Genomic DNA, 266,959 nt, shown 5'->3' on the forward strand with positions numbered 1-266,959 from the left:
GGCTGGGTCAAATGGTATTTCTAGTTCTGGATCCTTGAGGAATTGCCACACCATCTTCCACAATGGTTGAACTAGTTTACAGTCCCACCAACAGTGTAAAAGTGTTCCTATTTTTCCACATCCTCTCCAGCACCTGTTGTTTCCTGACTTTTTAATTAGAATATTCTTGAATACATAGCCTGAAAGGGCAGACTCTGTAAAATCCTCCTTTGGAAACAAGAATTTAGATTTCCAATAATTTACAGTAATTGAATAAAATTTATCTTGAAAATATACCTTTACTCTCCCAAAGATTCAATATACAATGAATATCAAATAAGTATGTATTTGTTGAGTGCCTTCTATATGCTAAGAACTGCTCTAGGCCTTAGGGAAATAATGGTGAAGAAACAAGCAAAGGTTTTATTTGTTTGTTTTTTATTACAGAAAAATTTAAACATATACAAAAGAAGACAGTCTAATGGACTATTACCCATCATCCCACTTAAACAATATAAACCCAGCCTTTTTTCACTGGTAACCTATCCTTCCCTCTATTCGTTCTCCTATATTATTTGAAACAAATCCAAGATATCAGATTATTTCATCCATAAATATATTGGCATATATCTCTAAAAGATAAAACTTTTTAACAATAACTGTAATATCATTACCCCCAAGAAAAAACAACTAACAACATCAATAATTCAGAGCTTACATTTTAATAGGAAAGACAAGCAAGGAACAAACAAACAAACAAATTATGTTAAGTAGTGGCAGATATTATAAAAGGCAAGGTACAGGTGATGGGATGGAGGTGGACTTTCTTTTTTTTTTTTTTTTGAGACAGGGTCTCGCTTTGTCACCCAGGGTGCAGTGCGATCTCAGCTCACTCCAACCTCCACCTCCCGGGTTCAGGCGAGTCTCCTGCCTCCGCCTCCCAAGTAGCTGGGACTACAAGTGTGTGCCGCCACCACGCCTGGTTAATTTTTGTGTTTTTAGTAGAGATGGAGTTTTGCCATGTTGACCAGGCTGATCTTGAACTCCTGACCTCAGGCGATCCACCCACCTCAGCCTCCCAAAGTGCTGGGATTACAGGAGTGAACCACTGCGCGCAGCCTGAGATGGACTTTCTATTGGGTGGTCAGAGAAGTCCCCCGTGAGGAGGTGATATTTGCAGAGGGATGTGCATGATGTGAGAAAGCGAGGACGCCCCCAAGACGGTCTGCAGGAAGACTGACCCTGACGGAGGCTTCAGCTACCACCAGGCCCTGAGGCAGAGCTTAGTGTTCACGGACTAGGAAGGAGGTCTATGAGACTGGAGGACCACATGAAAGGAAGAGAAGGATATGAAGTCCAAGTGGCCACCAGGACCTGCAGGTTTGATTCTAATTAGCTGTGACAGGCAGCGTTGGAGGGTTTTGAACAGGGAAGGGACGTGACCTGATCTGTAATTACGAAGGATCATTCTGGCTGCCATGTAGAGAATAAAGTGTAGGAGAACATTTGTAGGAGAAACATGTGGAAATAGGGAGACCAATTAGAAGGCTATTGAAACAGCGTGGGTGAGAGCTGATGGTGAAGTGGTGATGAACCAGGGTGGTAGCAGTGGAGATGGTAAGAAGTGATCAGTCTCTCGATATTTGCGAGATTTGATTTGAAGCTACAGCTAACAGGGATTGGCTGACAAACCAAATGTAGGATATATGAGAAAAAGATAAGTCAAGGTTGACTCCAAGATATTTTGGCCTGACCAACTAGCGCCATTTACTAAAGTGGGGAATACTGGGCAAAAATCAGGTTTGGAGCGGAAAGCACGCACTCTCTTTTGGGCATATTAGGCTAGAGGTGCCTATTAAACATCCAAAACAGAGACATCAACTAGGTGGCTAGATAGCTGATTCTAGAGTTTATGCAAGAGAGTAGAACTGGATCTATAAATTTGGAAAATATCAGTGTACAGTTGCTACTGAAAGCCATGGGACTGGATGAGATCACACAGCTAGAGAGGGAGGATAGAGAAGAGAAGAGATTGGGGAAAGGAAAGGGTCCAGCCAGCAGCCTAAAAAGAGACAAATGAGGTTGGGGGAACCCAGGAGAGTGGGTGCTCCAGAGCCGTTAGCTGGCCACATGCTGCTGTAAGATCAACAAGATAAGGACTGAGAAATGATTGCTAGATTAGACCACCAGTGGTACAATTGATAGAGTAGATGTTGGTGACCTTGACAACAATGGATTCCACAAGGTGATGGGGACAAAAGCTTTGATGTAGTAATTCCAAGCACCAATGGAGATGAGGAAGTAGAGATGGGAGCAGAGAAGTTGGGTGGTAGCTGAAAGGAATGTAGCATCAAGGGAAGTTCTGTTCATTTTGTCACATATTTTCAGATACGAACTCACTCTGTTGTACAGGCTGGAGTGCAGTGGCACGAACATGGCTCACTGCAGCCCCAACCCCGTGGCTCAAGCAATCCTCCCACGTCAGCCTCCTGAGTTCCTGGTACTACAGGCATGCACCACCACACCCGGCTAATTTTCTTTTTAATTTTTAGTAGAAACGAGGTTTTGCTATATTACCCAGGCTGGTCTCAAATTCCTGGACTCAAGTGATCCTCCTGCCTTGGCCTCCCAAAGTGATGGGATTATAGACATGAGCCACCCAGTCCGGCCTGTTTGTTTTTCAATGGGAGTTATTACAGCACATCGTATACTGATAAGAATAATCCAGGAGACAGTGAAAAACTGATGATGTAGGAGAGAACAGAATAATTTCAAGAGCAAAGTCCCTGACCGGGGAGATAGGACAGGGAAGCTAGTGCACAAATAGGGGAGATACATAGGATCACAGCGAGCACATTCATTTCAATGGGAGGGAAGGTGGAGGATGTGGGGAAAGCTACAGGTAGATTGACAGATTTAGTAAATGGAGGATGGGGAAGTTCTCTTCTGCCTATTCCCATTTTCTCCATGAAACAATAGCCAAAGATGTCAACTAGAAGTGAAGATTTGGGGTGTGGTATTGGTTTGAAGAGAGGAGCAGGTAAGTGGAAAGGTCAGTTAACTACAAGATTGTGGTAGGATTGCTGGCAGTGTTAAGGGCCTGCTTGAGATCTGTGCTCTGTATAAAATAATCTTCAAAGTCAAAACCTTGATTGTCTTTTTCTTCTCTTTCTGTGGTCCAGCCTCTGTAAAGGCACCAAGGTCTACGTCTTGCTACAGTTAGTTGGTATATCAAGGAGTCATTTGGTAATTATTTTGTTTATTATGCATTAATGTACATCAACACTTATTTATACATTAATTCATTCAATCGATCATATTTATTGAGTGCCAGGCACCATTTTAGGTACTGGGGTTATAGCAGTGAGCAAAGCAGGTCTTTGCCCTCAGGGAACTTGTCATCTACATCTTTAAAAACCTGAGGCCCAGCACAGTGGCTCACACAGTGGCTCCCAGCACTTTGGGAAGCTGAGGCTGGAGGAACTCTTCAGGCTAGGACTTTGAGATCAGCCTAGGCAACATAGTAAGACCTCATCTTTACTAAAAATTTTTTAAAAATTTGCCAGGCATGGTGGTGTGCACCTGTAGTCCCAACTACTTGAGAGGCTGAGGCAGGAGGATCACTTGAACTCAGAAGTTCGAGGTTGCAGTGAGCTGTGATGATACCACTGCACCCCAACCTGAGTGACAGAGTGAGAGTGAGACCCTATCTCTAAAAAAAAAAAAAAAAAAAAAAAAAAAAAACCCTCATCTTTGTTAAACATAATGAAAACCAATTAGGAAGGGGAAGTTTCCATATTTAAGTATTCAAAACTGGAGTCACTTAAATCCTTAGAAAGAAGACTGTTAAGGCCGCATGACAGATTGGGCCCAGCAAAAGAATCAAGAAAATGCGGAGATCTGGCCTGCCACAGGCAGTGCCTCTTTATTTCTTTCCCACTAGTGCTGGGCTGGCTCAATGGAATTCCCACCAAGTGCAGCAGACAGAGGAGTAATCTGCTGGAATTTTTGTCTCTGGTGTCAGAGCAAGGATTCATCATTATCTCCAGAAGAGCTGAATTAATTAACCATCATAACAAAGCAGGGTCTGCTGCATCCAAATTCTCAGGACTGCATAAACCCTAGAAGACACAACTTCCTTTGAACTTATGAATACGCCCAAAAGGCAAACAGAGCATACACTAAAAAGAGCTTAATCACTGACCGAGTATCCTCATTTCATCTTCCTTTCTTTCTGACCTATTTTGGCCTTTTCTTTTTTTATTTTTTTCTTCTTTTCTCATTAATTTTCATCTGCTTTTCATTTTCTATTGAAGTAAAGTCTTCTAAAACTACTGGCTCAGGAAGCCCCCATCAAATCGACCATAGGCAGTGATCCCTGGGACTCTGGGAAGAAAGTTGGCTTTAATTTAAAGCAGTGTTTCCTTCTGCTTTAAACTAAAGCACATAGATATGGGGCACATAGATATGAGAAGAAGGATGGAGTGAGGGCATGGACTGTGAGTTGACTCCAGGGAGAGATTTGGGTCCTTTGTTGGTAACCTCAGACTTCCCAGCTCTGTTACAAAAAGCAAGAATAAAGTGCTGTTTATTGGATCTAGAAAAAAAATCAGGAATGGAGTGGATGAGCTTTGTGCTCTATTCTTTTGCATTAGCAGACACGTCTAACTTGTTTCAGAAAGGGAATATTAACCCGGGTGTGGTGGCGCACATCTGTAGTCCCAGCTACTCAGGAGGCTGAGGCGGGAGGATCACTTGAGCCCAGGAGTTTGAGGCTGCTGTGAGCTGTGATTGCGCCACTACACTCCAGCCTGGGTGACAGCGTGAGACCCTGTCTCTAAAAAAAGGGGAAGTAGGGGAATATTAGAACATGACTGCGTTGGGTTTGTGTGTGTGTTTGTGTTTTAACTATCACAAGCAGCATGACCCCAAGCCATAACCTTTCTGTCCAGTAGGTGTCAGCCACGCACAGCCTTTCTCTTTCTAAATCCATCGTAAGAAAACAGCCTTTCTTTTTTTTTTTTTTTTTTTTTTTTTTTTATTTTTTATTATACTTTAGGGTTTTAGGGTACATGTGCACAATGTGCAGGTTTGTTACATATGTATCCATGTGCCATGTTGATTTCCTGTACCCATTAACTCGTCATTTAGCATTAGGTGTATCTCCTAATGCTGTCCCTCCCCCCTCCCCCCACCCCACAACAGTCCCCGGAGTGTGATGTTCCCCTTCCTGTGTCCATGAGTTCTCATTGTTCAATTCCCACCTATGAGTGAGAACATGCGGTGTTTGGTTTTTTGTCCTTGCGATAGTTTACTGAGAATGATGTTTTCCAGTTTCATCCATGTCCCTACAAAGGACACGAACTCATCATTTTTTATGGCTGCATAGTATTCCATGGTGTATATGTGCCACATTTTCTTAATCCAGTCTATCGTTGTTGGACATTTGGGTTGGTTCCAACTCTTTGCTATTGTGAATAGTGCCGCAATAAACATACGTGTGCATGTGTCTTTATAGCAGCATGATTTATAGTCCTTTGGGTATATACCCAGTAATGGGATGGCTGGGTCAAATGGTATTTCTAGTTCGAGATCCCTGAGGAATCGCCACACTGACTTCCACAATGGTTGAACTAGTTTACAGTCCCACCAACAGTGTAAAAGTGTTCCTATTTCTCCACATCCTCTCCAGCACCTGTTGTTTCCTGATTTTTTAATGATGGCCATTCTAACTGGTGTGAGATGGTATCTCACTGTGGTTTTGATTTGCATTTCTCTGATGGCCAGTGATGATGAGCATTTCTTCATGTGTTTTTTGGCTGCATAAATGTCTTCTTTTGAGAAGTGTCTGTTCGTGTCCTCTGCCCACTTTTTGATGGGGTTGTTTGTTTTTTTCTTGTAAATTTGTTTGAGTTCATTGTAGATTCTGGATATTAGCCCTTTGTCAGATGAGTAGGTTGCAAAAATTTTCTCCCATTGTGTAGGTTGCCTGTTCACTCTGATGATAGTTTCTTTTGCTGTGCAGAAGCTCTTTAGTTTAATGAGATCCCATTTGTCGATTTTGGCTTTTGTTGCCATTGCTTTTGGTGTTTTAGACATGAAGTCCTTGCCCACGCCTATGTCCTGAATGGTATTGCCTAGGTTTTCTTGTAGGATTTTAATGGTTTTAGGTCTAACATATAAGTCTTTAATCCATCTTGAATTAATTTTTGTATAAGGTGAAAACAGCCTTTCATCCATAATTTTCCCTAGTTAAAAGGATCAATTTCTTCTGATCTGAAGCATGCAAAACTGAAACAGTGGCTCCGATATTGGAAACAGAATTGTACTACGTACTTGGGATATGGCCACATTGAGGACTGTGCAAAGGGGGTGACAAATGTTGGGGGGGCCCAGGTGAAGTCCTGTGGATCTCACTCAGCAGGTGAGTGTTAGGATCAAGGTGAGTTTCTAAAAGGCACAATTAAGACACCAAAGCAAAAACACAGAGTTTCCCTCAGGTGAAAGAAGTCGAGGCTTCGACCAGTAGCTATAGCGTCCTGAAAAAGTGCTCAGTGTAAACTATCAATCTCCCATTTGCCCTTGAATAGACTGTCTTGTTTTTTACCTCAGATAAAATATGTCTTTAAGCCTCAGGTTTCTAATTTTTAAAATCTTTAAAATAACTGCGTCGTCTGCCCAAGATACTACATGACGAGGAAAAAAATTGAGATGTTGTTCAGAAAACCATTTGTAGGCTATAAAGCACTACTTAAACATAGAGAATAGAATAAAAATATAAAGGCAAATGCAGAATAGAGTAATCCCAGCAATTTGGGAGGCCGAGGCTGGTGGATCACGAGGTTAGGAGTTCAAGATGAGCCTAACCAACAGGGTGAAACCCCGTCTCTACTAAAAACACAAAAATTAGCCAGGCATGGTGGCAGGTGCCTGTAATCCCAGCTACTTAGGAGGCTGAGGCAGGAGAATCGCTTGAACCTAGGAGCCAGAGGTTGCAGTGAGCCGAAAGCTGAGATCGCACCACTGCACTCCAGCCAGAGCAACAGAGCGAGACTCAGTCTCAAAAAAAAAAAAAAAAAGCTCAAAATTTAATAAACATTAGTTTGTAATTGTTTTTTTTTAACATTTCTTTTTTTTTCATTTTTTGAGATGGAGTCTCGCTCTGTTGCCCAGGCTGGAGTGCGGTGGCTCGATCTTGGCTCACTGCAAGCTCCGCCTCCCGGGTTCATGTCATTCTCCTGCCTCAGCCTCCTGAGTAGCTGGGACTACAGGCGCCCACTACCACGCCCGGCTAATTTTTTGTAGAGCCGGGGTTTCACCGGGTTAGCCAGGATGGTCTCGATCTTCTGACCTCGTGATCCGCCCGCCTCAGCCTCCCAAAGTGCTGGGATTACAGGCTTGAGCCACCATGCCCGGCCTTTAGTTTGTAATTTTTTACAGATTTTTGTCAACATATGACACCAAGGCTTTTCTTTCTCTCTTGTGTTCAATGTTAGTCACATGGAATTTTGACACACTTAAGAGTTTATGTTACAAAAACATTCCAATCTAAAGAGAGGCACTTGATATAATGATCCCTTTGAAAGTGGGGAGATTCCTTTCCTAGCTTTGTTTGTTTGTTTGTTTGTTTTGGTTTGGTTTTTTTAAAGACAGGTTCTCACTTTGCCACCCAGGCTGGAGTGCAGTGGTGCGATCTTGGCTCATTGCAGCCTCAACCTCCCGGGCTCACACGATCCTCCCACCTCAGCCTCCTGAGTAGCTGGGACTACAGGCATGAGCCACCACACCCAGCTAATTTTTGTAGAGATGGGGTTTCACCACATTGCCCAGTCTGGTCTTGAACCCCTGAGCTCAAGCACTCCACCTGCTTCGGCCTCCCAAAGTGCTGGAATTACAGGCATGAGCCACCATGCCCAGCGCCTTTCCTGGATATTACATCGCACCAGTAATCGATGGTAATAAGCCACTTATAAATTCCAAGTGCTAAAGAAATAGAAATACTAATCTTTAGCAACTCTTCCTTTCCAACGTGTGCACCTAGTACCACTGTATTCCAAGAATGTATTTGATCCCATAACCCCCTTAGCTTCTTAGTTCATAATTTGAGAGGGCTAAAGCTTACCATATAGTTATCAGTTTGCACTGGTTTTAGCAAGAGACCTCAAATTTATCACATTCATGTTTTATCCCACATTAAGTCTGCATCATATAAATTAGAACTACCAAATATTACTGAAAGAACTCACATTTGAGAAGCAGAAACATTATTTGTTTTATACGGTGATGTTGAAATCGGAGCAGAAGTCTTCAAATCTGAATGTTTACAAATGAATCTATCAAATTTTCCCTCAGTGTTTTCTAAGATTGTTAGGAAAGGCTAGAGGCAAATTCAACATTTTTTCATTTCCCATGACTCATTCCCTCCCATGGAGTTTTGTGCTATATATTCCCTGCCTTGTCTGGTTTTTTTTTGTATGTTTGTTGTTTTTTTTTTTGCTGAGTCTTTCAATTTGCTGTATCTTGAACCAGCAAAAGGAGGAGAGGAAGTTCCTCCCAACCTTTGAAACCTCTTAATACTTGCTGAGTGATCAAGGGGAGCAGATGACTGCTGATTGGACTTTACCCCATTTGAAAAAGCTTTCGCTACGATAGCTCAACCAACCTCATTTTAAGGAATTAAGTATTTATTTTCCTTAAAACCCAAAATCTTTTGGAACATTTTCCAGAAAGTGAGGCCAAATTTCTGTAGTTAGGGGTCAGTTTGGGGGAACTTTATTTTTTAGGCCCACTTTAAAATTAAATAATTTTGCATAATATATTTAATAAGGCTAAAAATAACTATTTTAGACTTATAGTGTTGTCCACTATATTGCTTCATGCTGTTTTTTCAAAATACTTTACAATTATAAATAGACATTGTTGCTCTCACCTTAAGGCAGCAGTTTCTGAGTGAAATTCTTCAAAAAAGTAGAGGCATCATTTCAATATGGTAATAAGCTAGTTATTCTAACATCAACAAGTCTGTTTCATGATCAGCGATGTACTGATAATTCCCCATGTGTGCTTTTCAAATAGTTTATAAGTGCAAAAATATTGGAAGTTGCAGGACCAGGGTTTGAGTCATTTTTTTCATGTTTCAGCCAGCCCTAAATAAGAGCTGTGAACAACAAGGCTACCTGGTAATTTTGTTTTTTATCTTTTTGTATGTGCATGTGGTTTTTCTGGCTTTTTGTTTCATTTTGTTTTTGAGACAGGGTCTTGCTCTACCTCCCAGGCTGGAGTGCAGTGGCGTCATCATAGCTCACTGCAGCCTTCACCTCCTGGGCTCAAGCAATCCTCCAGCCTCAGCCTCCTGAGTAGCTAAGACTACAGGCCTGCACCACTGCACCCGGCTAATTTTAAATTTTTTAGTAGACGGGGTCTCGCTCTGTTGCACAGGCTGGTCTCAAACTCCTGGGCTCACGTGATCCTCCCCTCTCAGCCTCCTAAAGTGCTGGGATTACAGGCGTAAGCCACCGCGCCTGGCGATTTTGTTTCCTCTGTACTCTTCGTAGCTCACAATTACGCTGAAAGAACCTTTTTCCCATTGTTTTCATTGGAAAACATGTTTCATTGTTTCATTCCCATTTTTCCCTTCCATTTCCCTCCCCCACCCGTCGATTCCCCCTATTTTTAGGAAACTCGAAGATGATGTCCCTTCAACATTCTCTCCTGTACTCTCAAATGATCCAGTCCTAAATATTTTTTAACACATTGGCTAGTTTATTTCTGATGGCATTAAAAGTATCTGCACAACTGTTCCCTTATTTATAAAGCTCACAGATGCTGTATGACCTGTAACATTATACTAGCTAATGAGCTCTCCCGGAACAGTTGACGTGGAAGGAGTTTACTTCCACTTGGTTGCAAGGAGAAAGATGGAGAAAGCGAGAGACGATTGCAAAAAGAAATAACTTAGTCCATTTTCTCAGTGCTGTTTGGGGGCTCTGTGCTAATACTTAAATTGCAGAGGAGGGAGGAGACGGGACTGAGGATGGAGGGGAGCAGAGGAGGCAGGGGCGGAGCCTCGGCGGGCGAATAAAACCCCTCGCTAAAGAGAAGCACGCTAGTGTGTGGAGAAGCCACTCTCCCGAAAGCCAGGGGGATGGGGCCGGCTGTGCAGTAGAACGGGGATCGAAAAGAGGACAACAAGGGCACGAAGACCAGCGAGAAAGAAGGGGACATCTGGGAAAGGCGGAAGCAGAAGACGGGGAAAGGAAAAGAAACCCATAGCAGGTGGAAACCAGATCTAGAGCAACACGGTCAGGTCCCCAGTTTTTTTTTCTAGAAGAGAAGAAAGTACCTGAGGATTGCTCTTTTTTCCTACCGTTAATGAAAACTACTTTTGTCTTCATCATAAAAGAAAAAACTAAGGGGAGGTAAAGGCAATCTCCTGTTTTATTAGGGGGAGAGGTGAAGGGAAATCCAGGCTCTCTTTCTGAATAAGCCACTGCCTGGTGCACAGAGCAGAACCATCCTGGTTTCTGAACACACATCCCTTTCAGCAGAATTCCAGCCGGAGTCGCTGGCACAGTTCTATTTTTATATTTAAATGTATGTCTCCCCTGGCCTTTTTTTTTTTTTTTTTTTTTTTTTTTTTTTAGCAACACTTTTCTTGTTTGTCAACACGAGTGATCAGAAAGTGTGAATACGGAGTAGGAATATTTTTCGTTTTCTCTTTTATCTGCTTGCCTTTTTTCAGAGGGTAGGAGTGGTTCCTATTTCGGAAAAGGGCGTTCTAATTCAAAGCTCTCTCCCAATATATTTACACGAATACGCATTTAGAAAGGGAGGCAGCTTTTGAGGTTGCAATCCTACCGAGAAGGATGGAAGAAGGAGCCAGGCACCGAAACAACACCGAAAAGAAACACTCAGGTGGGGGCGAGTCGGACGCCAGCCCCGAGGCTGGTTCCGGAGGGGGCGGAGTAGCCCTGAAGAAAGAGATCGGATTGGTCAGTGCCTGTGGTATCATCGTAGGTGAGTTCCATTCCTCCCCGCCGACCCTTCCTCTCCCCTCTAGTGGTCCTCCTGTGAGGTCTTAACCCTTCGAAAGCATTATTGTTCTTCCTATTCCTTAGAAAAGGTTGTCAGTCACCTGAGCTGTAACCCACCTCCACTGGTCAAGTTTGAGAGGCATAGGAAATACATCATATATCTTTTCCTCCAAACCGGGCAAAGATTCTGCCCAGTGTTCGTAGAATGGAGCAAATCGTGGTCAGAAACCCGGCTGATGATTAGCATTGCCTGGGAACTCCTTAAAAATACAGGTCCTGGTCTCTATACTTGGAGGTTCTAGTTCAATAGGTTTAAGGAGGGACTGAGGGACCTGAACAAGTTTTTATGCAGCTATTATTCCCAGGCTGAGGATGGGCTTTTAAGGTATATTTGGTAGCTATTTTGCTGTTTTATGTTAAATGAAACTATGGGATAGGTATTAAAAATAGCAACAGCAATGCCCTGCCTTTTTATTTTAGCGTTTTCCACCTTATGCAGCACTTTTACTGTGTGAAGTAGCTGTGACAGGGCTGTTATTCCCATTTCACAGATGGGGAAGTTATGGAAGAAAAGAGGGGACAGATTGTACCTCTCGGTAAGTGGAGAGTTTGCAGTTTCTCCAGTTGCCTGGTGGGGTCCACCTGTTTCTTAACAGCCACGGAGGACCCGGTGAGGCTCTCAGAGGGAATCAGGAGTAACTAGAATGTGGAGTTGAGGAGGAACTGATGGGTAAAATATGTGTCCTAGCTGGGAGGTGCTGAAGGTGGGGAACCTGGGTGGCCCCAGGAGTGCCAGTGCAGGCCACTCAGACCCCCTGAATGTACTTTGCAGGGCAGGAGTCCCAAATACAGCTTCCTCTCTAGACAGCACATCCTCTTTCCAGAGAAGCCTTGGAGATGGATGGCAGGCAATAGCCCACTATTCCTGCCCTCACTTCAGAGTGAGAGATTGTTCTGCTATCTTTGGTAGAGGGCTTTACTTTCTTCCCAGAAAAAGGAGTGCAGGACGGTCAGGCATAGATATGCTTCTTTGTCATCTCTCCAGAGTTCCTTTATGAAAGCTCGTTGTGTCCGGGTGCCCCTGAACCAGTTTCTCTGGCTGACGCCATGTTCTATGTAATAGCTCAGAGATATTTTGGCATCTGAGCAATAGTGACACTGGAGAGCACTCTGGAAATCAGATAAAATCAGTACAGTATTCAGATAATCCTCTTCACCTCTACACCAGGAACTTCAGTGACCAAGCTCTCTTCAGTCTCTTTCTAAAATGAAATCCCATCCCCCCACCCCCCCAACTCCTCCCACCCCCTGGAATCCTATTTTATGTGATTCTCTGACTCTGGGAAGTTTTCCAGGCCACCTACAGTTATAAGAAAGATAATGTTATAAGAAAAATTATAGTCATGATCTGAATCTCTCTTTACTTTTTCTCATGACATTTTTATTTGCCTCTCCTTTACTTTATCTCAATTGCTCAAAAGAAATGAGAACAGCCAAGTATTCAGTATGTATAGCACATGCCAGTTTAAGGTCTATAAATAATCCAGAGGCCGATACCTCGTTCACCAATTTGACTGACAGAATTAAGCATTTTCCCCCTCTAGGAAGGTTCTGACTTATACACAGATGCGCACGCCCACAGGCATACAAGCACAATTAAACATCCTTCTTCCAGCCTCAGCCTGGCTCGCCCTTCCCAACATAGGTTCAGGTATTCTTTTTTTTTTTTTTGAGACGGAGTCTCACTCTGTCGCCCAGGCTGGAGTGCAGTGGCGCGATCTCGGCTCACTGCAAGTTCCACCCCCCGGGTTCGCCATTCTCCTGCTTCAGCCTCCCGAGTAGCTGGGACTGCAGGCGCCCGCCACCACGCCCGGCTAATTTTTTTTGTATTTTTAGTAGAGACGGGGTTTCACCGTGTTAGCCAGGATGGTCTCGATCTCCAGGTTCAGGTATTCAAGGGTAGAGAGTATTTTCCTATATACTGATGTTTTTGTCTCTTCCTTTAGCATCTTTTTCTAAGACTATGAAGAAATGGGAGTGTTCAGGTATAATAAGTACAATTTCTGTGGGTATATGTTACTACGGATTTGTCCACAACCTTATGGATGGTACTTCAATGGGAGAATAATCTCAAAGCTCCCCATGGTGGCATTACAGTAACAAGAATGGCAGCTCTGGTGTTCTGTGATGAAAAGAGATTCCAAATATGTGATTTCAGAGAAATTGGGATATTTTTGCAAAGCATGAGAATCCTTGTAGAGTTAATAGACACTATTCTACCCCAATTTAAGCTAGACACAAATTTCCCCTTTAAGATGATACAGGGGACAAAATCCATTCTGCTTCCCCTCCTGAGTTGCTGTTGAGTCACAGATGTGCTGAGGAACTGCCCTTTCCTCTTCTGGAGAAGTTTCTCAGTGGATGATCGTGATTCAAGTGTTTTCAAGACCAAATGCAAAAATAGAAATGGCATTTTCTGTGTAGATTTCAGGGATCTGGTGTTCAATGTCAACACTGCAGAAAAAAAGAGAACTAAACGGCAAAAAGAGGGCCGGGTGCGGTGGCTCATGCGTGTAATCCCAGCACTTTGGGAGGCCAAGGCGGGCGGATCACGAGGTCAGGAGATCAAGACCATCCTGGCTGACACGGTGAAACCTCGTCTCTACTAAAAATACAAAAAATTAGCCGGGCGTCGTGGCACACACCTGTAGTCCCAGCTACTTGTAAGGCTGAGGCAGGAGAATTGCTTGAACCCAGGAGGCAGAGGTTGCAGTGAGCCAAGGTTGCGCCACTCTACTCCAGCCTGGGTGACAGAGCGAGACTCCATCTCAAAAAAAAAAAAAAAAAAAAAAGAAGTCAAAAAGAGAAAGGAAATTTTCTAAGTGAATCAGGAGACATGGTATGGAAAAGTAGAATTTGTCCCAAATCTTTCTTTCTTTTTTTTTTTTTTTTTTTTTTTTTTTTGAGACAGGGTCTCGCTGTGTTGCCTAGGCTGGAGTGCTGTGGCGTGCTCACTGCATCGCTGCAGCCTCAAACTCCTGGGCTCAAGCGATCCTTCCAGCTCAGCTTCCTCAGTAGCTGTGACCACAGGCATCCACCACGACACCTAGCTAATTTTAAATTTTGTCTTGTAGAAACAGGGTCTCACTATATTGCCCAGGCTGGTCTCCAACTTCTAGGCTCAAGAAATCCTCCCACCTCGGCCTATCAGTGCTGGGATTACAGGCATGAGCCATCGTGCCCGGCCCCCAAATCTTTTTTTTTTTTTCAGGGACTGTGGCAAAGTTACATTTGCCCTAAATCTATCTCTCTCATACCTAACTGACTAAGAGGGATAATTTAAACTACATGTTTTGTAAAATTTCATTCACAATCATCATGGATGATTGAAAGCAGGGATAACAGAATGGTAGGTGTTATGGAAATATACAATGAATTAATAGAAGATTTATGCCAGAGAGTTCCTTATATCCCGATTGGGAAGATGAGATGCAGATGTACTAAACAGAGAACATTCAAAATTAATGACATGGTTTAGTTGTGTAAGAGCTGAAGTAGGGCAAAGTTATGTGAATGGTGGGAGGCAAGGAGAGAGAGGTTCTTACTAAGAACTGGATTAAGAAGCATCTTGAAGGGTTTGAGAAGATGAAGTAGAAAAGCTGATTCTGGGAGTTTTCGTAGGTAAAAGCATAATGACTAAACTGCTATTTCCTAGATCAAAGATTGTGTCCTTAAAAAAAAATTGAACTATGAGAAAAATTGAGCCAGGTGTGGTGGTGGATACCTGTAGTCCCATCTACTTGATCATTTTAGCCCAGGAGTTTCAGGCCAGCCTAGGCAACAGAGCAAGACCTCATTTTCATTTTTTTTTTGGAGACAAGATCTCACTCTGTTAACCAGGCTGGAGTACAGTGGTGCAATCATAGCTCACTGCAGCCTCGAAAGCAATTCTCCCACCTCAGCCTCCCAAGTAGCTTAATAATTTTTTAAATTATTTTTAATTTTTTTTAGAGACAGGGTCTCCCTATGCTGCCCAGGCTATCTTGAACTCCTGGGCTCAAGCAATCCTCCTGCCTCAGCCTCCCAAAGTGTTGGGGTTACAGGTGTGGGCCACCGTGCCCAACAAAACCTTGCCTCTTAAAAAAAAAAAGCAAGTGTCTTATATATTTCTGAATCTTTAGTGTTTAACAGAATGCCTGCTAAGGAATACTTACTCAAATGATTGTTGAATTTAACGGACTCCAGGACAAAAATATGAAGAGGAAACATTTATCTGCAGGGCTGCTGGGAACCTGGCTTGAAAATCTTTAAGCTAGGAGTAGTTTTATCAACCTGGACAATTAGGTTGGCCCATTTTAATCTTTTAACATCACCCTTGTCCCAACCTAACCAGGCTTTTGCTCTCCATGTACTTGGCTAGGGAAACCTGTTGGCAGCATATTAATTTAGATTTCACTATGAATGTGGAGTTCCCCCCAAAGTTGAAAGAGGGTGTGGAGGACAGCAAAGTTCATTTATTAATGATACCAAAGCTACTGTTAATAGCTGTGTTTATTAAACTCTTAGTATATGCCAGGTACCCATCCAATTACCTAACGTACCTGAACTTATTTGTCATTCACAATAACTCATTTGGTAGACAATTTATTATCTCTTTCTCTAGATAGGAAATAGAGGTTCAAAGGGGTAAGCCACTTTGCTGAAAGTCACACAACTAAAAAATATTAGAGCTAGGATTCAAACCCAGAGCTTGTCTGAATCCTGAATCAAGCTCGTAAGCATTATTCTTTACTATTTCTATTTTTATCTCCTAAAGGAGTATTTACTTTTAGAATCTGGAGAGAGGTCCTTATTCATTTTTATAGATGAATGAATACTTATTGTATAGCAATTAATTTTGTGTTCCCAGTGAGGAAGGTTCCCAGTATAGGGGGGAGCTGGGCTGTCAGCTGGGAGTGGAAGAAAGTAATATTCCCAGTGCAGTTGCAGGAAGACTTGGGTGAGCCTGAGGGGCTTCTGGCCAGCACAGACCATGCTCGCATTCATTCCTGCACATGCACACCTTTCCTTTATGGACAAGTGTTCTTCCCAGCCATGTTAGAGGTGCCCACAGAGTTCCTGGCCATTTAGGTGCTTTATACCAGTCACATATCTACGTATGTAACCAGAATCTATGTCTTGAAGGCATTAAAAGGAAAACCTTAAACAAATTGAATTTAACAGTGTTTAATTGAGCAAAGAACTATTTGTGTATCAGGCAGCCTCTTGAACCAGAACTGGTTCAGAGTTTCTGGGGCAGCCTCATGGTTGAAGAAGATTTATGGGCAGAAAAAGGCAAGTGACATACAGGAAATGGAAGTAAGGTACAGAAACAGCTGGATTGGTTACAGCTCTACATTTGCCTTATTTGCACAAGGGTTGGACAGTTGGCTGCCTTTGATTGGCTGAAACTCAGTGAATGGTACAAAAGTAGGTTACAGTCTATTTACACATCCAGTTAGGTTACGTTTCACTACATATGGAGAAACCTTTAAATGGAATTTAAAATATGTAAGGAGGCAGCTTTAAGCTAAACTTAACAAAGGTGAAGAAGCTGGCTGGAGAGCTGTAATAATAAAATTAAAAAGTATATAATGTCAGACCATTTTGTTTTCAGCACAATTTATGTTTATGGGGGATCTTAGTATATTTGCTACAAAACAATACTGGATGCTGATCTAGCTACTAGACCACTATCTCCCAATTAACATGATTTTTTAAAATAGTATTTATTGAGCTCTTACTAAATGCCAATTCTTTTTCTTTTTTTTTTTTTTTTTTTTTTTGAGACAGAGTCTCGCTCAGTCTCCCAGGCTGGAGTGCAGTGGCGCAATCTCGGCTCACTGCAACTTCTCCCTCCCAGATTCAAGTGATTCTTCTGACTCAGCCTCCTGAGTAGCTGGGATTACAGGCACGAGCTACCACGCTCAGCTAATTTTTGTATTTTTAGTAAAGACAGGGTTTCACCATGTTGGCCAGGCTAGTCTCAAACTCCTGACCTCAAGTGATCTGCCCACCTCGGCCTCCCAAAGTGCTGGGATTATAGGCGTGAGTCACCGCGCCCGGCCTAAATGCCAATTCCTGATCTATAAGCTCTTTACGTATATTATTTTATTCAATCTTCACAACAATCCTAAGAAAGTACTTATTATAATTACCTGTATGTTAAAAATGGGGAAATTGAGTCACAGAGCTGGTAGCTAATTTTCCTAGGGTCACACCACTGATAACTGAGATGACTCCATAGCCAAAACACTTAGCCATTTCTCATTTCTAATTGGTAACCAAGACTGGAGGAGTCTGATATATATTGCATGGTGGGGCAGTTGGCCATGGAGGAAGACAACCCTGAGACTGGAGTCCAGAAAGACCATGGATGTCTGATACTGAAAAAATTGGGGGAAAAAAATTTAAAGGGTTTCTGTCAACAGGGAAGTGTGGCTATGGGTATATCTGTACTGAAATGGCTCTGGGCTGACTTAGAAAAATTTCAAGTATAAAAGATCTCACACCCATGTGGTCTATACCACTTTAGAAGATTTTGTATTTTAGTCTCTAATATGATGTATTAGCTTCTAATCCCAAAAATGTCTACTGGATGTTGACCAGAGGGACGGAGTGTGAAAACTGCTTCTTGAGTTTGTACTTCAATTAAAAAATACAAATACCCTCACACAAAACATAGAAGGATTACGATTTGGTTCATTCGGGATGAAAATGTGATTAAAACCCTCATTGTTCTCAAATAAAATTCTGGGACAAAAGCCAGCTAGGAGGTATTTCAAAACAAACACATCTTGTTGAGTAGGGAAAAGCTATATATCCAGCAATGTAATAATAATAAGTAGCTACCATTTACTGAGCATACATTGCTAGGTGATGGTAGAGCCTAGATCCCCACCCAGGTCACTAAAATCTGAAGCAACTGGGCTTAACTAAAATGCTCCTCACTCTGGAGTGCAAAGTGGCTGGGACCAGGGATCCTGTTGGACGCTTCCTGACTCCAGGAACCAGAGAGCTCAAGGAGTAACTTGGTTGAATCTGCTACTGTCAGGGTGATAATACATTCCCTCAAAGAGCAGAGTTACACAGAATGATGGACTAGCAGGAGATGCTTAGAGTCGAGGAAAGAAAGTAGGAACCCGGCAGCTAAGAAACTATGTCCAAGAGACACACCAGACAGCCATTTTAAACAATCACAGTTAAAAACACCCTGTACCGGCCGGGTGCGGTGGCTCACGCCTGTAATCCCAGCGCTTTGGAAGGCGGAGGCGGGTGGATCACTTGAGGTCAGGAGATCGGGACCAGCCTGGCCAACATGGTGAAACCCCATCTCTAATAAAAATACAAAAATTAGCCAGGTGTGGTGGCAGGCGCCTGTAGTCCCAGCTCCTTGGAAGGCTGAGGCACGAGAATCGCTTGAACCCGGGAGATGGAGGTTGCAGTGAGCCAAGTTGCACTACTGCTTACTCCAGGACTCTGTCTCAAAACAACAACAAACAAACCCACAAACACAAAACACCACTGTACCCAAACCAAATCACCTTCTCAGAGTGGCCAGCACCATATACACACTTTTCTGAGTTTAATCAGCTTATTGAAGTGGCGTAGAGGTGTGGGGCATCTTGGCTGGGGCTTCTCAAGTTGCCAGGCTACCGAAGTTTTCTGTCTTTTCTGATGGGTAATCCAGCAGCACAGCTGCCTTCAAAGAAATGCCTCAGGAATGTCTGTTGTTGTTTTGTTGTTATTGTAGGAGAGGGAGATGGATCTAGAAAAGCAGGCACACGCAAATGATCCCGGGAGTATATCCCAAACTACAGAAAACAAGAGCCATTCAGGAACCCAGGGGGCTAGAAACTGTTCCTTTCCAATGTTTAACTCCCTGCTGAGCACACAGAGCATGGAGAACCATGCCTTCTTTCCCCTTCCAGAACACGTCTACAGAGCAGGCCCCCAGATCCCTTCTCCCTGGAGATCTGGAAATGGCAAGCTGCAGGCTCCTGTCTGCGGCAGGAGTGGGAGCAGCTAGACATAGGATTCAGAATTATTCCACATTTTAACAAACACTCACCGAGCACATTATATTCTAGGCCTTGTCCTGAGCACTGGTGAATTTTATTTCTAGGAGGCAAAATAATCCCTCAAGTCTATTTTAAGCTGTTTTATTTATAGAATGAGTGAAGTTTGAGCTGAAAAGCTTTATTGATCACATCTCATCCCTCATCTTTGTCACAGTCACATGTCTTCCCATTGGTTTGCTCCCTGCTTTAAATATCCTCAGCATTAGCAGTGACATCACTTCTGGGGAGAAGGTTTCACAATGTCTGAAGATGGACCAGGCAACCTCACACTGAACTGCACATTGCAAAAGCAGACTACTCAGAAAGAGTACTACTGCTGCAGAATTATTACTTTTCTCATCCGTTTCCATGTTTTAAAAGTGCTTGTTTGTACATTTAGGAAATGCACAAATACTTCAGTGCTTTTTAAGAGTACAGTTCTGCAAAGAGTGTTTAGTAAGCAGCTGATAAAGACAGGTCAGGTTGACTTAAGGTGGTATTTGGACCCTGATACTGAAAGCAGAAAGTTTAGTGTGAATTTTTCCATGATTTGCATCAGCATGCCATAGACTGGGAGGAACCACTGATTAGGAAAAGATGGGCTTTAGAGATAGTCTTAAGTTTGTTTACAATCTTCATAATCTTGAGCAAGCGAATTATCAGTTTACTTAGCTGTGCAATGGAAGTTTCTTGTGGAGTATTTAAACAAAGCTGGCCAGGTGGGGTGGCACATACCTGTAATTCCAGCACTTTGGGAGGCTGAGGTGGGAGGATCACTTGGATCCAGGAGTTCAAGACCAGCCTGGGCAACACAGTGGGACCCTGCCTCTAGAAAATATTTAAAAATTAGTCGAGTGGGGTGGCACACGCCTGTGGTCCCAGCACTAGGGAGGCTGAGGTGGGAGGATTGCTTGAGCTCGGGAGGCAGAGGTTGCAGTGAGCTGTGATCATGCTGCTGCACTCCAGCCTGGGTGACAGAGTGAGACCTTGTCTCAAAAGAAAAAGAAAGTAAAAATTTAAAAAATAAAACAAAGCCCTTGCACTCCTTTAACTCAAGGAGAGAAAGAAATTAATATTTATTGGAAGATACCATAGTGCATCAGTATGTTGTAGAATGGGGGGAACCATTGATGATTAGTGGTTCCCACCCCCAACTCACACACTCAATAATTTTGGTTCTGAAATTTCAACTGGACTGATCCAGTAAGAAGACTGACCTTTTCAGCCCAAGTCTGATCTGCTTAGCAACCAGCTGGTTGCTTTTCCTTTTCTCTTTGCTGAGCTGACTCTACTCACTCATCAGCATCAGTCTGACACTTCCCTCTCCCAGGAAGACTTTTCTGAACAGCCCAAGCCAGTGATTTTTTTTCCACCCATTAAAATCTTGTCATATATTGCAATAGCCCTCATGCAGCTTCTGCTCTGCATGGTGGTATCAGTTCTGTATCTGTGCACATATGTCTTCCCTTTCCACACAGTTCCTTGAAACCAGGCACTGTGTCTCACTTTCACATCCTATAACCTAGTACATGGTGAGTATTGAATAATAGCAGTCAGTCAAAAACAAATCATCATTCAAGATTGCCTCACAATGATGTGAATATACTTAACACTGCTAAACTATAGACTTAAAAATGGTTAAGATGGTAAATTTTGTTACATGTCTTTACCACAATGAAAATTTTGTTCTGTTTAAAAATGAGTTATTCCCGTGAATAATACATTTTTGTGCTTAGCTTTAAAAAAAAAAAAAATCATCCAGGCTCAAATTTGAAAGAGATTAGAGCTTAACCAAAAGGTAACAGTGCTGAGGTTGAGAAGCCCTGTTCTACCTTCAAACTTCAATGAAGCCCAGATACTTCGTTGTGGGAGGCTGTCCTGTCTATGGTAGGATGTTTAGCAGCATTACCGGCCTCTACACACCAGGTGCTGGTAGCTCTCCCACTCATTGTGACAACCAAAAGTGTCTCCAGATACGGCCAGCTGTCTTCTGGAGGTGGTAGACAAGTTGCTCTCAGTTGAAAACCACCGAGGAAGACAAAGCCTCTCACTGTGGATGCCTGGCTCCCCAGTTGGGCTGGGAATGCTGGAGGCAAGATGTGGGTCCTTCATGGGCTTATCTGAGGGCTCAACACTCAGCCGCCCACCACCCCCAGGCTACGATGCCTGTCTTTCAGTAGCTGGTAGTTGGCTCCATCCGTTTCATTAAAAGTCCATGTGTGAACAAGTGCTTCCCAATTACCTTCCAAAACAAGCATTACAGAGTGGGCGCTCAATAAATACCTTTTGAGATGCAATTACCTGCTGCCCGCCCACCTGCGGCATCTAAAAATTACACCTAGACCAGCAGACAAATGACTCAGAGAATGTTTCATAGTCCTGGCTGTACAGTGCTGTTTTGGAGCCAAGCCTCCAAAGCAAGTCCATTGAATTCTTCTAGGGCTGGTCTCTGTCCCTACTGCTACAAATTCTAGCCATTCCTTGCATTTGTTGGCATTTCACAAATTATAAAGTGCCTCACATATAGGCTCTCCCTTGATTCCCCACAACAACCCTGTTGCGGTAGGCAGGGCAGGAACAATTACTCTCATTCTGCAGATGAAGAGAGTGATTTTCAGAAAAATTCAGGTCACACAGCAAAGCACAGACAAATTTTCTGCTCCAGCTCTAAGTCTAGTGCCCTTTTCATGTTTTCAATAAGGAATCCAGAACAGCAGAGTTCTGCAGTGCCTTCCACATCTCAGTCTGCAGAAGATGTTGACTCCTCAGGGCATGTGTCAAAGTCTTGACCTGCTACTACCCCTGAGGAGCTGTTTGTACAGTCCCGATGGGAAAGTGTAAACAGGGTGAGAGGCATGGTGAGCTTCCAGGCCTGGCGTGAAGATCAAAGCCTGGGCCCCGCATGCCAGACCTGCTTTCACACTGTTCCCTTAGTCCTGAAAAGCTCTGAGATCCTCTCAGCCACTTTGTGGAAGAAACACAAAGCAGGTTCACCTAGCTTTCTCTGGACATCATGGAAATGGCAAAAAACCTCCAAGCCCCAGGAGGAGGCTGTGGCTAGATTTTAAGGCTGGCATAAGTAAGGAAGGCCAAAGCCTTTTGGATCTGAGGGTCTGTTGGGCGTCAGAAATCTGTAATTCTATGCCTTAGGAAATTCTTTGATGGCTGTAACATTCTAGTGTGGACAAGCCTAGATGTGAGTAATGCTTTAATGGGAGTCACATGGGTATTGGTCTACAGATGGGGGAGTTAGTGATTATTAACGCAAATGTAGGTTTTCTCAATTCCGGCAATTTTTCTAGTGAAGACTTGCCCATTGAGACAACGTGGCTCCTTTTTAATGAAATGATTTGCTTGGTTTTTCTTTGACAGAACAAGCCAAACTGGGTTTCATTGTCCAGGCATCCTAGAATTCATTCTTCACTAAAGAAGATCTGTGTGATAAGATGATTACTTTGTTAGTTGGGGAGGATAGAAGCAGGATTAAAACTCTAACCTTGAATACCTCAGCAATACCAGATGGATCTGCGTCTCATTCTAAGTGGCTTTACGGACGATGAGTCTAAGCTAAAACATTGGAGGAAAAAACCCATAGTAATCAACTTTCTTCCTATATCTCATCAAGAAACGTGTGTCAGCCGGGCGGGATGGCTCATGCCTGTAATCTCAGCACTTTAGGAAGCCAAGGCAGGAGGATCACTTGAGGCCAGGCATTCAAGACCAGCCTGGGCAACATAGTAAGACCCCCTCCCCCCATCTAAAAAAATAAAAATTAGCTGGGTGTAGTGGCACACACCCATAGTCCTAGCTACTCGGGAGGCTGAAACAGGAGGATCACTTGAGCCCGGGGGTTTGAGGCTGCAGTAAGCTATGATCAAACCACTACACTCCAGCTTGGGTGAAAAAGTGGTGAGACCCACGGCCAAACGTGTAATCCCAGCACTTTGGGAGGCCGAGGCAGGCGGATCGCCTGAGGTCAGGAGTTCAAGACCAGCCTGGCCAACATGGTGAAACCCCATCTCTACTAATAATATAAAAATTAGCCTGACATGGTGGCACACGCCTGTAATCCCAGCTACTCGGGAGGCTGAGGCAGGAGAATCACTTGAACCCATGAGGCGGAGGTTGCAGTGAGCTGAGATCGCGCCACTGCACTTCATCCTTGGCGACAGAGTGAGACTCTGTCTCAAAACAAAAAAAAGAAAGAACGAAAGAAAGAGAGAGAGGAAGGAAGGAAGGAAGGAAGGAAGGAAGGAAGGAAGGAAGGAAGGAAGGAGGGAAGGAAGGAAGGTTGGTTCATAGCCAAAGTAGAAAAGCCTTTTCCCAGTTCGTCTTTTTCAAAGCCACTCCAGGAAAGTCTCACTTAGACAGTGTCCAAGTTGAAAAGCCCAACTATTAAAGTGTCTGTTGTGCAGTTTCCAGAGGGGAGGCAGCATGGAATCATGGAGGAAAGTCTGGACCAGGAGTCCAGCGACTTAGCTTCTCATCCAGGCCTTGCTACTTATGCAGTGCATGACTTTGATAAAGTCCCTTCACCTCTCTGAGCCTCAGTTTTTGCAATGGTAAAATAGGAATGATACGACCTGCCCTGTGCAGCTAAGAAAGTACTTAGGAGATCAAGTAAGGTAATGGATATCAATGTTTTATAAATCCCCACTGAAGGTGGTACTGCAATAGAAGGAAGGAATCAGATCTGTGTTCCAACTCTTTAATAAGTGCCTCCTGTGAACCATTCCCATTGCCTATAAAGTACAGCATGGAAGACTGACCCCAGTATATTAGGAAGACCTTTTATTATCAGGGAAAAGCTGGAGGCTGTGACAGAAGATTTAGCTTCCAGTCCAGCTACAACAAACTTACCCTATGATTTAGGCAAATAACTGCCTTTCTAGGTCTCAGTTTCTTCATCCATAAAATAGGGATAATAATACCGTCCTCATTTTCCCCACTTGAAAAATAGGAATAATGATTGTCCTACTTTCTTCCCCTATAAATTGGAGATGGTAGGCCAGGCACAGTGGCTCACGCCTGTAATCCTAGCACTTTGGGAGGTCGAGGCGGGTGGATCACTTGAGGTCAGGAGTTTGAGACCAGCCTGGCCAACATGGTGAAACCCCATCTCTACTAAAAATACAAAAATTAGCCAGGTGTGGTGGCATATGCCTGTAATCCCAGCTACTCGGGAGGCTGAGCACGAGAATCACTTGAACCTGGGAGGCAGAGGTTGCAGTGAGCCAAGATCGTGCCACTGCACTCCAGCCTGGGCAACAGGCTGTTCCCTAGCACTTAGTTTATACTAGTGTAGCTCAATATTTTTTTAGCTTTTATCTTTGTAATTTTATTTATTTATTTATTTATTTGAGACAGCGTCTTGCTCTGTCACTAGAGTGCAGTGGTGCACTCACAGCTCACTGCAGTCTTGCCCTCCCAGGCTCAAGCAGTCCTCCCACCTCAGCCTCTCTAGTATCTGGGACTATAGGCGCATGCCACCATGTCTGGCTAATTTAAAAAAAAAAAAAAATTTTTTTTAGAGATAGGATCTCCCTATATCGCCCAGGCTGTTCTCAAACTCCTGGGCTGAAGTGATCCTTCTGCCTCAGCCTCCCAAAGTGCTGGGATTACAGGCATGAGCCACCAATACCTGGCCTATCTTTGTAATTTTAATTTGGTCAAAAATAAGGTTTTGGGGGCAGAAACCCAATTTTCATGAAGTGAGGACTCTTATTCCAATGCCAATCTACTGTGACCCTCGCAATCACTCTGGCAGCTCTCTGCCAGAGTTCTTAAAGGTTGGGGCCTCCAAGAAGAAGTGAAGGCAAGAAGTGGGCAGTTAGTGTTGCACGTCCCATCTTCCAGTGGCTCCTGTGGCCTAGAATAAGGGAACATACTAGAAATGTCAGAGTGAAAACAGAAGAGAAGCACTTACTGATCCCTGCTGCGGTGTTTGTTTTCTACGAACCCTTGGTGGAACATTGGCACTCTTCATTCCTGAGAATATTGGATCTATTAAATAACACCCATCCTCATTTTCCCTCTTGCAACAGCTATTCTTGGCTCTCAGAAGCACCTAGCTATACATTCCTCCCTTTGCAGTACCTTAAAGACCAAAGTCAAACCTTGTTTTTCTGCTGCTATTGATTGTTTTTCTAACCCCCTGAGCTGGTTTTATAACCCTAGTTTTATTGCTCTAGTCTTGGCTGGCTTTGAAATTCCCTATAGATCACTCTTTTGATAACTTCCTGCTAGGCAAGGAATTTACTATCATCTTTCAGCACTATTAGCAAAGCTGTCTCTAGATCTCTCATTTCCCAGCACTTGATATCGTACTTGATATCGTCCAGAGAACAGCAGTTTGGCAGGGGAAGAATCATTTGACAGGGGGAACGTGTCCTAAGTCCTGGAATACTACAAGCAGGTCTTTTAGTCTCTACTAACCCAGTACTTCTGAATAGAGCATATGGGGACTGTCTGAGAGAGGAGGGCTGAAAGGTGTCCTGTTGTCCTATCATAGAACTTTACATAAACTTACAAGAAGAGGAAAAGTCTGTAAGGATTGGTGGCACTCAGAATCTCCTTTTTCTATCTTCTCTTTGCCTGATAATTATTATCACTAATTTGATGATGAGGAATTATTTCTCTTAGTTTCATTTCTATAAGCAGCCCTATTCTGTTGGGAAAGACTGCTAGCAGCAAAATTAGGAAGACATATTTGAGACAAATATGTGCTTCCTTTTCATCTGCATCTAACTTCAGCCTGTGCCCTCTAATTCTATATTTCAGTCTCAGGGCTAGATTGAGGTTGAGTTATGGTTGAGATCTGAACGTCAGTTTTTAAAAGCTGAGCATAGGACCTTACAATCTCCATCTCACTGGTTCCAGACCACTACAGAGAGATCATGGAGGCTTGAGACGTCCTTAGAACACAGTCAAATCCAGCTGACCTCAGGATACTCTAGCTCTGCCTTTCCACCTGGATCCGTTTGGTCTCTGCTCCTTTCCTCAGGCATTTAGTGGTGCAGCTGGGCAGAGCATGAAGCAGCACTTTCAAAGCACCCACCCAATGGAACCTGATGACCTATCTTACCACAAGAAGTGGACAGAGGAGCTTTTGGGAGGAAGCATGTCAGGAACGGCCTCCACACTCATACTCCTCCTCTGCGTAACACACACAGCCCAGCAGCCAGCCATTCAGTACTGGCTGCGGGCCTCACCTCTCAGGAGAAAACCAGCCCCTGCACACAAGCAGAAGTGGATTAGTGGAAACTGCGCCGGATTAAGTATCAGGAGACTGACTTCTAGATCCAATTTTACCCATCAGTAGCTGTGGAATTTGGAGAAAGCCACTTAACCCCTCTATGTCTTAATCTCTTAGTTTGTAAAATAGAGAGGGAAGTACCTGCCCCTCTCCTCTCCCTGAATTCCATAGGTTGTTTTGAGGGTCACATGAAACATTGGTGGGTAATGACCTTTGAAAGAATATAGTACTGAGGCTTTGTACGTATTGCATTCCTACACACCACTTCTAAACTACTAGGACTGTTTTATTAGAGTTATTTTATGTTCTTCACCAAGGGTGGGGCCGTCATGTCTAGGGTAGAAGCCAGCCTCCAGGAGTCTTTTCCACACTTGTAAGTCTTGAAAGCCCCCAATCTTGGGGTATGACCACAATCTGTCCAAAAAATATTGCCCTTTGGCTCATTTTTGAAGCCTTCCAGCGGGCAGGTGGTCTCTGCAAACAGCCCACTTTTCCAGCCCTGCCATTTTCAGAGAGTCTTGAGGCCCTTGTCACTTTGGGTGGACCACGTGTTGCTCAGCTGGAGGGTCCTGAGATTCAATACTTCACCATCACTTACTGCGATGTGGACCTAGGCAACTCACTTGGTATCTCTGAGACTCAGTTTCCTCCTCTGTAAAATGTGAGAAATGATATCTGATTCCATAGTGTCATCCTGAGGATTAAATGAGATGTGGAAAGTACCTGACCAAGTTCCTAGTCAATATGTGTCAGTTCTCTGCTCCTCTTTCCCCTACTTCAGGGAGAATTATTGCTAGGCACTCCTTTCTGCAGATCATTTACGTATCTCCAAGGCATTTCAGAATCAGATCAGAGATGAGACCACCCTCCAAATGCCAATCCTGCCAACCATCCTGTCTCTACTGTCTCCCCTCCTTACCCTTGGTGCCCCATGCAGGGAACATCATCGGCTCTGGAATCTTTGTGTCGCCAAAGGGAGTGCTGGAGAATGCTGGTTCTGTGGGCCTTGCTCTCATCGTCTGGATCGTGACAGGCTTCATTACAGTTGTGGGAGCCCTCTGCTATGCTGAACTCGGGGTCACCATCCCCAAATCTGGAGGTGACTACTCCTATGTCAAGGACATCTTCGGAGGACTGGCTGGGTAAGAGGATCTGTGGAGACCTGAATGGTCTAGGGGGAAAGGAGGAAGACATTCAGAAGGAGGTCAGATCGTAAAAAGCCAAGGCCAGGGGTTTCCAGTCTCCAGTGTGCCACGGAGTGCTAGAGAATGGAATGTCTTTTCTGCTTTCCTGCCATGGTTGCTAGTGTAGCCTTGTGTCCTCTCGAGGCTCCTGAGAATGACGGAGGGACCAGGTTTGTAGTTTTAACCTCTATGTTGATCTTATTGGGAAGGATTCTATGAGTGAGAGCAAACAGAACTGTAAAACAACACTGACCACAGATTCCCAGAGAAAGCAAATCACAAAAACAAAGCCCTTCTATCTTGACAAGTGAGAGTGGCCACCTAAGGTAGGGTGTACCCGCTTCTCACACTACCAAGGATAACGGCCTCCCTCTAGAGCTGGGCCCTAATCTTAAATTTCCTCAATTTCTGCATCCCTGCCATTGGTAAACACTCACCAATGGGCCAAAGGGTGTAGAAGGCACTTTCCCCGCAAACCTCCACTTGATACCTCTCCTGATTGTTGTTTACATAACCACACCCTTAGTATGTCCTGTCTATCAACATTCTGGGGTTGCAAATTTTGTTTTTCCACCATTGGATGCTGGTGGCCACAGTGATGGAGAAGAGATCATGAAAGGAGAGGAGAGAAAGAAAGAATGCCGAGACTTGTGTTAGTGCTTGTGGAAATTTAGCTCTTCATCATTAAACCATTTTATTTTCATTGCAGAGGGCTGGGTGTCTCATTTGTGGGCGAGGGCAGAGGCTGGGCTCTTCAGCATCCCTGAAAATAAAAAAGAGATGCATGACTTGCCCGGGCTCTCCCCTGATGGCTCTGCATCCCTGCCATGCCTGTTGGCGGGGATGTCCCATTCCTCCTTCAGGTTCCTGAGGCTGTGGATTGCTGTGCTGGTGATCTACCCCACCAACCAGGCTGTCATCGCCCTCACCTTCTCCAACTACGTGCTGCAGCCACTCTTCCCCACCTGCTTCCCCCCAGAGTCTGGCCTTCGGCTCCTGGCTGCCATCTGCTTATGTAAGTGTCATCTGGGTCTTGGTAGCAAGACAGCCTCTTTTATTATATTTATTATTATTATTTTTAGAAACAGAGTCTTCACTCTGTCACTCAGGCTGGAGTGCAGCCACATGATCATAGCTCACTGCAGCCTTGAACTCCTGGGCTCAAGTGATCCTCCTGCCTCAGCCTCCCAAAGTGTTGTAGTTACAGGTGTGAGCCACTGCACCCGGTCTGAGGGACAGCCTGTTTTAGCCTCCCTGGTGGTCTACATGTCTCTGACTCTCCTAACTTCTCTCCATTTTTTTTTTTTTTTTTGAGGCAGGGTCTAACTCTGTCGCCCAGGCTGGAGTGCAGTGGCATGATCTCCACTCACTGCAACCTCCGTCTCCAAGGTTCAAGCAATTCTCCCACCTCAGACTCCCGAGTTGCTGGGATTACAGGCATAAGCCACCATGCCTGGCTAATTTTTGTATTTTTTGTAGAGATGGGGTTTCACCCTGTTGGCCAGGCTGGTTTCGAACTCCTGACCTCAAGTGATCCGCCCACCTTGGCCTCCCAAAGTGCTGGGATTACAGGCCTGAGCCACCTCACCCTGCCTCCTTTTCTTTTCCCCATTACTTTTCTTTCAATTTCCTACAAGTGTGTTTTGTATGAATGGATTCTGCATACAATTGGCTGGTGTTAAAAAAAAAAAAGAAAAAAAAAAGAAAGTAACTTAAGTAGCTCCTTGGGCACTGTACTTTTCACGGGCAGGGTTCTTGACATTACGCAAAGCACTTTCACCTATATTATCTGATTTGGGCCTAATGACAAGTCCATGAGGTAAGCTGGGCCAGTGTTAACATTTTCCCAGAACAGATAAGGAAACAGAGAGCCAGGCAAGTGACTTGCCCAGGGAGGCAGGCCGCATGGAGTGCAAGGGCTCCTGATTTCTTGTCTGTCCAGTGCACTGCACTGTGCTGGCTACTCCCAGCTGCTCCTAGGAAGATTACTCTGGCTTTATGGCAATAGGTCCACATCTACTTCTACCTCAACTTGTCAAGTCACACACACTCTTTTAACTCTCTTGGAGAAGGGTTTGTCCATGGTCCCTGCCCTTGATGAGTTTTCTAACTAGGAGAAAAGTCATATAGACAGATACCGTGGTTAGGATTCAATTGCAGTAAAAATTCAGAGAAGGGAGCTAGGCATGGTGGTGTACACCTGTAGTTCCAGGTACCTGGGAGGCTGAGGTAGGAGGGTCTCTTGACCCTGGGAGTTCTGGGCTGCAATGAGCTGTGATCACACCTATGAATAATAGCCACTGCACTCCAGCCTGGGCAACATAGTGAGATCCTGTCTCTAAAAAAAAAAAAATTAAAAACAACAGTAACAATAAAATTCAGAGAAGGGGAAAAGATCTCTGTGGGCTGGAATAGGTTAGAGAGGCTTTCTAGAGAAGTTCTGCGGAGCCGTATTTCTAGGAAGTCTCAAAGCTTTATCTCTGATATTAGTCATCTCAATGGATTGGGGTATTTTACATCTTTAATCAAAAACTAATTTCTAAAGTAAATACTTAGATAGGTTTCAGGAGCTCCACCTCTAGAGTTCACTCGGTCCCTGCCTTCCCATACCTTCTAACACACATACACTTAGCTGAGGGTAGTGATCATCCTGGCCATATGCTTTCCCAGGTCCTGACACTTTTCCTTCTGTCCTGCTACGGGATGGGGGAGGAAGAGATCACTCACCCACCTCAGTAGCCTCTTACAGGGCAGGCAGCTGGAACCCAAGAGGTGGTCTCCTTGGCAAGTGAGCCCTCTTTGGCAGTGCTGGTCAACCCTGGGACAGAGCCCCACCACCCAGGCCATTTGCAATATGGGGCCAAGACATTTGTTTGAGGGTGTATTCCTCGTGTTTGGTCAGGCCTGCTCACAGATCTGGAGGCAGAGGAATGCAGACTCCAAAACCAGGCTGCCTGCACCTGCATCTCCAGTCCACCATTTCTAACTGCAGGGGTGAGTGCTGGGCAAAATCACTCGCCCACCCTACTGTGAGATGGGGAGTGTAATCCTAGCTGCCTCAAGAGGTCGTGGTCACAAGGACTGCAAGAGAGAAGGAAGGGGACACCCTCAGCACAGTGTTAGACACCCAGCACCCCAGTTATATCAGTCACTGGGGGTTGGCAAGATGCTGGGGCCACTTTATCCTTGCATCCTAGCTGGATCCAGAGTTGAGATGGGGAGCGGGGAAGAGCGAGGGCGTGGGAATGCAGGAAGAGTGCTGTTTCTGCCCTCAGATCGGCTAATGGGAGGGTGGGAAGGAAGGCCACAGAAGTGCTGGCCACTGCTGTTTTGGTGTTTCTTTGCACACAGACAGCTTCCTTTTTCCTGCTGATGCTGCTAAAGTGTCTCAGACAACAGGCCACCCTTACCCTCCTACTAGAAATCAAGAACCCCCGAGGCTGTTCAGTTTGCACTCTCGGAGAGGAGCCAGGCCACAGGTTGAAGAAGTTCCCGGGCAGCCAGACCCCAATGGCTTCCTTTGCATTCCCCAAATCTGCCAAGGGTTTGACCTCTTGCACAAAGACCCTCCAAAGTAGTGTAGCCTTTTGGGTGTCCCCTCGGACCAGAAAGGTCCAAACTCTCCTAGGAGATAAGAACGGCACCTGACGGTAGCCCTGCTCCAGAATGACAGGTTGCACAGTCCTCTCCACAGCCTTCCCCTCACCTAGACACTGCTAGCACCAAGCCAAGGAGAAATTTAGAAACCAGCTGATGACAAAAATGACAAGACCCCCCTCCTCTATTCCTGTAGTCAAAGATTCAGTAAAGCTTATCTAAGTTTGTCCTCTGCCTTCTCAGCAGAACTGCAAGGAAATTGTCTCCAACTTAACAGTAGCCAATCTTGTCCTCCAAAGATAAGAATTTTCAATGTCCTTGAAATATGTGTTCAAATATTTGTCTACCTTCATAAGCAGAAAAATCTTAAATCCTTCTTATTCCCAAGCGTATTCCTCCTTATTTCCTTTAGGGGAAATGGAAACCAGCTCCACACCTGTCCTGCTGCAGTGTCCCTTTCCTCCTAGCTGTGAAGGCCATGTGGAGCTGCCATCCCTCTGCCCGGCAGGGTGCACACGTACATGCATTAGCTGTACACAAACTTCCTCTCTCCCTTTCCTTATGCCTGACACTCCCAGATGCTTTGAGTCTGTGTACAGAGGTTCTCTTTTCCGGTTTGTTGAATACTTTTTTTTAAAAATCCACTTCTATAGGCCCCTCAAATCCTCTTTTTTTTTTTTTTAATTTTATGGCAGGCCATACCAGATAAGCATCCAATCCTCTCATAAGGTATTCAATAAAACAAGAACCAAGCTGTCAGGAAGGCTTGGTAGATGCTTTTTTTTTTTTTTTTTTTTGAGATGGAGTCTCACTCTGTCACCCAGGCTGGAGTGCAGTGGCACCATCTTGGCTCACTGCAACCTCCGCCTCCCGGGTTCAAGCAATTCTTCTGCCTCAGCCTTCCAGGTTGCTGGGATTACAGGCATGAGCCACCACGCCCAGCTAATTTTGTATTTTTAGTAGAGATGGGGTTTCCCCAAGTTGGTCAGACTGGTCTCGACCTCCTGACCTCAAGTGATCCACCCGCCTCAGCCTCCCAAAGTGAGGCCACTGCGCCCAACTGGTAGATGCTATATTTCATTAAATCCTGGCACTTTTTATTCCAGCACCCCTCCCACCCACCCACCTACCCCCACCATCATCCAGCCCTCCTCATCCTCTTAGCAGGTGCCAGGCAAGCCAGCTGCATAAAATAAGCCCAGCCTGTGTCTCTTTCGAGAGACGCAGTAGAGAGTTCGGGTGTGGCGTGAACATATGCACATGGGGAACTCTGCTTCCTGCTGTCCTGTGGTGACATACTGATGACTGTGAAGCGAGAGGTTTTGAGGAAAGGCCACCCTCTGTGGAGAGGTCATTGGTGTATAATGGAGGGCACTGGAGGACAAGGCACAGGGCCCAGCAGGGAGAGCCCGTGTGGTAAAGCCCGTGGCGAGGGTTTGCTGGGGGAGGGAGGAGATGAGGCCAAGTCTGGTTCCATGGTGGGGCTATTTTGCAGGAGAACTGATGAGAAATGAAGTTGGGACGAGCCAGGTGGTGGGGGTGGAGAGGTGGAAAGAACCTGCTGAAACTGGCTTGCCTGCCGGATCCTGGAGCGGGTAGGGGAGAGGAGAGGGAGAGGGAAGGAACTGCAGACTTGGATCACACTTATGCAACTGCAGCTGCCACTTCTAGTTATTCTATTATTTAGGTCAAAGCTGATTACTCACTGCTGAGTCAGCAGAATATCCCCAGCCACCCGGCAGTAAAAAAGAAAAGAAAAAAAAAGAGAGAGAGAGAAAGTATTTTACATTTTAATTAAATAAAAAGCCTTTCTCTCTTCTCCAGAACAAGTATATTAGTGGGAGTGGAGGGAGTTAGGAGGGGACTGGGAAGTGTTAGAACTTGGTTTTGATACCTTTTGTGATTTGCTTGTGTGTTTTTCTCCTTTTGTATTATTTCATGAGTAAATGACTATATTCCCCATATAAAAGATCCAAGTAAGATATAAAAAGAGTCAGCAGCGATAGCCACCCTTATCATCAGCCCCTGGCCAGTAGCTGCAGTCATAGCGGATAGTTCTAAATAAAGTGCATCTATTACTGTACAAATCTGGCTGCATAGACCTATATATTGACAGGTTATTCCTACAGCATGCCCTTTTTTTTTGAGACGGAGTCTCCCTCCATCATCCGGGCTGCAGTGCAGTGGCGCGATCTCGGCTCTGCCTCCCGAGTTCACGCCATTCTCCTGCCTCAGCCTCCCGAGTAGCTGGGACTATAGGCGCCCGCCACCACGCCCAGCTAATTTTTTGTATTTTTAATACAGACGGGGTTTCACCTTGTTAGCCAGAATGGTCTCGATCTCCTGACCTCGTGATCCACCCGTCTTGGTCTCCCAAAGTGCTGGGATTACAGGCGTGAGCCACCGCGCCCGGCCTACAGCTTGCCCTTTTATCCTGTAGCCACATCTTTTGGCTGTTACCTGGGTCTCTAGTTGTAACCAAAGTGTCCACAATGATCCAGAGGAAGCACTGGGTCCAGGGGACACCCTTTCTCAGGCTTCCATCTGTGCATCTGTGCAACTCTGCATTTTCCTTTGGGATCTGTTTGCCCCCCGTTCTCTTGGAGCCTGGATCACCTTTCATTCAGTCAGCTCCTGGCCTCCTTCCTCTCATTTGGGGTTGGAGTCATGTCCAGCACCTGAAGTGGAATCAATTCTTTTTATTCAAGTTCCCCACTTCTCCCTGAATGTCTTGACCTAAAGAAGCTCCTTCTCCCTCCTCACCCTCAAGAGAAAGAAATATCCTGTATGCATTTCTCAAGGAAAAAATGCTTCTAATCTTGTTTTCTATCTTTCTACTGAGATTCCTAAGAGGCTAGCTTTTTCCAGGGCTTCAAATATCTCTTTTTCCTTGAGCTATTTCAAAAGGAAAGGACTTCACGTGTTGCTTCAAACTCCTGAGTTGCTTTGCAATTCCTCTGCAGAAAGCCTCCAACTGCCTGGTGCAGAATGCTGTCACAGAGAAACTCGTGAGTTGTTTTGCAAGTCTCTTGCAAATTTAATCAATCCCTTGACATCAGAGCGTTCAATAGTCTTTCCTATCATCTAAATCCCTTAACCTCAGTTTATTTTCCCTTGAGCCCTCACATTCTCTACTCCCAAACTTCTCCTCCCCAGACACTAAACATTTTCCTTCAGATACCTGGGCAGCACTGCCTTCTTGCCCTTCCCTAGTCCCCAGAGAGTTCTTCAGGTATCTGATCAGCCTTGTTTATATGAATTCAGACAAATACGGACTGGCCTACATTTGATTCCCATACATCCAAGACTCTATTTTTCTCTGTACACCTTCTAACTAGCCAGCATTTAAAATCTAAATGCATTGAAAATCTCTTGATTTTTACTCAATGGCCAGTTTGACTAACATCTCATTTTTCATTTTTATGATGCATTAAAATGAAAATTATTCTGTAAGCAGATTTTTTTTGGAAAAGAGAAACTAAAAACATCCATCAGCTAATTACCATACTGAACTCCTACACTAAGAGGAGATAAGGTATGATTTATAGAGTCTTAGAAAAGATTAGTCTAGTGAAGAGAATCGTATGCAAAAACACATAATTACAATACAATGTGATGGGGAAAAATGTGGGCAACACAGAGAAAGGGGCTTCAAAGTTGGGAAGAGAGTGCTTAGAAAGGCTCCCAGCTTGAGCTAAATGTTGAAAGGTAAGTAGATTTTATCCAAGGAACAGGGAATCACTGAAAGATTTTGAGCAGAGGAGTAACATGATTAGGTTCACATTGGGGAAAGAAAAGACTGCAACTTGAAGCAGAGAGACAAGCAGGCTAGGCATTTGTCCTGGCCAGAGAGATGGTAGCCTGAACTAAGAATGAAGTAACAAGGATGGAGAGGTGACAAAAACAAGAACGATTTAGGAGTAGAATCAGCTGGATGTATTGATTAATTGACTACTAAGGGAAGGAATCAAATTTGTCTCCAAATCAAAATGAAATGTTTCAACTTAAATGTTCCCAGCATTGATGACAAGCAGAATGTGTTCTATGTCGGCCGGGCGTGGTGGCTCACGCCTGTAATCCCAGCACTTTGGGAGGCTGAGGCGGGTGGATCACGAGGTCAGGAGTTCGAGACCAGCCTGGCCTATATGGTGAAACCCCGTCTCTACTAAAAATACAAAAATTAGCTGGGCGTGGTGGTGGGGACCTGTAGTCCCAGCTGCTCAGGAGGCTGAGGTAGGAGAATCACTTGAACCCAGGAGGCGGAGGTTGCAGTGAGCCGAGATTGTGCCACTGCACTCCAGCCTGGGCGACAGAGCTAGACTCCATCTCAAAAAAAAAACAAACAAAGAATGTATTCTATGTCTGCCTTCCATGTCCTCCCTAGAGCCCTGAGGGGTGCTGAGCAGGTCTCTGGTTAGAATCTTCCCCAGGGTGGTGCTCCCAGGATCCTGCTCTAGAGCAGTATAACTTAGAAAGGGATTGGGACTCTTGGGAAATATTATATAAATGCAACACTTTATTCACTCAACAAACATTTATCAAGTGCCCATGATGGGCTAGTTACTGTTCTTGGCACAGGGGAGACAACAATAAACCAAAAGACTCTCATTCTCATGTGAAGCAGCAGCAGCAGATTTAGCCTTCTTTCTTAACACGTATTCTACTACACCCATCTGTGTGTCCTCTATTGCTGCCACAGGTAATACACAATCAGTAATACGTTATTAAACATTTGAGTGTCTGTTCTGCTCCAGGTACTGTAGCAGGCATGGGGATACTTACTTTTTGTACCAAAGAAGTCATCACAGTCCAGTGGATGTCCCTGACAAGTATACAGGGAATTTCAGTTCAAACTGGAGTTCCAGTTCCTCAAGAGGACAGCATCCAGGCAGCTCTTGCAAGAAAAGTGAGGATGGGACTGGGGTTGAAGAAGCTCTTGGAGAAAGTGACATGTAAATTGAGGCTGAAAGACCAGTTGGACGTAGGCAATGTTCAGCATGGAGGGAGGGTGGAGTAGAATGGGGTGGGGAGAATGTTCTAGCAGAAGGAATTAACATGTGTCAAGGTCTGAGGACAGGAAAAATCACAGCTAGTTTGTGGGAACTAACGGTTGTTCAGTATAGCCACACCACAGACTAGGAGGCAAGAAATATATAATAGAAGCAAGGACTCCATCATGAAAGGCCTCATGGGCCATAAAGAGATTGAGTTTTCCGCTAGGAGGAATGAGGTTTGAAGGGTTTCAGACAGAAGACCGACATGATCACATTTGTATTTTAAGAGAGTCATGCTGCAAAGCTAAACGATGGATTGGTGAAGGGAATAAGATCAGAGGCAAGAAAAGATGATTACAGTTCAGTTGTAGGGATTCAGATTAGAGATGACCGTCATGTGCATCTTGGGGCAGTGGGAGTAGAGAAAAGTAGATGCATTTGGCATTTACGAGGTAGAATTGGTAGGCCTTGGTGATTAAGGTTGAAGGAGTCAAGGACTGCATGGTCTTGTTGGGGATACAGGTGAAGTAAATCAAGGACAACACTGGTTTGTATTGTCTGTACGTATTGTATCGTCTGAATTGGTGTGGTTCAGACTGGTCAAGTTGACCCTTCTGTCCTTGTCACCCTTTCTACTCACTCTTCAACACTTAAGACTTGCTGGAACTTGAGGAAGCATCCCCTGTGCTTTTGGACTCTGTCTATAATGGCAGACTAAGTAAGTTACCTGAGAAGTCAGTCTTCTTCGTTTCAATGTGCTTCAACCGCTGGCCCAGATCACCTCCTCTTTCCTGATTCCCATAGTGTCTCTTCTGCTCTTCAGCTTTTACTCTCAGACTGAAGTTCTGCTGTTCAGAGAGTGTGCGTGCCTACACAGCCCACACCCTGGAAATCGAGGAATGAGGGGCTTGTTTCTAGGAATATGTCTACTTCTGATTGGGAGAATAGTGAATGGGATTGAGGTTTCCTGAAACAGGAGACTCTTTTGGAGTTCGGCTTCCACCAGGCATGGTAGAGATTTGCCTACTTTCTTGTACCAGGCTAGAAACTTAAATTCTCCTCTGGCCTTTTGTTGCTCACTGTCAAGGATCACTTTGTTTTTCTCAGAGGAGGCAGGGCCCATGGTTTAAATAAAGTCACCCATTAATTGTGTCTGGCAAACTTTTAAGGGTTAATGTGACACACCAAATTTATATCGCATACCTAAGAGCATAAAATCAGAAGGCTCATGGGAGTGAGGCCCAGTGGTACTTGGAGCTTTAGGGGAAGGAAAAAGGGCATCTCTATTATAAGAGTTCAGCAAGTTGTGCTCACTTTAGCAGCACATATACTAAAATTGGAGCAGTACAGAGAAGATTAGCATGGCACCATGTACGGATGACATGCAAATTCACGAAGCGTTCCATATTAAAAAAAGAAAAATGTCCGGGCGCAGTGGCTCGCGCCTGTAATCCCAGCACTTTGGGAGGCTGAGGCGGGCGGATCACCTGAGGTCGGGAGTTCGAGACCAGCCTGGCCAGCGTGCAGAAACCCTGTCTCTACTAAAAATACAAAATTAGCCAGATGTGGTGGCACATGCCTGTAATCCCAGCTACTTGGGAGGCTGAGGCAGGAGAATCGCTTGAACCCAGGAGGCAGAGGTTGCGGTGAGCCGAGATCGCGCCATTGCACTCCAGCCTGGGCAACAAGAGCAAAACTCCACCTCAAAATAAAGAAAAGAAAAGAAAAAAGAGTTTAGCAAGTTTGAGTACAAGCTACCCTTGGAATTGGGTTATAACTGAACCATTTTGGGGGCATTTTGCAGCCTGGGTCCAGGTTTATAGAATTTAGTGAACACCAACAGAGCCTATAAGCCTTCTGGTCCAAGAACCAACTAAACCTCACAGGATCCACACCCTGTCTTCCAAGACTGAAATACGATGGAGGGTCAGGCTAGCCCTCCTGGGCTCAGTGCAGACTCAACAGAACCCGTTCTCATCCACCTTGCTCCATGTCTGAGGGACATCAGCCCTGAGAATTGGGGTGTGAGATAGCAATTTTTCAGGCCCAGGCTGAAAAAGTAATGAGTAGGATTAAAATAGGGTTCCCCAGGGTGGCATGGCAGGCCACCCCTGGATTTCTTGGTGTCTTCAGTTTTTCGCTTCTCCCCTATCCAGGCCAGCTGAGGAGCCATGTTTAGCTCATGCTGAAGAGAACTACTTAGCTCTTGGAAAATGCTGAGCTGGATATTCCTGCCTCTTGGCTGAGCTAAGTGCTGGGTGGTGATTCAGCAGAAACCCCAGCTCCAGCAGCTGGCACAGTAGCTAACAGGATAAGAAGGAAGGGGAAGAGAGAGCCAGGAAGGGAGGAGGGGAGGGGATGGGGCAGTATGGGCAGGAGCTTAGCTGGAAGTGTTTGGTAAAAGCTGTGTGCCTCCAGGAGCACTCACAGCCCTCACAGCTTCTCTGCACCCTCCTCCTCTGCCGGTGTGTCCTTGGAAGAGAGAGCCCCTTCCGGAAGGCTCAGAGCACCTCCTCTCCTTTGGAGGGGGTTCCGAGATTTCTAAAACGTTGTAAGTGCTTCGAGATGAAAAGGGCTGGAGAAGGGGAAATGTTACTATAGTGCGATAGGCAAGATCTGTTTCAAAACCACACTCCCCACTGTGCGCTTTATAGAAGCTGGGATCAAAGCGCAGTTTATGGGGAAGGGCTGCTTTGATTTTTTTTTGGTTGCTGTTGTGTGGCTTTTTGTGGGTTTTTTTTTAATGTTTTTGTCTTTCACCAGTCAAGTTATATGTATAACTTCATTAGACAAGTTATGTTACATGTACAATAATCAAGGTGCGGAAAGACTTTATAATGTGGCTCCTCACCCGCTATGAAAAATGTCTTGGCCTTGAGGTGGGGGTTAGCGGGGAATAGAGAAGGATTCTAGGAGGGTTCTGTGAAACTGGATCCGTGTCTCCCCACTCCCCCACACCTCCAGGCCTCTCTGGGTCTTTGACGAGGAAAGACTGTTCCGTGTGGCCTGCGTGGGCAGAACTGGAACCTATCAGAGTCTTGGGTTGTGTGCGTTAGAGGTCAAACAGGCCTCCGTGTTTTCTTTGCCTATCAGCGCCTTTTGGCAGAAGCATTGCTTACCTCCTAGATCTGGAAACGCCTGCGGTTGGACAGGCCAAGCCAAAGCGGCATTTCCACAATTAGAAACACGTGCTCAGTTCCTTCCACAAGCGGGGGAGGCGGCCCCCAAGGAGCTCGGTACAGCCAATCACAGAGCCAAGCGTAGCCACACCCACGCCCCCGCAGGCCCGGCTTCCCCTGCCCCGCGGCTCCAACCTCCAGCCTGGGCATCCAGACCCAGAGGGCTGCTGGGAGGGACATGCCTCACCCCTTTTGCTCCAGCTGGAGGGGAGGGAGTCTGTGGGAGCTGGCCAGAGCGTGGCAGAAGGCAGAGAAGTGCACGCCCCAGCAAAAGGTGAGGCTGAGAAGCCAACCCTTCTGGCAGGCCATGACCCAGGTGAAATTTATGGCGTTTCAGAGGGCTCCGGAGCTCCATCCGGAAAGGTGCCTGTTTTGCAGGTTTGGAGAGGAACAGGGCGTTCTGATTTCTACAAAGTGGCGTCACTGCTTCCTTTTTCAGCAGCTGTCTGCTTAGTACATTCCATCTTGCTGTTTTCAGTCCTGGCCTCTCTCTGTTCTGCTCCTCTCAAGCCCTTTTTCTCTCCCACTCATGTGCATTGTCCTCCCCTTGCTCCCTCCCGCCCTGTGGTTTCTTGTGCTCTTTCCTTCTCTTCTTCACCATCTGTCTTTATGGACTTTGGCAAGTCTGGACATTTTTCCCCCTTTCTACTGCCTGTTTTCACTTATCTGAACAGACGAGGAGGAGTGGCCTGGTTCTAGAAATGTTAAAGGAAAACCAAGCCTTTCCAAGCCAGTCCAGTCCACTCCTGAGAAAGGTGCAAGCCAGCGAGACCGAGAAATCCAAATGGAGTTCTGGGAGTTTGGAGAGAACATGTGACTGTGACACTGATTAAGGGGGCTGGTGGGAGGGGCCCAAGGTGGAGATCCCTGTGGGAAATGACTTTCTAAAGCCCTGGGAGCAATGGATGCACCTTTCTTGGTTTCTGAGGCATAACTGTCAAAGTCTTCCCCTTTTGCCATATTGGCATCTTCCTTCCTGCTGCCCAGAAAGCAGTCCAGGCTGGGGCTAACCAGTGTCTTGGTGACAGACCCAGAGTCACAAGTGGCACTGGCAGTAGTGACTATGGGTACCACTGACCCAAGCAGGAGGAGAGATGACGTGGGAGCAGCCAAGGGAAAGCAGAGTGATGTGTGTATAATGAAGGAAGGTGGGGCAGAGGCAGAACAAGCAACTGGGAATTGGCCTGTCCCAGTCTGGTCTTTGCTGCTAATTAGCTGGGGTCTAAGTTCACTCACATATAAAATGAGGTTCTGGGGCTGCCATGGTGGCTCACAACTGTAATCCTAGCACTTTGGGAAGCCAAGTCAGGCAGATCGCTTGAGCCCAGGACTTGGAAGCTGCAATGAGCTATGATCACACCACTGCACTTCAGCCTGGGTGACAGAATGAGACCCCCATCTGTAAAAGAAAAATAAAATAAAATGAGGTTCTGGATCTCTAAGGTCATTCCTGCCTTCTGATCACCCATGAGGCTGGACACAAGCCTTGGGTGGTAGAGCGCAGGCTTCAAATATTTACCTCTAGGGCCAAGAGTTGGCTACAAGGAGAGTCCCAAATGGTTCATTCTTCTTAGCACTGTCCTTATAACAACCAATCCAGCCCCATATCCAGGTGGCCCTATCCCAACCTTTACCCTATCAGACCAGAATAGCGTGGCTCATTGAGTGGCAGCTGGCTTAGTAGAAGAAATGAGATTGGTTCAGGGATCCATGTGGGAATGTTCATTGGCTCCCTGAGGAAGGCCCAAAATGACCCCCTGCTGGCCCAGCTCAATGAGAAGCCAGAGTCCTGTATCCAAAGCAAGGGAGCACCTGAAAACAGTCATCACCGGGTGTGGCGACTCACGCCTGTAATCCCAGCACTTTGGGAGGCCAAGGCAGGTGGCTCACTTGAGCCCAGGAGTTCTAGACCAGCCTGGGCAACCTGGCGAAACCCATCTCTACAAAAAATACAAAAATTAGCTGGGCCTGGTGGCACACGCCCGTAGTCTCAGCTACTCAGGAGGCTGAGGTGGGAGGATCACCTGAGTCTGGGGAGGTTGAGACTGCAGTGAGCCATCATCATGCCACTGCACTCCAGCCTGGGTGACAGTAAGACCCTGTCTCAAAAAAAGGAAAACATTGGTGGCTCATGCCTGTAATCCCAGCACTTTGAGAGGCCAAAGTGGGCAGATTGCTAGAGCTCAGGAGTTCAAGACCAGCCTGGGCAACATGGCGAAACCCCATCTCTGCCAAAAATACAAAAAATTAGCTGGGCATGGTGGCACGTGCCTGTGGTCCCAGCTACTCAGGAGGCTGAGGTGGGAGGATTGCTTGAGCCCAGGAGGCAGAGATTGTAGTTTGCCAACATCAGGCCACTGCATTCCAGCCTGGGTGACGGAATGAGGCCCCATCTCAAAAAAAGAAAACAGTTATCAAGTAGTCTGTCTCTGGGAATAACGTGTACTCTTAGTGAGCTTTTTTTTTCTTTGGTTTTGTTCTGTTCTGTTCTGTTCTGTTCTGTTGTGTTTGAGGTGGAATCTCTGTCACCCAGGCTGGTGCGCAGAGGCACGATCTTGGCTCACTGCAACCTCTGCCTCCCAGGTTCAAGCGATTCTCAGCCTCCCGAGTAGCTGGCATTACAGGCGTGCTAATTTTTATGTTTTTAATAGAGACAGGGTTTTGCTATATTGGCCAGGCTGGTCTTAAACTCCTGACCTCAAGTGATCTATCCGCCTCAGCTTCCCAAAGCACTGGGATTACAGGTGTGAGCCACTGTGCCCAGCAAGCTTTTTGCTTTTTTTTTTAAGAGACAAGATTACCCAGGCCAGCATGCAATGGCACAATCACAGCTTACTGCAGCCTTGAATTCCTGGGCTCAAGTGATCCTTCCACCCCAGCCTCCCTTGTAGCTGGGACTACAGGTACGTGTCACCACATCTGGCTAATTTTCTGTTATTTTTTAAGAGATAGGATCTTGCTGTATTGCCCAGGCTGGTCTCGAACTTCTGGCCTCAATTGATCCTCCCACCTCAGCCTCTACTGTCACTGGGATTACAGGTGTGAGTGACTGTGCCTGGCTGTACTTTGTGAGCTTTCCTAGAGGAAGGAGAGACAGCCACAATATGTACCCTCTCCCCACAACTCTGTCTGGCATCCGGGGCACTTGCTGGCCTTGCTTCATGGGCCATCCTATGACATATTAAACTGGGTATTTACTCCCTAGAGAATCACAGTGGCTTCTATGTGCAGCCTCCCTGAATTTTCTGTGTAGATGTATCTATCTGTCATTTCCATTCAGTAAGCTTTAGCACCTACTGTGTGCCAGACAGGACCTCAGGGCCACACCGGCCACCAGGGGATTGTTTATGGCTGCGTGTGCACCACTGGCTGTGGACAGTCTCCGCGGGGCCTGAGGAGTGGGGCAGCACAGGCAGCAACCGCTCAGCTCTTCAGCTTTCTGCAGGGTGTTCCTCCCTAGCAGACAGAGGCACGTGACTTAGAAGACCCGGTGGTATTTTCTTCACTAGTGGAAACTGAGGCACAGGAATGTTTGACCATCTGGGCTCCTGGTCCATTGCCTTAGCCTGTGCTCCCCAGCCCCACAGCCTGTGCCTGTGACCCACTCCCAGCTTCCAGACAGCTGGGTTGAAGGACCCCAGAGCAGGTCATTTGTGAAGGAGCATCCTCCAGAGAAAAAGATGAAACAGATTAGAAATTGAGAAGGGTCAGGGGCACAATGTGCAATGTGGTCTGATGCATGATATGGTCTCTAAAATCCTTCAAACCATTCCCATTCCCCGCCACTCTGCTTTGCCTCTGAGTGTCAGCATGAGCCTGAGCAAATCATGTGCTCTTTTTAACTTTCTTAGTCTACAGCCTTTTAAGATGAACAATAAAAATAACCATTTAACATTTTATGCAATAATACACAGGATACAGAGTATCGTCACATGATTCAAATGGACCATAGGTTTTACATGGAGAAAAGGGAGGCTCAAAGAGGTTAACTGAGAGTACGTGACTAAGCTGGGAAGGGCACCATGGCCGCTGAGTTCTTCAAGTTCAAAAGTTCTGTGATTCTCAGATTCAGACCTGCCAGGTCCCTCTGAGAGAGCCGACTCTGGCTGCTTCCCTTCATGCTGCTGGTGATCCTCCTCCCCATTCTTACCACTTCACACCTTACACAAGCTCCTCTGAGCTCTGCTCACTTGTTCTACACCCAAAAAAGACTGCAGAAACCCACATCATCCTTCACTTACCAGGTGCTACTAGGTAGGGTTGAGGGGAAGAGTGATAAGATCACAGCCTCAGCTCCGGACGATTGCAGGGACTTAAAACCAGCTCCACAACTCCCCAACCCATCCTTAAAACCTTCTAAACGAAGATTTATTTGTTTATGCTAATGATTCATTGGTGTTCTATTTCAAAATGCACTAAAGAAATTAATTTTAAATTGTCTCTTTTAGCTATAATCTATAATACTGTCATGCATTGCTTAATGATGGGGATACATTCTGAGAAATGTATCTTTAGATGATTTAGTCATTATTCAAACATCATAGAGTATACTGACATGAAACTAGATGGCATAGTCTACTACACACCTAGGCTACATGGTGTAACCTGTTGCTCCTAGTCTACAAACCTGTACAGCATGTTACTGTACTGAGCACTGTAGGCAGTTGTATTTGTGCATTAAACATATCTAAACAGAGAAAAGATACAGTAAAAATATGGTCTTATAATCTTATGGGACCACCAAGGTATAAATAGTCTGTTGTTGCCCAAAATGTCATTATGTAGCACATGACTGTATATTGATTTAGGGTTAAAAATGGGTTGACTCAGCCTAGAAGGATACAGGGCAAGCTCTTCCAAGGTGTGTTTTGGTGTTGTCTACCACAGGGCAGTACATGGTGGGGCCACTCTGTCCCCTCCAACGTGAAGAGTGTACTCAGACTCGGGACTCTTGGGATAATAATCTCATGGCTTTCTATCTTGACTTCTTTTATGGCCTTTGATTGTGGCTTCTGGCCAGTAAAATAAGGAGACCAACAAAATCATGGGGGCAGAAAATAAAGGATTCATGTCTGTGAACATCCTGGCACTCCACTCGCCTTGCACGAAGTTTGTGATTCTTGGGCCAGTGTTGTGTATCTGGGTTGTGTGGGTGGGCCTGAAGTTGTAAGGAATATAGGGGAGACTGGAGGAGAACCTGGATTAGATGAAGGAGGGATATTGTGTCTTTTGCCCTGGATTTCTCTAAAAGGAAAGAGGAAAAACACTGCTAGAGTTACAACGCAAGGCTGTTTGCTACTGTATTGAATTACCAAATGGAGGAAGAGGAAATAGGAACACTCTAGCTGTGGGATCCCAACTAGGGTTGGGAAGTTGGAAGAAGTGGGAAGCGGCTATGTGGTGTGGAACTTTGCTAACCAGGTGAACACACTGGTGACCTCACCTTCACTACCCACTTCTGGAGAGCGCCATCCCTTCCCTCCATCTGGTGTCCCGCAAGGCCTGTGGACAGACACTCCTTTGGGCTCCTGGTGTGTGTTGCCTGGCTGTTGTTTAAAAGCTTTTCTCTTTAAGGGTATGTCCCTGCTGTCTGGTCTTTCTGCATAATGTCTGTCTGGTATCCATTTCCTATTGCTACTGTTACAAGTAACCACAAACTTACTGGTTTAAAACTATACAAATGTACTATCTTAGTCCTGAAAGTCAGAAGTCCTAAACTCTGGCATCAGCAGGCCTGAATTTCTTCCGGAGGCTCTGGGGAGTATTCCTTGCCTTTTCTAGCTTCTAGGGACCTCCTGCATTCTTTGGCTCATGGCCCCATCTTTCATCTTCAAAGCCAGCAGCGTAGCATCTTCAAGTCTCTCTTTCTCTCTGTCTGATGTTTCCATGATCACGTCTTTTTGTAACTCTGACCTTCTTGCTTCCCTCTTGTAAGGACTCCTGTGACAACACTGGTCCCTCTGGATAATCCAGGATAATCTCCCCATCTCAAGATCCTTAACTTGGCTGGGTGTGGTGACTCAGGCCTGTAATCCCAGCACTTTGGGAGGCCGAGGCGGGTGGATCACCTGAGCTCAGGAGTTCGAGACCAGCCTGGCCAACATGGTGAAACCCATCTCTACTAAAAATACAAAAATTAGCCAGGTGTGGTGGCGGGCACCTGTAATCCCAGGTACTTGGGAGGCTGAGGCAGGAGAATCGTTTTAACATGGGAGGCAGAGGTTGCAGTGAGCCGAGACCGCGCCATTGCCCTCTGCCTGGGCAACAAGAGTGAAACTCTGTCTCCAAAAAAAAATCCTTAACCTAATCACATTTGCAAAGTTCTTTCTGTCATTTAAAATAACATAGTCACAAATCTCAGGGATTAGAACATTGATATCTTGGATGGCCATAATTCTGCCTTCAACCGCCCCCATCCCAAAGAGATCTGCTATCATTGCCAAGGGGAGGAAGTGAAGGAGAGACTTCTGTAATTCCTGGAGATCAAAGTCTGGGGTCAGAGCTGGGATGGGGCTGAGGGTACCTTCTCTGCAGGGAGCCCAGCCCTCCACAGTGGGCAAGCCAGTTCCAGGTCTGCAGCAAGGACTCTGAATCCCTCTGCCAGTCCCGCAGAAAGCATTGAGCCCATCTCTCCTGCTTGGCAGCTGGGAGGCCCTGGACTCTGGGCAGTGTTCCAGATTGCTAGAAGCTGAGTTTTCCTCCTCCTGCCTGACTCATTATTTGTAACTCTTCTGTCACCTTGATGTTGAGTTCTTCAAACTGGGTGGATTAAGTAACCAGCCCCTGACTTCAGCATCTTCTTGAACTCTTGTCTTCTTAATAGTCTTTCATCTTATTTTTTACCCAGGAAGCAAGAAAGAAAGAGGGGAGGAAATTCCCAAAAAATACATACAAGCCTGGAATTCCATGAGGGCCTCCAAAGAAGCAGTAACCACTCCCACAACTAGGTTACAATGGACAAGAACCAGTCTTATGACTTGTTATTTTGTCCAGTTGGACCAGGATTATAAATTTCTCCATATTGCCAGGGTCTTCTCCTCCTATAGAAGGCATCTCTGATTCCCCTGGGCTGAGTTAGGGGTTCCTCATTGATGCCCACTAGCTTCCGTGAATAGCTTTGCCATCACCTCGTTGTTTTGTGGGCCTCTCTTACTTCACCCGTCGTCCCTGTTACACTGCCAACTTCCTAAAGGCAGGGACTTGTGTCTTATCAATGACCTCCCCACCAGCTAGAAGGCCAAGTACATGTAGGCCCTGCATGAATGACAGATGAGTAAATGAGTGGATGGATGGACAGATGGATAGATGGATAGATGACGGATGGTTGGATGGGTGGGTGGATGGATGGATGATGGATGGATAGATGGGTGGGTGGATGGATGCATGGATGATGGATGGCTAGATGGGTGGATGGGTGAATGGATCTATGATAGATGGATGGTTGGATGGATGAAAAGCCCCTCACATTTCAAAGCTGCTATGGCCAATGATCCTCATCTACATGTGGCTTCCCTGAGGTCACTGTATCTCAGGAATGCGGAATTCAGGGTCTAGCCAAGAAGAGAGGGTTCTAGAATATCATAGTCAGCAACAGACAAGTGCCAGGCAGTAGCTAGCCAGCAGCAGGGCTCCTGACCAGGGCAGGAGCTTGGCAAGCACCCACTGACCTTTCCTCTCTGGATGGAGGCTCAGGTTTCAGCCTGCTGTGAGGGAAGCTGTCTTGTGGTACCAGGAGACTGATACCCTCTTTCCCCTCAGTCACATGGTATGATCAGCCAACTGCAGGGTGAAGGGCCAGATCTGGGGCCTGCAGCCATTGTTCCAAGGAGATTAGGTGTCACAGGCAGCCTGCCTATCCCCACCTCATTCTCAGAATTTCTTTTTGTTTCTGAAAGATTACTGTGAAGGTGAAAGGTTAAATATTAGTCAAGGGCTGAGTTCTTGGGAAGTGATGGAGATAAGGTTAGGCAAGACAGAAGATAGCCACAGATAGGTTATTTTACAAAGCATCCCTATCTCTGTCACCCCAGGAACACCACTGAGCTGATAGTTTGAAGGTGTCTTTCTGTGACTCAGTAAAGTCCATCTTGTAAAGAAATGATTTCATGTTTTCTTTCCTAGCACACAGGGAGGTGGTCTGCTTGGGGGAGGAGGAATTTCTTTGAGTTGTCCTGTTCTGCCCTTATTTTCCTCAAGCACCTTCTGTCATTTCCTCGCCCTGCCCTCTCCTCCCCTTGGAGAAGGATTTTCTTCCCTGAGATCAAGATCCGGTTCCTTATTGTGTAATCCTTACCTATCCCTGAGGCTCATGGGGTTTGTTTCCTAATCTTCCTTCCTTCCTTTTATCAATCTCCTTTATCCTTGAGTTACTGCTGTGTCTGCCTGAATTCCTGGGTGAAGGGGCCCAGCCTTGTACCTTGCATGCCTTGGGGCCTAGGGAAGAAGCTGAGATCACAGACCCAGTTGTTTAGAGTGACTTAGGTTGGCTTGTCACCAGGCACATGATCCTGAAATCCTTATTGAATTGAGTAAGACAAACCAAATGTGTGTTTATCAGGATGTCAGTCCATCTGGAACATTCGAGTATTTACAAAGTGTTCTCCCTGCTCGGGCACTTAAAATCCTTCCTCTGACAACATGTTTTGCTTCTCCTTGTATGTCATCATCTTGGATAATAGCTCTTCCATGAGGAGTCAGGAGCTTCTACTCTTGAAGTCAAGTTCCTGTTGCCCTTTGGCAACGTGAAGCCAACTAGAGATTGTGTCTCCTTTTGATGAGGTTCCTGGGGAGCAGAAGAGGTTGATGTGCGTTGTGGAATGTGTAGACTGAGATGATATTGGAAGGCTAATGAATTGTGATATTTTAAAATTCATTTATTAAATACTTGCTGAGCATCTACTATTTGCAGGCACCAATGGTAAGTCCTGAGATTTAAAAACATGAAAACATTTACTTGCCCTTTAAAAACATGAAAACATTTACTTGCCCTTTAAAAACATGAAAACGTTTACTTGCCCTTGGTGTCTTAAAAAAAAAAATTTTTTTTTTTGAGGTGTAGTCTAGCTCTGTCGCCCACGCTGGAGTGTAGTGGCACAATCTCGGCTCACTGCAACCTCCGCCTCCCGGGTACAAGTGATTTTCCTGCCTCAGCCTCCCGAGTAGCTGGGATTACAGGCGCCCACCACCACACCCAGCTAATTTTTGTATTTTTAGTAGAGACGGGTTTCTCTGTGTTAGCCAAGCTGGTCTCGAACTCCTGACCTCATGATCCGCCCACCTTGACCTCCCAAAGTGCTGGGATTACAAGCGTGAGCCACCATGCCCGGCCAGAAGCAGGTCATTTTAATACAAAGAAATACATCCCGGCCGGGCGCCGTGGCTCCTGCCTGTAATCCCAGCACTTTGGGAGGCTGAGGATCACGAGGTCAGGAGATCGAGACCATTCTGGCTAACAGGGTGAAACCCCGTCTTTACTAAAAATACAAAAAATTAGCTGGGTGTGGTGGCGGGCGCCTGTAGTCCCAGCTAAGGCAGGAGAATGGCATGAACCTGGGAGGCAGAGCTTGCAGTGAGCCGAGATCTCACCACTGTACTCCAGCCTGGGCAATAGAGTGAGATTCTGTCTCAAAAAAAAAAAGAAAAAGAAAAAAGAAATACATCCCAACATTAGATATAAACAAAGTGGTCTGGGATTGTTCTAGAGAGAAGGAACAAACTTTGTTCCTCGTCTACAAAACACAGCTGATATATCTTCCTTTGCAGGCATATTGTTAGGAATAAATAACATGCTGAATTAGTTTTCTTTTTTTTTTTTTTGAAACAGAGTCTCGCTGTCGCCCAGGCTGGAGTGCAGTGGCGCGATCTCGGCTCACTGCAAGCTCCGCCCCCCAGGGTTTACGCCATTCTCCTGCCTCAGCCTCCTGCGTAGCTGGGACTATAGGCGCCCGCCACCTCGCCCGGCTAATTTTTTTTTTTGTATTTTTAGTAGAGACGGGGTTTCACCGTGTCAGCCAGGATGGTCTCGATCTCCTGACCTCGTGATCCGCCCGCCTCGGCCTCCCAAAGTGCTGGGATTACAGGCGTGAGCCACCGCGCCCGGCCAATAACATGCTGAATTATAAAGATTCACAGAACAGGTGACATTTAAGCTGAATCTTGAAAGAGGAGAAGGGGTTTGCCAGGTGGAGACAGTGCACGAAGCAAGGTTACAGATGGTTAATGTCAGGACAATCCTACCCTAACCAAATGTTCTCAGCATCAAGTAAGGTTGGGAAATACTTGGAAAGTAGAAGTACCATTTAAGAATATGGTATTGATAAAACTTGATCAGCCATTCAAGTGAAGTCAGAGCCACCACACCACCCAGCTTATTTTTTAAATTTTTTGTAGAGAATTACAACTCCCCATGCCACCAAAGAAGATTTGTAAATGGATGGTAAATAAGCACATGAAAAGTTGCTCAACATCATTAGCCATTAGGGAAATGCAAATCAAAACCATAATGAAATACAACTACATGCCTATTAGCAAAAAAAAAAAAAAAAAATTTTTGTTTAAACTGACAATACCAAATGCTGGGAAAGATGCAGAGCAACAGGAACTCTGACATGAGAGTAGGAATGCAAAATGAGACAGCCACTGTGGAAGACAATTTGGCAGTTTCTTATAAAGTTAAACACATTTACTCTATGGCCCAGAATCTCATTCCTGGGGATTTACTCAAGAGCAATGAAAACCCCACTCAAAGATCTCTACAATCCACAAAAAGAAAAAAGACATCTCCACAAGTATTTATCACAACTCTATTCATAATAGTCCCACACTGTGAGCAACCCAAATGTCTGTGGAAAAACAAACGGATACCTTTATATCACAGAATGCTATTTGGCATTCTATGAAAGGAACAAATTGTAATATATGCCACAACATGAGTAGATCTCGAAAGCATTATGTGAAGCGAAAGAAGCCACATATTATATGATTCCATTTATGTGACATTTTGAAAAAGACAAAGCTGTAGGGACAGAAGTCAAAGTAATGGTTGTAGAGGTAGGGGAAGAAGATTTGCCTAACTGACTACAAAGGGGCATGATGCAAAAGGAAACTTTTTAGAGTGTTGGGAATGTTCTATATATGAAGTGTTGAAGCGATTAAGCCATTAAATGCATTTGTCGGCCGGGCGCGGTGGCTCAAGCCTGTAGTCCCAGCAGTTTGGGAGGCCAAGGCAGGAGGATCACGAGGTCAGGAGATCGAGACCATCCTGGCTAACATGGTGAAACCCCGTCTCTACTAAAAATACAAAAATTAGCCGGGCATAGTGGTGGGCGCCTGTAGTCCCAGCTACTCGGGAGGCTGAGGCAGGAGAATGGCGTGAACCTGGGAGGCAGAGCTTGCAGTGAGCCGAGATTGCACCACTGCACTCCAGCCTGGGCAACAGAGTGAGACTCCGTCTCAAAAAAAAAAAAAATGCATTTGTCAAATCTCATCAAACTGTACACTTTAAAAAGGTGAGTTTTAGTAAGATATAGATTATATCTCAATAAACCTAAGTAACATAAGAGTCCCCTAAGCCTCTGTTACCCCAAAATCAGATTCAGGAAGGTGGCTTCCTGAATCCCACCAGCTGCTCACAGCTTCTCTTGCACAAATAATAACTTGAAGACAAAGCCCATACTTGTGCCCTGATCAGATGCGATCTTACCCCCAAAGCCAGTGTCTACACTTCCATGCCTACTCCTGGCTTCTAGCCCTCAGCAGGGCATGCTGTGCCCACGCTCTAATTTGGGACATATAATCCCCATTTGTAACCCATTAACCTAGCCAAAGTCTCTGGTCCCTGGGGTTGAGCTTGCTGGATGTCTGGCTCACCTACTACAATCTCATCGTCAGGACGAGGGAGCACTTCTGCTTGTGTACCTTGGGCATCATGCAGCCAGATACAGCCCCTGAAGGTCTGTTTGGGGGTCTTTCATTTCAGTGCTCCTCACATGGGTCAACTGTTCCAGTGTGCGGTGGGCCACCCGGGTTCAAGACATCTTCACAGCTGGGAAGCTCCTGGCCTTGGCCCTGATTATCATCATGGGGATTGTACAGATATGCAAAGGTGAGTATCACAGGAACAACAGGTGCTGCCCAGCTTTCCTCCCCTTGCATGTACACACCCTCTCAGCCCAGCTTTGGAAGTATGCACACCCTGAGATTTCCCCAATTCTAGCCTTGAGTGACTTCTCTTCTTCCCTTGCTTGACAAAAGGGAAGGAGAAACCATTTTCCCCAAGGTGGCTGGGAGTAGGGAATGTTCTCTTTAGGCTGCAAAGGTCACCTCTCCCATGCTTACCTCAAGGCTCTAGCACAGCTAGGTAAAGACCCCACATATCAGCCGAGTGTGGTAGCTCACGCCTGTAATCCCAGCACTTAGGAAGGATGAGGCAGGAGGACCACTTGAGCCCAGGAGTTTGAGACTAGCCTGAACAGCATAGTGAGATCCCATCTCTACAAAAAAATTTAAAAATTAGTGGGGCACGGTGGTGCATGGCTGTGGTCTCACTTACTCTGGAGGCTAAGGTGGGAGGATCACTTGAGCCCAGGAGTTTGAGGCTGCAGTGAGCTATGATTGTGCCACTGCACTCCAGCCTGGTGACTGAGCAAGACCTTGTCTCAAAAACAAATAAACAAACAAAAACCCCAGATCTCTAGATTCCTATTGTCTTTTTGCCCCAACCCCAGGGAAGCTCCCTGCATCTTCTATTGAATCTTGTCCACATCTTAAAGTGGAGGACAGAGAAAGGTATTTTATGTTTCAAAATTACTTATAATTTCTGAGAGAGAGAGCTCTGCATTCCCGGGGCCCCTGCCAACATTCCCCACTGGATTTGGCCCTTTCCAAGCCTAAGGCTATATTTGGTTTCCATGGGACCCATGGCACCATGAGGCTCTGCCCAGCGTCACTGCCTCATGGAGAAAGTCAGGTGACAAACAGGGAAATTTCCCACAAGCCCTGAAGGCAGTGTGGGCAGCCCGGACTTCTACTCCAGGAAACATAATTAAGTTTCTGCTATATAATATGCCTGATTATTTTAAACAGTTGGATTAAGTTCTTTAACGGGTTATATATTGCTTTCAGGCATTTAGACTTAAGGAAATCACTGCGCTATCTTGTCAAAAATAGTGAGTCCCTCCTAAGCTGGCCTCAATTCTTTCTCCTGGTCACCCTAATCTCCTTATTTCCTGTCCCAATGTTAAACTACAGATGAATAAGTAACATATGATCAGTTACTCTCTATCTCATTGAAAGTTTAGCCAGTCAGCAGACGATTCCAAGGGCCCACAGACTGCAGCACACCGTGCTAGGGGCTAGGAAGGCAGTTTAAACAGCTCTTTGCTTAAAAATTCCTGTCCTTGGGGAATTTTGAAAAGAGAGATGGCCAGGCATGGTGGCTCATGCCTGTAATCACAGCACTTTGGGAGGCCAAGGCAGGCAGATCACTTGAGGTCAGGAGTTCGAGACCAACCTGGCCAACATGATGAAACCCTGTATCTACTAAAAAATACAAAAAAATTTAGCCAGGCATGGTGGCACATGCCTGTAACTCCAGCTACTCAGGAGGCCGAAGCAGGAGAATCGCTTGAACCTGGGAGGCGGAGGTTGCAGTGAGCTGAGATCGTGCCACTGCACTCCAGCCTGGGCGACAGAGTGAGACTCCATCTCAAAAAACAGAAAAGAGAGACCAAACACACATGTTAGAAAGAGATAGGAGGATATCAACAAAGCAAGCAGCAAAACAAGCTTGAACTAATATAGCATTATGGAAACTTACGTTTGAGTGTTTGTTGTTCTGGATGCTTGATTTTTTGTTTGTTTGTTTGTTTCTTTTTTCTTTTTTGGAGACAGGGTCTTGCTCTGTCATCCACAGTGGAGTGCAATGGCACAATCATAGCTCACTGCAGCCTCAAACTCGTGGGCTCAAGTGATCCTCCCACCTTAGCCTCTCAAATAGGTGAGCCTATAGGCATGCACCACCACACCCAGCTAACTTTTTAAATTAGTGGTGGAGATGGGGGTCTTGCTATGTTGCCCAGGCTTGTCTCAAACTCCTGGCCTCAAGCATTCCTTCTGCCTTGACCTCCCAAATTGTTGCGATTACAGGCCTGAGCCACTGTGCCCAACCCTAGATGCTTTCTTCATGAAAATGTAGAAACTTAGAGAAAGTGGTCAGGAGATTACCAATGACTCCAATCCTGTATTTCCAAAGCCCAATTTACCGTGTCCTTTCCTTTTAAATAACTTTGCCTTTTACAAAAGGAGCATTCAGAACTGCACTTAAACCCTCATTTGAACTCATAGTTTCTGGGGTCTCGGAAGCCCTGGGCCTGAATATCCCTGCTCCCTTTATCCCAATTTATCCAATATGTTGGGTTCACTGGAGACAAGACAGAGTTGGTGTCATTGCCACAGGGAGGGGTGAGAGGTGGGCCAGGGCAGGACAGGGGCTGCTGGGCCCCTGACTTGTCTCACTGAGCAGCCTCCTGTTGCTTGTGTCCACAGGAGAATACTTCTGGCTGGAGCCAAAGAATGCATTTGAGAATTTCCAGGAACCTGACATCGGCCTCGTTGCACTGGCTTTCCTTCAGGGCTCCTTTGCCTATGGAGGCTGGAACTTTCTGAATTACGTGACTGAGGAACTTGTTGATCCCTACAAGTGAGTTGAAAGAACCCAGCTATTCCCTCTCCCTTGAAGGGCCACAGCACCTGCTGCTGGAAAGAGGGAGCAGGTGTCCATTGCCCACCTCGCCTTCCTCAGCCCCATTCTGACTGTGATTTGATCTATCCTGAAGTCGTAGTTCATTTCCCAGGCACTTAAACCATTTGCCGTTCACCCCACCAGGAGGAGAAAAGGATCCAGTGACTTTCCCAGAGCAGTTTAGAAGCTGAAAACTGTCCTGCAGTAACACCACTGCCTTAGAGAACGAATTGTGCCCTGAGAGCCTCCTGGGAATCTTGCTTGTTTCAGGACAGGCCAGTCTTGGTGTCTTGAGGCAGGGGGAAAAGGTGCACTGTGGAGATTCAGGTCAAGATCAACAGGTGTGGAGCGTATTTCCAACCTGAGTTGTTATAGTGCCTTCATTTTTTTAACTTATTTTTTCTTTTGTTTTGTTTTGTTTTTAGACAGGGTCTCACCCTGTCACCCAGGCTGGAGTCCAGCGGTGCAGTCATAGCTCACTGCAGCCTCAATCTCCTGGGCTCAAGAAATCCTCCCACCTCAGCCTCCTAAGTAGCTGGGACTACAGGCACATGCCACCGTGCCCAGTTAATTTTTTAATTTGTAAAGAAGAGGCCTTGCCTTGTTGCCAGGGCTGGCCTCGAACTCCTGGGCTCAAACGATCCTCCCTCCTTGGCCTCATAAAGGGCTGGGATAATAGGTGTGAACCACCATGCTCAGCCTCATTTCCTTTCAATTATCCTGCCCATATTGAGACAAAGCCCACCTCCCAGGGAAAGGAAGCCTCACAGAAGGCTGTAAGGCTACACGCATGCAGAAAGACAGACGACACCCCCTGGACTCCATGGCAAGGCGGGCGTCCTGGGTGCCAGCCCTTCCCCTCACCTCCTCTCCCTCTGCAGGAACCTTCCCAGAGCCATCTTCATCTCCATCCCACTGGTCACATTTGTGTATGTCTTTGCCAATGTCGCTTATGTCACTGCAATGTCCCCCCAGGAGCTGCTGGCATCCAACGCCGTCGCTGTGGTAAGAAATGAAAGTCCCAGTCTCTCATACCAGGAATGCGGACATAGACTTGCCTGCTGTAGCCCCACTCGCTTTTCCCTGATCCATGGCCTTGTGGAAGTGGAAATCACCCCCAAGTTCTCAGGGCAGAAACCACATATGTCATGGGCTGCGGTATCTTTAAGTGCCCAGGAGCAAACAGGTGGCTGGGTTGTACATAGAACAGCTACAATGGCAGAACCGAGTCATTGCCACAGAGACCGCGTGGCCTGAGAAGCTATAAGACATTTACTATCTGGCCCTTTACAGAAAAAGTTTGCCAACTCCTAATCTCGGGCACTTAAAGCTCTAAATGTGAGAGTGGTATGAAGCAGACAAGCCCCTCCTCAGAAAGACATAATCTTGCACAAGACATGCCGTTTCTCTCTGCCTTCACCTCCAGAAACAGAAGTCAGGTGTGCTCTTTGGGGAAAGAGACCATGCTGGTGCAAGGGGTTGGGATCCTTGATATCTAAGAAGGACCTGGGAGGCACCTTGCTCCCTCACCTGGCATCAGGCTGGGCCACCACCCACCCTGCCAGTCTCTTCACTGGCCTTATCTCAAAAGACTATAAAGAAAGAGGTCCTCCCGTCTCCTGCGGCAGCCTGTTCTTATGACCAACAGCCTTCTATTCTGAACAATCTCTCCTCAGTAATGTGCTGTAAACCTGGCTCGGGGAATATAGAAAAGGCTGGTCCCCTGCATTGTAATAGTCCTTAAATACATGAAGATTCATCTATAGCTTCACAGCCTCTTCTTTCTCAGACTGAGGGGCTCATTCTTATTATTTTACCCCCAACTCATCTGTTTTGATGAATTGAGAAATTCTCACCCTGTGATTCTGGATTAATCCCTATTTTGCAGTTGGGAAATGGAGGCTCAAAAATCATAAACTTTGCTCAAGGTCTCACAGCTCCTAGCTAGAGGGCAAGGATTTGAGCCTGGATCTGCCTGACAGATCTGCCTGACAAGCCTGTGCCCTTCCCTGTGCTGGAGAAATCATATAATGTATGTAAGGCCTGGATCACACCACCTGGCTTCCAATGCCGGCCCCTCCACTCGCTGGGTGTGTAATCTTAGGCAAGCTACTTAATCACTATGTGACTCAGTTCCTCATCCACAAAACAAGATTAGTAAGTGTTAGTTCATTATTATTATTACCAGTGTGTACTACCTCCTTCAGTTAATTAGCCTAAAACATGTATTAACCCCCCTGTGTAGGGGTCCACCCTTGAGAGGGTGGGGGCTCTTAAGAAACTTGGCGAGAGAGAATTAGCAAGGGTGGAGATGGGAGAAATGGTTTCCCAGAGTGAAGTGGGAGCTAAGGGGTCGGGGAGTGGTAACCTCTCCTTTGCTTATCTCCTTGTTTCCTCCCCCAGACTTTTGGAGAGAAGCTCCTAGGAGTCATGGCCTGGATCATGCCCATTTCTGTTGCCCTGTCCACATTTGGAGGAGTTAATGGGTCTCTCTTCACCTCTTCTCGGTGAGTGCTGCCTGGGCCCTTCCCCGGCCAGGGGCCACTCTGCTGTGCACTTTGCTGTTTGTATATGGTGGGCTTGTCTCTGTCAGCAGGGGTCTGTGTGGGCATCTGGATGTTGGGCTTGCAGGGGGTGATTGCTCACATGAGGGCGTGTGTGTCAGTGTGGATGCCGAGGAGTGTGTGCTGCTCACGTGGTCACCTGCGATGTGTGTGGCATATGGGTCCTAGGTGCTTCACATGTAGTGGCTTGTCTCATTTCAAAAGGAGCAGAAGACAGAGGAGGCTGCCGGCCTGCCTGATGCAGCCCCCAGTCAGGGGCTGTGGTTGGCAGCAAGACAGTATCTTGGCTGCAGTCCCAGAGCCCCCATTTCCACTTACCTGGAAACAGGCTGCTGCTGGCTGGAAAAGGACCCCACTTGGAAAGGGACCAAGAGGGAGACTTGTGCCTGGGGCCTCTGGGTCTGGCCTCCCATGAATGTTCTGGAACTAGCCTACAGGTGGGATGGCTTCACCCTGATTGCCCCAAGAATGCAGAGCTCCTCCCTGCTCAGCAGAGAGGTGGCTGTACAGGCCTTTTCGAGGCCACCCATGAGACTCAGGTGGAGAATGTGAAGTGAGAGGGTGGGGAAAAGTGGAAAGCAAACATTTGTCCAAAGAAAGAGGCTTTTACCCATGACCCCCACCCCAGAGCTCTCTCAGAAGCCAGAAGTGCGAGCGGGTCCATGAGTCCCAGGTCCTACCTCCACGCATCCAAGGACCCGGCCCTTTCTTTTGCTGTCTTCAGAAGGGGCTGTCGAGGCTAGCAGATGTTGAATGATGTCCATTTGTGTGGTTCAAGAGGTCCTCCCAGGTTCTTAGAAAGCACCCCCTGCCCTCAGGGTACAGTCCTGCTCCAAAGATGAGTCCCTGAGTTCAGCTCCTTCCAAAGCCGTCACATCAGGAAGAGTTCCTGTGAAATAACAAGGTAGTGCAATGTTTTTAGGACCCAGGGCTGGAAAGAGGTGGTGTGGGTGTCCCCTGTACCCCGGGACCCTATGACGCTCACCCACAGCAACCTCGTGTGCATGTTACACAGGAGCAGTGGCCACACGGAGGCCCCCGCCGAGGCCAAGCGGTGGAAGAACAGTGACCCATGAGGCTCCCTGAGATCTATTGGAGGAGAGTGACTGGCTACAGTCACTTTAGAGTGGGGTTTGTCCCTCAGGCAGGCCTAGCAGCGGTCTGCGTGCATGTGGTCTAGTTGTGTGTGCATGCAGGAAACGGTGGCGCGTGGTGTGCTCCACCTCCGATTCAGAGGCAAGACCTCACCCACCCAGGCCTCTTCTGCTCATCTTTCGAGTTCCTTCTTCCTTCCTTCTCCTTCCCTCCTTCTTTATCTCTCTGTCACTCCTTTGTGTTGTCGGGTAGGGAGAGGATGGTCCTTCCTGAAGAGTCCGAGTGTGTGGATGTGTGTTATGCTTAATGTCATCGTCTCCTCCGTTATCGGCTAGCTGGGCAAGAACTGTCTCTTGTGAACTTGACACTTGCAAATGCTGTTGGATCTGGACAATTACACTTGGTCCTGTCTGCATGTGTAGGAGGGACGTGAATGCAGGACCCTGGCTATGTGCACGATAAGCCCCACAGAGCACCTGGTGCATGAGACTGCCCTGTAGAGGTGCAGTAGCATGGGAGAGGGGATGGGGATGCGTATGGCTGCATGAAAGTAGTGACACTGGCCTAGGGAGTTCATGATGGTTACCGCTTATGGGTACTTGGGGATACAGTCAACTCCCACACTTCTGATAAGTTGCTGCTGTTAGCTTCAGTCTACTCCATACACAAATTACAAAGTAAATGACAATTCTCCTCTGAACTCCCAGTGTGCTGAATATGTGCGTTTTTGTTCCTATCAAGCTGTACACTGCCTGTCATCCCTTAGGTGAGCCTTTCCCCAGAAAAAAGAAAAAAGTGGTCCAGTTTGCACTGACATGTAAATTACTGTTGACAGCTTCTAATATTCACTTTTCTCTTAGGAGAGTAAAAGGGAAGGAGGGCTGATTTTTATGTTCAAGTTTCATATTCATATGTATATAATAGATGTACATATTTTCAAGCTACCAATGATGTTTCAATACATTGATATAATGTGTAAAAATCAAATCAGAGTAATTGAGATATCCCATCTCCTTCAATATTGTCTTTTCTTTATGCTAGGAACATTCAAATTATTCTCTTAAAATTTTTCTTTTTTTTTTTTTTTTTTAAGGCAGAGTCTCGCTCTGTCACCCAGGCTGGAGTGCAGTGGCGCAATCTTGGCTCACTGCACATGCTGTCTCCCGGGTTCACGCCATTCTCCTGCCTCAGCCTCCCAAGTAGCTGGGACTACAGGCGCCTGCCACCATGCCTGGCTAATTTTTGTATTTTCAGTAGAGACAGGGTTTCACCGTGTTAGCCAGGATGGTCTCGATCTCCTGACCTCGTGATCTGCCCGCCTCAGCCTCCCAAAGTGCTGGGATTACAGCACAGGCGTGATTACAGGCGTGAGCCACCGCGCCTGGCCTAAAACTTTTCTTTTTAAAAATAACTTTTATATCTGGGCGCGGTGGCTCACACCTATAATCCCAGCGCTTTGGGAGGCTGAGGCGGGTGGATCACAAGGTCAGGAGTTTGAGACCAGCCTAGCCAATATAATGAAACCCCACCTCTACTAAAAAAAAAAATACAAAAACGAGCCGAGTGTGGTGGCAGGTGCCTGTACTCCCAGCTACCCAGGAGGCTGAGGCAGAAGAATCACTTGAACCCAGGAGGCGGAGGTTGCAGTGAGCCGAGATCGTGCCACTGCACTCCAGCCTGGGCAACAGAGAAAGAGTCCGTCTCAAAAAAAATTTTTTAAATGATAACTTTTGGGGCTAGGCATGGTGGCTCACGCCTGTAATCCCAGTACTTTGTGAGGGCAAGGTGGAAGCATTGCTTGAGCCCAGTAGTTCGAGACCAGCCTGGGCAACAAGGCAAGACCTTGCCACTACAAAAAATTAGCAAAGAAAAATAAGTAAAAAATAAAATTGATTTAAACGTCAATATCCTAGTTGTGATATTATAATATAATTGTGTAGCATGTTACCAATGGAGGAAACTGGGCAAAAGATACATAGGATCTCTCTTTATTATTTCTTACAACTGTACTTGGTTATAAGATTCACTGAATGCGAATCTACAATTATCTCAAAATAAAAAGTTTCATTTTTTAAGTTAACTGAGCATGGTGGTACGTACAGGTAGTCCCAGCTACTCAGGAGGCTGAGACTAGAGGATCACTGGAGCCCAGGAATTGGAGGCTGCAGTGAGCTATAATCATGCCACTCTACTCCAGCCTGGGTGACAGAGCAAGACCCCATCTCTAAAAATTGGAAAAATAAAAAGTTTAATTTTTTTAAGTTAAAAAATCTTTATTCTGATCATAAATATTCCATCTGTTTTAGAATTTTATTCATCTTTTCCTTTTCTTTCTTTCTTTTTTTTTTTTTTTTTGGAGACGGGGTCTCACTTTGTCACCCAGGCTGGAGTGCAGTGGTGCAAATACAGCTCACTGCAGCCTCAACCTCCCAGGCTCAAGTCATCCTCCCACTTCAGCCCCTTCAGTAGCTGGAATTACAGGCACGCTCTACCACGCCTGGCTAATTTTTGTATTTTTTGTAGAGACGGGGTTTCACCATGTTGCCCAGGCTGCATTTTACAATTTTTAAAATTTTTTCTGTAATGTATAAGGAAGAAAATTAAAATTAACCATAATTTCACCACCCAGAGATAATCAGTTAGCATTTTAACAAATAGGCCCATAAATAATCTTAAAATTAATTGGCATTTGGGCATGATGGTGCACACCTGTAGTCCCAGCTACTTGGAAGACTGAGACAGGAGGATCATTTGAGTTTGGGAGGTCAAGGCTACAGTGAGCTGCCATTGTGCCACTGCACTCCAGCCTGGGCAACAGAGGGAGACCGTGTCTCAAAAAAAAAAAAAAAAATTATTTGCACTATAGTTTTCAGTCCTGTTTTTTCATTTGATGTTATATTTTGAGCATATTCTCATGTAATCAGTTTTTTTCAAAAACATTATGACTATATAATGTTCCTTTTTTTTTTTCTTTGAGACAGAGTTTCACTCTGTCATCCAAGTTGGAGTGCAATGGCGTGATCTCTGCTCACAGCAACCTCCACCTCCCGGGTTCAGGCAATTCTGCCTTAACCTTCCGAGTAGCTGGGATTACAGGCACGTGCCACCACATCTGGCTAATTTTTGTATTTTTAGTAGAGACAGGGTTTCACCATGTTGGCCAGGCTGGTCTCAAACTCCTGACCTCAGGTGATCCACCCACCTCGGCCTTCCAAAGAGCTGGGATTGCAGCCATGAGCCACCGTGCCTAGCCCATAACATTTCATCTTATACCAGATTTATTTTATCGACCTCCTACTTTTAGGCACGTACAATATTTCCAATTTTTTCTTTCTTTTTTTTTTTTTTTTTTTGAGACAGGTTCTTGCTCTGTTGCCTAGGGTGGAGTGCAATCGCACAATCACAGCTCACTGCAGCCTCAGCCTCCCAGGCTCATGTGATCCTGTCACCTCAGCCTCCTGAGTAACTGGAACAACAGGCACATGCCACCATGCCTGGCTAATTTTTTTATTTTTATTTTTTGTAGAGACAAGGGTCCACTATTTTGCCCAGACTGGTCTCAAACTTCCGGGCTCAAATGATTCTCCTGCCTCAGCCTGCCAAAGTGCTGGGATTGCAGGTGTTAGCCACCGTGCCCAGACAGGATATAATTTTTTTAACTCAATCCCACAAGACAGGACATAAATTTTTAAGTACAATTAACATACAATAAAATATGTAGGCTGGGCGTGGTGGCTCATGCCTGTCATCCCAACCCTTTGGGAGCCCGAGGCGGGAGGATCATTAGAGCCCAGAAGTTTGAGACCAGCCTGGGCAACATGGCAAGACCCTGCCTCAATTTTTTTTAAAAAAAAGCAGATCATAGGCTGGGCATGGTGGCTCATGCCTGTAATCCCAGCACTTTGGGAGGCCAAGGCGGGCAGATCACCTGAGGTCGGGAGTTCAAGACCAGCCTGACCAACATGGAGAAACCCCAAAAATGCAAAAATTAGCTGGGTGTGGTGGCGCATGCCTGTAATCCCAGCTACTCGGGAGGCTGAGGCAGGAGAATCGCTTGAACCTGAGAGGCGGAGGTTGCGGTGAGCCAAGATCGCGCTATTGCACTCCAGCCTGGGCAACAAGAGTGAAACTCCATCTCAAAAAAAAAAAGCAGATCATGAATGTTCATTTTGATGAGTTTTGTGGGGGTATTTTTGTTTGTATTTGTTCGTTTTTGTTTTTTATTGTAGTTTTTTAGAGGTAGAGTCTCACTATGTTGCCCAGGCTGGCTTTGAACTTCTGGGCTCAAGCAGTCTTCCTACTTCAGCCTCCCAAGTAGCTAGAAATATAGGTGTGTGCCACTGTGCCTGGCTTCCATTTGATGAATTTTGACAGTTGTCAAAATTCAACCACTACCCAAAACAAGATATAGAACATTTCCACCACCAATTCCCCACTCCCACAAAGACAACTAACTACTCTCTGACTAGGATAAGAGTGTTCTTAGGCCAGGCGTAGTGGCTCACGCCTATAGTCCCAGCACTTTGGGAAGCTGAGGCAAGTGGATCACGAGGTCAGCAGTTCAAGACCAGCCTGGCCAAGATGGTGAAACCCTGTCTCTACTAAAAATACAAAAATTAGCCGGGCGTGGTGGCACACACCTGTAATCCCAGCTTCTCGGGAGGCTGAGGCAAAAAATTGCTTAAACCTGGGAGGCAGAGGTTGCAGTGAGCCGAGACTGCAGCACTGCACTCCAGCCTGGGCGACAGAGTGAGACTCTATCTCAAAAAAAAAAAAAAAAAAAGTGTTTTTAAAGCTTTCCATATGCAGTTCAGTCCCAGTGTATCAGGGAATCTGCATCCTTTGAGGATGTGAGGAATGCTTTTAAAGAGATGAAGACTTTAGGCAACAGACAGAGGCTGCTCCTGCAGCCTTCCAGGCATTGGGAGCACCCCACTGAGTGGCAGTACAATTATCAGTAACCCTGAGCCACCCATACCACATTCAGCGTCTAACATACCCAGGGTTCATCCACTTTTCCACTGGCTGCCTCTGGTTTGCTTGCACCTGCATTTGTGAACACAGGTTCTGTGACTGGTGGGGTGGAAAGTATGCATGTGAAGGTGGGTGCCTGGTTGGAGGGGGGATGCCCCTGTGTGGGCAGAAGGTAGGCATGGATGAAGGAGCTGGGGCTTGGTGGTCCCTGGGTTAACCCAGGCTGACCTGCTTTTCTCCCTGACAGGCTGTTCTTCGCTGGAGCCCGAGAGGGCCACCTTCCCAGTGTGTTGGCCATGATCCACGTGAAGCGCTGCACCCCAATCCCAGCCCTGCTCTTCACAGTAAGGGCTCTTCCTGCTGTAACTCTCCACACACCTCCCTCTCTTTGTGCCTAGTCTAAGCTGGGAGTTCATGCTTTTCACACACAGCCCTGTTACCCTTGCAGTCTGCTGCCAGGTCTCACTGGATCTTAGATGATCTGGCAAATGATACTCATCAGCTTTGTTAATATCAAGAAGTATAGCAAGGAAAGATCCTGAGTCTTGAAATACCTAAGGCTCTCAGGCTGACTTATTTCCATTCTCCCATCCTTTTGGGTCAGACTGAACTGACTGCCTCAGGATTCTACAGCCTCAAAAAAATACGTCTCCCTTGGCTCTCCTCGCACCTGTTACCACAGGGTTGCAGCACTAGCCTCTGCTCCTGGCTGGTTGGTCCCTGCAAACACCCACTCCCCCAATCAAGCTTCAGGGCAGCCTGCCAGTCTCTTGGGAAACATCACTGAAATGAAGTTAGTGTTAACAGTACACCAAATAAGAAAAAGAATAGAGGAAGACTGATAAACTGGAAACTGTGAAAAGGAAACTTGGGACAGGAAAGAGTTGGGAGTAAAATATCCCCACAGTAGAATCATTTAGAGAGAGCTATAAGAAGGAACAAAGACTTGTCCCCATTGAGTCTTTTGAGTCATTTTTATTTTCCTTCTGGATCCTGAATAAAACACTAAAAATGACTTTGGTCCACTGGCGAAGCAGTTAGAAATCAGAGTAACAGAGCTCTTGGGAGCCAAGAGCATTTTACAGCATTGCTGTACAATTTCAGAATGTTCAGATGCAGGATGAAGGTCATCTTGACTGGTTGGTTGTCGAAGGTGGCTGGAGAAGACAGTACTCCCAGTGGGCCACACACATTTTTTTGTTTCGTTTTTTCCAGTTAGAGCTATTGGTGCAGTAGTGTGACTAAAAGGCAGATGCAGCAAGAACCACTAAAATCGTCTCGATTATTTTAACCATCGGTTCTCACAAGAGAACAGAACCTTTTGTTGACCTTCATAAGTTATCAGAGGGGAGGAGCATGGTTCCGAGAGAGCCACAGAGATGATTTTGAAGTTGGAAAGTAGACTCTGTCAAGAAAACCTCATAGGGATGTTATGAGGGTTAAGTGAGTTAATCTTTGTCAAATGCTAAAAATAGAGACCTGGCACACAGTAAGTGCTATGTAACCAGTTTTGAAATTAATAAAGAAAAGGAAGGAAGAAAAATAGATGACTCAGCCAGGAGAAAAGGATGAGGGCAGGAATAAAGCCTTAATCTGTTGTTAACAATCTTCCCTAAGGGATTAAAAAAAATGAAGTTAGCTATAACCAACAGAGACATACAAATGAGACTGGGGCTGACACAGAGCCAGGTAATACCAGTGTGGCCAGTCTAGCTGCTTATGCCCAGTATCCATTCTAATTGGCTAGTGCCCGTGCCATACCAGTGGTTAAATATTTTGATCATCACCCCTGTAATAAGAAAGGACTTCTTAGCAATAAAGATGTTGTAACATTCTGGGTTACTAGGGGAGGTTCTAAAGTCTGCATTTCGAGACATCCATTATACAATGGCATCATCTGCCTGGAGGCTGGGGGACAGCCCTTAATCTATAATACCAGTCTCTGAATATCTTTCGGATTACTGATGAGCTCCTCCCACTTTCCCAGTGCATCTCCACCCTGCTGATGCTGGTCACCAGCGACATGTACACACTCATCAACTACGTGGGCTTCATCAACTACCTCTTCTATGGGGTCACGGTTGCTGGACAGATAGTCCTTCGCTGGAAGAAGCCTGATATCCCTCGCCCCATCAAGGTGAGAGAACCTCCCTTTGGGGTCCCCTCCCCTTCCTCTATGGTTCTAGCTGCAGTTCAGATTTTTAAATCACCTCTGTTCTTAGCTGCTGACCACACATCATCATCTCTGATGGTAGCAGACCCTTTTGGAAAGCAAGGGCCATTTGTGAATGGGACCACCATTTCCATTCTCCACTGGGGATGAGATCAGAGCAGACTGCAGCTGGGGAATAAGTCAGATCAAATGTGACTTTCATCCATTGTTTCCTACCAGTCTAAGCCTGAAACTCCAGCTGACTTTTCAAGGTTCTCTTATCTCCCCAACACTTCCTCCTTGTCCCTCCAGATAGCTGGGTTCACTATGTGCTATGTCTCCATCCCAGAATGACTTTCCTCCTCCCATCTGCCCATCCACATTTTAACCATTTTCCAAATGCGCCTCAAGTACCTCCTCTTTCTTGAAGTTTTCCAGTCTACTGCAAGCTTCCATGATCCTCCCTTTTTAAACTCCCACAGCCCTACACATATAGGGCGCTCAGTGAGCCTAATATTGCTACAAGATATAACTCTGTGATAGGAATTAAAGGGATTGCTCAGAACAGGACATGCTAGAGCATTGTGAGTTCTCCGACAAATTAGAAGAATAGAGTGTACTCCAGAGCTATTTGAACAATCCTATTCTAGAAACAGTGACTAGATGCTTCTAGAAGATCCTTCCAGCTGACAAATCAAAGGCTCTCCAAATCTCTCAGTTCCTCACTGGCATTTCTACTGCCATTTTCTACTCTCACACTTAGAAAATCTGCTAGAGGGAAGAGGAGGTAGAATAACCCCATGTCCCCACCACACACATCCCTTCTCAGCGAGGAAGACAAGGAAGAGAAAGGCAGCCGAATCAGGACTGCGCCTGGAGCCCTGAAGAGGATACTCTCAGGAACTCCCCACATGTGGCCCATAAGGAGCTGACACTTGCCATATTGTGCCCACATAAGGGCCCTGCATAGAAGTGGGCGAGGACCAGGGAGCCTGAGTGACTCGAATCGTTTCCTGCCTGCACCTTGTGCATTGCCACACCTCCCCTCCACCCTAGGACCTCAGCAGACACACCTGTATGCCAGCAAGCTTCTCCATCCCTATGGGCTTCTCTGGCTGCCACGGGCACATGGCATGCATGATGAGGCCTTGTCTAATCACACCCAAGAGCGAGGACATGGGCAAGGAGGATCGCCTCCTCCCTAGCTCCTACCCATCCTCTTCCTGTCTGACCGACCATGTTCATCAACGTTTGTTTATATAGCGCCTGCCCTACCAGGGGTGAGTGTGGGACCACAGAGTTGAGGGAAGCCCAGCCTTTGCCCTTGAGGATGTTTCTCTGTGGGTGAAGAAGAGAGAATACCCCAGTCCCTAGTCCTGGGGGCCACAGGGCCTACACAATTCACATGCCTCATGCCTCTGCTCCACAGATCAACCTGCTGTTCCCCATCATCTACTTGCTGTTCTGGGCCTTCCTGCTGGTCTTCAGCCTGTGGTCAGAGCCAGTGGTGTGTGGCATTGGCCTGGCCATCATGCTGACAGGAGTGCCTGTCTATTTCCTGGGTGTTTACTGGCAACACAAGCCCAAGTGTTTCAGTGACTTCATTGGTGAGTGTTGGAGGCTCTGGCTGGCTTCAGGGCCTCCTGGGCTGGAATGCAGTGGTCAGTGATGGGGTGGGGAGCCACCAGGCCAGGAGACCTAGGCTCGCCTTCTCCTCAGTCCACAGAGCCCTGGAAGAGTCCAGAGTAGGGGAAGCAGATACCTTTTCCCAGAGACCTCTGAGGGAGGAGAACAGCTGGCATTTCCACACAGACCTTAGACCCGCAAGAATAGGCAACCTGGGCTGGGCACAGTGGCTCATGCCTGTAATCCCAGCACTTTGGGAGGCTGAGACAGAGGATCACTTGAGCCCAGGAGTTTGAGACCAGCCCGGTCAACATAGCAAGACCCCATTTCTATTATTAAAAATTTTAAAATAAAATAGGCAACCTGTCAGCCATCCTGTGAGAGCTGCCCCAGGCTGGGTGGACACCAGCGGAGACCCTGGACTTAGGGGTTAGAGGGCACAGGGAAGGTGGAAGGCTGGGGCCTTCATAGGCAAACAGTAGCCAGCGGGAGATGCAGGAGGCAGACCAGGTGGCGAGGATTCTCTTCAAGGCACTGACTGCTCTGAAGAGGCAGAACCTGGAGCAGGAGAGCCGGGAAGGGCTGGAGCCACTTGGCCAGGTTGGTGGGATACTCAGCATTGGCCTGGTTTCTGTGTGATCTCTTCCCACAGAGCTGCTAACCCTGGCGAGCCAGAAGATGTGTGTTGTCGTGTACCCCGAGGTGGAGCGGGGCTTAGGGACAGAGGAGACTAATGAAGACATGGAGGAGCAGCAGCAGCCCATGTACCAACCCACTCCCACCAAGGACAAGGACGTAGCGGGGCAGCCCCAGCCCTGAGGATCACCATTCCCTGGCTACTCCCTCCTTCCTCCCCCTTTTATCCTACCTCCCTGCCTTGGTCCCCCCAACACATGCGAGTACACACACACCCTCTCTGCTTTTGTCGGGCAGTGGTAGGACTTTGGTGTGGGTGGTGAGAAATTGTAAACAAAAACTGACATTCATACCCAAAGAACCAGCCTCTCACCCCAGGGTCCATGTCCCAGGCCCCACTCCAGTGCTGCCCACACTCCCAGCTGCTGGAGGAGAGGGGAGATGCCAAGGTGCCCCGCAGGACCTCCCTCCGGGCCACACCCTCAGCTGCCTCTTCAGGAACCGGAGCTCATTACTGCCTTCCCTCCCAGGGAGGCCCCTTCAGAGAGGAGAGGCCACAGGGGCTGCATTGTGGGGGGACAGGCTTAAGCAATTCTGTCCCCATCAAGGGGTCAGCTGGAGAGACCCAAGACCCTATCTGTTCACCAGGGACCCAAAATCCAAGGGGATGCTTCCCTCTGCCCTCTTTCCTGCCCTTCCCCGTCATACCTGCACCCACCCCAGCCAGGGCTCCCTGTCCAGAATTCGGTTCTCCTCAGGACGCCAACTCCCAGAGCTAAGGACCAAGGAGAAGAACAGCCTCTCCACCTCCAAGCCAGGCGGTTGAGGAACATATTGAGAAAGGCTCAGATTGCAGAAACCCAGCCCTGCTCCTACCTCCTGCATCCTGCCCCCAACATGGTGCCAAAGCTTCCAGAAGCCAAAAAGCTTCTGATTTTTAAGGTAGTGGGCATCTCTCTCCTAATGACAAAGCCGCTCAGCAACTCCACCTCCCTACCACAGGAAGGAGCAGTCCCCTGCTATCCCTGCAGCCACTCCCACCACACCCCCACACAGCCAGCACCACCGCCCCCACCATGCACTTCTCCTCTCTGGGCCTTGGCTTGGGACGAGGTATGAAGGATCCCCAAGCCCTTCAGGCCTGAGATCAGAGCCAGATCAGCCTTAAGTCACCTCCCATCCAAGAACTTGGCCTAAAAATAATCCCCTATTTCTAACCCTCAGGACGGATCTGATATTAGATGCCTTCCCTGGGAGGAAGGGCGCTTTCCCCCTCCCTAGAGGTGCCCATTCCACGCCCTAGGAGACTGAGGAGAGCACTGGCTGAAGCCCAGTTCCTTTCCCATCTGTCCCCAACTCCAATAGCCCCTCACTCCTCTCAGGTCTCAGTGTCATGCTGTCTTGGGGCAGGGTGAGAGGGCAGTGGCAGCAGGGCGCCCACTCTGGAGATCCTCAAAAAAGGCCCTTCTCTGTGGCTGGCGGCCTCTGACCTTTCCCTGGGCTTCAAAGGAAGGCCATGGAGTGTGCTGTGGGCCCTGCAACCTTCCCAGCCACTCCTGCTGCACTAAGGACTTAGGATCCTTTTATCACAAATCGGGATTCTCTCCCCCACCCCGAATTCTGTCTGCTTAAACTGGAATATACAGGAGCCCTTCCTGGCCTGGATGATGTCTCCCAGCTTCCCCGCCCAGCTTGCCCGCCCCATAGTTGGTGAGATGCCAAGTTTGGTCTGAGTTGTGACCCCTTCAGAGTAGATGCCCGGCAGGCTGGGGTTGGCCCCTGGAGGGTCAGGAGACCATCTTCTTGTTCCCTCTTTTCTCATTCCTCCTACTTCCTCCCCTCCTTCAATTATTTTTTTGTAAAGTTGATGCCTTACTTTTTGGATAAATATTTTTGAAGCTGGTATTTCTATTTCTTTTGGATTTTTTTAATGCAAGGTTGTTTTAGGGGGTGGAGTTAGAACCTTGATGATAATTTCTTTCATTTGGTGTAGGTTTTAGAGATTTGTTTTGTGGAGAGGTTTTTTTCTTTTGATGTAATAAAATTTAAAACGGAAATGAAGTTGGTGGTCGATAATTAAGTAACCTTTTGAGACAGAGTCACCAGGCATTTCCTCTTAGGAGATCTTGCCAGGTTCCTTCCAGAATGACATTCCTAAAACCTCTCGCTCTCTATAACTTCTAGCTATCCTAGGGACTCAGTGCCAGTGCATTCAAACCACTGACTCTCATTCGGAACCAAAAACATCATCAAAAGACAAAAGTACAACGAATTTACAGATCTCAATTGTTTACTGTAATTCTAGAATCAGGCAACGCTTCATTCCATAAAATAGAATACATGTTCCAATGAGTTGAGCAGAAGAGGTTTGGCTTTACAGACAGGGAAGGGCTGAAGAAAGCTGGTTAGTCACTTTTCAAAGTTGCTTTTCTTGGCTGGGCACAGTGGCTCACTCCTGTAATCCCAGCACTTTGGGAGGCCGAGGAGGGAGGATCTCTTTTTTTTTTTTTTTTTTTTTTGAGATGGAGTCTCGCTCTCTCACCCAGGCTGGAGTGCAGGAGGGAGGATCTCTTGAGCCCAGGAGTTTGAGACCAGCCTGGGCAACATAGCAAGACCTCGTCTCTACAAAAGATAAAATTAGCTGGGCATGGTGGTATGTGCCTGTAGTCCCAGCTACTTGGGAGGCTGAGGCCGAAAGGAGGATGGGTTGAGCCTGGGAGGTCGATGCTGCAGTGAACTATGCTCGCACTACTGCCCTCCAGCCTGGGTGGAAGAGCAAGCCCCTGTCTCAAAAACAAAACAAATTTACTTTTCTTGTAAGGTGGGGACAGGGAGACAGAACAATAGAAAAATAACTGATTAGTTCATATCAGGATCCTTCAGGCTACCTTGTTTTGTGTAAAGATTAAAGCAGAGGGAACTTCATTATCATGTCCATTGAATATTGAAACTGGCCTGTTTTAATTGGCTGTTACATCTCTCTTCTGATTTCTAGGAAGGTCAGATAACAACTTAGTTTAGATTTGGTGATGTGGAACTTTAGCATGGGTGATTCTATTTTTTTTTTTTTTTTTTTTGAGACAGAGTCTCGCTGTCGCCCAGGCTGGAGTGCAGTGGCGCGATCTCGGCTCACTGCGGGTTCCGCCCCCCAGGGTTCACGCCATTCTCCTGCCTCAGCCTCCCGAGTAGCTGGGACTACAGGCACCCGCCACCTCGCCCGGCTAATTTTTTGTATTTTTAGTAGAGATGGGGTTTCACTGTGTTAGCCAGGATGGGAGTGATTCTATTTTGATTTTTAATCTGGTCTGTGGGGCCTAGGGCAGGAGCTTAATCCAAAACCATGGCCTTCTGCAATTTTTTATTTAACAGCACTCTCTCATTCCTTCTTGGAGTCATGAAGTGTTACTACGTTCCTGCTCTGTGCACCGTACTGAAAGCCTGCAGACTAACTGGGAAGAACTCAACATTGCCCAGGGTGGGAACACGGGCAAGGGAGAGACGGCACCCAGCCAAGTTGAGGGAGGCAAAGGCGATGTCCTCCCAAAGCCTGATCAGCAAAGGCTTCTCTCATCAGCACAGCCTGAGCCGAGTCTGTGGAGACAGTCAGGGTCTGAGGAGCTTGATGGGAGGGCCTGGGAAGTAAGGCTAGGTTCACTCAGCTGGACAGAGCCACCTGAGAAGAAGAGTTAGCTCTAGGAGGAAGAGTAGGAGGACCACTGGACTAGGACAGGGGAAAAAGGAAAAAGTCGTTAAGGTATGTATAAATACTTCCTGGTGTTTTGGGCTAACTGCTAGAGGAAGTTGATGGGATTAGCCCCAGTCCTTGCTTTGTGTCCCTGTCTTTATGGGCTGCCCTCCTGGCTGTGTGTCCTGGGACAGTACCATTCCAGAGCCAGCACTGCTGGCAGATGTAGGGCAAGGGCGGGGGGAAGGGGGTGGTGGAGGGGCAGTGGTGTTAAGACATCACCCTTCACCATCTGGCACACTGTGAGGACACAGGCAGGCAAGATGCCGCCACTCCCAGTCCTGGCCTGACACCAACACTCCTGCTTTGTGGCTGTCATTCTTCCAGACAGGCTGGAAGCTCACCATTCAACAGGGATGCTGAGCTGGGAGGCCGGCCACTAAACAGCTGTGTGTCCTTGGGCAAGTCACCTCACCTGCTTAGCATTTTGAGAAAGAGAGAGAGTTGGACTTAATCTCAAACAGTTCCTCAATCTTCCAACTTTAGGTTGTCCCAAAAGGCAGAGGCAGCCAGTCTCACATCTGCCCTTGGAGCCCCTCTTCCCCAGCACACACACCTTTCTTTTCCCTGGACTGCCCCAGGCTCCTCCCTATTGCCCCATTTGAGCATGTCCTGTCCCTCATCCCTTCTCACTCCATGGAGGCACTTGTCCTTCAGGAGCACCCTCTCTTTCTGTGACACCTGCTGATCTTTTCAACCTGGTCAAATGGGCAAATGTGGGTCTCCTCCTGGGCAATGAACATTTACTTTTAACCTGGCCATTTCCCGTCTTAACCCTGCCAGTCACTTTAATGCTAGGAGTTTCACATGCTCTGACTTCAGGGAATTTGGGAACATTTTGAAAGTCACTGAAATTGTAGCTGCTTATGCATTCATTTATTAATGTAGTCACACAACAAATCTTTTTGTGACCATTCTGTCAAAGATTTTGCTATATGCTGTGGAAATAGCAAATTTTTTTCCTGATTTTTCTAAGTCAGCACAGACTTCAAATATTTTCTTCCATTGTCTCCATAAGGATATCCACATGTGTCAACCTGCCTGTCTTTCTTTATTTTATTTTATTTTTTTTTGAGACGGAGTCTAGCTTTGTTGCCAGGCCGGAGTGCAGTGACGCGAACTTGGCTCACTGCAACCTCCGCCTCCCGGGTTCAAGAGATTCTCCTGCCTCAGCCTCCCAAGTAGCTGGGACTGCAGGCACGTGTCGCCACGCCCAGCTAATTTTTGTATTTTTTTTTTTTTTTTTTTTTTTAGTAGAGACAGGGTTTCACCATGTTAGCCAGGATGGTCTCGATCTCCTGACCTCGTGATTTACCCGCCTCGGCCTCCCAAAGTGCTGGGATTACAGGCGTGAGCCACCGCACCTGGCCCTGTCCTTCATTTTAATTCAGGAAATATGGTCACCATAGTTGAAGAGGTCCAAAAGATGTAACTGACCCTACCCTCAAAGAGCAAATAGTTTGCTGGGGGAGTGAAGCCAAGGATACGCATGGCACACATATGTGTGCACTTCCTGGCTCTACAGACCACCCATGCCTTGTTGGAACCACTGCCTGTGGGCCTTCCTGCTGGGCAGTGAGCCCTACTGGCGAGGGCTAAACCCAACACATCCCCAGACCCCATGCAGTGCCTGGTACCTATGTGCTCAAAAATGTTCGTCAAACTGACGCACCACACCAAGCAGCAGGTAGTGTCTGTTTAGGAGACGCAGATAAAACTGCAATGAGAGGTCAGAGGAAGAGAAGAAGGAGACTTCACATTTACAAGACCAGTTGCATGACATACATTATGTTATTCACAGTTTAAATTAAACAACCCTATGAAGGAGGTATTACTACTGCCACCTTGCAAGGAAGATTAAGTAACTTGCCCAGAGTCATGGAGCTGGTCAGTGACGGAGGCCAGATTTGAGCCCAGTTCTCTCTTAACACTTCACAGCCATGCTTAGTTACCTTCCTACTGGGAAAGTCTTGATTCACCAAGGAGGTGGCACTGGAAGGAGGCCTGTTACAAAGTCACTAAGGTAACAAACATGCATCATTTCAGTTAATCCAAACAGGTAGTAACTGCAGTGGCCAAGGAAAAATGATCCTGCTGACCCGGGAGGGCTTCTTTCCTCTCCTGAGCAAGAATCCCCCAGCCGCTGACTGGCACTGCCCTCCCCACCTCCCCTTCCTGTCCAGAGCTCCCCCTACCCTACCCTGACATCCAGAGCCCTGCCTACCCCAGCCAAACCCCTGTTACTGGGAAACACTGAGGTCAGCGTGCCAACAACGTCAGCACTAGCCGGGGAGGCCGGGGCAGAGATTTATCTCACCATGGCTAAAGCTGCTGACTTTCTCATTTCCTGAGGCTCTGTTTGCATACCTCCCACGCCCTCTTGTGCCCAGTTCACTAAAGCTACAGATGCAGACTTCCCCCTCCCCATGGTGGCCAAATGAGGGCCAGGAAGGTTCTCCGAGTCACATAGCAACCCCTTCGCATCCCTTCAGCCAGAGATGAACCAGGCATCCTCCTTGGATGACCTTGAACAGCTCAGCCTCTCAGCCTTGTTTTCCTTGTTTATAAAGTAGGAATAAAAATACTGTCTGCCTTGCCTACCTTCCTGCATAACCCACAGGGAAAGAGCATGAAAAAAGTGTAGGTTTCAAGGATTGAAAAAGCATTAATTTATCAGAAAGCACAAGGCCTATTCATTATCACTATTTCAAAGTAAGGGAGGGGACAGAATGTCTCCTCATGGAGACAAGGCCCTGGACCCAGTACTGGCAGGCTGCTCGTTCTCCCTGGAACTGCACTGCAAGACCCCATCCCAGCCAGGTTTCCTCTTCCTCCTTCCAGATGCCCTGCAGGAGCTTGCGGAGAGCCAGCGCTATGAGAGGCTGCCCTCTGCTGTCCACCTGAGTCCGGACCACAGCAGCCCTCCAAGTCCGGAATATTGGGGCCAATATTGCCACCTGGTGGTCAACAGAAGCACTGCCACCAAACTGAGAGCTCAGCTTTGAAATGGAGAAATCTCCCTAATTCCTGACATCTTTCTCTGGGATGCACGCAGATCTCCCCACACCAGGTCACTGTGCTTTCAGATAAAGTATATCTGGCCATGTCTCAAGTCATGCAGAGAGAGCATCTGGGGTAGGTGTTGGGGTAGGGAGGATGGAAGGAATATGCTAACCAGAATATGCATTTTTAAAATTTTAATGTTCAGGCTGGGCGCGGTGGCTCACGCTTGTAATCCCAGCACTTTGGGAGGCCGAGGTGGGCAGATCACAAGGTCAGAAGTTCGAGACCAGCCTGACCAACATGGTGAAACCCCGTCTCTACTAAAAATGTAAAAATTAGCCGGGCGTGGAGGCGCACGTCTGTAATCCCAGCTACTTGGGAGGCTGGGGCAGGAGAATCGCTTGAACCCGGGAGGAGTAGGTTGCAGTGAGCCAAGATCGCGCCACTGCACTCCAGCCTGGGCGACAGGGCGAGACTCCCTCTCAAAAAAAAATAAATAAATAAAATAAAATAAAATAAAATTTGAATGTTCAATGCAACAACACATCCTCTCTGCATTTGTCCCACTGTGGCCCACTCACAGTGAACCAGCCTTTGTTTGGCCCAACTTACCAAAAACTTCTGGTCCCTCTGGGGCACCCATAGCACTTGCTGGTCATAAATGAGCCAGTAACATTTCTATGTGTCCTTTTTTTTCCCCCCCACTGGACCTACAATCCCTTTTGGAGATGAAATTCAACAGGTAAAAACAGGACCAGAGCAGGTGTCTCTGAAAGGAGGTAGTGGGGAGTTCCCAAAGGAAAGAGAAAAGGGAAGAGTAGAACTAGCACAGAACCAAGAATTGCAGAGAGGGAGCCATGGGCTTCTCCTGGAGACCCTAAAACAGAGCCCCAGGAAGAGGTGATGACATAAGAGGCTTCTCAAACCTCACAAGAGGAAGTAGACCCAAGAGACACACATTGGAGATCAGAGAGCGGCCATGCAAAAGGAAAGACAGCAAACGAGCTGCAGCAAGCTCCTAAGCCGTGCAGCCCAGGGCACAGGAAACCAGAGGCAGAGCCTCAAGCCCAGGGTGAGGGGCAAAGCACCAGCCTGAGCCTCTTGCAGCACAGAGCAGCTGGAAGACAGAAGTGCTGGAGCCACTGGAGGATTATGGCTGTCTCTTCCAAGGGCAGCAGCCTGCCTAGGCCTGTGGTGCAAGGCCCAAGTCCTGACCAGGTGCTTCAGCCAAGCCCAGGGAGTTAGGAACTGTACCAGGCTGCTAGAGGTAGCTAGGGCTGGAAACGCACTAATATTTGGGCTATTGCACAGCCCCTGTGCAAAAACCTAGCAAATGAGCATACTCTGGAGCACCACACAGGCTCCCATGTATAGCTTGTTCCTAGGACCTATCACTACTCCCTAGACCCCTCAAAAAACAAACCCTGGCCTACACTCAGAGAATGCTCTGGGAGGTGGGGCTACAAAAGAAACTTTATCTTGGGGGTAGGTGGAGCCCAGCAGCGGGGGAGTGCCAGAGGAAGGTGTGTCAAGGGAGGAGGTGAGACCCAACTGAGGGTCGGCACTGGAAGAGGGCTTTCTCTCTTCACTCTAACTTGGAACCTCATTCTGCATAGAACTTTTTCAAAGTTGGAGGGAGGAGGTTGCCCAGAGTGGGGTGTTGCCCTCTGCGAGGATTTGGAGTCCCCTGGGCTCCCAGCAGGGAATGGAGAGGCATTCCCAGAAGCATCAGCTTCGGGCATCTCCAGAACCCTGGCTTGGTCCCTGACCAAGGAGTGTCCCCAACTGCTGAATAGGCCAGGAGTCGCCTTTCTCTAAGGCTTACATCTCTCCCTCTGGGGTGTGTCCTGCCCCTCCCTGAGTCACCCCAAGGGGAGAGAGGGGAAAAAAGGGAAGAGAAGAGAGGCATTAACTACAGAGGAAGGAAAAGGAAGCAGAGCAGAGGGGGGAGAGAGGCCACACAGGAGTGGGTGACAGAGGAGACTGCAGAGGGCAGGTCTAGGGCAGGAGATCGAGAGAGGGCAGGCCCAGGTCAGGAGGAGGTAGAGAGAGGGCAGCCGGAGCACCCCAAGGGGTGCCTCAAGAGCAGGTGGGGGCGGGGAGCCGAGGGGGCGGGCCGGCCATGTCCCACGGGACCTACTACGAGTGTGAGCCCCGGGGTGGCCAGCAGCCACTTGAGTTCTCAGGGGGCCGAGCTGGGCCCGGGGAGCTAGGGGACATGTGTGAGCATGAGGCCTCCATTGACCTCTCCGCCTACATCGAGTCTGGGGAAGAGCAGCTTCTCTCCGATCTCTTTGCCGTGAAGCCAGCGCCTGAGGCCAGAGGCCTCAAGGGCCCCGGAACCCCTGCCTTCCCCCACTACTTGCCGCCTGACCCTCGGCCCTTTGCCTACCCTCCACATACCTTCGGCCCAGACAGGAAGGCGCTGGGGCCTGGCATCTACAGCAGCCCAGGGAGCTACGACCCCAGGGCTGTGGCGGTGAAGGAGGAGCCCCGGGGGCCAGAGGGCAGCCGAGCTGCCAGCCGAGGCAGCTACAATCCCCTGCAGTACCAAGTGGCACACTGTGGGCAGACAGCCATGCACCTGCCCCCAACTCTGGCAGCATCCGGCCAGCCTCTGCGCGTTCTCAAGGTAAGAGCAGGCCAGCCCTCCTCCCTCCTGCCCGGGGCTGGAGAGGCTGGTGTGGACAGGACCCTGTGCCCCTGCTCATGCTGCTGAGTCTGCTTGGTGTTGCTCTGTGAAATGGACCCAACCCACAGTTCTCTGTGTTCACACCGCACCATGACCTCCCTTTCCTTCTCTGTGAATTCATTCCCACCCTGAATCCCCACCCAAAGCCCCTGTGGCAAGCTGACCTACTTGATCTCAGGCCCCCGCCAGCCTCCCTGCTGCTCACCATGCCCCCTGCTGCTCACCATGCCCCCTCCTCTTGTTTCTCTGCCGCCTGCTTCTGTAAGAAGTGTCTACTGGTCATAGAACGGGAGACTCAAGACAGATTGAGGGAAAGTGTACTCAGAAAGTGTGAGAACATTGGCTGGGTGTCGTGGCTCATGCCTGTAATCCCAGCGCTTTGGGAGGCCGAAGCAGGAGGGTCACTTAAGGCCAGGGGTTGGAGACCAGCCTGGGCAACACAGCAAGGCTCCATCTTTACAAAAAAAGAAAGAAAGAAAGTGTGAGAACATGAAAGGGAGTTTTGGTCTCAAGCAGAGGACCCTGTGCATCTGGGTCACCATCTCCCAGAAGCAGAGCGATGATAGTTTTGACCTGAGAGACAGGAGCTTGCTCTGAGTCCTGTATTCCTTTGACGCAGTAAGTGTGCCCTGGCTGCCGAGATTCCTGCCCCGCCTCTGCTCTGCCTCCTAGCCAGCCCTCACCTCTCCGTCTCTCCGTGCCTTCCCCTCCAGGCCCCTTTGGCCACTGCCGCACCCCCCTGCAGTCCCCTCCTGAAGGCGCCCTCCCCGGCTGGCCCCTTACACAAGGGCAAGAAGGCAGTGAACAAAGACAGCCTTGAGTACCGGCTGAGGCGGGAGCGCAACAACATTGCCGTGCGCAAGAGCCGGGACAAGGCCAAGAGGCGCATTCTGGAGACGCAGCAGAAGGTGCTGGAGTACATGGCAGAGAATGAGCGCCTCCGCAGCCGCGTGGAGCAGCTCACCCAGGAGCTAGACACCCTCCGCAACCTCTTCCGCCAGATTCCTGAGGCGGCCAACCTCATCAAGGGCGTGGGGGGTTGCAGCTGAGCCTGGCTGGTGGACTGGAGGCACCAGGCTCCCTGGCACGGCCTAACTCTGCGGACCCCCATCCTGCTGGGGGCCTAGAACCCTGAGACATAGACCATGGATAAATGGCAACCGGGGTGGCAAAGAAGGGCAGGACCCAGCATAACGATTATATGGCTGAATAAAGTTGCACTGTGACTGGGTGTTGGGACTGTTGGCTGTGTGTGTGTGTGTGTGTGTGTGTGTGTGTGTGTGTGTGTGTGTCATGGAGGACCCTGGGGACAGAGGATGCATGTGGCTAGGTCTGCACCTCTTGTTTCCATGACCAAGTGGACATGTGGAAACACAGACATGCTGTCCACAGCCCACCCCCAATATACCACACAGCCAGGCCATGTATCTGTCACTCTGCTCTTCTCTCCCTGACATCCCCATCACCCCCTTCGGTGAGCTGAAGGCACATCCCCGCCCCCCACAGGACCTGGAGCACCTTTGTATGCTCTGCTAACAAAGATCTTCAGCTTGTAGGGAGATCCCGGCACCACACAGTCCTTCATGCCCAGGCCTACTGATCCCAGGCCCACTCTCTCTCACCTTGAGGTATAGGTCTGGGAGCTCCTGCCCCAGGTGGCCATGGGAAAATTCCTGATGGCTCTGCCATATTTATGGTCCCTTGATCCAACCCACCATCTCTTCTCTCCAGTTCCAAAGCCTCAGTCTACCAGATGGACACCCTCCCCACGCTGCTCCCACCTATCCATTTCCATCCTTCGTCCCTCATCCCTGAGGCTCCAGTTCCCTAAAGCTTGAGAATTGAGTGCATGGGACAGGAATCAGTTGGGAAAGACCTGGAGACCGGATTTGTGTATGAGAACACTGGTAATGAGAAGGAGGATGACAATCTGCCTGTGCCAGGGAAACCCATCATTCGAAGCAGCATTTTCTTTTGCACTGGACTACAGCCTAAGAGACAGAATGGTACGGTAATTAAGAGCCTCAGTTTGAATCTTACTCTGCTACTTACTAGCTGTGAGCCTTGAGCCATTACTTCTCTCTGTGCCTCAGTTTCCTCATCTGCAAAATGGTTGCAATATTTGTACCCACTCTGTAGTGTTGTTATATTCATAGAAAAAGAAAACTCTGCATGTAATAAGCATATTTGATTCCTCCATTTTGCTGGAACTGAAAGGACCTCAGAGATCTCATCTAAACTCATTTTGCAGGTAAGAAAACAGGCCGCAAAGAGGGGAAGGGACTTACCTGGAGTCACACAATTGTTTAGAGGCAGAACCAAAATTAGCTCCATAAAATCACAGATCTCAAGATGTGCTGGGAGAGACCTCAAGAGATCATCTGGTGGTCTCTGCCCTCAGACCAGCAAGATAGGGTGAGCCACATTTTATAGATAAAGCAGTTGAGGGCCAGAGGGGATAAGAGGCTTCTCCTGACACTCACTGAGTCCCTTTGCTGCCTCAATATGTGGTACCTGTCTCTCTACTCCATGCTCACAGATCCTCCGTACGAGTGTCACATGAATCACATTCAATAAAGAACAGTGCCCAACAGTGTCAGGGACCCAGGGACAGATTAAGGGCTTGTTAAAGTCTCTCCTAGGCCAGTGCTGTGAAAGCCTGAGTCAGACATCAAGGAATAATTTTCTGAGAGGGCGAGAGACTGGTTGGTGTCTGGATCATCCCAGATCTCTCTCCCTTCTTCAACTCTCCAGCAGTAGAGCCCTCCCACACCACGGGCATCCGTGTGTGGCATGTCTACCTTGCCCAGGACTCAGTCCTTTTCCTGCCTTTGCCTCTGTGTCTCTCGGGCACCTCTGTGTTCTGGAGGCCCATGCCCCAGGTCTGGTTTGGAGGGACAGATCTGAACCTTCAGTGGAGGGACTGATGGGAGCTTCCTGAGTTCGGAAGGTGGGGAGGTACCAGTCTCTGTGGGCACCTGGGAGAATCCTCACACCTTCCTTTCAGCCCAGGGGGATAGGTTGCATAAGGGGGGTTTGTACAGAACATGGTAAATGACTCAACCTCCGGATTTCCTCCTTTCAGCTCAAGACCACTGTCCCTTGACTTACTTTCAAGGTTCTGGGTGATGGGACCTGGGTTGCTTCAGCATCAAGCCCAGGCTTCGTTCCCACAGCTCTGAATTGCTTCCCCTCTCAGGCCCCTGCTCACCCCGTCAGGTCCTCAGGGCCGATGCCTAGTGGAGCCTTCCTGACTGGCACCCCGTCTGGGGGAGTCACATCCCTGTCTCCCCACTGTGATCCCAGCATGACGTGCAGCAGCTGAACACATCCCAATCCTTTGTGTCAGATCATATTCCAGGGGGATGAGTCAGAGCCAGAGGGCACGCTTCCTGAAGGAGGCTTTCAATCTGACCTCAACTGGTTTTGGCCAAAGTAACTTATTCAACAAGTATTTGTTGAGTATCTTTTCTGGGAATGAGACAAGTTCTCAGCAGAAGGAGTGGGAAGAAAAAGTCAATCAACAAGTGTGCTGAATGTCTTCCTTTGCCCCTCCAGAACCCTCTCCACCCTTCATCACCCTACATAGTCCCCAGGTGGATGCCTCCCTACATCAACCAGCTTCCCAGGGGGTGGGAGTGAGACTGGCAGGAGGAGAGTGATGGGAGCCCCCTGCTGACTGGCGCTCTCCACAGTCCCTCCCAAAGGATTCCTGGCCCTCAGGCCCCCTGTGCTGTGCTAGCCCAGGGGACTTCACCACTCCAGGAGCTTTCCCCAGATACTGTTGGTTCACATCTTCATAAAGCACTTTAATTAACTTCTCCTGCTTACTCCATTTGAATAGCCCATTGGGAAAACCAAATAAACCAACAGGTAGGGAGGCTATTTTAGCTGGGGTGGCCAAGAAAGGTCTCTCTGAGGAAGTGACATTTTAGTTGAAACTTGAAAATTTTTGAGAAGGAGGCAGGTATGTCTTTGAGTGTAAGGGTGAACAGAGGGAAGGGTAAATGCAAAAGCCCTAAGGTGACCAAGAAAAAGGAAGCCAAGAGTGGATGCTGAATGAAAGAAGGAAGGAGAGGATAAGTAAGAAAAAGATGCACCTTCCCTCCAGAATGGGGCTGCAGGGGTTACAAATGACTATTTTCATTCCCTCTGTCAAGGAGGTGCCTAAGAAGCCGGGGGAGGTGGAGAGCAGGGTTCTCTCTGCCCCTGGATTCAGCTTCCCTGCCCCTTGGTCCTCCTGTCACCTTCACCATAGTAAGGTTGTCCCCACTGGGGAAGGAGATGACAGAAAGGAGCCCAGGGAAGGGCAGTTAGACAAACGCTGCCTGGGGAAAGGCACCAGGACCGGGGACTTGATAACGTTTGAAAACCAGCAAATCAAGGTCCAAACAGCACACACATGCAGTCCTATGGCTTCAGCGTCCACAGCTCAGGCCCACTTTTCTTTCTGGAGCAGAACTGGGGAGCAGAATGAGACTCCTGAGCTGAGAGACAGGATCTTAAGCCACAGGGAAGCTGCAGAGGAGAAGGCAGATTGTGGGAGACACTGCAGAGGGAGGAAGCTGCCCAAGGTGAGTCTGCCAAGGTCAGTCAGTGGCGGCAGTGGCTTGTGAAAGCTGTCCCCACCCCCCCTGCTTGGTGCACACCTCCCCACCCCTCTACACAGATTGCCACATGCCTGGGCCCCCAGGGCCCCCATCCCAGTGTTGCAAGATCCCGGTTGGGGTTGTGGGTGGAAAGGGGCCTCTTCACCTCCACCCCCTACCCTGCTCCAAGCCAGTGAGGGGACTATGGGATGAAGGGGGCTGTTCAGGAGACGCTGAGGCAACAATAGGCAGGGCTGGCTGAGGGCCTGTGCGCCTCCTCTCGGACAGGCCAGTCACTTCCCATCACCCTTACCAGCCCCCCCGCAGGCAGACCCCTCCTCTCGACTCAGCATGGGCCGCTCCAAAATGGGAGTGGCCCAAGCTGGACAGAACCCCTGGCTGGCCTCTGTTAGCTGCTTCCATAAGCAGGCCTGGCCTAGCCTCAGAAAACCTCAGTGGCACATGAGAAATTCTCCCCAAGGGGAGAGGGTGGGGGTTTTCAGAGGAAAATGGCTACAATTTAACTTTATCAAAATGGCCATCAATTCTGACTTCAGAGAGCAGTGGAAAGGTCCCAGGGCCTGGGAAGGGGCAGGCTTCTTGATAGGGAAAGACCCACCACAGAGCTGTAGCCTCTTGCTTCTCTTCTATTATTTATTTATTTATTTATTTATTTATTTATTTATTTATTTATTTTAGGTCCAGGGACAGACTATATTTTTCCCTTAGATTTGCTTCCCTTTTAGAAGAAACAGGGCTCTGGGGGTAGGTAGAGGCAAGCCACACATAGAATGGGTCTATCCCCTACACCCCATGAGCTAAACGTCACCCTGGAGTCCTAAACTGTCCAAACCCCTATTGCCCCCCCACCCTCTGCCGCCCACACACACCTAGCACTGTCACCCCTGGCCAGGCTATCCAACCTTGCTGCAATCGGGACGGTTTGCAAAACGCCTTCTAGCTCCCGCTTTGTCACCATCTGAGGTTAGGACTGTACTCAGGAGATAAGCTCAGGCCCCACCCGCTCGTCCCCAGCGAGACTGCTGGCCTGCTGCAATCGGGACGGTTTGCAAAACCCCTGCTGGCTGCAGCTCTGTCACCATCTGAGGTTAGGACTGCACCCTGAGATAAAGCCTAGCTCCTCCCTCCAGCCCTGCCTTCAAGCCTCACAGGCAGCATGGTCCCAAGAAATAGAGTTCCTGGGAGCCCACTCAGGGTCTGGAAGCATTACACAGGTCCAGTGCAAAGACCCCTTCTCCTTGGTCCTCCCCTCACCCCTTCTCCCCTCCATCCCCAGCCTCACCTTTGCATACTGTCCTCATTACCATCCTCTCCTCACTCTCCATCTACTCACCTTCTATCTTCTATCCTCACGCTTCCATCCCTCACCTCCCTCCTGCCTTCTCACCACATTCATTTACTCAAGAAATACATACTGAACACCTACTTGAAGCCAAGCACTTTGTTATAGAAGCTACGGGACACATAAGGAGAACAGTCCCTATCCTTTGGGGGTTTATGGATTAGTGAGAGTGACAAACATAAGACCACAAACAAATCGTGGGCAGCGTCATCTAGCAAAAGTAAAAGAGTGACTGATGGCCAATATTAACATGAGTGCCTGATTCAAATGTGAGGGTCAGGAAAGGCTTCTTTGAAGGGGTAACATGTTGGCAGATATCTAAATGGGAGTAGGAATTCATCTGGCAAAAAGTGGGGGTCCCAACAGAAAGAAAAGTATACGCAAAGGTTCCCAAGCAGGTCCTTCTCATTCACTGACTGAAGGCTGGGGGTGCAGGGCAACATGCTGGGAGGAAGCAGAGAGGCTTGAAGAAGCTGAGGCCAGAAGCTCCCTTAGATGGGATTCAGAGCATCAGAGGGAGAACCGGCCTTCCAAGGGAAGAAGACATCTCCTCTTTTTTAACAAGAAACAGAGGAGATGGCAACAGAATCAAATACAAATAGGTTTGTAGCAGGCTGGGGCTGTTCCTATCTTATGGCTTTTATTTTCACCATGAAAGAAGAGATAACCAAAAGTCACTGAGCAGGAGGGGAGGCTGGAGGTTTGAAAGTATAAAATCCGGCCGGGCGCGGTGGCTCACGCCTGTAATCCCGGCACTTTGGGAGGCCAAGGCGGACAGATCACAAGGTCAGGGATCGAGACCATCCTGGCTAACACGGTGAAACCCCGTCTGTACTAGAAATACAGAAAATTAGCTGGGCGTGGTGGCGGGCACCTGTAGTCCCAGCTACTCAGGAGGCTGAGGCAGGAGAATGGTGTGAACCCAGGAGGCAGAGCTTGCAGTGAGCCGAGATTGAGCCACTGCACTCCAGCATGGGCGATAGAGTGAGACTCCGTCTCAAAAAAAAAAAAGAAAAAGAAGGAAGAAAGTATAAAATCCTAGTTGGTGAGGGTAGAAGAGGGAGCTCATTGCTGAGATTTCTGACTTGAGAGCGCCCAACTGAAGTTGATGATGACCACTTTAGAGTGACATGTCCTCTGGGATGATTCTGTCCAGTGGTCCTTAGATGCTTGAGAGCAAGTGTGGAGAAGACAAATGTCAGGTCCATCTAGAGTTGAGACTTAACCAGGGAGATGAGATGGAAAGGACAGACAGGGGAGAGGAGCTGAAGGCATTAACAAAAGGGGATTGCAGTGGTGAGCCTGGAACCTAAGGCAGAGAAGGTGAGATGTGAAGATGGGAAGGGCTGTGGTTCCTCATGAGCTTAATAGAACAGCTGCTGGGAGCCAGCTTGAGCAAACCACCATAAGGAAAGCAGATTCTATCAGCGTGGGATGTTTGATTCCGTTATTTCATAGGTGCTGCAGTTTCTGGTGGTGATAAGGCTCTGGGTATGGCCCTGGGAGAGGCTCACTAGGAGGAATGGAGGAGACTGTTAGAGACAGAGGGTGAGGGAGCCGAGAGGCCAGCCTGCCAGGGGGAGCATCCATATGAATGATGACCCCACCTGGATGACAGCTCTCCTCCTACCAGCCTCTCTCCACAGTCCACATTTCTCTCATCTCCACCCAGTTCCTCATCAACATCCTCTCTCCTTATCCCTAATTTCCTACTACCACACCCTTTTTCTCTTCTTCATCCCATCCTAACTTCTGTTCTCTTGTCTAACCTCATCCTCTCTTATCTTTCCATCCTCTCTCCTTATCCCCATTCTCTCCTCATCACCTTTTCTCCTCACCCTCTTCCTCTCATCACTACACACTGGAGAAGCAGGATTACACAGTGGGTTCAAGCGCGTGCTCAGGTGCCTAACTATGTCGGTTCAACTCCTATACCGCCACTTACCACCTATGTACATTGCCTAATTTTGCTGTGCCTTGACTGGAAAATTGGGATAATAATAATGTCTACCTCATGAGCTGGCTGAAAGAACTATATGAGTATAAAGCGCTTGGGCTGGGCATGGTGGCTCACGCCTGTAATCCCAACACTTTGGAGGGACAAGGCAGGTGGATCACTTTGAGCTCAGGAGTTTGAGCCCGAGCAATATGGCAAAATCCCATCTCTACTAAAAATACTAAAATTAGCCAGGTGTGGTGGCATATGCCTGTAATCCCAGCTACTTGGGGGGCTGAGGCTGGAGAATCACTTGAATTCAGAAGGCAGAGGTTGCAGTGAGCCGGGATCATGCCACTGCACTCCAGCCTGGGTGACAGAGCAAGACTCTGTCTCAATCAATCAATCATTCAATCAATAAAATAAAGTGCTTAGAACAACATGTAGGCACAAAGCTGTGCCCCATAAAATGATTATTATTCTCACTCTTTCCCTACCTCCTTGCTCCTTCCTCCTTCTTCATCTTCATCTTCTTACCTCCATTACTGCCCTGCAACTACTTCATACCTCTTTACAGAGGCAGAGACAAATAAGACTCAGCCCCTGCCCACCATCTAGCAGGGAAAAAAATACAAAAATAAATGTCAGGATAACATAATGAGAGAGCTCCTTCAAAGACGTGAAAGGGATGCTGTTGGAGTACAGAAGATTTGAGAACTATCTCCACCTGGGGGAGCAAAGAAGTCTCAGCCAGCAGATAACCTCTGGGTTGGATCTTGAAAGATGAAGAAGAATTTGCAGTGTAAAGAGAAGAAAGACTAAAAATTAGCTGGGCATAGTGGCATGTACCTGTGGTCCTAGTTACTTGGGAGACTGAGGCAGGAGAATCGCTTGAGCCCAGGTTGAGGCTGCAGTGAGCCATGATCACACCACTGCACAGCAGCATGGGTGACAAAGTGAGACCCTGTCTCAAAAAATTAAAAATCTAAATTTTAAAAAGACAGGAAGGATTTATTAAAATGCATGAAGTTTGAAGTTAAGATCAGCCCATACCGTGGCCAGAGCACACCCTGTCTCAGTATGGCCACAGGGGAGCAGCAGAGCATTAGGAGCTGCAGACTTAGGCCAGAAAAACCTAAGAAATCTGGGGGAAAAAAGACTTCAGACACTTAGAGAAAAAGACTAGATTTGCCTTAGGGAAAAAACAACAGTCTTCTAAAGATTTGTACACATGATCGCGCCACTGCACTCCAGCCTGGGCGACACAGCGAGACTCTGTCTCAAAAAAAAAAGAAGATTTGTACACATGGTGATAATAAAAAAACAGGCCAGCTGTGGTGGCTCATATCTGTAATCCCAGTGCTTTGGGGGATCACTTCAGGCCAAGAGTTTGAGACCAGCGTGGGAAACACAGCAAGACCCTGTCTCTACAAAAAATTTAAAAATTAGCCAGGCATGGCGGCACACACCTGCAGGAGGCTGAGGTAGGAGGAGGGCTTGAGCCAGGAGTTCGAGACTACAGTGAGCTATGATCATGCCACTGAATTCCAGCCAGGGTCACAGAGCAAGACCCTATATCAAAAATAAATGAAAATAAAAATAAATTTTTAAAATATGCCAGGCATGGTGGCTCACGCCTGTGATCGCAACACTTTGGGAGGCTAAGGTGGGCAGATCACTTGAGCTCAGGAGTTCAAGACCAGCCTGGGCAACATGGTGAAACCCTGTCTCTACAAAAAATACAAAAATTAGCTGGTCACTATGGTGCGCACCTACAGTCCCAGCTACTCGGGAGGCTGGGGTGGGAGGACTGCTTGAGCCCAGGAGGTTGTGGCTGCAGTGAACTGTGATTGCGCTACTGCACTCCAGCTTGGGGACAGAGCAAGACCATGTCTCAAAAAAAAAAATAGTATAATAATAAATCTAAGTAAATAATAAAAGAACAGTTCTCCTCTGCATTGACAGTGTGTATAATATGTATTCTTTTTTCTTTTTTCTTTTTTTTTAAGAGATGGGGGTCTCCCTATGTTGCCCAGGATGGCCTCAAACTCCTGGACTCAAGTGATCATCCCACCTCAGCCTCCCAAAGTGCTGGGATTGCAAGCATGAGCCACTGTGTATAATACGTATTTTTTTATTTAGTATTTACCATAAACCACACACTGTTCTCAGTGCTTTATAAATATTCACTTACTTCTCAACAACTCCAAAAGTACAGTCACCCCTATTTTACAGATGGGAAAACTGGGGCACTTGGTCAAAGTTACATATACATTTCTATAGATAAAAAGTGGCAGAGTGTGTTTGCCTCCAGAGTTTGGGTGTGTGAAAGCCAAGACCCTGGGCCCCTGGAGGGTCACTGAAAAATCAGACATGAGGCAGATTGAGTAATAGGAGAAAAGGCATACACATTTATTTATTTATTTATTTAGAGACGGAGTTTTGCTCTTGTTGCCCAGGCTGGAGTGCAATGGCGCCATCTTGGCTCACTGCAACCTCCGCCTCCCGGGTTCAAGCGATTCTCCAGAGGCATACACATTTATTTAACATGTACATATGAGAACCTTCAGAATGAAGACCTAACCCCACTCCCATAAAGTACAGCTTATATATCATCTTGAGGTTACAGGAAGAATGGTGCCTTGGATCCTAGCAAAACAGGTTATAGGAGGGGTGAAAAACAGGAATTCTGTTGAGGGGCAATAAATGATTACTAAGGAGAATGAATGGATCTGGGAACAGAGATTAACTTGTAAACAGTTCTAACAGTGAAAAGGCCTGTTCAGGTGTGGTTACATTCTTGGTCTTAGGGGAAGAAGAAAAAAACTGCTTTACTTGTTGAGTCTGGATCTTAGGCAGATAGGGCCTGTGCTTTGGGAGAGATGAGGGGTGTTGGTGTGTGTGTATGGGGGTAAGGCAAGATGGTCAGAGACCTTGAGGCTTCTTCTTCAGTTCAGCATGTCAATGCTGTATTTTGGGTTACGGTTTCTGAGCCCCAACAGGTGTCTCCCTTGTAATCAGTAGTTTCAACCACAGTTCTGGCATGTGAAAGTATAAAATCCTTGGGAAGTCAGCAGCCCTACTCTAAACTCTAGTCCATGTCGGTCACCAATTAGCTATTAAAATATACTACCTAAAACAGCTGTTTCTTCAAAAGTTAAATAATGGGGTTAGGTTCTATGTCTTTATCCACACACTGAAGACCAGGCCCGAAGGGCTGTGCTGAGTGGTGTGGACACAAAGACCAACAGGAAGCAGGCTTACCTTCAAGGACTTCAGGATGTGGAGGGAGAGCCGCTAAGCCCACAATTATAACAGAGGATGACAGTGTTCTGTTAGGAGCTGGGAGGAGAGGCCCCTCCTGTGAGGTGGTTCCCCACCCACTGTGCCAGGTGTGGAATTTGGGCTGGGGGTATTAAGAAAGGCTTCCAAGGGTAATTACCAGAAAGGTAGGAATTAGCCAGGCAGGCAGGGGAGGGGTGGTATCCAAGCAAGGGAAACAGGATGTGGAAGCACAGCATGAGCAAAGAAAACAGAGTTCCTTAAGAATATCTTTGAACATTAATGTCCATTTTAAGAGTTTCTTGACCGGGCGCGGTGGCTCACACCTACAATCCCAGCACTTTGGGAGCCCGAGGCAGGTGGATCACCTGAGGTCAGGAGTTTGAGACCAGCCTGGCCAACATAGTGAAACCCCATCTCTACTAAAAATACAAAATAAAATTAGCTGGATGTGGTGGTGGGCGCCTGTAATCCCAGCTACTTCGGAGGCTGAGGCAGGAGAATCGCTTGAACCCAGGAGGCAGAGTTTGCGGTGAGCCAAGATTGCACCATTGCACTCCAGCCTGGATGAGAAGAGTGAAACTCAAAAAGACAAAAAAAAAAAAAAAGTTTCTTTTCCCTCCTCTGCATGCCTATAAGCAGCTTCTGTGAAACCTAACAGACCTAACACAACAGCCTCTTAGAGGAGGTGTCAGTCAACTAACATGTATTTGTTGAGCACCCACTAAGAGCCCTACATAGATGTAGGAGGTGCTAGAAGTCTTGTAGTTTAGTTAGAGGCCACCCAGTTCTGAAACTGGGGCTAGTGAAGTGCAGAAGCCTTGTTTGCCCATGTCCAGTGAGGCCAGCAGGCAACTATAAAGCAAAGAATACCTCTGTCCCCCACTTCCCCTATTATGGTGACACCAATTTTCTAGTTTTTCCGTGAAGGTTCCAAGGTTTTCTGCTCAGAAAGGCACAAGAAATACGATGAAGGATGGAAAGGATTAGGAAAGAGTTCCCAGCCAGGCACAGTGGCACACACCTGTAATCTCAGCACTTTGGGAGGCTGAAGCAGGAGGATCACTTGAGGCCAGGAGTTTGAGACCAGCCTGGACAACATAGAGAGGCTCCATCTCTACAAAACAAACAAACAAAAAACAAGGAAAGAGTTTCATCATGCATAAGGCAGGCTCCTCTTTGGAAAGGTCAGCTGAGGCCTCAGAATAACACTTCTCCTCCCCCAGCACTCCACCTCTGGCACCTCTGGAAAAGGGTGGTTCATATCCAACCTCCTGGCAGGGAACTGTAGACTGAGTCAACAACATTCAAATCTTGAAAAAATAAGCAAGAGTAGTGGGGGGCATAGGTGAAAAATAGTAAAGAGAGGAAAGCCAGAAACAGTGAGCCAGGGAACAAGGGGATGGAAGACAGGATCCAGGCTGTATCTACGGAGAGACAGAGAAGGGAGATGCTGCTGCTGCTGCTGCTGCTGCTGCTGCCACCACTAGTCCTCAGGGTTGCTGCAAGCCGATGTCTACATGATGAGACACAGAAGTCTGTGAGCCTTCTCAGGCCCCCTTTCTCCCAACTCCCCCCAAAATCTCGCTCTTCCTCCCTCACCCTCCCTAGCTCCCGTGATCCTCAACCCCTACGAATCCAAACCTGCTATCTAGGAGATCGTATATCAGATGGAGCTTGGGATCCTGAGGGAGAAGGGACGAGAGGGGGATCCCGAGCCCTGGCCGCAGTGAGAGAGGCCACTCAGCGAATCCAGGCTGTTCTAGCAGGTGAGTGAGGGAACAGAGGTGTCAGGGAGGGTTGAGGAGCAGAGAGGTCCAGGGGAGGAAGATCAACCCAGAAAAAGAATTCCAAGATATGGGGGAAACTGACCTCTTGTCAAGTCCCTCCAGTGCAAGGACCCCTGCTTCTAAGTCGAGACCCTGCACAGTATTGCCACGCTGTCTGGGGAGACCCAGATATCCCAAACTACCACAGGTGAGTTCATGTCATTGACAATGTATGTAATTCTTCAGGGATACCTAGAAATGTCCTCAGCTCACCTACAGATATTCATTCTTATAGGTGCAGCCTCTTGAACCCAGGGTACAAAGGAGAGAGTTGCCTGGGGGCAAAGGTGAGATTGAGTCAACGACACTGAAATCTTGAAAAAATAAGGGTGGTGGGGGGATATGCAGAGAGATAGTAAAGAGAGGAAAACCAGAAATAAGTACACCAGGGAAGAAGGGGACGGAAGACAGGATCCTGACCAGGTGCACCTCTTAGTCTCAGGGATCCAGAGATCTGCAGCCTGCCATGACCATTCCAAGACCACCACCATCAGAGTTGCTTAGTGTGCTTCTTAACGATGTAGATTCCTGAGCTCCTCTCCCTGCTAAAGTTTAGAAAATCAGAGAGTGGGGGTGAAGGCGCAGAACTCTGTATTCTAGCCAGCTGCCTAGATAACACTAAGACAGACCAAAGAGATTCATTCTTCCCTACTCCTCATACCCAGTTTCCTACTGTTCCAGCCCATCTGCTAATGCAACATTTCACTCCCTGCCAGATTCCTGATGCCCATCTTCGCAGTTATGCCTTGTGGCCAGAGCAGGGTCCCCCACAACTGGTCCAGCCAGATGGGCCTGGGGTCCAAAACACTGATTTTCTCCTGTATGTGCGGGTTGCTCACACTTCCAAGTGCCACCAAGAGGTGAAGTTCAAATCAAATCTCCTTTCCCTGCTGTCTCTCTCAATCTTAAATCTTATGAGGAGGGTTAGGGAGCATAAAAGCAGTTTTTGTTTTGTTTTGTTTTTGTTTTGAAACAGAGTCTCACTCTGTTGCCCAGGCTGGAGTACAGCGGCCCGATCACAGCTCACTGCAGCCTTGACCTCCTGGGCTCAGGTGATCCTCCCATCTCAGCTTCCTGAGTAGCTAGGATTACAGGCATGCACCACCATGTCCGGCTAATTTTTTGTATTTTTTTTGTAGAGACAGGGTTTTGTCATGTTGCCCAGGCTGTGTCTCAAACTCTTGGGCTCAAGCAATCTGCCCGCCTTGGCTTCCCAAATGTCAGGATTACAGGCGTGAGCCACCACACCCAGCCAAAAGCAGTTTTTATTAAGTTGTGCTTATTTGGGATAACTTAGGGAATGCTAGTAACGTTTGGGTAAAGGCTACCCCCACCCACAGCCATCCCTCAATACCACTCCTGCAGAGTTCTGCAGAGTCCCCTCGTCCTCCATTTTCAGAGGACTTCTTCTACTTATGCTACCCTATTTTTCTCCTTTCCGGCCCTACCCTGTCCTGGCCCATCCACAGCCCTCTGTCATAGCCTATGCTGCCTGCTGCCAGCTGGACTCAGAAGACAGGCCCCTCGCTGGCACCATTGTCTACTGTGCCCAACATCTCACCAGCCCCAGCCTCAGCCACAGTGACATTGTCATGGTGACTGCTGCATGATGAATAGGGAGAAGCAAACAGGTTGCAGGGTAGGGGGCCAGGTTACTCATTTTCCCATTAAGTCAAAGAACCCACAGAGGATGGAATAGAAGGTGCCTCAAACTCTAGGAAAAGCTGATTGGGCAGAGGGGTTATAGAGTGTTTGGTCAATCCTGCTGCAAATTCGGCCCCCTTACTGGGCTGTCATTTGTCTTTAGGCCACACTACATGAATTGCTCCATGCCTTGGGTTTCTCTGGACAGCTCTTCAAGAAATGGCGAGACTGCCCCTCAGGATTCAGTGGTAAATGAGAGGAATGAGGTTAAGGACTTCCCACAATCAACCAGAGGAAATTCACTATCTCATAACCTCCTTCCAATTTTACTTCACCCTTCCTAAGTTTTTCTCTCCTCGTATTGCCTTCTTCCCTTTCTGCAGTTAGAGAGAACTGTTCTACAAGGCAACAAGTGACAAGGCAAGATGAGTGGGGACAACTGCTTCTCACCACCCCAGCTGTTAGCCTTAGCCTGGCCAAACACTTGGGAGTGCTGGGGGCTTCACTCGGTGTTCCCTTGGAAGAAGAGGTGAGAATGAGAACACCTTGGGGTGATGGAAGAAAGGAGTAGCCAGGTAACAACCAGCCATCTGCCACCTCCTCCAGGAGGGCCTTTTGTCCTCGCACTGGGAGGCCAGACTACTCCAGGGTTCTTTAATGACTGCTACCTTTGATGGAGCCCAGCGCACTCGACTTGACCCAATCACCCTCGCTGCCTTCAAAGACTCAGGCTGGTACCAGGTCAACGACAGCGCTGCAGAGGAGCTGTTGTGGGGCCGGGGTGAGAAGTAAGGGAGACCTGCAGAGAGGCACTCATGACCCAAGTCAGCTCTGGGGGAAGTGGGAGGCTGGAGGGTTGTCTGTTGCTGATGTATAATTGAAGCTGTGAGGATAGCTGGTGCTGGGGGATGTTTGGGCTTCATTTGTTGAGGGCTCTCTTTCCTTCTTTTCTCATCTGTCAAGCAGCATCTGGCCCAGAATTTGGCTTGGTAACCACATGTGGGACTGGCTCTTCAGACTTCTTCTGTACTGGCAGGTGTGTGTGCTGAGTGGATAGGGGACTGTATGGCTGTCAGTGATTCTAGTGTCACTCTACCATCCATTCCACACAGTGGGCTGGGCTGCCACTACCTGCACCTGGACAAGGGAAGCTGCTCCTCAGACCCCATGCTGGAAGGCTGCCGCATGTACAAGCCCTTAGCCAATGGGGTGAGTAGATAAGAGAGCAGACAATGAAACTGAGTGGGTCTGGAAGGCAGTCAACTTCAAAGGCATCAGAACAAACACTATTCTACCTTCTGACCTGCCCTTCAGAGTGAATGCTGGAAGAAGGAAAATGGATTCCCTGCTGGGGTGGAGAATCCCCATGGGGAGATCTACCATCCCCAGAGCCGCTGCTTCTTTGCCAACCTCACTTCACAGCTGCTCCCTGGGGATAAGCCCAGGCATCCTTCTCTTACCCCACACCTCAAGGAAGCAGAGCTCATAGGCCGCTGCTACTTACATCAATGTACAGGGAGGGGAGCTTACAAGGTGCAGGTGGAGGGCTCGCCTTGGGTCCCATGCCTTCCTGGAAAGGTTATACAGGTGGGTACCATAATAGGAATAGTTGCAGCATACTGGCAAAAAGAAGTCGGGAAATACTTGTATGGTGGTACTGTCCAACCTGTTTTGATGTGCATACAGTTTTCCTAAGTACCCACTGAGTCCATGACTCTGATCTAGAATATACATTTTCCTTAGAAGGAAGACTTGAACAGATAAGGCAAAATCATATCCTGCTACATATTTCCTTGCAGATACCTGGGTACTATGGTCTTCTCTTCTGTCCCCGGGGTCGGCTGTGTCAGACTAATGAAGATATCAATGCTGTTACTTCCCCACCTGTGAGTCTTTCAACCCCAGATCCACTATTCCAGCTCTCTTTAGGATTAGCTGGGCCTCCAGGCCACTCTCTGGGGAAGGAACAGCAAGAAGGGCTAGCTGAAGCAGTACTGCAGGCTTTGGCGAGCAGAGGCGGCACTGGCAGGTAAAAGCTTGAGTATTTATACAATGGGCCAAGGAGAATCCTTAAGTCCTTTACTTTATGACTCTCCTCTGAAGACTTCTTGTTCATCCCACTCTTAAGCCTGCACCTGTTTCCATGAGATATACTCTGCCAGGAACTATACCTCTATTAAAAGATTCAAATATCCGTTTAGGTGCTATTTCCACAGCCCATCAATTACCACTAGCTTGGTGTTTACTGTGCATATGTGGAAGTCCCCTGGCTGCCAAGGGCCTTCAGTTGCTACGCTGCACAAGGCCCTGACTCTGACTCTCCAGAAAAAACCCCTGGAAGTGTATCACGGAGGAGCCAACTTTACCACACAACCCAGCAAGTAAGATAATATTCCAAGTACTTTTCTTTCAAATCCATGGAGTCCAGATGTTTGAAATTAAATTTATTAAGCACTCACTCATGTGTATATTGTCCTAGGCAGGGTTGCGTTTCAGAGAACAAAGATCCCTAACTAATACGATCATCCAGTCCCGTCACTACCTGGCTCCCTCCTCCCATACAATAACACATTCCTCCATCTCTAGGACATAGGGATCTTAGTTCCCCCCCTTTTTCTTTTTTGAGACAAGGTCTCGCTCTGTCACCCAGGCTGGAATGCAGTGGGGTGATCTCAGCTGTGGCTTCAACCTCCCTAGGCTCAAGTGATTCCCCCACCTCAGCCTCCCAAATAGCTGGGACTACAGGTGCACGCCACCATGCCAGCTAATTTTTGTATTTTTGGTAGAGACAGTTTCACCATGTCGCCCAGGCTTGTCTCCAACTCCTGAGCTAAAGCAACCCACCGGCCTCTGCCTCCCAAAATGCTGGGAGCCACCACTCCCAGCCCCCTTCCTTTCTTAAGCACTGTTAGGGATTGTGTCTAGCTACCTAAAGAACATAGACTGACTCTTCCCTTAAGCCACTTCCCTCGCTGCCAAGTTAGGTCTTCTTCTAGTAATTTAAGATGCTAGAAGACTTAGATCTTGATCTTATTTCTACTTTCAGGTTCGATAGTCCCTCTTTAACAATTTCTTGTTTAGCTTAATGCTTGGATGAGGCGGGGCTTCATGAGCTCTATCTTTAAGGGTAAAGCCCCTTAGCCAGACGTGGTGGCGCGGCATGCGCCTATAGTCCCAGCTACTCGGAAGGTTGAGGCAGGAGAATTGCTTGAGCCTAGGAGGCGGAGGTTACGGTGAACCAAGATCATACCACTGCACTCCAGCCTGGGCAACAGACCAAGACCTTGTCTCCAAAAAAAAAAAAAAAAAAAAGGTAATGCCCCTTTATCTACTAAGCCTAGGCATTATTCCATGCCAAATATTACCTTCTATGTTCCTAGGCTGCCGGTTACTTCAGACCATAATCCCTCCATGACCCACCTAAGGCTGTCCATGGGACTCTGCCTAATGCTGCTAATCCTGGTGGGTGTACTGGGAACCACAGCCTACCAGAAAAGAGCCACTCTTCCTGTGAGACCATCTGCCTCTTACCATTCACCAGAGCTCCACAGCACAAGGGTCCCAGTTAGAGGAATAAGGGAGGTGTGATGTTGCCCAGAACATGACAGGGGGTAAGGAAGAGAATAATTTCTTGTGAGACAACTGGATGGAAAATCTATTGTGTATACTTAAGTTCTCCTTTCTTTGGAATGCCTCTTTCCCCAGATATCAATTTTATATAGGCTGACAATGAAAAAAGGGTGAAGTTTTACGGTTCTAAAGACCCATTCTTTATTTTGGTACAAAAATAAACTGTTCAACCTGTAAATTGTCACTTATTTTCATATTGTTGTAAAGCAAACTTACAGAATAGGAACACCTGCTACCAGTTCCAAGAATATCACTTACATATGCCTTAGAAAAGGGCCAGGTATGATGGTTCATGCCTGTAATCCCAGCACTTTGGGAGGCCAAGGTGAGAATGGATTGCTTGAGGCCAGCAGTTCAAGACCAGACTAGAAAACGTAGCAAGACCCCCATATCTACAAAATAATTTAAAAATTAGCCAGATATTGTGGTGTGGGCCTGTAGTCCTAGATACTCAGAAGACTGAGGCAGAAAGATTACTTGAGCCTAGAATTTGAGGTTACAGTGATCTCACGTTCACTGATGATCATGCCACTGCACTCCAAACTTGAGTGACAACCCATGTCTTTAAAAAAAAAAAAAAGTCACTGCAATTTGGATTCAAACAGTGTGAAGGAGGAAGCAACTAATTATCTCCCTCTCCTGATTTTTCATAATTTTATTAAATCATCACTGGGAAAACTAATGGTTTGGGTATCACACAATTACACTGGAATCTGATAGGAGTTTGGTAAAACCAGCCAATGGAATCCAGGTAAAGTATAAAAACACCACCTTTTATTGTCCTGTCTTATTTCTCGGGAAGGAGGGTTCTACTTTACACATTTCATGAGCCAGCAGTGGACTTGAGTTATAATGTGTAGGTTCCTTGTGGTTATAGCTGCAGAAGAAGCCATCAAATTCTTGAGGATTTGACATCTCTGGAAAGAAGCAAACTAGTAGACTGATGAGCTGGACTGCTTAGATTGATAACATTTACAAATAGGAGTCCAGTTGACATGCTATTAATGTTGAAATAACCATGCCGGTACTGGTCAGTGAGTTCAGTCAGCTGGTCGGAATACCAGTTCCAGAGCTTTAGGCGACACATTTGAATTGAGTTATCATTGTAGAGAGTCATGGCTCCATCAGCTATGGTTATCTTCTTTGGTCTGAATGCCTATCAGTCCTTACCAGCTGTAGCAGCCACTGCTTGGTAAAACTTTGCCACGAAGTCTGGCTCACTGAACTCCAGCTGTCTGACAAATTCATTGCGCTCCTGCTCAGCCCAGCCTCGAAACCACTGATCCCAAAGATGTAGCTGGCACTCAAAGATAGAAGGTGGTCGGTCTGCCCCAGACACACTAAGCTGCTCCAGACTATTCAGCAGTGGCTGTAATTTTTCTGGCACTGCCTTAGCTACCAGGTCCTCTAGGAAACGTTCACGCTGGGGACCTGACCAATTGGCAAACCAGTGAAGAATACACTTCATCTCCTGGGAGGTGATGTAAGACATCAGAGGAGGGGAAGGGTTAGTATTGTGTGGTACTGAGGGTAAGAGGGATGGGAAGGACAGTGGCATTGAAGAGGATGACTCCAGTGGCATCCTGAAACATAAAAGCACTGTTATATGCTCTCCAGGTAGAGCAACGAAAATACAACTTTTAAGCAACAAGACATCTTACCACACTCAATTAGCATCTACAGAGAAAATTACTTTTTATGAATTCAAAGACCCCAAATAATAGTCCTTTATTTAGATTATTATCCAACTACCTTAGAGAAATCACCAAAAATAACTTCGTTTCCTATTTGCCTACCTTTTTCAAATCCATTCTTCCCTACACACTGTCTCCCTCCATCTTTCTTATAAAGAACCTAAAAATAACCAATATATTTCTTGTTCATTCTCTTCCTCTTACTTCTATGTGCCAGGTTGGGTAAAGAAAAAAACAATGATTAATGTTGGTCCATCACATCTTCTCCAAAATGAAAAAAGACACATTTTAAAATCTAGTTCGTGCAGCTGGTCAAGGCTGACGCTAATTGTTTTGCAGCTATCGACAGTGGGGGAAGAAAGAAAAAACATTATTTATGATGAAAGAGCCTTCAATGTGCACATAAGCCTCTGAAATATGCCAAGAACTCCATAACATCCGTTACCTCCTTACATTTCCTGTAAAGCACCAGGAAAAGTTAAAGAGCAGAGTAAGGACCTTGCTCAAAATAAGGTAACGCATGAAAGAACCAGAAGCCCGGGTGTTTGAGACTTTTTTGAAAAAGAGTCCAGTTGGTTTGTTGGCTTAGAGATCTAACAAGTGTTACACTATTTTATGACAATCCATGTCTTTAAACAATTGTCCTTAATATTTAGTATGGGCCAGACGCGGTGGTTCTTGCACTTCCAAAGTAATCTCAGCACTTTGGGAGGCCGAGGCAAGAGGATCGCTTGAACCCAGGTGTTCGAGACCAGCCTGGGCAACATGACAAAACCTCATCTCTACAAGAAATAAAAAAATGAGTTGGGCGTAGAGGTGCCTACCTGTAGTCCTAGCTACTTAGGAGACTGAGGTAGGAGGATCACCTGAGCCCGGGAGGTTGAGACTGCAGTGAGCCCTGATCGCGTCACTGCACTCCAGCCTGGGTCAGAGTGGAGTGACAAAAAAAAAAAAAACTTTTTTTTTTGGTATGGTATCTATTGGTGCCTTGCCGTTAATTTCTTTTTTTTTTTTTTTGAGACGGAGTCTTGCTCTGTCACCCAGGCTGGAGTGCAATGGTGTGATCTCAACTTCTGCTTCCTGGGTTCAAGCGATTCTCCTGCCTCAAGTAGCTAGGACTATAGGCGTAAGCCACCACGCCCGGCTAATTTGTTTGTATTTTTAGTAGAGAGGGGTTTCACCATGTTGGCCAGACTGGTCTCTAACTCCTGACCTCAAGTGATCCGCCCGCCTCGGCCTCCCAAAGTGCTGGGATTATAGGCGCAAGCCACCGCGCCCGGCGCCTTACCATTAATTTTGCATCATGAATGCAACGGAAAGATCAGCCAATTTGACTTTAATAGTTTTCAGTCTCTTAAATCTCTAACGTATCTCTTAAATCTCTAAACTATTTGTCTGTGACCTATTTTACTGTTTGTGTTTCTTCTGCATCAAGTTGGAGGATTGGTAGTGACAAAGAAAGAAGCCCCTAAACAATTAATATTAGTTCAAGTACCAAAAAAGTTCAGGGCGCTTGCATTTTTCAGTTCTTGCCCTACAGGAAGCAGTTCCTCCAAGGGAACTTACTCTCTTCTGCGGAGCAAGGACGAACTTTCCCAGAATCTTGCCACATGGCTTCCAAGGCAAACTCAAACTCAAGTTCAGCGTCATAGATTAGTTCAAAGTCTGGGTCCGAAGACACGGCGATGCCTCTTACCCACTTTGGAGGCCACAGAGCTTGTTATTCCGATTCCGCACCAGCCCCCCGCCCCTCCCCAAAAAAAGCCTAAGATGGGAATGGCTAGGATTCAGAGGACAGAGGGCAGAAGCTCTTTGCGTTAAGGAGTAGGAGGCTTGCCCTATTAGGGTAATCCACAAACACCGAGTCTGACCCGGCCCATAGAGGTACCTCTACCCCGCTTACCTCCCCTTTTCTCTCGGAGGGCACCCGAAGATTGTCACGAGTCCTTAGACTCCAACTACCGCAGCAGCTTCCAAATTTCCTGAAAACCCTAAGCTGGGCCAGCCCGGGAGCCCACGCACTTCCGGCCTCGGACCCGCCCCAAACACCCAAGCGCCCCAGCGCCTCATCTCTAGGTCCGGAGATAAACGAACATCTCCGATTATGGTTATACCAGAGTCGAGGGCTTCCGAATATATTCGATTCAAAGCTTCGGCAATACGAAGAAAACCGAGCCTGAAAGCAGGACGAGAAAAGGGGCGCTGCAGGGCGGATGGAAAGAATTGATTGGTGCCGATGTGGAGACGGAAACATCCGAGGACATCCGGAGGAACCCGGGGAGTTCTGAGTGGTAATCGAGGGGTAGAGTATGGCAGTGGGCGGGGTCATCTCGGTACGTTCGAAGGGCGTTGGCGGAAATTACCGAAGATGCCCGAAGCCGTCGGGACGGACCCGAGTACCTCACGCAAGATGGCGGAGCTGGAGGAGGTGACTCTGGACGGGAAGCCTCTTCAGGCGCTGCGGGTGACCGACCTGAAGGCCGCACTGGAGCAGCGAGGCCTAGCCAAGAGCGGGCAGAAGAGTGCCCTGGTCAAGCGGCTCAAAGGGGTGAGGAGTCGGCGTTGCTGGGGTGTCGGAGGAGAGCGGACCCGGTAGAGACGAGCCTCTGCCGCGGCGCAGGCGCAGTATCCGGGCTCGGCGCGAGCTCGCTCAGGCCGCCAGCGCGAGCCTCTGGATCCGCGCGCACGGTGGTTGATGAGATTCGCGCTGGAATGGAGATCGCGCCGGTTCCCGCCTTAACGGCAGCAGCGCGAGCCCAAATGGGAGGGTGTGCACTACTCTCCAGGAGTGTCTTAAGCTCCTTCCTCCTTCCCCCACCCCCTCCTTGTTTGTATCTGTGGTTTCGGCGCATGCGCTGCAGAAGGAGTTAAATCCCACTACCTACGGCGTTGCTGGCCTGAGGGGGGCCAGTTGGGCTGGGTCGGAGTTAGGGGTATAGTTGCGCGGAGGGGTGGATGGGATTGGTATCGCTATCCGCAGGAATAGGATTGGGGTAGTGTAAAATGTCTGCACGATTAGATGAGGAGGTGAGATGAAGAGAGACCTTTATTTGAAGGGACTTGATGAGAGAGAGGTCTCTAATTTATAGGGCATCTAGTGGCAATTTGGGTGGTTCAGAATTTGGTGAATATTGGTGAGAGAGGCGAGGCAGGTTGATAGATATTGGGGATTTTGAATCGGTTTGAGTAGATTAAGGTGGGATTGTCATGAGGTAGGTGTAGCTCAATTCGAGTGTATAGGTTTGGTTTAAAGAAGGGAAAATGAGGATGTCTTGGTTTTCATTACAGTTCAATAGAATACGTGGCAGGTATTGCAGATTAGGTCTGGGTTGGCTCGAGGGTTGAGTTGGCAGACCGTTGCTTATACAGAAGCTGATGGTTTTGTGTGTGTGTGTGTTTGTGTGTGTGTGTGTGGATGGACTAGGTTAGACCACAGTTTACAGGGTCTGTGGTCATTTTTTTCTGTAGCTTCCTCTTTGAAAGTTTTATAAATTTGATAGATCTAGGTGCCACAGTACTGGAAATTATACAAATTGACTCTAGTCCTGGGTGACCCTTTGACCAAGTAATTCCGTCAGGCAAAAACCAGGAGCCCCACGGTTGGTTTGAGTATTTTAAGTAATTTTACTTGCATGATCAGATTTAGAAGGGGCACTTGGCAAAAGTGCAGAAGATAATAGGGATTTTAGTACTGGTTCTATTACTGATATTATGACATAGCCAGGTCACTGATTCTGTGTGCCTGCATTTTATATCTGTACATTTAGTAACAGTAACCATGGCTACCTTTAAAGGGTCTTCTGAAGATGAATGAGAACAGTGTTAGTAAAGGGCTTTCAGGTCCCTGGAAAAGGAATACAGTTTAATTGTGTGTATTTAAATCATTGCATTTAATTAAGAGGTTGTGGTAGAGGCTGGGGTTTTTCTTTTTTTTTCCTCATCATTTCTGACTTTTACCCTTCTCTATACCAGGCTCTAATGCTAGAAAATTTACAGAAACACTCAACACCCCATGCTGCATTCCAGCCAAATTCCCAGGTGAGAAAGAAGGTGTATTCAATGGAGTGTGCTTTTTGGATATACAGACACATGGAAGGACGTGGTGTTGTATATTTGATGCTTAATTCCTCATGACTATTTTCCTAAATTCTCTTGGTCAGAAATGTTCTCAAACCAGGACAGTTGAATTCTAATCAACCCAGTTGTATACAAGGGCCTGAAGTAAAGAACAGAATCAGAGGCGCTATTAGTTTATAATAATTGAAATGGCATGTGCAGAAAGGTGCGGCTTCCATTAATTACGTGTAGTACAGAGATCTGAAGTCATTTATCTGCCATGAATTTAGGAAAGGTAGTTGATGTCTTTGAGTATAGATATGAAGTAGACCACCAATATGGCAGTGTAGGGAAATAGTTGCTGATTAAGAACTCTTGTTGATGTAGCTTTTCCAAGGGTTCAGTCCTGTGTAAGTCACCCACCACTACTAGTGTTAACTACTAACTCAATGCACTTACTCGTAAACATTGCTAATACCTCCTTTACTTAGGATAAGAAACAACCTTTGGAGACCTTGGTTTCCTCCATTTCCTTATCTGTAATATGAGAAACAGACTAAACCCATGGGTTTATAACTGCTCTCTTGGGGTTTTGTGGAGCTGCTTTGGAGAGCTTCCCAGGGGAAATACCTTTTTCCCAAGTAAGCAAGGCTCATACTCCTCTCTTAAACTAGATTAGATCTACTTTTATCTGCTTTAACTGTTGAGTTTCTGCATAAGATTTTTAAATTATTCCACAGTTAAAATCCAAAAATCATTAGGCTGCACAGTCTCTTAAAGTTTCTTTCAGCTTTTAAAAATCCCCTCATTATAATGTGTCATATACTTAAAGGAAAAATCCAAGTCTTTGTTAAAGCAACGGTGTGCAGCCTCAGTACTAGATGAAGTCTCAGGATACTGTGGAAAACAAGAGAGCCCTCCTACTCCCTTGTTATCACCTCATTAAGCTGTAAGTATCATAATCTAGCCAGCTTTCAGAGGTTCAGTTAAGTACTTTAACAAGCATAAGAAACTGCATAGTTAATCAGCTTAATTGTATTCCTTTTACCCATTGCATTTTAGTCTTTGAAGCTTTGCTTTTATTAACACAGGGGTTGTGCAGCAAACATGCCTATTCTGTAATACACATGCAACCCACCCTTCAGCAATGTCCATTGAGTGCCAAGAGACTCATTTCTACTTCAGGTGAAAATAAACATTTACTATGTTTAGGAAACATGACTGATAACGTAGAAAGTATTCAGGTTTTTTGCTTTTTCAGTTCTAAATAGGACTTGCTAAGCAAGAAGGTTCTAGGGAGGAGAACTTGTGAAGAGAAAGCTGGAGGTCAGAAGAGCAACTTGGGAATCTGTATTACAGAAAAAAAAAATAGGAAAAGGCATAAGCTCCTGTTACCAAGGATTTCCTTTCACCCAGACAAAATGGAGTTATAACTTTGTCTAAGTGCTGAATGGATATCCCTTTTCTTAGTCTCTTGATTTCATACTTTTAAATACCATACTTGAATTTTGGAGATGTTTGATAACATGTTTCCTGGATATGAGGCCGGGCATTGTGGCTCACGCCTGTAATGCTAGCACTTTGGGAGGCCAAGGTGGGTGGATCACCTGAGGTCAGAAGTTTGAGACCAGCCTGGCCAACATGGCAAAACCCTATCTATACTAAAAATGCAGAAATGAGCTGGGTGTAGGGGCACATGTCTGTAATCCCAGCTACTCAGGAGACTGAGGCAGGAGAATGTCTTGAACCCAGGAGGCGGAGGTTGCAGCAAGCCGAGATCACGCCATTGCTCTCCAGCCTGGGTGACAAAGTGATACTCCATCTCAAAAAAAAAAAAAAAAAAAGTTTCCTGGATAGGTAACGATTGATCTTTTGGAGGAACTGGCTTTTTTTTTTTTTTTCTTGAGATAGAGTCTTGCTCTTTAACCCAGGCTGGAGTGCAGTGGCACAATCTCGGCTTACTGCATCCACCACCTCCTGAGTAGCCAGGATGACAAACTCACACCACAATATGCCCAGCTTTTTGTATTTTTAGTAGAGACGGATTTCGCCATGTTGCTGAGACTGGTCTTGAACTCCTGAGCTCAAGCCGTCTTCCCACTTCAGCCTCCCAAAGTACTGGGATTACAGATGTGAGCCACCATGTTTCAGTCTTGATACTACCAAAAGGAAATTTTAGATTACCCTTTAGATAATGTTCCACGTAATCTAGGAATTTAGCCTAAGAGGTATAATTACAGGAATTTTAATTTAAGGTTATTTGTGGCTGGGCACGGTGGCTCACGCATGTAATGCCAGCACTTCGGGAGGCTGAGGCAGGTGGATCACTTGAGGTCAGGAGTTTTGAGACCGGTCTGATCAACATAGTGACACCCCATCTCTACTAAAAATAAAAATTAGCCAAGTGTGGTGGTGCACACCTGTAATCCTAGCTACTCAGGAGGCTGAGGCAGGAGAATCATTTGAAGCCAGAAGGCAGAGGTTGCAGTGAGCCAAGGTCACGCCACTGCACTCCAACCTGGGCAACAGAGTGAAACTCTGTCTCAAAAAATAAAAATAAAAGTAATTTGTATACCAGTATCACTCTTTGGGAACTGAATATTTAAAACAAAAAATTTAAAACAAAAAAATTATCTTCTTTTTGCCCTTTTTTTTTGTGACTCAAGGCTATTCTGTTCTTCAATATAGAACTGACTTAAAAAAAAGCCTTCCAACATTTTAGTTATCTTTCGTGGGTCCAACTATAAGGAGTGGACCTTTGCTCCATGGAATGTTGTTCTTTGCATTCTCCTGGTTTGTTTTCCTAGACCCTCTTTTTTCATTTCCTCTACACAGATTGGTGAGGAAATGAGCCAGAACAGTTTCATAAAACAGTATCTGGAAAAGCAGCAGGAGCTACTTAGGCAGCGTCTGGAACGGGAAGCTCGAGAAGCTGCAGAACTTGAAGGTAAGCCCAGACTGTCACTTTTAACAAGGAGTTCATCATTCTTATCCCTGTCACCAAGTAGATAGGCCTGTGTGACTAGACAATTTCAGAAATAAGTGAGGCTGAGACTGCCACTTACTTGCTTTCATAGCCCATGAAGCCAAGTGATTTACTATTTACTTTTGTCAGGGAAGAGGACACTTAATTTGACTGTCTTGTTAGAAGAGGATTCCTGCCAACAGGAAGAGTTATAAGTAAATTAAGCTACCATTTAGATGAAGTAGAGCTGAATCCCAGGGAGTTTTTTTCTTTGTATACGGTGCTCTTTTTGGTATGTAACTCTGTATCTGTGACTTTGCCTGACCTCCTTCACTCCTCTACATATTCCTACATGCTGAGTCCTTCACTCCCTCCCTGCCCCGACCCGATCTGTACTTTGCAGAAGCTTCAGCTGAGTCGGAGGACGAGATGATCCATCCTGAGGGAGTGGCTTCCCTGCTGCCTCCTGACTTTCAGAGCAGCCTGGAGAGACCAGAGCTGGAGCTCAGCAGACATTCGCCCAGTACGTATCTCCCTCCCCACTGCGCTGTTTTGTCAATCCTGCGTAGTTGGTGGGGGGAGGTAGTTACACCTCCTTTCATGCTAAGCCTCCATGAAAGTCCCAGGGAAATTCTGTGACATTAATATTTGACATCTGTTTCTCATGGAAAGTATACCCTTTTTGAAGTCTGCTTTCACCCATATATTGTGTTACCTTCTCAGTGTTTTACAAAACAGTGTGATTTTTCTTCTCATCTGTACCTCTTCAACTCTTCTACCTCTGAATTTGGCAACAGTCAACTCTTTTTCATCTCTTCACCAATTGTGTATATTACGTGTTAACACATTCAGTCACCCTCTCGAATTGGGTATCTGCTGTGGTTTAATCAACAGATTTTCATTGCGTACTTGCTGTATACCAGGCACATGGTAGGCACTAGGAATATCGTAAAGAAAGAAACAAGTCTCAGCCCCAAGAAACTTAGTCTAGTGAGGAGCTGGACATTAGTTACAGTGGTATTGGCTACTGTGCAAGGCAACGCAGAGTATTATGTGAGCATATTATAATAGGGAGCTCTAACCTAGTATGTGGGATTGGTTCAGGCAAGATTAATTAATTTCTTCACATTATAGAAAATATTAAGCACCCATGCTGTGTGCGATCGCTCACGCCTCTGATCCCAGCACTTTGTGAGGCTGAGGCAGACGGATCACCTGAGGTCAGGAGTGCCAGACCAGCCTGGAAAAACCGTGAAAAAGCCATGGCAAAACCCTGTCCCTACTAAAAATATAAAAATTAGCCGGGTATGGTGGCAGGCACCGGTAATCCCAGTGACTCGGGAGGCTAAGGCAGGAGAATCGCTTGAACCCGGGAGGCAGAGGTTGCAGTGAGCCAAGATTACACCATTGCACTTCAGCCTGGACAATAGAGTGAGACTGTGTCTTAAAAAATATATATAATCATAATAAGCACCCAGTTTTGCATAATATCTCAAGCAAAAGTCTATAAATATAGCCTTTGTCTTTTGGGAACTACCTGTCTAAGTCAGTATACTTTGAGGAGAGCATGTACAGGTTGAGCATGCCTAATCCAAAGACCCAAAACTTTCTGAGCATTCACATGACACTCAAAGGAAATGCTCATCAGAGCATTTCAGATTTTGGGTTTTCAGATTAGGGATGCTGAATCAGAAAGTATAATGCAAATATTCAAAAATCCAAAATCTAAAACACTTGTGATCCCAAGCATTTTGGAAAAGGGATACTTAATATGTGTATAAGACATGTGGATTGTTAGTAGATACATTAAACCAATGTGTAACTTAACAAGTATTTTGAATAATTAGTAATGTTGAGGGGGGTGTGGAATCCACCGTAATCAGTGTTTTTAGGATGTATGGAAGTTTCCAGCTCTTCTGATTAATATAGAATTCCTTCATGGACTACGCTTGATTTTAGTTAAAAGGCTGAGCAGCGATAGACTCTTCATGGAAATAGATTTTTTAGGAGATATTTAATGGTAGGAAAGAAATTTTCCAAAAGGCTAGAGAAAATAGCCTTTGAGTCTAGTTTTAAGGTCCTGTTTTACTCAGTCCCTGTTTTTCTTGGTCCTAGTCTTAGACCCAGAAAGACATTTTTAGAAATCTTTTAGTAAGAAAATACTGGCCAATACTTTGGAATTATTGAGTTCCTTAGGGACCTCTTTTCTCCTGAAATATGAGAATAGTAGACCCTCAGCTGATCCACTTTGCTCCCTGCGCCCTTTCCCCCCTGATTTTAAAGCCAAGAGGAAAGAGAAATCTCTTCTAAAATTGTCAGTATTTCTTCTCACATAAAACTAAAAATATATATTTATTGAATTCCTACTGCATACATATCTCTGTGTGAGAGTATGTTGGGAGTTAGCACAGCATAAAGTCTGTTAGGAAGAGAGAACAATTACACATAAATCGAACAACAGAAGATAGTATGTGACAATGATACAGACAAAAGAGTGGAAGAGCTCTGAGGACTACAGTGATTAGAGAAAGCCTCATACGGAGATACAGGATTTGAGCTGAGCCTTAGAAATGGTTTGGCAGAGAGGATACAAGAAGATGTTTTTAGGAAGGAACAAAGGCAGAGAGGTAGGAATGAATATGGTATTTTTAAAGGAGAGGTAGTAGACTAATCTAGCCAGAGTAGAGTATTTCACATTCAAGAATAGTCAGCAAAACAATTTAAAAGGTAGAAGAGGGTGATATACAGAGGGCTTTAAATGCCAGGCCAATAAGTATGAGGGTTTTTTTTTTAGTTCTATAGGTAATGGGGGAACCATTGAAAATTCTTAATAGGACCATGATTTGATAAGGACCTCTCTTTAAAAAGAGAGGCTGTCAGTTCTTAATATAATTTGAAATGAAAAAGAGAAATGATTTCTGAAATAGATTTCAAAAGCAAAGATTTAGAGTAAGGGTAGCCAGTCTTTTCAGTGCTTTATGTCATCAGTAAGACCCTTCCCATGGCTAGTAATTGATGGAGAAAAAAAAAAACCCAGAGGTTAAAAAAATAAAAAGGTGAAAAATAAATTGGAAAGTATGAATGTAGTAAATTGTAGAGTACTGCTCATAATTGCCGTAAATGCTCTTCAGTGTCCTTTATGCCATAAATTTTCCTACCTCTGATCTTGGCTTAGATAAGAATCCCATTAATAGATGTGGTACAAAATTTAGTTAAGGTCCTGAACGGAGTGGCCGTTTGGAGTTCTATCAGTGCTTAGTTGAATCAGCATTAACCCTAGTGTTTGCCCAGAAATCAGATTCTTCCAGGTGTAGAATCTCAGTCTGCCATATGCCAGTATGCCATTGCAATGGCAGCTTATTTGTTGGCTTTGAATGTTTTGGGGTTCTCTCTTGAATAACAAATTTTGATTAAGTTTCCTACTAACATTTTTCTAAACGCTACTGGCACCTGCGGGAGATTTTTTATTTGTTTTAATATTACTATGTTTAAGAATATGGATTCCTGGCCCCTACCCAAAGAATCTCAAGGAATGGGAGTCCTGGGACTCTACATTTTTTAAAAAGTCCCTGAGTGGTTCTGTTGACCAATTCATTTTATGAATGACTAACTGAAGGAAGAGTTTTTCAGTGTTATAATTTATCAAGATCTTTGGTTTATATTCCAGCATCCTCCTGTTTATATGCTATTGGCAAAATCCCAAATAGGAAGGAAGAATTGGTTTGTCCAGGTGTGGTGTCTCACACCTGTAATCCTAGCACTTTGGGAGGCTGAGGTGGGAGGATCTCCCAGGAGATTGGCCTCAGCAACATAGTGAGTCCTATCTGTACAAAAAAATAGAAAACATTAGCTGACTGTGATGGCACATGCCTATGGTCCCAGCTACTCGGGAGGCTGAGGTGGGAAGATTGCTTGGGCCCTAGTGGTCAAGGTGGCAGACAACAGAGTGAAACCCTGTCTCAAAGAAATAATTGATTTATAAAATCCTATCTGACTTCCCTCTTACGTCTCCATCACTTTCTTCAGATATTTCTAAGGTGTTGGGACTCATTATCCACCTACCATAGTCATAAATTGTCTGAATTTCCTTCTATATCATGACTGTGTGTACAGAAATTCTTACTGTCCTTAATTTTTTCAAAAAGAGCTCAAACTAAGAAAATACATTTTAAAATGGATAATCAGAATATTGATTCTTTAACAAAGGTGATTTTAGCCAGCCTTTGGCTTATAGAGTATGCCCCTCATTCCTTTTTCTCCATATTAAAACCTGGATGCTGAAATTCTAGAGAAATGCTAGGTAACTTACTTACAGGTCTAACATGAGTCAGATTTAGGTTTGGCATTGTTTCCAGGTCTGTATTCTCTTCATTCCTGCTTCTTATTCACACCTAAGGTTACCTTTTAGCCACAGGCTTTTCTTCGATCTCTGGCTACCTTACTTTGGTCCCACAAATCCTGCCCAGGAATTTGTTTTCTAGGATGAAGAACTATTTCCTCTATAACCCTTAAACATTCTGCACTTTAATATATCCTGCATTGTCTAGCAACTGCCTTTTCCTTTCTGTGAAGACTTCTGGCTTTGGACTCTTGGAAATCTAATATTTACCCTAACTTGTTTTTTGAATCCTGAAATGTATTTATTAGCCTGTTATCAGTATCAGCTCCACCCTTAGCTAAAGCGCTCACTGTCTACACGTGTTACTAACATCTGGCCTAAGACATTCAGTGTGGCCATGTTCTTATAATAGAAGGTATCACCTTTTTCAGAAGTTTGTCTGCATCACATTAGCTCTTTCCAAGGAATTAGAGATTCCTCATCTCTTTATATTTTGCATTGCTGACTAATTTCTTGTTTCATGTCTGAGGCCCCTCCAGTTTCTGCTTTTATTGCAAAACAGTGATGACCAGAACTTTCTGAACCGCCCTGCTCATTTCTCCAGATCTCTTTGATGACTTACTATGAGTTCTTCCAGAGGAGTAATCATCCAGAAATCCTATCACTGCAGTTTTACAGTATCAAAAATAACATTGTAATTCAATAAATAGCATATAATTCACAGTAGGTAGGTAAAGAAGCTGTTTTGCTTGTACATACTAATTTTAAAATTGCAACTCAGTTATTTGACTTTCTTGTTTTTTTGTTGTTGTTGTTGTTTTTGAGATGGAGTCTTGCTCTGTCGCCCAGGCTGGAGTGCAGTGGTGCGATCTCTGCTCACTGCAAGCTCTGCCTTCCGGGTTCACACCATTCTTCTGCCTCAGCCTCCCGAATAGCTGGGACTGCAGGCGCCTGCCACCATGCCCGGCTAATTTTTTTTGTGTGTGTGTATTTTTAGTAGGGACGGGGTTTCACCATGGTCTCGATCTCCTGACCTCGTGATCTGCCCGCCTCGGCCTCCCAAAGTGCTGGGATTACTGGCGTGAGCCACTGCACCCAGCCTTGACTTTAACACATTTATCTCTGACCAACCTTGCACATGCCTTTTTTTTTTTTTTTTTTTTTTGGTGTGTGTGAGATAAATCAGCTTCTTTCACTGATACTTGGGAAGGAACTTTGCCTAACATTTATGAAAACTTTTTATTTTGGTTTTACTTATTTTATAACTTAGCCTATTTCAGATCACTGAATTATGAAATGATTATTTCATTTCACTGCACTACTGTCTTACAGATATATTCAAATGTTTGCTAAAGAGTCTGGCCTATTCCTGTATATTCTAACCATATATCCTGTATGAACAACCATAACACAAATCTTTCTTCACTTACTCAGATATGAAATGGTATATACTCAGAGGTCCTTTTAATCAAATGATCATGAAGTAAAGTTTTACAAAATATGTGTAGTCTTCTAATTGATTTCATTAGTTTCATTTTGGGTTTTTTTTTCTTCTTTTTTTTTGAGATGGAGTCTCGCTCTGTCACCCAGGCTGGAGTGCAATAGCGCCATCTCGGCTCACTACACCCTCTGCCTCCGAGGTTCAAGCGATTCTTCTGCCTCAGCCCCCTGAGTAGCTGGGACTACAGGCGTGCGCCACCATGCCCAGCTAAAATTTTTTTTTGTATTTTTAGTGGAGATGAGGTTTTACCTTATTGGGCAGGCTAGTCTCGAACTCCTGATCTCGTGATCTGCCCGCCTCAGCCTCTCAAAGTGCTGGGATTACAGGTGTGAGCCACCGCGCCCAGCCTCATTTTGATTTTTTAATTATTATTACAGAAGCATTCGCCTAGTTCATTTTAGATTGTAAGGATATAGAAATAAGAGAGAAGGCCGGGCACTGTGGCTTACACCCGGGAGGCAGAGGTTGCAGTGAGCCTAGATCATGCCATTGCACTCCATCCTGGGCAACAAGAGCAAAACTCTTAAACCTGTAATCCCAGCACTTTGGGAGGCCAAGCAGGGGGAGGGGGCGGGGATCACGAGGTCAGGAGTTCGAGACCAGCCTGGCCAACATGGCAAAACCCCATCTGTACTAAAAATACAAAAGTTAGCCAGGCATGGTGGCGGGCGCCTGTAATCCCAGTTACCCAGGAGGCTGAGGCAGGAGAATTGCTTGAACCCAGGAGGTGGAGGTTGCAGTGAACCGAAATCGTGCCATTGCACTCCAGCCTGGGTGACGAGCAAGACTCCGTCTCAGAAAAAAAGAAAAAAGAAATAAGAGAGAAGATCTTGGGTTAGAGCTGCATACCATCTGCTTTATTTGCACTATTACTATACAACATGGTTTTGTAGATCATTTAAACCTTTTGTACTGTATTAACATTGAGTCCCATCTAGCTGATTAAGTATCTGGAATATAATTATCTTCCTGCTATTTTCTAAACTGGTTCTCATTGATATTAGTATTGCTACTCTACATAGTTGATCTTTTTTTTTTTTTTTTTGAGACGGAGTCTCGCTCTGTCGCCCAGGCTGGAGTGCAGTGGTGCAATTTTGACTCACTGCAAGCTCCACCTCCCAGGTTCACGCTATTCTCCTGCCTCAGCTGGGACTACAGGTGCCTGCCGCCACGCCTGGCTAATTTTTTGTATTTTTAGTAGAGACGGGGTTTCACCGTGTTAGCCAGGATGGTCTTGATCTCCTGACCTCGTGATCCCCCTGCCTCGACCTCTCAAAGTGCTGGGATTACAGGCGTGAGCCACCGTGCCTGGCCGCCTAGTTGATCTTAATTCTGGTAGGAGATTTAGAAATCATCTAATACAGCCCCTCCTTTTTCTCAATTGTGACATTTGAGACTCGGGCACAGTGGTTTAGACCTTAATCTCAGCACTTTGGGAAGACCGGGGTGGGAGGATTACTTGAGCCCTGGAGGCTGAGGCTGCAGTGAGCCATGATCATGCCACTGCACTCCAGCCTGGGTGACAGAGTAAAACGCTGTATAAAAAGAAAGATATTGAGACCCAAATTACTTAAGTGATTTACCCACTTACCTTCCTTCATGGAATTTGAGCGAAACTTTCTTCCAGTTTTACATAGATTTATTATTCAGGATAACCTAGATTGGTGGTTTCCAAGCTTTCTTTTAATAGAACTTTTTTTTTCTTAAAAACAAAAAAAAACAACCTTACCTAGTCCAGGTGCGGTGGCTCACGCCTGTAATTCCAGAACTTTGGGAGGCCAACACGGGTGGATTGCTTGAGCCCAGGAGTTCGAACCAGCCTAGGCAACATGATGAAACCCCGTCTCTGTAAAAAATACCAAAATTAGCAAGGTATGGTGGCGTGCGCCTGCAGTCCCAGCTGTCCAGTAGGCGGAAGCAGGACAATCGCTTGAACCTGGGAGGTGGAGGTTGTCTTGAGCCTAGATCATGCCATTGCACTCCATCCTGGGCAACAAGAGCAAAACTCTGTCTCAAAAAAAAAAAGAAAAAAGAAAAACGTGAGCTCATGCCTGTAATCCCAGCACTTTGGGAGGCCAAGGCGGGCAGATACTTGAGGTCAGGAGTTTGAGAGCAGCCTGTCCAACAGGGTGAAACCCCATATCTACTAAAAATACAAAAATTAGCCAAGCATGGTGGTGGGCACCTGTAATCCCAGCTACTTAGGAGGCTGAGGCATGAGACTGGTTTGAAGCCAGGGGGCAGAGGTCGCAGTAAGGCAAGATTGCACCACTGCATCCAGCCTGGGTGACAGAGTGAGACTCCATCTCAGAAAAAAAAAAAAAATCTCGAGTTCTAATACATAAAACCTAATAGACAGGACCTGATTCTGAAACCCCATCCAGTTGGCTTGAAGTAATTTCAGGAACTTTAGGGCGCTGAAAAACATTCCTCTAAGTATTTATTTCTTGAGTCTGTTATTGTGCAAATTCATATATTTAATCATAATATTTTGGTTGAAATTAGAAAGTAGTAATAGGCAATCCAAAAAAATGGATACAGAACATAATGAAGGCTTAAACTTTATTCAGAGTAAGAACACTTTGTAGAAATAAGTACACTTTGTATTTGTACATCCTGCTAGACAGTTTGAAGCCCCTGGAAATTATTTTACATTTATTTGAGTTATTTATAATATGTGAATTGGCTTTGAGGCGTTGAAAATATTCTAGACGTGCACACCAAGAATTACCAATAAGACCCTGACCTTAGGGCTTTTTGTAGTCTTTTCTTTAGTGTAGAAGTCAAAGAAACCGATACAGATATGTCTTGATAGGCTCATATGCTATAATTGGTTGGATATTAGAAAGCCTGATTTTTAAAAAGCCATGAATGAGTCTTCACTTCATGAATCTGACTTGATTCTTTTTCATTCAATAGGAAAAAGCTCCTCAGTTTCTGAAGAGAAAGGTGACTCTGATGATGAGAAACCAAGGAAAGGAGAAAGACGATCATCTAGGGTCAGACAGGTAACTCAGATACCTCCTAAAGATCACCTCTTTAGTAATGCTTTGGATATCTTCTCTTCTTCAGACTTTTTTCGAGTTCGTATGTCTCTACATTTAGGGGTTTTGTTTTTCTTTTTTGGGACAGAGTCTGGCTGTCTCGCCTAGGCTGCAGTGCAGTGGCGCAATCACAGCTCACTACAGCCTCGACCTCCTAGGCTTACGCAGTCCTTCCACCTCAGCCTCCCAAAGGGTTGGGATTACAGGCGTGAGCCACTGCCTGGCCTCTAGATTTCTTTGCAGTTATCTTCCTTCTCCTCTTTGTCATGTTTTTGTTGTTCGTTTTGTCTTTTTATTTAGATCTGCTCTGCCTTTCAGATTTCTAAGTGAATATTTTTTAAAAGTTTAAATTTGAAAATTAGCAGGCTGCTCTATATTCTTAAAGCACATTGTTAGACAAGATATGACATAATTAACCATTCAGTTAAAGCCTTAAGGTTATATGATATAACACTAAGTGGGCAGAATACAAAAGTGTTATGTGTAGTGTAATTATGACTGTACAAAGGAAATGATTAGAGGAAAGAACAAAAAGAAATATACCAAAATGACAAAAAGATAATCGTATTAATTGATAGTAGGTTAGTTCTCCTCAGCCCTCTATCCACCCTTTTACTTTCTAGATGCTTTGCTAATATTTTACTGAAAAAAAAAAAGGGTGCTTGAAGCTAAAATTTAAACTACAAGGCCGGTCGCAGTGGCTCACGCTTGTAGTCCCAGCACTTTGGGAGGCCGAGGTGGGCAGGTCACGAGGTCAGGAGATCGAGACCACAGTGAAACCCCGTCTCTACTAAAAATACAAAAAATTGGCTGGGCGTGGTGGCGGGCGCCTGTAGTCCCAGCTACTCGGAGGCTGAGGCAGGAGAATGACGTGAACCTGGGAGGCGGAGCTTGCAGTGAGCCGAGATTGCGCCACTGCACTCCAGCCTGGGCGACAGAGCGAGACTCCGTCTCAAAAAAATAAATAAATAAACTACATAGAAGTAGCTTCATTGTATTTCTTTTGGTCACTCTATTTTGATTCCCGTAAGGGCCATGTTAGTCGTGATTGTCTCCTGTCTCTCCTGTTTCTGTTGCTGAAAGTATATATCATTGAATTTCTCCTTCCTGGGGGTGTCTTCGTTAGATACTTTCTCTCCTCTGTTGATTGTGAGCAAATACATTTGGAGCCATTGTGTATCTGTTCTTTCAGGCAAGAGCAGCTAAACTCTCTGAGGGCAGCCAGCCTGCTGAGGAGGAAGAGGATCAAGAAACACCTTCCAGAAACCTAAGGGTCAGAGCAGATCGAAATTTGAAAACAGAGGAGGAAGAAGAGGAGGAGGAGGAGGAGGAAGAAGATGATGAAGAAGAGGAAGATGATGATGAGGGACAAAAATCTAGGGAGGCACCAATCCTGAAAGAGTTTAAGGAAGAAGGGGAAGAGATGCCTAGAGTAAAACCAGAGGAGATGATGGATGAGAGACCCAAAACAAGATCCCAGGAACAGGAGGTGTTAGAGAGAGGAGGCAGAGTTACAAGATCCCAGGAAGAGGCTAGAAAAAGTCATCTGGCCAGACAGCAGCAGGAGAAGGAAATGAAAACAACATCTCCCCTTGAGGAGGAAGAAAGAGAAATAAAATCTTCACAAAGCTTAAAGGAAAAATCGAAGTCTCCTTCCCCTCCTCGACTGACTGAAGATCTAAAGAAGGCCTCACTTGTAGTGCAGCCAGAGCAAACTGCCAACGAGGAGGAGACTCCTCCACCTTTACTTACGAAGGAAGCATCTTCTCCACCACCTCATACACAACTCCATAGTGAAGAAGAAATAGAGCCCATGGAAGGCCCAGCCCCCCCTGTCCTCATTCAGTTATCTCCTCCTAATACAGTTGCTGAGACCAGGGAGCTATTAGTATCTCAGCATACTGTCCAGTTGGTAGGAGGCCTGTCTCCTTTGTCAAGTCCTTCAGACACCAAAGCAGAATCTCCAGCAGAGAAAGTGCCAGAGGAAAGTATACTGCCTCTGGTTCAGAAAAGCACACTGGCTGACTACTCAGCCCAGAAGGATCTTGAACCTGAGTCAGACAAATCTGCTCAGCCCCTCCCTCTAAAAATTGAGGAATTAGCACTGGCCAAAGGAATCACTGAAGAATGTCTGAAACAGCCATCTTTGGAACAGAAGGAAGGCAGAAGAGCTTCTCATACCCTTCTTCCAAGCCACAGATTGAAACAGTCAGCTGATTCATCCTCTAGCCGGTCCTCCTCATCTTCCTCCTCCAGTTCTAGATCAAGATCTCGCTCTCCTGACAGTTCAGGTTCTCGGTCTCATTCACCGCTCAGATCCAAGCAGAGAGATGTAGCCCAGGCACGTACTCATGCCAACCCTCGTGGTAGACCCCAGATGGGCTCCAGATCAACATCAGAGTCCAGATCAAGGTCACGTTCACGTTCACGTTCTCGTTCAGCATCAAGCAACAGCAGAAAAGTGAGTATGAGAGAATCCCGGGTGTATTAATGTTCTGTCATATTCCAGTGGTTTTCATTTCAGCCCCTGGAGAACCTGTCATGATTTCTGAAAGGAATAGGAAAAGCCTCCTTTAGTCTCCTTCACTGATTACTTTCTCCTCATTTCAGAATCAAATTTTCAATTAATTGATTCCCGAAATGGGGTTCTTTTTCATTTTGAGTCCCTTGATAGAATGTTGAATTTACGTACTCCTCTCCTCCACTAGATGGAAACTTCTTGAGGGTATGGGCATGCCCTTTTACGTGTGTGTCCCAGGATCTAGCATCTAGTTAAAACTTAATAATTTGTTAAATAAGTGGTCAAGGAGACCACTAAATGGGAATAAACGCAGACAAAATGGGAGTAAACACAGACAAAAAGGTCCAGAGTATAAAATTTGGTCCATGGAAACTGGAAACCTCAGCAATCTACCGAATATATACCATATACAATAATTTTTCTTGTTATGTGTTTCGTTTTGTTTTAGTCTCTGAGCCCTGGAGTCTCCAGGGACAGCAGCACCAGCTATACTGAAACCAAAGATCCCTCTTCTGGTCAGGAGGTTGCAACTCCACCAGTGCCACAACTGCAGGTCTGTGAGCCAAAGGAGAGGACTTCCACCTCCTCATGCTCTGTCCCAGCAAGGCGTCTGAGTCAGCCTGGACCAGCTGAAAAGCATGTGACCCAGAGGTTCCAGCCTGAGCGGGTAGGCTATTGTGTCCCCTCCCTACACAGAGATGGAGGATTAAGCAAGATCTTCCCTCTTGTCTTTGCTATAAAACTAAAAAGTTAAGTCTGGACAAGGTTCAGTAGAAATGTAGTGGATGCCTGTTAATCCTGCTTCACTCATTTCCAGCTCCCTGGTTCGTAGAAGTTCTCTGCATGAGGCTGAGCAGCAGGGTTATCTCCAGGGCCCCCAGGGTCAATTCTTCCTCATAATTCCTCCTTTTATCTGCCAAAAGGAAGTCAGCCTTTTCTCAGTTCTCTCAAAAAAGAATTCTGTCAGAACAAGGATCACTGAGGAAAAGGAAAAAAGTTAAAAATTCTGATAAAATGATTACTGGCATAAATATTCTTGAAGTACCTATTTTTAAGCCATGTTCCATTCCTTATTCTAAAATGAAATAAAGATACAGAGGGCTGTGTGTGGAGCTGGTACTGTGTATGTCCTGCCTTGCCTTTTTCAGGCTCCAGGTAGAAGAAAAGGAACCAAGCAGATTTAAGTATTTTGCTCTGTTTGTTTTTGCTGTCTCCTGACAGGGGAGCCCAAAGAAGTGTGAAGCTGAAGAGGCAGAGCCACCAGCTGCCACACAGCCCCAAACCTCAGAGACTCAGACCTCTCATCTGCCAGAATCAGAAAGAATTCATCACACTGTGTAAGTGATATATCTCGACTGGGGTGTAACAAGGAACTATGAGTGTGCGATAGTTCTTCGCTCCCTAGGGTTCTTTGACTAAGCAGTCCTAATTTCCTTTTAAAACATAAAGGCAGAGTTTTAATCTGGACAAAGGCTAAACTTCAGTTACTATGTTGGGAGCTGCCACCTTTAAGGTAACCTGAAAAGTGGTCATCAGGGCACAAGGAAAACTCACCTGGGATCATCCAGCCAAAATAGTCAACTCCTTTAAGATTTAGGCAATAGAAGCTTCTGCTTCCACACTCAAAACCATGTAAGGGAATTGACTCAGGGCATCTTAATCTTTAACTCACGTTTACCTAGGAACCCAGTTTAATAAAGGATATTGAGGGTCTTAATAAAGGAAGGCATAGCTGGGTGCTATTTTTTAGTTTGTGCATTTTCCCTAGTTACTACCTGTCATTAAGCTATCCTAGTTCTGCTAGGATATCCTAGTTCTTACAGCATGCAGTACAGCAAATTATGAAGTTCCTTTCAAGTCAGAAGTTTGTTCCTGGGCCCTTAAGACCATTTGATTGAACTTAAAATTTATACAATTAATGTGAGTTTTTAAAATCTTTATATTAAGTCCTAGAGAAATACTCATATCAGGTTAAATTTGTAATTAAATAGGTATGTCATTCATTCTTCTGAGATAGGTATTATAAATTAAGAAGCCAATGAGCCAGAATTCCTGGCTTCAAAGTCTCATGGGAAATGAAAAAATGAAGCCTTATGGGAATAAGATTGTGTAGCTTTTAGACATTAGGAACCCTGAACTGCTTTGTAGAATGTCCTGTGTAGACTGTTAGCCTAAAGTTATTCTGTACTTGTTTTTATGCCATATTAACACTAATGCTACCAGTATGATTTTCCCCTATATGTAACTGTCTAATAATTTACACTCTTCTGAGAGCTTCAAACTGTACTTTAACTCTGACTTTTGGAGGGTAGTGGGCAGGTGACATGATTTATCTCATTTGCCTGTGACTTTAATGATAGTTTATAGACCTTACTATATAGCTTTTACCTGGGGGTATACCCTTACTGGGGGTATATAGTCTTACCTCTGCTGCCATCTTGTGGCTGTTAACATTTTTTGTTTGGCAGCCAAAAGTTCACTCTACTTCCTTTGAAATTTTTTTGTTTTTCCCTTCTGGAATGGGTACATTATCCTTTGGAAAAGGGCTTTTCTTCTAGGACCATAAAGTGAAAACTCAGCGGATTCTGGAAGGTATTCAGGATTCCCCAGCCACATCATCGATGAGGAAATGGGGTGACATTTTCTCTTCCATATCCCTCAACCAGACATAATACCTGCCCCTCTCCTCCCAATTCCATGGAGGTACATTTTACATTCCATTTTACAAAAGCATGTCCTTTGTGAAATGGCAGTTTTGAAGTGGGTATTGACAGCCTGCTACTAATCGGGCCTGAGGAACTGCTTCCGATGCACCTTGGGAAGAAAGTGATTTTCTGAAAAGCTCTTTGCTAGCCTTAAAATTCTGTGGGTTTATGAGATCCTAGCAACAGAAAGGCATTTTATTTTGTTTTGAAGCAGCTTTTTTTCTGGACATTCCCATGCAATTCCAGGGCACATGAAGCTTGGAGTCATAGAGTTTCCTGTCCCCCCACTCCAGGTAAAGGTGGTTTTGATCTTCATTTTATGACTGAGATAATTTAGTCACATTGATTCTAATAAGATGATAGGCAAGTGGCATCTTGGGCAAATACTTAGATTGTCCATTGTTGCCTAGGCCCGCTTCAGTGGAGTAGTGTATAGAAGGAAACTGCAGTCTTCACTGAGGAGCTGTTCACACACATCACTCGTACCTGCTTTCCTTCTACCTGCCTACCACATGGTTTGTTCAACATCCTAACAAAATGGCATGCCTAGAGGCCTAAACCCATAGGCATTAGATCTGGTAAATAAATCTTTGAGAAGGTTGCATACATTTCTGGAGGCCCTACCACAACTGATTAACAACACCCTTCCTGGTCTCTCACCCCTCCAGAGTGTTAAGTGTGCAGCCTGGCAGCCCTCTAGAGCCCTGGCCAATTTTGAAAGCGGAATCAACAATGCTAAATGGAAAAGACCATTTATGGCATGGCCAGGCGTGGTGACTCATGCCTGTAATCGCAACACTTTGGGAGGCCAAGGCAGGTGGATCACCTGAGGTCAGGAATTCGAGACCAGCCTGACCAACATGGTGAAACCCCGTCTCTACTAAAAATACAAAATTAGCTGGGCGTGGTGTGCATGCCTGTAATCCCAGCTGCTCAGGAGGCTGAGACAGGAGAATCGCCTGAACCCGGGAGGCAGAAGTTGCGGTGAGCTGAGATCACGCCATTGCACTCCAGCCTGGGCAACAAGAGCGAAACTCCGTCTCAAAAAAAAAAAAAAAAAAAAAGGAAAAGACCATTTATGGCTTAACCTTGGTTTTTCTGTCTGTCTCAACAAGAAGTCATATGACTTTAAAAAACAGAGCAGTAAAGTGTTAAAAAAAAAAAAAAAAAAAAAAAAACAATTAGACTTCAAGGACCTGTCACCACTTGGAAGAGATTGACTGACTTTTTTGCTGTGTTTGGTTAAATCCATTCTGATTCTGATTGTGCCTGAGGAATTCTTAATTTATGAGGTAAGGTGTCTTTTTAATTGCTTGGAGCAGGAATTTGTGGGTCCTCAGTCCTATTTCAGTTGAGCCCTGTTCAAAACTCTGGTCTTCTGTCTTCTATGGGTATAACAAAAATGTCCCCATATAGCAGAAAATAATGGTATTCTCTTTTTACTTAAAAAAAAAAGTGGGGGGAAGAAAGGAAAGGGGATTTGTTTGTGTGGGCATCTGTATCATTCAGCTGTAGTTAATTCAGACCTGGATTTCTGTAGATACAACCTTCCTGTATGCACAGACCTAGCAGGCAATAGCAGTTTTAGGCTCTTGGTACAATGCATGTTTGTCTTTCTGCCTGTGTAGGAGGAAGGTAATGCTTCTTTAAGCCAATATGACGGTGTAATTGATATTCCCCGGGGGACGTACAATGCCAATATCCCAAATGATGCATGAAAAAGCAGAATTTGTTGTCATCAATAGAGTTTGCTCCACTGAGAAATTATCTAAGGACATATACCCCAAAATCATGCTGTTCTTGGTTATCTTGGGACCAGTATGCTTCTGAGGGTATCTAGTCCCACTGTTTCTTATTAAATTTTCGCGTCAGTTTTTCAGCTCCTCATGAATTCTCTATAATAACTAAAATTTCAACATATATGCCTATAGGAATTTCCTTTTCCATTAGCTTCTCTGAATCTCATATTCACATATGAATTGTAATGTGATATTATTAGCCTCCAAGTAGTCGTATCCTTTTCTTCTGGGCTTCTTTGTGTACTGTTTAATTATGGGTAGATATCCCCACTGCTTATTCTTGCAATTCCACAGACTGTTAAGCTATGTTGGGCTCTGACACATGGTTAACAAGGCTTTGGTACTAGTCCTGCAAGTAGATAGAGTCCATTTTGGGGACAGTTTCAAGGATTCTTCTTTATGTTGTTTTTTTTTTTTTTGGAGACAGAGTCTCACTCTGTCACCCAGGCTGGAGTGCAGTGGCCCGATCTCTGCTCACTGCAACCTCCACCTCCTGGGTTCAAGCAATTATCATGCCTCAGCCTCCTGAGTAGCTGGGACTATAGACGCGGCTGCCACACCCTGCTAATTTTTGTATTTTTAATAGAGATGGGGTTTCACCATGTTGGCCAGGCTGGTCTCAAACTCCTGGCCTCAGGCAGTCCTCCTGCCTCAGTCTCCCAAAGTGTTGGTATTAACAGGCGTGAGCCACCACGCCCGGCCCTCATTATTGTCTAAAAATAAAATGTTCGGAATTGTTGGGTCCCACAGAATTGATCATGGGAAAATAGAAAACACACGCCTCTTGTGTCTTAAGAGGGTAAAGGAGAACATGGTAAGATTCTTATTCTTAAAAACAGAAATTTTCAGCCGGGCATGGTGGCTCACGCCTGTAATCCCAGCACTTTGGGAGGCGGAGGCGGGCGGATCACGAGGTCAGGAGATCGAGACCATCCTGGCTGACACAGTGAAACCCCGTCTCTACTAAAAATACAAAAAATTAGCCAGGTGTAGTGGCGCGTGCCTGTAGTCCCAGCTACTCAGGAGGCTGAGGCAGGAGAATGGCGTGAACCCGGGAGGCAGAGCTTGCAGTGAGCTGAGATTGTGCCACTGCACTCCAGCCTGGGCGACAGAGTGAGACTCCGTCTCAAAAAAAAAAAAAAAAAAGGAATTTTCGATAACAAAATCTCTCAAAATAAGCCACTTCTGGAGAGGCATATTAGCAGCTGAGAGTATTTTAGGACAGTGGATAAATGGAGCATTTTATTTGAGGATGGCTGAAGGTAACATTTTCTGTGGTGTAACATTCTTTATGGGGATTCTATTAAAAAAAGTTTTTCTTTTTTTTGAGATGGAATTTTGCTCTTGTTGCCCAGGCTGGAGTGCAATGGCACGATCTCGGCTCACCACAACCCCTGCATCCTGGGTTCAAGCGATTCTCCTGCCTCAGCCTCCCGAGTAGCTGGGATTACAGGCATGCGCCGCCACGCCCAGCCAATTTTGTGTTTTTAGTAGAGACAGGGTTTCTCCATGTTGGTCAGGCTGGTGATCCGCCCACCTCAGCCTCCCAAAGTGCTGGGATTACAGGCGTGAGCCACCATGCCCAGCCAAAAAAATTTTTTTTCAATAAGAAAACTTTTAGGTTAGCAAGCATTTAGTAAGTGTCCACTTGGTACCCACAATGACACCCTAATTCAGAAATAGGGAACATTACTTTGTGTTAGACCCAGGGCTAGGGGCCTAGAGATACAATCCCTACCCTTGAGGAATTATGCAGGGTAGAGACGGGGGGCAGGTAAAGTAGCAGTTATTATACAGAGTGATAAGGGCATTGCTGAAAACCTGTCATGCCAATCACTGAATGGCTTTGCCTCAGAGAACAAGCAGTCTACTCTTTTGAGGAAACTCAAACCCCCAGAGGTGGCATCAGCTGAGATAATGGCCTATTAAGTGTGCATGTATTTTACATGTGTCTGTACCTTCACTTGGGGCATCCTCCAAGCCAGACTCTTAAGAGCTAACACTTACTACACTGTTCTATGAAATAGGTATTGTCACTACGCCCACTTTGCAGATTACAAAACAGATATACAGAACCAGGAACTTGCCTGCTATCACACAACTTTTAACAGAGTGGGGCTAGCCGGTCTGACTCCAAAGTCTTCACTCTTACCCCGAGCAAACAGGGACCACTATGTGAAAGGAAACATTTAAAGTAATGTATAAATATGGCCACTTTAGCATGCAGTTGGCATTGTAAGTGTAAGATTTTAAGCAGCGGGGAGAAAATTTCATTCCTAGCTAAAAGCTCAAATGTTACACGAGACACTGAGCTTTGGTTCTCAGAAGTCTATCTTAGTGTAAACTTCTGCTGCCACTAGGATACAAAAGGAACATCTCTGCAGTCAACAAATAAGCATTTTGAGTATCTACTGAGCACTTTTTGAATTATTAGCATCTGTTTCCCACTTTGGTCTAGTGAGGATTCTCATGATTAATATTTTCTGCTTAGTTCCCAGCTTTCTGCCCAGCTGATCTCCCCCGCCCCATATAGCAGCACTCTCACTTCACTGTCTTATCTACTTCAGATCCTCACCTTGGAGCCCTTGCTTCAAGAAGTGGCCTTCAAGCTTCAGCCACCCAAGGTCCCCTTGCCCTGTTTATCCTTTTCTTTTTCTCGCCCCAGTGGACCCTGGGGCAGGGTGACCTTATTAAAGACTCTATAAAACAAAGTTGTCTGTCATCTCTTCAGAGACACCAACCCTGCCCCCCTTCTACTGGTAATTGAAAAAAGAACTCTCCCTGCTATCCACTTCCCTCTACCATCCCTGGGAAAAGGACATGCTGGAGTAGTAACACGTGGTCATTGCCGGGGTGAGCCGCCAGTTACTGTAGTGATTGGATAGTGACAATTCCCATCCCACCTCCCTACCTGCAGCATCTGACTGGTTGGTCTAGTTTCAGTGTTCCATGCCTAGATTACTGGATAGAGTATGGTAGGCACATAAAATATTGCTCATGCCCCACCCGCTATCCAGCTTTCATTACCATCCTTCTTTAATCACTTTTCAACTTTGGCTTTATCATTCTTATTTAATCCTTTTTCACTCCCACCTCTACTGTTTGCCTGCCTTCTATTCTCTAGAATCTTCCAATCAAGCAGCTGTAACTTTACATGTCCTCCACCCAGCCCCCTCCCCTGCCCCCTGGGAAGACCAGGAGGGAGCACTCCAGCCCTGGGGGGTTAAGCCTCTGTAGCTGCTGTAACCTGAGAAAAGAAGGCCAGGCCTCTGGAGCCAGCAGTCAGCTCCCTGTGGCCTGCCAAAGGATAAGAACCTTGCTCACTCAGCTCCCTCCCTCTTTTCTTTCCCCTCCCCTGCTGCAGCAAGGCCCTCCCCCATCCGCACACACAGGCTGCTGGGTAAGTGGCAAGATGGCTCCCCTGCATGTCTCCGGCTGATCGCTGCCGCTCCGCCAATACAATAGAGCCAGCCACTACCAGCAGCCTGGCCCTCTTCCTCCTTCTCCAGAGAGACCAATCCAGCCGAACTCGGGGTTTGCCGTGAGGACTTAACGCTTATCTCTTAAAAGCCAGATCTGTTTTAGCCTCCCCGCACCACCACCACCTCCCCTTCCATTTACCATTTTTTGGATCCCCGGTTGCTACATCTCAATTTTCTCTCTCTGGATCGGGTGGCTGGGGAGGAGGTGGTGGGATCTTGGGACAAGGAAGGTGTGTTTTTTTTTTCTTTATTTTTTTTAGGATTTTTTTTGTTTGGTTTTTGTTATTTCTTCCATTCCAGAAAGGGATAAACAGCACTTCCAGGGGGAGAAAAAAAATCATGTTATCAGAAAGCAAAGAAGGGTGAGAGCTTCACATTTCCATGTATGCCTTTTCCCTACCGCTCTAGCTCCCTTCATCTTCCTTCTCTTCCTCATGGCTTTCACTCCGCCTTTCGTTTTGGTTTTCAGTCATTCTGCTTTCCCCCTTTGTCCTTCCTGCCCAGTTTCTAATTGGCCCCACTTGCCCTTTCTGTATGGGAAATAGATATTTTTTTTGTATAAGCCTTTTCTCGATGTAAGCAGCTCAATCTCGTGTTTCTGTGGGGGCCTGTTAGCTGGGGGCACAGTTCCGATTTTCCCCTCCCCCTAACCCCCTAGTGCATCCCTCCTTGACTGCTCTAGGGAGGTTCTTCTGACCTCTGAGTGTCAGTTAGCCTGTTGGGAATTCTGACTTTTCTGGTGGTGGTTATCGGCCTGGGAGGCTTGGTTTCCCCTCTCCTGAGCCGTAGGCCTCTGATCATCTTGATTTGATTTTTTTTGCTTGGTGTTTGGGTGGTAGAGGGGGTGAGATTTGAGATAGAAGTTGGGGATGAAAACAGAAAACAAAGGTGGAAAGATAGTTTATCTGAAGTGAATCTCTGGGATTCTTTGCCTGAAATGGGAGCTAACTTGTGAGATTAAGAGTGGGAGAGTGGGTTTGGTGTTCGTGGGGGAAGCTGCCTGTGTGGGGGAGGGTGTGTCCTGACTAGGAGGCCTGCTGTCTTTATCTCTTGGAAGTTGGAATGAGGGAGTGGGAGAAACTGGGTGAAAGCCGAATGTAGGAACAGTTTCTACACCTCTGAGCAGGTAAAAGTGGCCCTAATCTTCTCTGAGCTCTCATATTCAATTCACCAGTTTTAATTTTTCCTTTTGAATGAGAGAGGGTCCTTGAAGCTTGAACCTTCACTAGGCCTGCTTCTTCCCTGCAGCTCCCACCCCCACCCCCACCCCCACCATTTTCTCCATGCTGGCGTCTCCAGATCCTGAGGATCAGCAGGCCTTTACTTATTAAGCAGTTGATTAAACACAGGTCAGGCTTTTTTGCCAAAGCTGTGGCCATTCTTTCTTGTCTTTTTAAGGGAATCAGGCTTCCCTTCGTTTCTCATGCAATTTTGCCATATAAAGGTGCCTTTGGCCAGGGAGACGGAGGCCACAGGGTTGTGGGCAAATGACAGTCACTTTTGTGGGACTATTTTCAGAGGAGGGTTTTTCTCCTTTCATCTAAGAGTACTCTGGTGAGTTATTACCTGAGAATAGTTGGAGTCCTAACCCCACAAATGACAACTTTAACTCATCTGGGCAATGGGTGGATGTGGTTCCTGTGATCCATGCTCTTTCCCCAAGGAAAATCTATTTCCCACTTTTCCCACTGGGACAAGGTCTCTAACCTTGATCAAAAAAGCAGCCCTCCTAATCCCACCCAAGTGATGAGGCAGGAGGGTTTCCTGACCCAGTAACTAACATCTTGCTCTCTCTTCCCCTTGGTTCTTTTCTGCCCCCCCCCCCACCACTCCCCCCTCCTGTCAGTGAGGAGAAGGAGGAAGTGACCATGGACACAAGTGAAAACAGACCTGAAAATGATGTTCCAGAACCTCCTATGCCTATTGCAGACCAAGTCAGCAATGATGACCGCCCGGAGGGCAGTGTTGAAGATGAGGAGAAGAAAGAGGTAAACATCCAAGCCACCTGTTGGGGCGGATGGGCAGGAATGGACCTAGGGGAAAGAGTAGACCACTCTAGTGATCCCTCTTACACAGTGGGTTAACTTTAAGGAGGGATGAGGCAGGGACTTGGATCAGAATAGGGCCAAGGGAGAATTCGCTGGTTTAGCAAGGGAGACCCCTTGTGATGGGGACAGGGCTCATTCATTTTCCTTTCCTTGTTGGGGAAGTAGTGCCCAGACTCTAGACGTTTGTAACTAACTGGAAAGTCTGATAATGGCCCTTTACCTAAGATTTATGTTCAGCTTTTCCTGCTGTCTTCCCAAGCTTCTCCTGGTGGTAACTCCTTTAGCTTTCCCTCCTTTTTAAAAGCCTGATGGAGCCCAACGCCATCTAGTGGACATTGGTGGTTCTCACCAGACCAGCCATGCTGAGAAATTTTTGTTCCTCCTCTGCCCCCCAGTGGTCTCACTGCAGAGATGTAGCTACTTAGAAGCCAGCACTTGTGATCCAGAAGGCCCCTCCTCAGTTACCTGTGACCCCTCTACCTCCTTTTTTGGCATATGTTATCTTGTGTCCTGCACCCAATTCAGGGGGCTTCCCCCATCAGAGCCAGCGAAGTCTTCTTGGCTCTTAAAGTAATTGAGAAAGAATGAGCTGGGTTTAGGAGAGGGGTAACAAGGTGGGAGGGACTGTTGTGTGTGTAGCCTTTTTCTGGTGTGTGTTGCGGGGGTGGGGGCCGGTGAAAGTGATTTGATGTGCAGAATATTATTTATTACAAGGTCCTTCTTCCCCGTAAAACTTTGTCCAAGTACCTCATGTACGGTAATCCGCCCGTAAAATATAACCCTGCCCAACTGGCCAATCGCTGATGCCGCCTCTTCCTCTGGACCCACCCGCTGCTACTGAGCTGCCCAATCAGAGCCAAGTCTGCTATCCAGGTGTCTTGGCCAGAGGGGGGCATGTATATGGGCTCCTGTGATGGGCCCCCTTTTGCCTCCCTGTCTTGCTTACATCAGGGGGCCAAGAAGAACACTGTTCTGGAGAGACTTGTATTGAGCAAGCAAAAAACATTTGGAAAGGGGTGGACTTGCATCATCTCCCTATTTGGGACACCCCAAGAAGAGCTTGTGCCAGTGCTGGGGCGCCTGCCCACATGCCCTTGCCCTTTTGAGGACTGTGGGTTGCCTTGTTTGCTACAGACTGTTGGGATCCCCATCTAGGGCACCAAGACCTCCTAAAGTTTGTGATCGCAGTGCCATGCTGTAAAACACTGAGTGGGACCCTCTACTTAAGCTGTGACGACTAGGAACCATGCAGAGGAGTCTAGGGTCTGAGCCCCCGGGGATTTAATGCTGATGACAGCCCAGCCCATGTGTCACCACTTGCTCATCAGATGGACTTTCCTTTGGTCCCTGTTGTCCATGGTGAAGGGCAGCATGTTGGTTGCTCCAACTTCTCCTCCATCCCTGGAGGCAGGGACTGATTTCATCCACCTGACTGGAACCACTGTCTCAGCTGGAGTCCCTGAGGAGATGCCAGCCACAACTCTCCGAAGAGAAGTATTCTGACCTTGCTGCTGAATGTGTGCCAGGTCCTGGGGATATTCACCTACTACCCCCAGGCTACCTTCATCAGAGGCTCCATGATCCCACTCGGTGAGAGGACCCCCTCCCCAGTTACAGGGAGAGGAGAAAGGGACTCTGGAGTCATCACCTGGATTCCAAGTATTGGGTGGTGTTATTGCTGCAGCTTGCCACTGGTGGACATAGGGTCCTGCCTGCCTCTCACGATAAAAGGCAAGGATCATTCCTGCTACTTACAGGCCATCTCATCAGGGACTGCAAGATGATGTCCCTACAGGGCCAGGACTGATGTCTCTGCCCCTTCCCCCCTCTATCCCTCGCTGAGCCTGGCCACCGCCAGTGAACTGTCTTGACATCATGGAAACTGGGCAGCGTCCCCCCACACGTTTCCCTCCCGCCCCCCCTGCGCCCCTGGGAGGACTCTGGCAGTGCCGTGCTGACTACCACGCCGTGCGCCCACCTTTTTTGCCAACCCAACCCCCCACCAATTGCACAGCGCCTAGCAGGGAGGGCTCATTCTGATTGGACCGGCGGTTGACTAGATACAGTACACAGTGAGGTGCGATTGGCTGAACTGAAGATCCCAGGTGTGAGATGGTACCTGGAACATTTGTCATATTCCTAGTTTATTTTCTTCTTTATTTTCTTCTTCTTTTTTTTAATATTTTATTTTATTTTTTTCTATATCTTTATTTTTTCTGATTTCTTTTATTTATTTATTTGGTTCATGTTTTTCCTGTTTTAATTAAGACCTTTTTTTTTGTTTTGTTTTCCTCACTAACTTACCCATCGAGAGCGGCCCAGCTAGGGGTCAGGCTGGCCCTTAACAGAGACCAAGGAGACTTGGTTAGACGACACAAACGGGGCTGCGGGCGGGGGTGGATGGGAAAGGGATTTCTTCACGAGGTTTCTGCCCTACCCTTTAGAAGAGTGGTAGAGTGGTCTTAGTTTTTCCAGAAATAAGCACCTACATTTAAAAATACTCTATTCCCTTTTTCTCTCTTGCTTTTTTTCTCCCCCGCTCTCTCCATAGTCTTTCGTCGTTCACCCACTGAGTGTTTGGGGTAGAAACTTGTCCCAAAGATATCTTCTGGTCTTTGGCAGAGCCCCTAAGGCTGGAGCCTTGGTTGGAGAGGAAACAGACTCTGCTGGCGCTCCCTGCAGTGGCTGGAAAGTCTAAGGATCTCCTTGGGGACGATCTGCCCTTCATAAAAACCTTCCTTTACCAAAGACACCTCTGAGTTCTTTTTGCTAGCACTTGGCTCAAGAGCCTCATCTCCAGTGGGTCTGTGCTGCCCTTTTCCACAGCGTGGTGGGGGTCTGGGCAGTCTTGACATGACAGTCCGCTGTCCAGGCATCTCAAAGCCGTTGTCAGTGGGCATCAGTCTGGCCATTGAAGAAAGGAGGGTTACCTTGTTGAAGTTGCCATCCAAAGTTGGTTTTCCTTGTTTCCTCGAGTTAGCAAGGAAGGACCCGGGAGAACTAGATGACCCAGTTTGGGGCACAGTTTGTTTGGCTTGGTGTCCTCTCGACTCAGACAGTGAAAGAGAGGGCATGACCAACATCTTTAAGGGGCTGAGAGGCTACGGAACTCCTCTTCCAGCTTATTTCTGGTTAAGCTAATACACAGGTGTGATACGGAGTAGATGACTTTCCCTGCTCTGATGTTTAGTTTTATTTTTTTCTCTAACTTGCATTGATTCTGCTTCGTTTTTGCCGTTTGCCGCTTCTGTTTTGGTCTCTGTCTGTCTCTGTGTCTCTCTCTGTCTCTCTCTCACTCTCTCTGTGTCTTTGGAGGCTAAGCTAAGACTGCCCCATCTAACCTCCTTCCCCCCTCTCTGTGGGGTGTCTCTCTTTCTCTTTTTTTTTTCCCTTTTTCTTCTTTATACAGAGCTCGCTGCCCAAATCATTCAAGAGGAAGATCTCCGTTGTCTGTAAGTCTAGCCCCAAATCCCTGATAAAAGTCAGGAATACCATAAAAACCAGCATTCATTGAGAACCAGAATTTCATTCTCAATGGCATTCTTGGGTTGCTCCCTCCTGCCCCACCCCTTGTGCCTAGCAAATCTGAATCCTTTCCTAATGTAGGGTTTCATTTTGAAATTCAAAACTTGAGACAATCCCCAACATATTTCTCCAGTCACATTTTAATGAGATACAGTGTGACGGGTCTGAGACCATGTCCCATTTAGCCTTAGAGGCATTTATTGTTTCAGATACCTGAATACTCAGTAAGGAATGAGTTTCAGGGACTCCTATGTGATGCTTAGCAGTTTATGAATTATTCTGGGTATTTTTTTGTTGTTTTTTTGAGATGGAGTCTCCCTCTGTAGTACCCTATGCTGGAGTGCAGTGGTGCGATCTTGGCTCACTGCAGCCTCAGCCTCCTGAGTAGCTGGGATTAGAGGCATGCGCCACCATGCCCAGCTAATTTTTGTATTTTTAGTAGAGATGGGGTTTCACCATGTTGGCCAGGCTGGTCTTGAACTCCTGACCTTGTGATCCACCTGCCTTGGCCTCCCAAAGTGTTGGGATTACAGGCATGAGCCATCGTGCCTGACCTTGTTTCTGCGTTATTCTAAGAGCACCCAAGGAAATGAAAGTGCCCCACACCTCAAACAGTAACAATTTTAACATTTTCCCCAATGAGGAACTCTAGATTACAAAAGTATAATAGATGTTTATAACTTAAATATCAATCTGTAGTGTGAAAATTAAAGGAAGACCAGATCCCATCATGATCTTAGTTCTGCTTAGATGTTAGTATCACATAGTGTTCTTGTTTCTTCTGCATTTACATGTCCTTCTCAGTTTTTCTTCCACACTACTGAAGATATTACTGTCTACGATTAAAAGTTTAAACGGCTCATCAAACTAGCTACCCCTCCCTTACTGCTTTTATATCAGTAGTTTCTATCAGGAAGGGACCTCAGCCCTTTTAGTGTTCAGTCTGAAGCCATGGTTTCCCCAGTTCCCAAATATGATTTTCTTTTCTTTTTCTTTTTCTTTTTTTTTTTTTTTTTTTGAGACCGAGTCTCGCTCTGTCGCCAGGCTGGAGTGCAGTCAGTGGCACGATCTCAGCTCACTGCAGCCTCCGCCTCCCAGGTTCCAGCAATTCTCCTGCCTCAGCACCCTGAGTAGGTGGGATTACAGGCGTGCACCACAACGCCTGGCTAATTTTTGTACTTTTAGTAGAGATGGGGTTTCACCATGTTGGTCAGGCTGGTGTCAAACTCCTGACCTCGTGATCCACCCGCCTCGGCCTCCCAAAGTGTTGGGATTACAGGCGTGAGCCACCACACCCAGCCTCCAAATATGATTTAAGTTAACCTTTTACCAAAACTCCAGCCAGAGGTAACCTGTAGGTATTATGGTTTGAACTAGCAGAGGTCCTGAGCCCATCTAACTGTTGGGTCTATTTCTTGGGGACAGCAGCTACCAAGGGGGTGCCAGCTGGAAACAGTGACACAGAGGGGGGCCAGCCTGGTCGGAAACGACGCTGGGGAGCCAGCACAGCCACCACACAGAAGAAACCTTCCATCAGTATCACCACTGAATCACTAAAGGTGAGGTGGGAGGAGCCAGGGAAGGGAGGATGAGACCTGTTAAGGTGGGAGTAGACATGGGCCCAGTGTAACGGGGTGGGGGGTATCTGTGTCCCAGAGCCTCATCCCCGACATCAAACCCCTGGCGGGGCAGGAGGCTGTTGTGGATCTTCATGCTGATGACTCTCGCATCTCTGAGGATGAGACAGAGCGTAATGGCGATGATGGGACCCATGACAAGGGGCTGAAAATATGCCGGACAGTCACTCAGGTAAGGCTTCTGCACCCCCATGTCAGGGGAAAGGTGGGAGCAGTAGATGCAGAGCAGCTAGCTGAGGAACTGAGATAAAGTATTTGGAGGGAACTTCCCTGTCTGTGCAGAGGGTTGGGTTGATTGACACTTTCAGGGGTCAGACTACCAAATCCAGCTGGCTACCTGTTACAAATAAAGTTTTATTGGAACACAACCTCACGAGTTCATTCACATTTGTCTGTGGCTGTTTATTCAATACAACATCACCGGAGTTGAGTAGTTGCAACAAACTATGTGGCCTGCAAAACCTGAAGTACTGCTTTGCTCTACAGAAAAAAATTACCAACTCCTGCCTTAGTTTTCCTCAAGGCAGAGTTGAGGCACTAACAATCCCAGGATCTGGTAGAGGTGAGCTGATAACAAAATACCCCTAGCGGAAGGAACATGCTAGGTTGACTGCTACTCTCACCAGGGAACCAGAGGCTGAAAAGAATATGCCAGTTTGGTGTTTAACAGACCTGCTGTGTTCTCTGACACCTTGATAGGTAGTACCTGCAGAGGGTCAGGAGAATGGGCAGAGGGAAGAAGAGGAAGAAGAGAAGGAACCTGAAGCAGAACCTCCTGTACCTCCCCAGGTGTCAGTAGAGGTGGCCTTGCCCCCACCTGCAGAGCATGAAGTAAAGAAAGGTGAGTGACATATTGTGAGAGAAATGTAATGCGACTCCCTGAATTCTCAGTACCTCATTCGGATCGCTGAAAGCTTTTAGTTTCCTGCCTTTCATTACATTTTTTTCGTATATCATATCTTTCTCCTGCATATTAAGTAAGCTACTTGAGGGCGAGATTTGACTGTTTTTAATCTTTGAATCTCCATGATGAGGTTAGCCTAGCACAGTACTTTGCAGATTATAGGTGCTCTGCACGTTTAGATTAAGGAGTGGCTGCTTGATATGATAGAAAGGGAACCGTGAGAGTTACATTGAAGGTGAAAAGAGCCAGTATTGCTTTCTACCAAAAGCTGTTCTTGTGGTCTTCTTGATAGTGACTTTAGGAGATACCTTAACTCGACGTTCCATTAGCCAGCAGAAGTCCGGAGTTTCCATTACAATTGATGACCCAGTCCGAACTGCCCAGGTGCCCTCCCCACCCCGGGGCAAGATTAGCAACATTGTCCATATCTCCAATTTGGTAAGTCATTGTTTCTCACCATCCCAGCTTGCTTAGTGGTTAAGTTTGAGCTTTAGGCTTATGCTTCGTAGTTTCCACTCATAGTTGAACTGGTCTACCAATAGATTAAGTTACTCACTGATCTTGAGTGAGTTACTTAACCTATTTACCTATCTAAAAATGTGGGGGAAAAGCTGTCGCCCTGCAGGGTTGTTTTGAGGACTTGCAGAAGGCCTCACATACAACGTCTCAATTAGTGCTGGGAAGCACCACCACTCCTCTCACATTCTTACTGCAAGGTTCCTAAACTCTGCCCTCACCCAAACCTTGAAACTATACTCCTGTGACAGCAGCTCGGGAAATCTAAAGATTGGGTGGTGGTTTTGCTTTCTTCAAGACCCTGAAAGTCTATTTTCATTGGCAGGTCCGTCCTTTCACTTTAGGCCAGCTAAAGGAGTTGTTGGGGCGCACAGGAACCTTGGTGGAAGAGGCCTTCTGGATTGACAAGATCAAATCTCATTGCTTTGTAACGGTGAGGGGAAGAAGCTGATTCTATAGGTCATGGCATGTATTTCCTTTTGTGACCAGTGTGGGCAGGTTTAAGGGTGTTGCAGCCAAGTGGGAAAGGTTGCAGACACATTGTGACCCTCCATCTTCTCCCTTCCTCCACCAGTACTCAACAGTAGAGGAAGCTGTTGCCACCCGCACAGCTCTGCATGGGGTCAAATGGCCCCAGTCCAATCCCAAATTCCTTTGTGCTGACTATGCCGAGCAAGATGAGGTAAGAAACCTAGGAAGAGGAGGGGCAGGGGAAGCCATTCTGCTAGATTTCAGCTGAGATCCTTGCCAGACCTGCAGTCTGAGATTCTTTTCTCTTCTTCCCTGGCTTTGGTTCCTTTAATTGTACCATGGGGCTTCAGAGTGGTACCTGGGCTCCTTTTTTTTTTTTTTTTTTTTTTTTTTTTTTTTTATTTGAGACGGAATCTCGCTCTGTCACCCAGGCTGGAGTGCAGTGGTGCGATCTCAGCTCGCTGTAAGCTCCGCCGCCAGGGTTCACGCCATTCTCCTGCCTCAGCCTCCCAAATAGCTGGGACTACAGGCGTCTGCCACCACGCCTGGCTAATTTTTTTGTATTTTCAGTAGAGACGAGGTTTCACCGTGTCAGCCAGGATGGTCTCCATCTCTTGACCTCGTGATCCGCCCGCCTCGGCCTCCCAAAGTGCTGGGGTTACAGGCATGAGCCACCGTGCCCGGCCATCCTGGGCTCCTTGAGTGGGAGTGATATGGCCTCTATCCTAACTGTCCTTGTCCCTCTTCTCCCCACAGCTGGATTATCACCGAGGCCTCTTGGTGGACCGTCCCTCTGAAACTAAGACAGAGGAGCAGGGGATACCACGGCCCCTGCACCCCCCACCCCCACCCCCAGTCCAGCCACCACAGCACCCCAGGGCAGAGCAGCGGGAGCAGGAACGAGCAGTGCGGGAACAGTGGGCAGAACGGGAACGGGAAATGGAGCGGCGGGAGCGGACTCGATCAGAGCGTGAATGGGATCGGGACAAAGTTCGAGAAGGGCCCCGTTCCCGATCAAGGTCCCGTGACCGCCGCCGCAAGGAACGTGCGAAGTCTAAAGAAAAGAAGAGTGAGAAGAAAGGTAGGTACTTAGCTATGGGTTACGCATACCCACTAGTAGGTGGGAAAGGGACCCAGATGGGATGGGAGAGAGGGTCAGATGCATCAAATCTGGTTCACTTTTTTCCACCTCAGAGAAAGCCCAGGAGGAACCACCTGCCAAGCTGTTGGATGACCTTTTCCGAAAGACCAAGGCAGCTCCCTGCATCTATTGGCTCCCACTGACTGACAGCCAGGTGAGTGCTCTTCTTCGTGCCCTGCTCCCTAGTGGCACCGAGGCTTGAGGTCTGGGTGAGGGGAGATTACCCTGCGAGAGTGAGTCGGCCCAAGTACTTCCTAGCTTTAGGCTAAAGGGGAAAAAACAGCATCACAAAAAGGCAGTTTTCAGTTAATTGGTATAACATGAAGAAACCAGACCCAGGAGGGTAAAGATGGACACACAGACAGCAGCTGAAGTTTGTGGATGTCTGGGAAGCTGGCTGTGCCGACCAAACTTAGAACTTGATTTTAGGCTGTGCGTGGTGGCTCACACCTGTAATGCCAGCACTTTGGGAGGCCGAGTCGGGTGGATCACCTCAGGTCAGGAGTTGCAGACCAGTCTGGCCAACATGGAAACCCTGTCTGTACTAAAAATAACAAAAATTAGCCGGGTGCAGTGGCAGGCGCCTGTAATCCCAGCTACTTGGGAGGCTGAGGAGGAGAATTTCTTGAACCCAGGAGGCAGAGGTTGCAGTGAGCAGAGACTGTGCCATTGCATTCCAGCCTGGGCAACAAGAACAAAACTCAGACAATTGTCTCAGACAATTAAAAAAAAAAAAACACTTGATTTTATTTAGCTGAGAAATCGTGTTTTATAAATTAATTTCCCTGCTTTTTAAGAGTTTTTGCATTTTTAATTTAGTTTCTTAGTAATGGGCCTTTTGGGAATTTTAGGCTTACGCTACTCAAAAAAGAGATTTGTTCATATCTATGCTGACGGTAGGGAGCTAGAGAAATACCAAGGGCCAGGCATGGATGGTGCCAGTACCTGTCAATGTGTGTAAAAGTTGAAACTTGGTGGCCAGGCATGGTGGCTCATGCCTGTAATCCTAGCACTTTGGGAGGCTGAGGTGGGCGGATCATCTAAGGTCAGGAGTTTGATACCAGCCTGGCCAACATGGTGAAACTCCGTCTCTACTAAAAATACAAAACTTAGTGGGGCATGGTGGCAGACACCTGTAATCTCAGCTACTAGGGAGGCTGAGGCAGAAGAATCACTTGAATCTGGGAGTCGAAGGCCGCAGGAGCCAAGATAGCACTACTGCACTCCAGCCTGGGTGACAGAGTGAGACTCTGTCTCAAAAAAAAAAAAAAAAAAACAAAACAAAAGGCTGGCTGGGCGCGGTGGCTCACGCCTGTAATCCCAGCACTTTGGGAGCCCTTGGCGGGCGGATCACGAGGTCAGGAGATCGAGACCATCCTGGCTAACACGGTGAAACCCCGTCTCTACTAAAAATACAAAAAAATCAGCTGGGTGTGGTGGTGGGCCCCTGTGGTCCCAGCTGCTGGGGAGGCTGAGGCAGGAGAATGGTGTGAACCCAGGAGGCGGAGCTAGCAGCGAGCCGAGATCACGCCACTGCACTCCAGCCTGGGCGACAGAGCAAGACTCCGTCTGGAAAAAAAAAAAAAAAGCTGAAACTTGGAGGGAGAGAGGTGCTCTAAGAAAGACAGGATGCAGTTGCTGAGCCCCCAACCCCTTCCTGCTTAACTGAAAAGCTGACCCTGAGCTAGGAGGCAGGGTCCAGGCACAAATGGAGGCTGTGACCAGGACTGAGCTGCTTACCCTCTGCCTTTCCTACCTGGCTACAGATCGTTCAGAAGGAGGCGGAGCGGGCCGAACGGGCCAAGGAGCGGGAGAAGCGGCGAAAGGAGCAAGAAGAAGAAGAGCAAAAGGAGCGGGAGAAGGAAGCCGAGCGGGAACGGAACCGACAGCTGGAGCGAGAGAAACGTCGGGAGCACAGTCGGGAGAGGGACAGGGAGAGAGAGAGAGAAAGGGAGCGGGACAGGGGGGACCGAGATCGGGATAGGGAAAGGGACCGAGAACGGGGCAGGGAAAGGGATCGCAGGGACACCAAGCGCCACAGCAGAAGCCGGAGTCGGAGCACACCTGTGCGGGACCGGGGTGGGCGCCGCTAGCTGGGAAAACACTAGAGCTGCAGGTACCAGCCACTCGGCCCCAGGGGGTTATGGCCACAGAGGGATAGGCACAGTCTCCACCACCCTGGAGCCAAAGGTCTTTCACATCACCTATCCCTACATACATACCAAATGGAAAAGTGGCCATCCTTTTCCCCCCAAACACACCCCCTTAACCTATCTCTTGGGACTTAGCCCAACCCTCACTCTCATTTCCCATTAAGTCTGAGAGGCAGAGCTAGGTTAGGCAAGGAGGTGGTTGGCCAGAGATGGGGAACAGCCAGGTGCCCTAGTCCTCTGATTTTTCCTCCATCCTGCTTACCACCTCCCTGGGTACTTACAGCCTTCTCTTGGGAACAGCTGGGGCCAGGACTGGGTCACCTATGAGCTGAATCAGCATCTCCTCCTGAGTCCCAGGGCCCCTGCAGTTCCCAGTCTCTTCTGTCCTGCAGCCCTTGCTTCTTTCCCACAGGTTCCACTTTATATCCACCTTTTCCTTTTGTTCAATTTTTATTTTTATTTTTTTTATTATTAAATGATGTGGTCTATGGAAAAAAAAAATAAAAATCTGACTTAGTTTTAAACTGTGTGAGTGGCTTTCGTTGGGCAGGTTAAGAAGCCACACTGTGGCTATCTGAGCGCGGATATCTGAGGATATCTGTAGCCTGAAGTAGGAGTTGCTCGCATTCCATGTGTTCCTTTAGGCTGACTGCTTCCTGCTTACTGAAACGAACTTCCCACCGTCTTTCATACCCTGCCTTGGCCCTGACCAACCCAAAGCTGTGGACCTTCCTCATTCGGGAAGGCCCCACTGGGAAATGCAGCAACCTGTGTCCGTGGCGGCACCCCAGCAGGGCTAGGAGGGTGGGTCTTCTGGTTCCCGGTCCTGTCACGGTTAAATTGGGGATTTGATCACCTGCCTGCCACCTTGGTACTTCCCACAACTACCACCAGGGGGCGGCAGCTCCTCGCTCTGTTGGCCCCTGTAACCGAGCTTCCCAAGAAGGGCTCCACTGCCCGCCTCCGCCCTCCCGCCGATGTCGTGCCTCTGTCCCCGACCCGCTCCCTGGGCCCGGGCCTCGGACTCTTTGGACCCTTCTGCCATCCTTAAGTGTCCCCCAGCTGACCTGCTACCGTGCTCTGCACGGGCTCTCAAAACGCCGCCACCTTGCAGCTGGGATTCCATCCACACCAGTCCCAAAAGCCAGCCGGGAACCGGGAGCCCGGAGCTCGGAGCCGGGTTTCTCTGCAGTGGGCTCCGAATTCCCTACCTCACCGCGCGCTCGCCCGTTTTCCGCTGCAGGCCGGGGGCTGGCAGCTTCGCGCTCCCGGGTGCACCCGCCCCGCCAGCTCTTCGGAAATGGCCTGGCGCCGTGGCCTGGACGTCCTCCCGCCCGAGTGCCCTGCCGGGCGCTGCGGGCCGGGTCCGGGAGGGGCGCCGCATCTGTATGCGCCCCGCAGTCCGGGAGCGCCAAGGGGGCGGACGCGCGGCACCGCCTCCAACCCCGCCCCCGCCCCCGCCGCGCGGGCCCGGCTGGCCGGGGAGGGTCGGAGGCTGGGCTCTCCTCTCCCGCGCCGCGCGGAGCTACCTCGCTCCTCCGCAGGCGGAGCCTCCTTCCCCCGCCCCCTCCGTCTCGCTCCCTTGTTCTCGCCGGGGCCGCTCAGACCTGCAGCGGAGCCGCGGCGCCCGCTCCAATCGGCTCGGGGCTGCGCCCCCGGGACCCGGCGACGGGGGCGGGCGGGGGCGCTCCCCGCCGGCCTGGGCCCCTCGGCAGTGCCAGGTAAGGGCGCCTGCTCCGGAGCAGGGGTCGGGAATCCGCGAGGGGCAGCAGGGGGCCCGCAGCCTGCGGGGGTCTTCGGAGGGGTGCGCTCCGTGGCTGGGAGCCTGCTGCCGGCTCCCTTCTCCCGCGCTCTGCCTCTTTCCATTCTCCCCTCGCACCTCTCCCTCTTTCTTCTCTCGATTTCTCTTCACCCTTCCTTCTCTGCCTGTTTGCCTTCCTTATCCCTTCCCTCTATCTCCCCAACCCTTCCCTCTCCCTCTTGTCCTTTTTCCATCTCCTCTCCCTCTTTGCCTTTTTCTTTCTCTACCTTTCTCCCCTTTCCTGTCTTTCTCTTTTCTCTTTCTTGCTCTCCTTTCCCTCCCTCTCCTCTCCCCTTCCCGCTATCCTGTTTCCCACTCCTCTATCCCCTTCCTTCTCGCCTCCTCATCCCGCCTTCTCTCTGGTCCCCAGCTTTCCTCCGGCTTCCCCCTTCCCTCGGGAGCAAAGGGACTGTCAGGTGTGTGTCTGCTCTGAGGGAGGAGGGGCAGAAGCCACAGCTACCTGAGGGGTCCTCCCCCCCGCCCCTAGGAGAAAGGAGAGCAGTGGGAAGGGTCTCCTCTCTAGCTCCCTTCCCGCGGCCCCTCCCTGCCTCCACCCCTCCTGTCTGCTCCTTCTCCCAGAATTAAGTTCCCGAGGCCTGGCTTGACACCCCCGAAGCTGAGGGCTGCCCCTGCCTGCCCGGAACTGCCCCGGGTGACCCGTTTCCAAGCCTGGCCCCTAAGACTCCTCTCTGCCTTCAGACACCCAGGCTGCTGCCCTGGTCTCATTCTGTCTCTTGCCACTGTTCTGTTTCTGTCTCTCATCCAGTCATTTCTCTGCCGGACAGTCCCTGAGTCAGTCCAGCTGTCAGTCATTATCTGTCTCTAGCCTCTGGGTGGGCCCCTCTCCCCGGTCACCTCCCCCTGTCCCCCACCCTGTATCCTCTTCCTTCAGCTCTGGCTCCCAACTCCTGTCTCATGAGCCCAGTCCCCCTTCAAGGACTGCACTGGCAGCGTGGGCTGGAGACAGGGCCTGGAGAGGTGGGGCTCCCCCTTGTGGGGAGGGACTTTCACAGACTCTCAGCCCTGCCTGAGGCTGCACTCCTTGTCATCTCATGCTGACCCTAGACACCTTAAGGCCACACCTCCATGAATCCCAACTCCGTAATTTTAAGCCCTTTCTCTGGTAGCCCCGCCTCCTCCAATACCTGGCTACATGCCCAACCTGGGAGGACAGAGACCAGATTTGGGATTCCAAGCCCTCCCAGCATCCCCTCTCCTGTGTTCCTCCCCAGTTCTCTACTCAGAGTTGACTGACCAGAGATTTATCAGCTTGGAGGGCTGGAGGGGAATACATGCAGAGCCTGGGTGGAGGAAGGATCAGCCTCTCTGCTCTCTGTCTTAGTCTGAGTTCTGGGCAGTGGAGTGTCTGGTTCCTTGGAGGTCTCGTCTTCAGCATCTAATTTTGCGGGCAGGAGGGTTAGGGGTTTCCTTGAGCCTGAGCAGCTGCTTGTCCTGCAGGTGTGGATCCATGGGGTAGCCTCAACGCATCTGCCCCTCCACCCCAGCCAGCTCATGGGCCACGTGGCCTGGCCCAGCCTCAGCACCCAGGGCCAGTGAACAGAGCCCTGGCTGGAGTCCAAACATGTGGGGCCTGGTGAGGCTCCTGCTGGCGTGGCTGGGTGGCTGGGGCTGCATGGGGCGTCTGGCAGCCCCAGCCCGGGCCTGGGCAGGGTCCCGGGGACACCCAGGGCCTGCTCTGCTGCGGACTCGAAGGAGCTGGGTCTGGAACCAGTTCTTTGTCATTGAGGAATATGCTGGTCCAGAGCCTGTCCTCATTGGCAAGGTAAGGATGACCCCTCCCATGTCTACTCTGACACCAGGCCCTTAGGCCCTGCCCTGCAACTTCATCACTTCTGCAATGACCTTGGTCCCTCAGGACTCCCAACGCTCTACCCAAACCTAGACTCTTTAACCCTGTCTCTGTACTTGGAGCCCTCTGCCATCTTTTCCTGACCCCTGCAGCTGCACTCGGATGTTGACCGGGGAGAGGGCCGCACCAAGTACCTGTTGACCGGGGAGGGGGCAGGCACCGTATTTGTGATTGATGAGGCCACAGGCAATATTCATGTTACCAAGAGCCTTGACCGGGAGGAAAAGGCACAATATGTGCTACTGGCCCAAGCCGTGGACCGAGCCTCCAACCGGCCCCTGGAGCCCCCATCAGAGTTCATCATCAAAGTGCAAGACATCAACGACAATCCACCCGTTTTTCCCCTTGGGCCCTACCATGCCACCGTGCCCGAGATGTCCAACGTCGGTGAGCACCCCAGCTCTGAATGCCCCAGTTCCCATCTTCTGGAGCTCTCTCACCTCTCCTTCCCTTCTTGTTGTCTGCCCCAGAACCTGCCCCCTTCAATTCAGCCTCCCTCATATCTGCATCCCCCCCATCGGCTGTTCTTCCCCATCCTGCCCTGCTGCTGCTGAATGGGGTGCTGGCATCCCCCACAGGGACATCAGTGATCCAGGTGACTGCTCATGATGCTGATGACCCCAGCTATGGGAACAGTGCCAAGCTGGTGTACACTGTTCTGGATGGACTGCCTTTCTTCTCTGTGGACCCCCAGACTGGTGAGGATGGAGCTTGGGAGCCCGGTGGGGCAGCCAAGGGGACAGACACCCTCTGACCAGCATCTCTCCCTAGGAGTGGTGCGTACAGCCATCCCCAACATGGACCGGGAGACACAGGAGGAGTTCTTGGTGGTGATCCAGGCCAAGGACATGGGCGGCCACATGGGGGGGCTGTCAGGCAGCACTACGGTGACTGTCACGCTCAGCGATGTCAACGACAACCCCCCCAAGTTCCCACAGAGTAAGGGGCCATTGCTGCCACCTGAGCCATCCTTTGATCACCCCACCCCTACAGTGTCTGGAGAAACCTTCCCTCCTCGTCTCCTCCCCAGCCAGACCCTGGGAGAAGAAAGTGCTGTGGGGAGGGAGGAGGGCTGGGGACCTCTCTAAAAAGGTGTCTCCCCTCTGTCACCCCAAGGCCTATACCAGTTCTCCGTGGTGGAGACAGCTGGACCTGGCACGCTGGTGGGCCGGCTCCGGGCCCAGGACCCAGACCTGGGGGACAACGCCCTGATGGCATACAGCATCCTGGATGGGGAAGGGTCTGAGGCCTTCAGCATCAGCACAGACCCCCAGGGTCGAGACGGGCTTCTCACTGTCCGCAAGGTTAGCCTCCTGCCTGTTAATGCTTTCTCTTAGACCTGCCTCCTGCCGACCCACAGGGCACATATTTAACTGTTCTTCTAGAACAGACTCAGGATCTCTCTGTTGGAGCTTAGAGATCATGGTCACCTCCTCATCTTTCAGATGAGGCCCTGGGGCTTAGAAAGAAGAAGTGATAACAAGTCTATGATGCAGCTAGGGGCAGACCTAGAGTTACTAAGTAATCTGCTGTGCATCCTGACCACCAAGGCCACTGTCCCTCCAGTGCCACCTCTCCTTACATGAGGACTGAGCACTGCATGCATGTGAGGAGGGGACTTGTCACCTTCCAAGAGCCTGGGACCTGCCCTGGTTTCCACGTGCCTCGCTTTTCCTCTCTCTCCCCTCACCATAGCCCCTAGACTTCGAGAGCCGGCGCTCCTACTCCTTCCGTGTCGAGGCCACCAACACACTCATTGACCCGGCCTATCTGCGGCGAGGGCCCTTCAAGGATGTGGCCTCTGTGCATGTGGCGGTGCAAGATGCCCCAGAGCCACCTGCCTTCACCCAGGCTGCCTACCACCTGACAGTGCCTGAGAACAAGGCCCCGGGGACCCTGGTAGGCCAGATCTCAGCAGCTGACCTGGACTCCCCTGCCAGCCCAATCAGGTAGGTGAGCTGGGGTGTGGGCTGGGGAGCCAGATGGCAGGCTGTTCCCACCCAGAGAATGAGTAAATGTGCCCCCTACCTTATGGCAAATCACTCATATCCCAGCAAAAGCCTCCCTCCCTGCAGCTGAGCTTGCTGGTCTACAGGCCTGGGTGCCAGGGCAGAGCCGGAAGGCCTGGCGGACCACTCCTTAACCGTCTGTCCACCCCTCTGGGTAGATGATGGTGGCCCCTCCCAGTGGCAGTGCAAGCAGATGTAGTCTCATTTGATAAGTGGATCTCTATTGATCATTCCCAAAGTGCTTCACAGTTTACCCCCTTGCTGACATTAAATTCTCACAGCAGCCCTATGAAATGGGTGTTCTCATCACCACTTGTTTTAGAAACCAGCCATAAGTGGTCACACAGTTGGTAAGTGGCAGAACAGCCACTCTTTCCCCCTCCCCGGCCAGCATCCCTGTCACAGCTCTGTGAAGGAGGTACTGGTGTCATTCCCATTTTTCAGTTGAGTAAACAGAGGTTAAATGATTTGCCATAAGTCACATAGCCAGTCCAAGGCAGAGCAGGGCTGAAACACAGGTCCCTGTGTTCTCAGAACAGGGCCCAGAAGTCTGACAGTCAAGGTCTGTTTATCCCGCTTCTACTCCGTTCTGTATCTTCCCCGCGCCCCCCCCCCATGAAACCCAATGGCCCTGAGTCTTAACAGGTATTTAATGGTGATCCCCCAGGGATATATGCCTTTTAAGCGGACTCCAACCTGAATTATGGCTCTGCCCAGAGGAGTCATGAGGTCTGACAAGGTGAACAGAGGGAAGAAAGAAGAGAGGGGGTGGAACAAGCTGTGGTCCCGCCCCAGATCAGCCCCAGCGTGTCTCTCCCTTCCCCAGATACTCCATCCTCCCCCACTCAGATCCGGAGCGTTGCTTCTCTATCCAGCCCGAAGCAGGCACCATCCATACAGCAGCACCCCTGGACCGCGAGGCTCGTGTCTGGCACAACCTCACTGTGCTGGCTACAGAGCTCGGTGAGGAGTCCAGGGCCCACAAGGCGGCAGCAGCCTCCTGGCCAAGGGGCTGTCCCTGGGTGTGGGGGTGGAGAAGGGTGCTAACTGCCATCATACCCTCACCAGCGTGCGGCCACTGAGTCCTAGCCTGGATCCGAGTCCTAGCCTGGATCCGAGTCCTAGCCTGGATCCGGGTCCTAGCCTGGATCCGAGTCCTAGCCTGGATCCGGGTCCTAGCCTGGATCCGAATCCTAGCCTGGATCCGAGTCCTAGCCTGGATCCGGGTCCTAGCCTGGATCCGAGTCCTAGCCTGGATCCGGGTCCTAGCCTGGATCCGGGTCCTAGCCTGGATCCTTGCTGCCAGGCAGGGCAGGCCTCCTGGTCTCCTAGTCCCCTAGGCTGGGCTGGGTGGGCACAGTGGGTGTGCCTGAGCATTCTTGTGACCCTCAGTTCATTCCCTTACCTGACTCGCCCCAACCCAGAAATAAACTAGACCTTACATAGCCCCCAACCTGTGTACTGACAGACCCCATCCTGCCCACTCTCTGCTTCAGGCTGGAGCTGGGGGCCAGAAAGGGGCTGGGTACCTCCTCTGATTGCTAAGTGGAGTGCACCAGCAGCCCCACCCCAGAGAAGCCCTGTTGGAAGCCCTGTGGGAATCCCCCAAGGTAGGGGAGTGGACACCCATAAGGAAGGGGAGGAGTGCCAGCTCCCTATGCGGTCTCCCCCGTCAGTCAGGCCAGCAGCGGGTTCAGCTGCCTCTGGGCAGCCCTAGCCCATACAGACAGGGAGACCTCCCTCCCCTTCTTCTGTGAATAGTCCCTTATACCCCTGCTTATGCCTCAGGGACTCCTCCACCCTTTTGTCTTCATACTGCATATGAAAACTGCCCTTGTATATGTGGATATCTGAATGTGTCAGTGAAGGGCTATATGAATGTGTACATGCGGGTATGTTCCCAGCCATGTGTATAATTCCAAATGTGGGGAAAGTATGTAGATATACACACATATATATTTGTGGGTATATCTCTGTAATGGATATATATGTGTTTACAGTTGAGTGTACAGAATTATATTTATATTAATTATGCATATGTGTGATTGATATATATAGTGGTATGCACATGTAGCTGTTTGTATGTGTTTTGTGTATGTGGGTATTTGTGGACAGATAATTTATTACTTATTGTGTATCGGGCACTATCCATCTTCAAAATGGATTCATTCATTTAATCATCACCACAACTTTATGAGGGAAGTATGATTATTTCCCCATTTTTAAACAAGGAAACTCAGGCAAAGAGAAGTTAAGTAACTTCCCAAGGTCACATAAAGATTAAGTGGTGGAGCCGTGAGACCCAGTCAGTGTGCAGAGTCTGAGCTATTGTCCCCACCGTACTGCCTCTCAAATGTGTTTAATGCTATGTGTCTAGGTTTATGTCTCTATACATGCAACTGTGTGCATAGTAGATATGCACAGATACTACCTGGCAGTGCACATGTTATCTGTTAGTGCATGGATGTCTGTGTGGATGGCTGTGTGTGTGTGTCCGTGTACACACTATGTTTTTGGCTGCTTGTATATACATAGCTTTGTGTGTGTGTGTGTGTTTCTTGTCACTGTCTTCTCATTCTCCTGCCAAATCCTGCTCCTACCCCCACCCAGACATCAACTAGCAGCGCTGGGCCCTTACTGCAGGGAAGAAGTAGACCCCCTCCCCATCCTGTCCCTGGGGTATCCCAATCCTTTTAGCCAGGCGATCCACTCAGCCTCCCCTGCCCATGCTGCATCCTCAGCCCCTTTCATCAGGCCTAGTCAGTTATCTCTCTGTCTAGGGGAAAGACTAAAGGAATTGGGAGACCCAGCCTAAGAGAGGTGACAGGGAGACACACTTTGCATTCTCTCTTGGAGGCACTGGCAGTGAGAAGCAAGGTAGGGTAGTGGTAGGGAGTCACCTGATGAAGGGATGGGTAAAGATGGGGCCTGTGTCTGGCTGTGGTACCCAGGCTGGCCTGGGCTTTGCACCCTGTAGATCATACAGCTCCTTCCTACCCAAGGTCAACTCTAAGTGATGCTTATTGCTGTACTACAGCCTCCCAGACCTCTGATGGGATGTGTGTGTGTGTGTGTGTGTGTGTGTGTGTGTGTGTGTGTGTGTGGTGTGTATATCTGTCTGTCCACCCCACTGGTGCTGTGCATGGCCTGTATGCATGAAAATGCATTCTATGGGCACTGGGTGTTGTCGGGGGATGTGGCACTACATTCACTATGCATATCAAACATCTGCTTCATGTACATTGCATTTGTTTTAAATGTTGAGTGTACATTGGATATATGGTATGAATGTGATTTGTATATTCATGGCTGTTGTCTGCATGCAACTTGTATGCACCTTCTATCTATCTTTCATTTATGCTGCATGTGCCCTGCATGTGGGTTATTGTATATGTGTATCATGGGTGCGGCATTCCTGTTGAATGTCTATTGTGTATTGCACATATCTTGGGTACTACATGAATATTGTATGCACTTGGTATTGTTCCATTCGTTCTACAACATTGTTTTCTACTTGTACGTTACATGCATATTTCATGTGTTTCCTGTGCATGCTATATGCCGCATGTGGCATCCATGCCCATGCACCACATATGTTACGTGTAAACTGTGTGGTGTGTGTGTGGCGTGTATGTTTTGGTGTTCTGCCTTCAGACAGTTCTGCACAGGCCTCGCGCGTGCAAGTGGCCATCCAGACCCTGGATGAGAATGACAATGCTCCCCAGCTGGCTGAGCCCTACGATACTTTTGTGTGTGACTCTGCAGCTCCTGGCCAGGTGAGCAACTGAGGCAGAGGGGTTGGGACATCCAGGCCTCCAGCAGCCCACTCCATACAAGGCCTCTCTCTTCTTCCTCCCAGCTGATTCAGGTCATCCGGGCCCTGGACAGAGATGAAGTTGGCAACAGTAGCTATGTCTCCTTTCAAGGTCCTCTGGGCCCTGATGCCAACTTTACTGTCCGGGACAACCGAGGTGGGTGGCCTCCTACAGCCATGTCCATACCTGCCTCTGTCCCCCTCTCCTCCTCCTCCACCCCTAGCCCAGCCTGCCTGACCTCTGCCCCACCTGCCTGGGCCTTCTACCCAACAGAAGATGGGTGTGGACTTATACTCATTCATTGGCTCTTTGTAAACCATCCCTATGGGAAGCTGGCTCTATGGGCTGGACCAACCCTACCTGGAAGGTGTCCCAGAAGATACCTCAACACCTTCCCTCTCCCACAGATGGCTCCGCCAGCCTGCTGCTGCCCTCCCGCCCTGCTCCACCCCGCCATGCCCCCTACTTGGTTCCCATAGAACTGTGGGACTGGGGGCAGCCAGCGCTGAGCAGCACTGCCACAGTGACTGTTAGTGTGTGCCGCTGCCAGCCTGACGGCTCTGTGGCATCCTGCTGGCCTGAGGCTCACCTCTCAGCTGCTGGGCTCGGCACCGGCGCCCTGCTTGCCATCATCACCTGTGTGGGTGCCCTGCTTGGTGAGTCAGGCCACAGTGGGACATAGCTGTGCGATCTGGGCCTGCAGGGGTGTGGAGAAGAACCAGGCCTCTGGACATAGGGAAATCCACCTTGGGGCTTGAACGACCCTCATACCTGGATTTTCCCACCACCTGATGCATCCAAGAGAAAAGCTCTGGCCTCTATCCGTGACCTGCCAATCCATAATGACAATGACAAGCCATAACAATGGTTTATTGAGCCCCCTACTCTGTGCCAAGTATAGTGCTGGGCACATCACTTGTGATATTTCATTTTATTATGTCAACAACCCTTAGAAGTAAATATATTTTCCCTATTCTCCACATAAGTAATCTAAGGGGCAAATTGAGGCTTCAGAGAAGTCTAGCAACTTCCCGTGGTCACATAGCGAGTAAGGGCTGAAGTCAGGATTCAATGCAAGGTTTGCTAGATGTCAGCCCCTAGGCACAGGGCTTCTGTCACCTGATGGGTCAGCCTTTCACATGGAGACAGGCCGCCCGCTCCCGGCCCTGCTGGCTCAGGGCCTGTGTGCGCGTCTCTCGCGCAGCCCTGGTGGTGCTCTTCGTGGCCCTGCGGCGGCAGAAGCAAGAAGCATTGATGGTACTGGAGGAGGAGGACGTCCGAGAGAACATCATCACCTACGACGACGAGGGCGGCGGCGAGGAGGACACCGAGGCCTTCGACATCACGGCCCTGCAGAACCCGGACGGGGCGGCCCCCCCGGCGCCCGGCCCTCCCGCGCGCCGAGACGTGCTGCCCCGAGCCCGGGTGTCGCGCCAGCCCAGACCCCCCGGCCCCGCCGACGTGGCGCAGCTCCTGGCGCTGCGGCTCCGCGAGGCGGACGAGGACCCCAGCGTACCCCCGTACGACTCGGTGCAGGTGTACGGCTACGAGGGCCGGGGCTCCTCTTGCGGCTCCCTCAGCTCCCTGGGCTCCGGCAGCGAAGCCGGCGGCGCCCCCGGCCCCGCGGAGCCGCTGGACGACTGGGGTCCGCTCTTCCGCACCCTGGCCGAGCTGTATGGGGCCAAGGAGCCCCCGGCCCCCTGAGCGCCCGGGCTGGCCCGGCCCACCGCTGGGGGCAGCGGGCACAGGCTCTCTGAGTGAGCCCCACGGGGTCCAGGCGGGCGGCAGCAGCCCAGGGGCCCCAGGCCTCCTCCCCGTCCCTGTGTCCCTCCTTGCTTCCCCGGGGCACCCTCGCTCTCACCGCCCTCCTCCTGAGTCGGTCTGTGTGTCTCTCTCCAGGAATCTTTGTCTCTATCTGTGACACGCTCCTCTGTCCCGGCCTGGGTTTTCTGCCCTGGCCCTGACCCTGCGATCTCTCACTGTGATTCCTCTCCTTCCTCCGTGGCGTTTTGTCTCTGCAGTTCTGAAGCTCACACATAGTCTCCCTGCGTCTCCCTTGCCCATACACATGCTCTGTGTCTGTCTCCTGCCCACATCTCCCTTCCTTCTCTCTGGGTCCCTGTGACTGGCTTTTTGTTTTTTTTCTGTTGTCCATCCCAAAATCAAGAGAAACTTCCAGCCACTGCTGCCCACCCTCCTGCAGGGGATGTTGTGCCCCAGGTCAGTGCCTCTAGACTGTGGGGCAAGGCGGTGGATGAAGGCTCCCACTCCCCACTGCCTCTAACCTGGCTCCCCTGTCCTTACAGACCTGCCTGCATGGTTCCATCCATCACTCATGGCCTCAGCCTCATCCTGGCTCCACTGGCCTCCAGCTGAGAGAGGGAACCAGCCTGCCTCCCAGGGCAAGAGCTCCAGCCTCCCGTGTGGCCGCCTCCCTGGAGCTCTGCCCAGCTGTCAGCTTTCCCTGGGCATCCCAGCCCTGGGCATTGTCTTGTGTACTTCCTGAGGGAGTAGGGAAAGGAAAGGGGGAGGCGGCTGGGGAAGGGGAAAGAGGGAGGAAGGGGAGGGGCCTCCATCTCTAATTTCATAATAAACAAACACTTTATTTTGTAAAGCTGGAGCTCTGCTTCTGTTTTTGCACTCAGGTTTCTATACAAAGCTTCATCGTCCCAAAGGATGGGAGGAGAGGCCTAGCCTATTGCCTCCCAGTTCATTCTCCTTTCTCCTTGGAGGAAAATACACTTCACCTCCTTCTAGATAGGGGAGGACTTGGGTTAATTCCATGAGGGAGTAAGGAGATGATGACTCTGCCCCATTCTCACCACCAACTTCCTGGATTCTCTGTTGGTCTCAAGCTGTCCAAGAAAATTAAGATACAAGGATTCAGCCAGGCGCAGTGGCTCACGCCTGTAAATCCAGCAGTTTGGGAGGCTGAGGCAGGTGGATCACTTGAGGTCAGGAGTTCGAGACCAGCCTGGCCAATGGTAGAAACCCCATCTCTACTAAAAATACAAAAAATTAGCGGGGCATGGTGGCGCATGTCTGTAATCCCAGCTACTCAGGAGGCCGAGGCAGGAGAATCACTTGAATCTGGGAGGTAGAGGTTGCGGTGAGCCAAGATCGCGCCACTGCACTCCAGCCTGGGCGATAGAGCGAGACTGTCTCAAAAAAAAAAAAGATATGGGGATTGGTCAGAGGGCAAGGTGGGCAGGAGAAGTAGAGGGTGAAGTGTGAGAGCTGCTGAGAAGAGGGCAGGAGGGATAAAAGACTAAGAAAGGAAGGGGGATTCTGGACTAGGAAAATAATGGGGGTGGCAGGCAGCAGCGGGGGCAAACCAGCCTTTCCTGGGGCTCGTAGTGCCAAGTGGGGAAAGGGTGGAACAGAGTGAGACAGTCACATTGAATCTGGGCCCGCTGCTCCCACCTTTAAGTCTCCCCTAGGCCATGGTCTTAGTCTTTGCAGAACACAAAGGAGGAGGGAGAGGACCAGGGAGGCAGGCTGTTGACAGACAAGCAGTCAACTAGGTGGGAGCTGAGCCAGAACTGCAATTATCTCCCAATGTCCAGAGAAGGGGTCCACCCAGGAACCAGCATGAGAGCCCAGGCCTCTCAACTCCAGGGATCCAGAGGCACACACAGGTAGGCGAGGCAGGATAGGTCCTTGTGACTCCCCCTTCGTGTGGGGTACTGGCAGCTGGGGAAAGCTGCTTCAATGTGAACATACCTTCCCTCACACCTTCCCCACCTGCTTGATAAGGATAAGCAGGAGGTGGGAGAACAAGGCCCCTCCCTCCGGTGCTGGAGTTCAGGTCATTTACTCTGCTGAAGGCTGGAAGCCTGGACCTCTGACAGTCCAACGGCTTGTGCAAGAGCGGGCTATCCCCCCGACCTCTCCAGAGACTGTGAGGAGGTAGGCACCCCAAGCAGCGCATCAGAGGGACAAGGTCTTCTGGTTCGGGGCAGGAAGGGCAAGATCTCTGCCCCTTTGGTCTCACCATGATGTCTGTATCGAGCCTTCAGGAATTAGTAGAGAAATGGGGGAAATGACTCATGGTCTGCTCTTAGACAGTGTGGGGTGCATTGGAATGGGATGTTGGCCTTTGTCTGCCCAGCCATCCCTAAGACTCTCCTAAGGTCCTCCCCCAAACTCATTAAAAACATAGAGGAAAATAATAGGGCAGAGAGAACCAGACTTGTCAGCAAGACCCATGGGCTCATCTCTAGCCTCAACTACCTCATCCTCTGGAGGGACAGGACCTGTCAAAGGGAGTGAAGATGGGACTACGGAAGAAAAAGACAGGAGGGTCCCCCCACCCCCAGTTCTGCCCTCTTGGTCTGAGTTCAATTCTCCTGCTCCAGTTTGGGAATGGGGGTGAGGCTCCAAGCATCTCAGGGGGAGACAGCTGCATGCAATTCACAGCCCACCTTTGGCTGCACTCAGGTGGCAATCCCAGGCCCCAGGCCACCCCTCCCTGCTTGTCTTTTCTCACTTCCTGAGAGGCTCAGGATAGGGCTGGGAGGATGAGGAAGTAGAGAACTGCTGGCATGAGCCTGTCCCCCACCTCCTCTCTACTCTGGAGCACTCCCCAAAAGAAGTGACAAGGCCTGGCAGTCTTCCCGCTGAGAAGCTGATCTCCTTATTCAGGTGTTGCTCTTTCTCTTTCAGTCTGTTTCTTGTCTCTGCACACAGGAACTGCACACGCATCGCCTGCCACACTCATGTGTGAAACCCATCCTGTATCACTCACCTACACCTGGACACAGAACTACATACACCTGTGGACATGAATATGCACCCTCTTATGCCGAGTCAAACACCTGAACGCCCTGCAAAAGCTGCCCCTCCTCACGTGCTTCCTCCAGGACTAGGCCTCTGGGATCCCTGCCTCCCAGTTAGCAGTCCCAGAGTCCCACATCTCCTCCCCTGAGGCTGGGGAGTGAGCAAGGGGTGAAGAAGGGTGACTGCAGAGGCCACTGGCCAGATTCCTTGAGCCTGGCTTGAAGGCCAGTCCCCCCATACCTGACACCTTTCTGTGGTGTCCACCACAATTCCTCCCCACTGTGTCCTTTCTGGGGTTTTCCCTTCTGGAGCCCCCTGACCTTTCCTCCCCCATCCCCAGTCACCTGCTCTGCACCAGAGTCTGGAGGTCTGTCTGCCCAGCTCCTGCCTGGAGGAATGCTTAATCTGGGGTGTAAGATTAAGGCTCAGGCCTAGACTGGAGCCAGGGATGAGGGATGTCCAGGAGGGAAGGCAGGCGGCTGTTATTCTTGGGACTGGAAGCTTTAGGATTGGATGTGAGGAAAGCAACTTCAGCACCCTTCCTTCAGGCCCTGTCTCGTAGGTTAACAGTGCTTTCTGTCTCATTTGGCCGGGGGACAGCAGGGCAGTGGCCCTCCTGGAGGTGTTAGTCTGGATCTTCAAGTCTGGGCTTCTGGGGGAGTGGGAGCGGGGACAGGAGGGGCAGGAGAGGATGTGCTAGCCAGACAGTTCCCACTGGCACAGCCACCTCCCTCATGTCTTCATTCTCCAGAGGGAGCATCAGGAAGGAGGGGCTGGAAAGAAGGCAAAGGGAAGAAAGGAGGAGGGGAAGTCTGGCAGCAGCACCACTAGGCCCAGAAAGCTGGAGAGCAAGGGTGGGCTGTGGGGGATGGCTCCAGGCCTGGAAGATAAAGCCACATGAGCCTGTGCAGGCGGCAGCTGCTCTGAGCTCACAACCTCCAGGCTCTCAGGGTTCATTCAACCCTGGCCAGCAGGCAAGGGCTTGGCCTAGCTACTTTCTCCCTCCGCATCCCTCTCCGGAAGCCTGCAGGGAAGAGAGGAAAGGCAGGGCAGAGGGCCTGGGAGGGAGAGCTGTGCTGAAAGAGCATGGACCCTGGAGGAGAAGGCCTGGATCTAAGTCTCATCCCTGCCACTTACTGTGTGACCCTGGCAAGTCACATAACCCTTTGAACCTGATTCCTCTTGTGTAAAGTGAGACTCATTTTTACCTCAAAGGGTTGTCATGAGAACTGCATTCAGTAAAGGAATAATCATTCTAGTCATTACAGTCAAGTCAGAGAAGGAGAGCAGATAAGACAAGCCCATCACCATCCAAAGAGTGTCTATCACTACACCTTGTTCTGAGAGAGGCTGCTGCCTTCCTGAGTGCCCCATCTTACCACTCTGACAAAAGTGATCAGGAGAAAGAGACAAAGACGCTGAAGCTGAGACACATAGAGGAACGAAACTAAGAGAAACTGGGGATGAAATGATGGAAAAAAGCAGAGAAGATGGCAAGAAAAGAGGGTCTAGCACCTAGCATGCATCTGGCATGCAGTAGGCACACTGCAAGTGTTGACTGAAAGACAGACTTGGTGCCAAGAAGGAGGCTGGACCAATCCATTGGGAGTCAATAGGAACTTGTTGGGCAGAGCCATAATAGCTCTGGGAGTCATGAAAGGACGGAGACTTGCAATAAATGAAGCCAGCAACCCATACAGGCTAGAGTCAGATGCTGTGAGGCTGCTGCCAGGGAGACCCTCCCCCTGCTGCCCATCCTCCCACCCGCCCCCCAGGCCTACACCACCCCCAACCAAGTCCTGCTTCTCACACTGTCTCAGTCCCTGCTGGCATCCCGGAGTCTCCTGGTATCATCTCCCCTGGCCCCACAGAGAGCTCTCTATCTTCTGCAGCTCTGTAGGCAGTGGCAGGCTCAGGATGGGCATGGCTGGCATCCTCCTCTGGCTCTGGCTCCAGGAGCTTCTGTAACTCCATGTACAGCACACAGGCATCACTGCGTGACACCTGCTCCCATCCACTCTCCCGCACGTGGAAAAGGTCTACAGAGCCCCCTGAATAGGCATCACGGTGGGTGGCGTGGGCCACGGCGCAGCGAGCCAGGGCGTAGGCTTCCTGGGTGCTCATGTCGTAGCGATAGCCACGGTCTAGCACACCGTAGGCATAGGGAGATCCAGAGCCCACAGAGAAGATGTCCCCCTGCAGGCGGGTGCCATCGCTATAGACGTAGAAGAGCTCAGGGCCAGAGCAGTCCCAGCCGCACAGGGCAGTGGCCACACAGAGATCCAGTCCCCGGTATCGAGACATCATGGCTGACAAGAGCTTGGCAGCACTGGCCACACTGGGCAGCTGACCCTCCCTCAGTTCCCGAAGCCGCAGCTCCCGCTGTAATACCCGATACCAGGTAGCACAGTCGGCGGAGGTGCCAGAGGTGGTACCCAGGAGGTGCTGGTGCACAGGGATGACCTTGCATGAGGCTGGACACGCCACATAGCTGCCACAGGAGGAACGGGTGTCAGCTGCAGCAATGACTCCATGACGGAAGCGGAAGGCCAGGGTGGTAGTGCCATGGGCCAGTCTGGGGCCATGGATCTGCAGGAAGGTTTGAGGGTCACAGCCCCGGGGCACAGCCCAGCCGCCAGGCCGAGGCAGGTGAGGTGATGGTCCCTGAGTGTCAGGGGACTGCCACTTGCACACATCCTGCAGAGCCATCCCTGGGGCTTAATGAAGTTTGGAAGAAGCAAGCCAGGAATTTGTGGCTGGGGTCTGGTGGGGTAGGAGGGACGCTATAGAGAAGCTGGGCCACAGCCAGAACTGGCCAGGAAGGCGTGTGAGCTGACGCTTCATTTCTCCTCAACCCCCAATTCAGGCTCTGGGATTGGCTGATGGAGCAGCCCCCTTCATCTCAGAGGACAGCTGAAAGGAGACAGGATGAGGGCTGTAGAGTCTCCAGCACCAGGAAGACGCTGCCTTCACAGTCAGACCTTCACCTTCTGCTGCCCATGACGCATCTGAGAGTCACCCAAGGAGTCTCCTGTCTGTCATCCTCCAACTATCTGGAGTTGGGTGGGGGGCTGGGGTAATGCAAAGAAAAGTGGGCACAAATGGACGGAGCAGGGCTGGGCTCTTTGTTTCTCCCATGAGGGGCACTGGGCATGTAGAGACAAATAAGGCCCTGTCCCTGGCCTGAGAGGGCTCCCAGCCTAGGACAAGGTAAAGACAATTCAGTGGACTGATGTGGTCAGAATAGAGTGCTGTAACCCCACTGAGGCAGGAGACCTTGGTGCTGGGGACTCCCTTCAGAGATATGGGAGCAAGGAACTCAGCTCATACTTCAAACTCAAGGGAAAGATGGGGAAAGAAAAATGGACTGAGGCTGGGCGCGGTGGATCACACCAGTAATCTCAGCACTTTCAGAGACCAAGGCAGGTGGATGGCTTAAGCCCAAGAGTTCGAGACCACCCTGGGTAACATATCAAGACCCCCATCTCTACAAAATATATAAAAATTAGCCTGGGACGGGCACAGAGGCCCACGCCTCCCAGCACTTTGGGAGGCCAAGGTGGGTGGATCATGAGGTCAGGAGTTCGAGACCAGCCTGGCCAATATGGTGAAACCCCATCTCTACTAAAAATACAAATAAACAAAAATTAGCTGGGTGTGGTGATGTGTGCTTGTAGTCCCAGCTGGTCGGGAGGCTGAGGCAGGAGAATCGCTTGAACCCAGAAGGCGGAGGTTGCAGTGAGCCGAGATGGCGCCACTGCACTCCAGCCTGGGTGACAGAGCGAGACTCCATCTCAAAAAAAAAAAAAAAAATTAGCCAAGCATGGTGGCACATGCCTGTAGTCCCAGCTACTCAGGAAGCTGAGGTGAGAGGATCACCTGAGCCCAAGAGGTCAAGGCTGCAGTGAGCTGTGATTGTGCCACTGCACTCCTGCCTGGGCAACACGGTGACACTCTGTCTCAATAAAAAATAAAGAAAGGAAAATTTAAAAAAATATATAAATAAAAAAGGTCGTGCATGGTGGCTCATGCCTGTAATCCCAGCACTTTGGGAAGCAGAGGAGGGTGGATCACCTGAGGTCAGGAGTTCGAGAACAGCCTGGCCACCATGGTGAAACGCCTGTCTCTACTGAAAATACAGAAAACATCAGCCGGGTGTGGTGGTGGATGTCTGTAATCCCAGCTACTTGGGAGGCTGAGGCAGGAAAATCGCTTGAACGCAGGAGGTAGAAGTTGCAGTGAGCCACCATTGCACTCCAGCCTGGGCAACAAGAGCGAAACTCCATCTCAAAAATAAATAAATTAATTAATTAATTAAAAGTGGACTAAAGCAAAGACAAGAGAAAAAGAGCAAGAGAACTTTGTAACAGCGCAGAGGAGAAAGAGGCTGAAATATCTTCCACAAAGGCAGACTGCTGAGGAATGAAGGAAACTAGAACCTGAAGGTCTCTTTCTTCCTTGCTTTAGAGATAAATATGTCCTTGTATCTGTATACAGAGATGGCATTCCTGACAGTTCTCTGGCAGTATGTCTTTGACTTGTGTTGAAGTCCAAAGGATCTGGTGGCCTTCTAGCTCCTGCTTCCCCTTCTGCCTAATAGTTCACAATGGCAACAGAGTGGCTTGTAATTCCAGGGTAGGAGAAGCAACTGATCTTAACACCATAATGTTGAGTCTGTAAGTCTTAGACCAACCAGGGGTGTTAGAGGGGTGGGGTTGGTGGACCCTGACAGCTGACCCTTCAGAAAGTAGAAGTCAAGGCCAGGTGTGTTGGCTCACGCCTGTAATCTCAGCACGTTGGGAGGCCAAGGTGGGTAAATTACTTGAGCCTAGGAATTCGAGATCAGCCTGGGCAACATGGCGAAACCTCACCTCTACAAAAAATACAAAAAATTAGCCTGGTGTGGTGGTGTGTACCTGTAGTCCCAGCTACTTGGAAGGCTGAAGTGGGAGGATCACTTGAGCACTCACTGAGTGAGGCTGCAGTGAGCTAAGATCGTGCCACTGCACTCCATGCACTCTAGCCTGGGCAACAAAGTAAGACCCTGTCTCAGAAAAAAAAAAAAAAAAAAAAAAAAGCCAGTTAACTGGGGCAGAGTGACAAGCTACAACTACTCCAGCAATACATGCCGTACATATATTTTACTAAACATTGCAGCTCAAGGTGGTGCTATGGAAATGGATTTATTTGAAGAAACAAACCCACACACAAAGGAAAGAGTCTGGACCCTCCAGACATCATGATGGTGGGGCTGTGGCATCATAGCTTTCTGGGGTCTCGGTACTAAGGAAAAGTGTAAACATGGTCATGGGAGAGTTGGAGAAACCCAAAGAGCATGCTGAGGTCCAACCAGTCCTTCTATTCTCATTGGTGTAGGACCACCAGGAAATCTTGCTGAAAGGTAAGAATATATCTTCTTTCTTTCTTTCTTTTTGAGACAGAGTTTCGCTCCTGTCACCCAGACCGGAGTGCAATGGTGTGATCTTGGCTCACTGCAACCTCTGCCTCCCGGGCTCAAGCGATCCTCCTGCCCAGCCTCCCAAGTAGCTGGGATTACAGGCACCCCCACCACACCCAGGTAATTTTTGTACTTTTAGTAGAGACAGGGTTTCGCCATGTTGGCCAGGCTGGTCTTGAACTCCTGACCTGAGGTGATCCACCCACCTTGGCCTCCCAAAGTATTAGGATTACAGGCGTCAGCCACTGCGCCTAGCCTAGAGTATATCTTCTTTCTAAAGGCTAAGTCTTAGACTCTTTTTTTTTTTTTTTTTTTTGAGACGGAGTCTCGCTCTGTCACCCAGGCTGGAGTGCAGTGGCGCGATCTCGGCTCACTGCAAGCTCCGCCTCCCAGGTTCACGCCATTCTCCTGCCTCAGCCTCTCCGAGTAGCTGGGACTACAGGCGCCCGCCACCACGCCCGGCTAATTTTTTGTATTTTTAGTAGAGACGGAGTTTCACCGTGGTCTCGATCTCCTGACCTCGTGATCCGCCCGCCTTGGCCTCCCAAAGTGCTGGGATTACAAGCGTGAGCCACCGCGCCCGGCCAGTCTTAGACTCTTTATAGATGGATTGCCACCTCCCTAGGTCAAGCCATTGTCAAATCAGGTCTGGACAGTTGAATGACCTCCTAATTAAGCACTCACCAGTCTTCCATTGTAATCTTACCCTCTACATGGACATGTTTTCCTAAAGTATCACTCAAATCCTGTGTTTTCTCTGCTAGGAAAACTTGGAGGGTTATAAGATAAAATCAAAACTACCTATTCTATCCCAAGCTGGCATGTAAGACCCACTATGGTCCAATCTAAATCTATCACACACTCTTTTCTCTCTATTCCTAACACATCTCCCACCTTCCTTTCACCTGTTTGAATCCTATTCCACAGTCTGGCTTAAGTACCACCTATTGTGAAATTCCTTCCCAGGTATGGGTTGAGAAAGGAGAGGCTGTGAGTGGACCAAGTCAGATTTAGAAAAATGAATCCAGACCTTGACAAAGCCATCCTGGACCCACAGCCTCTTTCCAATCTATATTGACTCCCTCGCCCACCTCTGAACCACAGCACTTATCATTTTTACTTCTCCTTAATGAGGTCCCCAGGAATAGGGACCCTGGAGCAGAGAACGCATGTGAGGTAAGTTGGGAACAGATTATGGAAGGCCTTGAATGCTATGCTGAAGAGCTTGAATTCACAGAACTTTTTTTTTTTTTTGAGACAGAGTCTCACTCTGTCGCCCAGACTGGAGTGCAGTGGCGTGATCTCTGCTCGCTGTAATCTCCGCCTCCTGGGTTCAAGCGATTCTCCTGCCTCAGCCTCCAGAGTAGCTAGGACTATAGGCGCGTGCCACTATGCCTGGCTAATTTTTTGTATTTTTAGTAGAGACAGGGTTTCACCGTGTTAGTCAGGATGATCTCGATCTCCTGACCTCGTGATCTGCCCAACTTGGCCTCCCAAAGTGCTGGGATTACAGGCATGAGCCACCGCGCCTGGCCCACAGAACATTTTTAAGCAGGTGAGTGTTAAGATCAAGATGGTGTTTTAGGACGGGTGCGGCGGCTCACGCCTGTAATCCCAACACTTTGGGAGGCCATGGCGGGCGGATCACCTGAGGTCAGGAGTTTAAGACCAGCCTGCCCAACATGGCAAAATCCTGTCTCTACTAAAAATACAAAAAAAAAAAAAAAAAAAAAAAAAAATTAACTGGGCACGGTGGCATGCGCCTGTAATCCCAGCTACTTGGGAGGCTGAGGCAGGAGAATCGCTTGAACCTGGAAGGCAGAGGTTGCAGTGAGCCGAGATTGCGCCACTGGGCGACAATAGCAAAACTCTATTTAAAAAAAAAAAAAAAATGGTGTTTTAGGAAAACAAATCTGATGCTGTGCAGAATGAATTAGAGAGTGACAATTTAGACCCATAAATCAGTTAGGAGAAGGCCAGGCACGGTGGCTCACACCTGTAATCCCAGCACTTTGGAAGACTGAAGCAGGCAGATCATCTGAGGTCGGGAGTTCAAGACCAGCCTGGCCAATATGGCAAAATCCCATCTCTACTTAAAATACAAAAAAAAAAATTATCCAGGTGATTCATCCTGGCTAACACGGTGAAACCCCGTCTCTACTAAAAATACAAAAAAAAAAATTAGCCGGGCGTAGTGGCGGGCGCCTGTAGTCCCAGATACTCGGGAGGCTGAGGCAGGAGAATGGCGTGAACCGGGAGGCAGAGCTTGCAGTGAGCCGAGATCATGCCACTGCACTCCAGCCTTGGTGACAGAGCGAGACTCTGTCTCAAAAAAAAAAATTATCCAGGCGTGGTGGCACACGTCTGTAGTTCCAGCTACTTGGGAGGCTACGGCAGGAGAATCACTTGAATCCAGGAGGTAGAGGTTGCATTGAGCCAACACTGCGCCACTGCACTCCAGCCTGGGTGACAGAGCGAGACTCCATCTCAAAAAAAAAAAAAAAAAAAATCAGGAGAATATTTCAGCAATTCCAGAATGAGGACATAAGAAGCCAAAGGTGGTATCACTTGTAATGAAAAAGAATGTGAGAAACACTGAAGTGGAAATAATCAACAGGACCATGCAACTAACTGGATGTGAAGGAAAGAAAAAAGTTGTAAAAGATGAGCAAGGACTTCAAGCCTTTGTGACTAGAAGATCACTGCTGTCATTCTTTCAGGTGCTCATTTGGCAAATATGTATTAAGCATACAGTGGGTACAGAAATGAATAGTAAATACTTGTATTTAAAAGCTCACAATCCGGTAGGAGATAAATGTAATTTCTAACCAGGTAAAATGTAAAAGGGCCTTAAGAGAGGTACACATGCTATCAGTGGCAGAGTGAAAAAGCATGGAAGAAGGCAGAAGGACTAGTTGCACTGCAGGGGTGACTGCAAAATAATATATGCTCAGTAAACAGAGGCACTCTGCATTTTCCACGCCATCCAAGTGTGAAACACAAAGATCTCCTGTTTAATTCCATTCTGATGATTGGGCTTGGAAAGAGTTGCCAATTTCAGCATTAAAAATACAGCATAGGCCAGGCGCAGTGGCTCACATCTATAATCCCAGCACTTTGGGAGGCCAAGGTGAGCAGATCACCTGATGTCAAGAGTTTGAGACCAGCATGGCCAACATGGTGAAACCCCATCTCTACTAAAAATACAAAAATTAGCCAGGCATGAGGCCGGGCGCGGTGGCTCACGCCTGTAATCCCAGCACTTTGGGAGGCCGAGGTGGGCGGATCACAAGGTCAGGAGATCGAGACCATCCTGGCTAACACGGTGAAACCCCGTCTCTACTTAAAAAAAAAAAAAAAAAAAAAAAAAAAATTAGCTGGTCGTGGTGGTGGGTGCCTGTAGTCCCAGCTACTCCGGAGGCTGAGGCAGGAGAACGGCGTGAACCCGGGAGGTGGAGCTTGCAGTGAGCCGAGATGGCCCACTGCACTCCAGCCTGGGCGACAGAGAAAGACTCCGTCTAAAAAAAAAAAAAAAAATTAGCCTGTAGTGGTGGCAGGCGCCTGTAATCCCAGCTACTCGGGAGGCTGAGGCAGGACAATCGCTTGAACCTGGGAAGCAGAGGTTGCAGTGAGCAGAGATCGTGCTACTGTGTTCCAGCCTGGGGGACAGAGCAAGACTCCGTCTCAAAAAGCAAACAAACAAACAAAAACAATACAGCATATGCAGAGTCTGCTAGGGGAAAGATGGGGCTGAACTGGGCATCAGAGGAAAGTGGAATTTCGATGTTGATAGATGTTGCTGCTAGAATCCAACAAGGAAGGCCAGACACTGACTTCATAGAACCATAAAGCAGGAGGCAACATTTCATACATATGCACACTTCCTGGTTTGTTATAGTTCCCAAAAGATTTGAAAAATGAAGGTGGGTGGAGGGAGGAAGAGGCAATGAAATATAGTACGTTCCTGAATAAAGGGCATCATCTTAGCAAGCTGAAGTTAGAGAATCTCTTGGTACATATTTATGCAGTCTCAACCGTCCTCCCATCTCTGAGATGGTAAATTACTACTGACCCTTATTCAGGTCTGAACTGAGAATCTAGTTTGCGGATTAACTGGACCCTTTGCTTTTTCTTCTTCCATCTGCCTTTTAGGCAATTCATTACTTATTTGAATTTCCAGCAGACGGTAGGAGTCAAGAGAACGAATATTGGATATTAATAACCGGTTACTGTTAAATAAGGGTTGCTGTATGGCGACTGACAACAAGAGGTATAGCACTTTTATTTTGTTGCGTTTTTTCCCATTAATTACTGTGGTTTAACTAATATAGGGAAATGGCCTCAGAATGGATCATTATTTTGCCCAATTTTAGAAGGTGCCCTTAAACAAGATGGCAACCTTAGGCGCGTTAACAAGGTACTGAAGCAGCAGCGATGTAACCTGTTGCTTGGACACCAGGCTGGAGTGGGATGACTCACCGCTAAGGGTTCAGAACCGATTTTCAACCAGTCACGCCCTCCTCAAAGATGGCCGACCTCACTTTCCTCACGCAACATGGACGTTTTCAGTCACTTCCTGTGAATTTGAGGTTACTCTGATCCAGGACTACTTGCATGACCAAAGCCAAGATGGCAGGTACGTCCTTTTAGAATTTAAGGTTAGTGAAGCCATCTATTTCCCCGACCCCCTTCAGTGAAAATGGTCTTTCGCATCTGGCTCTTCTTTTTGGAGGCGTGGTTGCCAGCAGTCAAAATGGCTCCTTTCCGGAATAGATTTAATAGGAAGTGAAGCTGTGACGACGAGGCGTTGCCCGGCCTATCTTTGCTAGGCGTTCTCAGAATTAGTTCTTTCTGCCCACACTAGACATGGCGCTTGCCAGCGTGTTGGAGAGACCGCTACCGGTGAACCAGCGCGGGTTTTTCGGACTCGGGGGTCGTGCAGATCTGCTGGATCTAGGCCCAGGGAGTCTCAGTGATGGTCTGAGCCTGGCCACGCCCGGCTGGGGTGTCCCAGAAGAGCCAGGAATCGAAATGCTTCATGGAACAACCACCCTGGCCTTCAAGGTGTGGAGCCAGCCCCCTTGCCAGGCTGAGTACTGAACGCCCGCGACTTGCCTGGCCTCCCAGCCTGACCGGAGTTTGCGGTGGCCTTGGCCACCAACCCAGGCGGAGGCTCGGTCCTCTCGTTCGGACCGCAGCAGTTTTGCTGTCTCATTGGCCCAGGAGGCCCCTGTCTTTGCTCTGGTTGGAAAGGGTGGCGGTGGGGCCGGGGGTAAGTCGAGGGAGGAAGCTGAGGCCTCTTGGGTTGATTCCTAGGCGACCGCAGGTTGCCGCTGTTCAGGATCTTCTAGCTGGGAAAGGCCTCAACAACAATGAATCTTGGCCGAGGGAAGGCTATTGTAACCGTTTACCAAAGTTTTGGAAACTGGGCGGCCCCTCAAGGCAAGGGTAACTGAAACTGGCATGAAGGGGAAGCGTGGTGAGGGTAAGCATTGTTCTAAGAATCAGACATTTGGGATTCCTTGCCCAGCTCTGCAATAACTAGCTCTAGATTGAGAAGTCATTCGATCTCATTGAACCTGTTTCCTCATCTATAAAATGATTTTTTTTTATTTTTTGAGACAGGGCTTTTCCCTGTCGCTCAGGCTGGAGTGCAGTGGCTCCAGCGCCTCAGCCTCCAGAGTAGCTGAGACTATAGGCACACACCACCACGACAGGCTAAGTTTTTTACTTTTTGTAGAGATGGATCTCCCTGTGCAGGCCCAGGGTGGCCAGCACCTGGCCTCAAGCGGTCCTCCCGCCTTGGTCTCCCAAAATGCTGGGATTACAGGAGTGAGCCACCACGCCCATCCTATAAAATGAATTTAATATGGGTTATATCCATGTCAAGGGATTGATGTGAAGCTCGGGTGACATTAATATATGGGGAAGTATAGAAGTATACTGTGAAGTATAAAAGGACGGAGAAAGAGATGTGCTCGGTTTGGATTGATGCAAAAAGAAGTATGTAGGAGTGTTTTTGTGGTCTTATGTGGCCTGTTTTGTGTTTTCCTCTGATCTTCACAGTTCCGCCATGGAGTCATAGTTGCAGCTGACTCCAGGGCTACAGCGGGTGCTTACATTGCCTCCCAGACGGTGAAGAAGGTGATAGAGATCAACCCATACCTGCTAGGCACCATGGCTGGGGGCGCAGCGGATTGCAGCTTCTGGGAACGGCTGTTGGCTCGGCAATGTCGAATCTATGAACTTCGAAATAAGGAACGCATCTCTGTAGCAGCTGCCTCCAAACTGCTTGCCAACATGGTGTATCAGTACAAAGGCATGGGGCTGTCCATGGGCACCATGATCTGTGGCTGGGATAAGAGAGGCCCTGGTGAGTTAAGCTGCAACCACATGATCCTTGGGCTGACACTACAGTGAGGAGGGGTTGGATGGACAGATGAATTAAAGGGCTTGGTGTCAATGCTGAAGTGTAATTAGGTCCTTAGCCCTTCCTTCTCTTTTTTTTTTTTTTCTGTTTTTTTTAGACTGTGTCTCATTCTGTCGCTCAGGCTGGAGTGCAGTAGCATGATCTCAGCTCACTGCAGCCTCCGCCTCCAGGTTCAGGAATTCAAGACCAGCCTGGCCAACATGGCGAAACCCCGTCTCTACTAAAAATACAAAAATTAGCCCGGTGTGGTGGCGGGCGCCTGTAATACCAGCTACTCAGGAGGCTGAGGCACGAGAATTGCTTGAACCCAGGAGGTGGATGTTGCAGTGAGCGGAGATCCCACCACTGCACTCCAGCCTGGGCGATAGAGACTCTGTCTCAAAAAAAAAAAAAAAAGAATTTAAGAATTCGTTTAAGGCCGGGCACGGTGGCTCACTCCTGTAATCCCAGCACTTTGGGAGGCTGAGCGGGCGGATCACGAGGTCAGGAGATCGAGACCATCCTGGCTAACACGGTGAAACCCCGTCTATACTAAAAAATACAAAAAATTAGCCGGGCGTGGTGGGGGGTGCCTGTGGTCCCAGCTACTCAGGAGGCTGAGGCAGGAGAATGGTGTGAACCCAGGAGGTGGAGTTTGCAGTGAGCCGAGATCACGCCACTGCACTCCAGCCTGGGCGACAGAGTGAGACTCCGTCTCAAAAAAAAAAAAAAAACAAAAAAAAGAATTCATTGAATCCCACATGTGGCAGTAGTGCTATTTCAGGTGTTCATTGGCCATGTGTGGCTTGTGGCTACTGTATTGGACTCTAATATATGGTTGTCCCTCAAAAGTTCGTCATTTCTCTTCTGTTTTTTTCTTTTCTTTTTTTTTTTTTTTTTTTTTGAGATGCAAAGTTTCGCTCCCATCGCCCAATCTGGAGTGTAATGGCATTGTCTCAGCTCACTGCAACCTCTGCCTCCTGGGTTCAAGTGATTCTCCTGCCGCAGTCTCCCAAGTACCTGGTATTACAAGCGCCCACCAGCATGCCCAGCTAATTTTGTATTTGTAGTAGAGATGGGGTTTCACTATGTTGGCCAGGCTGGTCTCGAAATCCTGACCTCAGGTGATTCGCCCGCCTCAGCCTTCCAAAGCACTAGGATTAAAGGCGTGAGCTGCTGCACCTGGCCTCTTCTCTTTTTTTCTTTAGAGAGTCTTTGGCCTAGAAGGGGCCCTTTTGGGCTCCTCTCTTTTTTGGGGGGGTGGGGATGGAGTCTCGCTGTGTCGCCCTGGCTGGAGTGCAGCGGCGGAATCTCAGCTCACTGCAATCTCCACCTCCCAGGTTCAAGTGATTGTCCTGCTTCAACCTTCCATGTAGCTGAGACTACAGGCATGCGCCACCATGCCCGTCTAATTTTTGTATTTTTAGTAGAGACAGGGTTTCACCATGTTGGCCAGGCTGGTTTTGAACTACTGACCTCAGGTGATCTGCCCACCTCAGCCTGCCAAAGTGTTGAGATTACAGGAGTGAGCCATTGCGCCCAGTCCTGGGCTCATTTATTTTATTTCTTTACTGGTTATAATCAACCTTACAGTCATGCTAGGTTCTGTTCTATCATCTCTGAAAATAAGTTCCTTAGCCTGTTTTTCCTTTCCAGCATTTAAGAAACTTGCCAGACAGTTCAACTTTGTATTTGATGTCATTTCCTCATCAGCCAGTTTTGAATTGCCCCTTTAGTAAAGTTGGAGTATAGCTAGTCACCTTCTAATTTTCCCTTCCATATGCTTAAAAATAATTATTCTTTCCTCCTTTTGATTTTGCTTCATTCATTTACCTGCTTACTAAATACCTAGTTATCTTATAGAACATTTATAGGATACCTACCACTTTTTCACTTGCTTTCAAACGAGAATAGAAAAGGCTGTAAGGAGTATCTGCTTACTACCCAATGGAGGATGAAAGGAAATTAAAAACCGGATGTGAGAGAGGAGCTCAGTTTGTTACTTTGGAAATTGAGATGCTTTTCGCTGAAAGGTGGGAAAAGACAGTTCCATACATTTTACGTGATCCAGGGAAGCATTTTGAAAATGTTGCTTTGAAACTTTAGCTGGTGGATTTGTTCTAGGTGATGGAAACAATGTAAAAGAGTACAGGGACCGGGTAACAAGGAAAATCCAGGGAGATTGAGCATCATTTAAATAGTACCTTCTTCAAGAGGCCTTCTGACGACCCTGTCCCATTCATTGTGAGTCAGCCCGTTGCCTCATATTACAGTTGGCCCTTGAGCAACATGGGTTTGAATTACTCAGGTCCACTTATACACAGATATTTTTCTTTTTTTTTTTTTGAGATGGAGTCTTGCTCTGTCGCCCAGGCTGGAGTGCAGTGGCGCAGTCTCGGCTCACTGCAAGCTCCGCCTCCTGGGTTCATGCCATTCTCCTGCCTCAGCCTCTCCGAGTAGCTGGGACTACAGGCGCCCGCCACCACGCCCGGCTAATTTTTTGTTTTTTTAGTAGAGACGGGGTTTCACCGTGGTCTCAATCTCCTGACCTCGTGATCCGCCCGCCTCGGCCTCCCAAAATGCTGGGATTACAAGCGTGAGCCACCGTGCCCGGCATACACAGATATTTTTCAACCTAATTCTGATTGAAAATACGCATTCCCAGAATTTGAAACCCAAATATATAGAGGGCCAATTTATTTATTTATTTATTTTTGAGATGGAGTTTTGCTCTTGTCACCCATGCTGAAGTGCAATGGCGTGATCTCGGTTCAGTGCACCCTCCGCCTCCTGAGTTCAAGTGATTCTCCTGCCTCAGCCTTCTGAGTAGTGGGATTACAGGCACCCGCCACCCTGCCAGCTAACTTTTGTATTTTTAGTAGAGACAGGGTTTCACCATGTTGGCCAGGTGGGTCTTAAACTCCTAACCTCAGGTGATCCACCTGCCTCAGCCTCCCGAAGTGCTGGGATTACAGGTGTGAGCCACCACATCAGGCCAACTTTTCCTATATGCAGGTTCTGCAGGGCCAACTTTGGGACTTGAGTGTGCATAGATTTTGGTATATGCAGGGGTCTTGGGACGAATCCCCTTCATATACCAAAGGACGACTGTACTTAACCCAAGGCTGAATAAGATAAATACCTTTTTTTTTTTTTTTTTTTTTAACTGGGACGGAGTCTCACTCTGTCGCCCAGGCTGGAGTGCAGTGACACTATCTCTGCTCACTGCAAGCTCTGCCTTCTGGGTTCACGCCATTCTCCTGCCTCAGCCTCCTGAGTAGCTGGGACTACAGGCGCCTGCCACCACACCCGGCTAAGTTTTTGTATTTTTTTTTTTTTTTTTTTTGAGACGGAGTCTCGCTCTGTCGCCCAGGCTGGAGTGCAGTGGCGCAATCTCGGCTCACTGCAAGCTCCGCCTCCCGGGTTCACACCATTCTCCTGCCTCGGCCTCTCCGAGTAGCTGGGACTACAGGCGCCCACCACTACGCCCGGCTAATTTTTTTGTATTTTTAGTAGAGATGGGGTTTCACCGTGGTCTCGATCTCCTGACCTCGTGATCCGCCTGCCTCAGCCTCCCAAAGTGCTGGGATTACAAGCGTGAGCCACCGCGCCCGGCCTAGTTTTTTTATTTTTAGTAGAGACGGAGTTTCACCGTTTTAGCCAGGATGGTCTCAATCTCCTGACCTCATGATCCACCCGCCTCGGCCTCCCAAAGTGCTGGGATTGCAGGCGTGAGCCACCGCACCCGGCCTGATAAACACCATTTTTAAAAGAACCAGTTGGCTGGGCCCAGTGGCTCACGCCTGTAATCTCAGCACTTTGGGAGGCTGAGACGGGTGGATCACCTGAGGTCAGGAGTTCAAGACCAGCCTGACCAACATGGTGGAACCTCGTCCCTACTAAAAATACAAAATTACTGGGAGGCCGAGGTGGGCGGATCACGAGGTCAGGAGATCGAGACCATCCTGGCTAACATGGTGAAACCCCATCTGTACTAAAAATACAAAAAATTAGCTGGGCATGGTGGTGGGTGCCTATAGTCCCAGCTACTTGGGAGGCTGAGGCAGGAGAATGGCATGAACCCAGGAGGTGGAGCTTGCAGTGAGCCGAGATCGCGCCACTGCACTCCAGCTGGGCGACAGAGCGGGACTCCGTCTCAAAAAAAAAAAAAAAAAAAAAAATACAAAATTAGCCGGCTGTGGTGGTGCATGCCTGTAATCCCAGCTACTCAGGGAGATGAGGCAGGAGAATCTCTTGAACCCTGGAGGTGCATGCCTGTAGTCCCAGCTACTCAGGAGGCTGAGGCAGGAGAATCACTTGAACCTGGGAGGCAGAGGTTGCAGTAAGCTGAGATTGTGCCATTGCACCTCCAGCTTGGGAAACAAGAACGACACTTTGTCTCAAAAGTGAGTCAGTCAATCAGTCAATAAAAAGAACCAGTCAAATGCGGAAGGAGTTTTGAGGAGGAAGAGATTACTTATGATGGGAGGAATTGGGGAAGACTTCATGGATTGGTAGTAGTTGTCCTGGATGTGAAAAAGGGAAAGGGAACATAACAAAGAAAGGGAGGAAAGAAGCATGAGCTTTTGAGGAGTAACTGAAAGTCCAGTTTAATTGGAACTAAGTGGGTGAGGGGGAATAGTGAGCCATAAAGCCAGAAGGGTACTTTGGAACCAGATGATGACCCCACCTAGGCAAGAGCATGGCACTGGGGCTGAGAAGGGGCCAGAGAAAGGAGTAAGGTAGACATCAGGCCGGGCGCAGTGGCTCATGCCTGTAATCCCAGCACTTTGGGAGGCCGAGATGGGTGGATCACGAGGTCAGGCGATTGAGACCATCCTGGCTAACACAGTGAAACCCCGTCTCTACTAAAAATACAAAAAAATTAGCCAGACGTGCTGGCGGGCGCCTGTAGTCCCAGCTACTGGAGAGGCTGAGACAGGAGAATGGCGTGAACCCGGGAGGCGGAGCTTGCAGTGAGCCGAGATCGCGCCACTGCACTCCAGCCTGGGCGAGAGAGCGGGACTCCGTCTCAAAAAAAAAAAAAAAAAAGGTAGACATCAGAATCACCTGAATCTGAAAACCAATAAGGGCAGTGGTGCTCAAGCTGGCTTGCATTAAAATCACCTGGGGACTTAAAAAACAAGTACCATACCTGTTTCCCACCCCACACCAGTTATAAAAATACCTAGGGTAAGTCCTGTGCATTTTTGAAAAAAATCTTTGTTAGATGACTAGCGCATGGTGAGAAGTGAGAACCACTGAAACAGGAAAAAGAGTAGTGATGCCATTGGCAGAATTTCAGAAGACAGGAGGAAGCGTGGGTTGGTGGCGCACAAGAGAGATGAGTGTGGTAGGTAATGGAGAACCACTGGTATCTAAGTTTAGGAAGTTTGAATCTGTACATGATGACAGAGACATTCAGCTGGAGGGATCCAGTAGGCAGTTGGGATTGAACACTTTGTCTAAATTTTCATCTGTACCAAAAGTCAGCTAGTTTTTTCGTGAAGGGCCAAGTAGTAAATATTTTATGCCTGCAGGCCTAAATCTTTGTCTCAAATACTTAACTCTGCCGGTGTTGCACAAAACTACCATAGACAGCATGGAAACAGTGGCTGTGTTCCAATAACATTTTAATTACAAAAATAAAGGCAGTTGGCCTGGCCAAACCCTGGTCTATACCAGCAATAGAAATATCATGTGAGCCATATATATAATTTTACATTTTATACTAGCTACACTTTTAAAATTAAAAAAATAATAATTTCAATATATTTCGTTTAACCTAATCCAAAATATTATGTTAGCAGGTAGTAGTAGGTCATTTCAAATGCTCAACTAGTCCCATGTGGCTAGTGGCTACCATATGGACAGTGCAGGTCTTTACAATATGATTACAAACTCTAGGCTTTATTATCCTCCTGTGTAAAGTATGTCTTGTTCTCCAGGTAGTCTAAACTCTTTGAGTTCTGGGATTATGGAGTTTGTTTTTCTGTCACACAGGCTGGAGTGCAGTGGCATAATCACAGCTCCCTGTAGCCTCAACCTCCTGGGCTCAAGTGACTGGGATTATGGGGTCTTTTGGTGGGGGAGTGGGGATTATGTTTTGTTTGTTTGTTTGTTTGTTTTTTGAGACAGAGTTTCACTCTTGTTGCCCAGTCTGGAGTGCAGTGGTGTGATCTCGGCTCACTGTAACCTCTGCCTCCCAGGTTCAAGTGATTCTCCTGCCTCAGCCTCCTGAGTAGCTGGGATTACAGGCATGTGCCACCACACCCGGCTAATTTTGTATTTTTAGTAGAGACAGAGTTTCTCCATGTTGGTCAGGCTTGTCTTGAACTCCTGACCTCAGGTGACCCACCTGCCTGGGCCTCCCAAAGTGCTGGGATTACAGGCTTGAGCCACTGCGCCTGGCCGGGGATTATGTTTTAAATGTTATCTTTCACGGCGTCTGAAGTTCTGTGCTTGAAACCTAAGTCATTTGGAATATACTTGCTTTGTGGGTTTGCTGAGAGGATTGGCAACATGGCAAGGTAGTTACTATAATGTAAGGTGAGATGAGGTGCTATGTTGTAGAATCCTGGAGTCTTAATATTAAATTTTATTCCTTCAGTTTTTTGTTTTTTTTTTCTGAAGACAGCATCTCAGTCTGTTGCCCAAGCTGGAGTGTGGTGGTGTGATTATAGCTCACTGCAGCCTGCAAGTCCTGAGCTCAGACAACCCTCCTGTTTTAACCTCCCACAGACATGCACCACCACACTCAGCTAGCTTTTAAAAAATAATAATAATAATTTTATAGAAGTCCTATCTTGTATTTTTGTTGGCTTCCCTGGGTTTCTCATATATATAAATATAATTTTATTTATTTATTTATTTTTATTATTATTATTATTTCTTTTTTTTTTTTTTTTTGAGACGGAGTCTCGCTCTGTTGCCCAGGCTGGAGTGCAGTGGCACGATCTCCCCTCACCGCAAGCTCTGCCTCCCAGGTTTACGCCATTCTGCCTCAGCCTCCCGAGTAGCTGGGACTACAGGCGACCGCAACCACGCCCGGCTAATTTTTTGTTTTTTAGTAGAGACAGGGTTTCACCGTGTTAGCCAGGATGGTCTTGATCTCCTGACCTCGTGATCCACCCACCTCGGCCTCCCACAGTGCTGGGATTACAGGCGTTAGCCACCGCGCCCAGCCTATTTATTATATTATTTTGAGACGGAGTTTCGCTCTTATTGCCCAGGCTGGAGTGCAGTGGCGCGATCTTGGCTCACCGCAACCTCTGCCTCCCGGGTTCAAGTGATTCTCCTGCCTCAGCCTCCTGAGTAGCTGGGATTATAGGCATGTGCCACCACGCCCAGCAAATTTTGTATTTTTAGTAGAGATGGGGTTTCTTCATGTTGGTCAGGCTGGTCTCGAACTCCTGACCTCAGGTGATCTGCCTACCTCAGCCTCCCAAAGTGCTGGGATTACAGGCATGAGCCACCGCGCCCGGCCTATTTTTTTATTTTTTTAAATTTTATTCTAGGTTTTAAGAGAACTACTGCTGACCGGGCAAGGTGGCTCAAGCCTGTAATCCCAGCACTTTGGGAGTCCGAGAAGGGCAGATCCCCAGAGGTCAGGAGTTAAAGACCAGCCTGACCAACATGGTGAAACCCCGTCTCTACTAAAAATACAAAAATTAGCTGGGCGTGGTTACGAGCGCCTGTAATCCTAGCTACCTAGGAAGCTGAGGCAGGAGAATCACTTTAACCCAGGAAGCGGAGGTTGTCGTGAGCCAAGATTGCGCTCTAGCCTGGGCAACAAGAGCGAAACTCCATCTCAAAAAAAAAGAACTACTGCCTTGGCATATGAATTAGATATCAAAAGGGGTGATCTTTTTTTTTCCTGCTAACCTCATCTCCCTTTCCAGGCCTCTACTACGTGGACAGTGAAGGGAACCGGATTTCAGGGGCTACCTTCTCTGTAGGTTCTGGCTCTGTGTATGCGTATGGGGTCATGGATCGGGGCTATTCCTATGACCTGGAAGTGGAGCAGGCCTATGATCTGGCCCGTCGAGCCATCTACCAAGCCACCTACAGAGATGCCTACTCAGGAGGTGCAGTCAACCTCTACCACGTACGGGAGGATGGCTGGATCCGAGTCTCCAGTGACAATGTAGCTGATCTACATGAGAAGTATAGTGGCTCTACGCCCTGAAAGAGGGTGGATGCAGCTGCTTGTGTTTCTTGGGGTGACTTCCATTGGTAATACGGATACAGTGACCCATCCTCCATCCTATTTATAGTGGAAGGGCCTTCAATTGTGTCAATACTTTTTTTTAAGCTCTGGCCCATTGACCTCTATGTGTTACCAGTCGTTAATGAGCTGCTGCAGAGGTGACTATTTGTTTTACTTTCTTGGATGTTAACATTACACTACTCACTACTCAACCTCAGCCTGTGTTGCGTCTTTTGTCCACACTGTCCTCCTTCAAGCACTTTTCAGTCAAATAAGCCAGGACAGTGGGAGGGAAGTGACTGTAATTACAGGAAACAGTGGTGTAAAGACATTGTCTAGTGAATACATTAACGTCCCCACTCATGAAGCTAATAACGGAGAAGGAGAGAGAGGCAGGGAGGAGGGAGGCACTTCTCGATTCGGTTTACAAAGAGATGAAAAGTTGATGAGGTGGAAAGATGCACAAGGCTGTACCAGGCAGGGCTCCAGGGGAAAAGGCTGCCACCCTGTGGTGGGGGAGGGGAGGCTGAGGCTACATGCAGAGCGGAAGGGTGAGGAGGGTAAATCTTGACTCTTAAACCAACTGGGAAGGGAAGGCTTGGACCCTGGGAAGGGGAGGACAAAGAAGTGGCTGTGAAAGCAGTAGTAACCACAAGCTTGGTGATCCTTGTCCTTTTGGTCCTCCAGTGCATATGTGTGGAAGGGAGAGGGTAGTGATGGTGAGTTTATAGCCTCCTGGTCAGGAAGCAGCACTAAATTGTCACTGGAATGTGTGGGTAGGGAAGAGGCCCTGCTGAGAGCAGAGAGATGGCTGATTTATCACACCCAGCACTAGTGGGGCTGGGGAGAGTTCCCAAGCTATGGTGGCAGCAGATGGCAAGGCCTTCTGTTAAAGAGAAGACAGGAGATAGAGGAGGTTGATGGGAGAAACCTTTAAAAAATGGGAGCGGAGGACAAACAATACCACCTTGTGTTTAGTCAGAAGGCAGAAAGTGGTTGGTGAAGGTCACAGCCCAGTGTCATGTTTTGAGACTGAGAGGTTTGGAGGGGTCATTCACAGAAGAAGAAGGGGTAAACCCACCTCTCCTGTACTGCAGCTACCTTCCCTTCCCCCTCAACCTTGTGCAGTCTTTGTATTGATTGATGAGGGCTGTCGGCCAGGAACTGATCGAGGCTTGTTAATTGCATTTGTCAAATGCAGGGAAATTGGGAATTAGTGAAATCAGAGAAGGGTTTGGAAAACAAATGACTCGTGCCTAAGGAAATTTTTTGCAGGAAAGTATCTCAGGAGCCCCTGGAGTCAGGGAGCTGCTGGTGTGGACTCAGACTACACGGTTGAAATAGGCAGGAGCTGGGCCGGGCACAGTGGCTCAGGCTTGTAATCCCAGCACCAGCACTTTGGGAGACTGAGGCGGGCAGATCACTTGAGGCCAGGAGTTTGAGACCAGCCTGGCCAACATGGTGAAACCTGTCTCTACTAAAAATACAAAAAATTATCTGGGTGTGGTGGCAGGCACCTGTAATCCCGGCTACTTGTGAGGCTAAGGCAGGAAAATCCCTTGAACACGGAGGCAGAGGTTGCAGTGAGCTGAGATTGTGCCATTGCACTCCAGCCTGGGCAACAGAAGCACAGCTCCATCTAAAAAAATAAAAAATAGGCAGGACCCAAGCTACATCTTCCTTCTCGTAGACTGTTGGGAAATGGTTAGCTGCGTGAGAAGCACAGGTAGGTCATCTTCCTGCCACTTAGGACATTGGTTTGCAGATCTTTAAAAAAAAAAAAAAAAAAAAAGCACTCTTAGGAGAAATCCCAATGCCTGAAAAAAAGTCAGAGGTTGAAGTTGAGCTGAGAGGTCCAGAGCCTCAACCATTGAGCTTCCCCATCCAGTCACTCCCCACAGCACCCTTTGTTAGCCCCATACACATACATAGTCCCTGGCACTTCTTGGAACCTCAAGGAACACAATTTGAACACCTCTTCCCTGGGAAATAGCCTTAAGGATAGAGAATTGAAGATTGGAATTTCCTTACATGACCCCAGAGAGTGTAAGACCCCAGCTTTGGTCCATGAACAGAAAATTCATTCTGGAGAGAAGAGATGATCTTGAAACAATGCAACCCTTTGCCCTGTTTCTGTCTCACACTTTGCTTTGGCAGTGGTTTAGCTGTTTAACAGAAACACCTATTCTGCACTGGCAGAATCCTTATGTTAGAAGAGAAAATGCATGTTCTGTTCTGGCATATCCCTGTTGATCTACCTTCCTGGGTCTTGAGTAAAAGACTCATTTAATGGAAGAGCTCGATTTGTGGTAGGTTTTTCTGGGAAGAAAGTAGAGCAGAGGTAGGGAAAAACTGCAAGTCTGTAGGCTAGTTGTATCCACCCTGTGCATTTGTGATTTCTTGCTGATGGTTACTGGGGGGAAGTTGGCTTTGCAGCGATGTTGTGTGTCTCCGCTTGTATGGGAATGATGGATGCCGCATAGGATTGGAGAGATGCTTTTGAGTGGAGTGTACCAGTTCGGGGACTCCCATCAGATTCATTTCCCAGTACAGTCCTCTTGACAAAGGATGATGGAAAAGAAATCGCCTTAAATAGCTGGAAGATTAATTTCTCTCGGCAGTTCCCAGGCGTCCAAGGGACTGGGCTCTTTAAGTGATGTCTGACAATTTCTCTTCCCTCAACAGATAACTCAGTAACACCAAAATCTGGCTCCTCGGGGTAGGTGATGGGACTAATCTGATTAAATAGGGAGCAAATACTCCTGGAGGCCCCTTGCTTTCTCTTGCTAGCCTTCCAGCATGTACACACCAGGCAAGGGAGGGCTGTGGGGAGTAGCAGTGCACTGCAGGGTGAGTAGAATGTTCATGAAGGAAGGTGAAAAGGTAGGTGAGGATGTGGGGGAGGAGGGAGGAAGGGCACAGTTAACGCAAATCAAAGACTGAAGCATAATAGTTACTGAGTGTTCCTCTTTAGGCAAAACCAGAAGGTCAATGTCTCTTGATATCCTCAGCTAGCAAATGAGAAAACTGTCAGAGCCATTTGGGGAGTGGAAGGTCACATCCTCTGAGGGGAAATAAAACAACTGATTTATTCTGGCCCACGGATTCTATGTGGCCTGTTAGAGGGAGGAAGAAAGAGGTGGGATGAAAAGAGAATAAAGTAGAAAAAAAAAGGTGGATGGAAATTTTGAGGGGAGCGTTTCCCTTGTGTCAGGAGTAACAAGGATAGGATGATTGGGTTAGGAGAGAATCTACATGACTGTATCTAATTTTCGTGGATACATTTAGGTTTTTAATTTTCTTTTATTTTTGTTTCTTTTGTTAGATCTTCCCCTGACCTGCTCCCAGGGCTATAACAGATATGGACTTTGAAACTGTACAGAGTATAGAGCAGTGCTCTATAATTTAAAATATACATATATTGCAACCAAGCACCTCTGCTGTTTTGCGTTTGTTTCTTGTTTGTTTTTATAAATTCTAGTTTCCCTTCAGGAAGCCAGAATCATACGGGGAATGCTTTAATTATAGTGGGCAAGAGGGAGCGCAAACACAGCAATCAGAACTGCCCTGATCAGCAGCTGCTGCCACCTTCTGCCTGACCTGGGCCACCCCTCATTTGCCCCCCAAGTCAGCCTCCCATGCTCCCCAGGCCTGGCTTCAGAGCCAAGTTCTGGTTTCCAGGAGCTCTGCCCCCACTGAAGCATTTCAATAAAAAACACTTCTAAAATGTCCCCTTTGCAGTTGTTAGTGGGTCAAGCAGAAGAAATTCTACCCACGTCAGCTTCTTGGGCTTATTTGACCCAACTCATTTCTCCCAGAAGCTTTTGCCTCTGAGTTAGGTGCCTAGCTTAAGTTGGTATTTAACTCTCTATGGTCCAGATTAAGCTGTCATCAGCCATAAAGATATGACCCAGTTTATTTGAAAGGAAATAAGACACCATGGGTTCAACGCCTTCCGATGCTTCCCGTTACCTATCCCCGGCCCCATCTTAGGCTGTTCCTCCCTTTGCCTCGTTCCATGTTTTCTCTCTGCTCTCTCACTTTATAAAAATTCTCTTTCCTCTGCAGAGTTTAAATAAAAACCAATCAATAAATAAACCAAGGGCTGCTTATAGGCTTTACTGTAACAAGAAAAGGTTATCATTAGCTGCAGGGTACCCAAGAAGCTGGTATTATAGAGGAAAACATGGAATGGCAGAAAGTGAACTAGAGAGAACAAGAGACAAACCAGAGACAAACAGAAAAGCGACTCCCAGGCAGCAAGCGCGAGATTGAGCAAAGTGCAAGAGGGAGATGTGAACGTGGCAGAGAAAGATGGATGGAGACATTGACAGGCAGAGCTGGACTGTGAATGGGGGGAGACAGAGAGTGGGAAAGGAGACTGAGAAGGACAGTGACAGAAAGAGTGGGCAGAAAAACAGGGAGGAAGGAAGCGGCTCGAAGCTAATGCACAGTGAAACATGTCCCCCTGGAGACAGATAATTTCTCCAGCCATACGTAATGAACACGTGCCTCTGTGTTGCCCCTGTACTGTCACAGTCACTTAAATTCTGCAAGAATCTCTCCATGTCTACACCACTTATGCGAGGTTGGAAAGAAGGTTTGGGCTCTCACAACCTCCATCTCAATCCAGCCAGGCCAAAGACAGAAAATTAGAAACCTCTGTCGTAAAAGTAACAGGGTGAGTGAGGCAGGATCACAGATTCAGTACCTTTGAAATTTTGTTTTTAGGTTCACTAAGAAGCCTTCTCTCCCCACACCTCCATACTCCTTGGCCACATCATACACACATAACTCATCCTCTTTTCTCCATACATGCCTGCAGATCAGGGCCTAGGGTGCCTAAGTCAGGAGAGGGAAGCCACTACCTCCCAGGAAGACTGAGGAATAGCACATGTCAGGTAAGAAGGGAAATAAGTAGGTCCAAATAGAAGTATGTGTAGACTACAAGGCACCAAGGTAGAGGGGATGTTTTTGCACTACTGCAGCTCTTCTCATTCTAGCCTCAACACCATCACTATCCCAGAGACATCTATGCACTCTAAGCCTCCCCATGCATACAGTTTCACACAATACACAGGCTTTTTTTCACAGCAGCTTATCTCCAGCGGTATTGTCTGATTAGAGGGAATCCTCTGAGCACCATGGTTATGTGGGAGGGCTCATAATCACCATGTCTCCCTTGAGTCTTGAGTTTGCGCTCATAGCTTAGTCTTTAGAAAAGAAAGCAATGGAGCATTTTAAACCAATACAACATATTCAGCATAGTCCTGCATTTCCAAGCACCTCCTAAAGAGGAAAAATATGCATAAAGGTGGGTCAATCCAAGTGTGGTCCTTGGCTAGGGGTCAGCACTGTTCTACATCTCATTTAAACAGCCTTAGGGCCAGGTGCCATGGTTCACACCTATAATCCCAACACTTTGGGAGGCCAAGGTGGGAGGATCACTTGAGCTCAGGAGTTCAAGACCATCCTGGGCAAAATAATGAGACCCCCATCTCTACAAAATATATTAAAATTTAGCCAGGTGTGGTGGTACATACCTCTAGTACCAGCTACTCGGGAGGCTGAAGCAAAAGGATCACTTGAACCTGGGACATGAGGCTGCAAGGAGCCGTGATCGTACCACTGCACTCCAGCCTGGGTGACAGAGTTAGACCCTGTCTCAAACAAAACAAAACAAATCAAAAAACAGCCTTAGGCATGTGCCACATCACAGAGCATCTATGTAGTGTCTCTCTGGTTGTTTCCTGGCATGTCTGCCTGCTTTTTCAGTTAAGCACTATACTGTAGTTTTTATTTGTTCCCCCCCAGTGTCTAGCATGCTGTTGGCTACTCAGGAAATATATATAATAAATGTACTTTTAATAAATGAATTAATGAGGCTAGGTGCATTAGCTCACGCCTGTAATCCTAACACTTTGGGAGGCCAAGGTGGGTGGATCACTTGAGGTCAGGAGTTTGAGGTCAGCCTGGCCAACGTGGTGAAACTGTCTCTACTAAAATACAAAAATTAGCTGGGTGTGGTGGCATGCACCTGTAATCCCAGCTACTCGGGAGGCTGAGGCAAGAGAATCACTTGAACTGCAGCGCAGGCTGCAGTGAGCAGAGATCCCACCAGCCACTGTACTCCAGCCTGGGCAACAGAGCGAGACTCCACTAAAAAAAAAAAAAAAAAAAAAAAAAATACAGAATTAATGAATGATTGCCAGGCGCAATGGCTCACGCCTGTAATCCCAGCACTTTGGGAGGCCGAGGAAGGTGGATCACCTGAGGTCAGGAGTTCAAGACCAGCCTGGCTAACACGGTGAAACCCCATCTCTACTAAAAATACAAAAAAAATTAGCCGGGTGTGGTGGCAGGCGCCTGTAGTCCCAGCTACTCGGGAGGCTGAGGCAGGAGAATGGCGTGAACCCGGGAGGCGGAGGTTGCGGTGAGCAGAGATAGTGCCACTGCAGTCTGGCCTGGGCGAAAGAGCAAGACTCCGTCTCAAAAAAAAAAAAGACCAGCCTGGCCAACACGGTGAAACCTTGTCTCTACTAAAAATACAAAAATTAGCCAGGCGTGGGGGCAGGTGCCTGTAATCCCGGCTAGTCGGGAGGCTGAGGCAGGAGAATCGCTTGAACCTGGGATGTGGAGGTTGCAGTGAGCTGAGAATTGCGCCATTGCACTCCAGCCTGGGGGACAAGAGTGAGACTTCATCTCAAAAAAAAAAAAAAAAAAATTAATGAATGATTTCACTATGGTGTCATTTTGCCAGTGGTTCCTACCCTTCTTAGCACTGTGACTCCCGTATTGTTTAATTTTAAGATGCTGTTTGCTGCTCTTAAACACTATGGGCCGGGCACGGTGGCTCATGCCTATAATCCTAGTGCTTTGGGAGGCCAAGGCAGGTGGATCACCTAAATTCAGGAGTTTAAGACCAGCCTGGCCAATACGGTGATGAAACTCCGTCTCTACTAAAAATGCAAAAATCAGCCAGGTGTGGTGGCACGCACCTGTAATCCCAGCTACTCAGAGGCTGAAGCAGGAGAATCACTTAAACCTAGGGGGCAGAGGTTGCAGTGAACCAAGATTGTACCACTTCGTTCCAGCCTGGGTGAAAGAGTGAAACTCTGTCTCAAAAAAAAAAAACAAAAAAAAAACTATGAAACGTATATTAAGTTTTAAAATTAAGACAAATTAAAATTACTTGTTTTGTGAATTTTTTTTTTTTTTTTTTGAGACGGAGTCTCGCTCTGTCGCCCAGGCGACATTGGCGCAATCTCGGCTCACTGCAAGCTCCGCCTCCCAGGTTCACGCCATTCTCCCGCCTCAGCCTTCCGAGTAGCTGGGGCTACAGGAACCCGCCACCATGCCCTCTAATTTTTGTGTTTTTTTGTATTTTCTAGTAGAGACGGGGTTTCACCGTGTTAGCCAGGATGGTCTCGATCTCCTGACCTCGTAATCCGCCCACCTCGGCCTCCCAAAGTGCTGGGATTACAGGTGTGAGCCACCGCTCCTGGCCTGTTTTGTGAATTTTTTTTTTTTTTTTTTTTGAGACGGAGTCTCGCTCTATCGCCCAGGCTGGAGTGCAGTGGCGTGATCTCGGCTCACTGCAAGCTCCGACTTCCGGGTTCACTCCATTCTCCTGCCTCAGCCTCCCGAGTAGCTGGGACTACAGGCGCCCGCCACCACGCCCGGCTAATTTTTTATATTTTTAGTAGAGACGGGGTTTCACCGTGTTAGCCAGGATGGTCTTGATCTCCTGACCTCGTGATCCACCCGCCTCGGCCTCCCAAAGTGCTGGGATTACAGGCTTGAGCCACCGCGCTGGGCCTGTTTTGTGAATTTTTAAAGTGTTATGCCACCCCCTAGTTATAAAGGAAGGCAACCAGGTGTCATAAAAACCAGTTCAGAAGCAGCCCTGCCCATTTCTGCCTTTTCCAGATTCTGCAGCCCTCCTGTCTTTTTATTCAAAAGGCGGGATAAGTCTCACACAAAATATGGTCAGCCCCCGAAGAACTGGGCTCCAGGTGTAGTTCTGTAAGTTATTTACCTTAGCATATTTTGTTTTGTTTGTTTATTTTAGACCCATGGACAGAGGCTTAGCTGAAATTCTGGTCCCTGGATTTGTGGGTGGTCCCTGGATGTGTGGGTGGTCCCTGGATGTCTGAGTGCTTGAGTGCACTGCTCTCCATAAGGGCAGGACTGATCCCTGATGGTGAAAGAGAATAATTTGTATCAACAAGCCCCATGCCCTAAAAAGGTAGACAAGCCATGTTTCTTTATGTTTGGTTTTCTTTTTTTCTTTTTTTTTTTTTTTTTGAGACGGAGTCTTGCTCTGTCACCCAGGCTGGAGTGCAGTGGCGCAATCTCGGCTCACTGCAAGCTCCGCCTCCCGGGTTTATGCCATTCTCCTGCCTCAGCCTCTCCGAGTAGCTGGGACTACAGGCGCCCGCCACCATGCCCGGCTAATTTTTTGTATTTTTAGTAGAGACAGGGTTTCACCATGGTCTCGATCTCCTGACCTCGTGATCCGCCCGCCTCGGCCTCCCAAAGTGCTGGGATTACAAGCGTGAGCCACCGTGCCCAACCCTGGTTTTCTTTACAATCTAGAATTGTCACCATTTCTTTTTCTTCTACTTATTTAAAAAAAAATGCTTTGACAGCCTAGGTGGTCATCTATGTGCACTTTGGAATTTTCTGAAGCATTACAATGTAGCCCTAAAATAAATCAGACAACACTAGAGCCCATGATATCGTTTCCTTGCCTCTAGAAAGGGCTGAGAATCTCAATATCTCAAGCAAATATCTGTTTTTAATTTTTTAAAATTTCAAAATGTTTCAAAACTTCAGAAATGTTGAAAGAATAGTACAACAAATACTCATATAAATATCATATAGATTCACTGTTATTGTTTAACGACAATTGCCTTATCTCTATATGTGTACGTCCATTTATTTATTAGTATATATTTACATTCCCAAACCATTTGAAAGTAAGTAATGGAGATCATGATACGTTACCACTAAATGTGTCTCCTAAGAAGTAAGATATTCTCGGCCGGGCGCGGTGACTCATGCCTGTAATCCTAGCACTTTGGAAGGCCGAGGCGGTGGATCGCCTGAGGTCAGGAGTTCAGGACTAGCCTGGCCAGCATGGTGAAACCCTATCTCTACTAAAAATACAAAAATTATCCAGGTGTGGTGGCGCACGCCTGTAGTCCCAGCTACTCAGGAGGCTGAGATAAGAGAATCACTTGAACCCGGGAGGTGGAGGTTGCAGTGAACTGAGATCATCCCATTGCACTCCAGCCTGGGTGACAGAGCAAGACTCCATCTCGGGGGAGAAAAAAAAGAAAGAAAAGGGATAATTAAGAAGAAATGGTGTCTTAGGGCCAGGCATGGTGGCTCATGCCTGTAATGCCCGCACTTTGGGAGGCCAAGGCCGGTGGATTACTTGAGATCAGGAGTTGGAGACCAGCCTGGCCCAACATGGCAAAACCCTATCTCTACTAAAAATACAAAAATTAGCCAGGTGGACGTGGTGGTGCACGCCTGTAATCCCAGCTACTCTGGAGGCTGAGGCAAGAGAATGGCTTGAACCTAGGAGGCGGAAGTTGTAGTGAACCATGATCATACCACTGCACTCCAGCCTGGACGACAGAGTAAGACTCTGTCTCAAAAAAAAAAAAAAAAAGAAAGAAAGAAAGAAAGGAAGAATTGGTGTCTTGCTATGTTGCCCAGGCTGGTCTCAAACTCCTGGCCTCAAGGAATCCTCCCGCTTCAGCCTCCCAAAGTGCTGGGATTACAGGTGTGAGCCACTGTGTCTGGCCTCTTTATTATTATTTTTAAATCTGTGAAGCTGGGCACGTGGCTCACTCCTGTAACCCCAGCACTTTGGGAGGTCCATATGGGTGGATCACCTGAGGCCAGGAGTTGGAGGCCAGCCTGGCCAATATGGTGAAACCCCGTCTCTACTAAAAATACAAAAATTAGCCAGGCTTGGTGGTGTGCGCCTGTAATCCCAGCTACTTGGGAGGCTGAGGCAAGAGAATCACTTGAACCTGGGAGGCAGAGGTTGCAGTGAGCCAAGATGGTGCCATTGCACTCCAGCCTGGGCGACAAGAGCCAAACTGTCTAAACAAACAAACATAAAACTGTGAATGATATTTTATTTAGTCATTTTTGTTTACAATTGAAACTTTGGGAATTCAAAAGTAACATTCTTGCCTTTGAGCTTCTTTCAACCTACAAGAAAAACAATCATCAAAAAACTTTCAAATACACACACTCATCTTAAAACCTAATGATTTTGTGAAATTGTGCCCTTTATGTTTTCTATTTGTTTGTTTGTTTTGAGATAGAGTCTCTTGCCCAGCCTGGAGTGCAGTGGCATGATCTTGGCTCTGCAACCTCTCCCTCCTGGGTTCAAGCAATTCTCCTGCCTCAGCCTCCTGAGTAGCTGGGATTACAGGCACCCGTCACCATGCCCAACTAATTTTTTTTTTTTTAGACTGAATCTCACTCTGTCACACAGGCTGGAGTGCAGTGGCACTATCTCGGCTTACTGCAACCTCTGTCTCCTGAGTTCAAGCGAGTCTCCTGCCTCAGCCTCCCGAGTAGCTGGGATTACAGGCATGCACCACCAGTCCTGGCTAATTTTTGCATTTTTAGTAGAGACGGGATCTCACCATGTTGGCCAGGCTGGTCTCGAACTCCTGGCCTCAGATGATCCACCCACCTCAGCCTCCCAAAGTGCTGGGATTATAGGTGCCTTTATGGTTTTTCTCCTTGGCAACCAGTTACTGTGAAAATCAAGTACTGTGAAGATACGGGGCACATCCACAAGTGTCCCAAGACTGAGAACAAGCTCATTTGCAATGTCGTGGGACAGGATTCTGCAGCACTGCACCTAAGTGCTGTGCTCCTTTGCCATGTGGGTGTGTGTGAATCTTTCGTGGTGTTTCTACTGGAAGAGTCAGGACATTATTTGCAATCTGATTTATCTGTTTTCTTGTGATTAGGTTCAGATTAAGTTTTTTTTTTTTTTTCTTTTTAGAGACAGGGTCTTGCTGTGTCATCCAGGCTGGAGTGCAGTGATGTAATCACAGTTCACTGCAGCCTTGACATCCAAAGCTCACGCCATCCTCCTGCCTCAGCCTCCTGAGTAGCTTGGGACTACAAGCGCATGCCACCATGCCCTGCTAATTTTAAAAGATTATTACTTGGTAGAGACAAGATCCCCCTATGTTGCCCTGGCTGGTCTCAAACTCCTGGGCTCAGGGGATCCTCCTGCCTTGGCCTCCCAAAATGCTGGAATTATAGGCATGAGCCACCACATCAGGGCCAAGGTTAAACATTTTTAGCGAGAATATTACTTAGGTAATTTTGTATACTTCTTATTGTATCACATCAAGAGGCATATAGTGTCAGTTTGTTCTATTATTGGTGACTGCAAGTTTATTCATGTCTGCTAGATGTCTCTATTGTAGAAGTATATTTGCCATTCGTAATTAATTAGTAAACTAATAATAAATAGAGTGATTGTTATGGGCTGAAATGTGTTCCCCTAAAACTTATATACTGAAGCCCTAACCTCCAGTACCTCAGGATTCGACTGTATTTGGAGATTGAGTCTTTAAAGAAGTGATTAAGTTAAATGAGGCACTTAGGGTAGAGCCAGTCTGACTGGTGTCCTTGTAAGAAGAGGGAATTTGGGCACAAAGAGATACCTGTGGTGCACAGAAGAAAGACCATGTGAGGATACAGTGGGAAGGCAGCTCTCTGCAAGCCAAGGACTGAGGCTTCAGAAGAAATCAACACTGCTGATACTTTGATCTTGGACCTATAGCCTCCAGAACTGGGAGAAAGTAATTTCTGTTGTTTAAGCCACTCAGACTATGGTGTTTTGTTATAGCAGCCTTAGCAAACTAATACAGTGATTATCTTAGATAATGTGAATATCCTGTTCTCCCACAACCTTGCACCTTCCTGTTTTTGCTTTGGGGTTTGCCAAATGGTGATTTTTCAAATTCTGTTATTTCTTCTACATATAATAGCTGGCATCTATCTACTCATTTTTTCTCCTCTTTCCCTTCTTCATTATCTTCTTTACATTTATGTTATTTCTTTTTTTTGAGATGCAGTGTCGCTCTGTCGCCCAGGCTAGAGTGCAGTGGTGCCATCTCAGCTCACTGCAACCTCCGCCTCCTGGGTTCAAGTAATTCTCCTGCCTCAGCCTCCCTAGTAGCTGGGACTACAGGTGCCCACCACCACACCTGGCTAATTTTTGTATTTTTAGTAGAGACGGGGTTTCACCATGTTGGCCAAGCTGGTCTCCAACTCCTGACCTCAGGTGATTCGCCCACTTTGGCCTCCCAGACTGCTGGGATTACAGACATGAGTAAGCCACTGTGCCTGGCCCGTTATGGCATTTTAATTTATTTTGTTTTGGTTTTTGACACTTTTTTTTTTTTTACTGATCTTAAGATGTTCCAGTTGCTTCTACAATTTTTATCAAATTTTTGCATCTAACAATCAAATTCAGAATTTTTTTCTTTAAAATCGAATCTACTTTCACTCCTGCTACAATACAAACCCCTTCTTCTCTCTTCCTTGAGGGCTGTTCTCTGCTGCCTGCCGTCTTCCTTTTCTGTTGTTTCCTTTGCATTACCTTCCACCTTTCTGTACCCTTTCTCAACTCTGAATCTCAGCTTTCTCATACTTTCCTCTCAGTGTCTCTTAGGACATATTCTCAGCTGGCTGTAGGATTTACCTTCCGCTCCTGTTCTAAGATGCTCTCCCACGTGTTAACGAATGACTGTCGGAAACAGCTTCCCGGCCTCACTCTAGGGGAAGTTACATTTCACTGTAGGGGAGGCCCCTTTGGGATCTCATTGAACAGAAACAGCTTAAAATAAAAGATCTGCTTGATTCAAAGCCAAATTAGCAATTTTCCTCAATTGACAAGTCATCTGTAAAGTCTAACATTTGAAATTTCAGATATTTTTGAGTTGAAAATTATAATTTTTAGGTGAAAATGGTACATTTTCTCCCTATTCTCATTACCTAACAGCACACAAGTTCATTACTCAAACCTTCTACTCAAAGATTCTCCTATGACCATGAGGAAAATAGAAATTCAGGCCAAGCACTGTGGCTCACGCTTGTAATTGTTTGGGAGGCCAAGGTGGGAGAATCACTTGAGCCCAGGAGTTCGAGAACAGCCTGGGCAACGTAGTTAGACTCCATCTCTACAAAATATTTTAAAAATTAGCTGGGCATATTGGCACACACTTGTAGTCTGAGCTACTCGGGAGGTAGAGGCTACAGTGAGCCATGATTGCACCACTGCACTCCAGCCTGGGTGACAAAGCAAGTGATCCTGTCTCAAAAAGAAAAAGAAAAAAAAAAAAAGGCCAGGCGTGGTGGTTCAGGCCTGTAATCCCAGGACTTTGGGAAGCCAAGGCGGGCAGATCACCTGAGGTTGGTCGGAGTTGAGACCAGCCTAACCAACATGGAGAAACCCTGTCTCTACTAAAAATACAAAGTTAGCCAGATGTGGTGGTGCATGCCTGTAACCCCAGCTACTTGGGAGGCTGAGGCAGGAGAATTGCTTGAACCCGGGAGGCAGAGGTTGCAGTGAGCCGAGATTGTGCCATTGCACTCCAGCCTGGGCAACAAGAGTGAAACTCTGTCTCAAAAAAAAAAAAAAAAAAAGACATGGCTTTTCCAACTTAACTTTGACCTTTGTAGTAATGGACTCATAATTAAAAATATATCCCAGGAGACTATGGCAGTTATGAACATTCCGTTGATCATCAAAGTGAAGACAGCTTGTCTTTCATGGACAGAACAAGAGCAAAAGAGGGTAACAGCAAGGCAGAGTGGGTTTCAATTTAGACAGAGACTAATGAATAGTCAAGAGCACAGGTTCTCTAGTGAGCACACCTGGGTTCAAACTATGATTCCACTAGTGACCACCATTGAGTTAATCAGCTCAACGACCTCTAGGTAACTTACCAATCCCCCTCTAAGTCTCAGTTTTCTCCTCAGTAAAAGAGGGAGTATAATAGTACTTATCTCACAGAATTGATTAAATGAGATACAGAGTGCCTGGCACCAAGTAAACTCTCAATAACTGTTGATTTTAATAATTATTAACATTTCTGTTTTCCCTTTATCCTAACATTTTTGAAAATATATCACCTGTGGCTGGGCACAGTGGCTCATGCCTGTAATCCTAGCACTTTGGGAGGCCCAGGCAGGTAGATCATCTGAGGTCAGGAGTTCAAGACCAGCCTGGCCAACATGGTGAAACCTGTTTCTACTAAAAATACAAAAAGTTAACCGGGTGTGGTGGCAGGCTCCTGTAGTCCCAGCTACTCTGGTGGCTGAGGCAGGAAAATTGCTTGAACCCAGGAGGCGAGGGTTTCAGTGAGCCGAGATTGTGCCACTGCACTCCAGCCTGGACAACAAGAGTGAAACTCCATATCAAAAAAAAAAAAAAAAAGAAATATATCACCTGTACATTTGAGAATATGAGATGTCCTAGTACATTCTCATCAAGAGTTAATATTTAATATTTTCCTGGTGATATCATGGCTTTATTTATTTATTTATTTTTTGAGACAGAATCTCACTTCGTCGCCCGGACTGGAGGGCAATGGTGCGATCTCGGCTCACTGCAACCTCTGCCTCCCAGGTTCAAGCGATTCTCCTGCCTCACCCTCCTGAGTAGCTGGGATTACAGGTGCACACCACCACACCCGGCTAAATTTTGTATTTTAGTAGAGACGGGTTTCACTATGTTGATCAAGCTGGTCTCGAACTCCTGACCTCAACTGATCCACCTGTCTCGGCCTTCCAAAGTGCTCGGATTAAAGGCATGAGCCACCACGCTCAGTTAGGCTTGTATTATTTTTTAGAAGTTTAAATGAAAAACATGTAAAAAGAAACACATGTCAGGCACAGTAGCATGCACCAGCTATTGGGGAGGCTGAGGCAAGAGGATCCCTTGAGTCCAAGAGTTTGAGACCGGCCGAGGCAACATAGTGAGGTCCTGTCTCTAAAAAGAGAAAAAAAGAAACACAGAAAGTCTATAACCCTTGAGAAAGTAAACACTAGCACCTCATTTTCAGGAAAAAGGCAAAGCTATTGCCTAAGCTAGGGTGCTGCTAGGGTGAAAACAACACTGAAGGCACTGGGCCTTTCTGCTGAGAACTAGATCCTACCAACAATGCCCTGGACGTTGAGAACCAACAATTTTATGGACGAGGCCTGACTGATGGCCAGTGTCAAAATGTGTGTGTGAGTGTGTGTGTGTGTGTGTGTGTGTGTGTGTGTGTGTGTATGTTAAACAGCTTGATAAGGCAGCTGGCTTGGGGGTTCAGGTCTGTCGTCTGTCGCCTATTAGCTATGTAAATTTGTAGTAAGTACTCTCTGAACCTCAGTTTCTTGTAAAATGGTGATGCCACTAATCTAACTTTGCTACAATCAAATTATCTAATATCCAGGCCATATTTAATTTTCCCAAGTATCCTGGTAGTGTCCAGGATAGCATTTTTTCTTCTGACCCAGACCATACTTTGCATGTAGTTGTCATGTCCCTAGATTATTATTATTATTTGAGACGAAGTCTTGCTCTGTCACCCAGGCTGGAGTGCAGTGGCACCATCTCGGCTCACTGCAGTCTCCGCCTTCTGGGTTGAAGTGATTAACGTGCCTCAGCCTCCCGAGTAGCTGGGACTACAGGCATGCACCACTACACCCAGCTAATTTTTGTATTTTTAGGAGAGACACGGGTTTCACTATGTTGCCCAAGCTGGTTTCCAGCTCCTGAGCTCAAGGGATCCGCCGCGCTGCTTTGGTCTCCCAAAGTACTGGGATTAGAGACGTGAGCCACTGTGCCCGGCCAAAAAAAATTTATTTTTAAGTGGTGCAATCTCAGCTCACTGCAACTTCTGCCTCCCAGGTTAAAGGGATTCTCCTGCCTCAACCTCCCGAGTAGCTGGGATTACAGGCGTGCGCCACCAAGCCCAGCCAATTTTTGTATTTTTAGTAGAGATGGGGTTTCACCATGTTGGCCAGGCTGGTCTTGAACTCCTGACCTCAGGTGATCCGCCCGCTTCATCCACCCAAAGTGCTGGGATTACAGGCGTGAGCAATCACGCCCGGCCTTATTATTTTATTATTATTATTTTTTGAGATGGAGTCTCGCTCTGTCCTCCAGCCTGGAGTGCAGTGGTGCAATCTCGGCTCACTGCAACCTCTGCCTCCTGGGTTCAAGCAATTCTCCTACCTCAGCCTCCTGAGTAGCTGGGACTACAGGTGTGCACCACGACGCCCGGCTAACTTTTTGTATTTTTAGTAGAGACGGGGTTTCACCATGTTGGTCAGTCTGGTCTTGAACTCCTGACCTCCTGATCCACCTGCCTGGACGACAGAGAAAGACTCTGTCTTGAAAAAAAAAAAATAATAATAATAATAATAATACCTAAATTAATACACATAAAGTGTTCAGAACAGTTCCTGCACAGTAAGTGTTCACAAATTGCTACTTACTATAGAAGGGAAATTCTTGTGGGATGTGAGTTTCAGAATCTGTGTTTTAACTAGAAAACAAATTCACTTACTTAATCATAAATGATTTTTGGCCGGGCACAGTGGCTCACGCCTGTAATCCCAGCACTTTGGGAGGCTGAGGCTGGTGGATCACAAGGTCAGGAGATCGAGACCATCCTGACTAACACGGTGAAACCCTGTCTCTACTAAAAATACAAAAAATTCGCCGGGCGTGGTGGTGGGCACCTGTAGTCCCAGCTACTCGGGAGGCTGGGGCAGGAGAATGGCGTGAACCTGGGAGGCGGAGCTTGCAGTGAGCCAAGATCGGGCCACTGCACTCCAGCCTGGGCGACAGAGGAGCAAGACTCCAACTCAAAATACATATAAATAAATAAATGATTTTTTTGGTCGGGGTTTACTAAATATCTACAATTATGCCAGCTACTGCAGTAAGAATCAAACAGTTCCTGGATGGAAAAACAATTTTAAGATATGATCGCTGACCTCAAACAGTTTACTGGAGTGAAATTACTAAAATATGTGAATCAAGGTAGAGTTACATGCCGCTAACTGGAGTATGCATGAAGTTCATGCTGATGGGAGCGGAGAGAAGGAAGTAAGCGGTCTGTGCTGAAAGAGAATGGATAAAAATTGATCAGTCAGGGAAGGGGAGACGCATCATTCAGGCTAAAAAAAAAAAAAGCCACTTGAGTAAAGGAATAATACAAGATTGATAAGATGAGCGTAGAGGGAACTAAGAACAAATTTGTGCCCAGGCGCAGTGGCTCATGCCTGTAATCCCAGCACTTTGGGAGGCCGAGGCGGGCGGATAACTTGAGGTCAAGAGTTCAAAACCAGCCTGGCCAACATGGTGAAAACCCGTCACTACTTAAAAAAAAAAAATTAGCTGGGCGTGTTGGCACATGTCCGTAATCCCAGCTACTCGGGAGGCTGAGGCAGGAGAATTGCTTGAGCCTGGGAGTTGGGGGTTGCAGTGAACCGAGATCACATCACTGAAAAAAAAAAAGGCAGGGTGGGCACATCACCTGAAGTCAGGAGTTCGGGACCAGCCTGGCCAACATGGCGAAACCCTGTCTCTACAGAAAATAAAAAAAATTAGCTGGGTGCGTTGGTGCACGCCTGTAGTCCCCGCTTCTTGGGAGGCTGAGGCAGGAGAATCGCGCGGGCGGGGTGGGGGCGGGGGCGGAGGGGCGGAGTTTACAGTGAGTGGAGATCATACCACTGCACTCCAGCCTGGGTGACAGAGCGAGACTCTGTCTAAATAAATAAATAAATAACAAATAGGTGGGTGGGACCAGATTATGGGTGGCTTAAAATCCAGGTATACCAGCTGTCTTCCTGGAAATAAAGAGGAGCCATTTTAGTTTTGAGAATGTGGTCTGAGCCAGGTAGAGAAACTGGGAGCTCGGGCTGAAGTGTAAGACTACTTTGCCTTTCTCCAGAAAGATGTTCCATACGTGAATGTTCATTTAAACGTGGGGGTGTTAGGCAACACACGTGACCCAGAGACATTCCACCTGGAAACCCGGAGTAGCGCCCACGCACCAAGTCCCTGATGTTTAATCGCAGTCTAGAATGTTACTGACTAGTTCACTCAATTTAACAAAGTGTCCAGAGGTCGCTCACTGGATTGTTATGCTGGTGACTGGGCCTTGTTTCACCGAGAAAAAAAGATGGGAAAGGGTGACAGGACGCTGAGAAAGTGAAAGGGAGAGAGGTGGGAAAGGGTCTGCCAAGGTCCAGGCAAGGTTGGGGGTCAGGGGTCCAGCGGCCCTCAGGGGGCCCCCAACTCCGGGGTTGGCGCCTCGGGCGCGGCGCGTGTGCTTGCGGGCGGGGCGCCCCGCGGCCGCGGATGGCCAATCCGGGAGGGCGTCCGGGGAGGGGCGGGGCTTGCCGGCTCGGGCTCCGCGAGTCCTCCTTTTTGCACACACACGAATACAAAGAGCCATACGACCTTCGGGTATCCTTTTTCCATTTTTTTTCTTCCTTAATCTTGTGTGTGTTTTCAAATTTTTAAAAAATAGAGATCTGTAGCAGTGTTGGGGTGAGGAAACTGTTGCTAAGGGGAATTTGCTCTTTCCCCCGTTTCTTTTTCTGTCTCTCTTCCTCTTTCTTTTTCCTGGTCAAGGTTTTAAATATACCAAGAAGTTGAGAAGCAGGATGGCCGTGTACAACCGTTTCCAGCCAAATTTATAGTTTTTTTTTCTTTTTTTTAAATCACATTTTAAGAACTGGTAGATTTTTGTGGTTGAGGGACTTTAAAAATTTAGCCGCTTGGGAAGTACAGATTTTTTTTAAGCGGGCTGAAGGGATAATGTAAATTTCTGCCACAGGCAACATCGAATGAAGCAGAGAGAGATTTGAGGCTCCCTCATAAAGCCGTTTGCGTGCTTTTTACACACCCACCCCCCAGAACCAAAACCAAGTGGCTGGGATGTGGCACTTGTCCAAGGCCAATAGGTTAATATTGGGATATTATAATGGAGACATTCATTTCCCTAGGGAAGGGGGAAAGACCTTCTTACAGTGTGTCTTTCACACACATTTTCATTAGAACATTTGTGTGTGTATGTGTGTGTGTGTGTTTCTTGAAACAGATTTGTAAAGTTATAACTTGGGGTTATTTGTGTATATGTACAATATGTGTGTATATGTACCATATCAGATTTTATTTTCAAAAGTGATAAATATATCTGGTTTTATGTGTGCAAAGTATCCCCTAGGATGTGAATTTTTTTTCTGTTGTTTTCCCAAATGTGATCAAAATATTTTGTGTGCAAAGCAGAGCTTAGAAGAAATCCTATGCTTAGCATACTTAGGCACTTTCTATGTGCATTTACTATATTTTTCTGCTCCTAAAGGATCAGAATAATGAATAATTAAATAATTGCCAAGGAGTATATAGTCCATGTGGCAAATGAGAGTAGGCAATTTATTGAATCTGTGGTTCAAAGCCTTCAGTGACTGTTTTGCCTAAGTGGTTTTGCTTTTTATTGTCTCACGTTCTTAAATGTACAGCTGTGTATATTTTGGCCTTTACGTGTGGTTTGGTTGGTGTGTTCAGAAGGGAAGTTCTTTCTTGGCTTTTTGACAAAATGGTCGTTTATTGGTTGGAATCTATTCGAAAAGCTCCACAGCTGGCAAAGTATCAGGAAAAAAAATCCAGTCAAGTCTAATTCTCAAAAACTGTTCATGGTGATGGTGATAGGGAGCCAAGAGGATGCAAAAGCAAATAATAGAAGGGATAAGAAATGCCTTTTGGTTATCATGTTGCATTTTTAGAATGGAACGCTTCTCATTTCTAAGAGTCACGAAAAAAGTATATGAATTAGAGAAAAACAGGCTCACAGAGCAGAACCTCCTGTTATAGGAGCCCTATTTTCACTTCATTCTGTTACAGAAACACTATGTCCTCATTAGAAGTCGTATGGAAAATATCTGTATCCAAATTTGTATTCGCAGATTGGAGTGAAAGCATAGGAGGTATATGAGGTGCTGAGGGAGAAACTGGAATGTCACAAATGCAGTGACAACCAGGAGACAAAAAAAAAAAGGATCTACTGTAGAATTTAAATTTCATTACAACAAAACCTCTGTATAATAATGCATTTCTGTTACACAGCTAGCATCCTACTCTATTTCAAGCAGTATTTGACTCCTAAATACCGACTGCAATAAAGTTACTTGTACAAATTTATAACAAAAGTGGCCCTGTTTGGGCTTTCTGGGTTTCTTACTTGTTGTACTGAGTATATTTTTATTCTCTAACAATTCAAGTCAGACCAGTGCTTAATAAATACTGGCTCAATTGTGGATTATTCCACAAGTTCAGACCTGCATGTCTTTGAAATCTAGTCACATTCTAGTGATCTTTGTGATCACAACAGTGATGGGAGTTTTTTTTTTTTTTTTTTTTTTTTTTGTGAAACAGAGTTTCACTCTTGTTGCCCAGGCTGGTGTGCAATGGCGCGATCTTGGCTCACTGCAACCTTCGCCTCCTGGGTTCAAGCGATTCTCCTGCCTCGGCCTCCCGAGTAGCTGGGATTACAGGCATGTGCCACCATGCCGGGCTGATTTTTGTATTTTTAGTAGAGACGGGGTTTCACCATGTTGGTCAGGCTGGTCTCCAACTCCTGACCTTAGGTGATCCGCCCGCCTCTGCCTCAGCTGGGATTACAGGCGTGAGCCACCGTGCCCGGCCAGTTACGGGAATTTTTAATGGAGTTTTACCCTTTTTAGCTCTTTTCCATATCACTACAGGTCATCACATATACTTTTTACCTTACTTTTTAGCTTCTCAAAAAATAGGGAGAGCTCTCCCTGAACAGTGCAGAGCCCGTGTCCGATTTCCTAGGCTATTTGATTTCTACATCCAGGAACGTAGGGTCATATCCACTGTTCTTGCTTTTTCTTCCTAAGAAAGGGGAGAATTCCTCGCACATGTATATCGTTGGCTTGGCCTTCCAAAGCAAAGCAAAACTAAACTCTGTTGATTTTGCCTGGGAATCCTCGGGGCCCCATATTGGAAACTTCATTGAATTATGAGGAGCTGCTAATTTGCAGGTGACATGTGAAAGAAATGTAACCGAGGCCAGCAGTAACTAAAAGTCGGCCACCACCAAACGTGTGACGCCGATTTGTGGCCACTGTGCTTATAATCGTGTACACACAGGTTTGTGAGCAGCAGAGAACAAAAGCAAGTAAACAAAAACAAGCTAAAGATGGCGTCTGACAGCCTTGAAAAAGCTTCACAGTCTTGTCCCTCCCGAGGAGGCCCCTCCCCTACCTGGCTTTTTGAGTGACTGTTGTTTGCAGCCAATAGTGTCCGTGACCCTGCTCCCCAACCATCGTCTAACCACCAATCACCGGGAGCCAGAACGCAAGCGAGGCGGTGTCTCCCCGCGTGCGCGCGCTGGCCGGGTACACGGGCAGGCGCCGCGGATTCTTCTGTCTCCCGCGCGCCCGCCTCCGCCTCCGCCTCCGCCTAGCTGAGTCAGCCCGTGCGGTAGCGCCGGGCACACGCGGTAGAACATCCGTAGGGCTGCTAAGCTGCACTTCCGCGTCAGTTCTCACGGCGAGCGCCGCCTTCAGCTCAAGTTCTCAAAGCTCTCGGGGCTACGTAGTCTACCCTCCCCGGTGACCCGGCGAGATCCCTAGCTCCTCTGGCCGCTCTGCTCTCCGCATCCCTCGCGGGAATGACCCCCTTTACCCGGGACTCCCAAAGCGCACTGTATGGTTGGGCACAGTGGCGAGTCACCCTGTCCCCTGAGGTCTCTTGAGCAGTCGCCGATCTCTGCCTCCCGCGTCGCTGCGATCGCCCTTCCGGTAGCTGAATCACGCTGACCCATCGGAAACGGTTCTGCCGTCCCTGGGGTCCACCTTGTCATCCTTGACTAATATTTAATCAACTAACATTTACCAAGTTCTCGCTGGCACGAGTTCTAGGAGCTACTTTTTCATTTTTCAGTTTCTCCATAAATGCAGTGGGTCCTTTACATTAGGCAAACCTGAAATCGGAAATATTAATCTTACCAATGTAATCTTAGCAAATGTAAATAAAAACGACTGTGCTATACTGGGTTAAAAATTCTCATCCTGCTATAGAAGTATACGTGGAATTTTCAGATTACATGGAATCCTTTAAAGACCGCATTCGGCCTTCTGGGTCTACAGCTCTCTTTTTTACCCCTAAAAATAAGGTCTTGGATTTTTTGCAGACCATTAGTCGAGTCACTCTTTTAAAATGTGGGAAAATAGTATTTTGTGGTATTTACTTAGCTGCTCTTGCGTGATAAGGAGCTCATTTCTGATAAAAATAGGTTTTGAGAGAACTTTTTGACAGGTGAGCCATTTTGCACCTTGAAGTGGAGGAGTAGGACTGACCAACACAGCAGGAGCTTTAAGTGGCCGTTTTCCTTATTTATTTCTTAAAATGAAGACTATGATACGAATTGCCATGCTTTCAGTAATCACATTTAAGGAAGTCTATTGCTAGCATGACCCTGAATGAGTCAAGCACCCATTATAAAAACATATATCATCTGAGTGATACCATATCATACACATCTATTAAATAGTGAGAAAACTTTTATTTTTCATAGTTTGGAGGTGAACTCAGTCATGCAGAAAATTCAAACTCAGAATGGGGAGAAAGCAAGCAAGGGAACTGCCAAGAGTATGATATATTTAGTCCTAACAAAAATGTGACTTGGGAGGAAAGGGATAGTTAAAATTATGGACAGTCTTACCCTGAACTGTCTGTCTAAAGGAGATGAATTTTCTTTCTTTTTTATCTAAATATTTATGAAAAATACCAAAAGTACTGGAAAGTACATTTTTAAGGCTTATTTCACATGTATTTAAATTAGACCAATACTGAAATGAACCCCAAATGCATATATTTTTGCAAACCTAAGTGTGACATCTACTGTCATGTTGTGCTGGCAACGCATCCCAAGATTGAAGATCTTTTTCTGTTTTTTAGACCTAGTCAGTTGTTTTCAGGACTTTCTACTTAAACATGTTGCCATCAGTTGAAATTTAAAATGTTAAATAAATACACTTCTTCTCTAATATACTGGTGTCTCCTCTTTTTATTTATTTATTTTTTAGAGACTGGGTCTCGCTATGCTGCCCAGGTTGGTCTCAAACTCCTGGGCTCAAGCGATCCTCCTCTCCTCCCAAAGTGCTGGGATTACAGGCATGAGCCACTATGCCCAGCCATGGTATTTCAACTGCCTCATTTCTGTCATTCTGGTGGTGGTGGTGGTACCATCCTGTTACTCTTAGGCTTATAATCTTGCAGTTGTCTTTAACCAATTATATCTATACCCCATCTCTATACCTCTGTCAGTTCTCCTTAGCTTACTATATAAGCGCCTTTGCTCTGACCTCTGACATGTACCCTGTTAAGTCCTGTAATTTTTTTTTCTCCTCTAGAATGTCTTACTACCCTATCAGTTCATCCTATACGTTGCTCAAGGCTCAACTGGAAGCTTTTCTTCTGTAAGAACTCTTTCTCAGTATGATTTCATTTTGTTAATCTTTCCATTATTTTGAACTAATGCCTCAGAAATTTTTCAGTCTATACCATATTATTAGGACTTGTGTGTATTTCACTTTGTTATTTATTTGTTTATGTATTTATTTTTGAGACGGAGTTTCACTCTTGTTGCCCAGGCTGGAGTGCAGTGGTGCGATCTCGGCTCATTGCAACCTCCACCTCTCGGGTTCAAGTGATTCTCCTGCCTCAGCCTCCCGAGTAGCTGGGATTACAGGCATGTGCCACCACACCCAGCTAATTTTGTATTTTTAGTAGAGACAGGGTTTCTCCATGTTGGTCAGGCTGGTCTCAAACTCCTGACCTCAGGTGATCTGCCCACCTCAGCCTCCCAAAGTGCTGAGATTATAGGTGTGAGCCACTGTGCCTGGCCTCACTTTGTTTTTTAGATAGTCCATGTTTAGAACATCCCATGTTGTTTAGACATTCCCATCTGAAATACACTTCAAGTGCCTTGTAGGTAGAGACTTTGTCTTCCCTTCATTTGAGTAGTGTGCAATCCATTTTGGTGAATCATCCTTTAACATGGCCTTACATATAAAAAACTTTTGAGCCTGGGCACAGTGGCTCACACCTGTAATCTCAGCACTTTGGGAGGCCAAGGCGGGCGGATCACTTGAGGTCAGGATTCATTAGTCAGGTGTGGTGGCGCATGCCTGTAATCCCAGCTATTTGGGAGGCTGAGGCAGAAGAATCGCTTGAACCTGGGAGGCAGAAGTTGCAGTGAGCCGAAATTGTGCCACTGCACTCCAGTCTGGGCGACAGAGTGAGATTCTGTATCAAATATACATATATATATATATATATATATATATGTATGTATATATATGTGTGTGTATATATATATATATATATGTATATATATATGTATATATGTATATATATTTTGGCCGGGCACGATGGCTCACGCCTGTAATCTCAGCACTTTGGGAGGCCGAGGAGGGTGGATCACAAGGTCAGGAGTTCAAGAGCAGCCTGGCCAATATGGTGAAACCCCATCTCTCCTAAAAATACAAAAATTACCTGGGAGTGGTGGCACATGCCTGTATTCCCAGCTACTCTGGAGGCTAAGGCAGGAGAATTGCTTGAACCTGGGAGATGGAGGTTGCAGTGAGCCAAGATCACGCCTCTACACTCTAGCCTGGGCGACAGAGCAAGACTCTGTCTCAAAAATAAATAAATAAATACATAAGATTTATATATATATATATATATGAATATATGAACCTAAAAATACCTCCCCCCACTCACCAGCTCACCTTCTTTTTTTTTTGAGCCGGAGTCTCGCCCTGCCTCCCAGGCTGGTGTGCAATGGTGTGATCTCGGCTCACTGCAACCTCCGCCTCCTGGGTTCAAGCCATTCTCCTGCCTCAGCCTCCTGAGTAGCTGGGATTACAGGCACGTGCCACCACGCACGGCTACTTTTTTTTTTTTTTTTGTATCTTTAGTAGAGACAGGCTTTCACCATGTTGGCCAGGCTGGTCTCAAACTGACCTCAGGTGACCCGCCCACCTCAGCCTCCCAAAGTGCTGGGATTATAGGCGTGAGCCACCTGCCTGGCCCAGCTCACCTTCTTTAATGGGGGTATATGCAGCTAATGAAATTAATGTTTTGTTTTGAGTCATTTATCCCGCACTTAAGTAGTTACCTGGTTAGTAAATATAACGTGAAATACTCGTTTATTACCTGCTGATCCCAATATCTTTCCATATCTTAGAGTTTAGGTGAGAGACTATAGCAAGAGGCTGGGAAATTAAGTCAGCAATAGTGTCCATGGAAACCAAAAAAGAATTCTGTGAATGCCCATTGTGCTAGATCACACTGTACCAAGTTTTTATAGGCAGGTTAATTCAAGAAAACACTTATTTGTTGCCCTGAATGTGATGTTTTAAAATGGACATAGTATGGTAACATACAATGTAGAAAAACAAAAGAGAAATTGAGGAACAAACTGAACTCACAATAGGAAAATACATTTAGCATTAAAAACTAGCATAAAATATTATCCTTAGTCTGAGACCAGGTCATGATAGCAAGTAAATTCCAAATACTCAATTACCTTTCTAATTTGCGTCATAGAAGGTTTTGTACCTATAAATGCATGTTTGTTAGAAATTCAACATTAAATTTGGGGGAAAATTTCCCCAAATTCTATTTCAAGCCATTGCATTTTATTCAAAATTAGGGAATCAGGAATCAAGGTGGTGGCTCGCACCTGTGATCCCAGCTACTCAGGAGGCTGAGGCGGGAGGATGGCTTGAGGTCAGGAGTTGAAGACCAACCTGGGCAACATAGCAAGAACATTCCCTGGAGTGTTCTCAGTGGTACAAATCAACTTCTTTACCCCTTTTTTTCTCTCCTGGAGTAGTTTAGCTGCTTAACTACAGTAATTTAAAAGAAAGGCAGTTTGGTTTATCACTGACATTCTGGTTTCTCCTTTAATGGGGGCTGGTCATGCAGGCAAAGTGACAGCATAGCTGTTCAAACATTCCTGTTGAATTTTGGATCCACCCTTAAGGAGCATGAGAAATGAAGATAAGAGGCCCCACGGGTGATTTCTCTGGGCTCCTGGCTGGAAGCAAAACCCTGCCTCTTAAAAAAAAAAAAAAAAAAAAAAAAAAAAAAAAAAAAAGATTAAGGAATCAGGATCGGTGTCCAGGGTGAGAACACAAAATGTTACAGGAATAACCATAATATCATCCAGCTGTTACTAGTGGAGCACTGAGCATGTGCCAGCACTCTGTAGGTGCCTTACATATATTATGTATAATCTTCACAAAAACCACTCAAAGTAGATAGTGATGAAAAAACTTGGTCTCAGAAAAGTGAAATAATTTACTAATGTTCACATAGCTCATAAGTGGTGCAGCCAGAGGAGAACCTCATTTTTTTTTAAATTTTTTTTGAGATGGAGTCTCGTTCTATCACCCAGGCTGGAGTATAGTGGCGTGATCTCGGCTCACTGCAACCTCTGACTCCTGGGTTCAAGCAATTCTTCTCCCTCAGCCTCCTGAGTAGCTGGGATTACGGACACGTATCATCATGGCTGGCAAATTTTTTTATTTTTAGTAGAGATAGGGTTTCACCATGTTGCCCAGGCTGGGTCTAGAACTCCTAACCTCAAGTTATCCACCCACCTCAGCCTCCTCAAGTATTGGGATTACAGCCGTGAGCTACCACGCCCGGCCACCCCCCGCCTTTTTTTTTTTCTGAGACGGAATCTCGCTCTGTCGCCCAGCCTGGAGTGCAGTGGCGCGATCTCGGTTCACTGCAAGCTCCGCCTCCCAGGTTCACGCCATTCTCCTGCCTCAGCCTCCCAAGTAGCTGGACTACAGTCGCCCGCCACCACGCCCAGCTAATTTTTTGTATTTTTAGTAGAGACGGGGTTTCACTGTGTTAGCCAGGATGGTCTCCATCTCCTGACCTCGTGATTCGCCCACCTTGGCCTCCCAAAGTGCTGGGATTACAGGCGTGAGCCACTAACCGGCCCTTTTTTTTTTTTTTTTTTTTTAACCTGCAGTACAGTGCTGTTTTGGAAAGATGACCAAGGAAAGACGACCAAGGAAAGACTATTTAAAGAAGAGGGAGCTGGGCGCAGTGGCTCACACCTGTAATCCCAACGCTTTGGGAGGCTGAGGCGGGTGGATCACCTGAAGTCAGGAGTTCAAGACCAGCCTGGCCAACATGGCGAAACCCTGTCTCTACTTAAAATATAAAAATTAGCCATATGTGGTGGCGCACGTCTGTAATCCCAGCTATTTGGGAGGCTGAGGCAGGAGAATCACTTGAACCCGGGAGGCAGAGCTTGCAGTGAGCCGAGATCTTGCCATTGCACTCTGGCCTGGCGACAGGGCGAGACTCCGTCTCAAAAAAATGATAAATAAAAATAGAGGGGAAGAGCTTGAGGCAGGCTGAACACTGGTAGGGGTAAAAGCCTCTTGCAAGAAAGAGTAAGTGCGTGAGGCAAGAGAGTTTGGTACCAGAAAGGAGTTAGACAACTCAGCCAGTGTCCCAACCTGATGCATCTTAATTACTGATTTTACAAATGCTGAACCCAGCTGGCAAGCATTTGAATACTATTACTTATTATCACCAAAACATTCTTTTGCCCACAGCATCCATGTTTAAGAGCAAACTCCCTGCATGATGTAGGTTAAAGAAAGAATTAAAAAGAAAAAACTCTGCAGGAGCAGGGTAGGCCCTTATTTAGGAAGGAAAAGAATACATAAGTGATTCATCTATAAATTGACATAGAATTGCTTAGTGCTTTCCTTTAACCTTTAGTTTTAATTTGGTTTAACCTTTAGTTTCAGGTTTAGCTGTGCCTCCCAGTGACTATAATGACAAGGAAGCTGTAAATGTATTTGAGTTAAGTTTTTGCAAGAAGTAAGTATCTGGCACAGAAAAAGCCATTTCTTCAATATAAAGGGTGGAAAGAGCAAATCAAAGACTATTCTTTAATAACCACATGTAATTAAAGTGCATTGTCAGATTTATGTTTTACTACCTCAGAGGCATTGATATTTCCTGTTTCTGAAATGAGATTGCCTATTCAAAAAGAAAAGAAAGGCTGGGCGCGGTGGCTCACGCCTGTAATCCCAGCACTTTGGGAGGCCGAGGCGGGTGGATCATGAGGTCAGGAGATCGAGACCATCCTGGCTAACTCAGTGAAACCCCGTCTCTACTAAAAATACAAAAAATTAGCCCGGCGAGGTGGCAGGCGCCTGTAGTCCCAGCTATCGGGAGGCTGAGGTAGGAGAATGGCCTGAACCCGGGAGGCGGAGCTTGCAGTGAGCCGACATCGCGCCACTGCACTCCAGCCTGGGCGACAGAGCCAGACTGCATCTCAAAAAAAAAAAAAAAAAGAAAAGAAAACCCTCAATATATAGAAAATTCTCAGCCGGGCGCGGTGGCTCACGCTTGTAATCCTAGCACTTTGGGAGGCTGAGGCGGGCGGATCACGAGGTCGGGAGATCGAGACCACGGTGAAACCCCGTCTCTACTAAAAATACAAAAAATTAGCCGGGCGTGGTGGCGGGCGCCTGTAGTCCCAGCTACTCGGAGAGGCTGAGGCAGGAGAATGGCGTGAACCCGGGAGGCGGAGCTTGCAGTGAGCCGAGATTGCGCCACTGCACTCCAGCCTGGGCGACAGAGCGAGACTCCGTCTCAAAAAAAAAAAAAAAAGAAAATTCTCTTAACCTCCTACTCTTTTTTTTTTTTTTTTGAGGTGGAGTCTCGCCCTGTCGCCAGGCTGGAGTGCAGTGGCACGATCTCGGCTCACTGCAACCTCTGCCTCCCGGGTTCAAGTGATTCTTCTGCCTCAGCCTCCCGAGTAGCTGGGGTTACAGGGGCCCGCCACTACACCCAGTTAATTTTTGTATTTTTAGTAGAGACAGGATTTCACCATGTTAGTCAGGCTGGTCTCAAACTCCTGACCTCAGGTGATCGGCCCACCTCAGCCTTCCACAGTGCTGGGATTACAAGCGTGAGCCACCATGCCTGGCCCCTCCTCTTCTTTAATTGTGATGTTTTAATTTACAGGGTAAGAGAGAAACGCATCTCTCAGGGAAATTGTAAACATACTTAAGGTTTTGACATGGAGCATCAGAAGGATTTTTTTTTTATCATCAAGTATTATTTAGAAAATTACAATATTTATTAAGTTCCCTGGAGTGTTCTCAGTGGTACACATCAACTTCTTTACCCCTTTTTTTCTTTCCTGGAGTAGTTTAGCTGCTTAACTACAGTAATTTAAAAGAAAGACAGTTTGGTTTATCACTGATATTCTGGTTTCTCCTTTAATGGGGACTGGTCATGCAGGCAAAGTGACAGCATAGCTGTTCAAACATTCCTGTTGAATTTTGGATCCACCCTTAAGGAGCATGAGAAATGAAGATAAGAGGCCCCACGGGTGATTTCTCTGGGCTCCTGGCTGGAAGATTCAGGACAGCTAGTTTCCATTACAGAGGCTCATGGCCCAGGTACACAACTATGGGAAAGGGGGCTGTGCAGCCCTGGGTTACCCCAGCTCAATTCCCTGATCTTTTCATTTCATTTCCCTGCCCTCATCCCCAAAGCATTAATGATATAACAGTGAGAAGTTGGTGACATGCTGAGGGCTGCAGTGATGGATGTATTCCTTATTTAGGAGTTTTACTCTGAATGCATTTGTATGAAAATTACAGAGAGGGTAGAATCATGATTGTCATGATTGTTAATGTCAACAAAGGTGGTATCAGGTAAAAAAAAAAAAAAATCAACACTACATTGAAAGTAGTAATAACTGGATTCTGCTATTATGCCTCTGACCTTGAAAAAGACATATAATTTCTCCGCATGTCTCTTCTCTGGACCTGGAGTAATATGTGTTTCCTAGTGCTGTTGAGTAGATGAGGTAACTTATGTGAAGTGTTCTGAACACCTTAAGGAACAATGTCAAAGCAATGAAATGCAGTACCATTATTACAGTAAAGATGGTGGGGAGGAGGACACAGATCTACATTTTCTTCCTTAATCTTCTAATCTTTCCAGATGCCGGAAGGTCCTTCTGAATCCCTTCCCTGTTCCTTAGGTTGCACTAGTCGGGGGTTCCATGCTGGGGGGCAGAAGGAATGCTCTCTACCCTCTGAAACCTTCATCAGGAAGGCCTTGATTTGTGATGTGCTAGGAGAGCACAGGATCTGCAAATAGAAGGCACCTGTCTCCCTTCTGCAGGCCGAGGAGAGGCCGCCATGGACTGTGTGCTTCTTCATGGCTTGTCTACTCTTCTTTCACAGACCCTACAGCTTGGGGCCTGGGCTCCTCTGACCATCCTCATTGAGAAAGGAAAGTGAGTCCAGAGAAGTCGATGCTTCCTACCTGTTGGAGCAGCCCAGCAGTGTAAGCGTGGTTGTTACTGCCCCATCCGCCATGTCCTTCAGTGCCACCATTCTCTTCTCCCCTCCCAGTGGCAGCGAGGCCAGATGCTGCTGCTGCGCCTGTAAGAGTGAGACTAATGGAGGCAACACAGGCTCCCAGGGTGGAAATCCTCCTCCCAGCACCCCCATCACAGTGACTGGACATGGCCTGGCTGTTCAGAGCTCAGAGCAGCTCCTGCATATTATCTACCAGCGGGTGGATAAGGCAGTGGGTTTGGCTGAAGCTGCTCTGGGTCTTGCCAGGGCCAACAATGAGTTGTTAAAACGTCTCCAGGAGGAAGTGGGTGACCTGAGGCAAGGGAAAGTGTCCATCCCTGATGAAGATGGGGAAAGCCGGGCACATAGTTCTCCACCTGAGGAGCCTGGGCCTCTCAAGGAAAGTCCCGGGGAAGCCTTTAAGGCTCTGTCTGCCGTGGAAGAGGAGTGTGACAGCGTGGGCAGCGGCGTGCAGGTGGTGATTGAGGAGCTGCGGCAGCTGGGAGCAGCCTCAGTGGGGCCTGGGCCTTTGGGCTTCCCAGCAACTCAGAGGGACGTGCGGCTCCCGGGGTGCACGCTGGCTGCCAGCGAGGGGGCGCCCCTGCTCAATCCCGTGAGTATGGCAGCAGAGGGCTGTTGCTCCTAAGTGCTTTTCCTGGCCTTTCGCTCTTTTTCCTTTCTGTTTTTTCTTTCCATCTTTAAACCTTTTGTCTGTATTTGTGATAAAGCAAAACAGTACCACGTTTCCTTTTCCTTCAGGGATAGTCAGCTCTCCTATTTTCTTCCTGAACCATCAGCTTCTTTGGCAGAAGGTCATTTTTTGCTGTGTGCAGTGACGGGGTGCCCTTCCCTCTCTCTCAATAGCTCCGCATGGCACCTTCTCCTCCACAGCTGTCTCGGCTGCTCCATGGACTCTGCCTCTCCTGGCGAGGATGCCTGCCGTGAACAGACGGCTCATTCATATTTTATCGCAGGCCCTCTGCTTGCCAAGAGGAATTCAGTACAAAGAGAGATGGGAATGTACAGGGGAGGGAGGCAGAGGTGGAGAGAGGAGGAAAAAGTGAGAGGACAAAGATAAAGATAATAGAAGACAGGTATAGGGAGGGAAAGAGACAGGTAGAAATGAAGGGCTGAGGGAGGAGAAAAAGTGAAAAAAGGGAGCACAGAAGAAAGGTGAGTCTGTGTGGAAAGAGAATCTACACCACGGGAGAGAGATGATGAGGTAAGGCGAGAGGGAGGTAGAGGAAAGGAAATAAAATGGGAAATGAGAAAAAGGAATGGCCAACTGAGTGTTAACAGTAAGAGAATAACATAAAGGGAGAAAGAGGGAAGAAAAGAAGGAAGCAAGCAAGCATATTTTGTGAGCAGGAAAAGACATAGATGTACATTGTGCTATTTCAGTTTCTTTACTGCTTAAGGGCCATATGAGCAGGAAAATCCTGGCTGAGTAGAGTAAGAACTGCAGAATGTCACACATGGAAGTATGAAAAGGAGATGGAGCAACTATAGACATCTTAGAGATAGGAAAATAACAGATGTGGTGCCACTTGAGAGACGGTTGGAGTTCTGTCAGCTCTCCACCTTATTCTCCGTCTGTCCTCTCTTTTTCTCCTCCCCCCACGACAAGACATAGACACCCAGTAAAGAGTAAAGGAGCAGAACACATGGAGTAGATGGGAGGGATGAAACTCCCAGCCCATCTGCTGGATCTGAGAAATGAACACATAAACCCCTCTCTCCCCCTCCAGTGTAACACAGCAACTGGTCATTGCTCTCCTGAAGGCACAGCCATGTGGGTAATGACCACTGCTGCTCACCCCAGTCTGTGGCTGGTCAGGACTCTCAGTGGTTCCAGCTCAAGGGAGGACCTGGAAGGTGGGAGGCAGAAGGGTACCAGGCTAGGCATTGCCCTGAGCTGTGGGTTCTTTGAGGCAGGAAAGGCTTCCAAGCCGACAGGATGGAATTAGATTTCACAGCGCAGAAAGCAGCTCACAAGTCTATAAATCTCAGCCTTCTCCCCCACTTCTTTCTGTGTGTGTGTATGTGTATGTGTTTCTCCACTTTCAGTGTTTTGTTTTCTTGACTGCAGAAATCCCCCCTCCTTTCTTCCTTCCTCTCTCCCTTGCTCCCTCCTTCCTTTCCTGGCTCTGTATGTCCTTGAGTGAGGGCACAGGTAGTCAGGTAGATGTCAGGGGCTATGACAGTTGAATGTGGCCGGGGCAGGATCAAGGTGAGGGCATGGACTGACTCTGGGAATGGAGGATAGGTGAGGGGAGCTGTCGCTGCCAGTCTTTCTAGGGATTTCTGACTTTATATCTTCCTCCTTTGCTCATTTTTCTTTTATGTCTCCTCTTTATCACTGTTACTGTTTTATTTTCTTACTCCTTCTCTTGCTTGGTTTCTTTCTTTCTTTCTTTCTTTCTTTCTTTCTTTCTTTCTTTCTTTCTTCCTTTTTTTTTTTGAGAAGGAGTCTCGCTCTTTCACCCAGGCTGGAGTGCAGTGGCGCGATCTCGGCTCACTGCAGACTCCACCCCCCGGAGTTCGCGCCATTCTCCTGCCTCAGCCTCCCGCGTAGCTGGGACTACAGGCGCCCGCCACCTCGCCCGGCTAATTTTTTGTATTTTTAGTAGAGACGGGGTTTCACCATGTTAGCCAGGATGGTCTCGATCTCCTGACCTCGTGATCTGCCCGCCTCGGCCTCCCAAAGTGCTGGGATTACAGGTGTGAGCCACCGCGCCCGGCCTTGGTTTCTTTCTTGTCATCACTTCTTCTCCCAGTCCTTTCAGACAAAACACTTATCTAGCTACATTTCTTATATCCAAGAGCTATCCATAAATGACTATTCACAAACAGTGTCAGAAACATGCTTTCTCCTTGTGAGCAGCCCTACGGTAACAACCCAACACGAGAGGCCCTGTACACACAAGAAATATTTGCCCAACACTCATAGGAGTCCCAGAGAAACAAGCCATTGACCATTAAAGATTGTGCTAGAGTCCCCCTTCTTTCCACTTTCTGTTCACTATTCTTAGCCAAAGAATGATGGTTAACCAGGTTCTCCTAAGCCTGGCTGGCTAATAGGCTGTTATTTTTTATGTTCTTAGCTGGTGGATGATTACGTGGCCTCTGAGGGTGCAGTACAGCGAGTTCTGGTCCCTGCTTATGCCAAGCAACTCTCACCAGCCACACAACTGGCAATCCAGCGGGCAACCTCAGAGACAGGACCAGAAAATGGAACCAAGCTGCCACCACCCCGCCCTGAGGACATGCTCAATGCCGCTGCTGCGCTGGACAGTGCCTTGGAAGAGTCAGGCCCTGGGAGCACTGGGGAGCTGAGACACTCTCTAGGGCTGGCCGTTTCCCCATGCAGGACCAGAGGAAGTGGGCAGAAGAACTCCAGGCGCAAGAGGGATCTGGTACTCTCTGTGAGTGAGCTCAATTTCTATAAATTTTTCTTCAGTCTGGAGAGATAAGTGAAGAGTGATGGGTGGGTTGATTTTAGGCCTCCCATATTAAATGAATGCTATACTGAATCCTACCAGAGTGAGAGGGGTAAGGAGAGAGGTTATTTTGTAACACTAGGGATAGGAAGTCCCCTGCTAAACATCAAGCTTTTAGGCTTTTCCAGATAATGTGATATCTTCCTTTATATCACATCTCCTGGTGTTCTTTCTTTTTTTTTTTTTTTTTTTTTTGAGGCGGAGTCTCACTCTGTCACCCAGGCTGCAGTGCAATGGCATGATCTCAGCTCACTCCAACCTCCGCCTCCCAGGTTCAAGCGATTCTCCTGCCTCAGCCTCCTGAGTAGCTGGGATTACAGGCACATGCCACCACCCCCAGCTAATTTTTGAATTTTCAGTAGAGACCAGGTTTTGCCATGTTGGTCAGGCTGGTCTCGAACTCCTGAGCTTAGGTTATTCACCCGCCTCGGCCTCCCAAAGTACTGGGATTACAGGCGTGAGCCACCATGCCCGGCCTTCCTAGTGTTCTAATAATCCTGATGAGAAGATCTTTAAGGGATTGAGCAGATTGGTCATCAAAGGGTAACTCTGGAAATTGCCTGCAAATTAGGCTAGTGTGCAGAGTAAGTGGCAAGAGGCACCTTGGGTGGAAAAGCAAGTGAAGCTGTCCTGAGGTAGTCTCAAGCTTCAGAGATGCAGAGAGTCACTAGACCTTCAGCTCAGTTATAGAGGTTTGGAGATTCCAGTCATTCCAAGAGCTCTTAGCCAGGAAGGGACTGGCCTGAACCAGGTCTGCCTGAAAGCTTCTTGACGTGGCTGGGAGCCCGAAGAACATCCTGCTGAGCTGGGAGTCCCCATCCTGGCAGCTGACCAAACCTAGAGAAGTTCTAGGGCAGTAGTTCCCAACCTGGGGTGATTTTACCCTCAGGGGACATTTGGAAACATCTGGAGACATTTGTGATTATTACAACTGGTGGGTGGCTGGGGACAGGGGAAGGAGAATACTACTGACATCTAGTGGGTGTTCTGCTAAACATCCTACAGTGCACACGACAGCCCCCATAACAAAGAATTATCCAGCTCAAAATGCCAATAGTGAAGAGGCTGAGAAACCTTCTTTAAAGTGACCACAGTCTTTGGGATCAACTCTGTACCCAAAAACTTCTTTTTTTTCTTTCTTTCTTGAGACAGGGTCTCACTCCCATTGCCCAGGCTGGAGTGCAGTTGTGTGATCATGGCTAACTGCAGCTTTGACTTCCCAGGCTCAGGTGATCTCCCACCTCAGCCTCCCGAGTAGCTGGGATTACAGGCATGCACCACCACGTCTGGCTTATTTTTTGTATTTTTGTATTTTAGTTGCCCAGGCTGGTCTCACAAAAGCTTTTTTCTGACAACCATGGGGATATTGTTTTTAGTCTCGCTCTGTCACCCAGGCTGGAGTGCAGTGGCGTGATTTCGGCTCACTGCAAGCCTCCCAGGTTCAAGCGATTCTCCTGCCTCAGCCTCCCGAGTAGTTGGGATTACAGACTTGCACCACCACGCCTGGCTAATTTTTGTATTTTAGTAGAGATGGGGTTTCGCCATGTTGGCCACGCTGGTCTTGAACTCCTGAGATCAGGTAATTCGCCCACCTCGGCCTCCCAAAGTGTTGGGATTACAGGCGTGAGCCACCGTGCCTGGCTGAAGATACTCTTTAGCCATACGATGTTCATATTGACTATAATGAGTTTATAGTTACAATTTGCATAAAAGCAGGATTTTCAATCACTTCCATTCCACTTGTGCCTGCTGCCTCCAGAGAGAGGTACAGCGTTAAGGCCTGGCTTCTTCCTTCTCTTAGGAGAGTGTGGTGGAACTGAGGACCTGCAGGAAGGACAGTATGCTCACTCACCATCATGCTCTCTCTATTCTGTGCTTGAGAAGGATCTGGAGGACCAGTCAGGAAGTTTTGCTCCCCATGATGGAGGAAGGTTTAAAATGTTCTTGTGGCAGACTGTGGGTTTAGAGGGGGAGGGACAGTTGTTCCAATCTTTAGCTCTGGGATGGAATCAAAGAGGCATCTCTCCAATCTGCTGAGGCTCTTGAGGATTGCTGCTAGGGATCCTGTGAACCAAAAGGATCAAACCAGAATTCTTAATTCCTTGGAATGCTGCAGATCCCAGCCACTCCTTGGGGAAATATTTTTAGCTTATTCAGGAGGTAGGTGAGCCAACAGCCTTTACAGTCCTCACACTTATTGTCTAGAGTATTTTCCCTTTCCATATCAAGCCTGTTTTGACTTTTATCAGCTGATCTCTTCCAAGCCACTTGAGTTGGAAGCTTTGTAACTCCCTTTTTTCTTTCTCCTTTTTTTTTTTTTTTTTTTTTTGAAACTCTCCCAAATACTTTCGGAAACATTCACCCATTCCTTTGTGATTCCTTAAGTGTGGACTACTAAGAGGTAAAATAACTATGTTGAATATGCAGCTAGTATAATAATGGTCCTTTTTACAGAGTGGAGACCCTAGCCATAAAGAGTTGACAATACTTTCCTAAGTTGGTATGGTGAATCAGCCATAGAGGTAGAAGGATAAATTGGGGATTTCTGAATATGGAGCTGAAAAGTCCTTGGATCAGGATATTAATCTGTCAGTTTGGGACTGGGTAACTTCCACTGACTGAGGGAGCTTGGGATGAAAATATAATCAGAAACAACACAACTAAACTTAATTGAAGAAAATGTAAAACCCTGCATTAGGGCCGGGTGTGGTGGCTCACGCCTGCAATCCCAGCACTCTGGGAGGCCAAGGCAGGCAGATCACCTGAGGTCAGGAGTTAGAGACTAGCCTGGCCAACATGGTGAAACCACGTCTCTACTAAAAATACAAAAATTAGCTGGGCATGGTGGCGTGTGCCTGTAATGCCAGCCACTTGGGAGGCTGAGGTAGGAGAATCACTTGAACCTGGGAGGCGGAGGTTGCAGTGAGCTGAGATCACACCACTGCACTCTAGCCTGGGCGACAGAGCAAGACTCCGTTTCTAAATAAATAAATAAAGCCAGGCGTGGTGGCTCACGCCTGTAATCCCAGCACTTTGGGAGGCCGAGGTGGGCGGATCACAAGGTCAGGAGTTCAAGACCAGCCTGGCCAACATGGTGAAACCCCATCTCTACTAAAAATACAAAAATTAGCTGGGCATGGTGGTGCATTCCTGTAATCCCAGCTACTAGGGAGGCTGAGCAGGAGAATTGCTTGAACCAGGACCCTGGAGGCAGAGGTTGCAGTGAGCCGAGATCACGCCACTGCACCCCAGCCTGGGCTACAGAGTAAGACTCCATCTCAAAAAAAAAATACATAAAAATAAATAAATAAATAAATAAATAAATAAATAAATAAATAAATATTTCAGGTGCTATTATGGGCAAAACTGGGAACAGATTTTGAAGCATCTAAGGCAAAACTTTTTCTTTTTTTTTTTTTTTTTTGAAACAGAGTCTGGCTCTATTGCCCAGGCTGTAGTGCAGTGCAGTGGCATGATCTCAGCTCACTGCAACCTCCGCCTCCTGGGTTCAAGCAATTCTCCTGTCTCAGCCTCCCGAGTAGCTGGGACTACAGTCGCACGCCACCACGCCTGGCTAATTTTTGTATTTTTAGTAGAGATGTGGTTTCACCATGTTGGTCAGGCTGGTCTTGAACTCCTGACCTCAGGTGATCCACCCGCCTTGGCCTCTCAAAGTAGTGGGATTACAGGCATGAGCCATCGCGCCCAGCCGGCAAAAGTTTTTCATGAGTGGAAATGTTTAACAATAGAATAAGCTGACTCAAAATGGAGAACTCATCATTAGATGGGTATAAACAAAGTGGAAAGACAGCCTGTTTAATGATGTGAAAGGGAGATTGGGTAATAGAGCCTCCACGGTCCTTTCCAATTCATGTTTCTGTTATTTTAGATTTCTGTTTTTCAGACCATGGTGTATATACTCCTGAGATTTGTGGTAACGCACGAGGGAATATATAAAGCCACAGACAAACCCGGGGCTTTTTCCTGGGTCATCAATTTTACTAGCAGATTCCAGAAGATGTCCAGGCGCGGTGGCTCATGCCTGTAATCCCAGCACTTTGGGAGGCCGAGGCAGGTGGTTCACGAGGTCAAGAGATCAAGACCATCCTAGCCAACATGGTGAAACCCCATCTCTACGAAAAATACAAAAATTAGCTGGATGTGGTAGTGGTGCGCCTCTGTAGTCCCAGCTACACGGGAGGCTGAGGCAGGAGAATTGCTTGAACCCGGGAGGTGGAGGTTGCAGTGAGCCGAGAGCGTGCCATTGCACTCCAGCCTGGCAACAGAGTGAGACTCTGTCTCAAAAAGAAAAAAAAAATTTCCAGAAGACATTTTTATATTAAACAGGCCGGGTGTGGTGGCTCACACCTGTAATCCCAGCACACTTTGGGAGGCTGAGGTGGGTGGATCACAAGGTTAGGAGTTGGAGACCAGCCTGACCAACATGGTGAAATCCTGTCTCTACTAAAAATACAAAAATTAGCTGGGCGTGGTACTAGGCACCTGTAATCCCAAGTACTCAGAAGGCTGAGGCAGGATAATCACTTGAACCCGGGAGGCGGAGGTTGCAGTGAGCTGAGATGACGCCACCTGCCTTGGCCTCCCAAAGTACTGGGATTACAGGCATGAACCAGCGCGCCCGGCCGGCAAAACTTTTTAACGAGTGCACTCCAGCCTGGGTGACAGAGCGAAACTCTGTCTCAGAAAGAAAAAAAAAAAGAAAAGAAAAGAAATACAAATACATTTTTGAAGAAAAAATTTAAATGTGCAAGAGTAGGGGCCGGGCGCAGTGACTTACACCTGTAATCCCAGCACTTCGGGAGGCTGAGGTGGGCAGATCACGAGGTCAGGAGATCGTGACCATCCTGGCTAACACGGTGAAACCCCGTCTCTACTAAAAATACAAAAAATTAGCCGGGCGTGGTGGCGGGCGCCTGTAGTCTCAGCTACTCAGGAGGCTGAGGGAGGAGAATGGCGTGAACCCAAGAGGCCCAAGAGGCGGAGCTTGCAGTGAGCCAAGATCGTGCCACTGCAGTCCAGCCTGGGTGACAGAACGAGACTCCATCTCAAAAAAAAAAAAAAAAAAAAAAGAAAGAAAGAAAAGAAAAGGAAAGAAAAAAAGTGCAAGAGTAGGGGACTTCAAGAAATGTTCACTTGGCTGGGCGTGGTGGCTCATGCCTGTAATCCTACCACTTTGGAAGGTCAAGGCGGGCAGATCATCTGAGATCAGGAGTTCAAGACCAGCCTGGCCAACATGGTGAAACCCCATCTCTACAAAAATACAAAAATTAGCCAGGCATGATGGCAGGTGCCCGTAATCCCAGCTACTCGAGAGGCTGAGGCAAGAGAATCGCTTGAACCCGGGAGGCGGAGGTTGCGGTGAGCCGAGATCGCACCACTGCACTCTAGCCTGGGCGACAGAGCAAGACTCCATCTCAAAAAAAAAAAAAGAAAGAAAAGTGAAAAAGAAATGTTCACTCACAGTACTCCTGGTGTATACTTGCTTTCTCGTTGCTATCGGGGTATGTTCATGGAAATGTTTGAGACCCTCTGCTCTAGTGATCACACTACTCAGGAGCAGAAGTAAGGCCAGGGATGATCCTGGAATCCTGACACACATGAAATGAAAAGTCAGGGAAGACCACACTAGAAATAGTAACTTGGATAGGCTCTTGGCTTAGAAAGGATTCAGGCAGAGAGCCCCTTTGGGACAATGCCTTTTTACCCTAGGGACCAGAGGAGAGTTTTCATAATATCCACTCTTGGCTTGATTGTGTTTTCTTTTTTTCCCCTAGAAACTGGTCCACAACGTGCATAACCACATCACCAATGACAAGAGATTCAATGGGTCTGAAAGGTATGGTCCCCTTGAGGAAAAAGAATTAGAAGGTACTTTGCTAAGGACAGGGAAGTAGAGGGGGATGCTCCAATACAGCAATGAGACTAAGGCTTTGATCTCACCATACCTTCTTAGGCCATGGAGGGATTTGCCACAAAGTTGATTAGTGCTGGGTATCTCTGTTGGTCTGGCTCTTACAAAGCCGACAACTTTATTCATTCTCTTCTCTTTGTGGCAGCATCAAGTCCTCTTGGAATATTTCAGTAGTGAAGTTTCTTCTGGAAAAGCTCAAGCAAGAGCTGGTGACCAGTCCCCACAATTACACTGATAAGGAGCTAAAAGGTGAGAAAAACTGGTTTAACTCCTATGTCATCCTTTCTCCCCATCTCCCACTCCTCTTTCTTGGTCAGAGGAGAAGAGGAATAGTAGAGATGATTAGGTAGTTTTGAAAATAGTGGATTTGGGCCGGGCGCGGTGGCTCACGCTTGTAATCCCAGCACTTTGGGAGGCCGAGGCGGGCGGATCACGAGGTCAGGAGATCGAGACCACAGTGAAACCCCGTCTCTACTAAAAATACAAAAAAAAAAAAAAAATTAGCCGGGCGTGGTGGCGGGTGCCTGTAGTCCCAGCTACTCAGAGAGGCTGAGGCAGGAGAATGGCGTGAACCCGGGAGGCGGAGCTTGCAGTGAGCCGAGATTGCGCCACTGCACTCCAGCCTGGGCGACAGAGCGAGACTCTGTCTCAAAAAAAAAAAAAAAAAAAAAAAGAAAATAGTGGATTTGAAACATTTTTTGGCTATTCTCACCTTCAATATATTCATAGAATTATCTCAAATTGCCTGTTTATTTCCCTCTCAGTCTGAAACAAAAATGAGAGAAGGAAAGGGCTAGAACACCATCATGCATTCTGTTTATGCAGGTCTTGAATCTAAGGTGTTATGAGGAGGAAGACTCTAAGGTGTTATGAGGAGGTGTTATGTTCAGAAGCCGGGCCTGCCTCTTGGTCCCTAAATATTGTTTCCCAGGCTTTCTCTTTCCTTGCTCTCTTTTGTTATTTGTAGCTAACCCTGAAGTATTATGAAAGCTTCTGCTGAAAAAGTACTTGTAGAGCCAGGTAACGTGGCTCATCCCTGTAATCCTAGCACTTTGGGAGGCCAAGGCAGGAGGATTATTTCAGCCCAGGAGTTCGAGACTAGCATGGGCAACATGGCGAAACCCCATCTTTACCAAAAACAAACAAAAATAACAAAAATTAACTGGGCGGGGTGGCATGCATGACATAGTCCCAGCTACTTGGGAGGCTGAGGCGGGAGGATTGCTTGAGCCTGCGAGGTGGAGGTTGCAGTGAGCTGAGATCGTGCCACTGAACTCCATCATGGGCAAACCTTGTTTCAAAAAAAAAAGAAAAAAATACTTGTAATCTTCCATCAGAGTGGCATTAGGGGTAGATTGTTGTTGTTTTTAAATTTTTTTTTAAATAGAGACTGAGTCTCACTATGTTGCCCAGGCTAGTCTCAAACTCCTGGGCTCAAGCAATCCTCCTGCCTCAGCAGGAGGCCTCCCAGAATGTTGGGATTACAGGCGTGAGCCACCACGCCCAAGAAGGGGTAGGTTTTATTTGGTGGAGGGAGCGGGGAGACACAGAAGCGGTGGAGTTGTCTTTTTCCAGTGGGAGATACTTGGGAGGAGTTAGTGTTGGAGATGGAGGTGGGCAAAGAAAGCTAAACCAATTAGCCGGCCATGGTGATGTGCACCTGTAGTCCCAGCTGCTCAGGAGGCTGAGGCTGGACGATCACTTAAGCCCAGGAGTTTGAGGCTGCAGTGAGCATGCCTGACCATGCCACTGCCCTCAAGCCTGGGTGACAGAGCAAGACCCTGTCTCGTAACAAAATCATAATAAAATAAATAAATAAAAAGAAAGCTAACCAAAGAGGAGTGAATAGATGCTAATGCCTATGCCAAGACAGCCCAGCATCTAGGCCAGGCCTGGTTGCTCACGCCTGTAATCCCAGCTCTTTGGGAGGCTGAGGCAGGTGGATCACCTGAGGTCAGGAGTTCGAGACCAGCCTGACCAACATGGAGAAACCCTGTCTCTACTAAAAAGAGCCGGGTGTGGTGGCACATGCCTGTAATCCCAGCTACTCGGGAGGCTGAGGCAGGAGAATCGCTTGAACCCAGGAGGTGGAGGTTGTGGTGAGCCGAGATTGTGCCATTGCACTCCAGCCTGGGCAATAAGAGTGAAACTACATCTCAAAAAAAAAAAAAAAAAAAAAAGCCCTAATCTAAGTAGTGATGCCCAACCTCCCATTCAATAGTGTTAGGGCAGAAAAACGGGCTGAGGACCACTACTCTAGAGGACCCTCCTTCTTTCTCCCTTCCTTCCCTCCCTGCCAGGAGCCTGTGTGGCCTACTTCCTTACTAAGAGGCGTGAGTACCGCAACTCCCTGAACCCCTTTAAAGGCCTGAAGGAAAAAGAGGAGAAGAAACTTCGAAGTCGCCGATATCGGGTAGGTTTCTAGGCCTTTCTTTCAAGATACTAAACTCTAAACCCTTTCCTAAGTGGGAAGGGCCAGAGGACATGGCATCTGAGAATAGGGTTGAGAGCCAGGAATGTAGGAAGATAGAGAAGAACACTGAGCCAATGCTAAGATCTGACTTGGGGACTGGGTTCACTTAGGCACAGATTTTACACAGCCTTCCCCACCAAACCTTTTCCCCAAATCTAATCCATAGAATGTTTACCTTCCTAATCTATCTTGTGGGTTCCTGCCTTAGCTTTTTGCCAACCGATCCAGTATCATGAGGCATTTTGGACCTGAGGACCAACGTCTGTGGAATGATGTGACAGAGGAGCTGATGTCAGATGAAGAGGACAGTCTTAACGAGCCAGGTGTGTGGGTGGCCCGCCCTCCCCGTTTCCGGGCCCAGCGCCTCACAGAGCTCTGCTACCACCTGGATGCTAACTCTAAGCATGGCACCAAAGCCAACCGTGTGTATGGGCCTCCCTCAGAGAGACTGCCTTCTGCTGAAGCCCAGCTCCTTCCACCAGAACTTTACAATCCGAATTTCCAAGAAGAGGAAGATGAGGGAGGGGATGAGAATGCACCTGGCTCCCCATCTTTTGACCAACCCCACAAAACCTGCTGTCCTGACTTGAACTCATTCATTGAAATCAAGGTGGAAAAGGATGAATAAAATCTACAGCCAAGAATAACTCTGGCTTCCGCCATGCCCCATGTCTCAGAAATAGGCGGCCATGGGGCTTCACAAAATAATGAGATGCTCTGTGCAGTCTGAGAAAGCAAATTTGCCTCTTTTCTTAACACAGTCTGTACTGGGGAAGCAGAACACTGGTGGGATAAAAACTTATCTAGAAGGGGAGAAACTCCCTCCACTGTGAACAGTAAGCCAGAAAATGCTTATTCCTCAGCATAAACAGTGTCTCGGAGAAGCCTGGGATGAGAAAAGGAGGAGGATGGGTCCAAGAAACATGAGGCCTTCTTGACATATGCCCCGTCTCTGAGTTGTTTCTGCCCCTGCCCAGTTCCACCCAAAGCTCTGAGGAAGCAGCCCAGGTTGTACCTTTTGCTTCCCCGTGGCTACTTGTCTTGCTCTGCAGTGGAAACCGAACACGACCAGTCCAGGTTAATACCGCCACCCGGTGGGCAGTTTCAGTCATGAGCTTGAGTCTTCTGACCAAGGGAACACAAGTTCTATCACTATTGGGGAATTGGGATCCTGATATAATAGCTATTGTTTATTGAGTTACATGAGGAAAATTTTACTATTCCTATCTTACAGATGAGGAAATTAAGGCTTAAAGAGTTCCCGTGTCTCACCAGCAGCCTCTCTCTCACTATGTGACCAAGCAAAATACACAGCTTTGTAGCTATTTCTTGGTCCTGTCAGCCAAGCTGTATTTTGTCGAAGGGGCGCGCATTTTGGACGGACTGAAAAGCAAAAATGGCTTTATATTTATTCAGTCTTATGACAAATATTGATCGCTTTACTATGTGTCAGGTACTGTGCAATGGATACATTGTTGATAAGGTTGGATGCTGTTCAGAGATTTTTTTAGTTTAGTCAGGAAGCCAGGCAGTGGAGTAGGCAATGAAATGAACTGTGATAAGGGTGGCCATGGTGGAGTGTAGTGCACTATGGCAATATACAGCAGGGGTAGCTAACCTACTCTTGCAGTCTGGAAAGGCTTCTTCTGAGAGGGTGTAATGTCTAAACTGGGGAAGAGTTAACCAGGAGAAGGAAAGGGGAGACTAAGAGAGTGTTCCAAACAGGGGACTGCGGGTACAAAAGTCCAGGAGCAAGAGGAGTACAGACAAGGTCCAGTTCTACTGCAGACTGGTTTGGGGAAGGGATAATGCTAGAGGAGAGGCTGGAGAGTGAGACAGACCTCATAATACAGAGTACAGACTTCAGCCCAAGGGCAGTGAGAAATCATTGAAAGTTTGTTTTAGCAGGGAAATAAAACGACAGGTTTTGCCTACAGGCAGTCCCCAACTCACGATGGTTCGACTTAGGATTTTTCAACTTTACGATGGTGCAAAATGATTCAGTATGCTCCTCACCTTATGATGCAGTTACATCAGATAAACCCATTTTAAGCTGAAAATATGGTTAAGTTGAAGAAGCACTGCTGCCTTATGATATTTTCAATTTATAATGGATGGGTTTATTCAGACATAACTCCATTGTAAGTCGTAAGGCTTCTGTACTGAAAAATATCACTTGACCTCAGGGTATAAGATGGATTGCAGGGAGCAAGCCTTGGCCAGGAGGCTTTTGCATTGGTTTAGGAGAAGAAAGATGGTGACTTGACATATATAGTGGTGATGAGGGGAGGACAGATTTGGAAGCAGAATTAACAGAACTTGGTGATTGATAGGACTTGGTTGGATTTGAGGTTAAGGGAGAAGGAGGACATAGGGTTGATGCTCAGATTTCTAGTTTAAGCAGCTAACAGGATTGTGCCATTTACTCAGAGAATGTTAGAGGAGCCAGTTTCATGAGGCAGAGAAGATGAGATCAGTTTAGGATATTGGGTGCTTCTGAGACAGCCATTGGAGATGCTAGTAGTTAGTTGAGTTTTTAAGTCCAAGAAAGACTGGGCTGGAAATATGGATTAGGGAGTCACCTGTGTATACAGATTACAATTAAAGTCTTGGGGATGAAGAGGGCCTTTGGAGATCCCAGCTCCAGTTTAGACTGTGGAGAGGCCACCTGAGGTCATGAGCACTATTGGAGCATGCCCTATTAGCATATGCATCTTCTACTTCTTCCCCTTCACTCATCTCTGCTTCCAGTTATCCCTTGAAAACACAGGCTGTTCATCCCAGTTGTGCCCATTGTTACCACCAACTCTTGCATGGGCCTCCTTTAATGGCCTCTCAACGTTTCATAAGATTTCCTCTCACATCCTCACCCCAAAGGATCAAAGCTTCCAAATATTAGTAGTTGTGTGGATATTTTGGATGTAATTGGAAGGAAGAATTAAGGTTCTCCTTCCTCATCTGGACACAGGAAAGGAGGGAACACATTATGGTTAATTCTGAAGATGTTGCTCACAGCAGGTTCTAGATGCAATCCGATAGCTCCCCTCTGTTCCTAGTGCTTTCAGTCCTCCCTGCTTCCAGGCTGGTAGGAAACTCTCCTCAGGATCAGAGAAAAGCCGTGGCCTTGACCAGGGAAACAGAGAGGCTGATTCTCAGGGGAGATGAGGTCAGGGAGACAATGCAACTAGGACAAAGAAGCCAAATAGTTTGGCACAAATTAATTTCCCAAAAGATATTAACCTCGTTTCTTTCCACATTCCCTAAGGCTACACTAAGATTACAAAAGGTGTTCAGAATGTTGAGATGAAAATAATATGCATGACTTGTTTGCATATAATTTTCATACTCATTTACTATTTAAATACAAAGGAGTCATTTTCCTTCTCCATTCTACTTCCTCCGCCCCTTGCCCCTGATGTTTTAGTCTGGGCAAAATTAGTTGGCTGGTTTTAAAAAATTTTTTTTGAGACGGAATCTCCCTCTATCGCTCAGGCCGGAGTGCAGTGGCACAATCTCGGCTCTCTGCAACCTCTGCCTCCTGGATTCAAGCGATTCTTCTGCCTCAGCCTCCCAAGTAGCTGGGACTACAGGTGCGTGCCACCACACCGGCTAATTTTTGTATTCTTAGTAGAGACGGGGTTTCACCATACTGGCCAGGCTGGTTGCAAACTCCTGACCTCGTGATCTACCCGCCTCTGCCTTCCAAAGTGCTGGGATTACAGGCGCGAGCCACTGCTCCCGGCCGATGGCTGGTATTTAATTAGGTATGTTTAGCTTCATCTAGGGTTTCTTTTATTTTATTTTTTTTTTTTGAGACGGAGTCTTGCTCTGTCGCCCAGGCTGGAGTGCAGTGGCGCAATCTCGGCTCACTGCAAGCTCCGCCTCCCGGGTTCACGCCATTCTCCTGCCTCAGCCTCTCCGTGTAGCTGGGACTACAGGCGCCCGCCACCACGCCCGGCTAATTTTTTGTATTTTTAGTAGAAACGGGGTTTCACCGTGGTCTCGATCTCCTGACCTCGTGATCCGCCCGCCTCGGCCTCCCAAAGTGCTGGGATTACAAGCGTGAGCCACCGCGCCCGGCCTAGGGTTTCTTTTAAAAAAAAAAATTATTATTTATTTTTGAGAATTTTTTTGAGAGGGAGTCTTGCTCTGTCGCCCAGGCTGCAGTGCAGTGGCCGTGATCTTGGCTCACTGCAACCTCTGTCTCCCGGGTTCAAGCGATTCTTTTGCCTCAGCCTCTCGAGTGGCTGGGACTATAGGCGTGCGCCACCACGCCTGGCTAATTTTTGTATTTTTAGTAGAGGTAGGGTTTCACCATGTTGGCCAGGCTGGTCTGAACTCCTGACTTCAAGTGATCCACCCGCCTCAGCCTCCCAAAGTGGTGGGATTACAGGCATGAGCCACCGTGCCCGGCTGCTTCAGCCAGAGTTTCTTTTCCTTACTCTTGATCCTTCTAAAATAGTCGATATCAGCCTTTTTTCCATCCTGATCATTTTCATTTGCAATTTCCTCTACATGGCATTTATTTTCTTCCTCTTAATACTTACTCTGTATCACCAGTCTTCTGTGGACCAAAACCAACGGGAGAAGGTGTTCGCTAGCCCTAAAACCAGTCCTTCCATCTCCATAGTCATCTGAAATGTTTGCTAAAAATCTCATTTCCCAACACCAGGGGGTGTCTGTCTATCCCTCTAACTGTCCTACCCTTAAGGTAGAGATTAGTCCCAAACCTTTTCCTCACTCCTTTTCACTGCTTCTACATACACACTATATCTCTTTCCCTCCCTCTCAAGATAGAGATTAGTCCCATTTTCCTGACTCCTTTTCACTGCTTTTACAAACACAAAATTTCTCCACCATCACAAAACTTTTGGGTCCAGAAGGTGGTGCCTTTTTATTTCAGTTTATCTGTTTGTCTCTCATACTCTGGACAAGTTTGTCCTTTCCTTTGCGCACCCTTCGGTCTCTGCATCGTCCACACTCCTCTTTGCTCCCCAGCTCTCCCTTTCTTCGCTATCTCTTCCCTCTTCCACCTCTCTCTGTGGGCTTCGTCGCCTTTCAGGGCTATCTTTACGTACACGTCTCTGAACCTCTTTATGCATTTGTCTTCTTTCTCTCTGTCTTCCTCTTTATGGCTCTCTCCATCTCTCCCACAGTCCTCACGCTGGGAACAAAGTCACGGTGCTAGCGCAGAACATGCCTCCTGTCGTCCGGTCCCGGTCCGCGCGACACATTCCACCATGCCCCTCCGCGCATTCCAAATGCAGACAAAGAGTCCCCGTCCCCTACTCCCACACTCTTTCCTGTTCCAATTCTTGAGTGTTGTAGGGGCAGCTGCCCCAACTGCCCCTGCCCGCCTCTCACGTCCAGTCCGCGGGCCTCCACATCCAGGGCAGTTAGCGCCAGCTGCCGCTGAACGCACACCAGCTATCCCTGCGCGGACACCCCCGGCGCTCTCGCACACACCGCGCTCCGCCCTCCTAGGAAAGTAGATCCGGCCAGGCAGACAAAAGTTTGGGAGAGAAGTTCGGTCTGTGGCTAGCGTGAGAGCTAGGGGGGCGGGGGCCGGAGAGAGTGGGGCAGTCGGGCGAGTTGACGCGTGAACAGATAGACCTGCGGACCGGAGAGCCGCGGCCAGAGGCCCTGCTAGCCCCGCTCAGCCCCAGATGCGCGGGGGGACGCAGCCCCTCCCGCTGGGGGATGCTGTGGGACTCCTGGCGCCGGTCATCCAGGCCGCCCTCTAAGCCCCTGTGCCTCCCCTGTGCCCCTGGGGAACTAGAGTTCGGCTGCAGGGAACGAGAACCGGCAGCCGAGACGCCGCAGGGTGCCAGGCGGGGAGGGGACGAGAGGCCCCAGGCCCGAGGGCATGGAGCGGTTAGGAGAGAAAGCCAGTCGCCTGCTGGAGAAGTTCGGCCGCAGAAAGGGTGAATCTAGCCGGTCTGGGTCTGACGGGACTCCCGGGCCGGGCAAGGGGCGCCTAAGTGGGTTGGGGGGACCTAGGAAGTCAGGGCCCCGAGGAGCTACTGGGGGACCTGGGGATGAGCCGTTGGAGCCGGCCCGGGAGCAAGGTTCCCTGGACGCTGAGCGGAATCAGCGCGGCTCCTTTGAGGCGCCGCGCTACGAAGGCTCCTTTCCCGGGGGGCCGCCGCCCACTCGGGCCTTGCCTCTACCTCAGTCGTTGCCCCCCGATTTTCGGCTGGAGCCCACGGCCCCGGCCCTCAGCCCCCGCTCTAGCTTCGCCAGTAGCTCGGCCAGCGACGCGAGCAAGCCGTCCAGCCCCCGGGGCAGCCTGCTGCTGGACGGGGCGGGGGCTGGCGGAGCTGGAGGTAGCCGGCCCTGCAGCAATCGCACCAGCGGCATCAGCATGGGCTACGACCAGCGCCACGGGAGCCCCTTGCCAGCGGGGCCGTGCCTGTTTGGCCCACCCCTGGCCGGAGCACCGGCAGGCTATTCTCCTGGAGGGGTCCCGTCCGCCTACCCGGAGCTCCACGCCGCCCTGGACCGATTGTACGCTCAGCGGCCCGCGGGGTTCGGCTGCCAGGAAAGTCGCCACTCGTATCCCCCGGCCCTGGGCAGCCCTGGAGCTCTAGCCGGGGCCGGAGTGGGAGCGGCGGGGCCCTTGGAGAGACGGGGGGCGCAACCCGGACGACACTCTGTGACCGGCTACGGGGACTGCGCCGTGGGCGCCCGGTACCAGGACGAGCTAACAGCTTTGCTTCGCCTGACGGTGGGCACTGGTGGGCGAGAAGCCGGAGCCCGCGGAGAACCCTCGGGGATTGAGCCGTCGGGTCTGGAGGAGCCACCAGGTCCTTTCGTTCCGGAGGCCGCCCGGGCCCGGATGCGGGAGCCGGAGGCCAGGGAGGACTACTTCGGTGAGTGAGAGAAGTGGTTAGGGACGGGAAGGGACCCGTCACGGTATTCGGTTCTCCACTGCCCCGACGGCCCAAAGTGCCGGTGCCCCGGGGTCCGAGGTGAAGACGCGGGACTAGGAAAGAAACAAGAGGGATGGATGGGGGCGGCCCCAGAGCACTGCCCCCTTCCTGCTAGTTTTCAAATGAACCAGGGCTCCTTATTTCTGCTAAATTCAACCCCCCTGGTATCTCGTGAGTCCGTTTCTCAAGCATTTGAACCTCGGTTTTTTGCGGTAGGAGGCCTCGTAGGGAAGGGACCAAGTGGGGCAGTGAGGGCGCATCCTCCCTAACTTGCTCCCCCCTTCACGGCGGTGCCCCTAGAGGTTTGTGCGCGCCGCGCCCCCACCCGGGCCCAGGCTCCGCCCGCAGGAATTCGGAGAATGCGCGGGTGGGGGGGCGGGGCAGGCTGGCCGCGTGCGTGCCGACTCCTGCCCGGGCGCTCCAGGTGCCCGCGGGCGGGGCGGCTGCCGCCGCGCGGCGGAGGGGTGGGGTTCGGGGATGGGGGGGCGCTCCCTAGCACACGCGGAGTAGTGGCGGCTGTCGGGGAAATGGAGCCAGGGAGGCAGGATGGAGCGCCCTGGGACCCAACTGCTGTCCCTCCCCAGTCCTGTTGGCTAGGTGCGTGCGTGGGCATTTAATCAGAGACCCAGTAGTACCAGCTTCTATTTTCCCCATCCTCCGGAAGTCAGGGCAAAAGCCATGACTACTGGGACACCATTACCTCTGGATGGATAACGACCCTGTGTTATTGCCAGAAATAACCTGGCCTTGAATTCTGGCTATCACCTCTCAGAATTCAGGCTAGAAGTAGCGCCTTACTTCCTGACACTGTTAAGGAAACCTGGGCGCTGTCTCCCTCCCCTACTCTGTTCAAGAAGTATTGATTGATTATGTGTCTCAGCTATGAGGAACATTAGGGTCTTGAAAGATCTTTTAGTCAAAATTCACAGGCATTGCTACACACATAAAAAACTTCGAATCTGATTGCGATTGGAAAGAAGTGGCAGGCTTACCCCCTAAGGGCTGTAGGCCTCTTTCACTTTTCCAAGCATCTCTTCTTACCACTCATGCCCCACTCCTGGACCCCATGCTATAGAACTCTATGGCTAGAAAAGTGAATAGGAAGAGGAATGCGGCCAGGGAGGGATGGTTGGGTAGGAGGTTCAGAGGTAGCAGGGTGGCAGGCTACAAGGGCGCTGCATAACTCAACCCCCAACCTCCACCACTATTCTTTTCCCCACCTCCAAATCCACCAAGAGGAAAGCCCAGAGGAGATGATGTCAAACCACTTTGATCAAGGAAGACTGAATGACAGGGCCCATTTAGCAGTTTCGTTTTGAGGCCCAGGAGAGGTGGCTAGTAAAGAAGTCTTTTTGGCTGAACCATCAGAGCCAAAAGGAAGAAAGGAACTCAGAGAAACTGCAGTAAAATGGCAGGAGGAACATACGTGTAGATATACTGGGTTAGAGGAGGTGAGGCCAACGTGCCTGAGCAGTTTCGTTTGCTCTTCCCATAACGTCCAAGGTTTCCTAAAGAATGGCTCTGACAGGACCCCCTGGCATGGCAATCTTGGGGCAGATCTTCACTTCCATGAGGAAGCCACATTTTGAATTCAGACATGGGGGCCCCTTCTCCCTGGGAGTCAGGCTGCCTCCTTTGACAGAACCCCTACATATCCCTTGTGCTGCTAGCCCAGCTTGACTGTACCCTCCTCCTGCCCCTAGTAGGGGCCCTCTTCCTTGGCTTCAGCCTTGCCCAGCTGCCAGAGGGTGGGAGCAAGACAGGCCTGGGCCCATCAGTTGCTGCAGCTGCTGCACAGGCTCCCAAGCCCCTGGGCAAAGACTGGGATGGGCCCCAACAGGCAGGGAGTGTGGCAGCGTGCCGAGGGGGAGAGGTGGGGCAGGCCCGTTGGGATCTGCTCCCCAAAGACAGGCCCTAGCCCTCACTCATGGGCCTGGAATTGGGGAGTGGAGGGAGGGAAGAACACACCCAGGAAAGGCGAGTCCCAGAGCCAGGTGTATATATCTTAGTGGGGGATTTTGGGGAATAGCAAGCAGTTGTTCTGTATTCTTCCCATGATAGAAGGTGACTAGGAGGCATCAGGGGCTCTGCTACTCTCCCTGCTTTCCTGTTCAACCCTGGTTCCTGGAACACACCCTGCATTCTCAGCAGCCACCTCCCCACAGGAGTCATGCTCACATGGCCCCTCTGCACGGAGCCCTCTGCCGAGCCAGATCCTTTTCTCCATCCTTGGAAGTCTGCAGCAGAGAGAAATCATTCTATAACTGAACAGCTCGTTTGACTGATGGGAAACTGAAGTCCCAGAGAGGCTTTCTGGGCCTAGCCTGCTTTCTCTAGAAAGTTTTTTCAAGTCTGCTGCTGAGCACCTGTGGACCGGCATCTTTGACCATTCATTCTACACACTGCAACAGAGATCATACCTTGCCTGTATAGTCTTATCTCCCCAACAGAAACTAAGCATCTGAATGCCAGGGACCATATCTTCGACTTTCTCCAGGTTTCCTTAGGTAGTGGTGCTGTGTTAAGCACAAAATAGATGCTCAGAAAATATCTGTTGAGTAATTAAATAAACAAGAATGGATCTGCTCAGCCAAGATCTTGCTGCATCTCATTACTTGTTATCTTCTCTACTCAGAAGGGAGCCCATCAAAGGGAGACTGTGACCCCTGGCACATCAGGAAAGGGCAGTCAGGAAAGCTTGGGAATCCCTGGTTTTGACCTGGGGGAGTAGAGTGTGACATTCTTTTCTCTTCTCAGGCACCTGTATCAAGTGCAACAAAGGCATCTATGGGCAGAGCAATGCCTGCCAGGCCCTGGACAGCCTCTACCACACCCAGTGCTTTGTTTGCTGCTCTTGTGGTGAGTGTAGCCCCAATACTCAAGCACTCCCCTCCCCTGCCCACATACACACTTACAAGTGCTATGGGGAACAGGAGGAGAGCTTGTGCCTCTTCATTTGCTCACAGAGCAGCTGTTGGATCCCCACCAAGTGTCTGGAGGTCCGCAGCTGCTCTGCGTCTCTTGCTTCCCTGTCTGTCCTCTACTTGGCTCTCCCTCCCCCTGGTGGGTCTCCTTTCTGGAGTCCCTCCTTCCTTCCTCACCTCTGTTTCTCCCTCTCGTGCCTCCCTGCTTGCCCATCCTGGCCCTCCAGCTTCTTGGGGGGGCTTGGTCTTGGGCAGCCAAGTTGCCTGGGGCGACCGTGAAAGACTGGAATGTGGGGAGGGTGGGGGCAGGCTGGGGGAGTGGGGAGCTGTTTGGGGCGGAGAGGGGGGTTTTCTCTTGGCTGGTCAGAGTTCAGCCACCTCACTAGAGTGCAGGCCACCGGGCCATGCCAAGCTGATGACATCACGCTCCAGGAATGCCTGCCACTGTTAGCTCAGGAGGCCCACTTGGAAAGGGGGGATGCTCCCAGCGGCCTTAACTGCCCCCCTCCTCTCCCCTCCCCTCCTCTCCCCTCCCCTCCCTCATTACCCCCTCCTCACTGCTTACCCATTCTGATTCCTTTGCTAAACCTTTAATCTCCTATCTCTGCCTGTCTGACTTCAGCACTCAGCTTTTCTCACTCCCCCAGTTTCTGCCTCGTTCTCTTTAGGCTCATCTGTCTGTCTATCCTTCTGTGTACAGGGCCTCTTCTGGCCATATCTCTTTCCCTGTCTTTCCTCCCCTGGGTCTCATGAGCTTCTAAGTCAGCTTTCCTAACCCACTGGACAAAGTTGGAAGTGGGGATTTTGAGGGGAAGAAGGCAAAGGGGGGAAAAATTGCTCATGCTCTACCTGTTCTCACTCCTCCCCTATCCCTGATAATGTAGACACCTGGGAGCAGTTTCTGGGGGTTGGTCACATGGGGAATGGTCCTTCCTTGTCTGCTGGAAGAAGATCCTGGGTTGTCTCTTACCCCAGAGACTCTGGGTCCCTTTAAGCTTAGGGAAGCAACCTTATACAAACAGGAGAGGGGACCTGCTTTGCTTCCAAACAAAGCACTTTGTCTTCCTGCAGTAACTCCAGTCCTGACCTCCATAGAGTCTGTCCCTGGAAGGAGATATGCTCAGGCAAAGAGGCTTCTAGGTTGAAGGGTCCCAGAGGGCAAGGCCTGTTAACAATGTGATTCTCTCTATGCAAATCATATAGCACCTTATTAAGAGCTCATGTATTCCAGCATGTAGTTGGCTTTACTCTCCCAGGTGGCTTCCTATGCACTGGAGAGGAAGGCAGTTTGTTTAGGGGAGGGCCCTAGAAAACTGTTAAGGAGGCAGGAGCTGGAGGAGCGGCAAGCAGAGGAGAGGGGAAGTTGGCTGGAATGAAGCCAAAGCAAATTGGAATTGCATCAGATGGAATTTTTGTGTGGGGAAGGACAGACAGCAGTTAGGAGGAAAAGCACAAAGTCCAGGTTTAAATATATTATGCAGCAATGGGGAGCAGTGACCCCAGAAGTCTTGCACCTGGGCTGTGGGATAGGTTCCAGCCCCTTCTCTATTGTTTCTAGGGCGAACTTTGCGTTGCAAGGCTTTCTACAGTGTCAATGGCTCTGTGTACTGTGAGGAAGATTATCTGGTGAGTAAGGGTCACCTGGACCTGGAATTGGTTTCCATACTGTCCCCCTTCTTGGTGGCCCATTGGAGTACCACCCATCATTCTCAGTTTGATAACAGCCTCTGTTTGTCTTGTCTTTTACTTTAGTTTTCAGGGTTTCAGGAGGCAGCTGAGAAATGCTGTGTCTGTGGTCACTTGATTTTGGAGAAGGTAAGTAAAGTAAGTGCCTTCAGCTGAGAACTCTCACTGTGAGGCTGAAGAGCGGAATCAGGGACTAAATGGATACTGAGAGAAGGTTGGGGAAAGAAGCCTGTCACCAGATGAATCACTTTCATCCCATTCCTCCCCAGAGCAACTGTTTACAGTGGCTTCCCTCTGCCTATGGGATCAAGTCTGGGCTCAAAAGCCTGTCAACCCAGGCTTCTATGACCTGGCCCCTCCCTAATTCTGCAGGCACAGCCAGGCCTTCCAGCCTGAGCTAGGAGTGTGGGGTCCTGAGTCTTTTTTTTTTTTTTTTGAGACAGAGTCTCGCTCTGACAAAGTGGCATGATCTCCGCTCACTGCAACCTCCGCCTCCCAGGTTCAAGTGATTCTAGTGCCTCAGCCTCCCAAGTAGCTAGGACTACAGGCATGCGCCACCATGCCTGGCTAATTTTTGTATGTTTAGTAGAGACAAGGTTTTGCCATGTTGGCCAGGCTGGTCTCGAATTCCTGGCCTCAAGTGATCCTCCTGCCTCAGCCTCCCAAAGTGTTAGATTATAGGCATGAGCCACCATGCCCAGCCTGGGGTCCTGAGTTTGTTTGTTTTTTTTTTTTTGAGACAGAGTCTCACTCTGTCGCCCAGGCTGGAGTCCAGTTGCACGATCTTGGTTTACTGCAAGCTCCTCCTCCTGGGTTCACGCCATTCTCCTGCCTAGCTGGGACTACAGGTGCCCGCCACCATGCCCGACTAATTTTTTTGTGTGTTTTTAGTAGAGACGGGGTTTCACTGTGTTAGCCAGGATGGTCTCGATCTCCTGACCTCGTGATCCACCCACCTGGGCCTCCCAAAGTGCTGGGATTACAGGTGTGAGCCACCGTGCCCGGCCGGTCCTAAGTCTTAATCCCCTTTCTGCTACTGGTTAGAATCACTTGGGACTCAGTTTTCTTTTCTGTAAAAACAAAAGATAGGATTAAATCAGTGATTCTCAATCATGGTAGCCTAGCAGATCAGCTGGGAAGAACTAAAAAATAAAACAAAACAAAACAAAAAACAGTGTTTGGATCCCATCACCACAGATTGTGATAATAGGCCTGGAGGAGGGCTAAAGCATTGATGTTTTTTAAAAGCTCCCTAGGTGATCCTGATATGCAGCCAGAGTTAAACACTACTGACCTGAATGCTCTCTCAGGCACTTTTCAGGGTTTCTGCCTCCATTTTAAGACTTATTCCCCGACATTACATAGCATTGTTCTAGGAGTATAGCAGCGGAGTGGATGAGGTTAATGGGAGTAATAAGGAGCATAATGGGCAGCTGGAGAGCTGGGACTGGAGGGAGACTGATTCTCTTGCTACCCCATGAGCCAGATCCTACAAGCAATGGGGAAGTCCTATCACCCAGGCTGCTTCCGATGCATTGTTTGCAACAAGTGCCTGGATGGCATCCCCTTCACAGTGGACTTCTCCAACCAAGTATACTGTGTCACCGACTACCACAAGTGAGTCTGCCCCTTGGGATGCAGTGTGGAACTGGGTCCAGGGATTCCCCAACCTCAGCTCATCTCTTCCCTCTCTCTTTCAGAAATTATGCTCCTAAGTGTGCAGCCTGTGGCCAACCCATCCTCCCCTCTGAGGTCAGTATGTCTGGGTTCTCCTTCAGGGCAGCCAGTGCCACTGCCTTTGGAGAAGGGATAGGGACATGCTGCCTGGCCTCCTGCCGGAAGCGGTAGTGCCAAGGAATGTACTCTGTGAAGATTCCCGTGTGACTCTGCCTCTCGGGGTCACCACCCTGACCCTAACATCCGGGCCTGGACATGTCTGAAAGCCTAACTGGGCCCAGACTCCATCTCTTCTATCCCAGTCCAGAGGAGAAGACTTTCTTTGAGGTCAAGGTCACCAGACTGCAGATGTAGGGGCTGGAAAAAGGTGGGAAGAATCCTCAGCACTGGTAGGAAGGGGTCAGAAATGATTTAAGCTGTGTGTAAAGGATGTGCCTACGGAGAGAAGCCAAAAGCCAGTGAGGACCAGATCTTATTGGATCCCCTTGTTCCCAGCCTAGCCTACTTTATTTATGCCTCCTGTCCCCTTCCCTTCCCTTTGCTTCCCCCACAACTGAGAGAGGTAGGTAAGGCCAGGGCTGTTGTACAGAGGGAGTGTGCTACATGGGGGCAGCCCAGTGAAGGAGATGAGGAGAGTTCTGGTAGGATTTGCAGAGGCATCTTAAAACTACAGGTGATTGCAGAGAGACTCTGGGGGCATTTGTATGATCTTCCCATGGGGTGGGAAGGGTTGTATATGAGGGAAAGGTGGAGGTGAGGCAACATGCTGCTCTCTTCTCCATGGGGGTCTGCATATTTCAGGGCTGTGAGGACATCGTGAGGGTGATATCCATGGACCGGGATTATCACTTTGAGTGCTACCACTGTGAGGTGAGTGTTGGGGTTCAGCGGTGCTGGAGAAGAACTGGAAATGGGGAGAGGGGAGGAGTCAAGTCCTGCAACAACCAGACATCTATGGGAGAGGTATAGGGCATGGGAAACCAGAACGATACTGTGACCTATCTTCAGTCTCTTTTTTGTCCTCCAGCCACTCTCTCTGGTCCAAGTAGCTTAGTCATTTCTGAATCTGACTCTCCCAGAGTCAGGACTTTCTAAGAGTAGGGACTCTGGTCAAACTGCTTGAAAGACAGGCTTGTGTCATTATTTCTGCTGCAGCAGTGACACCTGGTGTCCAGCTGAGGTATTAATATTTTCTCAGATTGCCGTTGCATCCCTTCCATCCTTCCCTTCCCACCCCATCCCTTTCTTCCAGTTATTAGGAGTCAGGTGTCGAGCAGGGCAGACTCCTAAGATACCCTCAGTGTCCAAGGTGCCTAGGCTGAGGTGAACTAGGTGCCTTCTTCCCTAGGACTGCCGGATGCAGCTGAGTGATGAGGAAGGCTGCTGCTGTTTCCCTCTGGATGGGCACTTGCTCTGCCATGGTTGCCACATGCAGCGGCTCAATGCCCGACAACCCCCTGCCAACTATATCTGAGCTGCAATCACTGCTGCTGCTGTCACCACCACAGACAAACTGCTCTGGCCAGTGGGCCCCTCTGAGGCCAGCCAAGGCAAAGGATGCACTCTGCAGGCCTGGCAGAAGAGTCCTCTGGGGAGGACCCCAAGGGCCGGAGACCCAAAGATCATGACTTCCAAATGGATTGTGGAAGAGAAACCTTATATTTACCAAGGTGGGGGTGACTGGCCTTTTTCCCATGTGTGCAGCCTGAGCTTAGGTACACACAGGAGGGTTCCAGTACTTTCTGAACATCTGATTCTGTATCTTCAGTATATATATTTTGTTTGTTTTAGAGATGGGATCTCACCATGTTGCCCAGGCTAGTCTTGAACTCCTGGGCTCAAATGATCCTCCCACCTTGGCCTCCCAAAGTGCTGGGATTACAGGTGTAAGCCACTGTGTCTGGCCTAGTATATGACTGTGCATGAGTCATGCAATGTTCTGGATTCCAAGAGTAGAGGACCTAGCTTTAAATCAATTAGTTTCAGCTAAACTGACTAGAACCAAATCAAAGTGTAATTCTCCCTCCAGCTCCCCCAAACCCCAGAGTTTTGGGGTTGTGGTTGATGCAGTGTGGGATGTCCCTGAGAGGTAGCAAGTCTAGGGTGCTGAGTTCCTGCTAGGTAACCAAATTTAAGCTCCTCACTTTTTCGTGACACATGGTGTCAGATATGGGGTCCCGCACCTATATCTGGATGAAGAGGTAGAAACTCTGGACCTCATTAATAAGTTATTTCTTGGCCTTCTTCTAAGGACTAGGAGAGCTCCTCATCTGTCTGCTGAGAATGGGGACCAGCTCTGAGTGGGGTTGCTGCCTGTATTCCCTGTTTCTCAGGGACTCACATGGGTCTGGGGAGGCTAGGTAGGTGATTGTACGTGGTTGCTCTTCTCCTTGGCTGGGGGAGGAATGAGCCGGTCTCTGTGGGTGTGGAGCTTGTTGGGGGGATGTCTAGGAAGCTTCAGCTTAGCCACATTCCCAAGTTTAGGTGCACTGAGCCATAGAGCCCAGTGTATGCATGTGTGGGTGTGTTCATGCACACACACAGTCTCTCTCTGTCTGTCTGTCTCTCTCTCTCTCTCACTCTTACTCTCTTCTCAGGTCACTTGTACACTTGGTTTCCTAGTAGAAGCTCACTTGCCACCTCTCAGAGGGGTCCCGGATTGCATCCATCACAATCCCAAAACTAGAGTTGGAGGGGGGAAATGGAAGGAGCAAAACACTGATTTGGTACTAGTCAGTTTGCCTGAAACTAGTTCACCTAAAGCTAGATCTCTTAAAACCAATTTACTGAAAACTTTGCTTAAAGTTAATGACTTAATGACTAATTTGCCAAAAGCTCAATTCCTATTTCGGTGTGTTTATATCCATTTAGGTGTCCTATTCTTTTTTGTCATGCTTTGGATATTTCAAGGATTTATATCTATTGATCCAAGAGTACTTCTGAGTTATTATCAGCAACATAAATTTATCAAATTTGCAGCACTTTGTAAATGATGAGGTTGCTTCCTACCTTTATGGATGTCTTTTTCTATGTTATCTACCATTCAAAAACTTTTTTAAAAAGTTTAAAGTTTCTAGCAATAAATACAATTGGTACAGATATTTTGCGTATCTTTTTTTTGTTTCTTAATCCAATATTCCTTTACAAATTAAATGCGTTGAAAAATATAATGGAGTTCAATGTGATTTTGATGCTTTGGTCTAACTTCTACATTCCTACTGTTAAAAGGCCAGTGTATCTTAAACAAATGAATAGGCACGAGGCATATTCAGTTGACTTACAATGAAAAGTTATATAGACAACAGTAATAACTAAAAGGGTGAATCTGCTAAATCCTTTTGAAATGCTGCAGATTTGATAAATATTTATTTTAGACTAATTGGTTTTAGGTGAATTGGTTTTAGGCAAATTAATCTAGTAATCTTTGATCCTTAGTCTTCATTTTCTGTCACTCAGTGAGTTTCTTACTGGAAATGATGACTCCTGACAACAGAATTTCCACATTTGGGGGCTATTCTAAGATGACTATGCCAGCCAACCTGGGAAATACATAAAAGAGATCTCTGAGTGAGAGGGAAAGAGTTCAGATTTATACAACTGAGTGCCAGAGGGGAAAATGCACCTTGTTGGAGTGAGAAATGTTCTGAAACTGAATTACTTCTTGTACAGCTGAGATCGCTTCTTCTGAACTATTATTAAATAAGTGAATATAAAGGCCCTATGATGGGAAATCCAGACAAGCTTGTGTAACTTTACATCCATCTCCTCAGATTTTTTTTTTTTTTTTTTTTTGAGACGGAGTCTCACTCTGTCGCGCAGGCTAGAGTGCAGTGGCGCTATCTCGGCTCACTGCAAGCTCCGCCTCCCGAGTTCACGCCATTCTCCTGCCTCAGCCTCCCAAGTACCTGGGACTACAGGCGCCCACCACCACATCCAGCTAATTTTTGTATTTTTAGTAGAGACGGGGTTTCACCGTGTTAGCCAGGATGGTCTCGATCTCCTGACCTCGTGATCCGCCTGTCTTGGCCTCCCAAAGTGCTGGGATTACAGGCATGAGCCACCGTGCCCGGCTCTCAGGGTTTTTTTTTTTTTTTTTTTTTTTTTTGACAGAATCTCGCTCTGTTGCCCAGGCTGAAGTGCAATGGTGCGATCTCAGCTCACTGCAACCTCCGTCTCCTGGGTTCAAGTGATTCTCTTGCCTCAGCCTCCTGAGTAGCTGGGATTATAGGCAGGCGCCACCACACCTGGCTAATTTTTGTATTTTTAGTAGAGACAGGATTTCGCCATGTTGGCCAGGGTGATCTCAAACTCCTGACCTCAGGTGATCCACCTGCCTTGGCCTCCCAAAGTGCTGGGATTACAGTTGTGAGCCACTGAGCCCTGCCTCTTTTTTTTTTTTTTTTAAAGAGTTGGGAGTCTTGCCTAGGCGCAGTGGCTCACCCCTGTAATCCCAGCACTTTGGGAGGCTGAGGTGGGAGGATCACGAGGTCAGGAGATCAAGACCATCCTGGCCAACATGATGAAACCCCATCTCTACTAAAAATAAAAAAATTAGCCAGGCATGGTGGCATGGGCCTGTAGTCCCAGCTACTCGGGAGGCTGAGGCAGAAGAATCGCTTGAACCCAGGAGGTGGAGATTGCAGTTAGCCATCGTGCCACTGCACTCCAGCCTGGGCAACAGAGCAAGCCTGTATCTCAAAAAAAAAAAGAGTTGGGAGTCTCACTCTGTCACCCAGGCTGGAGTGCAGTGGCACAATTATGGCTCACTGCAATCTCTGCCTCCCAGGTTCAAGCGATTCTCCTGCCTCAGCCTCCAAAGTAGCTGGGACTACAGGTGTGCACCACCATGCCTGGCTAAGTTTAAAAAATTTTTTTTTAGAGACAGCATCTCGCTCTGTTGCCCAGGCTGGTCTTGAATTTCTGGCCTCAAGTGATCTCCCACTTTGGCCTCCTAAGTCACTGGGATTACAAGCATGAGCTTCTGTGCCCAGCTCCTGACCGTTTGTTTCTTACTCTGATTTTGGCCTCTTCTGTTCGTGATCCGACTCACTCCTTTCTAGGTCTGTGCTGACTGTCCTAGCCTTGGAGCTCCCCAAGACTCTGTTCTTGCCACTGAGGCTACTTCTTCCTGAGGAAAAATAAATGATAACAGCTGATAAGGGCAGGCCATGAAAAAAGAGCAGTCCCAGCCACCCCAACACCATCACTGGCAGGCTCCCAGGTGTACCCTGCATCACAAGAGCTTCCCTTCTTCCTGTTTGCTGGGAGACTAATCCTCCTCAATATTTCTGTTTAGTATTTACAGTTTTTTAGTATTTACAGTTGATGATGAAAGATCCGTGGGGTGCTGCCAAGTATACATCAAAAGGTAGACCTTGTTTGGCCAACTTGCCACCTGATTTAATCAACAACCACTAGTGCTGAGATGCAGAAAGGGGGAAAATGGAGGAATTATGGATCAAGTCTGTCTTTATAGATGACAGTCACAGGACAAGGGTTAGGCTTTGACTGCAGACTTCAGTCTTTGCTCTGGCCAGCCCTGTTCACCACAGGCCTGAATGGGTTATCAAAAATAAAGCTGGTGGCTGGGCGCGGTGGCTCACATCTGTAATCCCAGCACTTTGGGAGGCTGAGGCAGGTAGAACACCTGAGGTCAGGAGTTCGAGACCAGCCTGGCCAACATGGTGAAACGCTATCTCTACTAAAAACACAGAAAATTAGTCAGGCGTGGTAGTGGGAGCCTGTAATCCCAGCTACTCAGGAGGCTGAGGCAGGAGAATGGCGTGAACCTGGGAGGCGGAGCTTGCAGTGAGCCGAGATCATGCCACTGCACTCCAGCCTGGGCGACAGAGCGAGACTCCGTCTCAAAAAAAAAAAAAAAAAATAGAGAATAAATCTGGTGATGGTTCTCTCTCTGCCTTACTCCTTAGAGAGTATCTTCCCCTCCACCACTTGGAGCTCTCTCAGGGCCAGGGAAATGGTAAGATGCCATTTATAATCAGGCTGGAGACTGTCCTCAGTCAAGGAGGATGTAGAGAAAGACTTACTTCCAAGCACATAAAGCCAGCTGGATGAGAACCTTCAGATTGTACCTATAAAGAAGGGAATAAAAAGAGGAAAAGGAGCCAGGCGCAGTGGCTCACGCCTGTAATCCCAGCACTTTGGGAGGCCGAGGCAGGCGGATCACCTGAGGTCAGGAGTTCGAGACCAGCCTGGCCAACATGATGAAATGCCATCTCTACTAAAAATACAAAAATTAGCTGGGCGTGGTGGTGGGCGCCTATAGTCCCAGTTACTCAGGAGGCTGAGGCAGGTGAATCGCTTGAACCCGGGAGGTGGAGCTTGCAGTGAGCCAAGATCAGGCCACTGCACTCCAGCCTGGGCGACAGAGCAAGACTCTCTCTCAAAAAAAGGGGGACCGGGTGCGGTGGCTCAGGCCTGTAATCCCAGCACTTTGGGAGGCTGAGGCGGGCAGATCACAAGGTCAGGAGATCAAGACCATCCTGGCTAACAACGGTGAAAACCCTGTCTCTACTAAAAATACAAAAAATTAGTCGGGTGTGGTGGCGGGCGCCTGTAGTTCCAGCTGCTCCGGAGGCTGAGGCAGGAGAATGGCGTGAACCCAGGAGGCGGAGTTTGCAGTGATCCGAGATCACACCACTGCACTCCAGCCTGGGTGACAGAGTAAGACTCCATCTCAAAAAAAAGGAGAAGGATGGCCAGGCACAGTAGCTCATGCCTGTAATCCCAGCACTTTGGAAGGCTGAGGTGGGAGGATCACTTGAGTCCAGGAGTTCAAGACCAGCCTGGGCCACATAGTGGGACCCTGACTCTATAAAAATAAAAAAGTTAGCCAGGAGTGGTGTCGTATGTCTGTAGTTCCAGCTGCTCTGGAGGCTGAGGTGGGAGGGTCACTTGAGCCTGGGAGGTTGAGGCTGTACTGAGCCATGATGGTGCCTCTGCACTCCAGCCTGGGAGACAGAGTGAGACCCCTGTGTCAAAAAAAAAAAAAAAAAACACAGAAAAGAGAACCAAAGGACTGAAATAAGAAGATTAGAAGAAACAGGTAAGCTAAGGCGTTATTTAGTTTTGTGATTTAGAAGCTCCTATGCCCCCAGAGTTGGTCTGGGGTCATTCAGAGCCCTTATGGTAAAGTTCCACATAAAGAGTCTAACCAATCTCAGTCCTCTCTGCCCTCTCCTACCTTACAGTGAGGAATACCTAAGAATGGGTCTCTTGCTTCTGTAGGGGCCTCTGGAATATCCACACTTGGCGCTGGTTGTGAAGGACTGAAGTTTTACCTTGAAAACATGAGCAAATCTTTACTGGGACATATAGATTAGACCAGAATAACTGTGATGATAGGAAAGTCATCAGAGACAAATTCTGTTTACTGTGGGTGTCATTTCACCTACAACTGACCTTACTTGGAAAAGATAGTGCTAATCCACGGGAAGGGAACCAGAGTACCATCCAAGCAGGGAGCGATGGTTAATAAAAGATACCAGTCAGGCTTAGAGGGTTCAAGCCAAGTGGGATGTAATTTTAGAGATAACCCAGTCACCTCATTTTACTGAATGAAGAATAGAAACTGAGTGATGATGTCACTTTCCCAAGGTCACACAGCTAGATAATGACTTTCCAACTTTTGAAGACCAATAAAGGGCTGTTTCCCTTCCACCCTCTTTCATAGGGATTCCCACAGCACAAGTAAACTGTAAAGTTTTACGTATTGTAAATGAGATAAGCACTTCATTATGATAGACAATTAGGGAAACTTTTAGTGGGAAAGCCAGGCTTTCCCACTTCAGTGGGAGGCCAAGGCGGGTGGATCACCTGAGGTCAGGAGTTCGAGACCAGCCTGGCCAACGTGGTGAAACCCCAACTCTACTAAAAATACAAAAAATTAGCCGGGCGTGGTAGTGGGTGCCTGTAATCCCAGCTACTTAGGAGGCTGAGGCAGGAGAATTGCTTGAACCCAGGAGACGGAGGTTGCAGTGAGCCAGCATGGTCCCACTGCAATCCAGCCTGGGTGACAGAGTGAGACTCTGTCTCAAAAAAAAAAAAAAAAAAAAACACATTAGGAAAAGCAAAGGAAATATACTGAGAGTCCCTGTCCTTGAGGAGGTCACAGTCTAGCCAGGGAGACAAATGCATGCATAAAATGACTTGAAAAGATTACAAGCAACATGTCAACAATTGTAAAGTAATTATTAGAAACAAAAGGCCAGGCATGGTGCCTCACGCTTGTAATCCCAGCACTTTGGGAAGTGGAGATTGGAGGATTGCTTGAGGCCAGCCTGATCAACATAGCAAGACCCCATCTCTGTTTGAAAATTTTAAAAAGGCTGGGCGTGGGCTGGGCATGGTGGCTCACACCTGCAATCCCAGCACTTTGGGAGGCCGAGGCAGGCAGATCACCTAAGGTTGAGAGTTCGAGACCAGCCTGACCAACATGGAGAAACCCTGTCTCTACTAAAAATACAAAATTAGCTGGGCGTGGTGGCGCATGCCTGTAATCCCAGCTACTCAGGAGGCTGAGGCAGGAGAATTGCTTGAACCCCAGAAGCTGAGGTTGCAGTGAGCCGAGACTGCACCACTGCACTCCAGCCTGGGCGAAAGAGTGAGACTCCGTCTCAAAAAAAAATAAAAATAGGCCAGGCGCGGTGGCTCACGCTTGTAATCCCAGCACTTTGGGAGGCCGAGGCGGGCGGATCAGGAGGTCAGGAGATTGAGACCATGGTGAAACCCCGTCTCTACTAAAAATACAAAAAAAAAATTAGCCGGGCGTGGTGGCGGGCGCCTGTAGTCCCAGCTACTCGGAGAGGCTGAGGCAGGAGAATGGCGTGAACCCGGGAGGTGGAGCTTGCAGTGAGCCGAGATCGCGCCACTGCACTCCAGCCTGGGCGACAGAGACAGACTCCGTCTCAAAAAAAAAAAAAAAAAATTAAAATAAAAAATAAAAACTGGTTGCCAACATTTACAACTGAGAAATTTCACATAAAAATCTGGATATTTTATATGAAGAGCTGGATTTCTAAGGTTTTGTTTTTTTTTTTTTTTTTGAGGCAGAGTCTCGCTGTCGCCCAGGCTGGAGTGTAGTGGCGCGATCTCGGCTCACTGCGGGCTCCGCCCCCCCGGGTTCACGCCATTCTCCTGCCTCAGCCTCCCTAGTAGCTGGGACTACAGGCACCCGCCACCACGCCCGGCTAATTTTTTTGTATTTTTAGTAGAGACGGGGTTTCACTGTGTTAGCCAGGATGGTCTCCATCTCCTGACCTCGTGATCCGCCCGCCTCGGCCTCCCAAAGTGCTGGGATTACAGGCGTGAGCCACTGCGCCCGGCTTTTTTTTTTTAATAATCAGAAGATCTGTCACCCCTGAGCTTCCATTCCCACATGGCAGCAATCATTCTATTATGACTCTGGACCCATCATCACCCTGTACCCTAGGGCATTAGGTCCAGTTGTCCACTGGGACTGAATGATGGCTGCTCCTTTGTCTGGCGTAGTCTCTTCTTAGTTTGTCAGTCTCCATCATTCTGAAGTCTGCACCCTTCATACATTATTTACCCTCCTGGCTCCTATAGACTTTTGGGTCAGTATCCCATGATTTATATTATTCTGATGGGCTCCCTCCCCATAAAACCTTCCATTATTAATCATTTGAAGAAAGCGATAAATTAGTTTTGAAATGCTGCCCAAGAAATGCATCCATTTCAGAATTATCTGTGCCTGGGTTTTTTTATAAGGCAACTCAGTCATGGGAAACCCTGATGGAATAATCTACTTAGCTACTATGGCTGCATACTGCAAATTAGCTAAGCAAAATTTCTCTTCGATAAGTGGAATATAGAAAGTCTACTAAGTTGCTAACTTTCTCAAGGTTTTGCTTTTTTTACCATAATAGCTTAATCATAGGAGGTGTTTCAAAATTCACAATATGTGTTCTTCCCAAGCATGAAACTCCAAATGTCCTTTAGTTGTTCCATTTCTCCCACTGGTTCTGATATAATTTTTAAAGAAGAATATCTCTTTCATGTGCAACTTGGTATAAAACAGTGTCACCACCAGCTTAAAATCCAAGGAGGCCGGGCATGGTGGCTCACACCTATAATCCCAGCACTTTGAGAGGCAAAGGCGTGTGGATCACTAGGTCAGGAGACTGATACCGTCCTGGCTAACACGGTGAAACCCCGTATCTACTAAAAAATAAAAAAATTAGCTGGGTATGGTGGCGGGCGCCTGTAGTCCCAGCTAGTCAGGAGGCTGAGGCAGAAGAATGGCATGAACCCGGGAGGTGGAGCTTGCAGTGAGCCTAAATCACGCCACTGCCCTCCAGCCTGGGCGACAGAGCAAGACTCTGTCTCAAAAAACAAACAAACAAACAAACAAACAAAAATCCAAGAAAAGCTGGATGCAGTGGCTCATGTCTGCAGTGCCAGGACTTCGGGATGCCGAGGCTCAAGAAGATGGCTTGAGGCCAGAAGTTTGAGACCAGCCCAGCAACACAGCGAGACCGTCTCTACAAAAAATTTAAAAAGCTACTGAGGCATGGTGGTGCGTGCCTCTAGTCCCAGCTACTTGGGAGGCTGAGAACGGAGGATCCCTTGAGCTGAGGAGTTTGAGGCTGCAGTGACCCATGCACTGCAGCCTGGGTGACTGAAACCGGTGCTGCTGCACTTCAGCCTGGGTGACAGTGAGACCCTGTCTCTAAATTAATTAATTAAAATCCAGGAAAATACTTTTATCACCCTGGCACTTGCTTTCAAGTTATAGCAGCATACTCAATCATTATAACAAGAATTGCCCACCTTGTGCTTCATGTCTAGCTTTTCAAAATGATACTAGTCTTCCTCTCCTGAATCAATTTCCTTTATGGTCTCATATTCCTTTAAAAATGGTTTCAGTCTGTCCCATCTTTGAGCCAAATTTCTTAGCTTTTCTTTGAGCTCTAAAATTTTCTATCAGGCCTACTTCATATACTACTTCACAATAGTGTCTCAAAGTAAAACCAGGCTCATGCTAGTTTGTATAACAAATTTCTGTGAACAGACAGGCAACCCTTGAAGCCTCAAGGGCCTAGCTTTGAAATCCCCTTGGAGGTGTTAAGCAATTGAAAAAATGGCACATTATGAACATTTGTTCTGAAATTTTCATTTGATGTCATAGGTTGATTACATATTTTTTTATCCACTTGTTTTCTTCTTAAATTATGTGCTTACAATAGGCATGAAATTTTCTAGCTTAATCATCAATAGTTGTAGCTCTGAATACCTTCATTTTCCAGTGAACAATCTTGAAAATAAATCTAAAATCTCTTGACTGCATATAAAATTTTTTATTTCTGAAACTAGTTTCTCAGTCCATATAATATCAGAATGTATTCAAATACTTTCAAAGTGATATGGCTTATTTTTCAAGTTTTTCTAAATTATTGATCAGTTAAATATGATTCTAGCCAGTCATGGTGGCTCATACGTGTAATCCCAACACTTTAGGAGGCCAAGGCAAGTAGATCACTTGAGCCCAGGAGTTCAAGACCAGCATGGAAAACATAGCAAGATACTGTCTCTACTAAAGACAAAAAATAACTGGTCTTGGTGGCATGTGTCTGGAATTCCAGCTACTTAGGAGGCCGAGGTGGGAGGATCACCCGAGCCTGGGAGGTCAAGGCTGCAGTGAGCTGTGATCACACCTCTGCGAGACAGAGAGAAACCCTGTCTCAAAAAAAAAAAAAAAAAAAAAGTGATTCCAAGTTCCAATGCTAGTTTAATGTCCTAGCTTTGCAACTGGTTATGGAAGCCCATATTTTTAGTAAGAACATATTCTACTCAAAGATTTCTATTGGTATCATAAGTAGAATACAGTACTAAATACTCACCTGGAATTTCTCTCTGGAATTTTTGTTTCCTGGCCTGAGTGTGGGAGGCAAAGTGCCTGCAATGTTCTTACAAATCTCCATTCTCTGCAATTCTAAACAGTGCAGCAAAGGAATGTCCAAGTCTGAAAGGTTATGTAGACTTTTTCTGAGACTCTCATTTACATTTATCACTAAATTAAAAACATACATGAATAGTTTTTAGAAGACCAGGTCAACAGCAATGTCTCCAAAACGGTAGAGTTGGATTGAGGGCAGGAGTTATGTCTAATTTATCTTCCTACACCTGGACCTCCCACCCTTACAGGAGTCTAGCTCAGGAATACTTGAGTATGTTCTTGGCTTTATCATTAAAAAGCATTTAAGAAGTGAATGATTGTATTTTGCATATGGCATAACAGAAGGTGAGATGAACAATACTAATGAAAGGACAGGCCTATAAAAGCCGAGCACTCCATGGAATAAACAAAGCTAGGTAAGGTATTTGTAGTGTGGGGGTGGCCGAAAATTCGTTTTTCAACAAATAAGTGCCTCACTGGAACTTGGAACAAACAATTAAGTATGGCGATAGGTACCTTGGGGCTGTTAGAAGCACCTCCTTAAATATAAACCCAAACAAATTAAGGTTTTGTTTTTGTTTTTGTTTTTGAGACAGTATTGCTCTGTCGCCTAGGCTGGAGTGCAATGGCATGATCTCGGCTCACTGCAACCTCCGCCTCCCAGGTTCAAGCGATTCTCTTGCCTCAGCCTCCTGAGTAGCTGGGATTACAGGGCACCTGCCACCACTCCCGGCTAATTTTTGTATTTTTAGTGGAGACGGAGTTTCACCATGTTGGTCAGGCTGGTCTCGAACTGCTGACCTCGTGATCCGCCCACCTCGGCCTCCCAAAGTGCTGGGATTACAGGCGTGAGCCACCACGCCCAGCCCAAATTAAGGTTTTAAAGAGGATTTCATATTTATCAGCAATAAAACGACATTAACTTAAAAATGAATTGGTCGGCCGGGCACGGTGGCTCAAGCCTGTAATCCCAGCACTTCGGGAGGCCGAGGTGGGCGGATAACGAGGTCAGGAGATCGAGACCATCCTGGCTAACACTGTGAAACCCTGTCTCTACTAAAAATACAAAAAATTAGCCGGGCATGTTGGCGGGCGCCTGTAGTCCCAGCTACTCAGGAGGCTGAGGCAGGAGAATGGCGTGAACCCCGGGAGGCGGAGCTTGCAGTGAGCCGAGATGGCACCACTGCACTCCAGCCTGGGCGACAGAGTGAGACTCCGTCTCAAAAAATAAAAATAAAAAAATAAAAATAAATAAATAAATAAAAATGAATTGGTCGGGCATGGTAGCTCATGCCTATAATCCCAGCACTTTGGGAGGCCGAGGTGGGAGGATCACTGGAGCCCAAGAGTTTGAGACTAGCCTGGGCAACATAGTGAGACCCCAATATAGAGAGTACATCTTTATTTGATTCAATTTACATAAGATTCTAGAAAGTCCAAACTATTCTACAGTGACAGAAAACAGAGTCGATGGTTGAGTAGGGCAGGGAGAGGCTAGAGAAAAGAATTACAAACGGGCACAGGTAAACTTTTAGACTGTGATACATATGTTCACTATCTTGATCTTGGTGATGGTTTCACACATATATAGTTATATCAAAATGTATTGAATTGTACACTTTAAATACTGTGTGCCAAAATACCTCAATGAAGCTGTTTTTAAAAAATCTGGTAAAAAAGAGCAAAAGAGAAGGACAGAGGGAGACAGAGAGAGAGAATATGAATGAATTCTAGGTCCTTTCTTACAATTCTTTCTTGTTCAAGGACACCAGATGGTGTCTGATTATAAACTTTTTTTTTTCAGCACTTCGCTGCATTTTTTTTTTTTTTTTTTTTTTGAGATGGAGTCTCTGTCGCCCAGGCTGGAGTGCAGTGGTGCAATCTCTGCTCACTGCAAGCTCCGCCTCCTGGGTTCACGCCTTCTCCTGGCTCAGCCTCCTGAATAGCTGGGATTACAAGCGCCCGCCACCATGCCCAGCTAATTTTTTGTATTTTTAGTAGAGACGGGGTTTCACCGTGTTAGCCAAAATGGTCTTGATCTCCTGACCCCGTGATCTGCCCGCCTCGGCCTCCCAAAGTGCTGGGATGACAGGTGTGAACCACCGCGCCCGGCCTTTGCTGCATTTTTAACTGCCAAGATGGACTGTAGGCTTAACTTTCTAGTCTTTTTTAAGACGGAGTCTCGCTCTATCGCCCAGGCTGGAGTGCGGTGGCGCAATCTCGGCTCACTGCAAGCTCCGCCTCCCGGGTTCACGCCATTCTCCTGCCTCAGCCTCTCCGAGTAGCTGGGACTACAGGCGCCCGCCACCACGCCCGGCTAATTTTTTTTGTGTGTGTGTGTTTTTAGTAGAGACGGGGTTTCACCGTTGTCTCGATCTCCTGATCTCGTGATCCGCTCGTGATCCGCCCACCTCGGCCTCCCAAAGTGCTGGGATTACAAGCGTGAACCACCGCGCCCGGCCAACTTTCTAGTCTTATGTAGAGCTGGCCTATAAAATCCTTCGCTTCAGTTGGTCCTATCTCCTCTTGGACCTAGAATGCAGTTTATACTCCCCTTGTCTCTGCTTCCATTTGCTGGGATGTTTCCTTCATTCTAAATGGTCCAAGTTTTCTCTATCCTTTCAGGCCTAATGAAAGTAAGATTTATTTCATCTATTCTATCCTATCTATTTCCGCAGAAAGAATTACGTACCTTCTTCATGTTTCTCTAGTATTTATAATCTAAACTGCTCTTTTGACACCAATTTGCTGCCTTGTATTATTTGCTTTTCATGTGCATACGTCTTATCTTTTAGATTATGAACATCTTTGGGGCAAGGACTGGGCCATATTTAGCTTTGTGTCTCTCCCAAGGCACTTAATAGGTGCGTAATAAGTGTCAATTTAAAACACCTCACTTTTAGTCTTTCCAATGCACTTTCTCAGCCATTATCTCATTTGATCATTACATCAACACTATGAGATTGGAGGAGCTAGAAATAAGTTATTTCCTCCTTTTGACAGATAAGGACCCTGAAGCCCAAGGTCACACAACTTGTAGAGACAGAGATGGAACAGATAATTGCACATGAAGGTCTGATCCAATTCAAGGCTTCTTTGCATCACTATCCCCTCTGTCCTCCTACCTGAAGACAGCCTGCTGCATCCTTCACCCCCTCATTCCCCGAAGTACTTTAGCCAAAGCTTTGTACTACCATATTAGAGAACTTGACAAATCTGGGAGACAAATTTCCAGTAGATTTCCGTTCAGCTCTGAGTCACCAGAGCATACCTGCTATTTTGTACCAAGTGCCGTTTGCTACGGACATTATGCCTGATATTTAACGTTACTGTGCTTCAGAGTTGAGGAAGCATAAATGATTTTTAAAAGCTTTAGAAAATGACAGCAGTTCAATATTAAGCATGAAAGGTGGCATCTGATGAGCTGACCAAGAATATAAAATTTCTTCACTGGACCACACCATTCCTCTATGCATATTAATAGAATTCTGTAGCTGCTACTGAAGGAAAAGGCGAAACTCCCCATCTCTCAGCACACCTAATGGAGATTCCTTCCCTACCACTCCAGGCTATCACCTTATCTGATATAAGAGATGTGATATACTCGGCACAGTTTACTTAGCATTACATATTTTCTTTTTGTATTTTTTTTTTTGTAGAGATGGGGGTCGTCTCGCCATGTGGCCCAGGCTGGTCTCGAACTCCTGGGCTCAAGTGATCCTCCTGCCTCGGCCTCCCAAAGTGCTGGGATTACAGGCATGAGCCACTGCACCCTGCCTAAACATTTTCTTTATTTTTAATTTTTATTTATTTTTAATTTTTTTCGAGACCGAGTCTCACTCCGTTGCCCAGGCTGGAGTGCAGTGGCACGATCTCAGCTCACTGCAACCTCTGCCTCCTGGGTTCAAGCGATTCTCCTGCCTCAGCCTCTGGAGCTAATTTTTTGTATTTTTAGTAGAGACGGGGGTCTCACCAGGTTGGCCAGCCTGGTCTCAAACTCCTGACTTCAGGTGATCTGCTCGCCTCAGCCTCCCAAAGTGCTGGGATTACAGGTGTGAGCCACCATGCCCAGCTCTTTGTTTTTTTTAAATTTATACTTTAAAAATAATTCACCGAACGTGTGGGTGGGAGTGAGGGTTGGGTTTAAGGTTAAGACAGGTGGGCCGGGCGCGGTGGCTCATGCCTGTAATCCCAGCACTTTGGGAGGCCGAGGCGGGCGGATCACGAGGTCAGGAGATTGAGACCATCCTGGCTAACATGGTGAAACCCCATCTCTACTAAAAATACAAAAAAAATTACCTGGGCGTGGTGGCGTGTGCCTGTGGTCCCAGCTACTCGGGAGGTAGGGGCAGGAGAATCGCTTGAACCCGGGAGGTGAGGGTTGCAGAGATCGCGCCACTGCACTCCAGCCTGGGAACAGAGCAAGCCTCCGTCTGGGAAAAAAAAATAGATTAAGACAGGTGAAAGATTTGGCCGGGCAGATTGCTTGAGGTCAGGAGTACGAGACCATCCTGGCCAATATTGTGAAACCCTGTCTCTACTAAAAATACAAAAATTAGCCAGGCGGGGTGGCTTGTGCAGGTAATCCCAGCTACTCGGGAGGCTAGGGCAGGAGAATCGCTTGAACCTGGGAGGTGGAGGTTGCAGTGAGCCGAGATCGTGCCACCGCGCTCCAGCCTGGGCAACAAGCGTGAAACTCCGTACCCCCAAGAAAACAAAAAACAAAACAGGCGAATGAGGAATGAGCGCTAATAGGGAGTCTGTGGAGGGAATTCGAGATGAAGCTGACCCTGAGGAAGCTGTGTATGGTGCCCGGCATGGGCTGGGCTGGGCGGGCAGCGCCTCAGAGCCAGGCCCTGGTGAGGAGACTCGCAGGACGCGGCGTGGGTGGCAGGTCTGGGAAGGTTCTGAGAGCTATTGGGACAGGTTTAGACCCCGCAAATGGCGACCTCGAACTTAACCGTTTGTGCCTCAGTTCTCCCCCTCTGTAAAATGAGTATGATGGTGACTTCCTCACAGGACGCTTTAAGAGCTAAACGAGGCCTGGCCGGGGGCGGTAGCTCACGCCTGTAATCCCAGCACTTTGGGAGGCCGAGGCGGGTGGATCACGAGGTCAGGGGTTCCATACCAGCCTGGAACCAGATGGCGAAACCCCGTCTCTACTAAAAATACAAAAATTAGCCGGGCGTGGTGGCGGGCACCTGTAATCCCAGCTACTCGGGAGGCTGAGGCAGAGAACTGCTTGAACCCAGGAGGCGGAGCTTGCAGTGAGCCGAGATTGCGCCACTGCACCCCAGCCTGGGCGACAGAGCGAGACTCCGTCCCCCCCCCCAAAAAAAAAAAAAAACGAGGCAAGGCAAGCAAAATGCTTGGCGTAGTGCCTGACTCATCGTAGGCCCTCAATAAATGTTAGCAATTACTACCATTTTCTCAGCATCTGCCCTTCACTGGGGAGGCACTAAGGAGAAGGGGCAAAAAAGCCTTTCCGAGACCATCCTGTTTCCCAGTCGAGTTCCACCACCCGAGCGTGCGAACCTAGGGCGTTGGGAACCCAGCGCGCACCCGTTGAGGGGCGGGGCCTGCCGTTCCCGCCTCGAGTGTGGCCCCGCCTCCACCTCCTTCGACGCAGCCTCTAGTGCACTTTCGGCTCCTTCCCCTTCCCGGGCCTTCCAGCTTGGTCCTTCCGGGCCTCGCTTCTCCCAGCCCCTGCGCCCGGCCCGAACGAGAGGTTCCGGAGCCCCGGTGCGGGCGGGTTCTGGGGTGTAGACGCTGCTGGCCAGCCCGCCCCAGCCGAGGTTCTCCGCACCGCCTTGAGAGCTTCAGCTGTCCCAGGGTGTGCAGGTTTGCTTTAGAGGGTCGGCGGGCGGAGGTTCGGGGAAGAGGAGCTCGGGGAGAGTCATTCTGGCCAGTCCCCGGCCTCCGCGGCCGGAGACCGTCGTCGCTCTTGGGAATCCTTGGCCGCCCAGACAGAAGGGAAGTAGGCGCCGGAGAGCCCGTTCTGCATTTTGATTCATCTCGGGCCCTGTAAGGGTCATATCTTGTGAAAATACCTGTAAAATCAATTTAACGTTCAGTGCAGTGTGTAAAGACAGCTCTAAGAATTTAAAAGACGCCTGAGTCAGAACATTTAAATGCTTGGGTCCCTGTAGCAGCGTTTTAACACGTCTGAGTGCAGAAGGTGGATAATCCAGCCTGATTGCCTTTCACGCCCTGTAACCTTTAAGAAGGGTAAAAGAAAGGCACCCTAAAAAACGCAAGGGGACACTTACCCTAGGGAGGGACGAACACCTGGCTTTTTGAAATTTGGGTTGGTCCTCATTTCCAAGTGAGAAATTTGCCTGCAAAACTTTTTATTTGCAGTCATAGATCAACGATAAACAGAATTGTTAAAACACTGAGCTTAACTAAGTAGTGGCTTTTGTTGACAAGTCGATTGTGTTATTAATTCTTAATGTCTCATCCAAGGCAGGAATCGTTATCTCAGTTTTGCAGGTGGAAAAAGTTTGGCACAGAAAAAAGCATTTTCCTCAAGTTCACAGAAGCAACGGCTGGTCGAGCTGCAAATTAAGTCCCAGCATTCTGCCTCCTCAGCTGCCTCCCCCTCTAGACCATGTTAGAAAACAAATGAGTAGTTACTTTGATGTTACTCATAAAACGATCGAGTAAACCAAATGTTCTACAAACATGAAGCATTAAATCATAATAACCTTCAATGCCTGTTCAGCTTTGGGAAGCTCAGTTGCCCTTTGGAGTTTGATACCTTGCAGAGAGGAGGGGCAGAGCAAAAACATGAAAAGTAATGTCAAGGGAAAATTTTGTCTCCTGAGGTCAAACTGTGCCCATCTTTACTGCCCGTGTGTTGGTGTCATTCCTTTCAGCGCACTCCATGTTCTGGCAAAACACCCACAGCTCACGTCCCCGTTGTAGCCACATTACGCCTTTGCATTACTCTTTTGCCACTGACCTCACTGTCAGTCTTCTTGTCACGCTCTTTCCTCCAGGTGCTCTTTTCTTAGGCTATTATGTGAAAACCAGTTGTTCAGGTGTGGACTGATTTGTCATTCCTGAAAGATGATTCTAGAGTTAATGATAAAAAAAAAAAAAACTACCAACAGATCTTAGATGAAAGTTAAGCACAAAAAAACTATTATGGAATTTGATAGCTGAGTTATTTGGGGGGAAAAAGTAGACTTTGATTTTTTTCCCTTTTCCCCCAGTTCACTCATAACTGGGAAGCTGCAGCTCAGTTTTAACTTTGGCATAATGGTGGTGGTGGTGGAGAATCCTCTTGTTTAGACTCAGTGAATTGGAAAGCTCTCTTTTTAGGGGGCTCCTTTTGGACAGCTTGGAGCAAGTGGAAACACATGTGTGCTTAGAATGTGACATGTTTTGGCACTTGTAAATCTGTTTGTCCATAAAGCTTGTGTAAGACTTGGGACCCAGGATGTGTGGTATAGGCCGTCTGTAAAAGTCATCCTTGAGGTTCCTTTCCAGCTTGTGGACAACAGAAATTTGAACGTAAGGTAGTGTCCTTGGAGCAGCCAGCTGTTTATTCATCTTTTTGTTTTCTTTCACTTGGTTCCACAGATTAGAATCCCAAGAAAATCAAATGGCATCTGGGGATTTCTGCTCACCTGGAGAAGGGATGGAAATACTTCAACGAGGTAAGAGTAGCCATTTGCAAAAGGTTTGATGATTTATCCAGAGAGGTCTTATCCAGGTTCTTGCCTTTTCTAGTAAAAAGGATTTATTGGCTCACGCCTGTAATCCCAGCACTTTGGGAGGCCGAGGTGGGTGGATCACGAGGTCAGGAAATCGAGACCATCCTGGCTAACACGGTGAAACCCCGTCTCTACTAAAAATACAAAAAATTAGCTGGGCATGGTGGCGGGTACCTGTAGTCCCAGCTACTCCAGAGGCTGAGGCAGGAGAATGGCATGAACCGGGGAGGCGGAGCTTGCAGTGAGCTGAGATCGCGCCACTCTACTCCAGCCTGGGCAGCAGAACAAGACGCCAAAAAAAAAAAAAAAAAAAGGATTTACAAGTTTCCCCAGTATGGTTTTCCTCACAAAAGCCTATGTTTCTGAGGAAACTGGAATACATGGAGATCCTTGAACACTCTCTTACTGGAAAACAGACTACACTAATTCCTGTTAATGTTGGTTCAATATCTGCTTGTGTAGTAGACTGAAAACTCAAGATGCTCCCATGCTGATGTTAGCAAGCATATTATAAAAATAAAGGTAGCCAGCAAATTCCTTGAAGGCCTCCTTCCTACCTGTGTCTTAAATATTCTCATATCTTAGTCTCCAAAATTTCAGATCCTTCTATATCTTGAGTTCTTTCCATATCTCACATCCTTTCTATATCTTGAATCCTTCAAGAGCTTGCATTTTGTATATCTTGACTATTTCCATATTGGATGCTTCAGTACCTTAGGGAAAAAGAGAGATTTCTTATTTCCCAAAAATACTTTGAGTATAATATTCCAAAGAATGAAAATTTGGGTGTTTTGGCAAGTAGAGGTAAAAGACCCCAACAGAGAGCATATGGAAAAAGAAATGGAAAGAAAGCTCCTTGAGCATATGGAATACCCAGAGGATCTCAATTTCTTACACTTTTTTCTCATGCCTATGCTGTTTTATACCTACATGGGTTACTCAACTCTACTGACAATTCTAAGTATTTGGGCCAGCTGGCCAGGTGTGGTGGCTCATGCCTGTAATCCCAGCACTTTGGGAGGCCAAGGCGGGCAGATCACCTCAGTTTGGGAGTTCGAGACCAGCCTGACCAACATGGAGAAACCCTGTGCTTACTAAAAATACAAAAATTAGAGGCTGGGCACAGTGGCTCACACCTGTAATCCTAGCACTTTGGGAGGCTGAGGCGGGCAGATCACGAGGTGAGGAGATTGAGACCATCCTGGCTAACACAGTGAAACCCCGCCTCTACTAAAAATACAAAAAAAAAAAAAAAAAAAAAATAGCTGGGCGTGGTGGCAGGTGCCTGTAGTCCCAGCTACTTGGGAGGCTGAGGCAGGAGAATGGCGTGAATCCGGGAGGTGGAGCTTGCAGTGAGCCGAGATTGTGCCATTGCACTCCAGCCTGGGTGACAGAGTGAGACTCCATCTCAGAAAACAAACAAAAAAAAACCCAAGAATTAGCCGGGCGTGGTGGCGCATGCCTGTAATCCCAGCTACTCGGGAGGCTGAGGCATGAGAATCATTTGAACCTGGGAGGTGGAGGTTACAGTGAGCCGAGATCGCTCCACTGTACTCCAGCCTGGGCAAAAAGAGCAAAACTCCATCTCAAAAGAAGAAAATAAAAAAGAATTTGGGCCAGCTGTGGTGACTCACACCTGTAATCCCAGCACTTTGAGATGCCAAGGTGGGAGGATCACTTGAGCCCAAGAGTTCAAGACCAACCTGGGCAATGTAGTGAGACCCTGTCTGTAAAAAAAAAAAAAAAAAAAAAATTAGCCAGTCATGGTGGTTTGCCTTGTAGTCTCAGCTACTCAGGAGGTGGAGGGATCACTTGATCTGGGGAGGTTAAGGCTGCAGTGAGCTGTGATTGCGCCACTGCACTCCAGCCTGGGTGCCAGAGTGAGACCCTGTCTCAAAAAGAAAAAAAATTGGGTTAGTTGAACGTTTAACTTACTCTAAGTGTATTCTGTTATTCTTGTTTATGCGACTACACATCACATCCAAAGTTGGAACTTCACATGTTGTTTTTTTCCCCCCTACTTCAGGAACTCTATTAATTTTGGATGAATGAGGCATTTTGTGTATTGTGATTCCTACTAATGGTCCCTTAATTTTTATTCTATTTGTCTAATATGTACCAACTGCATTTCCATTCCCTAAGATCTTAGTTTATTACTTATTCCCCCTTAATATCCGTGTATATAATATAAATGCTTGTTACTTTGAATATCATCCCTAGTTTATTTGTGGATTTTAAAAAAATCTCATTAGATTTAGCAATCTTTCCTATAAAAATCCTAGGGGTTTTTTGGAAGTATTAAGTTATGCTCAATTATGTAAAGTAAGAGTCCACACCTTTTTTGTTTTTTTGTACCTGTGGGGACATGATGTTAAGTGTGCAGCAAACAACTTCCTCCTTGTAACCTGAGTGAAGAGGACCTGTTACAGAACCCATACTTTAGCAAGCTTCTCCTGAATCTCTCACAGCATGTGGATGAGAGTGGCTTAAGCCTCACCCTAGCAAAGGAACAGGCTCAGGTAAGGGCTTTGGGAGAAGAGGTAAGAAGAAGGGAAAATCCTGAAAGAGAGAGAGGTCCCTACCTGAGATTTTTTGGATTTCTAGGCATGGAAGGAAGTCGGACTGCATAAGACAACATGGTTGAGGTCTGAGATTTTACACAGAGTCATTCAAGAGTTGCTTGTGGACTACTATGTGAAGATACAAGACACAAATGTAACTTCTGAGGACAAAAAGGTGAGGCAAAGGCTGGGCGTGGTGGCTAACACCTGTAATCCCAGCACTTTGGGAGCCCGAGGCAGGCTGATCACTTGAGGTCAAGAGTTTGAGACCAGCCTGGCCAACATGGTAAAACCCCGTCTCTACTAAAAATACAAAAATTAAGCAGGTGCAGTGGCACACGCCTGTAATCCCAGCTACTCGGGAGGCTGAGGCAGAAGAATCGCTTGAACCTGGGAGGCGGAGGTTGCAGTGAGCCGAGATTGTGCCACAGCACTCCAGCCTGGGTGACAGAGCGAAACTCAGTCTCAGAAAAAAGTGAGGTGAAAGAAATGAGGTGGGGGTCGGTTAACCAGGTACAGGAATGACCAGGCCAACTGTGGCTTTGATGATGTGATCTAGGGGAAGTAGGAGCTTTGAGAAATGGGTTGTCAAAAGAGAAATGGACTGTAGTTATGGGGAAGGAGTGGATGTGTTATCAGAGTTTGAAATAGAAACGTTGACAGAAGTCACTCGCAGCTGAGTTATCTGAGGGGGGATGACATGTTTGAGGACTTTGAAAATATGTGAAAAACTGGTTCATAAGGATGGAAGAGGTGGAGTGGGAGAAGTTTCATAGTCACCTCTTTTTGTTTTTTATTCTCTCTCTCTCAGTTTCATGAGATCCTTGAACAGCGGCTACTTGTAACTGAACTGATGCGGCTCTTAGGTCCTAGCCAGGAGAGGGAGATACCTCCACTGCTGGGGCTGGAGAAAGCAGACCTTCTGGAACTCATGCCACTCTCAGAGGTTGGGGAGATATTGGAACCAAATAAATGAAATGGTTTAATTTCTCTCATATCTTTAAAATTTTTTTTGTCAAGCTTTATTGTTTTTGTAAAAATGATATTCAGGGTGGTCAGACTCAAATAAGAAAAATGTTACACAGGAGCAAGTAAAAGCTGAAATACTGCATCTAGAAGCACAATATTATTATAAACAGCTTGACATAAATGGCATAATACCCTTCATGCTTATATAGTGAGTATAAGGCCGAGTGTACTGACTTCCGCCTGTAATCTTAGCACTTTGGGAGGCTGAGGCGGGAGGATCACTTGAGTCCAGGAGTTCAAGACCAGCCTGGGCAACACAGTGAGACCTCGTCTCTACCAAAAAAAAAAAAAAAAAACAACCAGGTGTGGTGGTGCACACCTGTAGTCCCAGCTACTCGGGAAACGGAGGCAAGAGGATGACTTGAGGGTGGGAGGTCAAGGCTGTAGTGAGCTGTGATCATGCCACTGTACTCCAGCCTGGGCACAGAGTGAGACCCTGTCCCAAAAAAAGAAAAGTACAGTCTATTTTCGTGTAATATATTTTAGATTTCTTTTCATGTCAGTACATAAATGTAAATAAGATGATAGCTTCTATAGCACTCTTAGCAAAGTATCTAGGCACATAGTGCTTAGTGTTATGTCATCAGTTTAAATCTCTGCTAGGATTCTACTATATGGATGTAGAATAATTTGCTTAACCTTATTGATGGATATTAAGGTTGTTTCCACATTTTTGCTGTTAGAAACCACAGGGAGATGAACATGCTGGTTCATATGTGTCTTTACCTTTGTATGATTATTTCTGTAATGTTGGTGCTAAAAGTGGGATTCCTGAGTCAGTGCATACTCATATAAAATATTGGTACCTAATGCCAAACTGCTATCCAGAAAGGTATTTTCAGGGCTCCTGGATCCCCCATGTTCTCACCAACATGGGGTCTTGACAGTCATTTTATTCTTCACTAATTTGATAGGTAAAAAATGAGTCTCTCTGATGTCTCTTGGTGCATTTTCTTTGGCTGTTATTGAGGTTATCATCATGTATTCATTGGCTGAGACGTCCTAGTTCTTACAGTCTATTCGCATTTCTGCTTTTACTTCTATGATTGCAGGATTTTGTGTGGATGAGGGCTCGGCTACAGCAAGAAGTAGAGGAGCAGCTCAAAAAGAAATGTTTCACTCTGCTCTGCTACTATGATCCCAATTCAGGTGAGTGCCAGCTCTCTGTTCTGCTCACAGCTGGACTTCAGGGTTCCTGGTCTGCTCTTTTGAGAATAATAGATTTTGATTTTAGATTTGGGACAGAGGTTTAGAACCATTAGAGATGCTTATTTGTTTTGTTGCTGGTGGAATAAAAACAAGGACTTTTTTTTTTTTTTTTGAGATGGAGTTTTGCTCCTGTTGCCCAGGCTAGAGTACAATGGCGCCATTTCTGTTCACCACAAACTCCGCCTCCCAGGTTCAAGCGATTCTCCTGCCTCAGCCTCCCAAGTAGCTGGGATTACAGGCATGCGCCACCCTGCTTGGCTAATTTTGTATTTTTAGTAGAGATGGGGTTTCTCCATGTTGATTAGGCTGGTCTGGAACTCCCGACCTCAGGTGATCCGCCTGCCTCAGCATCCCAAAGTGCTGGGATTACAGGTGTGAGCCACTGCACCCGGCCAAAACAAGGACTTTTGTAAGGACTCTTTTTATTCAGCAAGATACCGAGTGGGAGTGTCCTCCTGCTGCAGGGAAGGATGAGTTCTCTCAGGAGGTTCAGAATAGTTTAGGGAGGAAAGTTCAGACTCATAGAACACCTTATACTCTCTGTATAAGCTTGGAGGATATAATACCATTTATGTCAAGCTGTTTATAATAATGTGTTTCTAGATGTAGTATTCATATTTCAGCTTTTACTTGCTTCTGTGTAATGATTTTCTTATTTGAGTCTGACCACCCTGAATGCATGTGTATCTTTTTTTTTTTTTTTTTTGAGACGGAGTCTCGCTCTGTCGCCCAGGCTGGAGTGCAGTGGCGCAATCTCGGCTCACTGCAAGCTCCGCCTCCCGGATTCACGCCATTCTCCTGCCTCAGCCTCTCCGAGTAGCTGGGACTACAGGCGTCCGCCAGCATGCCCGGCTAATTTTTTTGTATTTTTAGTAGAGACGGGGTTTCACTGTGGTCTCGATCTCCTGACCTCGTGATCTGCCCGCCTCGGCCTCCCAAAGTGCTGGGATTACAAGTGTGAGCCACCATGCCCGGCCTTTTTTTTTTTTGAGATGAAGTCTCGCTCTGTCCCCCAGGCTGGAGTGCAGTGGCGCAGTCTCAGCTCACTGCAAACTCCATCTCCTAGGTTCACGCTATTCTCCTGCCTCAGCCTCCCGAGTAGCTGGGACTACAGGTGCCCACCACCACGCCCGGCTAATTTTTTGTATTTTTAGTAGAGACAGGGTTTCACCATGTTAGCCACGATGGTCTCAATCTCCTGACCTCATGATCCACCTGCCTTGGCCTCCCAAAGTGCTGGGATTAGAGGCGTGAGCCACTGTGCCCGGCCCCGAATGTGTATCATTTTTACAAAAATAATAAAGCTTAACACCTGAGTCTGAACTTTCCTCCCTAAACCATTTCTTTTTTTTTTTTTTGAGGCGGAATTTCATTCTTGTCGCCCAGGCTGGAGTGCAATGGCGTGATCTCGGCCCACTGCAACCTTCGCCTCCGAGGTTCAAGCGATTCTCCTGCCTCAGCCTCCGAAGTAGCTGGGATTACAGGTGCCTGCCACCATGCCCAGCTAATTTTTTTGTATTTTTAGTAGAGACAGGTTTTCACCATGTTGGCAAGGATGGTCTCAAACTCCTGACCTCAGGTGATCTGCCCACCTCGGCCTCCCAAAGTGCTAGGATTACAGGCATGAGCTACCACACTTGGTCTCCCTAAACCATTTCTATGACTTAAGAATTAAGGTCCGGGCTGGGCGCAGTGGCTTACGCCTGTAATCCCAGCACTTTATGAGGCCGAGGCAGGTGGATCATGAGGTCAGGCGTTCGAGACCAACCTGGCCAATATAGCAAAACCCTGTCTCTACTAAAAATATGAAAAATTAGCTGGGTGTGGTGGCGGGTGCCTGTAATCCCAGCTACTTGGGAGGCTGAGGTAGGAGAATTGCTTGAACCTGGGAGGTGGAGGTTGCAGTGAGCCGAGATCGTGCCACTGCACTCCAGCCGAGGTGATAGTGAGAGACTCTGTCTCAAAAAAATAAAAATAATTAAGGTCCAAATCTGGAATCAAAGGTAAGAGTGAAGATAATTTATTTAATAATTATGAGAACCAGACCCCCCCCCTTTTTTTTTTTTTTAAACTCTGTCACCCAGGCTGGAGTGCAGTGGCACAATCACACCTCACTGCAGCCTTGACCTTCTGGGCTCAAGTGATCCTCTCACCTCAGCCTCCCAAGTAGCTGGCACTATAGGCACGTAGTATGCCTAACTAATATTTTAGAATTTTTTTTATAGAGACAGGGTCTCACTATGTTGCCCAAGCTGGTCATGAACTCTTGGGCTCAAGCAATCCTCCTGCCTTGGCCTCCCAAAGTGCTAGGATTGCAGGCATAGATTATTAGAAGAAAACCTGTCATAAGGCAGGATTTGTGGGGCTAGATACAGGATAGGGGCACTGGAAGGTTGCTTTAGAGGGGTTGTAGCGATTAGGGTTTTCCTGTCAGTCCTCTGCCCCTTTGCTCAGATGCTGACAGTGAAACCGTGAAGGCAGCAAAGGTGTGGAAACTTGCAGAGGTCCTGGTGGGTGAGCAGCAGCAGTGCCAAGATGCCAAGAGCCAGCAGAAGGAGCAGATGTTGCTGCTGGAGAAGAAGAGTGCTACTTACTCCCAGGTTTATCAGGGCATGGGACAGCCCCTTTCCTTTATCCTGACTCCAGGAGCACTTTTGGGGAAGCCAAAGATTCCTGATCTACCCTCCTTTCTACTATCTTTATTTATGCCCTCTTCTTCCTCCATCTTGGGCTCAGGTGCTTCTCCGCTGCCTCACTTTGCTGCAGAGGCTTCTTCAAGAACACCGGTTGAAAACTCAATCCGAGCTAGACCGCATCAATGCCCAGTACCTGGAAGTCAAGTGCGGTGCTATGATCCTTAAGCTGAGGTGAGCTGTGACCCCTGTGGATCTTAAGGGATTCTGTCTCACGGATCAGCCCTCTATCCCTTACCCTAATCTCTTTCCTCTCCCTTATCCTAGCACCTTGTGTGTATCCAGTAAATGTCATGTAGCAGTATTAGCTTTTGGATTACCCAAAAGCTTTCAACATCCTTGAGACTTTTCTTTTACAGTCTTCTGAAATAGGCACTTTACTGTGAGATCAATTGCTCGGGAATTCAGAGTGACCTTGTTTATCCTACCAGTGCTTAGCCCACACCTTGACCATCGGCAGGTACTGCATCCATTCCCAACCCTGCTGCTCTCAGGGACCTTCCTGCGTTGACATTTCTTTCTTCCCTCTCAGGATGGAAGAGCTAAAGATTTTGTCTGACACTTACACTGTTGAGAAAGTGGAAGTTCATCGTCTGATTAGGTGAGAACTCCTAAGAGTCTCGTACAGCTGTTCACAGGTGGTTCTCACATTCCCTAAACTCATTTATTTAAAGATGTTGCCATTTTTGACCGGGCACGGTGGCTCACACCTGTAATCCCAGCACTTTGGGAGGCCGAGCTGGGCGGATCGCTTGAGTCAGGAGTTTGAGACCAGCCTGGCCAATATGGTAAAACCCTGTCTCTACTAAAAAATACAAAAATTAGCTGGGCATGGTGGCATGCGCCTGTAATCCCAGCTACTCGGGAGGCTGAGGCAGGAGAATCGCTTGAACCCAGGAGGCAGAGGCTGCAGTGAGCCAAGATCATACCACTGCACTCCAGCCTGTGTGACAGAGTGAGACTCCATTTCAAAAAAAAAAAAAAAAAAGTTTTTCATTTTTGTCCACTACTTCTGAGGAGCAGCACCCTTATATTGTACCTTCTCTGCCCGGGCTCTTAGGGACCGTTTGGAAGGAGCCATTCGCCTACAGGAGCAGGACATGGAGAAGTCAAGACAGGTCCTGAACTCCTATGAGGTCCTTGGGGAGGAGTTTGACAGGCTGGTGAAAGAGTACACCGTACTCAAGCAGGCAACAGAGAACAAGCGGTGGGCCCTCCAGGAGTTCAACAAGGCCTACCGTTGAGCTCTGGCAGGGCCAGGAAACATGGCTTCTGCATAGCTGCTGCCTCCTAATCTTCCTGCTAGTGGGACCACCTTCACCTGGGGCTGCCTTCACTACAAGGGAGAGTAGAAACGCTTACGCTTGAAACACTGCAGTCGTTTAGGCACTCTCCTGGTTTCTCTTTATTTTTTATGACTGGGCCTCTTTTGGAAAATCTAGCAAGGAGATTTATATAATTTTTATGCATAGCTGTGTGTCAGTGTCAGCCCTGTATTGTATTTGCTTATCTCCTGAATAAAGTTATGATATATATGTTAGGATTTTAGTCACTTTCCTTGGGCAAAGATTGAAAAAGAACATTGAAGGCTATATGGGTAAGGAGCGGGGAACTGAGTGGATCCAAATAGAAACAGATACATGATGCTTATGCAAAGAGTAAGAAGTAGACATGCCAGCTTGCCTACATCAAGTCTTAGAGGCTTCATTTTGGAAGAGTACAGTGGATTAAATTTGGGCTTGCTCTTGAAGAACTATAATCTCCAGAGGAGTGCTAGATACTCAGGCAGGTAGGGAACTATTTTCTCACTATGGGTATCAGTGTGGGAGTTATAATAAAGCAGCTGAGGCTGGGAGCAGTGACTCACACCTGTAATTCCAGCACTTTGGGAGGCCAAGGCAAGAGGATCACTTGAGCCCAGCTGTTCGAGACCAGCCTGGGCAACATAGCAAGACCCCTGTCTCTGAAAAATTTTTTTTTTTTTTTTTTTAGACAGAGTCTTACTCTGTCGCCAGGCTGGAGTGCAGTGGTGTGATCTCAGCTCACTGCAGCCTCCGCCTCCCAGGTTCAAGCAATTCTTGTGTATCAGCCTCCCTAGTAGCTGGAATTACAGGCATGCACCACCATGGCCAGCTAATGTTTGTATTTTAGTAGAGACAGGGTTTTACTATGTTGGTCAGGTTGGTCTCGAACTCCTGACCTCAAGTGATCCGCCCACCTCGGCCTCCCAAAGTGCTGGGATTACAGGCATGAGCCACCACACCCAGCTGAAAAAAATTTTTTTAATTAGCAAGCGTGATGGTATGTGCCTGTAGTGCCAATTTCTCAGGTGACTGAGGTGGGAGGATCACTTGAACCCAGGAGGTCAAGGCTGCAGTGAGCCATGATGGCACCACTGCACTCAGCCTGGGTGACAGAGTGAGACCCTGTCTCAAAAAAAAACAAAAGCCAGTGGCCAGCTCAGTTATAGGAAAGGACACAAGCCACTTGTGTTCCTGGTTCCCTTGGTGTGGTTTGAGAGCTACATTTTTTCTCTAAAAGCAGAGGTTTGGAGGAGATTCCCCCTGAGGAACCAAGTTCAATAGTCTACTTAGCTTAGAACAAGGCAGAGTCCTGGCTGGTGTCAAAATAGGGGACTACGAACAGAAACAGAAGGCCTCTACCTTTATTTAGAAGAGCCTACTCAGTTTCTGAAACCACTTTCCAAGGAAATTGTCTTGGGGTATTCTTCTGCTAATATCAAATGATGGTCTGGATTTATTTACAAGAACAATTAATGTCTTTAACTCAACCTTTTTTTCTTTTTTTTTTTTTAAACAGGGTCTTACTTTGTTGCCCAGGCTGGAGTGTAGTGGCATAAACATGGCTCACTGTAGCCTCAACCTCCCAGGCTCAAATTATCCTTCCACCTCAGCCCTGCAAGTAGCTGGGACTACAGGCATGTGCCACCACGCCCAGCTAATTTTTGTGTGTGTGTATATATATGTATATACATATATAATGTATATATATGTATAAATATATACATATATGTGTATAAATATATACACATATGTATATATACATATGTGTATATATGTATATATTTATACATATATGTATATATTTTTAAGACAGTCTCGCTCTGTCGCCCAGGCTGGAGTGCAGTGGTGCGATCTTGGCTGACTGCAACCTCTGTCTCCTGGGTTCAAGTGATTCTCACGCCTCAGCCTCCCGAGTAGCTGGGATTACAGACATGTGCCACCACACCCAACTAATTTTTGTATTTTTAGCAGAGACGGGGTTTCACCATGTTGGCCAGGCTGGTCTCGAACTCCTGACTTAAGGCGATCCACCCGCCTCAGCCTCCCAAAGTGCTGGGATTACAGGTGTGAGCCACTGCGCCTGGCCAATTTTTGTATTTTTTGTAGTAATCAATTGCTCAGAGATTCAGAGTAACCTTGTTTATTCTACCAGTGTTTAGCCTACACCTTGACCATCGGCAGGCACGGTGTCCCATCCTAATCCTGCTCCTATCAGGGATCTTCCACTTGACATTTCTTACTTCCCTCTGTCAGGATGGAGGAGCTAAAGATTTTGTCCAGGTTGGGCGTGGTGGCTCACCTGTAATCCCAGAACTTTGGAAGGCTGAGGTGGGTGGATCATCTGAGGTCAGGAGTTCGAGATCAGCCTGGCCAACATGGTGAAACCCCGTCTCTACTAAAAATAGAAAAATTAGCCAGGTGTGGTGGTGCACGCCTATAATCCCAGCTACTAGGGAGGCTGAGGCATGAGAATTGCTTGAACCCGGGAGGCGGAGGTTGCAGTGAGCCAAGATTGCGCCACTGCACTCCAGCCTGGGTGATAGAGCAAGACTCCATCTCAAAAAAAAAAAAAAAAAAAAAAGATTTTGTCCAACATGCCACTGCACTGCAGCCTGGGTGACAAAGTGAGACCCTGTTTTTCAAAAAACAAAATTGAATTTTTCAGTAGGCTGGTGGTTACTGTATTAATGCAGATATAGAATATTTACATTATTGCAGAAAGTTCTGTTGGACAGTGCTATAAACCTATGTTTCCTCAAAACTGGAAATGGGTCTACAGACTTGATTAAATTTGGGTTAAACAATTTTGCAAAGAATACTTAATAAATGACATTACATACTTCACATTACATCACACTAGAGACATCGGGTCATAATTTGTCACTTAATTATGCTGAGTTTCATTGCTTGGTTAAGGTGGGAACTGTCAGATACCACATAGTGGTATTTCTCTAGTGTATAAAAGTCCGTTTTCTCTTTGTAAGTAGCAGCTGGAAATGAACTTAAAAAATCTCAAAATAGTTCTTCCTGATACTTATAGTATTTAGCATTTCTTCAGTCAATTAGTTTTGGTATACTAATCATCTTGAATCATACTAAGTTTTAGTATTTGAAATAGTAAGAATAAAAACTTTTACAATGGACCTTGAGGCCGGGCTCAGTGGCTCATGCCTATAATGCCAGCACCTTGGGAGGCCAAGGCCAGTGGATCACTTGAGGCCAGGAGTTTGAAACCAGCCTGGCCAACATGGCGAAACCCCATCTCCACTAAAAATACAAAAATCAGCTGGGCATGGTGGCACATGCCTGTAATCCCAGCTACTCGGGAGGCTAAGGCATGAGAATCGCTTGAACCCAGGAGGCAGAAGTTGCAGTGAGCCGATATCGCACCAGTGCACTCCAGCCTGGGTGACAGAATGAGACTCTGTCTCAAAAAAAAAAAAAAAAAGAGGACCTTGACGGGGTGCAGTGGCTCACGCCTGTAATCCCAGCACTTTGGGAGGCCAAGGTGGGTGGATCACTTGAGGCCAGGATTTCAAGACCAGCCTGGCCAAGATGGTGGAACCCCATCTCTACTAAAAATAAAAAAATTAGCCAGGCATAGTGGCATGTGCCTGTAGTCCTAGCTACTCGGGAGGCTAAGGTGGGAGGATCGCTTGAACCTGGAATGGGGAGGTAGCAGTTAGCCACCACTGCACTCCAGCCTTGGTGACAGAGTGAGACTGTTTCTAAATAAATAAATAAAAACCATGTCCTCAGTGTTTATAACCTATACACAGTAGTAGACACACAAAACAGTCTAAGAACATAAAGTAACAAGAAGTGCAAATACATATGGTTGCAAACCAGAAGTGAATCAAGAATAGAATTTGGGGGCTGGGTAGAGTGGCTCACGCCTGTAATCCCAGCACTTCAGAAGGTCAAGGAGGGAGGATTGCTTGAGTCCAGGAGTTTGAGACCAGCCCAGAAGCATAGGGAGAACCCGTCTTTACAAAAATAATTTTTAAAAAAAATTTTTGTTTGTTTTGAGACAGAGTCTCGTTCTGTCACCCAGGCTGGAGTGCAGTGGCACAATCTTGGCTCACTGCAACCTCTGTCTCCTGGGTTCAAGTGATTCTTCTGCCTCAGTCACCTGAGTAGCTGGGACTACAGGCACCCACCACCACGCCTGGCTAATTTTTGTATTTTTAGTAGAGACAGGGTTTCACCATATTGGCCTTGCTGGTCTCGAACTCCTGACCTTGTGATCCGCCTGCCTCGGCCTCCCAAAGTGCTGGGATTACACGCATGAGCCACCGCACCTGGCCAAAAAAATTTTTTTTAATTAGCTGTGCATAGTGGCATGTGCCTACATTTCCAGCTACTCAGGAGGCTAAGGTGGGAGGACTGCTTGAGCCTGGGAGGTTGAGGTTACAGTGAGCTATGATCATGCCACTGTACTACAGCCTGAGTGACAGCAAGATTCTGCCTCAAAAAAAAAAAGAAAAAGGAATAGAGTTATGGAAAAAGCAACAAAGATAGAGAAAAGGGAAGAAGCACTATGGGAAGGCACAGAGTTAAGAATGGGAAAATTATGTACCATGGAGAGCTTTCATTTCAAATGAACAAAATTTGAGACAAATATCCTATAGCTTCAATTGAGAATCTGGAGAGCTGGGGTTTGAGAAACATTTCAATTTCGACTGCCTGAGAAATGGCTTCCAAGGCAGTGGTCCTCACCCTGGCTCTCTAAATGGCATGGGGATGGAGAGTGAGCTATTTCTTGTATTCCCAAAAAGCCTAAAGAAAATGGGCTGGGCACAGTGGCTCATGCCTGTAATCTCAGCATTTTGGGAGGCTGAGGTGGGCAGATTGCCTGAGCTCAGGAGTTGGAGACCACCCTGGGCAACATGGTAAAACCCCATCTCTACTAAAATACAAAAAATTAGCTGGGTGTGGTGATGCATGCCTGTAGTCCCAGCTACTCAGGAGGCTGAGGCATGAGAATTGCTTGAGCCCCAGAGGCGGAGGTTGCAGTGAGCCAAGATCACGCCACTTCACTCTAGCTTGGGCTACAGAGTGAGACTCTGTCTCAAAAAAAAAGAAAAGAAAATGGAACATTTGCTTGCGACAGTCCTCCACAAACTTTTTTTTTTTTTTTTTTTTTTTTTGAGAGGGAGTTTCGCTCTTGTTGCCCAGGCTGGATCGTGCAATGGCGCGATCTTGGCTTATTGCAATCTCTGCCTCCTGGGTTCAAGCGATTCTCCTGCCTCAGCCTCCCAAGTAGCTGGGATTACAGGCGTGCGCCACCATGCCTAGCTAATTTTGTATTTTTATTAGAGACGGGGTTTCTCCATGTTTGTCAGGCTGGTCTCGAACTCCCGACTTCAGGTGATCCGCCTGCCTGAGCCTCCTAAAGTGCTGGGATAACAGGCGTGAGCCACCGCGCCCGGCCCTGCACAAACTTTTTTTTTTTTTTTTGAGACAGAGTCTTGCTCTGTCACCCATGCTGGAGTGCAGTGGCCCAATCTCAGTTCACTGCAACCTCCGCCTCCTGGGTTCATGCCCTTCTCCTGTCTCAACCTCCCAAGTAGCTGGGACTATAGGCGCCCACCACCACGCCCGGCTAATTTTTTGTATTTTTAGTAGAGACGGGGTTTCATCGTGTTAGCCATGATGGTCTTGATCGCCTGACCTCATGATCTGCCTGCCTCGGCCTCCCAAAATGGTGGGATTACAGGCGTGAGCGACTGCGCCTGGCCCAAACCATTTTTTAAAAAATCCTCATTGGCTTAAAAACTAGAGCACATGGAGGCTGGGCGTGGTGGCTCATGCCTGTAATCCCAGCACTTTGGGAGGCTGAGGTGGGTGGATCACCTGTGGTCGGGAGTTCGAGACCAGCCTGACCAACATGGAGAAACCCCATCTCTACTAAAAATACAAAATTAGCCAGGCGTGGTGGCACACGCCTGTAATCCCAGCTATTAGGGAGGCTGAGGCAGGAGAATCGCTTGAACCCAGGAGGCAGAAGTTGTGGTGAGCCGAGATCGCGCCATTGCACTCCAGCCTGGGCAACAAGAGCAAAACTCCATCTCAAAAAAAAAAACAAACAAAAAAACAACTAGAGCACATGCTTTGTAAAAATACTCAGAACAGAATTATATACAGTAAAAAGATTGAACCATGCACCCTCAGACACCCCCCACACAAATACTCTATTACTCCAATCCACCTCCCCAGAGTAACCAGAGTGATTTGGTGTGTAGATCACTGTGTGTCAGATCTGTTTCTATAAATATGCAACCATATGTACATAAATATTAGCTAATATTAGCTGGGCATGGTGGTGCTCTGATAGCCCTAGCTACTCAGGAGGCTGAGCCTAGTAGTCAGAGGCTGCAGTGAACTCTGATTGTGCCACGATACTCCAGCCCAGGTGGCAGAGCAAGACCTTGTCTCTAAAAATCAAATCAATAAAGAAAAAGTTTTAAAAATGTGGCTAATATTATTATTAGAGTATGGCTGTATTATCATTTAACCCTTCCCTTCATGATATTAAGGTTGTTTCCCTCTTGCCCTATTACAAAAATGCTTCATTGGATGTCATTGCACATACATCTTGCTCAGGTGCCTTTGCTTTCTGCTGGTAAAGAGGCAGGTGGATCACGAGGTCAAGAGATTGGGACCATCCTGGCCAACATGGCAAAACCCTGTCTCTACTAAAAATACGAAAATCAGCCAGGCGTGGTGGTGCGCACCTGTAGTCCCAGCTACTCGGGAGGCTGAGGCAGGAGAATCACTTGAACCCGGGAGGCAGAGGTTGCAGTGAGCCAAGATCGCGCTACTGCACTCCAGGCCTGGCAGCAGAGGGAGACTCCTCAAAAAAAAAAAGAAAGTGACAGATGAGGGTTAGCATATTGGACCTTAGCTGCTCTCTTTCCCTCACACTGCTCAGAAAAGATTTGCATTTACTGCCTCCCTTCATTCTTTCACAGTCGAACCTCTCTTTACTTGCCTCTTACCACATCTGATAAGTCTTATAGATTCTTCCCTTTTGATGAGAGGCAAAGGAAATCACCTTCAGAACTTGGAATAGGATCAACTCTGGGACTCTTGGATAAACAAAATCTATTCCCTGAATATTTTCAGTGAAAGATGAATATGGAGGTGTCCTGGGGAGTGACTGCATTCTTCCTCGGCCACCACAAACAGGAGACCCAGCGCCCCCTAAGGGCCAGCTTTGGCATATCCAAAGGAGAAGGGTGCCCCTCACCCTATAAAGAATCTCTCCATATTGACTGGGTGCGGTGGCTTACGCCTATAATCCCAGCAATTTTTTGGGGGGAGGCTGAGGCAGGCGGATCACTTGAGGTCAGGAGTTTGAGACCAGCCTGGCCAACATGGTGAAACCAGGTCTCGACTGAAAATACAAAATTAGCCAGGTGTGGTGGTGCGCACCTGTAATCGGGAGGCTGAGGCATGATAATAGCTTGAACCTGGGAGGTGGAGGCTGCAGTAAGGCGAGGCGAGATGGGGCCACTACACTCCATCCTGGGCGACAAAGCAAGACGCTCTTTCGAAAAAAAAATAAAAGAATCTCTCCATATTATCCATCTTGAAGGACCTGGACTAGGTTTTGTTAAAAGAACTAGCAGGCTTCCTTATCCCTTGAGACAGCAAATATGAGTGAATTTACAATGGACTAAACAATGTGTAGAAATAATTTACCCTAAAAGATGGTTTGTTTTTGAGTTGCTGAGGTCCAGCCAAAGTGGCTAACTTCTGGTCTCAGGAAAAAACAACTGAAGTTTGGAGAGTCCTAAATTTACCAAGCCTGGCTGAATAAAGAATGTGTAACCAAAAGTAAATGACCTGCCTAGGATTTAGAAAAAGGTTATCTAAAGAGTAAGGTTGGCTGGGTGCGGTAGCTCACGCCTGTAATCCCAGCACTTTGAGGCCGGGCGCGGTGGCTCACGCCTGTAATCCCAGCACTTTGGGAGGCCGAGGCGGGCGGATCACAAGGTCAGGAGATCGAGACCATCCTGGCTAACACGGTGAAACCCCGTCTCTACTAAAAATACAAAAAATTAGCCGGGCGAGGTGGCGGGTGCCTGTAGTCCCAGCTACGAGGGAGGCTGAGGCAGGAGAATGGCATGAACCCCGGGGGGCGGAGCCTGCAGTGAGCCGAGATCGCGCCACTGCACTCCAGCCTGGGTGAAAGAGCGAGACTCCGTCTCAAAAAAAAAAAAAAAAAAAAAAAAAAAAAAAAATCCCAGCACTTTGGGAGGCCGAGGCAGGTGGATCACCTGAGGTCAGGAGTTTGAGACCATCCTGGCCAACATGGCGAAACCCTGTCTCTACTAAAAATATGAAAATTAGCTGGGCATGGTGGCTCGCGCCTATAGTCCCAGCTACTCGGGAGGCTGAGGCAGGAGAATTGCTTGAATCCAGGAGGCAGAGGTTGCAGTGAGCCGAGATCACACCACTGCACTCCAGACTGGGCAAGTCAGACTGTGTCTCAAAAAAAAAAAAAAAAAAAAAAGGAAGGTCAGAACCTGGATATATCTATATATGATTTATTTTAAAGAATTGGGGCCGGGCGCGGTGGCTCACGCTTGTAATCCCAGCACTTTGGGAGGCCGAGGCGGGCGGATCACGAGGTCAGGAGATCGAGACCACGGTGAAACCCCGTCTCTACTAAAAATACAAAAAAATTAGCCGGGCATGCTGGCGGGTGCCTGTAGTCCCAGCTACTCGGAGAGGCTGAGGCAGGAGAATGGGAGGCGGAGCTTGCAGTGAGCCGAGATTGCGCCACTGCACTCCAGCCTGGGCGACAGAGCGAGACTCCGTCTCAAAAAAAAAAAAAAAAAAAAAAAGAATTGGCTCATCTGATTATGGGAGCTGGAAAGTCTAAAATCTGTAGGGCAGGCCAGCAGGCTAAAAACAAGCAGAAGTAATGCTACAGTTTTTTTTTTTTTTTTCAACTTTCATTTTAGGCTCAGGGGGTACATGTGCAGATTTGTTACATGAGTAAACTGTGTGTCACTGCGGTTTAGTGTATGAATGATCCCGTCACCTGGTTAGTGAGCATAGTACCTGATAGGTAGTTTTGCAACCGTTGCCCCCTCCCTCCCTTCCCCTTCTAGCAGTCCCCAGTGTCTATTTCCATCTTTATGTCCATGTCTACTCAATGTTTAGCTCTCACTTATAAGTGAGAACTAGTGGTATTTTGTTTTCTATTCTTGCATTAATTTATTTTTCTTTATTTCTTTATTTTATTTTATTTTTTGAGACAGAGTCTTGCTCTGTCACCCAGGCTGGAATACTGTGGCATGCTCTCGGCTCACTGCAACCTCCACCCCCTGGGTTCAAGCGATTCTCCTGCCTCAGCCTCCCGAGTAGCTGGGATTACAGGCGCCTGCCACCACGCCCGGATAATTTTTTGTATTTTTAGTAGAGACGGGGTTTCACCATGTTGGTCAGGCTGGTCTCGAACTCCTGACCTCAGGTGATCCACCCGTCTTGGCCTCCCAAAGTGCTGCTGAGATTACAGGCATGAGCCACCATGCCCAGCCCAGCCATGACTTTTTATTTTTATTTATTTATTTATTTATTTTTGAGATGGAGTCTCACTTTTTCACCCAGGCTGGAGTGCAGTGGCTCAGTCTCGGCTCACTGCAAGCTCCGCCTCCCGGGTTCACGCCATTCTCCTGCCTCAGCCTCCCGAGTAGCTGGGACTACAGGTGCCTGCCACTGCGCTCGGCTAATTTTTTGTATTTTTAGTAGAGGCGGGGTTTCACTGTGTTAGCCAGGATGGTCTCGATCTGACCTCGTGATCCACCTGTCTCAGCCTCCCAAAGTGCTGGGATTACAGGCGTGAGCCACTGTGCCCAGCATGACTTTTTAATAATAGCCATTCTGACTGGTGTGAGATGGTATCTTATTGTGATTTTGATTTGCCTTTCTCTAATGATTAGTAATATTGAACATTGTTTCATATATTTGTTGGCAACATCTATGTCTTCTTTAGAGAAGTGTCTGTTCATGTCCTTTGCCCAGTTTTTTCTTTTTCTGGGAGACGGGGTCTTACTCTGTCAACCAGGCTGGAGTGCAGCTGCAGCCTCAACCTCCTGGGCTCAAAGGATCCTCCCACCACAGCCTCCCTAGTAGCTAGGACTACAGGCACATGCCACCATGCTGGGTTTTTGTTTCATTTTGTTTTGCAGAGACGTGGTCTCACTCTGTTGCTTAGGTTAGTCTGGAGCTCCTGGGCTCAAGCAGTCCTCCTGCTTCTGCCTCCCAAAAGTGTTGGGATCACAGGGGCAAGCCACTGCAACAGGCTGAGAAAATTTTAAAATATTTGTTTCTTTTTTTTTTTTTGAGAAGGAGTTTCGCTCTTGTTGCCCAGGCTGGAGTGCAATGGCGGTATCTTGGCTCACCACAACCTCCGCCTCCTGGGTTCAAGCGATTCTCCTCTCTCAGCCTCCCAAGTAACTACGATTATAAGTGCACCACCAGGCTCAGCTAATTTTTTTGTGTTTTTAGTAGAGATGGGGTTTTACTATATTGGCCAAGCTGTTCTTGAACTCCTGACATCAAGTGATCTGCTGACCTTGGCCTCTCAAAGTGCTGAGATTACAGGTATGATACACTGTGCCCAGCCTTTTCAGATAATATATTTAAAGTGCCTGGCATGTGGTAGAGCTTAATTAATATTAGCCTGGGCCGGGTACAGTAGCTCATGCCTATAATCCCAGCACTTTGGGAGGCCGAGGTAGGTGGACCAGGAGGTCAGGAGTTCAAGACCAGCCTAGCCAAGATGGTGAAATCCCGTCTCAACTAAAAATACAAAAATTAGCTGGGCATGGTGGCAGGCATCTGTAATCCCAGCTGCATGGGAGGCTGAGGCAGAGAATTGCTTGAACCCGGGAAGTGAAGGTTGCAGTGAGACGTGATTGCACCACTGGACTCCAGCCTGGGTGATGGAGCGAGACTCTGTCTCACAAAAATAAATAAATAAATAAATAAATAAATAAATAAATAAATAAATATTAGCCTGGCTAGGACTATCATGTTATTGTTATGAGGCAAGAATGATTGCTGAAGACTGGATAGCTACACAAGCCTATAGAGAAGGAGGGAGGCCTTGGCTAGACCTTCAAAAGAAAGGACATAAGCACAAAAATCAGGGAGAGGTAACAGGTTTATTTATTTATTTATTTTTTGAGACAGAGTCTTGCTGTCGCCCAGGCTGGAGTGCAGTGGCGCGATCTCAGCTCACTGCAGGCTCCACCCCTCAGGGGTTCACACCATTCTCCTGCCTCAGCCTCCCGAGTAGCTGGGACTACAGGTGCCCACCACCTCGCCCGGCTAATTTCTTGTATTTTTAGTAGAGACGGGGTTTCACTGTGTTAGCCAGGATGTTCTCGATCTCCTGACCTCATGATCCGCCCGCCTCGGCCTCCCAAAGTGCTGGGATTACAGGCGTGAGCCACCATGCCCGGCCCAGGTTTATTTATTTTTATTTTTATTTTATTTTTTTGAGACAGTTTCACTCTTGTTGCCCAGGCTGGAGTGCAATAGCGCGATCTCGGCTCACTGCAACCTCCGCCTCCTGGGTTCAAGTGATTCTCCTGCATCAGCCTCCCAAGTAGCTGGGATTACAGGCACACACCACCATGCCCAGCTAATTTTTTGTATTTTTAGTAGAGACGGGGTTTCACCATGGCCAGGCTGGTCTTGAACTCCTGACCTCCGGTGATCCGCCTGCCTTGGCCTGCCAAAGTGGTGGGATTACAGGTGTGAGCCACCGTGCCCAGCCAAGGTAACAGGTTTTATATGTATTTTAAAAAATATTTTACATGTAATATAAACATGCTTATACAGAACATTTGGAAAATACAATTTTTCCACATAGTTGAGGTCATTCTGTGTGTAAAATTTGTAATGTGTGTCTCTTAATGGCATGTCATAAGCCTTTCTCCATGTTACTACATTTTCTTTGACAACACTGATTTTAATGGCTGCTGAAGATTTCATTGAGGCCGGGTGTGGTGGCTCATGCCTGCAATCCCAGCACTTTGGGAGGCCGAAGTTGGTGGGAGGCCGAAGTGGGTGGATCATTTGAGGTCAGGAGTTCAAGCCCAACCTGGCCAACATGGTGAAGCTCCGTCTCTATAGAAAATACAAAAATTAGCCGGGAAGTAGTGGCGTGCGCCTGTAATCCCAGCTGCTTGGAAGGCTGAAGCAGGAGAATCACTTGAGCCTGAGAGGCAGAGGTGTCTCAAAAAAAAAAAAAAGCCACCACTCCCTAGCCTCTTTCTCCTCTCTTTTTGAGTTTTCCTTGCTTTTCTTGTCTGATTTTTATTGCAGATGAATAGTAGAATTATTTTATCAAGTAACAAAAGATTCCATCAGAATTGTGATTGAATGGGCCGGGTACGGTGGCTCACGCCTGTAATCCCACCACTTTGGGAAGCCGAGGCAGGTGGATCACGAGGTCAGGAGATTGAGACCATCGTGGCTAACACGGTGAAACCCCGCCTCTACTAAAAATACAAAAAATCAGCCGAGGGTGCCTGTAGTCCCAGCTACTTGGGAGGCTGAGGCAGGAGAATGGTGTGGACCTGGGAGGTGGAGCTTGCAGTAAGCCAAGATCGTGCCACTGCACTCCAGCCTGGGTGACAGAGCGAGACTCCGTCTCAAAAAAAAAAAAAAAAAAAAAAGAATCGTGATTGAATGTTGTAAAAGTGAGAAATTAATTTGGTAGGAATTTACATCTTTATAAGATTCATTATTTTCTAAGATTATGGCTTGTTTCTCCGTTTTTTTTTAGTCTTCTATTATATCTTTCAGCAATTTTTTTTTTTCCTTTTTGATAGACAGGGTTTGCTCTGTCACTCAGGCTGGAGTGCGGTGGTTTGATCACAGCTCACTGCAGACTCAACTTCCTGGGCTCAAGCAATCCTCCTACCTCAGCCTCTTGGGTAGCTGGGACTACAGATGTGTGCCACAACACCCCGCTCATTTTTTTTTTTTTGAGGTGGAGTTTTGCTCTTGTTGCCCAGGCTGGAGAACAATGGCCCGATCTTGGCTCACTGCAACCTCTGCCTCCCAGCTTCAAGCAGTTAGCATGCCTCAGCCTCCTGAGTGGCTGGGATTATAGGTGCCTGCCACTACACCCAGCTAATTTTTGTATTTTCAGTAGA

The 266,959-nt window shown here is 47.6% G+C and overlaps 11 protein-coding genes, 1 long non-coding RNA gene and 1 other non-coding gene across 35 annotated transcripts; 10 read left to right on the forward strand and 3 right to left on the reverse strand.

Annotated features, from left to right (window-relative positions):
• Window positions 1-9,925: 9,925 nt before the first annotated feature.
• Window positions 9,926-69,168, forward strand: SLC7A8 (solute carrier family 7 member 8). 4 transcript variants are annotated; one of them, XM_055291813.2, is made up of 11 exons: window positions 9,926-10,995; window positions 27,304-27,508; window positions 28,414-28,565; window positions 51,298-51,423; window positions 53,865-54,018; window positions 54,942-55,065; window positions 56,464-56,567; window positions 62,941-63,037; window positions 64,681-64,830; window positions 66,275-66,452; window positions 67,124-69,168. In XM_055291813.2, the coding sequence occupies exons 1-11, from the start codon at window positions 10,845-10,847 to the stop codon at window positions 67,288-67,290; spliced, it is 1,608 nt and encodes a 535-aa protein (XP_055147788.1). In that variant the 5' UTR covers window positions 9,926-10,844; the 3' UTR covers window positions 67,291-69,168. The 4 variants fall into 4 exon arrangements, with proteins under 4 accessions (XP_055147788.1, XP_055147789.1, XP_055147791.1 ...); XM_055291814.1 differs by lacking the exons at window positions 9,926-10,995; window positions 27,304-27,508; window positions 28,414-28,565 and adding an exon at window positions 38,399-38,692; XM_055291815.2 differs by lacking the exons at window positions 9,926-10,995; window positions 27,304-27,508; window positions 28,414-28,565 and adding an exon at window positions 39,436-39,594.
• On the forward strand, window positions 37,448-37,553 carry LOC129490838 (U6 spliceosomal RNA). Its single transcript, XR_008660328.1, has one exon. It is a non-coding gene; the product is annotated as a U6 spliceosomal RNA (small nuclear RNA).
• Window positions 69,169-75,813: 6,645 nt separating the features above from the next.
• Window positions 75,814-77,778, forward strand: CEBPE (CCAAT enhancer binding protein epsilon). Its single transcript, XM_055291827.1, has 2 exons — window positions 75,814-76,487; window positions 77,261-77,778. The coding sequence occupies exons 1-2, from the start codon at window positions 75,978-75,980 to the stop codon at window positions 77,594-77,596; spliced, it is 846 nt and encodes a 281-aa protein (XP_055147802.1). The 5' UTR covers window positions 75,814-75,977; the 3' UTR covers window positions 77,597-77,778.
• Window positions 77,779-88,982: 11,204 nt separating this feature from the next.
• On the forward strand, window positions 88,983-94,998 carry CIROP (ciliated left-right organizer metallopeptidase). The gene is made up of 14 exons (XM_055291802.2): window positions 88,983-89,486; window positions 89,601-89,694; window positions 89,782-89,833; window positions 90,263-90,406; window positions 91,016-91,141; window positions 91,354-91,438; window positions 91,574-91,719; window positions 91,797-91,971; window positions 92,157-92,226; window positions 92,303-92,399; window positions 92,505-92,777; window positions 92,990-93,219; window positions 93,392-93,571; window positions 94,571-94,998. Exons 1-14 carry the CDS (start codon window positions 89,120-89,122, stop codon window positions 94,776-94,778), a joined length of 2,247 nt encoding a protein of 748 aa, XP_055147777.1. The 5' UTR covers window positions 88,983-89,119; the 3' UTR covers window positions 94,779-94,998.
• Window positions 94,999-95,572: 574 nt separating this feature from the next.
• C9H14orf119 (chromosome 9 C14orf119 homolog) lies at window positions 95,573-98,617 on the reverse strand. The gene is made up of 2 exons (XM_055291844.2): window positions 98,418-98,617; window positions 95,573-96,403 (listed from the first exon to the last, which is right to left on the reverse strand). The coding sequence occupies exon 2, from the start codon at window positions 96,400-96,402 to the stop codon at window positions 95,980-95,982; it is 423 nt and encodes a 140-aa protein (XP_055147819.1). The 5' UTR covers window position 96,403; window positions 98,418-98,617; the 3' UTR covers window positions 95,573-95,979.
• Window positions 98,618-98,735: 118 nt separating this feature from the next.
• Window positions 98,736-135,845, forward strand: ACIN1 (apoptotic chromatin condensation inducer 1). 10 transcript variants are annotated; one of them, XM_055291793.1, is made up of 19 exons: window positions 98,736-99,062; window positions 100,487-100,552; window positions 103,406-103,517; window positions 103,939-104,058; window positions 112,295-112,383; window positions 113,612-114,880; window positions 115,389-115,607; window positions 116,162-116,277; window positions 124,773-124,914; window positions 128,384-128,426; window positions 129,925-130,058; window positions 130,192-130,308; window positions 130,836-130,977; window positions 131,333-131,478; window positions 131,882-131,989; window positions 132,131-132,238; window positions 132,784-133,108; window positions 133,222-133,322; window positions 134,935-135,845. In XM_055291793.1, exons 1-19 carry the CDS (start codon window positions 98,751-98,753, stop codon window positions 135,259-135,261), a joined length of 3,996 nt encoding a protein of 1,331 aa, XP_055147768.1. In that variant the 5' UTR covers window positions 98,736-98,750; the 3' UTR covers window positions 135,262-135,845. The 10 variants fall into 10 exon arrangements, with proteins under 10 accessions (XP_055147768.1, XP_055147767.1, XP_063465483.1 ...); XM_055291792.1 differs by having other exon boundaries at window positions 129,928-130,058; window positions 130,156-130,308; XM_055291791.1 differs by having other exon boundaries at window positions 98,751-99,062; window positions 130,156-130,308.
• Window positions 135,846-136,786: 941 nt separating this feature from the next.
• CDH24 (cadherin 24) lies at window positions 136,787-147,430 on the forward strand. 2 transcript variants are annotated; one of them, XM_055291800.2, is made up of 14 exons: window positions 136,787-137,042; window positions 138,581-138,905; window positions 139,085-139,379; window positions 139,571-139,690; window positions 139,764-139,931; window positions 140,109-140,296; window positions 140,688-140,941; window positions 141,828-141,964; window positions 142,498-142,611; window positions 144,656-144,777; window positions 144,861-144,972; window positions 145,224-145,472; window positions 146,021-147,036; window positions 147,123-147,430. In XM_055291800.2, the coding sequence occupies exons 2-13, from the start codon at window positions 138,705-138,707 to the stop codon at window positions 146,518-146,520; spliced, it is 2,460 nt and encodes an 819-aa protein (XP_055147775.1). In that variant the 5' UTR covers window positions 136,787-137,042; window positions 138,581-138,704; the 3' UTR covers window positions 146,521-147,036; window positions 147,123-147,430. The 2 variants fall into 2 exon arrangements, with proteins under 2 accessions (XP_055147775.1, XP_055147776.1); XM_055291801.2 differs by lacking the exon at window positions 142,498-142,611 and having other exon boundaries at window positions 136,788-137,042.
• A 3,971-nt stretch (window positions 147,431-151,401) lies between these two features.
• PSMB11 (proteasome subunit beta 11) lies at window positions 151,402-152,304 on the reverse strand. Its single transcript, XM_055291826.1, has one exon. It carries the CDS (start codon window positions 152,302-152,304, stop codon window positions 151,402-151,404), a length of 903 nt encoding a protein of 300 aa, XP_055147801.1.
• A 7,272-nt stretch (window positions 152,305-159,576) lies between these two features.
• On the forward strand, window positions 159,577-169,883 carry PSMB5 (proteasome 20S subunit beta 5). Of its 3 annotated transcripts, XM_055291836.2 has the most exons (5): window positions 159,885-160,117; window positions 161,120-161,426; window positions 166,057-166,065; window positions 167,917-167,992; window positions 169,364-169,524. In XM_055291836.2, exons 1-5 carry the CDS (start codon window positions 159,920-159,922, stop codon window positions 169,383-169,385), a joined length of 612 nt encoding a protein of 203 aa, XP_055147811.1. In that variant the 5' UTR covers window positions 159,885-159,919; the 3' UTR covers window positions 169,386-169,524. The 3 variants fall into 3 exon arrangements, with proteins under 3 accessions (XP_055147812.1, XP_055147810.1, XP_055147811.1); XM_055291837.2 differs by lacking the exons at window positions 159,885-160,117; window positions 166,057-166,065; window positions 167,917-167,992 and adding an exon at window positions 159,577-159,689 and having other exon boundaries at window positions 169,364-169,883; XM_055291835.2 differs by lacking the exons at window positions 166,057-166,065; window positions 167,917-167,992 and having other exon boundaries at window positions 159,836-160,117; window positions 169,364-169,883.
• Window positions 169,884-188,140: 18,257 nt separating this feature from the next.
• On the forward strand, window positions 188,141-213,040 carry C9H14orf93 (chromosome 9 C14orf93 homolog). Of its 4 annotated transcripts, XM_063609416.1 has the most exons (9): window positions 193,228-193,245; window positions 197,608-197,686; window positions 199,121-199,281; window positions 200,077-200,806; window positions 203,298-203,618; window positions 209,489-209,550; window positions 209,771-209,874; window positions 211,926-212,038; window positions 212,307-213,040. In XM_063609416.1, exons 4-9 carry the CDS (start codon window positions 200,210-200,212, stop codon window positions 212,724-212,726), a joined length of 1,617 nt encoding a protein of 538 aa, XP_063465486.1. In that variant the 5' UTR covers window positions 193,228-193,245; window positions 197,608-197,686; window positions 199,121-199,281; window positions 200,077-200,209; the 3' UTR covers window positions 212,727-213,040. The 4 variants fall into 4 exon arrangements, with proteins under 4 accessions (XP_055147783.1, XP_055147785.1, XP_063465485.1 ...); XM_055291810.1 differs by lacking the exons at window positions 193,228-193,245; window positions 197,608-197,686; window positions 199,121-199,281 and adding an exon at window positions 188,158-188,200 and having other exon boundaries at window positions 199,832-200,806; window positions 212,307-212,421; window positions 212,542-213,040; XM_055291808.2 differs by lacking the exons at window positions 193,228-193,245; window positions 197,608-197,686; window positions 199,121-199,281 and adding an exon at window positions 188,141-188,200 and having other exon boundaries at window positions 199,832-200,806.
• LOC134731418 (uncharacterized) lies at window positions 204,985-209,777 on the reverse strand. Its single transcript, XR_010113647.1, has 2 exons — window positions 209,660-209,777; window positions 204,985-205,757 (listed from the first exon to the last, which is right to left on the reverse strand). It is a non-coding gene; the product is annotated as an uncharacterized lncRNA (long non-coding RNA).
• Window positions 213,041-215,820: 2,780 nt separating the features above from the next.
• AJUBA (ajuba LIM protein) lies at window positions 215,821-228,416 on the forward strand. 2 transcript variants are annotated; one of them, XM_055291811.2, is made up of 8 exons: window positions 215,825-218,970; window positions 221,788-221,889; window positions 223,513-223,580; window positions 223,707-223,769; window positions 225,127-225,257; window positions 225,341-225,392; window positions 226,119-226,187; window positions 226,666-228,416. In XM_055291811.2, exons 1-8 carry the CDS (start codon window positions 217,965-217,967, stop codon window positions 226,789-226,791), a joined length of 1,617 nt encoding a protein of 538 aa, XP_055147786.1. In that variant the 5' UTR covers window positions 215,825-217,964; the 3' UTR covers window positions 226,792-228,416. The 2 variants fall into 2 exon arrangements, with proteins under 2 accessions (XP_055147787.1, XP_055147786.1); XM_055291812.2 differs by lacking the exons at window positions 225,341-225,392; window positions 226,119-226,187; window positions 226,666-228,416 and having other exon boundaries at window positions 215,821-218,970; window positions 224,951-225,127.
• A 14,418-nt stretch (window positions 228,417-242,834) lies between these two features.
• On the forward strand, window positions 242,835-254,008 carry HAUS4 (HAUS augmin like complex subunit 4). 4 transcript variants are annotated; one of them, XM_055291817.2, is made up of 10 exons: window positions 242,835-243,096; window positions 244,843-244,919; window positions 247,353-247,495; window positions 247,581-247,712; window positions 248,349-248,483; window positions 249,619-249,715; window positions 252,230-252,375; window positions 252,512-252,642; window positions 253,001-253,069; window positions 253,529-254,008. In XM_055291817.2, exons 2-10 carry the CDS (start codon window positions 244,865-244,867, stop codon window positions 253,710-253,712), a joined length of 1,092 nt encoding a protein of 363 aa, XP_055147792.1. In that variant the 5' UTR covers window positions 242,835-243,096; window positions 244,843-244,864; the 3' UTR covers window positions 253,713-254,008. The 4 variants fall into 4 exon arrangements, with proteins under 4 accessions (XP_055147792.1, XP_055147793.1, XP_063465499.1 ...); XM_055291818.2 differs by having other exon boundaries at window positions 242,835-243,088; XM_063609429.1 differs by lacking the exon at window positions 248,349-248,483 and having other exon boundaries at window positions 242,859-243,096.
• The last annotated feature ends 12,951 nt before the right edge of the window (window positions 254,009-266,959 follow it).

Source organism: Symphalangus syndactylus, chromosome 9 (assembly GCF_028878055.3).
Source record: "Symphalangus syndactylus isolate Jambi chromosome 9, NHGRI_mSymSyn1-v2.1_pri, whole genome shotgun sequence".
Lineage (NCBI taxonomy): Eukaryota > Metazoa > Chordata > Mammalia > Primates > Hylobatidae > Symphalangus > Symphalangus syndactylus.

Excerpts from the sequence above, each read along its gene's own strand:
- SLC7A8 (XM_055291813.2), top strand. The coding sequence starts at position 10,845 with ATGGAAGAAGGAGCCAGGCACCGAAACAACACCGAAAAGAAACACTCA. Across the intron at positions 55,066-56,463 it reads CATCCAACGCCGTCGCTGTG|ACTTTTGGAGAGAAGCTCCT; the intron begins GTAAGAAATGAA and ends TTCCTCCCCCAG. Across the intron at positions 56,568-62,940 it reads TCTCTCTTCACCTCTTCTCG|GCTGTTCTTCGCTGGAGCCC; the intron begins GTGAGTGCTGCC and ends TCTCCCTGACAG.
- CEBPE (XM_055291827.1), top strand. The coding sequence starts at position 75,978 with ATGTCCCACGGGACCTACTACGAGTGTGAGCCCCGGGGTGGCCAGCAG. Across the intron at positions 76,488-77,260 it reads AGCCTCTGCGCGTTCTCAAG|GCCCCTTTGGCCACTGCCGC; the intron begins GTAAGAGCAGGC and ends CTTCCCCTCCAG.
- CIROP (XM_055291802.2), top strand. The coding sequence starts at position 89,120 with ATGGAAGACAGGATCCAGGCTGTATCTACGGAGAGACAGAGAAGGGAG. Across the intron at positions 89,834-90,262 it reads AGAGTTGCCTGGGGGCAAAG|ATTCCTGATGCCCATCTTCG; the intron begins GTGAGATTGAGT and ends ACTCCCTGCCAG. Across the intron at positions 92,400-92,504 it reads ACAAGCCCTTAGCCAATGGG|AGTGAATGCTGGAAGAAGGA; the intron begins GTGAGTAGATAA and ends CCTGCCCTTCAG.
- C9H14orf119 (XM_055291844.2), bottom strand. The coding sequence starts at position 96,402 with ATGCCACTGGAGTCATCCTCTTCAATGCCACTGTCCTTCCCATCCCTC.
- ACIN1 (XM_055291791.1), top strand. The coding sequence starts at position 98,751 with ATGTGGAGACGGAAACATCCGAGGACATCCGGAGGAACCCGGGGAGTT. Across the intron at positions 103,518-103,938 it reads AGAAGCTGCAGAACTTGAAG|AAGCTTCAGCTGAGTCGGAG; the intron begins GTAAGCCCAGAC and ends TGTACTTTGCAG. Across the intron at positions 124,915-128,383 it reads AAGATGAGGAGAAGAAAGAG|AGCTCGCTGCCCAAATCATT; the intron begins GTAAACATCCAA and ends TTCTTTATACAG.
- CDH24 (XM_055291800.2), top strand. The coding sequence starts at position 138,705 with ATGTGGGGCCTGGTGAGGCTCCTGCTGGCGTGGCTGGGTGGCTGGGGC. Across the intron at positions 140,297-140,687 it reads GGCTTCTCACTGTCCGCAAG|CCCCTAGACTTCGAGAGCCG; the intron begins GTTAGCCTCCTG and ends CCCTCACCATAG. Across the intron at positions 144,973-145,223 it reads TACTGTCCGGGACAACCGAG|ATGGCTCCGCCAGCCTGCTG; the intron begins GTGGGTGGCCTC and ends CCTCTCCCACAG.
- PSMB11 (XM_055291826.1), bottom strand. The coding sequence starts at position 152,304 with ATGGCTCTGCAGGATGTGTGCAAGTGGCAGTCCCCTGACACTCAGGGA.
- PSMB5 (XM_055291835.2), top strand. The coding sequence starts at position 159,920 with ATGGCGCTTGCCAGCGTGTTGGAGAGACCGCTACCGGTGAACCAGCGC. Across the intron at positions 160,118-161,119 it reads CAACCACCCTGGCCTTCAAG|TTCCGCCATGGAGTCATAGT; the intron begins GTGTGGAGCCAG and ends TGATCTTCACAG. Across the intron at positions 161,427-169,363 it reads CTGGGATAAGAGAGGCCCTG|GCCTCTACTACGTGGACAGT; the intron begins GTGAGTTAAGCT and ends CTCCCTTTCCAG.
- C9H14orf93 (XM_055291808.2), top strand. The coding sequence starts at position 200,210 with ATGTCCTTCAGTGCCACCATTCTCTTCTCCCCTCCCAGTGGCAGCGAG. Across the intron at positions 200,807-203,297 it reads GGGCGCCCCTGCTCAATCCC|CTGGTGGATGATTACGTGGC; the intron begins GTGAGTATGGCA and ends TTATGTTCTTAG. Across the intron at positions 212,039-212,306 it reads TTCGAAGTCGCCGATATCGG|CTTTTTGCCAACCGATCCAG; the intron begins GTAGGTTTCTAG and ends TTCCTGCCTTAG.
- AJUBA (XM_055291811.2), top strand. The coding sequence starts at position 217,965 with ATGGAGCGGTTAGGAGAGAAAGCCAGTCGCCTGCTGGAGAAGTTCGGC. Across the intron at positions 223,770-225,126 it reads GTCACTTGATTTTGGAGAAG|ATCCTACAAGCAATGGGGAA; the intron begins GTAAGTAAAGTA and ends CCCATGAGCCAG. Across the intron at positions 225,258-225,340 it reads TGTGTCACCGACTACCACAA|AAATTATGCTCCTAAGTGTG; the intron begins GTGAGTCTGCCC and ends TCTCTCTTTCAG.
- HAUS4 (XM_055291817.2), top strand. The coding sequence starts at position 244,865 with ATGGCATCTGGGGATTTCTGCTCACCTGGAGAAGGGATGGAAATACTT. Across the intron at positions 249,716-252,229 it reads CTACTATGATCCCAATTCAG|ATGCTGACAGTGAAACCGTG; the intron begins GTGAGTGCCAGC and ends CCCTTTGCTCAG. Across the intron at positions 253,070-253,528 it reads GAAGTTCATCGTCTGATTAG|GGACCGTTTGGAAGGAGCCA; the intron begins GTGAGAACTCCT and ends CCGGGCTCTTAG.